The sequence below is a fragment of the Macadamia integrifolia genome, chromosome 12 (genome assembly GCF_013358625.1).
Source record: "Macadamia integrifolia cultivar HAES 741 chromosome 12, SCU_Mint_v3, whole genome shotgun sequence".
NCBI lineage: Eukaryota > Viridiplantae > Streptophyta > Magnoliopsida > Proteales > Proteaceae > Macadamia > Macadamia integrifolia.
Genome location: NC_056568.1, coordinates 12,299,718 through 12,588,075, shown reverse-complemented (window position 1 = coordinate 12,588,075; position 288,358 = coordinate 12,299,718). Strand labels below are relative to the sequence as shown.

The window sequence follows — 288,358 nt, the reverse complement described above, 5'->3', positions numbered from 1 at the left end:
TTTTTAGTACTGGTAGTATCTCAAATCGATCAAGTTTTCAGTTCAAGGGTTGAAGTTCATGTAAGTAGACTCCCTCAGTAGTCTTCTCTCTCCCCTCTCATTCCCTCTTCTGACTACCCTTTCTTTCTTAATTTAGGATCTTAATTTCAGTCGTTACATTATTGCTATACCTTTCCCCCAAGGTTCATGGCTAGTGGATGTGTTGGCTTTGCCCCTCCTAGCCATAGAACTATCAATTTATTGCTTTTATTTTAATTGTCTCTTTTTCCCTAAAGCCAAGTAGAGTAACCCTTGTAAGAGTGACTCTCTGGTCAAGTAGGGAAGCTCATATTATGATGTATCCCTCGGGCTAAGTAGAGAAACCTACTTGTGAGCCTCTCTCTAGCTTTACCCCCTTTCTTTTACTTTATTTTTATTTCAGCATTTTTTTTAAATTACGTGGATTGTTTATTTTTAGTTATTTATTTATTTAATTTTAATTGCGTGGCTTGTGTCTTTAAATTCTTAGATGACGAATGGTTATGACGTTATTTTAGATACATATGTTTAGGACGGTAATTAGAATTAGATCACAACCATTAATCGGTTCACTTTCGCATTATTAATAGAAATAAAAAAATAAAGTGACTGTTCTCCCTGTGTTCGACCCGTAGCTACACTGATCCGTACGCTTGCGGTTACATTTAAAATCTTAGACAGTAGCAAATCTCTTGAGTTTTAGATCTTGTTTGAACTCCTTTTTCCAGATCTCTTATTATATTTTCTAGGGGATGATTCTTATAAGGAATGATTTCTTTAGGTAAGATATCTTCTTTTTCTTTCTCCTTCTCTTTTCTTTGAGGTTTTTCAAGATGTACATCATTCACTCTTTTTTTAATTTCTTCAATGCCAACATAATCATCATCCACTAGAGGTTTATACATGTCTTTAGGTAGAGATTCATCAAATCTCACATTCATAGATTCCTCTACCACTATATATCTTTTATCGAAAACCCTATATGCTCTACTGTTGGGGAATATCCTAAAAATATTCCTTCATCAGATTTAGCATTAAACATTTCATGACAATCTTTAGTATTTAAGATGAAGCATTTACATCCAAACACTCTAAAATAATTAACTTTAAGGGGTTTCCAAAATATAGCTCATATGGTGTTTTAAAAAGCATGGGTCATACTATTATTCTATTTAATACGTACCAAACTGTATTTACAACCTCAACCCAAAAATACTTATGCAAGAAATAGTTATTAAACATTGTCCTAGCTATCTATTATAGTGATCTTTTTTTTCCTTTCAACTACACCATTAGATTGAGGTGCCATAGGAACGGAGAAATTGTGGTCTATGCCATGTTTGTTACAATATAAGTCAAATTGATTTATATTGTCAAACTCTCCTCTATGATCATTCCTAATAGAGGTTATTACACAGTCTTTTTGAGTTTATAATTTTTTGAATAAAGTTACAAATTCATTAAAGGCGTCATTTCTATGCTTAAAAATACAGTCTATGTAAATCTAGAATAGTCATCAACAATCACAAAAGTATATGATTTACCATTTAAGATAGATATGTTGATGGAACCAAATAAGTCCAAATGAAGTAGTTCCAATGGTCTTGATGAAGAAACTATGTTCTTCGACTTGTGGGATTGTAGGTCCCATGAACCTTTGCGGATTACGATAAGGATGTGTAGTATGGACACACGCCAGGGTTCAACCCTAAGATGATTGTATCTCCTTAGTCCTCAAATGTCAAGAGGGGGATACATGATAAAAGTAAAAGGGAGTCACCACCTAGAAAGGGTTTAGAACCCATAAATATCTTCCCCAATTAAGGGGAAGAGAATAATGACTCAAAGGATAAGGCCAGTTTGCACCAGAATTCTGGGCAAGTGTCAAGTGACAGACTGGGAAGGTGTTAGACACCCAATCTACTAGACCCTAAGGCCGGTCTCTTTCTGTTTGACCAAAGTTTGTTTGTACCCTACTAACTAGTCCTAAATCTAGGTCACTGAAAACCCTAAATTATGTATTTAAGTATGACATGTGAAAACCCTAAACCAAGTATCTAAATTATGCTAGCTAGATTATGATCCAAATAATGAAATGACTATGCTAATTAAAGATTAAAAACCCTAAATGATTTAATTAATGTGTTATGAATCTTAGATTAATCTAATTAAATAAGCCTATACCTAGGATTAGTTGAACAACTTATGAAACCTTAAATTAAACTAATTCGATTAATTGAGTCTAACCTAGATGGATGATTAATAAATTTATGAAATCCTAAATTAGAGTAGTTGGTAAAAGCCTTTTAAACTAATAAAGATTTAATTAATCTAGAAAAAAGGAAAATGAATTACTTACATTAAATGAGTGCATTTCAATAACCTTATTAATCTTGTTTATAAAATTTACACTAAACCTAATGAATGGAGGTGATATGATATCCTAATTAAGCTAGTTACAAGCATTCTAACCTAAAGGATGTATTTAAAGATATTGTAAAATCCTATTTAGACTAATGAGGTGAAATGTCTTACCAATTAATCTAATTAATTACCCTACATTAAATAACTAATTAATTGATTGATTAAAATAAACAAACCACTAGAAGAAGAAAAATTAGTAATTACACAAATTTAATAAATTGAATTAAATGAAGAAATCAAATACAGTGATTTAAAAAGCTAAATAAACTAAACACAATTAAATAAGCAATAATTGAAATGACTAATTAATTTAACTATATTGCTTTAATCAATCTAAATTAGTACTACACTAATATGAGTAAGGGTTGGAGTCCAAAAGATAGGAAATAGTAGGAAAACCCAAATCCCCAATGCACCTAATGTTATGAGTCTGTTTGAGGGGCCAACCATGCTTGTCCTAAACTAAACACCCTAAACTACGTCCCACATATTACTAAAAAGAAAAAAAAAAAAAAAAAACATTTGAAATTTGAATCAAAGGAAAAGTAAATTGAATTACACTACTTTGAATGAATGAAATTTGATAACCTAAGTAACCTAGTTTAATTGATTAAAGCTAAATCTAGTTTTAAGTATTATTAAACCTAATTAGATTGATTGAAAATATTGTAGAGTAACCCTAAAAGATGAGTTGAACATATCATAAGGCCCCAAATGAACTAATGAGCTAAAGACTATGCTAATTAACTTAATTCATTTAGACTAACTACATTAACATAAAACAAATTAATGAAGTAAGATATAACAAAATGGGAGTTTGATCAAACTAACATAAACAAGTAAATCAAGCTACATTAGAAGACAAAATAAAAAAATCTAATTAAACTGGGTGAAACTAATTCCATATGCAAAAAATATCTATGTTAAGAGAAAGCTTAATGGATGATGCCAAATCAGCCCTTTCATTGATATGTGCTACGCTTCTTGATAATCAAAAACCCAAGCTGATTATAAGATATCTTTTAATTATTACATACTTCAAGGGCCCATTTGATAATGTTTCAAGAAACGCATTCCTGCCGTTTTTGTTTCCAGAAACAACAGAAACGGAGTAAAAAGCATTTGATAAAATTGTTTCGTTTCACTTATTTTCAGAAATAGAAATAGAAATTTTTACTTATTTATGGTTCAAGAAACGACCCAGGCGAAACGAGTTCAACTTGTTTCGCCGTTTCTGGAAACGACTTGTGGCCATTCTTTCACTGGTTACTATCGACTTCTAAAAACATGAATTATCAAACACCTTCAATTCCGTTTCTGTTTCTAGAAACGGAAATTTATGTTCCTGCCGTTTCTTGAAACAGAAACGACAGAAACGTTATCAAACGGGCCCCAAATGTTTCACTTGAATCACAATGACTTTCACACCTTGAATAAAAAACTGACATGGTTGGGCTGGAAGTTTTCAAAACATGGCCTGAATTACACAACCTAATTAATGAAACAAACAACAAAGAAAGTTAAAAAAAAAAAAGGTTACAACTACAGGGAAGGAAGAAGGGAAAGAGTTGAGAGGTGAGGTTTAGCTGCTAGATCTTTAGAGGAAATAAAAGAGAAGATGTTAGAGATGGATTCAGCCAAGGCCCGAAAAGGAGTTAAGGAGAAGAAGATGGAGTTTAGGTCGGTGGCTGTTGGAAGACGTGGAACAGGTTACAAGAGAGGGAGGTTGAGTTCAGTTAAGGAAGTAGTAGAAGGGTGAAAGCTGGGAGGTGTGAACACGGTTCGGTTGCTGCTGGCTAAAGGATTCAGTTACAAGGAATAGAAAAGGATGAGAAGATAAAAAGAAGAAGAAAAGGAGTGGTTCGGTTGGTGCTGGATCAGCTTTGGAGGGGAAGCTAGAGAAGAAAAAGGGGAAGGAGAAGAATGCAGCTGGGTTTGAAAGAAGGAAGAAAAGAGGGGAAGAAGGAGATGCGTGAGTGATGGCTCCAACCATGGAGAAGGGCGGCTGGAGAAGAAGGTGAGTGGTGGTTTCAGCCATGGAGAAGGACGGCTGGAGAAGACGAGAAGAAGAGATAGGGAAGGGGGAGATAGGATTAGGGTTAAGTATTGGGATCCTAATATAAGGGCCTAGATTAAAAGAAAATAGCACTAATTAATTCACATTAAAGATAATTAATCTAATTAAAATTAAATGAACCAAATCAAACCATATGAACCTAATTAATTTAATTAAACCAGATTAAATCAATTTAAAACAAAATGGATCTAATTAAACCTAGATAAACCTAATTGAATCAAGATGAACCAAATTAAACCTATTTAAACTAGATTAAATTGCTATTTAGAGAAGAAAAATGGAGATCTGATTGTGAGCAAGAAAGAAATGTCTCTACTTTGCTACTATATTGATGGTTTGAGTGTGTTCTTCTTCTATACGTCCAGTAAGTCATCAATGTGATTACATTGGATGAGGTGATCCATATCTGAAATCTCTATTTTTTGTGTTCTAGAGTTCGTTTATTGTTGAGAAACTCTAGATCAATAGCGTATTGCATTGGGATTTTATTTTATTGATTTAAAATTGTGAACCTGGCAAGTTGGGGCTTGTCTAGGGTGTGGGTTGTTGCCCTTATTTGAGTTGCATCTTAGATTGAAGCAGGGATATGTTCTTGGACTGTCATGGGTATTCCTCCATGGATTTTGGCAATTTGGCCGAATCACATATATCTGGAGTTATTGTTTCGCAATTATTTTTTGACATATATTTGAAGTGTGTGTTGTGCAGAGTGGTGGGACACTGTCTGGTAGACCCAGCCACATTCTGGTGTGAGGTGGACATGTCATTGTTTACATGATTGGTAATTACGGGATTGCCCTGGCCAATCTAGAATTTGAAAATTTTTGGAACCACTAATTCACCCCCTTCTCAATGTCAACCTGGGAACATCACAAGTAAATCAGACTATAACTTAAGACATATTGTGTATAGCCTTCATTCTTCTTAGCTCCAAGTCTTTAAACTAAAAAGAATAATTCCAATTCTAACCTTCAAAGTATTGTATTTGCAACTATTCTTGCTCAGTTCCTCACTTTTACTCTTGGCCATGTAGTCCTAGCTGACCTAATTAATTTTTCTTCTCATCTTTGATTTGGCTCCACCAGAATTGTCTTTGGATGCGACTGACATCATATGTGATGCCCTTAAGTAGGAGAAAATATATAAGACATCAAATTGCTCTAGGAATGGAAGAAATCACCGACGTAAAGAGGATCTCTCTTCCCATATAGGAAAGAAGTCTTTCTTTCCAACCTGACACTCCAACTCTAACCCTATCGACAATGTAAGAACATGTTTTGGATTTGTATCAGCTAATGTCAAAAGGGAGACCGAGATCAGTGGCGGGGAAAGAAACACATTTCATATATAACAATAATTCAAATATTAGTTTTAACATACATAGGATTGCTTGGGCTAAAGTAGATTTCAGATTTTTGGTGATTGACCATTTTACTAGAAACACCACCATAGAGGGAAATTTTATCACTAATTACGTAAGCATCTCTAAGAAGGAATAACTATCATCAACAAAAAAATATATGTGAGAGATTCTAGGACAGCTTTTGCCAATCCTAATTATGGAAAGTCCCTTTCGATGAAGCATGTTTTGAATGATAATACATGAGAGGGCTTTAAAGCAAATTGCGATGATATAGTTGATATTCTAATTTAGCTTCTTGATATAGTCTCATAACCAAATTTAGTCTTGTTCTAAGATTTAAGGTTATATTGAATAACTTTTAGCTTCTCACAAATCCTAAACATGACTGAACCACTATGGGAGCTCTGCCATGCCTTTCCAATTTCTTTCTTACAATTTGGATGGGCCTTCCACATAATTTCAAATATAAAGGGTCAAGGAGTTTTGAGTTTGACGAGAAAGTGTCAAGCACTTTCGACTCAGGGTTGGCTATGACTATGTCAAGTTTTTCCATAACAAGGAAACCATTTGATCTTTTATTAGACAAAGTATACGGATGGCCTTTACGACTGAGATCAAGAAGGTTACAATAGTCCAATGTATCTCTAGGAGTTGAGGATATTTTTGAAATTCTCAAGACAAGCCCCAGGGCTTAAAATAGATACTGAGAGGGCTTTAAGATCTTCTCAAAAGAGATGCCTATGATCTTTCTTCCGTTCACTATAGTCAAGACTAAGAGATAATCTTTTAAATGGGCCAATAGGATCAAAGTAAACAATAATATGATATTGGGAGGTTGTTATACTCGTGCCCTAAAATTTCTTACTTTAATGTATAGATGAGGCACCGGAGGACACCAGTACCAATGAATATTGCGTAGTAGCGGTATTTTGTCGGGAAGGGAAGGACGACCCCACTTGCACTACTCATGCCTCAATAATTGAAAAGGGGTTCCAGACATGGAAGAGAAGGTTAGTCCAAACCCTCACATCTCATGGGAAAATCCCCGAGCCTTAATAGTAAAATACCAAGAGGTGGGACCCATACACTTGAAAAACATTGGGAAGGCCCCCTCAACTTAAAGATCCATTTTCACATAAAGGGAACCAATTCAGCCTTCACCAGTGAACACCTCTGGTGAAAATACCGGCCAAAACCATGTTATTTGGTCGTGGAACCCGAGCCCTCGCACCCATGCACCTCAAACCACTACGAGTAGTTGGGACAACATATCTGGGAATAGATTAATATATTGGGACACCCCAAGGTGCGCCTGTAATCCCAAATCATAATTTAAACCGGTAAAGAGTAGAAACCCATTATTTTGCCAAACAGCCCTTAGTTAACTTAAGTGGCTATAATTAGAAGCCTTGCCATTCATTTCTCCGCCTACTAAAGTAAAAGCAAGGAGAAGGAGAAAGAGAAAGAAGAAGAAGAAGGAGAAGGAGAGCAAGAGAAGAGGAAGGAAGAGAGCTTGGTCTACATCCTTTGAGGTAAGATCAATCGCCCCCTCTCCACACACACACACACACACACACACCTTTATCTCCCTCCCATTTCCACTCTCCATTAAGAAAAAAAAGGGAGAACCCCAACCGATTCTCATCTACCCACATACCCTATATGCAAATCAATTTGGGGATTTGGTGTGGGTACCTAGTTAGTGAGATTAGTCATTCACATTGGGTGTATGGACCTCTTCCATAGGAAACCCCATCTCGTACCCCCAATTTGGGCAACACAAGACCTAGAAATGGAGAAATTGCCCAAATTTCTTAAAACCCAACTTCCCACTTGTCAAAACTACAAATTGGGAGGGGGGTTTGGTGTAGAGGACTTACCCTAGCAAGGTTGGTGGATCAATTTCAGTCTATGAACCTTCCTTTAGGAAATCCCCACCTTAAACCCCAAGTTTGGGTAACTAAACCCTGGAAATGTTGGATTTTTCCCAAATCCCCTACACCCCACTATTCAAACCCAAAATTGGGTTATGAAAAATGAAATTAAATATATGTATAGTGGATTGGGGTAACCACATAATCCATTGGTGATCACCACATGAGCCCTCAACCAAAATTCCCAAGTTTTAGCTTAAAGATTTGAACTTTGGGCATTTTGGGTATATTGTGTAACAATAGCTTAAATAACCCACTAAACATACTAAATCTAAGTTAATTGATGTGGGTGAAGATTTTCCACATATAAATTAGCCCTATAGTTATAAAGCACCCACTTTGAGAACCATTTCAAAGAAAATGAAAATAGGAAATGAAGGTAGAACATGTGCCTAGGGTCTCATTTCCGTATGGATGATGTATTCTCTTAAAAATATTATGTATCCTAGGAGTAGAACTAAGAAGTGACGAGTCAACGTGGCCCGAGGCCATTGACCGTCTATCACCACCTAGGACTCCAAGTGAGGGAATTTGTATGATTTTCTATGGAATGTTTATGTCATGATGCATATGTGGATGACATGTCAATTGCATATTATATTCTTGTTTCTTGTGGAGGATGTTGATGTGGCATGATGATATGAATTGTGGTTGTGCATGTGTGTGTGTGTGATTGGGATGCAAGGTGACCAAATGGCTTCTCCGAACCGGTACTACTTGCCCAAGGTGAGTGTGTGTGTGTGTGATTGGGGTGCAGGGTGACCAAAAGGGTTCTCCGGACCGGCATTGCATGCCCATGGTGTGTGAATGTGGGGTTCAGGGTGACTGAAGGGGTTCTCCGGACTGGCACTGTATGCCCACAGGGTGCGTGAGTTTCTTTGTGATGTGACTTAATTATGTTATATTATATTAGGTTAGGAAAAACAACCAGGGTGCTACACCCCTTGTCAGTAGGGGGTGAGGTATTGGATATCCCACAGTACGGTGATTGAAGGAGTTCCCTAGACTGGGACCGTGACTGTCCTACAACTGGGATGACCTGAAGGAGTTCTCTGGACCGGGACTGTGGCTATAGGGTGGGATTATTCATTAGGGGTTTGCGGGTAACTGAAGGGGTTCTTTGGACCAGAAATTGCAGGCTTCTGACTCGCAACTAGCATATATCGTTAGAAGATCGAAGGGGTTCTCCAGACTGGCGAACCAGGGATATCCCTATATTGTGGTAGCACTAATACCCATTTTGGACTTAGAATCTGTTGCTTTGAATTGTTTGCGAATAATCCGGATTATGTCATTGCATTCATCTAAATGCATTCATATTGGTTTGGTTGGGAATTATATTATTTTTATTTAAAGAATTGTTGTGAATGTTTGTGTGTACATTCAAGGAATCATCCGGAGTATGTGGCTGAGGAGTCGGCTCTCTACAGAGGTGACCTCTGGGATGAGGAGTTAGTTACGCATGAGGACGGTTGCGTATGTGATGACTGTGCATTCGAAGCACGCTGAGGATGAGAGTATCATCTTCCTTTTGATCCTTTTGTTTTACATATCAGATGTAGCCCCATTTTACGGTCATGATATGAACTATATGGAGATGTATGACAGGATCCGGTGTGGCCGATGTGGTACCCATGCTGTGATTGTCATATGTATGTTGCATTCATGCATTGATTATGTGCATTAGAGTTAGTTGTAGTCAGGGGTTACACTTTGTGGCCAAGGTCTCGTTGGCATCATGTACCCCCAAGATTGAATTTCGAAATGGATGCGCTCAGTGGCCGATGATTGGTACTGGTGTCACGTAGTCCATACTCAACTATGATATGTACGCTACATTAGGTAAACGGTCTCAGGTTTCACTTTTAACTAAGGTCTCGCTGGTATCGTGTGCCCTAGACTGTATTTGGAGATAGATTACACTTTGTGGCCAAGGTCTTGCCGGTATTATGTAATTCATACTAATTGTATCACTATGAAGGCATATAGCCCATTTTGGACTTAGAATCTATTGCTTTGAATTGTTTGCTAATAATCCGGATCATGTCATTGCATTCATCTAAATGCATTCATATTGGTTTGGTTGGGCATTTATATTATTTTTATTTAATGAATTGTTGTGAATGTTTGTGTGTACATTCAAGGAATCATTCGGAGTATGTGGCTGAGGAGTCGGCTCTCTACAAAGGTGACCTCTGGGATGAGGAGTTAGTTACGCATAAGGACGGTTGCGTATGTGACGACTGTGCATTCGGAGCATACTGAGGATGAGAGTATCATCTTCCTTTTGATCCTTTTGTTTTACATATCAGATGTAGCCCCATTTTACGGTCGTGATATGAACTGTATGGAGATGTATGACAGGATCCGGTGTGGCCGAGGTGGTTCTGATGCCGTGATTGTTGTATGTATGTTGTATTCATGCATTGATTATGTGCATTAGAGTTAGTTATAGCCGTGGGTTACACTTTGTGGCCAAGGTCTCGCTGGTATCGTGTTTCCCTAAGATTGCATTTCGAAATGGCTACATTTTGTGGCTAATGATTTGTACTGGTGTCGCATAGTCCATACTCAACTATGATATGTACGCTAGATTAGGTAAACGGTCTCAAGTTTCACTTTATGACCAAGGTCTTTCTAGTATCATGTACCCTGGACTATATTTGAAGATGGATTACACTTTGTGGCCAAGGTCTTGCCGGTATTATGTAATTCTTACTAATTGTATCACTATGAAGGCATGTAGCATATTTGTGGTTAGGTACCACTCCCTATACTACGAACTCTTGCCAACAGGGATTGAGGTGTTGGATAACCCATTGTGGTATGTTCATGTGCCTTTCTGGAATGCCACACCCATGGTACAATGTGATTGTAGCCAAAGGCGGGAACCTGTCCGGCGTGGCCGATGATGTACCGGTGCTGTGACTACCAGGAGTGGTTATCAGGGATTTGCTGAGTGACCCATGGATGCATACAGCGATCGGCAAGCTTCTGTTCATGGCTAGGGTTTGTATCCTTGTGTAGTCGATGGCAGTTCTGAGATGAAGGATACAGCCTAATGCGCCGTAGTAGCATTTACCATACTTAGTTTGTATTGTTAGGTGGATAATAAATAAATGAACCGCATCACGAGCATCATAGACTATGTGTTTAATTTTTACAAGCATGCATCATAAATTATTACTGCTATTGTCTTGCTTGGATGTGCTTGACCCCACCCCTCATTGAGCGAGTTAGAAAGCTCACCCCACATATACACCCCTTTTTAGATGATGATGTAGGTACTGTGGTGCCAATGGCGGGTGACCCTGTATCTTAGCATCAGAGTATGATGTGATCGACTGGTGGATGCCAGAAGCGGAGGAGCACGATCAGGACTGTGCTTGCAACCACTGTGCTTATGCCACACCATGAGATTGTACATCATATTTTGATTCTTTTGGGTATAACTATGGATTTCATATTGTTTTTGAGATTATATTATACGTCATGGATTAATGTAATAGAATAAATCGATTATCGCTATTATATTATCATTAGACGTTTCTCCATTTTATTTATGATTCCGCTACTATACTCTAATTCCGCTGCTTATGTTGGTTTGTGATGTGAGATTGTGAAAATATTAAGGTACTGCTATCAGAGATCCTGGTAGGTTGGTAAGACAAGTACGTGTCTTACTCACACCGCTGGTATTCCTAATGGTAAGTTGGGTCTACTATAAGGTGGGGTGTGACAGCTATGGTATCAGAGTGCGATGCTCTGCCTTAACTCACAAACTTAGTCAAACCATGATTTTGGGAAAATTAGGATTAAATAAAAATCTCAAGACAACAATAATAGAAATTGCACAATTAGGAGACAAGCATAAGTATTAAAGTCGTTTCATTATAATAGAGAACTTGAATACACAACTTACACTTTTCATAAGAAAATAAAGTACTAAAAGCAGAAAATCCTAACTAGCCTAAGTCTAAGAAATTAAACAACTGAAGCAAATGACAGAATGTAAAAAGTTTAACTAAACCTGAAACAACAAACTCAAATAAAACATGGAAAAGAGAAATCCTAAAAACTACAGTGGCAAACATGCCGCTACTCTTGCTGCTCCTGGTTTTGTCCTTGGCCATGAGCTTGGTTCAGACCATGTGTTCCTGGAGGAGGCACTAGAATATCAAGATGAAAGACCATCGCCTGCATTTGTGCCTCTAGGGAGGCCACTTTATTGTCCATAAGACAATAGGTCTTGTCTATACTATTGAGGCGGCCATCTATACTCCTCATCAGAGATGTGGTGGTGTCTAGGCGGGCCATAACATCATTGAGACCGTAAGGCCTCGCACTCCTAGTGCCCCAAGAAGTAGAAGCAGCCATAGAACCCATAGTCTGGGGATTAAGTAGTGGAGCCCCATCAACCCCAGCAGCTTCTTCTCCTCCACCACCAACCCCTCCACCAAAATCACCGGCACTGCCACCCTCTACCTCCATAGGTGCTGACCCTCTCTTGGAATAGGTGTCACCTCCCTTAGATCTATGGTCATCATCCTCGAAGAATCTTGGTTGAAGTCTGTGACCTCTTCACCCAAGCTTGCCTCTCCCTCTAAGTCCACCCCAAAGCGGCGAAAGATGTCAGTAAGTAATCTTCCATAGCATAGGCTTCCTGCTCGGTGATCCACTCCTTTAGACCGAAGTACCATGGTTCACATAAGGAGGTAAGGAAGACGTATCTGTGCCCCCATGTACATGCAGTAGGTCACATAGGCTTGCAGTGTGGATACCTCATCATAGTGTCCATAAGTGGGAAGAACATTTAACTGAATCGCACGACAGAAAACCCTTGGAGTAGCAAAGTATTTGACTGAGCGGTTCCACCCCTTGGCCTCCTTAGTCAACATGTCATTTATCTCCTGAAAAGTATCGAGACTCTGGAAGTCATAAGCTAGAGTCCAAGGCGGGTAGTACACCAGGTCATCGGCATTGTTAACCATCAGCATATTAGCCAACTGCCCCATGTCAAAGGAGATCTCCCCCCTTCACATAGGAGGTGATCCGCATCTCTTCAGTACCTCAGTTCACGTATTGCAAGTTGGAGTAGAACAGCCTGACCAATGTGGGGTAATAGTACTTGTTGGATTTTAAGATGCAGTACCACCCAACCTTGTTAAACTATTGACGGAGATGGAATGCATGGAAGTCATTGGTCCTCACATAGACTCCTGGGTCCACATTGCGGTGCTCAAAGAGTTCCCGATGGTCTCCCTCAACCACAAAGCGGAACAAGATTGGGTTGAACTGAGCGCCGGCGTCTTACTCCTCTTGTTCAATGGTACGTCAAGTATATACACGGCATCCATACATCATTGTAATATGATTCCTAAGGATTTAGAATGAAAAATCAGGTTCAATGGATGAATGTAAAGCTCACAAAGAAGAAAATCACAAAACTAGCTTACAGAGAGGAGGAACATACCTTCGGTGCAAATGGGTAAAGTCCAGGGGAATGGGTTGTAAAGTCCTCCTTGTCCGTTTCCACACCTTTTCCATAAGTTAAAATAGGGTTTTGGTATAATGAAACCCAAACCCAAGCCTATTTATAGCCATTTTGGAGCCACCGAAAACACTGGGCTTGCTTCCGGTGAAGTGAAAATTCTCTATTTGCTCTCTATTTTGGCCACCGGAAATAACACTGATATTTTTGGTGGATTAAACCATATTTTCAGTGAGAATTCTCCCTGTTTCTGGTGGACTAATTTGGGAAAATAAATTAATTTATTTTTCAAATCTAAATTTTTATTTTGTTACTTTAATGGTGTGTCCTTTTGGGATACGTGCGTGATCGGATCCTAATATGTGTGGACCCCACTTATGCATGCCCTAGGCCTAATTTTTCCTATCATATATGTGTGGGACCCTCTATGTATACATGTGTTCTAATTACATGCAACCTTGCATTATGCATGTGCATTGATCGGATTCCTCCACAGGAGTCATGTCACACTGGAACACCCGATCCCGATCCCAATCACACCCGTCACCTCCCACTTCCCTTACACGGAATCAGGGTAGACCCAGTAATGCACCTCTGGCTCTGCCTGTACTTACAACCCAGGATGTGGCATCCATCATGAATAACATGATACGGGGAGTTGAAGAAAGGCAAAACCAGTTTATGACCGAGATTGATAATAGAATCCAAGTGGCAATGGAAGCCCGTGATGCACCGCCTGCAACTCCTACTCCACCAGCACCCATTCCAATACCCAATGGATCGGATACCCTTCAAACAACTAGTGGGGCACAATTGCATGGGCAGGTGCAAGACCAGATGTTGGATCTACCGGATCAAGCCCAAGCCTATGTAGAGGGCTAGACAGACTTGACAAAAATGATGGAGAAGTTTCAACGGCTTAGGCCCCCACACTTCTCAAAGGTGGGCCAAGACCCATTTTATCCATTAAGATAGATTGGTGGAATGGAGAAGGTTTTTAGACTGATGGGCTGCACTGATGAGCAAAAAATTTTGTGTGCGGGCTATCAGTTACAGAATGAAGCGGATGATTGGTGGAGTACTACCGAGCCTATTTTGAGGGCAATAACCCAAACCCCACTTGGGCAGACTTCAAAGGGGCCTTCTTTGAGAACTATTTTTTGAAAAGCTTCTAGGATAGGAGAGAGAGAGTGAGTTCTCTCAGTTGGTTCAAGGTTCCCGATCTGTGCTCGAGTATTAGCAACGCTTCGAGGAGCTATTCTATTTTGCTCCGGAGCGCCTCAAAGGTGATAGAGCTAAAGCGAAGAAGTTTAAGAAAGTGTTGAGGCCACGTATTGGGTGAACCATTATGGGGTTGAAACTGCAGACCTATGCTGAGGTGGTCCAAGTGGCCAAATCTATTGAAGATCAGCATAGAGACAACTTCATGGCCCAGCAAGGGACAGGAAAGAGGCCAATAGGATCTATTGATTCTAAGGGAGGCAGCAAACCTTTCCGAGTGCCCTATGTTAACCTAACTTCAGTGCAAATCAGGAACCTGATGCTAGTCAGACTTTCCAATCTAGTGTTGTATCTCAGTCTTCAGGATCGAGCCCGAGATGCTTTCATTGTGATCAGCCAGGCTGTATGGCAAGGACATGCCCCCACCGAAGGCTAAGTGATGCACCCTAAACTATACCACCTAGGCCCTAGCAGACATATTTAGCCCCTAGACTAGTGCAGCCCCTACAGGGCCAGAGACCACTGGGCAGAGTGTTTGCTATGATTGCAGAAGATGCCGAGGCTGCACCTGGTGTAGTGACAGGTATATTATTGATATCATTATTACCTGCACATGTGTTATTTAACTCAGGAGCCTCGCATTCGATCGTGTCATCGGCATTTTCCAAAAAGATGAGAATTCCACCTAAGGGACTGACTCAATGTTTGGCTGTGAGCACCCCTACAGGAAGTGTAGTGGGTTTGAGTTATGTTTATTAGCCTTGTCTGGTGACCATAGGTGATCATGAGTTGAATGCTCACTTGATCGAGTTGGATATGACCGACTTCGATGTGATTTTAGGAATGGACTGGTTATCTACATACAGAGCCAGTGTGCTATGTGCAGAGAAGACAATCATTTTCAGACCTTATGATGATGATGAGTTTGTGTTACAAGGGAATAAGCTCAAGAAACCTAAAAAGGTTGTCATATCCGCACTCCAAATGAAGAACCTACTGAACAATGGATGTCAAGGCTACTTAGCATCTGTAATGGATACTGAGATAGAGATTATGCCATTGACCGAGCTAGATGTGGTGAGGGAATTTCCTAATGTATTCCTGGATGACTTGATAGGTTTGCCACTGGACCGAGAGACAGAGTTTGCTATAGACCTACTCCCAGGCTCAGCACCAGTGTCAAAGGCCCCTTACCGTATTGCCCCACAGAGTTGAAGGAATTGCAAGTGCAATTTCAAGACCTTCTGAAGAAGGGATTCATTAGACCTAGTGTGTCTCCATGGGGAGCACCGATATTATACGTCAAGAAGAAAGACAGAAGTATGAGATTGTGCATTGATTATCGGGAGCTTAATAAGCTAACCATCAAGAACCGGTATCCTTTACCAAGGATAGATGATTTATTGATCAGTTGTAGGGTGCCAAGGTGTTCTCCAAGATCGACCTTAGATCGGGCTACCACCAACTCAGGATTAAGGATAGTGATGTTAGTAAGACAGCCTTTAGATCAAGGTATGGACATTATGAATTCTTGGTAATGTCATTTGGGTTGACCAATACATCGGCTGCATTTATGGATTTGATGAATGGGTATTCCAAGATGTCCCAGATAAGTTTGTGATAGTATTCATTGATGATATTTTGGTCTACTCCAAGAGTGCAGAGGAACATGCCATTCACCTGAGGTTAGTACTCCAACGACTGAGGAAGAAGCAACTCTATGCCAAATTCAACAAGTGTGAGTTTTGGCTATTACAGGTGGCATTCTGAGGCAACATTGTTTCAGACAAGGGTATAGAAGTTGACACAGGCAAGGTGAAGGCAGTTTTAGAATGGGAGACTCCCAAGAGTGTAGCAGATATACGTAGTTTTCTGGGATTGGCCCGATACTACAGGAGGTTTATCGAGAACTTCTCTCGCATTGCTACTCCAATGACCAGACTCACATGAAAGGGTGTAAAATTTGAGTGGTCTGATGCCTGTGAGAAGAGCTTCAAGGAGCTTAGGCAAAGGTTGGTATCAGCTCTAGTTTTGACTATTCCGACCGGTACAGGTGGTATGGTTGTGTATAGTGATGCCTCCAAGCTAGGATTGGGTTGTGTATTGATGCAACACTAGAAAGTCATTGCTTATGCATCCCTTCGGTTGAAGGATTATGAGAAGAACTACTCCACCCATGATTTGGAGTTGGCAGCTGTGATTTTTGCACTAAAAATCTGGAGACATTGCCTATATGGTGAGAGGAGTGAGATCTTCAGTGACCATAAGAACCTCAAGTACTTCTTCACCCAAAAGGAGCTCAACATGAGACAGAGGCGTTGGTTAGAGCTGATGAAGGATTGTGATTGTACTATCCACTATCACCCAGGAAAGGTCAACGTGGTAAATGATGCACTTAGTCAGAAATCCCAGTCACTGACTCTTGCATCACTGACCATCAATGAGTATCTCCTAGAGGAGGCCAGGAAACTAGACTTGGAACTATTAGTAGAGGGTATCACTTTGTCACTATTGGCAATAGAGCTACAACCTAGTCTAGTGGATAGGATCACTGTAGCTCAGGTTATTAATGTAGAGTTGCAGAAGCTGATAGCAGAGTGCCAGGAAGGAACCAAAAGGACCCAGATTTCTCTATAATTGGAAGCGGAATTCTCAAGTTCAAAGGGAGGTTGTGTGTGCCCAGTGATGGTGATTTGAGAGACTCAGTTTTGAGAGAGGCACATAGCTCTCCATACTCCATTCACCCTGGCAGCACTAAAATGTACAAAGACCTCAAAGGTCATACTGGTGGAAAAGAATGAAGAATGATGTGGCCATGCATGTGTCTAGATGCCTCACATGCCAGCAAGTCAAGTCTGAGAGACAGAGGCCCTATGGGTTATTATAGTCCTTACTTATTCTGGAGTGGAAATGGGAGAATAGTACCATGGACTTCATCATAGGCCTACCTCGTACACAGAAGGGTATGGATGCCATTTGGGTAGTTGTGGACCGCTTGACCAGGACAACTCACTTTATCCCAATCAAGATCACATTTTCTATAGATAAGTTGGCCAAGTTGTATGTCGATAACATCATCAGATTACATGGTGTGCCAGTTATTATCATCTCTGATCGAGATCCCAAGTTCACTTCCAAGTTTTGGAAATGTGTGCAGAAGGCTATGGGCACACATTTGGATTTCAACACTGCCTTTCACCCGCATACCGAAGGTCAGTCGGAAAGGACTATTCAGACATTGGAGGACCTACTCCGAGCATGTACCTTGGATATGAGTTATAGTTGGGATGAGCACATTTCTCTTATCTAGTTCTCCTACAACAACAGTTATCAGGCCACCATCGAAATGTCTCCATTCGAGGCACAGTATGGTAGGAAGTGCAGAACTCCACTCTATTGGGATGGGGTTGGTGAGTGGCATATTTTGGGTCCAGACTTGAAACAGGATACTAGTGAGAAGGTGAATGTGATCAGAGAAAGGATCAAGGCAGCTCAGTCCAAGTAGAAAAGCTACGCAGATGTTAGGAGGAAACATCTGGAGTTTGGTGTTGGAGACAAGGGGTTCTTGCAGATCTCCCCAGTTAAAGGGGTGATGCGGTTTGGTGAGAAGGGAAAGCTTAGTCCAAGGTTTATAGGACCGTATGATGTACTAGAGATGATCAAACTTGTAGCTTAACGGATAGATTTACCGTCAGATTTGGAAGGTACATGATGAGCACATTTATGTGTGAAATCTAGTATAGTAAAACGCGCATTTTACATATTTAGAATGGAGCTACCTTGGGTTTTACTCTCTTTTTGCAGGTTTTATATTTTCACGGCCTTAAGGACTATCGGGTGCTATATCTCCAATTTTATACTTAAAGAGTCCTATTTCTTTCCATGGTTGCGAAGAGGACGAAATTCTGAGCAATATGAATGTGTTCAATTGCAAGTACACATTCATTTAGTTAATCGTACAAGTGATTATTCTTTTCGGGCCAGAAAAAGAATAATGGATCAGAACTGAACCGAGATGCAGAACCAGCCCATCTGCAGTTGTGCCAATGGCACAAGGAATATTTCAAATTCCAACAAGGATCGATGGACTACATCCTTAAGTGTTTGAAGATTCGTTTATAGTAACAACAACTACCTAGCATAGTTGGTGAGTAGTGGTGTGCAAAATCCCTTGCTTATTAGGAGGTCTCAAGTTCGAACCTTTTAGCTGCCATTTTGTTGAAGTTTTTATTTTAGAAGATTTTCTCTCTCCTACTCATCACTCAAAGTAGGTCGGCCAAAGGGTTTCTTACGCAAGAGGAGAGAGAAATAAGAAAATAAAGAGAAAAAATAGGAAGGAAGAAAAAAAAAAAGAAAAGACAAGGGCATGGATGGAATTTTCCATTAAAATAGAATATTGTCCAAATCCAAGCAAGAAAAATCGGCCAAAGGGCTTTTTTTGCACAAGAAGAGAGAGAAAAATAGAAAAGGGAGAAAAAATAGGAAAAAAAAGGCAAGAAAAATCGTGGGAGATCTCTCTCCACATGTTTTCTCTCTTCTCTCTCCTCCACTTCATCAACATGATAAAAAAAAATATTTTTTTTAGAAGCTAAAATCGTTAGCTTCCCTCCCCCATTCCCTATATAATAGAATTAACATAAGAGGAGGAGGCACTTCATTCTTCTTCTAGGGTTTTTTCTTAGTTGCTCTATCTCTTTCTCTAGCTCTAGTTATAGATTGATGCTTTAAACACTTTTGTAAGTTCTTTTTACTCAATTAATGCAAGCGCTTTTATTTTTTATTCAGTTTTTTATTTTTATTGTTTAAGCAATTGAAGTTGTAATTTTCAAGTTCTAGTTCTAGGCTTAATTCTAGGTGACAAGAACAAGCTACGAAGCATGTCTTTCCAGTTCAATTTTTTTTTCTTCAGATTTGTTTTCTCTAGTATTAGAAATTTCATATTTGGTTTATTCCAGATCTGGTTTTTAGTACTGGTAGTATCTCAAATCGATCAAGTTTTTAGTTCAAGGGTTGAAGTTCAAGTAAATAGGCTCCTTTAGTAGTCTTCTCTCCCCCTCTCATTCCCTCTTTTGACTACCCTTTCTTTCTTAATTTTGGATTTTAATTTCAGTTATTACATTATTGCTATCCCTTCTCCCCAATATTCATGGCTGGTGTATGTGTTGGCTTTGCCCCTCCTAGCCATAGAATCATCTTTTTATTATTTTTATTTTAATTGTCTCCCTTTCCCTAAAGCCAAGTAGAGTAACTCTCTGGTCAAGCAGGGGAGCTCATATTATGATGCATCCCTTGGGCTAAGTAGAGAAACCTACTTATGAGTCTCTCTCTAGCTTTATCAGCTTTATCCCCTTTCTTTTTCTTTATTTTTATTTCAACATTTTTTTTCCTTCATTGCTTTTTAATTGCATGGGGTGTTTATTTTCAGCTATTTATTTATTTAATTTTAATTGTGTGGCTTGCGTATTTAAATTCTTAGATGACGAATGGTTAGGACATTATTTTAGATACATATGTTTAGATCACAACTATTAATCGGTTCACTTTCATATTATTAAAAGACTCAAAAAAATAAAGTGGCTGCTCTCCCTGTGTTTGACCCATAGCTACATTGGTTCGTATGCTTGCAGTTATATTTTAAAATCTCAAACAAGTTTTTGGCACCGTTGCCAAGGAGACAGTTCCATGTTATTTTTCACTTCCTTTTGGTAAATTGGAGTGCTTTGTTTGCTTTGTTTTGTTTTTCCTTTTCTTTTATTGAGTTCTTAAGAAGAACAACTTGCAATAATAGTTGTATCGGTGGAGGTCGCCATGCCTCATAGTATGATAAAGACAGGTTTCGCCTTATAGCAGTACCTCAGGAATTGACCTAAGCAACCCTAGATGCCTACCAGTAAGCTCCCAAAAAGCAAAAAAAAATCAAAAAAATCATAAAAATTTGCTATCTATTCTTTTGTGCTTGTCTTACTCTAATTGTGGGTAGTTTTCTGTTGCATGAGTGTTAGGTGGGTATGTAATACTAAGAATCGGTTAAAAAGGAGAGATCCAACAAGTAGTGACCCTATACGTTTGCTCTCTTTAAAGCTTTTCAATATGGGAGCCAACATCAAAACCCTTCACCTAAATCTCTAAAAGATAGGTTCTACCCTACTAGAATAGCCCAACCTTCCTGCATAGTTCTACCACAAGCCCAGGGCAATAATTTTGAACTCAAATCTCAATAATCACTATGTTGCCCCACTTCCATGGGTTGACCTCTGAGGATGCATACCTATTTTTAAGGGAATTTGAAGAGGTATGCGTTCTAATTAAGATCCAACAACTTTCTGATGATGCTGTTAAGCTTAGGTTCATCACTTTTGCATTAAAAGACCAAGCTAAGAAGTTGTTGTATAGGTTACTCACAAATTCCAAAACCTCATGGGAACAGTTCACAGTTGTCTTCCTTTAGAAGTTTTTCCCAACTCATAAGACCAATAAGCTTAGAAGTGATATCCTTCAGTTTAGGCAAAAGCCTAGCAAGTCCTTTTCCAAACTTATGGAGGGATTCAAGGATCTACTCCAAGAATGCCCTCAGCATGGCCTAGACTTATGACATTTATGTCAAATAATTTAAGAGGGTATTGATTACCCAACTAAACAAATGATAGGGTTTATGTACCTTGAGGGATTCACATCCTTTACAGATGATGGAAAGGTATGGGAATTCTTACTTGACTTAGCTGACAAAATCCATGAGTGGGAATCAACCCAAGTGAGTGAAAGAACCATAGGAGGAAAATGATATTTTGTGGATGGGATAGTAGCCAAGGAAGCCAATTTGATAGCCTAATCAAGAGGATTGAGGCTATTGTTCCTAGAGAGCCATCATCAGTCAATTTGGTTAAGATTTGTGCTTGGTGCCAGTCCCCTGGACATGTCATAGAAGAATTCCCCAACACCTTTGGGGGCACTTCTAATGATAGTGTTAATTCTTTATACCTGAATAATCCATATAGTAACACCTATAATCCAGGATGGAGAAATCACTCAAATTTCTCTTGGAATCAGAACAACCAAGCAGGGTCTTACAATTTTCATAATCAAGGTCAACCTGGACCCCAAAGGCCTCCATTTGCACAACAATCTTTTTCCCAAAATACTTTTCCTAGGTCAAATGTAGGACCTCAGGCTAGTTTTCCTAGGGCCTCTCTTCTTTCATCTTATCACCAACTCCCTGTGTTTACCAACACTTGAGAGGCAAATAGAATAAGTGACTTGAAAAAAAATATGACCCTCCTCATGACAAGCTATCAAAATCTTATGAGAGAACTCACCCAAGTTATCTCAATTATGCATGAGAGGGAGAAATGAACTTTACCCAGTCAACCAGAGCCTAACACTAGGCAACATCAGGCTGTTAGTTCATAAACACCAACTAATGCACCACTGAATATAGTACAAGGTCAGGCCCAACAAGGGCCCTCTAACCAATGTAATAATTTTTATGCCTTTAGGAGTGGTAGAGAGTACCAACAGAGCGTTCCTAAGTCTTCCCCATCTATTACTCTTATTAACTCTCATTCAGTTGAGGACAAAAGTGTGCCTCTTATTCCAGGTTCGTCTGATGAACCTAAAGATTCTTCTGAAACTAAAGATAATTTGGTTGAGGAAACCAAAAATGATTCTTCTGAAAAAGGGCAAATCCCTAACAGTCCTTATGTTCATCCTATCCCAGTTCCTAATCGCTTGGTACACAAAAAGAAGACTGCTTCCATGGATAAAATTTTAGAAGTCTTCAAAAAGGTAGAAGTGAACATTCCTCTTTTGGATGCCATATCCCAGATCCCCGCCTAAGCAAAGGTACTGAAAGATTTGTGTATTCACAAATGTATCACTAGTGTGCCCAAAAAAGCGTTCTTGACAGGTAATATTAGTTCCATAATTACTCAACCTATAACAGCCAAATATAAGGATCTAGGGAGCCCTACCATATCTTGTGTCATAGGCAACACCTACATTGAGCATGCCTTACTTGACCTTAGTGCATGTGTGAATCTTTTACCTTATTATGTGTGCAAACAACTAGGATTGGGAGAATTGAAAGCCACTGGAGCTACTCTTCAGTTGGCAGATAGGTCTATTAAGATTCCTAAAGGGATGGTTGAGGATGTCTTATTAAAGGTGGAGGAATTTATTTTCCATTTTGATTTCATTGTGTTAGATACCAAGCCCTTCTCAACCAAGGATGAGATCCCAATAATTCTAGGAAGACCATTCTTGGCTACCAGTAATGCATTAATCAACTGTCGGAATGGTTTCCTAAGGTTATCTTTTGACAATCAAACTGTTGAGTTTAACATGTCCAGGATAGGTAAGCAACCACATTTGGAAGAAGAGATCAATATGCTTGAGGATTTTTTGGATTTTTCTAATGATTTAATTACCAATTTTGATATTGATTTTGATTCAGAATTCCAAGAGTGTATGGATGAGTTGGATGATGATAGTGAAAATTTCTTTTCTGAAGTCTTGAGTCTTCACACACCTGTGGAGTCCTTAGGACCTCTTTCCAATTCCATTCCCAAACCTTCCATAGTTGAGCCCCCTAAGTTAGATCTTAAAGAGTTTCCAACTAATTTAAGGTATGCTTTCTTAGGGCCTGACCAGACTCTTCCTGTAATAATTTCTTCAAATTTGACTTTATCCAGGAAGAGGAGTTACTTATAGTGTTAAAAGATAATAAGGAAGCCCTAGGTTAGACCATGACTGATATCAAGGGTATGAGCCCTTCTATTGTGCGACATCATATACATCTTATGGAGGATTCTAAACCATCCACAGAACCCCAAATAAGAGTTAACCTAGTGATGATGGAAGCCATTAAGAAAGAGATCCTAAAGTGCTTGGATCATAGAATAATTTATACTATTTCTGACAGCCAATGAGTAAGCTCAGTTCACGTAGTGCCTAAGAATTCTAGGGTGACTGTAGTTCCCAATGCCAATAATGAACTAATTTCAAACCATGTCCAATCTGGGTGGAGAGTGTGCATAGACTATAAGAAACTTAATATGGCAACCTAGAATGACCACTTCTCATTGCCATTCATTGACTAGATATTAGAGAAGTTAGCTAGACATGAATAATATTATTTTCTTAACGGATATTTCTACTATAATCAAATCCCAATTGCTTTAGAGGACCTACATAAGACCACTTTTACATGCCTATATAGAACATTTGCTTATAGGCGTATGCCCTTTGGGCTTTGCAATGCCTCTGCTACATTCCAATGATGCATGATGAGCATCTTTTCTGACATGGTTGAAAAATTCTTAGAAGTATTTATGAATGACTTTTCAATTCATGGGAATTCCTATTCTGAATGTCTTTATCATCTTTCCCTAGTTTTGAAAAGGTGCATATCTAAGAATTTGGTTTTGAATTAGGAGAAATGCCATTTTATGGTTAAATCTGGTATTGTTTTAGGCCATGTAATATCCAAGGAGGGAATTAAGGTAGATAGAGCCAAAGTGGATTTAAGTGATAATTTACCACCTCCTAAATCGGTTAAGGACGTCTGGTCTTTTCTAGGGCATACGGGCTTCTACAAAAGGTTTTTTAAGAACTTTAGTCAGTTAGCCCGACCTCTCACTTCATTTCTTACCAAAGATCAAACTTTTGAGTTTTCTAAAGAGTGCCTAGAAACCTTCAAACAACTTAAGAAGGAATTAACCAATGCACACATTATTCAAGCACTTGTTTAGACTGAACCTTTTGAACTGATGTGTGATGCTTCGGATTTTACCATAGGAGCGGTTTTGTGTTAAAGGATTAATAAGTTGCCCACTATCATTTACTATGCTAGTAGGACCTTAAATGAATCACAACTCAATTATACAACCACTGAAAAATAATTTTTAGCTATTGTGTTTGTATTAGAAAAGTTTCAATCTTACTTAGTTGGTTCACATGTGGTGGTGTATACTGATCATTCTGCTTTTAGATACCTAGTTCAGAAGAAGGATGCCAAAGCCCGTCTCATTAGGTGGGTTTTACTTTTGCAAGAGTTTGATTTAGAAATTAGGAATAAGAAAGGAGTTTAAAACCTACTTGTAGACCATTTATCCTGGCTTCCCAATTCCTTGACTATTGATTCTCCAGTCAACGAGAACTTTCCAGATGAACAGTTATTTGCAATGTGCAGTGAACCATGGTTTGCTGACATTGTCATCTTCTTAGTTTCAGGTATGACTCCGGATTATTAGCCACCCAAGATAAGTATAGGTTTCATTCCCAAGTTAAGCACTTTTTCTGGGATGATCCTTGTTTGTTTAAGATATGTTCGGATCAGATTATCCGATGATATGTTCCTGATCATGAACAACATTCTATTCTCTCTTTTTGCCATGATTATGCATGTGGTGGACACTTTGGACCTAAGAAGACTTCTGCAAAGGTTCTCCAATGCGGATTTTATTGGCCCACTCCTTTTAGAGATGCTTTTGATTTTTACAAGGCTTTTCTCGCTTGCCAGTATTTTGACCGTATCAATAAGCGGATCATAATGCCCCTCAACCCTATTTTGGTAGTTAAGATCTTTGATGTATGGGGCATCGATTTCATAGGACCATTCCCTAATTCCTTTGGAAATTTGTACATACTTTTGGCTATTGATTACCTTTCTAAATAGATAGAGGTCATACCTTACAAATCTAATGACCACAAAGTGGTGGTCCAATTTCTCAAAGAGAACATATTTTCCCGTTTTGGTGCACCACATGCAATAATTAGTGATATGGGTACATATTTTTGTAATCGGCCTTTTGAGGCCTTAATGAAAAAGTATGGGATCACCCGTAAGTTATCTATCCCTTATCACCCCCAAACTAGTGGCCAAGTGGAGGTGTCTAATAGGCAGATCAAACAAATCTTGGAGAAAACTGTTAATCCCAATCATAAGGATTGGTCCCTTAGGCTCATTGATGCCTTGTGGGCCCATTACACTGCTTTCAAGATCAACCTTGGTCAGTCTCCCTACCGTTTGGTGTATGGAAAAGCTTGTCACTTACCAGTTAAGTTGGAGCATAAGGCCTTTTGGGCCATCAAGAAGCTCAACTTTGATTTTTCTGATGTGGGAATTCATCGTAGGCTCCAATTATCTAAGTTGGAGGAACTTAGGAATCATTCATATGAAAGTTCTAGGATTTACAAGGTAAAGACCTAAGCTTTCCATGATAAGTATATTCTGCGTAAATCTTTTGCAATTGGTGATAAGGTCTTACTGTACAACTCTCGATTACATCTTTTCCCTGGTAAGCTTAGATCCTGATGGGATGGATTGTTTCATGGGGCTGTGGAGATTCTGAATCCAGAAATAGGGGTAATTTCGAAGGTTAATGGTCAGCATTTGAAACCGTTCCTCGAGTTTCCTACTACTGGTAGTGAAGAGGTCATGGATCTCCATGAACCTCTTGACATTGATGACTAACTTTTAATCAGGTATGACCGCCTTGCATTGTCTTCGCTTTTAATTCTTTCCATGCATTGAGGATATTGCATGACTTAAGTGTGGGGGAGGAAAACTAGTTTCTGCTTTTTCCACTTTGTTTTTTTTGTTTTTCTTTTTATTTTTGAGTTTGTTAAGGATGAAGTCCTACTTTGGCTTTCGACTAATGATCATACCATTTGGTTGTTTGATGTATGAAAATAAAAGTTTTGATTAAGGTACCAATTTTGAATGTATAAAAATCTTGTTGAGAAGAAAGAAACAAGCCTGTGTCTAGAGGTGAGACTTTCTTTTAAAAAATAAGAGACTCCTGTTTTATGATGTTGGACCATTTGTAAGTTTGTGGGTTCCTTATACTTTTGATTTGGAGTTGAGAGCTTCTTTTTAATTTAGCATGAGTTGACATATGTACAATTTTAAATGAAATGTGAAATGTGGTATAAAGAAGAATAAGAGTTGATTCCCTTGGAACTAGACAGGTCATTGCGCCTCAGGAAGGGGTGTCTTGATCGAAATTCCTTAGGAGGAAACTTCTGAAGGAACTCTAGCATCACTGTCTTTGTGGGCATATGCAAAAAGCGAAGCTACATAGTAACTTGGGTGTCTGGTGTTTGCTCCACCATGTCATTCAGGCCAAAAGTAGTGGAGTAGAATTGAGTTTATTAAGCGAAAAAAGTAGAAAAATGTGCAAATGTCATTAATGCTTGGTAATATGTTTTGGTAAAAAACACTCCAACGCCTTAGTCATTGGTTCCCTATTTCTTCACAAGTGGTTTTGCCTTAAGATAATGATGTTTTGGAAGAGACGAGGTGAGTTCCAAATTAAAAAATATGCTAGTGCATGGAATTGATAAAGGGTAATAAAAGTTCAAGTGTGGGGGTCCCTTGTAAGAGAAATTATCTTTTCTCTGGATCAGTATGGTCCTTACCTTTAATCAAGGTTGGGATTTTTTTATTCTGAATTTTAGGTGTATATTCACTGCAAATACCCACGAGACACAACTCGTCCACTAGGGGTGACCTAGGGATTTAAAGGATTGTTGCACATGCTAAGTGCAACCGTGATTCCTACGAAAGTGAGTTAGGATTTTTTTGTTTTTATTCTTTTTCTTTTTCTTTTGCTCTAGGACTAGCAAAGTTTAAGTGTGGGGGAATTCTGATGAACACATTTATGTGTGAAATCAAGTGTAGTAGAACATGCATTTTATATATTTAGAATGGAGCTATCTTGGGTTTTACTCTCTTCTTGCAGGTTTTATATTTTCAAGGCCTTAGGACTACCGGACACTATATCTCCAATTTTACACATAAAGAGGTCCTATTTCTTTTTATGGCTGCGAAGAGGAAAAAATTCTGAGCAAGATGGACGTATTCAATTGCAAGTATACATTCGTTTGGTTAATCGTACAAGTGATTATTCTTTTCGGGCCAGAAAAAGAATAATGGATCAGAATTGAACCGAGATACAGAACTAGCCCATCTGTAGTTGTGCCAAGGGTACAAAGAATATTTTAAATGCCAACAAGGATCGATGGACCACATCCTTAAGTGATTGAAGATTCGTTTTTGGTAACAACAACTACCTAGCGTAGTTGGTGAGTAGTGGTGTGCAAAATCCTGTGCTTATTAGGAGGTCTCAAGTTCAAACCTCTTAGCTGCCATTTTGTTGAGGTTTTTATTTTAGAAGATTTCCTCTCTCCTACTCATCACTCAAAGTAGGTCGACCAAAGGGTTTCTTATGCAAGAGGAGAGAGAAATAAGAAAATAAAGAGAAAAAATAGGAAAGAAGAAAAAAAAGATAGGGCATGGATGGAATTTCCCATTAAAATAGAATATTGTCCAAATCCAAGCAAGAAAAAATTGGCCAAAGGGGGTTTCTTGAGCAAGAAGAGAGAGAAAAATAGAAAAAGGGAGAAAAAATAGGAAAAAAAAAGGCAAGAAAAACGTGGGAGATCTCTCTTCGCACGTTTTCTCTCTTCTCTCTCCTCCACTTCATCAACAAGATAAAAAAAAAATCGTTTTTTTTAGAAGCTAAAATCGTTAGCTTCCATCCCCCATTCTCTATATAATAGAATTAACCCAAGGGGAGGAGGCACTTCATTTTTCTTCAAGGGTTTTTTCTTAGTTGCTCTATCTCTTTCTCTAGCTCTAGTTTTAGGTTTATGCTTTAAATACTTTTGTAAGTTCTTTTTATTCAATTAATGCAAGCACTTTTGTTTTTTATTCTGTCTTTTATTTTTATTGTTTAAGCAATTGAATTTCTAATTTTCAAGTTCTTGGCTTAGTTCTTGGTGACAAGAACAAGCTATGAAGCATGTCTTTCAAGTTCATTTTTCTTCAGATTTGTTTTCTCTAGTACTAGAAATTTTAGATTTGGTTTATTCCAGATCTGGTTTTTAATACTGGTAGTATCTTAAATAGATCAAGTTTTCAGTTCAAGGGTTGAAGTTCAAGTAAGTAGGCTCCTTTAGTAGTCTTCTCTCCCCCCTCTCATTCTCTCTTCTGACTACCATTTCTTTCTTAATTTATGATTTTAATTTCATTCGTTGCATTATTGCTATCCCTTTCCCCCAAGGTTCATTGCTAGTGTATGTATTGGCTTTGCCCCTCCTAGCCATAGAACTATCATTTTATTGTTTTTATTTTAATTGTATCTCTTTCCCTAAAGCCAAGTAGAGTAATCTTGGTAAGAGTGACTCTCTGGTCAAGTAGGGAAGCTCATATTATGATGCATCCCTCGGGCTAAGTAGAGAAACCTGCTTGTGAGTCTCTCTCTGGTTTTATCCCCTTTCTTTTACTTTATTTTTATTTCAACATTTTTTTCCTTCATTGCTTTTTAATTACATGGGGTGTTTATTTTTAGCTATTTATTTATTTAATTTTAATTGCATGGCTTGCGTATTTAAATTCTTAGATGACGAATGGTTAGGAAGTTATTTTCGATACATATATGTAGGACGGTAATTAGAATTAGATCACAACTATTAATCAGTTCACTTTCGCATTATTAAAAGAAAGAAAAAAATAAAGTGGCTGCTCTCCCTGTGTTCAACCCATAGCTACACTGATCCGTACGCTTGAAGTTACATTTTAAAATCTCAAAAAATACACATAATGTCTTCCAGTTTCTATATTGAGGAAGTACATTCCCGAGCCCACTCACGTCTTAACTTACATACCCCATGAGTTGGACGAGGATTTTGCCTACGTGAAGTTTTTGGAGAAGATTGTTGACCAGAAAGAACATGTTCTCCCCAATCGCACCGTTTCCTTTGTTAAAGTGAAATGGATGAACCACCCCGAACAGGAAGCATCCTGGGAGTGGGAAGATGAGATATTAAAGCAGTATCCTAGATTGTTTGATTTACCAAGTATGTTCAATTTTGAAGATGAAATTCTTGCAAGGTGGAGAGAATGCTACACTTGTGCCCTAATCCGGTCTAATTTGAACTGTTGTGACAGGCCTCGAATCGGAGATTGGAAGTACGATCGGGTTTTGGCTCGTGGCTGCTCATTATCGAGGGGGTAGAGATGACCCCACATGTTTGTGCATTGCATGCCTATCTAACTGGAGGCGATTCATAACTTTCGATCCTAGACGGTAAGTGACTCGACTCCCCACACTTGAATTCCAGCACGCATAAAAAATTTATCAAAAGGCCTTGAGCATATCCGAGGGCAACCACCCATCCAATACCAACCATCGGATAGCAAGCTGTCTTAATCATCGGAAATATACCACCAGAAGCAGCCTGGGCCTGGATTCAGATCCTGTTTCCAATGGGTTGACAGGCTGTTGTCAGGATTTTAATGCCTGTGGTTTCCGCCACTTGCATCGTAAATGGTTCTGGATGATCCCAAATCATCCTTCACACATTCCTCATGATGTGAGCACTTTATGAACCTAAATGGTTGGGTCCTCGTGCCCCAAATTTTATTTTAGCCCAATTGGTTCATAAAAGGTCCAAACCAAACAGACCCTAAGGCCCACTTAAGTTATAAGTTGAGAAATGAGGATTCATTTCCTAATTTCCCTTGTGCCCAAAGTAGGAGAGGAGAGAAAGAGAAAAGGAAAGAAGAAGAAGAGCAAGGAGAAGGGGTTGGAGGCCTACCTTGGTGCTGGCTGCCGCATTGTTGTCGAAATCACTGTCGGAGGTATGTACAACCTCCCATACCACTCTTTCTCTTCATTTCGACCTAGGTAGGGCTAGGTATGGATGGTTCTTGATGTAAAAACCATGTTAAGGTTGTAGGATGAGTGTCCTACCCTCCCGGTGTTGTTGCCGAGCTTGAACCAAGCCTGGTGAGCTCCAACAACATGTATTGCCAAAAGACCAACTAGGGTTTTGATCATTCGATCGACATATCTCCCAAATGGCTTAGTGGAATTGGAATTTTCTTGGCTTAGAATGATTCTAGGAACATCCCCTACAAACTCCATAAAACAAATCCCAGCGATCAGGCCCGAGCTGGAAAGCCCCAATTCGAATTGGACCTTTATGTACTACCACCGAAAATATGGCATAGGAAACACTGTAGCTGTTTTCAGTGGGTTGTTTTTGGTGGACAAATGAGCCTTAAGTGCTCTCTGTCTACTCCATCGAAAACAGGACTGATATTTTTGGTGGAACTGCCATGTTTTCGGTGGGTGTTTTCGATGACAGTACTACCACTTAGGAACTGTGTCTGTACCCTTTGGGGGGTGACCTATGTAGGTCCCCACCGATATTCTCGACGTGTACTGATGTACGATTCCCTTTGTGTCTAGGACAGTGATGTGCACGTGGCTTGAAGCCAGAATTAATTTGATCGATCGATGGCTGTACTTGAACCCGAACACACTCGATCGTAAACCAGGTGAGGGATGGACTATGTTTATTTTTGGAATGTTATTATTATTAAATTGCTCACATGATTAGAATTATATGTTTAATTATAATTGCTTAAATACGATGATGATATGTTACATTTGTCATTTTATGATCTGATATGAACTATATAGAGATGTATGACGGGATCCGGTGTGGCCGAGATGGTACCGATACCGTGATCGCCGTGTGTTTGGTTGTGTGTGTGAGATAGAATTTGATGTGGACGAGGTGGTACCGATGCCGTGATTGCCATATGTATGTTGCATTCAGGCATTGATTATGTACATTAGAGTTAGTTGTAGTCGCAGGTTACACTTTGTGGCCAAGGTCTCGCTGGTATCATGTACCCTGGGACTGCATTTGAAAATGGATGTGCTTCATAGCCGATGATTGGTACCGATGTCGTATAGTCCATACTCAACTGTGATATGTATGCTAAATTAGATAAACGGTCTCAGGTTTCACTTTGTGGCTAAGGTCTCACTGGTATCGTGTACCTGGGACTATATTTGGAGATGAATTACACTTTGTGGCCGAGGTCTTGCCAGTATCTTGTAACTCATACTAACTGTATCACTATGAAGGTATGTAGCATATTTATGGTTAGGTAACACTTCCTATGCTATGAACCCTCACCAATAGAGGTTAAGGTGTTGGATAACCCATTGTGGTATGTTCGATGTGCCTTTTTGGAATGCCACACTTGCAATACGATATGATTGTAGTCAGTGGTGAGAACCTGTCCGGCATGGCCGATGATGTACTGGTGCTGTGACTGCTAGGAGGGAGTTATCAAGGGTTTGCTGGGTGACCCATGGACGCATATGGGGACCAACAAGTTTCTATTCACGGCTAGGGTTTGTATCCTTGCATAGTCGATGGCGGTTCCGAGATGAAGGATACAACCTAAAGAGCCATAGTAGCATTTACCAGACTTAGTTTGTATTGTTAGGTGGATAATAAATAAATGAACTGCATCACGAGCATCATGGACTATGTGTTTAATTTTCACAATCATGCATCATAAATTATTACTGCTATTGTCTTGCTTGAATGTGCTTGACCCCACCCCTCACTGAGTGAGTTAGAAAGCTCACCCCACGTATATATCCCTTTTTAGATGATGATGCAGGTTCAGTGGTACCAATGGCAGGTGACCCTATATCTTCTGTGTCAGAGTATGATGTGAGCGACTGGTGGATGCCAGAAGCGGAGGAGCACGATCAAGACTGTGCTTGTGACCACTGTGCTTACGCCGCACCATGAGATTGTACATCATATTTTGATTCTTTTGGGTATAGCTGTGGATTTCATATTGTTTTTAAGATTATTTTATACGTCATGGATGAATGTAACAGAATAACTCAGTTATCGCTATTATATTATCATTAGACGTTTTCCCATTTTATTTATGATTCTGCTACTATACTCTGATTCCGCTGCTTATATTGGTTTGTGATGTGATATTGTGAAAATATTAAGGTACTGCTATTAGAGATCCTGGTAGGTTGGTAAGACAGGTTCATGTCTTACTCGCACTGTCGGTATTTCTAATGGTAAGTTGGGTCTACTGTAAGGTGGGGTGTGACATGATGTCTAATGATATTTATCATATTTACCAAAAGAGTTTTCATAGAAGAAGTTATAATTATAATTCTAAGCGCGTGAGTAATTTAATAATAATAACATTCCAAAAATAAACACAGTCCATCCCTCACCTAGTTTACGATCGAGTGTGTTCGGGTTCAAGTACGGGCGCCGATCGATCAAATCAATTCTGGATTTGGGGCACCTACACATCACTGTCCTAGACACAAAGGGAATCATACATTAGTACGCGTTGGGAATATCAGGAGGGACATACACAGGTCACCCCCAAAAGGGTACAAACATTGTTCCTAAGTGACAATACTGTCACCGAAAACACCTACCGAAAACAGGGCATTTCCATTGGAAATATCAGTCCTGTTTTTGGTGGAGTAGACAGAGAGCACTTAAGGCTCATTTTTCCACAAGAAACATCCCACCGAAAACAACTACAGTGTTTCCTGTGCCATATTTCCAGTGGGAGTACAAAAAGGTCTAATTCGAATTGGGGCTTTTTGACTTAGGCCCGATCGTCGGGATTTGTTCCATGGAGTTTGTAGGGGATGTTCCTAGCATCATTCTAAGCCAAGAAAATTCTAATTCCACTGAGCCATTTGGGAGATACATCGATCGAACAATCAAAACCCTAGTTGGTCTTTTGGCAATACATGTTGCTGGAGCTCACCGGGCTTGGTTCTAGCTCGGCAACAACACTGGGAGGGTAGAACATTCATCCTACAACCTTAACATGGTTTTTACATCAAGAGTCCATCCATACCTAGCCTTAGCTAGGTCGAAATGAAGAGAGAGAGAGTGGTATGGGAGGTTGTACTTACCTCCGGCAGTGATTCCGACAACAAGGTGGCAGCCGGCACCAAGGTAGGCCTCCAACCCCTTCTCCTTCCTCTTCTTCTTCTTTCCTCTCCTCTTTCTCTCCTCTCCTACGTTGGGCACAAGGGAAATGAGGAATTTCCTCATTTCCCAACTTATAACTTAAGTGGGCCTTAGGGTCTGTTTGGTTGGACCTCTTTTGAACCAATTATGTTAAAATAAAATTTGGGGGCATGAGGACCCAACCATTTAGGCCTGTAAAGTTCTCACATCATGAGGAAGGTGTGGATGATGATTTGGGATCATCCGGAACCATTTACGATCCGAGTGATGGAAACCACGGGCATTGAACTCCTGATAGTAGCTTGTCAACCCACCGGAAACAGGCACCAGATCCAAACCCAAGCTACTTCTGGTGGCATATTTTCCAGTGGTCAAGACAACTTGCTATCCTGACAGCTTGCTGTCCCATGGTTGGTCTTGCACAGGTGGTTGCCCTCGGACATGCTTAAGGACTTTCGACAATTTTTCGATGCGTGTCTAAATTTAAGTGTGGGGACTTGGGTCACTTACTGTCTGGGATTGAAAGGTGTGAATCCCCTCCAGTTAGATAGGCACGCAATGCATGAACATGTGGGGTCGTCTCTACCCCCTCAGTAATGCATTGCCACGAGCCGAAGCCCTATCGTACTTTCGATCTCCGATCTGAGGCCTATCACAACAGTTCAAATTAGACCGGATTAGGGCACCGATGTAACACATCACCAGTTCTATATATCTTGATTATTATCATATATGTGATTGTAGATACATTCCATAACTTTATGAACTTAAAGTACTGCATCATGGATCCTGGGTGGATTGTGGACACGTGTGTATGTCCATGTCACCATCCTTCAGGTGAGTGGAGGCGGGGTGTGACAGAGGTATGGGAGTTGGTGAGGGATTTCCAAAAAAGAGCTAGACTTTTGGATATATAAACCCAATGGTTCAATAGTAAAATAGTTCAAGTTCTCAGGAAAGAGAGGTGATTCGTTTAAAAAAATCTCTCTTGAATTTTTTGTTTCTATCAGAAAGATTTTAGTATGGGTTTCAGAATGAATGAGGTCTCTAATAATGTCACGAATTATCTGGGGATCCAAACCTTGACAATTCGAGCTAAATCATTTCATTTTGATCTCTCGGGACATCAATGGGAGATCGGATCATGTATGAGAACAATCTCGTACGTCTCTAATTAGTGAATTTGGAATCCATTAAATATAGAGAGAGAAAGTTAATTCTAAATTCATGGACCAGGGGCGTATATAATTATTCTTGTATGTGAACCTAATGTGGATTCCAGTGACGGGAACCCACTTATTCAAAGGACAAATTTTATGATGAAGTGGAAAAAATTCTGTAAGACTCACCATGATAGATTTGAAATTGTAAGTATTGATATTCAAAGTAGCATTAAAATAGATGAAGGAAAGAATCAAGGAGGGAAGTATGGGAATTATGGGAATTAGATGGTGGATGATGGGGTCTGACCTATCCTTGTTCAATGGGATTCAAAGGGCTTTGAATTGTATGGATGGGTTATTTTTGAGTAGGTGTGGGTTCTTTATCTTTGTTTCTATGGTATAAGTTGGGCTTCCTTTGCTGATTTGGGTTTCGGTTTGAAGAGAGAAGAGGTTTTATCCCAATTAAATCATTCTCCATGGCAAATTGGGGTCTTTTATGTTGATCATCAATGGTTTCCTTATATCTTGTTATGCACCGTGTTTTTCTTGTTGAAATGGTCTATGGCAATCATATCGGCACATAAAAAAATGGTTACATTCCTAAATATTAATCTAAAAAAAAAAAGCTAATATGAAAGTTTCTAATGTGAAAGCAAATAAATTATATTGGTAAGATGAAAGGTGTCTCTTTGTGCAGGAGGAACGAGGGGGAGGTCTGTTGAGGGGAAAGAAGGAACAAAATTTAAGACTTGTTCTAAGCATTCTAGGTAAAACTAATGTACATGACAAATAAACAAAGAATTATGGACACCCTAATGGTAAGCTTTGTGTCCAACAGATTATGTGATCTCCGGGATCTCTGGTAATGTTTTCAAGAGGCATTATCCTTTTGTGACTCTCGTCATGCTCGTATTTAGTTCTCCTTCCGGGAGAGTAATAGAGTTGTGGATTGGTTGACAAATTTGGCATGCTCATCTTCAACACATTTTCAACCATGAACACCGGTTTTCTGGTGATTTCTAGTGTATTCTCAAAAAAGAAAGGCGGGGTTGCCTATTTTCAGAATGTAATTTGCTTAGGGTTGGGGTTTTATTTTATTCATGTGTGAGAGTGATCTCAGTTTGGTTTGGGGTATGGTGGGTTTGTCCCCCCCCCCTTGCATTTTTTTGTTTCTGTTCTCTTTTCTTAATAAAATCCTTCGGGCTTGCTTGGGTCCCAGCTAATATTCGGGTTAAAAACAAAAACTATGTTTAGTGAACTATAACCTTTAAATATTTGTCACACAATAATATGTGTTAATCCATGTGATAGAGAATCATACAAGCATCTCAGTGATACAATTTGAGATTGAAATGAGTAGAGGAAGCAACTCATATATATTATACAAATGATATTTTAGCAAGAAAAAGAAATAGCTAAAATTACAAAAAGATGCCACTTTTGTAATTTTACTAAAAACTTTGAATCATAGGTTGAGTAACTTTCTTTGCTTAGACATAATAGGGGTCCTTAATTACAGATAGGAAGGGCATACCCTCGTGCATGAGGCTCCCCATGTGTGAGGTCGGGCAGGGGCGAGAACTTTGCAGCCTTACCCTGAAAATGGCAAGAGGATGTTTCGACCACTTGACCTCCAGGTCGCTACATTCACACCTTTACTATTGGACTAAGCACGCCCCTTAAACACGTAAACTAACCCATATAATCCCAAGTGGCATATAGTGAAATGTTATACTTCATCAGGCATAGTTATGCCTAGAAGGACCAGAATTCTATTGGCATTTTAGGGAGGGTGTAAAGAATTAAAAGAACCACTAGATCAAAAACTCCGATTTCATGAAACAGCTCAATCTTTTATCGCCATTAAATTGATAACAACACCTATATGGAAACATTGGTAAATTTGAAATTCCTCATTTGAAAAAAACGAAGTACATAAAAATAGAAGGCTAAAAGCATCACTTGATCCTCTCTACAGCACTTGGATGGAGACCAACTTGAAGAGTAAAAGAAGCTGCTGATCCATCTCCTACCATGATCATGTGCCCACCTGATGGAAGCAAAGTGTAACTACTCTTCTCAACCACCATCAAGCTCTTGCAGGCGTTGAACACAAATTTTAAATTCTTGCTCTGGCCAGCAGGCACAAAGACCCTCTGGAACCCAATCACTTGCTTAGAATGAGTACCTTTAATGCCGGCCGGAGGAACTGAGTATATGATGAGAACATCACTACCATCCATTTTCCCTACATTTTGGACTTCAATCTCAAAACCAAACTCCAACCTGGAACAGTTCAAATCATCAATGAGAACAGCTTCACACAATGGTCTGCCCATATCATTGCCATAGCTGAGGCGACGGCAATGCTGGCTCTTGTTCAATGTAATATGGAGAGGACTTGGAGCGGTGCGTATCTTATAGTTGAATTGGGTGTAGCTGAGACCATAACCAAATGGATACACAGTAGAGCCATTGAAGAACTTGTAAGTCCTTCCTGGGTAGCCCAATTCATCAACTGGCCTCAATGGCATGGATGTCATGGGCAGATTGGCAATGTAGCCATTTTCATGCCATGTAATTGGTAACTTTCCTCCTGATGAACAAACCAAAAAAAAGCAAAATTATAAGAACATTAAGAGGCATAACTCAAAAGAGTAATCTAGAATAACTTGAAATATTAATCAACTTTCAAGTAAAAATTACCAGGATTATATTTTCCAAAGACAACTTCGGCGATGGCACGACCACCTTCCTCACCAGGATAACCGGCCCAAACTATGGAACTTATTTTGGAATCATTTTGCTTAGCAAAAGAAATATCAACACCACCAGCAGACATGATAACAAGAATTACTGGACCTTTGGAAACTCCAGCAACTTGTTTGATTAACTGATTTTGATAACCAGGAAGGTTCAAGTCCATTCTATCCAAACCCTCATTCTCAATCTGTGTATTTAACCCAGCCACAATAATGGTAGCATCTGCATTCTTAGCAACTTCCATGGCTGGATATATCATGCTATCATTTTGGCATTGAACATTAGTACATCCCATTGAATATGTCACACTTGCAAATGCAGAGAAACCAACAAAAGGAGAGGTCACCTTACATGGAACACCTAAAATTGTTCACAATAAGGATAATTTGTTAATCTCCCACCAAAAAAAAAAAATGACTTTGTTTAGTAACTGGAATCATTTATAGACTAGTCTAACTGTTCTACATACCTATGTAGGTTCCTAGCATGTCGGATGTAGCATTTGCATGTGGTCCTATCAATGCAATATTCTTGAAATTCAAATTGTTCAAAGGCAATGTAGAGTTTTGATTCTTAAGCAAGACAATTCCTTCCCGTGCACCCTCAGCAGACAACTCTATATGTTCATTAGAACAGATACTCTCTTTCCCAAGAGATGTCAAGGAAGGATTGGAGCCATCAAAGAAACCAAGCCTCATAAGCACAACATAGACATTGTTTAAAGCCTTGTCTATGTCTGCTTCTCTAATTTTGCCATTCAATGTTGAACTCTCAAGGTTTTTGGTGTATGAAACTCCACAGTCCAAATCAAGTCCTGAAAAAGAAAAAATAAAAATAAATAAAACATGCAATAATAAAATTATAAGTATCAAATTATAATGCAATTTAGGCTAATTAAAAACTATACCTGCTTTTAGCACTTGTGCAACAGCTTCCTCATAGCCAAAACCTAACCATTTATGTTTATCAACCAGCGTCTCAATTGAATCACAATCTGAGACAATATACCTATAGAAGAAACCAAACAGAACAGATGAAAAATGAGAGCAGGTTAAGAGAGAGAGAGAGAGAGAGAGAGAGAGAGAGTTTTAATACCCATTCAGACCCCATTCATCTCTTATGGTCTGTTTCAGAAGCCTTGGATCGGCACAAGTAGGTATCCCATTAACACGATTATAAGAACACATGACACTACTAGCATCCCCTTCTCGAACACACATCTCAAAGGGACGAGAAAATGTTTCCACTATGTCTTGTTCAGAAACCTTGAGAACATTAAAAAAAGGAAGACCATAATACTTTAATAACAATAATATATATATATATATATTTATAGCTGAAGAAAAATTTGAGAATTCAGATACCTTGGCATCAAAAGACATACGATCAGCTCCCTGCCAATGATCCACATCATAAGCTGTGTAGTGCTTACAACATGCAGAAACCTTGAGTGGCCTAGATTTCAAGTCCTTGGGAGTCTCCTCACCTTCAATATCTTGCAAACCTCTCACATAGTTTACAGCATAAGTACCAACGACAAAAGGATCTTCACCTGGTGTTTCAGTGATTCTTCCCCATCTAGGGTCTCTTACTACATTGATAGTTGGACTCCAATAAGTCAAACCTGCACGTCCTAAATTGTACATAGCTCTTGCTTCTGTTGAAACAATCTGAAATAATGTATGTCTAACATATCAAAGGCACAAACATAAGAGACAAATGAAATTTTTTTTTGGTGGGTTAAGAGACAAATGTGTTACCTGGCCTGCATTCTTCCAAAGGGACTGATTGAAAGATGCTGCCAATAGAATGATAGCTGGGAAGTTAGTTGCCGAAGGAACAGTTTGATCAAAGTGAACACCACCGCCTTGGTTAGAGACACCATGGAGAGCTTCAGACCACCATTCATACTGAGGTAACCCTATCTGAGGGACCCCATAAGCGAGATCTCCAAGTTGTCTTCCCTTCTCTGCTAGTGTCATCCTGTCAATCAAATCCTTAACCCTAACAGTATAGGAAAGTGACCTGTCACAGAATGAAAAGTTAGACACATCCAGCCCTAAGGCCTTAAATCGAATTGGATCACAAACATAACTGAAGCTAATGTTGCTTTGAGGTCCATTTGAAGCTGAAGAAGGAGATGGAGTTGAGGCTGATGCTAGTAAAGAAGATATAGGGTGACTTCTTGTAGCACCTACTGAATAAAGAAAGAAAACCAAGCAAATAAAAATGAATTCTAACTTCCCCATTCTTATACTCTTCTGAGTATATAAAACCTGTGTTGGAAAAGATGAATAAGACACAATGAGTGCAGAGAAAATAGTAGAAAATAAGATGGACTTCTTGAGTGAGAAACAGACAGACACTTTGAGGATAAAGTGAGTGTGTGAGAGAGACTGATGATTCCTTTAAATAGGTAAAAAATAAGATCTGTAAATAGGAAAAAATAAAATAAAAAGGAAGGCTGACAAAGATATGACAAAAAATCTTTTGGATACGAAGATATGATAAATATTGAAAGAAATAAACATAGAAAGAAGAATAAAGAATCGAAAATTTCAAAATCCTCTATACCATTCGTGGTTGTGATGAACCATTCTTCCTTAATTGAATCTGCATGAAAATCATGTGCGCAAAAGGATAGGGAGTCAGCATTCTCATATGAAAGATGAAATGGATAAGAGTCAGTCTTACTATTAGGGCTACAATGGGCCAATGGAATTTACTGTATTCGTACAATTTAAAATATGATATAGTCCTGGATTAAGCAGAAATTATATCAATCCACTGGCCAAGCACCTACAATGATGCTCTAGTCACCATCCAATTTATAGGATATTTTTTTTTAGGGGAGGTTAGAGTGTTCTTGTATGTAGGTGGGAGGTGAAGAAGGTTTCTGGTTCAACTTAAAACAAACCAGCCAGTCTGACCTGTTCAAGGACTGATTATGTCATTTAGGAGAAGATTACCAAGATTACGTGAGGGGTTTAATTAACTTGAGATGATCTGTGTGCACAGCTGCCATATAGCATGCATGATCTGGTTGTGAGGGTACTTCAGCTTAAGTAGAAAATCTAGCGTATCTTTCCATTGATTGCTCATCAACTGATAGGCCTGACTGAGCTCGATTAATTAAAGCTCAAACTGATTCAACCCATTTAATAAATATGTCTGGCTCAAGGGTACTTCAGCTTAAGTAGGAAATCTAGTGTATCTTTCCTTTGATTGATCATCAATGGATAGGAGTATTTTCATAATGTCCAATATGCAATGCGCACCTCATTATCCCAAATTATTTAATTTTTTGTGTCAATTTTCTAGGCTCGCACTGATAGGCTTGATGGAGCCCAATTGATTAAAGCCCAAACTGATTTGGTTCATTTAATAAATATGTCTGGCTCAAGCCCAGCCTGACTATGATCGCTTGTTCTCAACATAGGGGTTTAGCCTGATGGCCAACACACGGTCGAGACCATTTACAAGCCCGAATTGATATTTTTATCAATTGATGGAGCATGACCTTGGTCTTCACCAGATGAATAATGTATTTCAATTTTTGAAAATTTTTGGCTTATAAAGATGAAATATAGAATTAACTACAGACTAAAGACTCTTAAGTGAAAATTAGTCTCTATCCCTTCTATCTAGCAACCATAAGAAGATCATTATAGTTAATGATAATTAAGGGGTTTAGATGAAGATAAAATTCTCATTTGATGAGAGACATGGATCAGAGAAATGAGTCAACATGGAAACACGGGCATTTATGATGTTTTCTCGTGCGTCCTCAGTGGCCCTCGATTATGGGCATGATCCACACTAGGGGTGCAAGTTTGGCCTTGATAGCCCAGACTCGCCCTTGGCCCGCCCTAGTCTCAAACAAGTACCGACCTGAAAATTTTGGCCCTAAGGGCCGACCTGGCCCTGAAATTTTTGACCCTGAGTCAAGGTTAGGGCGGGTAAGGGTTGATGTCATTGGCCTGCCCAACCCACCCTGAACCTAGCCCTGATTTTTTTACCCTAACTTTTGGCCCTGGTTTTGGCCCTACTCGGCCCTGATTTTTGCCCCTGGTTATGACCCTAGTTGCGACCTTGATTTTAACCTAATTTTATATATTATTTCACATTGAGTTATTGACACCTCAAAACTTCTAATATATCTTCTCACAATCTCACCAATCTCTCTTACATTTTTTACCAATAAAAAAGATCTCTTTTCCTTTTTTTTTTTTTTTTACCACAATATATATATATATATATATTCTAGTAATTATTATTAATAAAATGAAAAATAATTAATGTATTTTTTTTAAATTACCATCTTAAATCAATATGTAATTGTTGTTATGAATATTTATTATCAAATTTTATTATCAATGTAATATATATATATATATATATTTAATACAGTGAAAATTGGTAGTTCCTTGAACCTGAAGTTTTTTCTTCACTCTCATCGAATGCAAGTTCAGTTTCTTGTAGTTTGCCTTATGAGGATGATCTCTTTGTTTATCATGACAAATAATTGAAATTTTTTGGATTATTTACTTTCTTAGGATGATCTCCTCTTTGTTTATTATAATAGTTAGAGTTATTTGTATTATTTGAATGTTTGCTTTATGATGTTCTCTTCATAACAAGTAATTTGTAACTTTGTGTTTTTTTTTTTATCTCCTCTTTATTATTAATATTTTTTATTTTTAAGTTATTTCATATTTTGTAGGGTCAGTGTTAGGGTACACCTGGTTCTTGATGGCAAACTAAGGTCAGGGTCAATGAGGACCATCCTAGTCCTTGATGGCAAACCAGGGTTAGGGTCAATCAGGGTCACGGTCAAGGTCATCCTGGCCAATCAGGGCGGGTAGGGGTTGGGCCGAACCCTAAAGGGTGGGGTCTGGGTTGAAGTTTTGCAGCCCTGAGTCAAGGTTAAGGGGGGTTTGGGCCCAGTTAAGGGGACTAAGGGTTGGGCTAGAGTTTTCAGAAGCCCAGCCCAACCCAGCCCTATTGCACCCCTAATCCACACTCCCCAGAGGAAACACTTCCCCATTTTGGAAAAATAGTTTTTGTAGAGAGTGCGGCCCCTACGCCTAGAATTTTTTTTTTGGGGGGGCGAAATGACTGGCCCACCCCCAAGAAATAAAAAATGATGTCTCTATTGATGTTGCCTCGTGTGCTACTAGTGAGAGCACCTATAGAAAACACACTCCCCCACAATAAACACTTATTATTATTATTATTATTATTATTATTATTATTATTATTTTGTAAGAAAGAAATTCACCCCATCTGCCAACTACGTGACAATAGTGTCCACAGAATATATCCATCCAAGGGACTCAAATCATCATTTTTTCCCCTTTCTCTATATATCTTCTTCCTTTTAAACCTCACTTATCCCCTCCTTTTAAGACCAATTACTATACGTTTTCATATATGAATAATTGCCAATATAAAGAGTGGATTAGGATATGGAGTGTCCTATTAAACTAAATGGATCATATATGGAGTTTTGCTATATCAGGTTCGGTGTTGATTGTAGCTTGGAAACGAATATTTGAAAGAATTTTTTCAACTAGCAGATGATTCTATCGGAATCATTTCTGCAATCATTCTTTTGGGTTGATTTTGACAGAGCAGACTTGTAATGACTATTACTTCGTCATATGGACTCAGATTGGGCTGATTCCAAGTCCGTTGGTTCCATAACTCAAAAACCTACAAATCTCATGAAAATTCCTAATACTAGCTTCATAAATACCTCAAATTCTCTTGAACACAAAAGTACTATTTTTCACAGTAGATGAAAGCGCTTCTAAGATCCAATGTGTTCCTTATAGCTACGGGTCTTTGTCCTTGCTAGAATAATATGACCTAGGGTCATTCTAAGCATGATTAATGCATATATGATGCATTAGTTTGTGTTTACAATTACAAGTAAATCAGACAACAACTTAAGACAACTTGTGTATAGTCTTCATTCTTCTTAGCTCCAAGTCTTTTAGTGACTTCATTTCTTCATCTTGTCTTGAAGACATAAGCTTTGCTTGAACATGCATGGTGGTCTATGGAGCTTTATATTCACTTCTTTAGTTGATCTTTCCATTCTTGACTTTCAACATGCTAATCAATGCTTAAAAGTAACTTATTAGAAATAGACCATTTGCTTGCTGTCATCAAAATCACTTTAAGTAAGATTAGGAGTGTGGGCATATTCCCCAACAATCTGCCCCTTTTTGATGCTAAAAACAAATGTCAAGCATGATGAGAAAATTCATCTATATGATAGTAATGATAATGAAATGTCAAGCAACAAAATTAGATGACTATAAGGAAAATAATATCTAGACATTATGGCAAATAAAAGTGTTAGGCATAGCAAATAATAACCTAAAATAAAAGGGATCAAATAGAAACCTTGCAAATAATAACCTTTCTCCCCCTTTGTCAACATAAAAAAGAAGGGGTGAAGCAAGTAGAGAGCAAGCTTGTTACACCCGTGCCTTGACCAGGTCTAATTTGAACTGTTGTGAAAGGTCTTGGACCGGAGGTCGAAAATACAGCCGGGTTTTGGCTTGCGGCTACCCATTTCCAAAGGGGAAGAGATGACCCCACATGTTCGTGCATTACGTGCTAGTCCAACTAGAGGGGATCCATACCGTCCGACCCCAGACGTCAAGTGATCCGATTCCCCACACATGAATCCTTGCACGTACTAACATTGTCGAAAGATCATGAGCACGGCTGAGGGCAACTACCCATGCGAGGCCATCTAGTGGATAGCAAGCAGTCAAGACAGTCTACTATCTTGACCACCAGAAAGAAGCCACCGAAAACAGCCTGGGTCTGAATCCGATGACTATTTTCGGTGACCAAACAGGCTACTGTCAAGGTTCCGATGCCCCTAGGTCTAGCCACTCACATCGTAGACAGCCCCAGATGATCCCAAATCATCCTCCACACCTTCCCCATAACATAAGCACTTTACAGACCTAGATAGTGGGGTCCTCATGCTCCGAAAGTTGAATTAACCCGATTAGACCGAATAGGGTTCAACTAAATGGGCCCTAAGGCCAATTTTCCTTATAAGTGGGAAATGAGCAATTCATTACCTCATTTCACTCGTGCTTAACGTAAGAGAGGAGAGAAAAAGGAGAGGAAGAAGAAGAAGAAGAGGAACAAGAGGGGGAAAGGACTTAATTTGGTGCTGACTGCTGCCTAGTTGTCAGAATCACTGTCGGAGGTAAGTGCAATCACTTCTACTACTCTCTCTCTTCATTTTAATCTAGGTAAAACTAGTTTTGGATGGGATCTTAGTGTAAAAGCTATGTTGAGCTCGGGGAATGCATATTTCATGCCCTTAGTGCCATTGTCGAGCTCAATTCGAGTCCGATTAGCTTTGACAATAAGAATAACCAAATAACCACCTAGGGTTTTGATCGTTCGATCAACGTATCTTCCAAACGGTTGAGTGGAATTGGAACTTTATTATCTTAGATGATGCTAGGAACATCCCCTACAAATTCCATGGAACAAATCCCGGCAATCGGGCCCGAGCCAAAAAACCTCAATTTGTGTGGACAATTGTTATCCTGCCACCGGAAGCAAGCCACTGGAAACACTAGACCTACTTTCGGTGGGATGTTTCTAGTGAACATCCGAGTCTTATGAGCTCTCTGACAGTTCCACTAGAAACAGGACTGATATTTCAGGTGAAAATTCCCTGTTTTCGGTGGGTGTTTCCAGTGACATTACTATCATTAGGGGACTTTGTCTGTACCCTTAGGGGGCAACCCATATGGGTCCCTCCCGATGTTCCTGAGACATATTGATGTACGATTGCCTTTGTGTCTAGGACAGTGATGTGCATGTGCCCGAAGCCTGAATTGAGTTGATCAACCAGTGGCCGTACTTAAACCCTAACACACACGAGCATAAATTAGGTGAGGGATGGATTGTTTTATTTTTGGGATTGTTTTATTATTATGGAACTGCTCACATGCTTAGCATTATACATGATTATTAATTTCTCAAATGATGATGGTATGCTATCACATGTTACATTTTTATTGAATTAATATGAACTGTTGTGGAGATGTATGGTAAGATCCGGTGTGACCAAGGTGGTACCGGTATCGTGATCACCATGTGTTTGTTGTATGTATGAGAGGGAATCCAGCGTGGCTAAGGTGATACCAGTGCCATGATTGCCGTGTGTGTTGCATTCATGCATTGATTATGTGCATTAGAGTTAGTTGTAGTCGCGGATTACACCTTATGGCCAATGTGTTATCGGTATCGTGTGCTCCAGGATTGTATTTGAAAATGGATGCGCTTCATGACCGACGATTGGTTCCGGTGTTGTGTAGTCCATACTCAACTGTTATATGCATGCTAGATTAGGTAAACGGTCATGGGTTACACTTTGTGGCTGATGTGTTACCGATATCTTGTACCCAGGACTGTATTTGGAGATGGATTACACTTAATGGTCGATGTGTTACCGGTATCATGTAATTCAGACTAATTGTATCATTATGAAGGCATATAGCATATATGTGGTTAGTTATCATTCCCTATGCTATGAACCCTTGCCAATAGGGGTTAAGGTGTTGGATAACCCATAGTGATATGTTCGATGTGCCTTTTCGGAATGCCATACCTGTGGTACGATGTGATTGTTGCCAGAGGCGAAAAGTTGTTAGGCATGGCCAATGATTAGTATCAGTGTCGTGATAGCCAGGAGGGGGTTATCAGGGGTTTGCTGGATGACCCATGGATGCATACAGGGACGGATAGGCTTCTATTCAGGGCTAGGGTTTGTATCCCTACGTAGTCGATGGCGGTTTTGAGATAAGGGATACAGCCTAATGTGCCGAGACTTATTTGTATTGTTAGGTGGATAATAAAATAAATGAATTGTATCATGAGTATCATGGACTATGTGTTTAATTTTTGTTATCATGCATCATAAATTATTACTGTAATTGTTTTGCTTGGATGTGCTTGAACCCCACCCCTCACTGAGCGAGTTGGAAAGATCACCCCACATATAAACCCCTTTTTAGATGATGATGTAGGTACTATTGTGCCGATGGCATCTGGCCCAGTATCTTCTAGGTCAGAGTACGATGTGAGCGACTGGTGGATGCAAGACGCAGAGGAGCATGATCATGATTGTGCTTGCGACCACTATGATTACGTCACACCGTGAGATTATATATCATATTTTTTGATACTTTTGATATAGTTTGTGGATTTTATATTATGGGATTTATATTTATGAGTCTTGGATAATTGTAACATAATAACTTTGTTATGGATATTATATTATCATTATATATTTTTCCTTTTTATTGATGATTCTGCTATTATACTCTAATTCCACTGCTTTTGGTTGGTTTGTGATGTGAGATTGTGAAATGTTAAGGTACTGCGATCAGAGATCCTTGTAGGTTTGTAAGATAGGTACGTGTCTTGCTCACACCACTAGTATTCCTAATGATAAGTTTGGTTTACTAGTAGTGGGGTGGACAAAGCTCCCCCTACATATATGCTTGGGATAAGAAAAGTTCAACATATATTCAAAAATATTACGATTATAACAAAATGGTGTTCGAATGATCATTCTCACACATAGTCATAATCCATAACATAAGCCTGAAAATAAAAACCATAAGATATAGATCTAAAATAAAAAATAAGTCTTTTTCTACTTAATAAGAGGCCATAAGTTTTTCAGCCACACATAGAGAAGGTCTATTCGTCAGATTCCTCGAGCAGCTCTATGATGCGATCTTGCTTCTTCTCAATTTCAACTTGACGTCCTTCAAGCAAGTGCAATCAAGAAAGCAATCGTGTAAAAAAAAAGCAAACTGATCTTGCAGTTCATTAGCCATCACATAGGTCCTGGAAGGGCGACTTCCTTCTCCAGTATCTCTCTGTTGTGGAAGCTTTTCTTCTCGCTTTTGACATTCACGTTGATACTGAGTGGCTGACTTGGGAATTAGATGCATTTTCATGATGGATGAGAGGTCAATGTCGAAAGGAATAGACTTAGCCATCTCTACTTCAAAATCAACCCCAAAATGGTGTAGGATGTGACCAATCAGTCTCCCATAGGGTAGATTTTTGGAGTTTGTCTCCCACAATGGTCATATTAATCATGAGCAAATAGGGGAGATTGATAGGTACATTCTCACACAGACAATATGTAAAGAAGGCATGGAAAGGACTTGATTTCTACATCCCTCTTTGGGAAGGATATTGCATTGGACAATGAGATGGATGATTTGGGCTAGATTAATCAATTGATTGGCTTTGATTTTGTGGGTGCCCTCATAATTTTTCATAACACTGGTGTAGACCAAGTCTTCATCCATGAGCTCTTCAAGTTTTGATTTAGAGGTGTAGAATTTGAGGGTCTCCTCACTAGAGATGTCAAGGGGGTCTCATAGAGACTCAATAGTGAGCTCTATTGGGACCCCTTTCACAAGAGTTTTGATCTTGAGGGTTTCATTCACTCCAGAGATGGAATATTGTCGTAAAACATCCTAACTATGTGAGGATAGCATTTGAAACCCAAGCTAAGCGTGCTTTTCCATCCCAAAAGGCATCTCCCAAATTTTCCTTGCAAATGGAGAGGCAAACCATACTACTTCATCCATGGAAGATGCTTTCCTCTTTCCCTTCTCAGAAGCCTTGGAAGTTGTGGATTTTCCCTTCTTTGAAGGTCTTAGAGAGTCCATTGCTCAAGAATGAGGAGAAGAGCAAGATTTAGTTTGGGTTTGGGGTAGGAAATTTTCACCCTAGGGTGAGAAAGGAGTGGGAACAAGAAAGAATGGGAAAAAGATGCTTAACAATCCAACTTTCAAGATTTTTAAGGTGGTTGGGACCGGTTGTGTAATACCCTACTTTTTAAACCCGGTCTGATTTCGCGGTTGACTCGGTTTAACCGTGTAGGAACCGAACCAAAGGAAGTTAGAGCGGGTTCCTTATGGGCTATGATGGCAAGGGTGACCTTAAACACCAGCTGGCCCGACAAGTCCGAGCCAGTGCCAGAGGAGACGAGAGTGCCCAAGCCGTGTACATGCACCTACCATAAGGCCATGTACGGATAAAGCAGGTATTATAGCCGTATTTTAAGGTATATGCGTATGCTACATCGTATGCCAGGGGTGGGGTTCGCGCCAGGCCCGAACTCGGTCAAAATCCCAAGTTTTGGCCCTCAGGTGGGCGGACAGGTGGGTGCACCCACCCACCTGAGTGGCCCATCCATGTGCACTGTTCACTTAATGAGGAATTATATATATAGCTTTATGATTTTCTTTTCTTTCATTTATGACACCCGTACGTTGGTGAGAAGAGTAAAGAGGAGAGAGAAAAGAAAGGGAAGAAGAAAGGAAGAGAAGGAAGAGGAAGAAAAGAGGGATTTCAGCGGCGCCGAAGCTTGATCTTCCCATTCCGGCGTCGGAAGAGTGATCTTCAACTCTAGATCTACATTTGGAGGTAAGCAAAGTCGAGTCCTTTGAACATTCACCATACCCAAGCTTAAACCCTTGATTCGAGTAGGGTTTCTTGAGATCTTGTAAATCCCCTTTGAAATGATGAATCTAAGGTTTAATAGAGGATTTATGTGTTGATCTTGAAGGATTTGAAGAGGTATTGACAAGGTGGGAGAAGCATTGTGAGTTTGAAGTGATTTGGAGGGTTTGAGGTTGTTCTTGAGCAAAGAAGGTAAGATGGTTCCCATCCCTTGAATCTAACCTAGATCTAGGTTAGAACCATCCTATAGGACCTTGAAGGTGTGAAGAATGGGTTGGGAAAAGCCCCATTTTAATCCCCAAAGAATAGAGGAAGTTGGAAAGAAACAGGGTTTTTCCCGCCAAGACCGGTGGGTGCAATCGGTGGGCCCCTACCCGCCTGTGGGCACCCACCTGAGAAGGCAGGGGGGCCTTCGGGCACAACCGGCGGGCCCAACTGGTGGGCCATCCTACCCGTCGGTCCTAGTAGGGGCCCCTAGCTCAACTAGCAGGTGGAACCGGCGGGCCCTATCGGTGGGCCCCTACCCGCCGGTCTAAACCGGTGGGTAGGACCAGTGGGCTAGACTGCCCACCTGTCTGACCCACCCGTCTGGCCCCGAAGGTGATCCTTATGTCCGATTGGACCCAAATCGGACGTGTGACCTTCTTTTGACATTCTAAACATGATTTTGTCATCGGATCTCATTAATTTTGATCCTAAAATTGGTGAAGTACTAACCCCGCTCAATTTTGTTAGGTTCACCAAATCCTACCCGATTCGCACTGGATCTCACCCGTACCGAACGGGAATCCTTGTACACTACAAGTAAGTGGGGAGAGGACGTTTGGCATTGTTTGAAGGCATTGTTTGGCATTCATTTAATTATATCTAGTCTAGTCATGCCATCATGAATATGCTATGTAGATTAGTCATTCCTCACATTGTTATGCATATGTGCTATGCTTACTTTCTAAATGCCAATTGAATGAGATGGTTATATGTTGAATGTGGACATCATGGTGCATGATGCATTGATAGACTAGATGCCATAGTCAGCTTGGAAACAAGTGCATTGGTGGCCCGTGGAATGGGACACGGAGGCACTATGCAATCGTACTATTGTCATATAGGAGCATGCGGTATTAGGATTTTCACCATCCCGTGCTACGACCCTTCCCAATAGGGGTTAAGGTGTTGGGTTATCATTTGGGGGGAAAGCAGTGGTCGCGGTCGTCGGGTCACTGTGGCGGTTAGACATAACACCCGGCGGGTCATGTAGGACAGCCGGCAATCCCGGTGGTACATTCAAGAGGGCCAATCGTACTGCTTTTAAATTGCTGGAGTCAGCACCTTTATTTTCAGTCATTTACATTTCTGTTGAGAGCCAGTGGATAGCATTGTCTTTACTTTTCCGAGTACTCACGGTGGGCCTTCTCCGACAGCCCTATGGGTGTATCGCGGGAGGGAGTTCGCGGCTCGTACCCGGAGTATACGCGCACTGTGGTTGTAGTAGCACTAAAACCAAGGACTTAGTAATGTTGCTTAGGTGGATGTGATTTAAAATGTATAGCATGGCATGTAGTGCATATGATGTGTTGTGATGTGTGGACTGCTGTGTGGTCCATCTTACCACTTACTGAGCTAGTGAGCTCATCCCACGTGTACACCCATTTTTAGATGATTTTGTATGTTATACATCTGAGGAGCATGGGGTGGGTCCCATAGTCGAGTTTCCTGAAGAGGACTGGTGGACCCCTGAGGAGTTAGAACACGGCACTAACTACTCGTGCGAGAGCTGTGCTGCGGGACAGCAGTTCTGAGGCCGAGCTGAGCTCCACCTTTGAGGCCATGCTGAGCTCCACTTTTGAGGCCGAGCTGAGCTCTAGCCTTGATACCGAGCCGAGTTGTGTACTTTGATTGTTTTGGTGGATTCCCTTATGTACTTGATATTTGAATCTTATTTTTATTGTGTAAATATCATACCTTCGGGCCCACATGTATATAATTATTGTATCACAATTCGGGTATCAAGTATATGGGATTATTCACAGGTGAAACTTAGTCTTCCGCTGATCTGATGAGCTTATATTAGTTGTGTGTATGCTGTGGTGGAATACAGTATCTGATGATCCTGGCAGGTTTGGGTTAACCGGTGTTAATCCGGTCACTGGCCTGGTTCTGTGAGAACGGGGGTGTGACAGGTTGACTAGTGGATGATTCTGATAGTGTCAGCGGTCAATTGGTGATCCTTTCAATCAAAATGGGCAGCTCAATCGGATTTTTATTCGGCCAAAGGGGGGCGTCAATCGGAGGTTGGGGCGGTTGACCATCAAATGTTGTATTTGACTAGAAGATCTTTAAAAAATCTGATTTTTGACCAGAAAAAAGTCTTTAAAAAATGGGATTTTTGAGATTGATAGGTTGGTTTTGAAAACAAGGGTTTTGGGACGATGGAAGGTCAAAATTTCTTACCAAATGGGTTGCAAATGCCAATTCCTTTCTGGGAGTGCAGAATCTATCTTTCCCATAGGGGTTTGGTGAAGATATCTACAAGTTGTTTATTAGTTTCAATGTACTCAAGGGTGACATCACCATTCTGAATGGTATCTCTTGAGAAGAGGTGTCTAATGTCAATGTGCTTTGCCCTTGAGTGCATAAAATGGATTTTTCTCAAGTTTATGGAACTGGTGTTGTCGCACATTGTTAGACATGATTCAAACTTCACTCCAAGGTCTTGGAGTGATTGTTTCATCCATAGAATTTGGGCACAACACCTACCAGCCGCAACATATTTGTCTTCAATGGTGGATAAGGCCACAGAGTGCTGCTTCTTAATAAACCAAGAAATGAGGCATGAGTCAAGGAAATGAGAAGTACCACTGGTATTTTTCCTATTAATGTGGCAGCTAGCAAAGTTAGCATCTAAGAAGCTGACTTAAGTCAAAAGTTTGGTTTTTAAGATACCATAATCCCACATCAGACGTGCTTTTCAAATAATTAAAAATTCTTTTAACAATTGTGAGGTGTGTGCTTAAATTTTAGAAGTAACCGCAAGCGTACTGATTAGTGTGGCTAATAGATCGAACACAAGGAGAGCAACCACTTTATTTTTAGCTTGTTCTAGTAATGCGAAAGTATAACGATTAATTATGGTGATCTACTTCTAACTACCATCCTAACACAAATGCATCTAAAAACTTCCTAACCAACACATTTAGGGAAATTGGAATTGAAATTGCAATAAAAAGTGAATGACCTAACCATTCACATTTAGGAATTTAAATACTCAAACCACACAATTAAAAAGAAAATAAATGAAAGTAAAAGTGCTAAAATAAAAAGTGCTGAAAAATAAATAAATAAAATAAAAGGGGAAAAAGCTAGAGAGATGCACACAAGTAGGTATCTCTACTTAGCCCGAGGGATGCACCATAAATAATATGAGCTTCCCTACTTGACCAGAGAGTACTCTTACAAGGGCTTTTCTACTTGGCTTTAGGGAAAGGGATGCAATATAAATAATCAAAATAAAAGAATGGTTCCATAGCTAGAGAGGGGCAAAGCCAACGCATAATCTAGCTATGAACCTTGGGGGAAAGGGAGAGCAATAATGTAAAACTGAAAATTTAAAACCTAATTTAAGAATGAAAGGGTAGTAAGAAGAGGGAATGAGAGGGGGTGAGAAGACTATTGTAGAAGCTTAGTTACTTGAACTTGAAAACATGATTGAGATTTGAAATACTACCGAAATCAAAAACCAGATCTGGAATAAACCAAATCTGAAATTGCTAGTACTAGAGAAAACAAATCTGAAAGAGAAACTTGAACTTGAACAGAGATGCTTTAAAGCTTAGATCTTATCACCTAGGTCTAAACCTTGAACTAGAGAATTAAAATTATTACACCTTTGAATAACTTGAATAACATAACCCATAAAATAAAAGACATTGCATTAATGAAATAAAACCAATTACAAAAGTGTTTAAAGTAGAAAAACTAAGAAGAACTTGAACTACAACTAGAAGGAGAGCACAACTAAAAATTAGAGAAAAAGAGAGCAAGAGAGGACCACCCTTTAGGGTTTAGTGGACTCCCTTTTATAGGAATAGGAGAGAGGAAGGAAAACGTCTAAGGGTGGATCACCTTGGACGATTTTGATGAGGTGGAGGGGAGAGAGTGTAGCCCTAGATTTTCCTAAATTTTTTTCTATTTTTTCTCTTATTTCTTTTTTTTTTCTCTCTCTCTCTTCAAACTTGCACAACCCTTGGAAGATTTTCTCTACTTGCTTTAAGATTTGGACATCTTTGTTGATGATGTGGAGGAGAGAGACATGATTTGGACAGGATTTATTTCTCTTTTTTTTTCAATCTTCCAAAAAAATGGCAACCAAGAGTTTCGAACTTGAGACCTCTTAATGAGCAAGGGATTTTGCACACCACATCTCACAAACTACGCTAGGTAGTTATTGTTACCAAAAATGAATCTTCAATCACTTAAGGGTGTGGGCAATCGATCCTTGTTGGTATCTTAGAATATTCTTTATACCCCTGGGACAACTACAGACGGGCTAGTTCTGCATCTCAGTTCAATTCTGATCCATTATTGTTTTTCTAGCCCTGAAAGAATAATCACTTGTACGAGTGACCAAATAGATGTGTACCTTTAATGCAATATGTCCATCTTGCTTAGAATTTCGTCCTCTTTGCAGCCATGGAAAGAAATGAAACCTCATTATATGTAAAATTGGAGATATGAGGCTCGATAATTCTCAAGGCCTTGAAAATATAAAACCTGCAAAAAGAGAGTAAAACCTAAGGTAGCTCCATTCTAAATATGTAAAATGCATGTTTTACTACCCTAGATTTCACACATAAATGTGCTCAATTGTGTGATTTCTTGGGATTGCCTTGAGATCGAGCACATGTGCATATACTGAACATGATGTCTAGTCTACTTCTCGTTAGGTATAGTAGGCGTTCAATCATACCTCTATACATAATTACATCCTCTGAAATTTTATCTTCATCTTTAGTGAGTTTGAGGGATATACTCATCGGTGTGTTAGATGATTTTTGGCTATTTATGTCTAGTTCTTTTGTGTATTTACTTTGATTAATAAAAATTCCATTTTATGTTTGTTTTATTTGAAGTCCTAGGAAAAAATTCAATTCTCCCATCATACTCATTTCAAACTCATTACTCATCTTTTCACTGAACTCAAGATACATGTCTTCATTTGTGGATCCAAAGATGATATTATCCACATAAATTGCTACTATGAGTATGTCTTGTTTCTTATGTTTTTCAAAGAGTGTTGTATCAATCTTTCCTATTGAGAAGCCACTTTCAATTAAGAAAGTACTTAATCTCTCATACCAATCTCTAAGGGCTTATTTGAGTCTGTAGAGGGCTTTCTCAAGTTTAAACACATAGTTTGGAAACTTTGAGTTTTTCAAAACTAGGAGGTTGAACTACATACACTTCTTCTTGAATAATTCTATTTAAAAAAGCACTCTTTATATCCATTTGATATAATTTAAAATTTTTATGGCATGAAAAGGCTCGTAGCATTCTAATGGATTCTAATCTTGTTACAGGAGCATATGTTTCATCATAATCGATGCCTTCCTATTGATTATATATTTTAGCTACTAATCTAGCTTTGTTTCTTACAATGTTTCCATCCCCATCCAATTTTTTTTGAAAGACCCACTTGGCACTGATTATGGTGTGGTGGTCAGGTTTTGGGACAAGTTCCCAAATCTTATTTCTTTCAAATTGGTGAGGTTCTTCTTACATGGCTATTATCCAATCATTATCTTTTAGTGCTTCTTCTATGGTCTTAGGTTCAATCTTTTAGATAAATGCATGATGGTAGTTGATGTGGCAAAAATTGACCAACCGATCTTCTTCATAGCTCTTGATGCTCCAATCAATTTACATAGAAGAGAAGACAGGGGAAAGTTGGGCTGACCTGACGGGGGACTCTTTGATGCCTAAGTTAGTTTGGCTCACTCCTAGCTTCGGTGCGGTCATCCTTAGAGTCATAGCTCAACTCGGCTTCAACAGTCTGTCTTCAACCAGCTCGTCCTTCAACCAGTAAGTATCCGTACTACGGTTCTGAATCATCGTTCTTCTTTTGCTCAACCCTCTGTGTTTCTTAGCGTTAGTCCTGGTGATCCTAACATGGCGTCTGACCATGATTCTGACTTGCCCAACCAGAATCCTTTGACGATTGTGAGGCCCGGGGAGAACCACCCGGAGTGTCCCATCCCCGATCCTTCATCCTCTAGCGATGACACTTCAAGCGGTTCAGGTTCTGACAACAGCTCAAGCTCGGATAATAGCTCTGTTTATGAGTCTGTGGAGGTGGTCTTGCCACCATCCGAGTGTACTAGGGCAGCTACCGTCCCATCGGTAGCAGAGTCGATCAGGGCCTACCTTTGCCCAGGTGTCCCAGCATAGCCCCCCAGTGCCGAGGAGGTAGGCATCTCGGTGGCAGGGCCATCGGTGCTGAGGGTGCTGAGGCAGGCCTAGCCGAGTCCGAGGGGGAAGGCTTTGCTTCTTCCTCAGATGGAAAAAAGATTGTTACTTCCACTAAGAGTATTATGACACCTAAGGTCTTAGACCTGATCCGGGCTCGGTACAATATTCCTGAGTTTATGGTGATGCATGTCCCCGATGAAGACGAGCGTGTGGACACTACTGGGGATGAGGTGGCACTCTACGATGTCACCTTCCAGAGCGGTCTTAGGATTTCGGTGCTTGAAATGGTCAGACCCTAGAGTACTGGGGCCTTGCTCTGAGCCAAATAACTCCAAACTCCTAGAGCTTTCTTCTCAGCTTTGAGGTGTTCGTCTCGAAGCTGGGCTGAACCATAACCCTGGAGGTTTTTCACAAGCTGTTCTTGGTGAAGAGGCACACCTTGAGGTGGTACTAATTCACCAAGAGGGATAGGGAGGGTCCCTATATGAAGTTGGATTTTTTCATCAATATGCCCTCCTCGGTGAAGAAATGAAAGGAACGATACTTTTATGTGGCAATGGAGGGGAACCCTTTCAAGGGCAGTTGGACAAGGCCTAATTTTTTTATCCTAAAATGAGCTCCAAAGTTTTCCACCGCTGACCTCCAAACCTACTAGATGTGTTTGGGTGGGGAGGCCGTAGACGTCCGAATGCTGCAGGATGACGACTTCCTTCGGGAGTGGGAGCTGAGTGAGGTCCCCAGAGAGGGTGAGGGTCTTAATTGAGTCCAGTATTATTCTTTGCTCAACATGGTATCTGTACTAACGTTGCTCGATCTTGCCTCTATTTTACAGTGGTGAACATGAAGGTTAACAACAAGGCACTTGCCGTGGCGGCAGCAGAGGCGAGGAAGAAGGAGGCGACCAAGGAGGCTGTAAAGAAGAATGCTAATAAGAGTAAGGTTGTGCCGAGCCTAGGCTCTGGTGAGAAGACTGTTCCGCCCACCGATGCTAGCCTAAAGGCCTCCCCGATAGTTATAGGGGGTAAGGTCAGCAAGGTGGTGTCCCCTACTGTCTAGTAAACAGCTCAACACGATTCTCCAGGCTCCACCAAGGACTAGGAGCCAATGGGTCCTTCAGGAGGTAAGGGTTTGGGTAAACTAATACTCCAAATCGAGCAATGGAGGGCCAGAAGAGGAGGTGCTCACCTATTAAGGGAGCATAGCACAGCAACCCTCCCAAGGTGGCTCGGTCGAGGAAGCAACCCTTGGCCCCATGGGAGGACCTTATGGAAAATGGCACCATGTTAGACCCCAACAACGCTCGCGCCTGGTGTCATTGAAGCCATCCCAAGAGGGACATTGCCTGTGTGAAGAAGCTGTCGGACATTGACTTCGTGTATACTTAGTCTTTCTCATGCATTTTCTTTGATGTCTTGAGTTCTTCTGACCTCTTTATTGGGCCTTTGCAGAGCTTTACTTTTTTAGTTGAAGCTGCCCAATGGTTCGAGAACATGGCCATTCCCCGTTCGAAGGCAGAGGTCGAGGTAAAGCACCTTCGTGGAGAGCTGCACATGGCTACTGGCTAGCTAGAGGCTGAGAAGAAGAAGGCTCGTAATAAGGAGCAATGTGCGAGGGATGCCGAGATGAGGACTGACGAGCTGGCGCGTGAGGTTGCCAAGCTGCATGGGGTCAATAGTGACCTAGTGAAGTGTAAGGATGCACTCTAGAGCAAGCTGACCAAGACTCAAGATGCCAACAGAACGAAAGAGGCAGAGCACGTAGCTTGGATTACTGAGCTAAACGAAAAGCTGGAGGCAAACGATGAGACCATTGCTAAGAGGTGGCTGAACTTCATAGCGAGTCAACAATAGTTGGTCGATATCAATGTTGCCTCCTTCAACGCTGGCTTAGACAATGCTATTAAGTTTATCCTGAGCAAGATGCCAAATTACGATCTGTTAGACCATGAGCAGTGTGCTCCTGACCCCACTCCTTCAGTGCAGCTCGATGGCCAGGCCGCCGTTGGTGAAGAGGTCAACCAAGCTGACCCCAAGGACAGCCAAGTGAAGAGCTAAGCCTGTGAACCAGCCTGCTCTACCTAGGCTAGCCCCCCAAGCTTTGTAATCTTGTTGCTATTTCCTTCTCCTTTCTTTCTCTTGTTTCCTTTTCTTTTTTGATGTAAATGTCTCCTTCAGGAGTATTGTAATTTGAGGGTTTTTACCCTTCTTTCATGAATGGAAAAATACTTTCTTGTGTGTTTATGCTTTTCAGAACTTTTTGTACTTCCTTATTTTCTTGTTCTTCAAGCGTGGTTCCTTTATCTGGTTGAGCTCAGAATTGACCTCATGCATATAGCTTACGATCTCTTAAAGTGTTATGCCTAGGCTGGGCCATGGTAGTGCCGAGCTGGGGCTCGATCTTGGGTGTTGCCGAGCTAGTGCACGATCTTGGTTGTTGCAGAGCTGGGGCTTGATCTTGGGTGTTCCCTAGCTGGGCCTCAGCCTTGGTGCCTAAGGTGCTAAGGTCTTGGGGTGTAAAACTTAGGTTTGATCTTATGGATGCCGAGCTGGGGCTCGTCTTAGGTGGTGCCGAGCTGGGGCTCGGTCTTGGGTGTTGCCGAGCTAGGAATCGATCTTGGTGCTTTAGGTGCTAAGGTCTTGTGGTGCCAATCTTGGGTTTAGTCTTATGGATGCCAAGCTGGGGCTCGATTTTGGGTGTTTTCGAGCTGGGGCTCAGTCTTGGTGCCTTAGGTGGTAAGGTCTTGGGGTGTCAAAATTGGGTTTGGTCTTATGGATGTCGAGCTGTGGCTCGGTCTTAGGTGGTGCCAAGCTGGGGATCAGTCTTAGTGCCTTAGGTGCTAAGGTCTTGGGTGCCAAACTTGGGTTTGGTCTTATGGATGCTGAGCTGAGGCTTGGTCTTTTGAACAATGTTTGAGATAGAACTTCTTTGTCTATTAATATGTGGCATGCACTTATGATAGATACATTGTTTTGAAATAGAGTTGAATTCGCTCTATAAATGAAATTGAATAAAGTAATATGAAAACTGAGGTACCAAAAACATGAAATCTATAAGACTAACACCCCGGACATGCGGGGCTTCAATGTGATCTACTGATAAATTTTTTTGAGATTTTCGACATTCCATGCCCTTGGTATAGCTGTACCCCCTGAGTCTGCAAGTGGTAAGTGCCGGGGTGAACCACTTTGGAGACTATGTAAGGGCCCTCCTAGTTTGCACTTAACTTGCCTTTATTTCTCGGGTCTGCTACCGCTGCCTTCCTGAGGACTAAGTCACCTTTTATAAATCCTCGTGACCGAACCTTTCGGTTATGATACTACTGCACCTTTGGCTTATAGGCTTCATTTCGCATTAGTGCCTCCTCTTGGACCTCGTCTATGAAGTCGAGGTTTGCTTGAAGCCTGCTTCGTTTTATGATGCATAAAAAACTATCGATCAAAACAAGGCCTGGGTTATCTCCACCAGGGCCAAGGCTTCAGTCCCATATGCCAGCCAAAAAGGTGTTTCCTTTGTGGGGTTCCGAGCTGAGGTACAATAGGCCCAAAGCACACTAAGTAGTTGGTCAACCCAGTTCTTCTTCTCCTAATCCAGCCTTTTTTTTATTCCATCCAGGAGTGTATGGTTGGCCTTTTCTGTATGGCCGTTTAACTGTGGGTGTGCGACTGCAGTGTTTCAGAACTCAATATTAAAATTGCTACAGAAGAGCCTGATTGTCAAATTGTTGCCCATTATCAGTCATTAGCACATTTGGGACACCGTAGTGGTATATGACATCATCTCTTACGAACGTTTCCACTGCCTGCTCAGTGATCCTCTCTAGGGGGCGTGCCTCCACCCATTTAGTGAAGTAGTCAATGGAAACAATTAAGAACTGGACGCTACCCTTACCTTTCTTGAACTATCTTAGGATATCCATTCCCCATATTACGAAAAGAATCTAGCAGATTATGGAGTTAAATTCTATAGCCGGGACATACGGTATTGGGGCGTGCACCTGACACTTAAAGCATCATCGGATGAACTTTATTGCATCTTGCTACATCTTTAGCCAGTAGAATCCTTGGTGTAACACCTTGTAGGCCAATGCCCTTCCTCCCATGTGGCCTCTGTAAATTCCTTCATGGACCTCTCAGAGTGTCTCTTCAGCTCGGCTCGGTGTGTGGCACTTCAATAGGGGCCAGGATATTGCCCTCTTGTATAGTACTCCTCCTTGGAGGGTGTAGTTGGATGCTCTTCTCTTAACTGCTCTTGCCTCTGTATGATCTCCTAGGACGTGACCATCTTGCAAGTAGGCTGTAAAGGGATCCATCCATCTCGGCTCGGCTGGCTATGTATCATTGCTGTAAATCATTTCTTACTCATAATTTGGCCTTTCCAGCACTTCAAAATATACCGATTTTACGCAATCATTGAGTTCCACTGTGGCCAGTTTGGAGAGGGCATTTGCCACAGTATTTTCTTCTCGCAGAACTTGTACCATCTCAAATGTACTGAAGCTAGTGATCAAGCGACGAGTTTCCTTCATGTTCTTGATCATTCTCTCTTCTTTGGCCTCATAATGCCTGTTAACTTGGTTCATAATCAGTTGGGAGTCACTATGCGCTACGAGGTCATCTGCCATTACTGCCTTTGCCAACTTGATTCCTGCTATTAGGGCTTCATACTCCGCTTCATTGTTTGTTGCGGGGAATACAAATCTAAGGGTGTATTGTATTGCAAATGCCTCTGGCAAGGGCCCAATGCTCTATATGCTACTCCGTCTGGCATATTTTTCACTTCTAGTGTTTCCTTAGTAAATCAGGTGAGGAAATCCCGTATAGTCTCCCCAGACATCTTTCATATATTCATCACGTTTTGCGAGGTCTGTTTCTACTTCATGCTAGCTTAGAAATGGGTGAGGAATTCCCTCGTCAGTTCTTCATAGTTGTGGATGGACTAGGGCCTCAAGTTCGACATCCGCACCAGCGCAGGTCCCTTCAGTGAAGCTGTAAAAGCTCGAAGAGATTTGCGTTGGATCTTCTATGGACTGTCATGGCTGAACTGTAGTATAGGAGGTGATCATAGGGATCTGTGGTGCCATTGTATGTGTTAAAGATGGGCACCACAAAATTTAGGGGTAGCTTGACTCTATCAACTCATCGGATAGTGCATTATGGGCTCGGGTCACCATTATGTCAACTGGGTGCCTCTGCCTCTGCATTCCTTCTATTCGCTCGGTAAGATGCTGGATGTGCCATTCCAAGTTGTCCCTTCTCTCCTCCGCTCGACAGCCCCAGGAGCGATGTTCACGTTTAGCTCACCTGGGGCTTCTTCCACGATCCTGGCATCTTTCTGGTTAGTCCTCTCTGTGCTGACATGCACCCCTAGCTGGTCTAGGTGAGGAGTTTTGGCATCCTACTCTAGGGGGAGATCTATAGGAATCAAGTCTCTTGGGGCTCTGGTATCAAGTTGAATGTCGTGCCCTCCCATTCTACACAGGTGAAGGCCCTCACTGATATCTCTCGGTGGAAGATCAAGGTGGTGGCACCGAGCAAACTATTCGTGACATTCTAACAAACCTCCTCCTTGCTGTCAATTGAGGGGCAATACTGTTATCAGGTGTTTCATCTCGAGGTCGCCTATCCGGAGCTGGCCTAGGAAGCTAAGCAGAGCCCATGCGGGGTATCGAAAGTGTAGAGCCAAACTGGCATATAAAGTCTCGCACCAGGGTGTTGGTTGCCAGCACCTGCAATTGCAGGCTTTGGATTTGTTCTTCCACAATCAAGTGTGTCATCTGAGATGAAGGTCCTCGGTGATGTAGCTGAGGGTTTACGTTACGCTACCCTCCCTCTCCGAGAGTAACCCCTTCATCGGCCTGAGCTTGTGAAGGTCTCGGTAAGGGCCTCTCTACTGGTGGGGCATTCTCCTAATCTACCATTGGAGGTGCGTGAGGTTCCTCTACTTATTCGGGTAGCAAACCACAAGATGATCTTGCTCGTGTAGTTGTGGAGGAGACGACCTTCTCACTTCTTAGTTGCATTGATTCAAGTAGTGTCACGTATCAGTTTCCCATAGACGGTGCCAATCTGATGCGGTAAAAATTGACCAGTCGATCTTGTTCGTAGCTCCTGATGCTCCAGTCGATTTGCACAGAAGAGAAGACAGGGAGGGGAGAGCCAGGTTGACCCAACGGGGGACTCTCCGATGACTAAGTTAGAACTTTCCACAGTAAATACTCAAGAGAGTTTTCAATGAAGAAGTCATTGATCCCCTTCAGGGGGGCTTACCTTGGTATTCATAGGCTTCTAATGGAGGGAGGAAGGGAGATATTTGTGGAGAGTCCTATTAGGTATAGAGTCCCTGAGAGGAATGGCTCTCTGATTCTAGGAATATTCCATATCCCAGGGCATCTTTTGAGAATATTCCTATCTTATCTCGGAGGTGTAAGTCATGAGATGGGTGGATGCTTCTGATGATGTGTAGTAGATAGAGTCCTACCCCATGATCAGGGATCATGTCCCTTGAATGTAGGAGTGGATGTGTGTACATTTTTGGGCGCCTTGCATGATTGTGCTAGGCCGAGGTGACTGCCCAGCATGAGAAGGGACCGAGGTGGCTGCTCAGCACGAGGAGAGGCCAAGGTGGCTGCTCGACATGAGAAGGGACCGAGGTGGCTACTCAACATGAGGAGGGACCGAGGTGGCTACTTGGCATGAGGAGGGACCGAGGTGGTTGCTCAGCATGAGAAGGGGCCAAGGTGGCTGCTCGGTATGAGGAGGGACCGATGTGGCTGCTCAGCATGAGAAGGGGCCGAGGTGGTTGCTCGGCCAGAGAGGGGCCGAGGTGGCTGCTCGGCTTAAGGAGAGGCAATCCATAGTGCTTCAGCCATGCTGAGGGTGGGGACATATTTAGCCTCATCAGTAGTAAATCTCTTGAGTTTTAGATCTTGTTTGAGCTCCTTTTTCCAGATCTCTTATTATATTTTCTAGAAGATGATTCTTACGAGGAATGATTTCTTTAGGTAAGATATTTTCTTTTTCTTTTTCTTTCTTTTTTCTTTGAGGTTTTTCAAGATGTACATCATTCACCCTTTTTTTAATTTCTTCAATGCCAACATCATCATCATCATCCACTAGAGGTTTATACATGTCTTTAGGTAGAGATTCATCAAATCTCACATTCATAGATTCCTCTACCACTATAGATCTTTTATTGAAAACCCTATATGCTCTACTGTTGGGGAATATCCTAAAAATATTCCTTCATCAGATTTACCATTAAACATTTCATGATAATCTTTAGTATTTAAGATGAAGAATTTACATCCAAACACTCTAAAATAATTAACTTTAAGTAGTTTCCAAAATATAGCTCATATAGTTTTTTTATAAAGTATGGGCCGTAGTATTATTCTATTTAATACATGCTAAACTGTATTTATGACTTCAACCCAAAAATACTTATCCAAGGAATACTTATTAAGCATTATCCTAGCTATCTCTTGTAGTGACCTATTTTCCTTTCAACTACCCCATTAGATTGAGGTGTCTTAGGAACAGAGAAATTGTGGTCTACGCCATGTTTGTTACAATATAAGTCAAATTGATTTATAGTGTCATACTCTCCTCCATGATCACTCCTCATAGAGATTATTATGTAGTCTTTTTGAGTTTATAATCTTTTGAATAAGGTTACAAATTCATTAAAGGCATCTTTATATCTTAAAAATGCAGTCCATCTAAATCTAGAATAGTCATCAACAATCACAAAAGTATATAACTTACCATTTAAGCTAGATATGTTGATGGGACCAAACAAGTCCAAATGAAGTGGTTCCAATGGTCTTGATGAAGAAACTATGTTCTTTGACTTGTGGGATACTTTGGTTTGTAAACCCTTTTGACATGCATGACAAAACCTATGTTTTTCATATTTTATTTTTGGTAGATTCCTAACAAGATATTTGGATTTAATTGTTTGGATAAGCTTGACATTTACATGTCCAAGTCTTCTATGCCATAATGAAGATTCATTATGATTAGAAACCAAATAAGCATTGAAAGGAGTGGACTCTTCTAGCATGCAAGCATAGATATTATTTTGCATAATTCCTTTCAATATTCATTGTTGGAATCTTTTATATAGCAATGAGAAACATCAAAATCAAGTTTATATCCTATGCCACAAGGGGTGTCAAACGGTGCAGTTTTGGTTATTCGGTTTGGTTCCGGTTCGATTTACATTTTGATAAGTTGAAACCAAAACCGCACCGGATAGGAATAAGGTGAAATCAGAATCATTTTCATCCGGTTTCGGTTATAGCGGTTTTTAATTGGTTTTTGTTATTCAGTTCACAACCAGTTTACATGGGGTTAATAGTGTCATTTTAGAAAATGATTTGCATCCTACAACTAGTGTGAATCCTACATATATTAAATTTCCTAAAGAGTTAAGACTATCTACATTTATTTTTTCAAGGACAATATATTTTCTATGTAAAAGACTACACATATTATAACTAATTAACTATGATCCTAGAAATTAGAAAATCAAGAAGTATGATTGTGTGAAAGTAAAGCTCCCTTCTTGGTTAGTACTTTGTTTTTTTTTTTTTTTTTTTTTTTTTTCACCCCTTTTTTCGTAGAGACCAATTAAATTTCAAAACACTTTAAGTCTTTAATACTAGGTACTAGTTAACCATCGGTTTGTCATTTTGGTTCGGTTCTGAACTAGAATTATGACCTATAAAACCAAAACCAGATCAATTTACTATGGTCCGGTTTGGTTCGGTTATAACCGGTCGATTTTAGTTTTGGTAAACGGTTTTGGTTATATATTGACACCCTTAATGCCACATAACTGACTAACACTTAGAAATTTATAGTTGAAGTTATTAACATAATATACATTTGTGATAGCAATACCTCTAATTTTGATTTTTCCGATTCCAATAACTTTTTCTCTGCTACCGTCTCCGAAAGATACCCATCCTCCATCATAGTTCCTTAGGCTTGAGAATAGCTTTCAGTTAGAGGTCATGTGTTTGGAGCATCCACTATCGATGATCCATTCGACTTCCACTTTGTTCTTCAAGTATACCTACAATAATAGTTCAATCATACATTGGTCCCCACAATCTCATGGTCCTTCATTGTTAATGTCAAATATGTCTTTTGACATCTAAGTGGCCTTGTAGCCTTTCGGTCCTTGAAATTGTTTTCATGGTGGCCTAGGAGGTGTTTGTGTCCTTTGAGATCCATATAATCTATATGATCCAAGGATCTTTGAGGTTCATATGACCTTTGAGATTCATATAATCTTTGAGGCCAATATTTTCCTTGAGGTTTGTAAGATTGTTGGGCATATAAACTATATCCTTGATATTGTCTTGGTGACTTATCAAATGGATATATCTCATGGGGTGGATATTGCTTGTATTTAGGAATTAGTCCAGTCTCCTCCTCTTAGGGATTATATTGCCTCTTTTGAGGGGTGTAGTAATATGTATGATGAAATTTGGTCCTTTGTCTCTCATTTTGAGTATTGAGGGACTTCTTGCTTTTAGTATGGCATTGCTTTATGGAATGTCTAGCCTTTTTACAATAACCTCTTGGGGCCTATATTACCTCTTTTGGTGTAGTAATATGCATGATGTAATTGGGTCCTTTGTCTCTCATTTTGAGTATTGAGGGACTTCTTCCTTTTAGTTTGACATTGCTTGATGGGAAGTCCAAAATTTTTTATAGTATCCACATTTCATGTACAAGGTGGATGGTTGGTTTCCTTTATCATTCCGTTTTGGGTTCTCAACTTGTTGCTTTTCTTTTCTTTTAGATTGATTTTGACCATCATATCATAATCCTTCCTTTTCATAAGGACCTTTGCGTTGAACCCAAGGAGATTGTCAAGGTTCCTTTGACCTTTGGTGAAGGTGCAAAGGGTGGTGATCAACTTTGAGTTTTCTTCCTCAAGTTCACTCACTTTAGAAGTTAAGGCATCTATTCTTTAGTTAGAGGTGGTCACTTCATTTTCCAATTTATATTTATCTATTTTTGGTTTTAGACTCTCTTCATATAAAGCCTCAAAGGCTTCTTGAAGTTCTTTGTTCGAGTCATTAGTTGTAATGTCAACTTGTTTTTGATGACTTACCTCTTGTTTTTCATCTCCAAGTGCCATTAGAGCCAAGCTGATGACTTCTTCATCAAAGTCACTCTTTTCTTCTTCATCAATTGAATCTCATACTGCATAGGCTTTCTTCTTTGTTTTGTGTGGGCATTCATTTTTGAAATGGCGTAGTTTTCTGAATTGAAAGCAAGCAACATCTTTTTTATTAGTAGTTGTTTCATTATATTTGGATTTTGATTTACCTTTTCTCCATAAGGTTTGTCTCCATAGGATTTTTTCTTTTGAGGTGTCTTCCTTTTCTTTTTAAGGAACTTATTGAAGCGTCTTATTATGAGAGAGATTTCTTTCTCCATGTCGAAGTCGTCATCATCATCATCATCATCATCATCACTAATTTCCTCGATTGCTTGGAAGATTTTAATGCAGTCTTCCTTCTTTTGTTCTCTGTGACTTATTTGTCCACTATTAAGTTCTACTTCATGGGTTTGTAATGATCCCAATAGGTAATCCAAAGAGATTTTACTTAGGTAACTAGCCTCTTCTATTGCTGTCTTCTTTGGTCTCCAAGCTGTAGGTAGAGGTCTAAGATTTTTCTGACCTTTTCGATATTAGTATAGATTTTACCTAAACTTCTGAGGCTATTAATAATGTCAATAAATCGAGTGAACATTTTAGAAATGGTTTGCTTTCTTTCATAATAAACGATTCATAATCAGAGACTAATTGATCTTCATTCCTTTCTTTTACCCCTTTGTTATCTTCATGAGCTACTAATAGCATATCTCATATTTCTTTGGTTGTGTCGCACATAGTTACTCTATTGAATTTTTTCTCATTCAAGGCGCACCGTAGGAAGGTCAAGGCTCTGAAGTTGTATCGAATAAGGACTAGATCTTCGGCGGTCCATTCCGATTTGTCATTTGGCCCTTCTTTTCTTCTATGTCCTTAGTAATGATGTATGGCTCATTTTCTATGGCTCTCCACACTAGAAAGCTATGCCTACAAACAAAGTTTTTAAACCTACATTTTTCAGAAGGAGAAATTTTCTCTATTGAATTATGGAAGCCTAAAAACATTCAGGTGGTCCTTGGGATGTAGCTATGGTCTTTGACTTACCTAAGACATAATAGTCTTGTAAGGTTGAGCTCCCACTGGTACAAATTAAAATAACATAGAGGGGGGTGAATAGGTTATGCTAGTGAAATTTAAACATTTTCAATTTATGATTCCCAAATGTGATTGTAAATGAAATATTACAGAATAATTAGACACAATCACATAACACCAAGATTTATACTGGTTCGACCCAATCTAAGTATAGTCCACCTTCACTTGTAAGGTATTCCATTAGCTCTTTCCTTTCAATACAGTAGGCAGGGAGAAAAACATTTACACAATCTTTTAAATATAAGAGAATCCGTACAATCGCTTTCACAAGTAGAGAGGGACCTTACTACTCTTTTACGGATATGAGGATCCTAAGCAATAACTAAGTACAAACTAGTGTATTACATACTTACAACTGTCCAACCTAGAGTTACCTAACTTTGGGATGAATAAAAAATAAGTAGTGGAATAAAGTTACCTCTATGCGATGCAAATGATATGCAATAAAGTAAACTAATGATGCACCTTCACTTGTCTTCAATGTTTATGCAATAGAATTGATAATGAAGAAGACCTTGTATATTCTCCTTAGGCTATTCCTTATGTAGAATAAATCACCCAATAGCATTAGGAGAGAATGATTGGAAGTCTGATTTGAAGTCACCTCAAAGGCTTTAGTATTTTGTTTTAGTTGCATAAGAATTGATTTAATTAGTTACATTTGAGTTATTTATAGATGAGATCAAAGAGCTAGAATAGATAAAAAAATCTCATCCAAATGGTTATTTTAGGTGTGCCGGTCAACCTCCAAGAGTGTTGGTCGATCTTCGAAAATATTCATTATAAAATATAGCAGTTGGAAGGTGATCGAAGCAAACTAGTCATCATCCAGTCGACCTCCACTTGTGGTAGTCGACCTGCACTTGAGGCGGTCGACCTACTGATGATTCTGCCAAAATCATATATGCAGCCATTCTTTTGGGTTGATTTTGACCGAACAGACTTATAATGTTCATCACTCGGTCATACGGACTCTGATTAGGATGAGTTTAAGTCTGTTGGTTCCATAAATCGAAAACCTATAGATATCATGAAGAGTTCACATCCTGATACCAGCTCAATAAGTACCCAAAATTCCCTTGAAAAAAAAAGTACTATTTTTCACTATAAATGAAGGGGCTTCTTAAATCCAATGTGAAGGGGCTTCTTAAATCCAATGAGTGTGTGTGTACAATTACAAGTCGTTGAGCAATTGGATCGAATGTTGTCATTGTTGGCAACTAGGAGCAACTAGGAATATGGTAAATTGGTTTGGCCTAGTTGAGTTTTCGCTAATTGTTCACGGTTCAGAAAATATGTGATGCGCCATGTATTGGTTCCTGGTTTAATGGTTCAATCATGAACCAATTTAATGGTTCAATTTTATATTTCAGAATTTTATTATAGGCTCGACCTATTCATACTGCTCATGGGCACTTGGTTTAATAACATGGTTTAGCTACATTATGAGGTGAGGACTCGTGAAATTATTTGATTAAATTATATGGCAGTAGGTTTCAAGTTTATTCAAGCATTATAGAGTTAATACTTCAGCAGCTTATGAACAATGATGTCATTAAGCACTATAGAGTTTACAATTTCAGCCATTGTAATTATTTCTAGTACGTGGACAGAAGTATGTGTTTGCAAGTTTTGATGGAATTGAATTCTTGCACACGTGGACAGCAGGCCCTATGTATGGCGTTATTATATGATATACAAAGAGGTTCAACAAAGTAGAGTTCAATCATGACTCTAAAATCAGTTACTAAAAGCTAAATTCGGCCACAAATTGTAAAAGAGATGGGTAGGATTTGTTAGCAGTCCAATAGGAGTAGAACTCCTTTCACATAGGTGTACATCTCCTACGCTTGCTACTATGGAATTATTGGTTCAACAAGGAGTTTATATAATCTGATTTATAAGAGGATTCCTTGATGTTATGTTTCAGTATTTCATTGGACAGCTAGAAAGCAGTCAATCGAAGTGGGATGTTTGTTTCATGTGGAGCTGCTCCTACTCAATATATTAGCAGAATTTGAAATAGAAAGTGAGTTTCAAAAGGTGAGGATTTCTCGTCAGTTGTGGACTGTTGCTGTCAAAGAGTTTGATGGTTCTCAATCTCAATTTTGATACGGTATCCTTGAGTCGGTTCCTATTGGATACTATATAAGATTAAAGGGGTCTTGAGTCTTTGCTAGTGCTGCAAAATCGAAACAGAAAACCCTTGGCAACCCTTTTTAGAGAGAAATAGAGCGGGGAGGGAGAAGTAAGTTTGATGCTGTCACACCTTTTCTTTACTGAGCGTTCAATGGAGATCTGATTGTGAGCAAGAAAGAAATGTTTCTACTTTGCTTTTATGTTGATGGTTTGAGCGTGTTCTTCTTCTTTTATACGTCAAGCAAGTAATCAATGCGAGTACATGGGATGAGGTGATCCGTATCTAAAATCCCTATTTTTTGTATTCTAGAGTTCGTTTATTGTTGAGAAACTCTAGATCAATTGTGTATTGGGTTGGGATTTTATTTTATTGATTTAAAGTTGTGAACCTAGAAAGTTGAGGCTTGTCTAGGGTGTGGGTTGTTGCCCTTCTCTAAGTTGCATATGAGATTGAAGCAGGTATTCTTCAATGGATTTAGGCACTTTGGCTGAACCACATATATCTGGTGTTATTGTTTCGCATTTATTTTTCTACATATATTTGAAGCACGTGTTGTGCAGAGTGGTGGGACACTATTTGGTAGACCCAGCCACATTATGGTGTGAGGTGGACGTGTTATCGTTTACATGATTGGTAATTACGGGATTGCCCAAGCCAATCTAGAATTTGGAAAATTTTAGAACCACTGATTCACCCCCCCCCCTCAGTGTCAACCTAGGAACTTCACAAGTAAATTAGACTACAACTTAAGAATTCTTGTATATAGCCTTCATTCTTCTTATCTCCAAGTCTTTTAAGCTGAAAAGAATAATTCAAATTCTAACATTCAAAGTGTTGTATTTGCAACTATTCTTGCTCAGTTCCTCACTTTTACTCTTGGCCATGTAGTCCTAGCTGACCTACTTAACTTTTTTCTCATCTTTGACTTGGCTCCACCATAATTGTCTTTGTGATTGACCTCATATGTGATGCCCTTAAGCCGGAGAAAATATATAAGACATCAAATTGCTCTAGGAATGGAAGAAATCACCGACATAAAGAGGACCTCTCTTCCCATATAGGAAAGAAGTCTTTCCTTCCAACCTGACACTCCAACTCTAACCCTATCAACAATGTAAGAAAATGTTTTGGATTTGGATCAGCTAATGTCAAAAGGGAGACCGAGATCAGTGGCGGGGGAAAGAAACACATTTCATATATAACAATACTTCAAATATTAGTTTTAACATACTTAGGATTGTTTGGGCTAAAGTAGATTTCAGATTTTTGGTGACTGACCATTTTACTAGAAACACTACCATAGAGGGAAGTTATATCACTAATTACGTAAGCATCTCTAAGAAGGAATAACTATCATAAACAAAAAAATATATGAGAGATTCTAGGACCGCTTTTGCCAATCCTAATTGTGGAAAGTCCCTTTCGATGAACCATGTTTTGAATGATAATACAAGAGAGGGCTTCAGAGGAAATTAGGATGATATAGTTCATATTTTAATTTAGCTTCCTGATATGGTCTTTAACATAACCAAATTCAGTCTTGTTTTAGGATTTAAGGTTATATTGAATACCTGTTAGCTTATGACAAATCCTAAACATGACTGAACCACTATGGGAGTTCTGCCATGCCTTTTCAATTTCTTTCTTACAATTTGGACGGGCCTTCCACATAATTTCAAATCTAAAGGGCCAAGGAGATTTGAGTTTGACGAGAAAGTGTTTAGGACACTCGACTCAGGGTTGGCTTTGACTATGTCAAGTTTTTCCATAACAAGGAAACCGTTTGATCTTTTATCAGACCAAGTATACGGATGGCCTTTATGACTACGATCAAGGAGGTTACAATAGTCCAATGTATCTACAGGAGTCGAGGATATTTTTGAAATTCTCAGACAAGCCCAAGGGCTTAAAATAGATGCCGAGAGGGCTTTAAGATCTTCTCAAAAGAGATGTCTATGATCTTTCTTGGGTTCACTATAGTCAAGACTAAGAGATAATCTTTTAATGGGCCAATAGGATTAAAGTAAACAATAATATGATATTGGGAGATTGTTATACCCATGCCCTAAAATTTCGTACTTTAATGTACAGATGAGGCACTGGAGGACACCAATACCAATGAATACTGGATAGCAACGGTATTTTGTCGAGAAGTGAAGGATGACCCCACTTACACCTGCTACTCATGCCTCAATAATTGGAAGGGGTTCTAGACACGGAAGAGAAGGTCAGTCCAAATTCTCACACCTCATTGGAAAAACCCCGAGCCTTAATAGTAAAATACCAAGAGGTGGGGCCCATACACTGGAAACACCTTGGGAAGGCCCCCTCAATTTAGAGATCCATTTTCACATAAAAGGAACCAATTCAGCCTTCACTGGTGAACGCCTCTGGTGAAAATACCGGCCAAAACCAGGTTATTTGGTCGTGGGACCCAGGCCCTGGCACCCGTGCACCTTAAACCACTCCCAATAGTTGGGATAGCATATTTGGGAATAGATTAATATATTGGGACACCCCAAGGTGTGCCTGTAATCCCAAATTATAATTTAAACTAGTAAATGGTAGAAACCCATTATTTTGCCAAATAGCCCCTAGTTAACTTAAGTGGCTATAAATAGAAGCCTTGCCATTCATTTCTCCACCTACCAAAGTAAAAGTAAGGAGAATGAGAAAGGGAATGAAGAAGAAGGAGAAAGAGAGAAAGAGAAGAGGAAGGAAGAGAGCTAGGTCTTCATCCTTTGTGGTAAGACCAATCGCCTCCTCTCCACACGCACACACGCCTCTATCTCCCTCCTTTTTCCACTCTCCATTAAGATAAAAAGGGAGAACCCCAATCGATTCTCATCTACCCACATACCCCATATGCAAATCGATTTGGGGATTTGGTGTGGGGTACCTAGTTAGTAAGATTAGTCACTCATATTGGGTGTATGGACCTCCTCCATGGGAAGCCCCATCTCATACCCCCATTTTGGGCAACACAAGACCTAGAAATGGAGAAATTGCCCAAATTTCCTAAAACCCACTTTCCCACTTGTCAAAACTATAAATTGGGAGGGGGATTTGGTGTAGAGGACTTACCCAAGCAAGGTTGGTGGATCAATTTTAGTCTATGAACCTTCCTTTAGGAAATCCCCACCTTAAACCCCACGTTTGGGTAACTAAACCCTAGAAATGGTGGATTTTGCCCAAATCCCCTACACTCCAGCATTTAAACCCAAAATTGGGTTGGAAAAAATGAAATTCAATATATGTATAGTAGATTGGGGTAACCACATAATCCTTTAGAGGTCACCACATGAACCCTCAACCAAAATTCCTAAGTTTTAGTTTCCCCTAGACTTGAACTTTGGGGATTTTGGGTATATTGTGTAACCCTTGCTTAACTAACCCATTAAACATACTAAATCTAAGTTAATTGATGTGGGTGAACATTCCCCACATATAAATTAGCCCTATAGTCATAAAACCCCCAATTTGAGAACGATTTCAAAGAAAAGGGAAATAGGAAATGAGGCTAGAACATGTGCCTAGGGTCTCATTTCCTTATGGATGATTTATTCTCTTAAAAATCTTATGTATCCTAGGAGTAGAACTAAGAAGTGACAAGACAACGTGGCCCGAAGTCATCGACCATCTATCATCACCTAGGACTCGAGGTGAGGGATTTGTATAATGTTCTATGGAATGTTTATGTCATGATGCATATGTGGATGAGCATGTCAATTGCATATTATATTCTTGTTTCTTGTGGAGGATGTTGATGTGGCATGATGATATGAATTGTGGCTATGCATGTGTGTGTGTGTGTGACTGGGATGTAGGGTGGCCAAAGGGGTTCTCCAAACTTGTACTGCATGCCTAGGGTGAGAGTGTGTGTGTTTGATTGGGGTGCAGGGTGATCGAAGGGATTCTCTGAATTGACATGACATGCCTATGGTGTGTGAGTGTGGGGTACATGGTGGCAGAAGGGGGTCTCTGGACCAGCACTGTACGCCAACGGGGTGCATGAGTTTGTTTATGATGTGACTCAATCATGTTAGATTGCATTGGGCTAGGAAAAACAACCCCAGTGCTACACCCCTTACCAGTAAGGGGTGAGGTATTGGCTATCCCACAGTACGGTGACCGAAGGGGTTCTCCAGATTGGGACAGTGACTGTCCTACAGCTTGGATGACCTGAAGGGGTTCTCCAAACTGGGACCGTGGCTATAGGGTGGGATTATTCATTAGGGGTTTGTAGGTAGCCGAAGGGGTTCTTCGGACCGAAACCTATAGACTCCTGACTCGCAACTAGCGTATATCGCTGGAAGACCAAAGGGGTTCTCAGACCGAAGGACCAAGGATATTCCCTATGTTGTAGTAGCACTAATACCCATTTTGGACTTAGAATCTGTTACTTAGAATTTTTTGCTAATAATTCGGATCATGTCATTGCATTCATCTAAATGCATTCATATTGGTTTGATTGGGCATTTATATTGTTTTTATTTCATGTATTGTTGTGAATGTTAGTGTGTACCCCTCACTGGGCTTCATAGAAGCTCACCTCCGTTGTTGTCCCTTTTTAGATGTTGATTCAGGGAATCACCCAGAGTATGTGGCTGAGGAGTCATGTGATACCCTACTTTCTAAACCCGGTCTAATTTTTCAGTTGGTCCAGTTTGGTCTTGTAGGACCTGAACTCGAGCAAGCCGAAGCGAGTGCCTTATGGAATATGATGGCAAGGGTGACTCTGAACTCAGGTTGGCCAGATGAGTTGGAGTCGGTGCCTAATGAAGTCTGTGCACCCAAGCCATGCACTTGCACGTATCACCGATCCATGTACGCACAATAAAGGTACGTAGCTGTATTCTATATTAAGTACGTGTGTTAATCAGTTATCAAGAGTAAAATATGTGTTGGGGGCCGAGCCCCATCGAAAATCCCAATGATTCAGCTAAGTTTTGGCCGACTGTGGGTGGTTATGGATGGATCAAACTCACCAGTGTGATCTACTAGTCTGATCTTTAGATATTTTGACACCACTATAAATAGCATTTATTACTTTCTTCACCCTCATTTATTGTCTTTCACGGTGGGTGAGAAAAGTAAATAAGAGAGAGAAAAGGAGAGAGAAGGGAAGAAGAAGGAAGAAATGGAGAAGAAGATCGTTGTGCATCACCAGGATCAGATCTCTTGAATCTGATACCAGATTAGTGACCCTCATCTCGAGATCTACGTTTTGAGGTGAGTAAAGATGGTATTTCCTAAACCCTCATAAAACCCTAAGTGAAACCCCATGATTTGGGTACAAATCCTTTAGATCTTGTTAATCTATCTTGGGAATGTGAATCTAAGGTTTAATAAAGGACCTACATGTTATTTATGAAGGATTTTGAGGAAGAACTTGCGAGATTGTCAAGCATTTGTTGATCTCTTAAGCTAAAGAGAAGATTTGATATTTTTGAAGTGTTCTTGAGCAAAGAGGTAAAACCCAAGCTTGGAACTTTGTATTGATCATAGATCTATGTTGGAATCATGATGTGTGACCTTAGATTTGTGAAAAACGAGGTCAAATCGACCCCTTGTGGTTTCCCTAATGTGGGATGAGGAATGGAAGAGAACATCAAAAATCCTGATTCCGAGTGGTGGGTGCTTGGATATGGTTAGACCCACCAATCCGAAGCCCGCCTGTCCTAGTTGAGTTACTGGCTCGATCAGCGAGCAAGACTAGTGGGCACCTGGCCCGCTGCTCTTGGCCCGTCTCTCCTGGCCCACCAGTCCAGGCAGAGCCTCTGGGTCGAGCGACGAGCAAGGACTGGTGGGTGCCTTGCTCGCTGATTAACCCACGAATCCGACCTTTCAAGTTCCAAATGGGTCCAAATTTATCGGGCAACCTTCTTTGGTGATTTTAAATGCATTGGGATTATCTTACTCTGTTGGTTGTGAACCTGAAGTGGAGTCATACTAAACTTGACCTCTTTTATGATAGGTTGCACTAGAAACTCGCGTCATCGCGCGCCGGATCTTCCTTGTACCAAGGGTGATCATTGTACACAATTAGATAAGTGGGAAGAGGACATTGACTTTATTTTTGGACTGTTTTTGCATCATTCCATTATTCTGTTAAACTAACCATGACATCATTTCACTATTGCGTGTAACCTAGTCATCCTTGAACGCCATTTGCATGCATTGATGTGTGCATTATGAAATTCATTTATGACTTGATATGCTAATATCCTTAATTGTTAAATGTTTATTCCTGCTTTGAGATATGAGATGGATGACTTTAAATTATTAAATATGATGCATTGCTAGACTAGATGCCATAGTCTGCTTGGACACTAATGCATTGGTGGCCCGTGGAATGGGACGCGATATCACTATATAATTGTACTATATTGTATAGAAGCATGTACTTAGGAATGACATATCCCTGTGCTACGACCCTTCCCAGCAGCGGTTTAATTGTTGGGTATATCACTAGGGGGAAACCTGAGGTTGTGTATCAACTATGGCAGTTAGAAGTACGCTCAGCCGATCACTAGGATAGTTGACAAGTTTGGTGATATAACAAGAGGGTCAATCGTACTGCTTTTAAATTAATGCATGACAAGACCCATTTTACTTTAATGCAAGGCAAGACCCATTTTATTTTAATGCAGGGTAAGACCCATTTACTTTTTTAGTACCCACCACTGGCCTTCTCTGGTAACCCTATGGGCATATCGCGGGATGGGGTTCGCGGCTCTTATTCGGGGCTTATGTGCACTGTGGTTGTAAGTAGCATATGACCTATGACTTAGATGTGATGTGTAGGTGGTATAAGATAATAAAATGAACTTGCATACATATAGGTGCATTTGTGTTGTGAATGATTGCTTGGACTTTCTTTTTACTAGTAGCATATGACCTGTGACTTAGATGTGATGTGTAGGTGGTTTAAGATAATAAAATGAACTTACATACATATAGGTGCATTTGTATTACGAATGATTACTTGGTATTTCTTTTCACTTACTAGGCTAGTGAGTTCATCCCACGTGTGCACCACTTTTTAAATGATCTTGTAGGTTATTCGGTTGAAGAGCTAGAGCTGGGGCCCACTATGGAGTTTTTAGTTGAAGACTGGTGGGTCCCTGAAGATCTTGGGCATGGGGCCGAGTGCCCATGCGAGAGTTGTGTTGCGGGATACCAACACTGATATCAACCCAGGTTTCCTTTTAATTATTTTATAATGTTACCCCTTTTGTGCTTTGGATGTTTAAATTGTAATTCTTGTGTATATATCACCCCTTCGGACCCACATGTATATGTACTATATAATATAATTTGGGTATCAAGAGTATTGGGGTATTTACAGGTATGTACATGTAAGACTTCCATTGAAACACATAATTTGTTTGACTTAGAGTGTCTGTATATTGTGCTGTGGTTACTGTATCAGATGATCCTGACAGGTTTTTGGTTAACAGATGTTAACTCATTCACTGGTGCAGTTCTGTGAGGACGTGGTGTGACAAGTCGGCTCTCTACAGAGGTGACTCTGGGATGAGGAGTTAGTTACGCACAATGATGGTTGCTTATGTGATAACTGTGCATTTGGGGCACATTGAAGATGAGAGTATCAGCTTCCTTTTGATCCTTTTGTTTTACATATCAGATGTAGCTCTAGTGGCATAACCGTAATTATGAATTTCGCTGTGGAAACTCTTGTGGTAAATATGATAAATCTCATTAGACATCACCAGTTGTGTATATCTTGATTATTATCACATATGTGATTGTAGATATATTCCATAACTTTATAAACTTAAAGTATTGTATCATGGATCCTGGATTGATTATGGACACCTTTGTGTGTCCATGTCACCAGCCTTCAGGTGAGTGGAGGCGGGGTGTGACAGAGGTATGGGAGATGGTGAGTGATTTTCAAAAAAGGGCTAGACTTTTGGATACACCCAATGGTTCAATTGTAAAATAGTTCAAGTTCCCAAGAAACAGAGGTATTTGTTTAAAAAAATCTCTCTTAAATTTTTTGTTTCTATTAGAAAGATAAAGTATGGGTTTTCAGAATAAATGAGGTCTCTAATAATGTCACGAATTTTCAGGTCCAAATCCTGAAAATTCCAGCTAATTCATTTTATTTTGATCTCTTAGACAGCGATGGGAGATCGGATCAAGTTCATATATGAGAACAATCTTGTACGTCTCTGATCTATGAATTTGGAATCCATTAAATACAGAGAGAGAAAGTGAATTCTAAATCCACAGACCAGAGGCATACATAATCGTTCTCGTATGTGAAGCTGATCCGGATTCCAGTGACGGGAACCCACTTATTCAAAGGACAAATTTTATGATGAAGTGGCAAAAATTCTGCAAGACTCACCATGATAGCTATGAAATTGTAAGTATTGATATTCAAAGTAGAATTAAAATAGATGAAGGGCAATAAACAAGGAGGGAATTATGGGAATTAGATGGTGGATGATGGGGTCTGAACTGTCCTTGTTCAATGGGATTCAAAGGGCTTTGAATTGTATGGATGGGTTATTTGTGAGTGGGGCGGGTTCTTTGTCTTTGTTTCTATGGTATAGGTTGGGCTTCCTTTGCTGATTTGGGTTTCGGTTTGAAGAGAGAAGAGGTTTTATCCCAATTAAATCATTCTCCATGGTGAAGTGGGGTCTTTTATGTTGATGATCAATGGTTTCCTTATATCTTGTTAGGCACCATCTTTTTTTGTTGAAATGGTCTATGGCAATCATATCGGCACTTAAAAAAAATGGTTACATTCCTAAATATTAATCAAAAAAAAAAAAAAATGCTAATATAAAAGTTTCTAATGTGAAAGCAAATAAATTATATTGGTAAGATGAAAGGTGTCCATTTGTGCAGAAGGAGGAAGGAGGGGGAGGTCTGTTGAGGGGAAAGAAGGAACAAAATTTACGCCTTGTTCTAAGCATTTTAGGTAAAACTAATGTACATGATGAATAAACAAAGAATTATGGATAACCTAATGGTAAGCTTTGTGTCCAACATATTATGTGATCTTTGGGTCACTGGTAATGTTTTCAAAAGGCATTATCCTTTTGACTCTCATTGTGCTCGTATTTAGTTCTCCTTCTGGAAGTGTAACAGAGTTGTGGATTGGTTGACAAATTTGATATGCTCATCTTTCAACACATTTTCAATCATGATCACCAGTTTCCTAGTGATTTCAAGTGTGTTCTCAAAGAAGACAAGGCGGGGTTGCCTATTTCCATAATGTAATTTGCTTTGGGCTAGGGTTTTGTTTTATTCATGTGTGAGAGTGATCTCAGTTTGGTTTGGGGTATGGTGGGTTTGTCCCCCCCTTGCATTTTTTTTTTTTTTTTTTTCTGTTCGATTTTCTTAATAAAATCCTATGGGCTCGCTTGGGTCCCAACTAATATTCAGGTTAAAAACAAAAACTATGTTTAGTAAACTATAACAGTTAAATATTTGCCACATATGTATCAATCCATGTGATAGAGGATCATACAAGCATTCAGTGATACAATTTGAGTTTGAAATAAGTAGAGGAAGTACTTCATATATATTATACAAATGATATTTTAGCAAGAAAAAGAAATAGCTAAAATTGCAAGAAGATGCCACTTTTGTAATTTTACTAAAAACTTTGAATTATAGGTTGAGCAACTTTCTTTGCTTAGATTGGAAGGGCGTACCCCGGTGCATGAGGCTCCACCATGTGTGAGGTCGGGGAGGGGCGAGAACTCCGCAGTCTTACCCTGAGAATGCCAAGAGGATGTTTCGACCATTTGACCACCATTCACACCTTTACTATTGGACTAAGCACGCCCCTTAAACACATAAACTAACCCATATAATCCCAAGTGGCATATAGTGAAAGGTTATACTTCATCAGGCATAGTTATGCCTAGAAGGACCAGAATTATAGTCGCATTTTAGGGAGAGTGTAAAGAATTAAAAGAACCACTAGATCAAAAACTCTGATTTCATGAAACAGCTCAATCTTTTATCGCCATTAAATTGATAACAACACCTATATGGAAACATTGGAAAATTTGAAATTTCTCAATTGAAAAAAAATGAAGTACATAAAATAGAAGGCTAAAAGCATCACTTGATCCTTTCTACAGCAGTTGGATGGAGACCAACTTGAAGAGTAAAAGAAGCTGCTGATCCATCTCCTACCATGATCATGTGCCCACCAGATGGAAGCAAAGTGTAACTACTCTTCTCAACTGCCATCAAGCTCTTGCAAGCATTGAACACAAATTTTAAATTCTTGCTCTGGCCAGCAGGCACAATGACCCTCTGGAACCCAATCACTTGCTTAGAATGAGTACCTTTAATGCCGGCAGGAGGAACTGAGTATATGATGAGAACATCACTACCATCCATTTTCCCTACATTTTGGACTTCAATCTCAAAACCAAACTCCAACTTGGAACAGTTCAAATCATCAATGAGAACAGCTTCACACAATGGTCTGCCCACATCATTGCCATAGCTGAGGCGACGGCAATGCTGGCTCTTGTTCAATGTAATATGGAGAGGACTTGGAGCGGTGCGTATCTTATAGTTGAATTGGGTGTAGCTGAGACCATAACCAAATGGATACACAGTAGAGCCATTGAAGAACTTGTAAGTCCTTCCTGGGTAGCCCAATTCATCAACTGGCCTCAATGGCATGGATGTCATGGGCAGATTGGCAATGTAGCCATTTTCATGCCATGTAATTGGTAACTTTCCTCCTGATGAACAAACAAACAAAAAGCAAAATTATAAGAACATTAAGAGACAACTCAGAATAGTAATCTAGAATAACTTGAAATATTAATCAATTTTCAAGTAAAAATTACCAGGATTATATTTTCCAAAGACAACTTCGGCGATGGCACGACCACCTTCCTCACCAGGATAACCGGCCCAAACTATGGAACTTATTTTGGAATCATTTTGCTTAGCAAAAGAAATATCAACACCACCAGCAGACATGATAACAAGAATAACTGGACCTTTGGAGACTCCAGCAACTTGTTTGATTAACTGATTTTGATAACCAGGAAGGTTCAAGTCCATTCTATCCAAACCCTCATTCTCAATCTGTGTATTTAACCCAGCCACAATAATGGTAGCATCTGCATTCTTAGCAACTTCCATGGCTGGATATATCATGCTATCATTTTGGCATTGAACATTAGTACATCCCATTGAATATGTCACACTTGCAAATGCAGAGAAACCAACAAAAGGAGAGGTCACCTTACATGGAACACCTAAAATTGTTCACAATAAAGATAATTTGTTAATCTCCCAGCAAAAAAAAAAAAAAAAAACTTTGTTTACTAGCTGGAATCATTTATAGACTAGTCTAACTGTTCTACATACCTATGTAGGTTCCTAGCATGTCGGATGTAGCATTTGCATGTGGTCCTATCAATGCAATATTCTTGAAATTCAAATTGTTCAAAGGCAATGTAGAGTTTTGATTCTTAAGCAAGACAATTCCTTCCCGTGCACCCTCAGCAGACAACTCTATATGTTCATTAGAACAGATACTCTCTTTCCCAAGAGATGTCAAGGAAGGATTGGAGCCATCAAAGAAACCAAGCCTCATAAGCACAACATAGACATTGTTTAAAGCCTTGTCTATGTCTGCTTCTCTAATTTTGCCATTCAATGTTGAACTCTCAAGGTTTTTGGTGTATGAAACTCCACAGTCCAAATCAAGTCCTGAAAAAGAAAAAAATAAAAATAAATAAAACATGCAATAAAAAATTATAAGTATCAAATTATAATGTAATTTAAGCTAATTAAAAACTATACCTGCTTTTAGCACTTGTGCAACAGCTTCCTCATAGCCAAAACCTAACCATTTATGTTTATCAACCAGCGTCTCAATTGAATCACAATCTGAGACAATATACCTATAGAAGAAACCAAACAGAACAGATGAAAAATGAGAGCAGGGTAAGAGAGAGAGAGAGAGAGAGAGAGAGAGAGTTTTAATACCCATTCAGACCCCATTCATCTCTTATGGTCTGTTTCAGAAGCTTTGGATCGGCACAGGTGGGTATACCATTAACACGATTATAAGAACACATGACACTACTAGCATCCCCTTCTCGAACACACATCTCAAAGGGACGAGAAAATGTTTCCACTATGTCTTGTTCAGAAACCTTGAGAACATTAAAAAAAGGAAGACCGTAAGACTTTAATAGATGTAACAATAATATATACATAGATAATATATACATAGTTGAAGAAAAATTTGAGAATTCAGATACCTTGGCATCAAAAGACATACGATCAACTCCCTGCCAATGATCCACATCATAAGCTGTGTAGTGCTTACAACATGCAGAAACCTTGAGTGGCCTAGATTTCAAGTCTTTGGGAGTCTCCTCACCTTCAATATCTTGCAAACCTCTCACATAGTTTACAGCATAAGTACCAACAACAAAAGGATCTTCACCTGGTGTTTCAGTGATTCTTCCCCATCTAGGGTCTCTTACTACATTGATAGTTGGACTCCAATAAGTCAAACCTGCACGTCCTAAATTGTACATAGCTCTTGCTTCTGTTGAAACAATCTGAAATAATGTATGTATAACATATCAAAGGCACAACCATAAGAGACAAATGAAATTTTTTTGGTGGGTTAAGAGACAAATGTGTTACCTGGCCTGCATTCTTCCAAAGGGACTGATTGAAAGATGCTGCCAATAGAATGACAGCTGGGAAGTTAGTTGCAGAAGGAACAGTTTGATCAAAGTGAACACCACCCCCAAAGTTAGAGACACCATGGAGAGCTTCAGACCACCAATCATACTTAGGCAACCCTAACTGAGGGACCCCAAAAGCAAAATTTCCAAGTTGTCCTCCCTTCTCTGCTAGTGTCATCCTATCAATCAAATCCTTAACCCTAACAGTATAGGAAAGTGACTTATCACAGAATGAAAAATTAGACACATCCAGCCCTAAGGCCTTAAATCGAATTGGATCACAAACATAACTGAAGTTAGCGTTGCTTTGAGGTCCATTTGAAGCTGAAGAAGGAGATGGAGTTGAGGTTGATGCTAGTAAAGAAGATATAGGGAGACTTCTTGTAGCACCTACTGAATGAAGAAAGAAAACCAAGCAAATGAAAATGAATTCTACCTTCCCCATTCTTATACTCTTATGAGTATATAAAAGCTGTGTTGGAAAAGATGGATAGGACACAATGAGTGCAGAGAACACACTAGAAATTAAGATTGATTTCTTGAGAGAGAAACAACCAGACACTTTTGAGGATAAAGTGAGTGTGAGAGAGACTGTTGATACTTTCATTTAAATGGGTAAAAAATAAGATCTGTAAATAGGAAAAAATAAATAAAAAAGGAAGGCTGACAAAGATATGACAAAAAATCTTTTGGATAAGAAGATATGATAAATATTGAAAGAAATAAACATAGAAAGAAGAATAAAGAATGGAAATTTGCAAAATCCTCTATACCATTCATGGTGGTGATGAACCATTCTTTCTTAATTGAACCTGCATGAAAATCACGTGCACAAAAGGATAGGGAGTCAGCATGCTCATATGAAAGATGAAATGGACAAGAGTCAGTCTTACTATTATGGCTACAATGGGCCAATGGAATTTACTGTATTCGTATAATTTTAAATATGATATAGTCCTGGATTAAGCAGAAAATATATCAATCTACTGGCAAGTACCTACAATGATGCTCTAGTCACCAGTGAAGAAGGTTTCTGGTTCAACTTAAAGCAAACCAGCCAGTCTGACCGGTTCAAGGACTGATGTCATTTAGGAGAAGATTACGTATGGGGTTTAGTTAACTTGAAATGATCCGTGTGCACAGCTGCTATATAGTATGCATGATCTAGTTGTGAGCGTATTTCAGCTTAAGTAGGAAATCTAGTGCATCCTTCCATTGATTGATCATCAACGGATAGGACTATCTTCATAAATGTTCACATTATCCTAAATTATTATTATTATTAATTTTTTTTTTTTGGTCAATTCTAGGCTCGCACTAATAGGCCTGACCGAGCCCGATTAATTAAAGCACAAACTGATTCAACCCATTTAATAAATATGTCTAGCTCAAGGGTACTCCAGCTTAAGTAGGAAATCAAGTGTATCTTTCCTTTGATTCATCATCAATGGATAGGAGTATTTTCATAATGTCCAACATGCAATGCACACCTCATTATCCCAAATTATTTAATTTTTTGTGTCAATTTTCCAGGCTCGCACCAATAGGCTTGATAGAGCCCAATTGATTAAAGCCCAAACTGACTCGGTTCATTTAATAAATATGTCTAGCGCAAGCTCGGCCTGACTATGATCGCTTCTTCTCAACGCAAGGGTTTAGCCCGATGGTCACCCCACGGTCGAGACCATTTACAAGCCCGAATTGATTATTTTATCAATTGATGGAGCATGACCTTGGTCTTCACCTGATGAATAATGCATTTCAATTTTTGAAAATTTTTGGCTTATAAAGATGAAATATAGAATAAACTACAGACTAAAGACTCTTAAGTGAAAATTAATCTCTGTCCCTTCTATCTACCAAGCATAAGAAGATCATTATAGTTAATGATAATTAAGGGGTTTAGATGAAGACAAAATTCTCATTCGATGAGAGACATGGATCAGAGAAATGAGTCAACATAGAAACTCGGCCATTTATGATGATTTCTCGTGCGTTCTCATTGGCCCTCGAGTGTGGGCATGTTCCACACTCCCCTACAGGAAACACTTCCCCATTTTGGAAAAATGGTTTTTGTAGAGAGCGTGGTCCCTACGCCTAGGCTTTTTTTCTGGGGGGGGGGAGGCGAAATGACTGGCCCATCTCCAAGAAATAAAAAATGATGTTTCCTCGTGTGCTCCCAATGAGAGCACGTACAGAAAACACATTCCCCCACAAGAAAAACTTATCTATTATTATTATTATTTTGTAAGAAAGAAATTCACCCCATCCACCAGCTACGTGACAACAGTGTCCATAGAATATATCCATCCAAGGGACTCAAATCATCATTGTTTTTTCTTTTTCTTTCTTTTTGCCTTCTCTATATATCTTCTTCCTTGTAAAACTCACTTATCCCCTCCTTTAAGACCAATTACTATATGTTTTCAGATCTGAATAATTGCCAATATAAAGAGTGGATTAGGATATGAGGTGTCCTATTAAACTAAATGGATCATATATGGAGTTTTGCTATATCAGGTCCGGTGTTGATTATAGATTGGAAACGGATATTTGAAAGAAATTTTTTTTTTTTAAGTTTATATTCAAATTTGTATACTTTGTGGTGATTGCTCTGAGTATTATTCAAAAAATTGTTTATTAACAAGAAGAATATAGGATGATGCGAAATTGGAAAGCTAAGAAGTCACAAACTCAGAACGTTTTATGGCTATATTACCAATGGACAAATTTTTTCTATGGTCAAATGTACGAAGTCGGTCATGCCCCTTGGAGTTTGATTTGACCACAAAGAAGTTAGGAAATCTTTTCACAGTCGGTGAAGGGAAACTAGGCCCATTACAAATTGTCAAGGAAAAAAAGTTTCAAAATGATCCTTTTTTTTGGGGATTATGATTTTCCATAGACCTTCAATTTTTGGAAAAAGATCCTCTCCAAGGGCCGGCAGGACCCCAGATATGCACGTATCCCCAGATCCTCCTAGCCCTTGGATCACTAATTGGACACCCAATTTATTGGAGAGGAACCAAATCCTCAATTTTTACCATCTGATTCCATTTAACATTTACCATTAGGAAGATTAATTTCTTCTCTCTTCTTCTGGTGAGAGAATAACTATCCCTGACTCATGGCCAATGAATTTGCTTTGTTTTTAATCAGAGATATTCACAACCTCTAACTCCCTTCCTCCCTCTTTAATGGAATTCCTATTTCCTTCCCTTCATAACTTTGATGCCATGTACCTCACCCAAATCTTCTCTTTTGATGAAGTATATCGCTTTATTTTCCATTGGTGCCTTCAAAGCACTTGGACCTGATGACTTTCAAGCAACTTTTTTCAAAAACTTCTGGGAGTTGGTATGCCCAACATTTGTGCTTTTGCCTCAACGTTCTTAAGAGAAAATTACCCACCCCCTAGGATTGATCATACACTATTTTGCCTAGTTCTAAAAAATGATCATGCCTTCTTTGTGGGTGAATTCTAACCAATTAGCCTATGCAATGTCACTTACAAGATTATTGCCAAAATCTTGGCCACCAGATTCAAATGTCATCTCCACAAATTTATCTCCCTTTGCCAAGCTGCCTTTGTTCCTGGAAGACAGATAATATTTTCATTGCTCAAGAAATTTTCCACTCCCTTCGTCGAAAGAAGGGTAAGTCTGGTTTGTAGCTATCAAACTAGATATGGTTAATGTTTATGATAAACTTGAATGTGGTTATTTGAGAGCTATTTTTTATTTTCTTGGTTTTGGTGACAAATGGGGGCACCTGACAAGTCTCTTAATTAGTTCCTCCTCTTTCTCCATCAAAATGCATGGAATTTCTTTCAACCCTTTTGAACCATCTTGAGGTATTAGACAGGGCTGCCCATTGAGTCCTTTTCTTTTTATTGTGGTAATGGAAGGTCTTTCCTGCTTTCTCACAACTCATAGAGAGCTCAGTTTATTCAGAGGTATAAAATTATCCAAGAATGCCCCTATAATTTCACACTTATTTTTTCCTGATAACAAACTCTTATATTGAAAAAGGAAACAAATCTCTTCGTGTGGATGAAATGGGATCTTCTAGAAGGATGAAATACTTTCCACCAATTGGCATGCTGACTAGGACAACTTAGAGACAAAATCTGGGGGCTAGATTTGCTGATCGATGGAGAAACAAGGCTTCACAAAAGGCCGGCTCAATGGGCTGAAAGATGGCCCAAGTTTTGGACCAGCTTTAAACCAATTGTGCCCCCATCTTGCAAGCTCAATCTACACCGTGGCCAAACGGGAGATATTAATGATATGGACAGATGACCTCATCCACATCCCTAAATAATAGGTTAAAAGATCGTAACTGAATGGAGAGTAAAGGGCGGATGACTCCACATTGAAAAGATCTGTTGTTCTCTCCAACAATGGCTCCTTGGACTCCTATAAGATCAGGAAATTAAGAGTTGGAATGACTTATCTAAAAACAAAACGTAAGAGAAGCCCTAACTCACCATAAAAGAGAAATTTTCTTCAATTGCTCAACGACCAAGTGGTTGGTTTCAGGAGAGAGAGGCTTGTATTGGTTTCATTTAATACAAATGTTAAATGACCTTTTTACCTTCATTATAAGCACATATTCAGGAAAACGTATGTGCCCCTAACAGAGTCAAGGCAATGGTGGTCTTAAATCAGACGTTGCTTGGTTGCATGGGTGCATTAGCCCATTTATCCAGCGGTAGGCCTTTTCTTGCTAGGAACGGGTTAATGCATCCGACTTCTTGCTTGTTGCTAATATACCACCACCCTATTGTTTTCTTTAGCTGGTCACGACATGTTGTTTGTTGATATTGAAGTGTACAGCATGAAATAGTTGAATGGATTTCTTCCGAAATAGGTGAAATAGCTCCTCAGATATTTTAGGATTTCTAATGAAATTGATTTCAATTTCACATAAATAAGGTACAAAATCATACAAAACAATTTCACCAAAGAAAGAAGAAAATCATACAAAACACCTTCCGAAATTGGAATCACCCCCTGAAAGATTCTCAAAACCGTACCAAAGAGAGCCTTAGTGCTCATGTCATTATATGAGTGTAAAGAGAGCATTTCAGAGTGGGAAGGGATTTTCCTATTTTCATTCTTATGATACTCACTTGTTGGCTGCCCTTGTTAGTTATGATAACCACACCTAGAGATCTATCCTCATCCAAATTTATTATTTCCATGACTAAATAATGCGAAGACTCAATGAAGAAAATATTTCTAAGAGAATTCAATAATGTAAGTTGCAATGAAAAATATCTACACCACGCCCACCAACTCCACCCCCCCACCCTCAAAAAAAAAAAGGAAGATTACTAGAACTGAATAGAAGGGGGAACTGGGAAGTAAGGAGTACCTTCCATGCAACTCTTCAATTTCTGAGCTCAGGACTTTAAGTTGATTCTGTGTCCAGTCTCCTATCATTAAAAACCAGTGCAACACTAACTGGGAGCCAATATCTTGCTGTGGAAATATTTGCAGCTGAACAAGCTCCATGACCTAAAACAGCAGCAAAACTAAAGCCCACAATCCTCTCTCTTAGCTCTTTTTCACTGTTGACAAGTAACTCGATCCATGGACTTGTTTTCTCATTTTCAAGACTACCAATTCTTTCCAGTGTTAGAATTTTTATGTGGGCTTAATTGATACCGATTGATCCATTGGGCCCAAGCAATTATAGATCCACTCTGATTAGGAAACTCCTAGTTCTTTTCATTGTGAGAATGGAATAGGGTTTTAGGGATTCTATTATAAATAGAATACTGACGGTCCCTGCACCCATTACTTTACTTAATGCCTTATTGGTTTTGGGAGCACGCCTTTCTCACAAGAGCAAGTGCACAGAAAGAGAGAAAACCCTAGAGTAAGAGGCTGCAGAAGATCTCAGTAGAAGGACTCCACTTGCGTAGTTCATTGTCATCTTCATGGGAGTAATGTTTAACCACATGGGACAGAGGTTCATGATCTATGTTCATGGGACACAGGTACTTCTTTATTCTCATTTATGGTTTATGTCATGATTGTCCCATTGATTATTATAGATATGGTAAATCTATATGGTTATGTATTTTAAGATGGGATACTTTATTGTTCTTGGTTTAGGGACTACACCCATGATTAATCTTTTATGATTGGTTGATGATTCTTGTATTCTAAACACTATAGGGTTATTCATATGTTTAATATAGTAAATAATCCCCAATATTTGGTATCAGAACCAAGCCTTATAGTGTTATAATCAAGGAAAATTGATTTTGTATAGGGTTTGTGTCTCAAATCATGAAAATCATAATTTTAGCATTACTTAAAGATCACGTATGAGAAAACTTTCTTCACGAAAGTTGATGAGCATGAAAATACGGTCGCGGAGGTATGCCGCAAGTCACTGAAAACCTCTGGATGCATCGGCACGCACCGTTAGAAATCGGCTAACGGAGGAGAGAGAAAAAATTATTTTTTTTTCAATTAAAAAAAAAAAAAAAAAAAAGGCGGCGAGTCATCGCCGGGTCACCTCAGAAACCCTATCGAGTTGACCCGAGGTGCAGTGGGTCAACTCATGACCAACTCTATTTGACTCAGTCAAAGGTTGACCAGGTCGTTGACTAATTTACCCGGATTTTGACCCGGAACCAATATGCCCGAACTGGATTAGACCGCTTGGCCGAACCAGTTGGTTTGGAAAACTAGATTGATTTTGATCCATTTTTCTTCTGCAACTTTAAATGGCTCGTACAGGCAAACGGTGAAGAATTTTTCACCCTAATTTTTTGCGTTGAGTCCAGTTTTTCATGCTCTTCGTTTTGATATATTATGAGCCTAGTTTTGATCAACTTTTATGGTTTGTTTTGTATAAGTTACAAGTATGGGTGGTTAATGATTCTTTATAATTTTCCTATTAATTGGAAGAAATAAAAGAAAATCAACTCATACATTACTTGCATATCAGAATATGAACTTGTTTATTCTTGGTAATATAGTTCATGCTTTTGTCTATGAATATTTTTATTCATACTTAAACAATCTCACTTTTAACTATCGGAATGAATTTGTAGACTATTGCAATAAGATTGGATAGAATCCACCAGAGTAGTAAAATTCAACCTTATTGTAATAGAATACAAATCAAAGATCTTCTTTGTTTGAAAAGACAGAAAATAAGGGTTGGTAGCAAGGTTGCTAATGTTCACCCAAATGTGACATTATCACAGAAAGATTAAAGTTAAAGTAAGTGAAAAACAGAATAGGGATTTCTCAACCTAGAAGATGCTATCCATCCACAGAAACTTGAGTGGACCAATATGTTTCAGACCCAAAGGTCAGGAACGTAGTTCCGGTTGACACTCTTGAAGTAATTGATAATTGAATATTATAATGTTTATTTATTTATTTTTTTAGTTATATGCTTGTTCTTTTACATTTAAATGATATTTAGTTCATGTTTAAATAACTCACAAATTTAAGCTGTCAGGTGTAGTTGTAAGCTATTGCAGTGGAATTGATGGAACCCACCAAAGTGGTAAAATCTAAGATTCCTGTAATACGTTTGCAACTCAAAGGTTTTGTCTTATTTTCAAAGACATAGAAAATTGTTGGCAAGAATTAGGTAATGTTAGCCCAAATGCGACATTATCAAAGATAAGCATAAATGCAAGTGTACTTTGAGCAGACCTTAACCTAGAAGTTGCTATTGATCAAAAAGTGACAGTAATTTTTGAAGTTGAAGAGCTCCCACGGTCATTGTTGTTTTTGAGTAGGCCAGTGCATTCCAAACCCAAAGGTTGAGAATGTAGTTCGGTTGACACTCTGGCTATGGTTGGTGATGTAATATTGGTTTTGATTTTATTGATGTTATATACATTAATTAAATATTGAATGGATTATTCTTCCTTGAGTTGAACCATTAAACTGAATGTCTTTAAAAGTGGCTTGAGAATATGGAGGTCTACATATGCCTCAAAGAGCTAGTTTTCTATACCAGGAAAACCAAATCAATAGTTTGGTATTATACTTTTAAAGCAAATATTTTTGCCCTAAAAGGTATTGGACAGTTGATCAATGGCAATAAGGTGGATGAGTGTTTCATGACTATGACTAGAGGTTATAGGTTTATTTATTGTGTTATTTTTGTATTCCGATTAGATCAATTCGGATTGGCTGGGTTGGATTAGTATCGGTTTTGATCAATCCAATACCAAGTTCTGAAACACTGTCACTGTTCTTTGAAAACCTATTTATGAACATTAATTGATAAATGTTTGGTTTTCTTTTATTTTTTGGGCTTATGTGAACAAGTTTATATGTATGTCACATTTAACGAATTGTTATCCAATAAATGGATTAATTTATGACTGGTCGAACCAAGTGGGAGGATAAAAGTATAGATCTAAAGCTATTTTATGTGGCTCGACCACTAGGAGGAAAAATTCGATATATTAGGTTGCTAGTGGGAGGATGTTACTAGTAGAAGGTCAGTATACTAGGTTGCTAGTGGGAGAATAAATTCAGTGTACTATATTGTTTTTATGCAAAAGAACTATTTTGAGTTTTGCATTGATTTATTATTATCATGATATTGAAGAATTATTTATGGTTGAAATATATAGTAAATTCATATTCATATCATTTTGTACTTGTATGTTTTGTTTGAAACACCATATGATGGACAAATATGTTAGAATTAAACTGGGTGTGAGCTTCCGCACATTTTATGCTGCACAGTATATTTCTAGGAAGCTATGAAAGGATTGGATGGAATCCACCAAAGTGGCACATCCTATTCTTTCATAGTTTTTCCAATTAGAGGTTTCTAAGCCCATATGTGATAAAAGTAATTGTATTTTCACAGTAAATTTGGATTTACAAGAAGACCAGTACATTCTTAGCCCAAATGATAGGAATGTAGTTACGGTTGTGACTCTTGTGTGTTTTATCTACTAGATGTACATTTATTGTGCAGTTTATCTGTTAGATGTACATATTAAATTTTATAGCCTGGTTATTTGATGTGTGTGATTCATATCTAAGATTTTTAGGTTACTTGATCTGGTTTTAACTCTCAAGGAATCCAAACAGGTGTTGTTGCTGATCAAAGCACAACTGAAGGGATATATGAACAATTTTTTTACCCTATTAAGTTTATAATGATTTTGGAGCAATTTTGAAATGATTTTGTCTTAAATCTTGTTCTCTAAATTATTTATGTCAATTTATGTTTTATTTGTTTGTGTTGTCCTTAGTTGATTGAGAAACACACTAAAGCATACACTTTTGTACATATATTCATCTCAAATGTGGAAAACATGATAGGAATGAATGAAACCCACCAAAGTGGTACATTCAGTTCAATTGTGCATTTCCTAAGGTAAAAGTGACATTTGCCCAAAGGTGGTGTCACCCAAGTTTATCGATAAAGTACTCAAGAGCCATGTTTTCTGACATTGGTGTTATTGAGGTTTTTGATATGCTTTGTTAGTGGGAGTTTTATGATCTCATTTAACCAAATATATCATGATAGCGACAACCAAAGTTTAAAGACGGTAAAAGTCAAAGTTTAAAGTTGTGCCTGCTAAGGTTTATTAGCAGTGCTTAGCTAAAGTAATTGACTATAAGTCAAGGTAATTTATGATATTTTGTCAGAATTTGTGATGTATGGCTGTATTTAGCCTAAGTCCAAAGAAGTGGTGGTTTACCATAAGTAATTTGCTAAAGGTTATGATTTATGGTAGTATTTAACATAAATCTATGGTAGTGGTGATTAACCACAGGCGGTTTGCCAAAGTTTGTGATTTATAGTGGTATTTAACCTAAATTCATGAAAGTGGCAGTTAGTCATAGGAGGTATGCCAAAGTAAGATATTAATTCAAGAAAATGACGGTTTGCCCAAGTGTTGATTAATATCAAAGTTTTCTACCTGTGAGGTTTTCAAGGTAGGCTGATCTTTAGATCAAGAAATGACCTATAAGGAAATGTATATTTCATGTGATCACAAGTATGATATCAATTCCTTATATATTTATATATATATATATATATGTTTCCAAGCGATTTGGATTGATAGTTTTCTATTGTCTGTAACATTAGATAGTTATATGCCGTATATTGAGATGTATTTTCTACTATTGTTCAAAAGTAGAGATTATTGATTAGATCAAAGTTTGTTTGAGTGATGTTCAGTCTTGGGATTATTTGGCCAGGAGCCAATGGAAAGACATCAGTATCAGTGTAGCCCAAGTGAGAGATTGTTAAGATTTTTATGTGGGCTTAATTGATACCGATTGATCCATTAGGCCCAAGCAATTATAGACCCACTCTGATTAGGAAACTCCTAGCTCTTTCCATTGTGAGAATGGAATAAGGTTTTAGGGATTCTATTATAAATAGAATACTGACGGTCCCTACAGCCATTACTTTACTTAATGCCTTATTGATTTTGGGAGCACGGCTTTCTCACAAGAGCAAGTGCACAGAAAGAGAGAAAACCCTAGAGTAAGAGACTGCAGAAGATCTCAGTAGAAGGACTCCACTTGCGTAGTTCGTCATTGTCATCTTCATGGGAGTAATGTTTAACCACATAAGACAGAGGTTCATGATCTATGTTCATGGGACACAGGTACTTTTTTATTCCCATTTATGGTTCATGTCATGGTTGTCCCATTGATTATTATAGATATGGTAAATCTATATGGTTATGTATTTTAAGATGGGATACTTTATTGTTCTTGGTTTAGGGACTACACCCATGATTAATCTTTTATGATTGGTTGATGATTCTTGTATTCTAAACTCTATAGGATTATTCATATATTTAATATAATAAAGAATCCCCAACATCCAGCTTATGTTGTTTGCTGTTAAATATATCGGCGTGAACTCTGATAGTACAAAGGCCTCATAACATTACACAACAAGGTCCTCGATGGGTCCGCCCCCCCCCCACTTCGCTCTCATGCAACCTCTCCCTCCCCATGAGTGCCCCTTCTCCTGCCGTCGGAAACTCCCTGAGCCCCATCCCTCTACTTAAATCCCTTGTCCCCCTCCTCCTCCCCCTCCACCTCCTCTCCCTCCCAAAACTTGGTCCGCGGTTGCTTCTTTGTCATCCCACTCTTCTCGCAATGGATAACCCCTGTTCTTCGTCCCTCCTTCTAGCATTGATGGGTGTTTGCCCTTCCAACTCCTTGGAACCTGAGATTGAAAAATGAAAAAACTACTTGATTGGCCACTTCCTGGGTAGCCGACCTCCCTTCCCGATAGTCAATGCTTCACTATCAAACCAATGGAGGGTTAACGACAACCTCTCGACATTTCTCCTTGACAATGGCTTGTTCATCTTTAAGTTCTCCGAAGAAGGTCTGAAGTTTGCTCTTGAAGGAGGCCCATGGTTAGTGGAAAAAAACAAAACCCATTTTTCTAAGGCTCTGGGATGAATTCACTAGCCTCAGAAAAATCGACTTCAAGGTGCTGCCTATTTGGGTCTCTCTCACTTCTGATGCCCTCAGGGCCTAAGCACTGTGGGATCGATCATTGGGTAGCCGCTTTATTCCGATCACCGAACGCGTATCATGGATCGCCTCGCTCATGCTCGCATTTGTAATGAGAAATTGGCAGAAGGAATCCAACCAAAATCGATGACCGTTTCCACTGATGGGGGCTTCACCTTCACTCAACTGGTTCATTACGAATGGCTTTCACACCATTGCACTATCTGCAACTCGTTTGGCCACATAACTATGGCCTATGCTCCTAAGATATATACTGCCGTTGATGAATGCCTTGTAACTGGTGAAGCTCCCCTTAGTATTGAGAAAATCTCACACTTACCAAATCGTGGGAGAAAGACCAAGCGCAATCGCCTGCACCGCAGTTGGATGGATGTCCCAGGCAAACATGAGGATCCCTATGCTAGACCTGCGTCCATTGGTCCCTCCGACCTTTCCCCTTTGTCCATCGGGCAAAACATGTTGGCCGCTTTGCTTTCCTCTTCTTTGTCTGACAGCGAAGAGGGTGAGCTGTCCTCTCAGCCTTCTCCCAACTTGTCCCCTCGTCCTGTCGCTGTTTGATATAGCCAAACTGACCTCTCGGTGGGGGCAATGACACGTGTCGCCTCTGAGACACGTGTCCACCGCCAGACGAAGGGTCCAAGAGACCACTCACACTCGAGCACGCGCAATCACCGAGGCACGCCCGCAGAATCATGCGGGATCACGTCGTCTGCATGAGGGGAATATTCCCCCCAGAAGGATGGACGTATTCGAGTGGGACTCTAAGAGGGAAGAAGGGGGAAAAACCCTAAACCCTAAGAGCTATACAAGAAGGCACGGAAGAAAGGGGAAGGTAAGCTCTGAGTCCCTCACCATTACTCCCTTATTGAACTGTGCGGCCGACCCTGACTTGAGCGTCGGAGGACTAACCCCGGACAAAGCTCCGGGCCTCCGTCGTCTATGTTTGTGTAGGTTCGACTAGCGGGGTTTGGCAGCAACACTGTTCCATGCCAATATCCTGTCACCGATCACCTTGCTAAGCCCCCTCTCTCCTCCCCTTCTTTCTCCTACTCGAGCCTCTTTCTCTGCTGCCCCCGGCTCCAGGATTTCAGAGGAAACCTCTCTCCACGAGTCTCCAGACTCTTCCACAGCCTGTCCGCCCCTTTACCCTCCTTTTAGCGTGGAACTAAACCATCCTACTCGCCCACCTCTCCTGCCCAGCCCAACTCCTCTCCCTCTTCAACCCTCAAGCCCACCCACTCCACTTTGCCTTCCAAAGCCCATCATCCTCGGTCCACTCACTCACACCCTCCTAGCCCATTACCGCCTCCATCTTCCTTAAACCACCCCCTCACGAACCCGCCCATTTCCATGCCCGACACCCTTGCCCCAGATACCCACCTGGGTCTTCGTCCTAACCCATCGAGAGCTCCCTAGCACCTGTCCCCCCTCTCCTTCTGTAGGTACCACGATCACTCCTTTGACTGATGTTGCTCCGCCGACTATCGCCCCGACGACTACCTTGGTCTGTTCGCCTCTTGCACTCGTTGCTTCACTCCTGCTTCCTGCCAGTTGTGCCATCTCTGTGGTCGCTTGTAATATCCCACTTATATGTCATGATTATTACATTGTTATATTATGAGACATTACCTAATCTATTCTTATTTATATGATTTTAAAATAATTAAAATGAGTTTATGTTATTTTTTTGGATTAATGTATTTATATGAATAGTGAAGCATGAAGTGGCAAATCATAATTGGTTAAGGCTAATTATCATTAATTAAAATATTGAGTGATGAGGAATTAATGGGGTTATGGGTGGCAGCAGCCTATTGGGCAAAGTATGGCAACATGGCATAGCCATCATCACATGCTTAAGTAGGTGGTGGCAAGGTTGGGACAGACATATGGCTAGAAGGAGGAGGTGTCTATTGACTTGGTTTAACTAAGCATGCGAGTTGATTATATGGTGGCTTTCTAGGTAGCCACCATATGCATGCTTAAGTAGTTGGTGGCAAGGTTTGGACAGCCACATGGTTGCAAGGAGGAGGTGGCTATTGACTTGGTTTGACAAAGCACACAAATGGATTATATTGTGGCTTTAGAGGCAGCCACCATGTGCATGCTTAAGTAGGTGGTGGTGAGGTTGGGATAGCCACATGGTTGGAAGGTGGTGGTGGCTATGGGCTGGATTTGACTTAAGATAAAGTGTGGTTAGTAATTCAATTAGTTAGAATTAATTAATGAAAACAAAAATCTTAATTGATAGATTAGTAGTTAGCTAATGGATTAGTGTTTTAGCCTAGGTTAAATTTAGACTCAATCGATTGAGTCTATGGGCTGTGTTTGCTGAGTTATGCAGTTGGAAGAAGAAGGTGAGGGAAATCATGACCATGTAATTAATTATTAGTGTGTATACCATATGATGAAAATGAATGAATGTTGTATGATTTTATTAGTGACAACAAATATGTTATCAAGTTTCTATTAAGTGGAATGATTAACACAACAACACATAATAGATAAAGCCATGTATTATTAAGTGCTTGTATAAAGTGATGTTATGCTTATAATTAATGACTGTGCAACAAATCTATTATGAGCTTTGTGATGATTAATGGACTAATATGATTTCATACATCATGTCATGTGTCTATAAAGTATGAAAACAAAAAGAAAGAGAAAGAAAGAAAGGAAGTAATGTAAAGAAGAAAATTATGTATACATGATTAATGAAATTGTGTTAAATACCTCAGTGGCTACCACCCCCATCCAGTAGGGGGTTTGTGTACGGGATGAGGGTCTTAAAAGAGAAAGAGAATAGACGAGGGGTCTCCCCTAGGGCTATGGTGCCTGGACACATGGGAGTAGAGTGTCTATTATGATGTTTATATAGACGAGGGGTCCTCCCCAAGGCTACGGTGCTTGGACATATGGGAGTAGATCATGTCTATTATAATGATTATGTAGATGAGTTTCCCAGGGCTATAGTTCCTGAACACTTGGAAGTAGAGCTCATCTATGATGTTGGGCTTCAATGCCTAGGAATGTATGAAGTCGACACCCTCAACAGTTGGTGCACTATGGTAGTTCACTTAATGGGCAAGACCTGATCTAATTAAGGAAAGAAATTTTATGATTTATCATTTATTTCTCTATTCCATTTATCGTTCTTTTGAATGCTTATGTGTATAAGATCTTGTACATCTCATTCAGCGTAAGCTCACACCATATAAGTTGAGATTTTACAGATGAAGAGATTAAAGAGGAAGCATTCACGGCTTCAGGAGTTGAGCATTGAGAATCATGATTAGGATATTAAAATCTTTGAGATCTATTTTGAAGATTGTGTGTGTCAGTTTTTGTTTGTGTGAACACTATAATGGATGATGGAATGGTTGTATATTCTAGTATATGACTGAATAGTTGCATGAATTAACTATTTTTGTTATGTACAAAGCAGTAAGACTTGTAGCCACCAACGTATGTAAATGGTTTGTAATATAATGCTTCTACTATGTTTATGAGTGATCTGGGATTTTGTCACTTTGTTATATGAATATATGTGACCCTAAGGGTTGATGCTTGGGTGCGTGATGTCCCTTACCCCACTCGGATTTGGGGCGTTACGTCGTTTAAGACTCCCCCTCTCAACTCTAGCCTTTCGCCAAACACTCAATTATTTCTGGGCGCTATCCTACTAGTATCGTTACTTCCTTAGTTACTTCCACGTTTGCTGCTAGACTCTGTATTCCTGTTGCTGCCACTTTGTTTTCACTTGATACGAACATCGCCGCTCTGCCCCCCGGTGCAAGAGCCTCCTCCCGTTGCTGATTCTACAATTTTTTCATCCTTTGCATCTCTTAAAGCTGCATCCTTGGAATGTTCAAGAATTGCTTCCCTACCAGTCGCAATCACCAACCCCTCCTCAACTCTGGACTCCTCCCTGCTGCCCCTACGATCGCTGCTCATGTTACTCCCTTTGATGAAACTTTATCTGCCACCCCTGGGGGCACTATTGCTATGTCTACATCTACCATCACCTCTCCACCAAAGAAGATTTTGCTGCCTGGGGTCTGTGAAGGGCTCCATTCCCAGGTCGCCCTACCTCCTTGCCTTCTTGGAACCTTTGCCTCTTTATTGGAAAGGCCGAAAAACCTGTCTATGTCACACTTGAAGGAATCAGATCTAGATGGAAAATTCCCCACCCCCTCTCAGGCTGCCTGTCACTCCCATTACTATTGCTACCACCTCTCATAGAATTGTGGCCACCAAGCCCTTGCCCATTCAGTCTATGTCCGACAACACATCTAAATTCACCTAGCACCTTCCCCCCCTCGAATCTAGCTTCTTCCCGATCTAAACGACCAAATTTGTCCTCTCTAACCCCCTGTCCCATGGTTCCCTCCCCCTCCCCCCTCAAAGAATATCACCGAAGGAAGAAGACTTCTTCCCAACCCCTGGCTCCCTTGAGCCCCTGGTGCCACACCTCTCCCTTTCAAAATGATCCCTTAGACCATGTGGAACATCCAAGGTTTTAGTTCCTTGGATAAGTAATCTGCCATAAAATCCCTCATTCACTCTTCCAAAATTGACCTTTGTTGCCTGCTGGAAACTAAAGTCTCTGTGGACAACGCCTCCCGCAAACTCAACGTCATTGTTCCTTCCTGTTCCTCCATCTCCAACTTCTACCTTCACCCCAATGGCCGCATTTGGATCCATTGGAACCCTACTAAGCTCAATGTCTCCTTCCTTTCCTCAACCCCCCAATCCATCCATCTGTCTATCTCTGATTTGTTCGGTTCCAACTTTTGCTTCCTCTCCGTAATCTATGCCCTCAATCGTGCCTTGGATAGAGAGTATCTATGGTCCATATCCAGTCCTTTGCCTCTGTTACAATTCCAGAATCCTGCAACCAAACCAAGGAAAGAAAATAAAAGAGAAGAAGAAAGGAAGAAGATAGAAGAGAGAAGAGAGGTGAGAGGCGAGATCACAAATCACTTCCAAAAGAGGGGAACTAACTTGTGATCAGACCAGAATAGTCTGCCACAGGTTAGATCTTTGATATATATATATATATATATATGTTCCAAAAATAAGACAGGTACAAAAATACCCCTGTATCCTGGGATAGTAAACCCTAATACAAAATAGAAACTAATAGGGCCAGAAGACCCTTATGCCTAAAACTTAACACTCCCCCTCAAGCTGGAGCATATACATCATCCATGCTTAGCTTGGTACAACCATTGTGAAAACTAGGAGCAAACAAGGACTTAGTAAACATGTTTGCCAAATGATCTGAGGAAGGACCAAATGGAGTCTCGACTAACTTCTTCAGAACAACATCATGAACAAAGTGGCAATCCACTTCAATATGTTTGGTTCTCTCGTGGAAGACAGAGTTACTAGCAATATATACAACTGCTTAGTTGTCACAGTACATCTTTATAGTCTTGCTTATGGGAAAACCCATCTCCAAAAGTAACGACCGTAACCACATCAACTCAACAGTGGTGTGAGCCATAGCTCTGTATTCTGCTTCAACACTAGACCAGTCAATGGTAGTCTGCTTCTTACTTTACCATATAACCAGATTGCCCTCCAATAAAAGTACAATAACTTTTAGTGGACCTACGATCACTAGCAGAGCCAGCCTAATCAGCGTCAGAGTAGCCAATCAGATCTATATGCCTATTAGGGTGATAGATCAGCCCTTTACCAGGGGCACCCTTTAAATACCGAAGAACATGAATAAATGCATCCCAATGTGCTTTATGAGGAGACTACATAAATTAACTAAGGACTCAGACAGTATAAGAAATGTCTGGTCGTATGACCATGAGATATATTGACTTGCCAATTAAACTCCGATATTGATGCACATCCTGGAGAGGTTTAACATCACTCACACCAAATTTCTGGTGAGGGTCCATAGGGATATCCACAGGTCTAGATGCTAGCATACTAGTATCTGATAAAATATCCAACACATACATCCTTTAAGATAAATTGATCCTCTTCTTGCATCTAACCACTTCACTGCCGAGAAAATAGTGAAGTTGGCCTAAGTCTTTGATCTGAAAGTGTTGTTGTAAGAATTTTTAACTTCAGAAATTCCTACCTCATCATTACCAATGAGGATAATATCATCCACATAAACCAATATGACAATCAATTTATTACCTTTATGACGAACAAAGACAGAGTGATCAGAATAACATTGGAAACCAACAAGTTACCACAGTAGTACTAAATTTGTCAAACCATGCCCAATGGGACTGTTTAAGTCCAAAGATAGCCTTGTATAAACAACACACACAACATTTATTCTCCTCCTAAGCAATATACCCAAGAGGTTGCTCCATATACACTTCTTCTTACAGATCACCATATAAAAAAGCATTCTTGATATCCAACTGAAACAATGGCCAATCATAGTTAACAACAAGAGAAATAAGAAGGCGAACAAAGTTCAGCTTAGCAATAGGAGAGAATGTCTCAACATAATCAACCCCATATGTCCTGAGTGTATCCCTTGGCAACCAGACAAGCCTTCAACCGTTCAACAGAGCTATCAGAATGATACTTAATAGTATAAACTCAGCGACACTTCACCAAGTCCTTACCAGGAGGAGGCTCCAGGTGACACGGTTCAAGAGAGCATCCATTTTTATGTCCATGGCAGTTTTCCATCTAGGGATACTGAAGGCCAACATAAGATTTAGAAATGGTATGAGTAGAAAGAGATAATGCAAGGCCATGGATTGTTGATGGAAGATGAGACAAGAAAACAAATGTATCAATGGGATACACAACCATAGATGTTTTAGTGCACGTGCATGTACCTTTACGATGAGCAATTGGTAAGTCATTAGGGACAAGAGGGATTGGAGCTTCACCAGGGGAGGGCAGCAATGGAGGTAGCAAATCGACTGGAGTAATATATCACCACTGGGCTTTCCAAGCTGTTTCCAATGCTGATAAACCTGTAGAGGAGGTGGGATGCTGGCACTAGGGGTATCCGGGAAAGGAATGAGACTAGGGATAGGAGGTGAAGCCCGAGAAGTCCACTCAGTCCTGGGCTGAGATGACTAGGAAGGAAAAAAAGATGTGCTTTATAAAAAAGAAACATCAGTGCTAACAAAATTGCGGTGAGTGACTAGGTCATAGCGCCTATACCTTTTCTGAGTACGGGAATAATCCAAAAAGATGCATTTAGTGGACCTAGGAGATAACTTATTAGATAGAGCATGCAAGTTGTGAACAAAACAAGACACAACCAAAAACACGAGGAGGAACCAAACAACTAGGCAAGTTAGGAAAAACAATAGAAAAAGGAGATCGATCAGAAAGAACTGAAGATAGCATGCGATTAATTAAATGACAGGTAGTTAAAACGCCATCACTCCAAAAAGATTTCGGAACATGCATATATAACATAATTGCCCGTGCTACCGCAAGAAGATGCCGATTTTTGCTCTGAACCACCCCATTTTGTTGAGGAGTATAAGAGCAGCTAGTTTGGTGGATCATCCCACGGGCAACACAAAAACCAGAAATCTCATTTGGGACATATTTTAAAGCATTATCAGAACAAAAGACCTTAATTAAAATGGCAAATTGAGTTTTTATTTCATTATAGAAAATATGAAACATAGATAAAAATTCAGATTGATCCTTTAATAAGTACAACCATGTAAGATGAGAGTAGTCGTCAACAAAAGTCACAAAATATCGAAACCCAAACCTATTGCTGACTCTACAAGGACCCCAAGCATCTGAATGAATTAAGGCAAATAAAGATGGACTCCGGAGCACAGAGCGAGATGGAAAAGACACACGGTGATACTTTTCTAACTCACACGTTTCACACTCTAACTTTGGTATAGACTTAAACTAAGAAATAAAATTTACAACCTAGACAAGGACAAATGACCTAAACGACAGTGCCATTGGAAAGGAGTCACATCCCCAACGACTGTAACAGTAGTGGAAGTAGCAGGAGTGCCATGATAGAGATAATATAAGCCATCTTTTTCATGCCCTCCACCAATCATCTTCCTTGTGTGAAGATCCTGGAAAACGCAGTAAAAAGAGAAGAAAGTTACGGAGCAATTTACGGACTTTGTTAACTGACTTACTGAGAGGAGACATAATGGGAATTGGGGAACATGTAACATAGAGGACAGGTTAAGTGACGTGTAGGTGAGATAGTACCATGACCTAAAATAGGGGTTCAAGCACCATTCACAAGGACAACAGATGTAGATGTGGTACTAGGGGAAAAAGACTTAAACATGGATGACTTACCAGTCATATTGTCACACCTTGCCTCTACTCACTTGAAGGTTGGTGACATAGTGATGAGCATATTTATATGTAAAAAGGGTAAAAAGCATGTAGTTTACATATTTAAAATGGAGCTACCTTGGGTTTTACTCTCTTTTTGTAAGTTTTGTATTTTAAAGGTCTTAAGGACTATCGGGCATCATATCTCCAATTTTACATGTAAAGAGGTCCCGTTTCTTTTCATGGCTATGAAGTGGACGAAATTCTGAGCAAAATGGATTGTTGCATTAAAAGTACACATTCGTTTAGATACCTGTACACGTGATTATTCTTCTTGGGCCAGAAAAAGAATAATAGACCAGAACTGAACTGAGATGCAAAACCAACCTGTTTGCAATTGTCCTAGGAGTCTAAGTAATATTCTAAGATGCCAAAAAAGTAGGAGGGCCACCTTGGGCACCACTCTCTCTCTCTCTCCTTGGGCATGGAACACAAAATCTCATATTTTTTTGGAGATTTGGTTGAAGATTCTCCTATTTTCCACCTATTCAAAGACAAAGGCATAGACAGAATTCCCCCCAAAAATTAGAAGATTGTCCAAATCTTGGAAAATCGTCCAAGAGAGGAGGCTACGCATGTTTGAAGAAAAAAAAAAAAGGGTCATAAAAGTTTCCTATTTTATCTCCCATATTTTCTCTCCCTTTTTCTCCTAATTCTTATTTTCCACCTCATCACCCCTGGGCATTCTTCCCTTTTCTCCCCTATTTTATCTCATTTTTTTTCTTCTCTCCTATCCTCCACGTCACAATCAACCAAGCCGAGAGGGACCCACCAAATCGTTCTCCCCTTCTCTTTCCTATTTTTTTCTCTTTTCTCTCCTCTCTCTTCCCTCCACCTCATCATACAAAATCGTCCAAGGGGATCCACCCTTGGACGTCCTCCTCTCTCCCCTATTCTAAAAATCAAGTATGGGGAGTTGGGTCACTTACCTTTTGAGATCAAAAGGTATGAATCTCCTCCAGTTAGATAGGCATGCAATGTACGAACATGTGGGGTCATCTTTACCCCTTCGGCAATGTGTAGTCGTGAACCAAAACCCGATCGTACTTTTGATCTCCGATCCAAGGCCTGTCATCACAGTTCAAATTAGACTGGATTAGGGTACGAGTATAACACTCAAAGCCAGATCCAATTTCAACTCCATCCACCTTTTGAAATGGTAATACCCTCCTCAACCCCTATAAGATCAAATCAGAGTTGCTTTCTATTTTTGACCTCTTCCATCCCACCCCTTCCTCCCTTCCCCCTTCCCTTCCCTACTGACCTTCTAAACAAATTCATCCCCGATAACCTTGCCTCTACCTTTGCTCCATTCCCTTGGAAGAGGAAATCATCTCAACTATCCTCTCCCTCAAAGACAACAAGGCTCCTGGACCTGATGGTTTCAACATGAGATCCTTCTCCTCCTGCTGGGATATTATCAAACCAGATCTCATCCATGCTATCAAAAGCTTCGTTTTTAACCCCTCTCAGATCAAAGGTTTCAGTCCCACCTTTCTCCGTCTCATCCCCAAGCTTGAGGGAGAATCCTCCATAGTTGATTTTTTCCCCATCTCCCTTTGTAACCTCCTTTACAAGTTCATTGTCAAAAGCCTCGCCAACCGCATCCAATCGATTGTGACTTCTCTAGTCAGCCCTAATCAATCTGATTTTATTGTTGGTAGAAGCACTACAGATAACATCATCTCTTCCATGAGGTGGTTAGAGGTTTTGAGTGGAAATCCCACTCCGCCGCTGCCCTCCTCGAGTTTGATATTCATAAAGCCTTTGATTCCATTCATTGGGATTTCATTTCTAGGGTCCTTCACTAGATGTCCTTTCCCCTAGTCTTCATCCATTGGATCCACTCATGTATCTCTATTCCCATGTTTCCTGTTCATGTTAATCTTTCTTTGGCTAGCTATTTTTCCTCTTCAGCAGGTATCAAACAAGGCGGTCCTCTCTCCCCCCTCCTCTTCACCCTTGCTCTCGAATTCCTTTCTGAATCCATCCAATCTGCCATTGACCTTCATCTCATCACCCCCATCCCTAAATACAAATCCATTGGCCTCACTCACGCCTTCTTTGATGATCTCATGATCTTCTCTAGAGCTAACCCTCTTTCCATCTCCTCCATCATTTCCTCCCTCAACTTCTTTGATCTTTCTTTGCCCTCCACATCAACTTGTCTAAGTCCCACCCTCTTCCTCCCTGGTCTCTCTAACCAGGTCAAAGAATACCTCCTTCAACTCAATGGTTTCTCCCTTGGTTCCTTGCCGATCAAATACCTGGGTCTCCCTCTCATCTCTGCCAGACTACCAATTATTGTTCCCTAATGCTTGATCTTATAAGGAAATGGCTCTAGCCCTGGATAGGAAGACTTCTTTCCTATGCGGGTCACCTGATTCTTGCTAGATCTGTGATTCAATCAATGTATCTCTACTGGTCGGGTGTTTTCTCCCTTTCTCTCTCTTTCTGCTACTGTCTCCAAAGTATTGAATCCATCCTCTATGTGTTCCTTTAAAAGGTGCAGACCAGTCTAAATTCCTTCACCCCCTTAGACGGGCCTCTATCTGTCTCCAAATATTTGAGGGGCCCTTGGTCTGAGAAGAGTCAAAGATAACATCAAATTTGGCACCCTCATGCTCATTTTAAAAAATTCTTCCAAACACAATAGTATCTAAGTCAACTGGATATACTCCTCTCTCCTTGAAAAGGACTCCATTTGGATGGCCTCCCCTCAATCTGACACTTCTTAGGTTTGGAGAAACATCCTTCACCTCAAACTGATGGTTGAACCATCTACTCCTCCATCATAAATGGGACCTCCACCTCCTTCTGGTTTGATAATTGGCATCCTGTTGGGATCCGCCTCTCCATTGTCAGCCCTCACACTTTGTACTCTTTAGGCATTCCCAGAAATGCTATGGTCGCCTCCATCATCACAAATGATTCTTGGTCTCCCCTTCCCTCCCCTTCCCTTTTTGATATCTGAGCCGACCTCTCCCTTCCCCCCCCATCTACAGTAACTAGGAGGACAAGACCTTCTGGATCCCATTTTTCAGTGGTCGTTTCTCTTCTGCCTATGCCTGGAACCTTATTTGTTCCTCTACCCCTATTGTCCCTTGGCACAAGGTCATCTAGTTTAAAGGTTACACATCCCCCGCCAAAGCTTCACCACTTGGTGCGCCTTCACTGACTACCACCCAACCTAATGCTTCCTCATCCACTTGCTCTTATGGCATGTTGGATTCTGAGATAGAGAAATTAAAAAATTGCATCATTAGGCATTTCCTTGGAAGTTGAACTCCATTCCCTTTCGTGAAAGCTTCCTTTCGCATAAATGGAGATCCTCAGGCACATTTACCATGAACCTCCTCAATAACGGCATTTTTATCTTCAACTTCTCCTATGAAGATGACAAGAATAAAGCCCTTGATGGTGGTCCTTTGCTCATTGGAAAGAAACCAATCTTCCTACGGCAATGGGACTAACACCTGTCCCTAAGTAAAGTGGATCTAAAATCCATAACTGTTTGGGTCTCTCTCCCCAACCTGCTGCTTCATTTTTTGTGCTCCAATGGTCTTCGTATCATCAGCTTGTTTAGAGGCAAGCCCCTCCATTCAGACCACCGCACACGGCTCCAAGACCATCTAGCTTATGCTCAAATTTGTGTCAAAATTTCAACTGATTACAACCTGCCAACCTCGGTCTCCATCTATGATGATGAAGGATATTCCTTCTCTTAGGTAGTCCATTATGAATGGTTCCCTCCAATTTACTCCGTTTGTAAAATCTTTGGGCACAATACTGAGCTTTACTCCCCCATCGTTGAGCAAAATGTGGTTTGCCTTACCCCTTACTGATGTCTTGGATGACCCTCCTATGAGTAGAAAACACCATCGGAATCCCCGTCGTCAAAACTGGAGTCGAATGGCTAACCCGCTTCCACAAGAAGATCTCTCTGCCTCTTCTATCAAACCTTCCCTCCCTTGGTTTGATGGATATTAACGAGAATACTATTAGCCAAAATCAATTTTCTCTGTTATAGCAATTGTCTGACTCTGACGACAAATTGCCATCCTCTCAATCCCCCTCTCTTAAGGCTATGGATACCTGAGGCGCTATAGACTCTGCTTCTCTTGCCATCAATGAAGCATTGTCTCGAAGTTCTCCCGGTATCAGTGCCTCTAGCAGTCCTGAGCTCATCCATATGCTGCATCGCTCCACTCTTCACGCTGCGTGTTTCTATGGTACTGAGACATTCCTGTCTAAAGACCCCCTGTGTCGTATGCCGCCTCTTCTCTCCTCTTACTCTAACAATCCAGGCCATATCTCACTCATACCTACTTTTTCTACCTCGTCTCCTAGCTTAGCCATGTCGCCATGCTCTGTAACGTCCCCTTGCATGCCACATCTCCTTCAGCTACTTCCTTACTATTGTCAAGCCTTATAATCTCCGTCGGCCAAACTACTACTGTTAGGACCTCTATTTAGTTATCCTCTCTCTGCAGCCTCTTGGACCACCTTGCATTGTTTTTAATTCCAGCCACTACCCATGGTCTATCGGCCTGCCTTGCTTCATCTTTGAACTACCTACCACACCTATTTGTTGCATCTCATCCTAAGTTGGCCCTATGGTCCTATCTAGCTTCTCTACTATCATTAGCTTATCTACAATTGCCTCTCAGACTTCTGTTGTGGCCACGTCTCCTTATGGTTTGGCCTCATCTTCTAGGCTTTATGATGCCTTTGTTAGCGACTTCCTCACTGCTGCCGAAGCCCCTTTCGATGTTGTTCTTTTGATGTTGGTTCCTACTGCCACAGGCCCTTGCCTTGCCACCCCGATTTTTTCCACATCAATTCTCTAGTCCACTCAGGCCCCTTTTGAGCCCGCTTTTGCTAATGATATGTTTGCCGACCTTTCAACTGTGATTTCTAGGAATTCCCATCTCAAGCGGGCTAACCTTGCTACCACTAAGGCTGACCCCAAAAAAGGTCAACTCATCTTCCAGATCATCCTGTCAATCCCTAGGGCTTTTATAGTGACGCCTTCCAAAGCCCCCATCCCCCTCCCTTCCCCCATCGTGAGTATCACAAGAGATCTAAGTCTAAGCCCTTCTTGCCCCCTGGGGCTCCCCTAGCACTAAGGAGCTCTTGCACCCCAGCCATTCCTGTTCCAGATGATCCCTTAGAATATATGGAATGCTAGGGGTCTCAATTCCCTTGCCAAACATGGTTCTATTAGATCCCAGATTGAATCCTCCAAAGTAACTTTCTGCTGCCTCCTTAAAACTTGAGTGCTGGAATCTAATGCTACTCACATTTACATTTATTTCCAATTATAGTCATTACCCAAATGGTCGTATTTTTATATTGTGGAATCCCCTTTTATTTAATGTCTCCCTTCTTTCCTCTTCTTCAAATTCTGTCCACATTTCCTTCTCCTCCCCCTATGGCTCCCCCTCTCTCTTTCCTCTCCGCCATCTATACCCTCAATTGTGCCCCTAATCGGCTTGACTTTTAGGCTTAGCTCAGGTTCTCTACCCTCTTTGTTGCCTCCCACTCCTGGGGCATTGGAGGGGACTTCAATGTGGTCTGATTTAGTCATGAGAAGATGGGTGGTGGTCCCAATGATTTTTCCTCCACCGATGACTTCAATAAGTGTACTGAAGACATTGGTATGAATGACCTCCGCTGGTCTGGATCCAAATTCACCTGGCATAATTGTCGTTCTGGCTCGGATTGGGTGGCTTGTATGCTTGATCGAGCCCTCATCAATGAAGCCTGGCTTAATTCCTATCCCTCCTCCCATGCTAGTTTCGACCTTCCAAGCATCTTTAATCACTCTCCCATCTTCCTCTTTGTGTTGCCTCTCATCTCCTTTGGCCCTAAGCCCTTTAAGTTCTTTGATATGTGGATCATGCACCAAGACTTCCTTCCCTTGGTTTGTGACTCTTGGGCCATTCCTGTCGTTATCCATTCCTCCCCTCTCATTACTTTCGTAAAAAATCTCAAAAGTGTCAAAGGGGCTCTCAAAAGTTAGAACTTCACCACCTTTGGAAACATCTCTGATCGGGTTTTAGCTTGCCAAGATAAGATGGATAGAATTCAAGATAGGCTTCAGCTTGATGTCCATAATCTCCCCCTTGCAGATGAAAAGAAGACTGTCTTCTTTGACTTCTCTACCCTTCTTTCCCAGGAAGAAAGTTTTTCCACCAAAAGTCTAGAATCAACTCGCTTGAGCTGGGCAACCCCAATTCTGCCTACGTTCACAGCTCGCTTAAATCCCGTAACAGTGCCAACTCTATTCCCAAGCTCATCTCTAGTAGGAGTATGGAGCTTCTGTCTCCTAAGGACATCAAATCGGAGGCTTTCTTTTATTTTGACAATCTCTTCCACCCTTCCTCCCCTTCCCAACCGCCCCCTGCCCCCCAATGTTCTTGACAAATTCGTCCCTGCCCACCTCCTTCCCTCCCACCAAACCATTCTCTCTAATGATGAGATCGTGATGGCTATTCTTTTCCATAAATCCAACAAAGCCCCTAGTCCAAAAAGATTTTGCATAGGCTTCTTCTCATTCTGTTGGCACATCATCCGAGATGATCTCATATTTGCCATCAAGAGCTTGTTCCTCAACCCCAGCCAAATCAAAGGTATTAGCCACACCTTCCTTTGCCTTATCCCCAAAAGAGAAGGAGTACAAGTCATTTCTGAGTTCAGTCCCATTTCTTTGTGCATCCTTCTCTATAAATTCATTACAAAGATTTTGGACAATAGGATTCAAACTATCATTGACTCTATTGTCAATCCCAACCAATCGGCCTTTTTTATGAGAAGAAGCATTTTGGACAACATCACGCTTTGCCATGAGATCATCAAGGGTTTGAGCGCAAGTCTCACTCTGCCACTGCCCTCCTCAAAATTGACATCCACAAGTCTTTTGATTCCATTCATTGGGATTCAAGAGTCTTTTGCAGATGTTTCCGCCCCTTCCTTTCTTTATTGGATCCATTCTTGTATCTCTTCCCCTCGCTTCTCCGACCTTGTCAATGAAAGAAGTCCTGCTAGCTACTTCTCTTCCTCTATTGGCATTCGCTAAGGCAGCCCCTCTCCCTCTTCCTCTTCTGTTTAGCTCTTCAGATCCTCTCCTACTGCATCCAATCCTCCATAGATCAACACCTCATCTTTCTTATCCCCAAATGTAAATCGTTTTTGCTCACCCACCTAGCTTTTGTGCACGACCTCATGATCTTCTCAAAAGCTGATCCGGCTTCCATCTCCTGCATTATGTCCTCCCTCTATCTCTTTGAATCCATTTTGAGCCTTCGTATTAATCTTCTCAAATCCAGCCTCTTCTTTTCTAGTGTCTATGTTGAAAGACAAGCCCACCTATTTTCCCTAATAGGTTTCTCCCTTGGATCTCTCCCAGTTAAATATTTGGACCTTCCCCTGATCACCTCCCACCTCTCCTCCCATCACTGCTCCATTTTCTTGCCCTGTTGAAGAAAAGGCTCCAGCTTTGGAAAGGTAAGCTCCTCTCCTATGTTGATCGCCTGGTGCTCATCGAATCAGTCCTCCAATCCATGTAAATCTATTGGTCTGGCATTTTCATTCTTCCCTCCGCCATCTCCAAATCCATCATCTCTCTCCTCTGCTCCTTCCTTTGGAAGTAGCTGAGCTCTTCAAATTCCTTCATCCTATGAGATGGCCTAATGTGTATCGCCCCAAATCGAAAGGGGGCATGGGTTTGAGACTAACCTCGTAGGTCAACAGGGTAGGCATCCTTAAGCTCATTTGGTAAATCGTCTCAAAGCACCCAAGTATCTAGATCTCTTGGTTGTACTCCTCCCCTCCTTAAAAATGACACCCTTTGGTATGTCCTTCCTCCTTGGATGCCTCCTGGATTTGGCATAAAATTCTCAACTTTAGGCCCTGGCTCTTCAAGCTCTCTCCTATATCATTGGTAATGGTTCCTCCTTTTCCATTTGGTTAGTCCCTTGGCACCCTTCAAGTATCCTCCTCTCCCAAGTTACTCCCCGTTCCATTTACTCCTATGGTTTGACCAGATCAGCCCTTGTGGATTCCATCCTCTCCCTTGATGGATGGTCTCCCCTAGCCAACCTCTGGTCTTATCTCCCTCCCATTTCTCCTGGCCATAGGGGAAGGGAGGATAACATCATCTAGCTCCCCTCCACCTCGAGCTTTTTCACCTTTGTCTTTGTTTGGGAATTCATTCGTTCCAAAGGCCCTCTTATGCCATGGCACAACATCATCTGGTTTAAGGGGCACATTACCCGCCATAGTTTCACTACCTGGTGAGCTATCTCTAACTGTCTCCCTATACTATATTTCCTCATCCATCGCCACATTCAGGTCTCTCCTTCTTGCTACCTTTGCTGGAATGGGACACTTCTCTAGAAGAGTCCTCTCCTCCTGTTGGCCTTCCAATAGGATCATCCTCCCCCTATCTAGAGAATGGATCTGGGTTGATATGACCTTCGTTGGTCCAACATCTATAACACTTTTGAAAAGATTGCATTTGGTGCAACCATTACTCATATTTCAATGAAGTAAAATCTTCGAAGATGGACTTTCAACTCCCGCTCCTTTGTTAGGATTTGGAAAGCCATCAAAGTAGATGTTAGTTCCATGCTTAGCTGCCTAAGTCATTGTCCGGTCTGTGATTCCCCAAAGAGGCTCATTATTGTCTCTCGGGGCCTCCCAACCTCTATTCTCCCCCTAATGATGTTCCCTCTTATTTTCTTTTAGGCTAGCTGCCTCATGTTGTAGGTTTTTTCCCTGTTTAGCCCCCTCCCCCTGAGGGTTTTCCCCTTTTCGGCCCCTGCATCCTTTACATTTATTTTTCCTTTTGGTAATGAATTCCTTTATTCATCAAAAAAAAAAAAAAAGAGAAAGACGGAACACGTACCACAAAAGCAGAAGTCATGTAGAGCAATGTGACACCTAGAATTAGCTAGGTAAGCCACAACTTTTCCTCCCATGGACCTCATTAGCTTGTATTTGTTGCTTAAGTACCGGAAGAGACAGAGAGCTAGAAAATCATTGAAAATAAAACATTATTGACTTAAGCCGTTCCATGCCATAGGCAACCTCACCCTCACTTCACTTGCGGAAGAAGAGCTTTTATTCAATACAACGAGAAAGGGCTTCCACGCAACACCTTCTGCCACTCACAATGGAAATTTGTCCCATCCTTTTGAAAAACGAATCCAGTGCATAGGCCTAAACATATACCATAACTACCTACTTTGGGATAAAGAGTGGCCCTCTCTATCAAAAAGATGGGTAGCTCCCAACGTGGCAAGCCTGCTGAAAGGAAGTAGATTTACTCCCTAAGGACCACTACTTGGAGCGATATACTTAACACATGAAATTCAAACGTTGTTTTTGGGGAGCTGGGCAGAAAGGAAAAGAGGCTCCTAGTTACAAGTAGCTTGTCTCGCCCGACGAAAAAGCTATAGGCCCTAAAGGGCCCCTACTAGGCCAGCTTTCACCACGTCTAGATGTCTTGTATATAAGATCAAATGGCTGCATTTAGGAGTGATTTTTTCCTCATCAACAAGCCAGTAGTAATCTCACTTTCCAAAGAGAGTCTCGTATTGGCAGTGTACACGTAGCTCCATAGCGATACGGCTATAGGGCGACTGACCTATTGGACTTGGTAGAAAAGCAAGTGAAAGAAGGACCAACAATGATCCTATTCTAAAGGAGGAGGTGGTAGGCTAAAAGCGCCTAGTTCGAATGATTATGAGATACACAATGAGACAAAGTCTACAAGGGAGAGCACTTAGACAATTCAATTTTTTTAACAGGGAAGTCTACTGGGAGGAATTCCTTAAGGCGTATTATGGTTTTTCACCGAGGGGGTGGAATGAAGCAATTGCAGTGACGAATTGATCTTAAATGAAGCACTTTGTCTATGGGAAATTGTAGGAATGATAGAATATGACCCTAATCGTTCTTCTTAGATTGCTCTAGTACGATGAATCGAGGGGGTACAACCACACTGTCAGAGGAAATGCAACACAATAGAAGAGTTCGCTCCATGTAAGATCCTCAAACCTACCACGACCACCATCCATGGCCTATTTTCATTCTCTTCCCTTCTTGGGAAGGTGGATCAAAGTAAGGTATCTTGCTTCTCTCCTAAATTGATGGCGGATTATGTTGTGGTAGGCTTCTTACCAAAATGCCTCTTTGGTCCAAGAGCCAAGCCAACATTGGCAAGGTATATCCTTGCACGAAGGATGTTTTCTTCTCTGACCTCCCCTCTCATCAGTTATAGTACTGGTCACTCGTCCTTGTCCCTAAATTGTTAAACCATCTCCCCTTCTCTCCGTCCCTGTCAATTAGAAAGCTAGTAAGCAAGCGATCAGCCAAAAACAACCAGTCTAGGATAAAAACAAGAATCAAGAGACTTTTATCCTTTCTCTTATTGGGAAGGTTTGGAACCCAACAAACCTACGTCATGCAATTCAATTTTTTTTTTTACTTAGTATATGACTCTCCGATAATCAGTAGGCGAGGGGATGAGGGAAGGAGACAAGCCACCTATAGGACTGCTCTGTGGCTTTCTAATGGCAGGAGTAGAGCTTCAACCACAAGGGTCTGAAAGAGAATCAACCCAGGAAGAATGCGGCCTAGGAGAAGTTCTGAAATTCATCAGTCAAAATAGGTGAGAGTTAACAATTGGCTATTGATTATCCCACTGATAGATGTTCATTGATAGATACTTTACCCGAATATAAAGGCTCTTCCAAGACCTTGTTGATCCTATCTTTGTGAGGCAACTAGTCTCGGAAGAAGGCATAGCATATCTTAGGTCATTACAAAATCAGCAAACAACCAGGCTAGATTGACTTCATGATTCATCCACTCTACATTTATGGTTTTCAGATGGCTAGGAAAGGGCCAAAGCCCAACCAATTGGTTTATTAATGGACATTGAGAGGGGCCCTACCCTAGGGAATGTTGGCTGGGAAGCAAGGGTTCCTTGAATAAGCAATTGGATTCATTTCCCTTATCGGAGGTGGTCTAGGAACTAGAAGTGCCAGTCGGCAAACAATGGCTTAGTTGGCAAGACAAGAGTGACTGAGGAGGGTCAGACTCGACTTCTAACCTGATTGCATTTAAGAAAAAGGGATTGTTCGACTATGGATATATCATATATCCACTTGGGGAGTTCTTATCATTGTCCGTAGAGGGATGATTCTACTAAAGAAAAAATTGAATTACATGAAGTAGAGCTGTTGGGGCTTTCTTCGTATGCTGGGGCAAAGCAAAGGGTAGAGTTTTGAGTGACATGTTAGGGTTGTCAAAGAGCAAAGAATCAAATCACTCGAAGCTCTTCTGGCGTGCCCTAGCTGATTTACAATCATCTTGCACAAGCAAGAAGACTAGATTAGAGGGAGGGGGACTGCGAACTTCGTCCCATTAAGCGCTAGGGAACCATTCCTTCCTCCTGGGCTAGGCTCTCGCATTTTCGGGGTCTGGTCGGATCAACCAACGACCGGTTTATAGAACAAGGAGTGTTGCAAGGGCCATAAGATTGATGGAATAACTTGGCCGAAGTCAATGTTGTGTTCAACTTCGCAGGTTAGCTGGTTGGAAGGATTGCTTTTTGTCGTCTACCTATCCCTTCTCTCTCATATCTTAGCAAAGTAGGTTCAAGTCAGACTTTTGGCTTGAAAAAAGCTGCGTTCAAGGTCTGAAAGAGCTTCCTTGTAGTCGTCAACTTGTTCTTGATAGATCCGACTGGGTGTTTATACTCTTGAGTAAAAGGATTTGAACCTTTGTATGTCAGTACCAAAAGCCGATGTTTTACCACTTGGCTATACTCCATACAGTCAGTCCCTAGGGAGAGGGGGAAGGGAGAAGTAGAGTCGAAAATGAGCTGTGCAGAGACACGGGATATAGAAAATAAGTAATAAGGTTCTCCCTTTAGGACCGACTACAACAAGCTTGCAACTCTAATAAAAAGAAATGGTAAGCTCTCTACTCTATTTTCTTGCAATGCTATGCCTATCAAAGTAGGTGAATGCTTCCCTAATCTTAGACTCGTTACGTTATTCAACTAAACTTGTTGGCTTCGTGTCCATCGAAAGTTGGTAACCTTCGTCACCGTCAGTATTTAGTACTCTCGATAGCTTCATTCACTGAAAGCCTTTGGTGTAATGAACCGCAAGGCCTTCAAAAAGAAAGAATAAAAAACAAAGGGTTGGTTGTAGGAATCGGTAGTGAATGCTAGCACATGCTCCTTTCTGAACTACATGTCTAGATTCTACTGAAAAAATACTAAAAAGGATATAATTCTATGAATTAGCCTTGCTGATCAACTTAGAACTATGCTTAATACATGCAATTCTAAGTGTGTTTTTAGGGCGAATCTACAAAGGTCAAGAAGAGAAAGAACAACTCTATCTTTTTATCTCTTTTTTTTAGTGAATAGAAATTTCATTACCAAATAAGGGAAGGGGAAAAGGATATAGCCCCTAAGGGAAAAAAATAAAATAGGGACAAACAATTATAGGGGAGGAGGTAGAATGGAGGGCAGAGGGGAGGTCCCAGGAGACAACAATAAGCTTATTCCTTGAGAATGTTGGTATATATGTAATAGGGGTACTATAGGAACTGTTTATACTAAGTTGTTCTAATGTGTGTTTCTTTTTATATCTCTTTCTCCTCCCTTAGGGAGAAATATGTAATTCCCTAAAAGTATTGGTTGAAGTTAACATAGGTGAGATGAGCAGTCAACCCACTCACATTTTTCTCTCACTTCCTCTTCTCCTACTTTCATCTTCTCTCCTTTTTGTTCCTTCCTCTCTTCTATCTTCTTCCATCATCTCTAACCGTAGTACTTCTTATTTCCAACTTGGTATCAGAGCTATACAAAGGTTTGAGAGTCGACTAATCTTCCTTGTCCCATTCTTTAAGTATCTCTTGGAACCCTAAAAGAAAGAGGGGTCCATTAGAGGCTATACTATGTAAGAAAGTATACAAGAAGGCCTAATGGAGTTGTAGAAACAAGTTGAAGGCACTTGGAAGGAGTTTTGAAGGCTACAAACACTGACTGGAGTTCATACAAAGAGGAGGAGCTCACCACAGCACTATCGCCAGCCCCTATTTCGATTTCTTTTTTCTCTCTCCTCCATGTTAGGTTGGGAGTGTGGAATAGCTCAAAAGAATCACCCAGGGGTCTATATTTGACCCCCAAGCTTCGACCTGCTGATTTGTTATGCTATTGGAGCATTACCTCATTTTCCATCTGCTGCCAAGTATCACATGTTTCTGGTTTTTTAGGTTATATGGTCTAAAATGGCTGGTAGAGTATGTGTTGGTGATGTTTTCTAAATGTTCTCTCTCCTATGATGCTTGTGTGTGGTTGTTGGATGAAGCTCCATAGTTTGAAGTGTGTTTTATTGGCTTTGCATCAAGTTTTTATGGTTTACTAGCTTACTGTTTTTTGTTTTTAAGTTCCGAGAAGAAATTTTTTTTGGGGGCTGGTGTTCCCCCTTGCTTTGGATCCCTCCTTGGGTCTTTTTTTAGGAGCATCCTTACATCATGTCTGATCTCAAGGAACCTACGGAAGATTAATCGGGTGGGTCGAGTAGTATCAACCCAATTCGATTATCTGTGACAATCCTAACACCCATATATTTTCTTGTGAAGTTGGATAGTACCAACTACTTAGATTGGTCACATTCTGTGAAGCTATACCTGCGGAGTGGAGGGAAGCTAGGGTATATTACTGGGGCTATCTAGGCTCCTGCTGTCGTAAACCCAGGGTACCAGAAATGGAAAACCGTAAACTCCACTGTCATGACTTGGCTACCTTTTTCTATGGAACCTGAGATAGGTAGGAGATTTATAAGGAATGAAACTACTAAGGGTATTTGGGATAGTGTCTCTAAGACTTATGAGAAGATAGGAAACTCTATGAAGGGTCTACCAGCTTCTTTAGCAGAGCCTCTCCATGAAGCAAAGGACTAAGTCTATTTCTGAATACTATAATACTGTTATAGGACTCTAAGAGGAGTATGATCATTACCAAGATCTTCAGTTGACCAATCCTGATGATGAAGCCAAGGTCTATAGATCTCTTGAAAAAGAGCGTGTTTTGATTCTTCAAGGTGGGCTGAATTCAAAATATGAGTAGATCCGGATACAGATTTTGGGCCAGTCACCTCTTCCTTCCCTTGATGAGGTGTGTAGCTACCTCCTGAGTGAGGAGACCAGGAGAGGTGCTATGGATTCTACACCTTCACTTGAACGCTCTACTTTTTCCTCCACTACTCACAGAAAATGGCATGGAGACGACTGAGGTCAAGGGCCATCCCTTGGAGATGACAGAGATAGACGACAAAATGATCATTGTCAGAAGCCTAGGTGTTGGGTCCTTCATGGTTGTCCTAGTACATGTGGTGGATCTATTGGCACACATGGTGGCCGCAGAGGAGGGGCTATAGCCAATGCTACTATAACAGAGAATGATACTAGAGGGCCCCTCACAAACAGATACTAGCTCCTTCTCTAGGGATGATATTGCAGTGTTTTTTCGGTTCATGTCTCATCTTGATTACCCGTCTACCTCACAAGATGCCTCAGCTTCTGCTATGCATGTCACCACCTTTGCACCATCTATAGCTTCGTCGTGGGTTATTGACTCTGGTGCCACTCACCACATAACTGGTACATTCCATTACTATGACTGCTATTCCATTTGCTCTAGTAAGGATAAGATCCAGGTAGCTAATGGTACTTTCTCCTATCACTGGTAGAGGCAGTATTCCCATTACCTCTTCCATTTCACTTGTTTTTGTCCTTCATGTTCTTAACCTTACCTTGAATCTATTGTCTGTGAGCATTTTAACTAAAACCTTGAATTATTGTGTCACATTTTTTCCTTCTCATTACCTATTTTAGGATGTGGGGACAAAGAGGATTATTGGTAGTGGACGTGAAGAAGGCAGCCTATACCGTCTTGAGCCACAGTTACCTTTTTTTACTACACCATAGTCTTATGCTTTTTCTACTGCACCACAGTCCTATGCATGTGCCCGTAGTGATGCTAACTCTATAGACTTTGTGATGCTTTCGCATCAGCATTTGAGACATCCATCTTTTGTTGTTATGAGGAAACAATTATCTCATTTGTTTACATCTTTTTCTTCTTCTCATATATTTCATTGTGAACCATGTAATTTTTCTAAACATTGTCGTTCATCGTATCCTTCTTATAATAATAGATCTGTTGTTCCTTTTCACATTGTGCATACAGATGTTTGGGGACCTTGTCCCACTACCTCCTTGTTTGGCCATCGTTATTTTGTTTCCTTTGTTGATGATTTTTCTCATTGTACTTGGACCATTCTTATGAAACATAAAAGTGATGTTTATGATGCCTTCAAAAACTTTTATAAAATGGTTCATACTAAGTTTGAGACCAAGGTCAAAGTAGTACGGTCTTATAAAGGGGAGAGTACATATATGGTGGTCTAAAAGACTTTTTGACTGATAATGACATTATCCATCAGCTTGCATGTGTTGATACAGCCCAACAGAATGGGGTGGCTAAGAGGAAAAATTGTCATTTGTTAGAAGTCAGTAGAAGCCTTTTATTTGGTATGCATGCCTGCTACTTTTCTTATCAATTGCATACCTACAAAAATCCTTGGGTCCCAAAATCTTGTTGCACTCTTGTCTCCTCAGTCTTCTACTTTCTCTCTTCCCCCCAGGGTGTCTGGTTGTGTTAGTTATGTTCATGTTAACAAATCCTCCTGCACCAAACTCGATTTCAAGGCTCTCAAATGCCTTTTCCTTAGGTATTCTTCCTCTACCAAAGGCTACAAGTGTTACCACCCTTCATCTCGCAGGCGATTTCTTTCCAAAGATATCACCTTCATCAAGTCTGTGCCTTATTTTCCCCCTCATCAGCATCCTCTTCAGGGGGAGAATAGAAATGAAAGTGAAAAGGCTGCTAATACCATTCCGTTTCTTACCCCATTGCCTCTTACGCCTTTTTTTTTTTATATTGGTAAACATAAAGAGGTAGATGAAGTTGATACTGTGGGTGAAACTTATATAGAGAAGGCACCTATTATTGTGTACACAAGAAGGATAAAGAAGACTTGCCAAAAGTCCTCTTTGGATCCATATCCTGAGCTTCCTCTTTCTCAGTCAGGTAACACCTACTCTCCTCATTCGGAGTTGGACCTCCCTATTGCTTTCGTAAAGGTAAGAGAGCTTGTACTAATCTTATAGCCCAGATTGTTTCATATGATGCTCTCTCTCTTACAGGTGTTGCATTTACAGCTGCTCTTTCTTTTGCTTCTATCCCCAAAATTGTTACTGAGGCTATGTCAAACCCTAAGTAGAAACAAGCCATGCCAGAGGAAATGATAATACTTGAGAAGAACTGTACCTAGAAATTGGTCAACATTCTGAGGGGGAGAATTCTAGTTGAATAGTACCGATCAAATGTTGCTACTGAGAGGTATATGGTAAGATTGGTGGCCAAAGTGTAGTCAAGTGTATGGAATTGATTATCAGGAGACCTTTGCTCCTATGGCCAAACATAACTCAATAAGGGTCCTTTTATCTATGGTGGCAAATAGAGATTGGCCTTTATATCAGTTGGATGTGAAAAATGCCTTCCTCCATAGAGATTTAGAGGAGGAAGTGTATATGCAGCCCCCTCTTGGCTTCCAATTCTAGTAACTGATGGTAAGGTGTTTCTCCTAAAGAAGACACTTTATGGTCTGAAGTAATCACCGAAGGCTTGGTTTGAGAGGTTTAGACAGGCCATTTAGAACACACTTTATTTACCCAATGAGGTAATGGCACCATCACAACATTGATTGTTTATGTTGATATTGCGGTGACTGGAGATTACAATGAGGAGATAACTAGGCTGAAAACTTATTGGCCAAACAATTTAAAATCAAGGATCTAGGACAATTGAAATATTTCTTGGGTATTGAAGTGTGAAGGTCTAAGAAGGGAATCAACAAATGCCAAAGAAAATTTGTGCTAGATCTGTTGAAGGAAATAAGAATGTTGGGTTGTAAACCGGCGAGCTCTCCTATTAAGTAGAATCATAAGCTAGAAGAAGATTATGGCCCTTCCCTTGTTGATGCAGGAAAATACCAAAGGCTAATAAGGAAGCTGATTCACTTGTCTCTGACTCGCCCAGACATCTCTTCTATAATGGGAGAAGTGAGCTAGTTTATGCATGCACCTAAGAGTGGGAACTTGGATGTTGTGTACCACATCCTCAGATACTTAAAGTCCTCTCTAGGAAAAGGACTTCTATACCCAGTGCAACATGATAAACAAAGCACATTGAAATGGACCGGCATTTCATCAAAGAAAAGAGGCAACATCTGCACATCTTTTGTAAGGACAGGTGATCAATTGGTAGACATCTTCACCAAAGGACTCATTCCTCACCAGTTCAGTACCCTCTTATGCAAGTTGAGAATGTATGACATTTATTCTCTAGCTTCAGGGGGAGTGTTGGAATATATGTAATAGAGGTACTTTAGGAACTGTTTATGTTTAGTTGTGCTAATATATATATTTCTTTTTATTTCTCTTTCTCCTTCCTCAGGGAAGAATATGTAACTCCCTAAAAGTATTGGTTGAAGTTAATATAGGTGATATGAGAAATCAGCCCACTCATGTTTTGCTCTCGCTTCCTCTTCTCCTTCTCTCATCTTCTCTCCTTCTTCGTCCTTCCTCTCTTTTATCTTCTTCCCTCATCTCTAACCTCAATACTTCTTATTTTTAACTGGGGAGTCTCTAGTGTGGCAAGGAGGAAGCATCTTCAGCTTGGAACTAAACTCAAAGAAGATGGCTTTCCAAATCAAGTCAAAGGAACGAAAGTTAGAAGTCCATCTTCGGAGGTTTCACTCCATCCAGATATGGCTAATAGTGGCACAATAAGCAAGCCTACCAGCCATGTTGCAATTAGAGGAACCCACGTAGGTTATGTGAACCAAAATCCATTCCCTAATAAAAGGGATAATACGTCTCATGCCAGGCCAGTAAGTGTTGAGAACTCTTTTCCAAATAGAGGAAGAGAAGGGGCAAACGAAGAACAGATGATCTATGTCTTCGAAGCCATTCCAGCAAAGACAGTAGGAGTGGGGAACTTGAATTTGGTGGCAGATCAGAAAGGATTGGGTGGGAAGGCAATTGAAGAGAGCTCTCTAGGGAGTGAAACTATGACTAGGAACATGACCAGTAAACTAGACAATCTTCAGCTATAAGGCAAGGGGATTCTGGGATCGAATAAAATTCCAAACTGAGGAGGAGCTAAAGGAACCCAAAGGGGATGGAAGCCAGATGACTATGCCTCCTCTGCCATGATGACTAAAAGGAAAGGTACAAGGGCCAACCAAATGGCCGAGAGAGGAGGGGAGGACACAAGAGGGGCCTAAGACCCATTGGAGATGATGGAGGCCACCATAGATTCTCTATTAATGCCCAAAGAGTAGGAAACTCCATAGATGATCTCGAAGAGGAGCACACTAGAAGTGTGCCAATTGTCCACCTATAAAGAAGTGGACAAGCCATTAGAGATTGAGCCTCTAATGGCATGAATGGCAGGATAGAGACTAAGGATGCTATGCCAACCCAGGAAGAGTTGGAATTAGGGGGACAGTCCAAAGGGAGTCTTTGTGAAGAAGTGAGGAGTAGACCCAGAAGACCTAAATGCTTTTTTGTTTGGAAAAAATCTTCCAGAGAAGCTAAAGGACCCTTACAAAGTTCACATCTCGGATCCTACGAATCCTAAAACCTCCTTCTTGCCTAGGGAGGCAAATCTTGGCCCAATTGATGGAGTGGAGGACTCTGGAAAATTCTCCCCCTTTCCAAAGGAAAGCACAAATAGGGGATTCAATAGATTTTATGGTGGATTAAGGGAGAAGAAAGATTCCAGACTAATAGATATATCAGGATTAGAGGATAGATCTGATGAGGATGAGGAGGCCTGCAAGAGATAATTTTACCTTCCAAAGTTGGCTTTTTATAGATAAGATCAAGCATAAAATAATGAGCATATAGCCTGGAGGGGATAAGAGGAAGACCAGGATAATTGATAGGAAAGGATCCAAGGGAGAAGCTGGTGATGCCAAGAAGGGAATCTTTTTTAGCACCAGAGACCCCTGCTAGGAACATGTGGGATTTGGGAATATTAATGTGAAGACCAGACAGATTTTCAGAGAGGCGGAGGGAGGATATTATAGAATGCATAGAGAGAGGGTCAGCCTTAGAGAAAATCATTAGGTCATCCCCAAAAGCGAGGTGGGTGAGCTTAAGGGCTTTACACTTGGGAAGTGGGGAGATAAGGTGGAGGTCAATGGAAGATTGAATGGAACGAGAGAGGATTTCTAAAGCGAGGGAGAAGAGGCACAGGGAGGAGGTAGCCTTGCCTAATGCCGATAGAAAAGGGAAAGAAACCAGTAGGACTGCCATTAACCAAAACTGAGAAGTGAGGAGAGGAGATGTAGGAGTGAATCCTGTGGATAATGATGGGGGGGAAGTGCATCTCAAGTAGAATATTGGAAATGAAATCCCATTTGATGGAGTCAAAGGCTTTGTGGATATCAATTTCATGAGAGCAGCAGGGGAGTGGGATTTTCTTTCAAATCCACTGATAATTTCTTGGCAAAGAATGAATCAACCACCATTTGGATTTTGTTGGCCAGAATCTTGGAAATGAATTTATAGAGGAGATTGCAGGAGAGATAGACCTTAAGTTAGCCATAGAGGAGGCACCTTCTTTATTGGGGATGAGATACAAGAAGGTTTGGTTGATACCTTTAATCTGAAAAGGGGAGTAAAAGAAACTACAGACAACAATTAAGAGGTCAGATTTGACGATGTCCCAACACAAGGAGAAGAATCCCACACTGAACCCATCAGGACTGGGGGCTTTGTTTGATTTGTGGGAAAGAATCATTGTAGTAATCTCCTTATCAAAAGGAATAGCTTAAATACAGCAAAGAAGTGAGGGGGAATGATTTTATTGATCAAGCTAGGAATGATAGGAGAGGAAGGCACATAAGATGTAGGATTGAACAGGTTGGAAAAGTGATCCAAGGCTTCAGATTTGATAGAATCTGGAGTGGTGAGAATGGTTCCATCACTAGCAATGAGCTTAGGAATGGAGGTCAGATTTGTTTTGGCTTTAAGGAAGCAGTGGAAGTAGGCTGAGTTAGAGTCACCTAGCTCAAGCCACTTGATTCTAGATTTTTGCTTAATAAAGCTCTCTTCTTGAGCTATTAGAGAAGATAGCTCGAGAGTGGCTTGCTCTTTAGAGGCAAGGGAAGGGTTATGAAGACCAGATTGGAGCATGGATTGGATAGTAGCCAACTTGATTATGCAATCAGAGACCCTAGAAGAAATGTTTCCAAAGAAGAAGTAAAATTCTGGTGGTTGGGCTATATGTCAAAGGATTTAAAGGGCTTGGACCCAAAGGAGACATAAAGGCAAGACAAGAAGAAATACAGGGCAACAGTTAAAGATACTGGGGAGGCCGAAGGTGGAGTGGGAAGAAAGGAAGGAGGAGAGCCAATGGTCATTTATAAGGATTCAGTGAACTTTGCAAGCAATCCTATCGCCACCACTTCTACGATTGTGCTACTTAAGCTTGGTCCCAAACCATCTGAAGTCATTCATCGCAATGTCTTCCAGGAAAGAATTGAAGGCATCAACAGCTGGGGCATTGATGCTGAGCCCACCAAGCTTTTATGGGAATCTCTAACAACATTGAAATCTCCTCCTAATGCCCTAGGGGAGGGAGCTAGCCTGAGAAGCTAGGAGCCTAAGGTCATTCCAAAGGATAATTCTATTAATAGCACAGTTGAGGGCGTAGTCCACAATGAAGTTAAAAGATGGGGAGGAAGAGGTAAAGGCTATGACCAGATGGATAAATTGGGAGGAGGAAGAGGAGAGGGTGACATACTTTTTAGCAGAATTCCAGAGGATTCAGATGCGGCCAAAGAGGTTGGAAGAGTAATTAGATATAAGAGACCAAAAGGAAGCAATGGAGGAGGCAATTTTAGAAGCTTTGGAATGAAGGATTCTAGTTCTAAGGAGGCAATAACGATCAAAGTTGCAATATTTCAATAAAGAGAGACTTTCTCCTTCCTTGCCTTTGGAGTTAAGGCCACGGATGTTCAAAAGACACCATTGATTCATTTGGAAGAGGGATGAAGGGGAGAAGAAGCTCTTTTAAGCTATTCAAAACTGAAGCCTGGCCGAAGGTATTGTTCCTCCTTTTCCTTTCGCAGTATTCCCCTGTAGAGTTGAGGAGGAGCTATTGGAATCCTAGGGGGCATTCATTGAATACATGGACCTAGAGGATTCTTTTTTTATCTATACTGGAGTTGGAAGCTGTAGGGATGGTATTAGGGAGATGAGCGGCCTATTAGGATTGGTATTCAATGAAGTGCCCTTTTGTCATTGATTGCTAATGGGTGGAGATCGACGGCTGGAGAGAGCCCGAGGGGAAGTCCTGACAATTGCCACCAAGGGGGAGGTAGGAGGGACAATGGTGATGCTGGTTCCCAAAGAAGATGATTACAAAGGCCGCAGGCTTGAGTTAATGCGTCTACAAGGGGAAGCCTCAGCAAAGGCAAGGTTACAACAAGTCGAAAGGGGCATTGAGGGGAAGCCTCAACATGTAGGCAATGACAGTGTGGGAGAGCAAGACATCAAGTCTATAAGGGAAGATGAGCTCTTGGTTTTGTGAGGGGAAGGCTCAGTAGAATTAACAGGAGGGGCGGAGCGAGGCAGCAGTGAATAAGGCGATGATTGGGTCATGTGAGGGGAAGCCTCAACATGCCAGCAATGACAGTGTGAGGGAGGCAAGATATTAGGTCTGTAAGGAGAAGCCTCAGCAAAAGCGTGGATGGCTATGACCGAAGGCGCCGGAGAAGTCATGGGCACGTGAGGGGAAGCATAGCATGCTAAAGAGAGGATTGATCAGTTGAGGCGAGAATAAGAAGGGAAAGAGACGAGATTTTGGACAAAGGAGAAGGAACTCAAGGGTCAGTCAGGGGTAGAGCAGTGGGTATGCCAAGATCCGAAGGCAGAGGGAATGGGATCCCAAGGATGGTATGAGCCGTAGTGATGGGCAAGTAGGGTTAAGGGCTAAGTGAGTTCTAGAAGTAGGGGCATGGGCGTGGGTGTGGGGGTGGGAGTGGACTTGGGCTTGGACTTAGGCTTGGGTTGTGGGTTGGATAGAGGTAGTATTTATCTAGAAAGGGGTGGAGGGCTAGAGTTAGAAAATGGGTTTTGGTTTGGTCTAGGAAAGTTTGCTTTAGAAAGGGTGTTGAATAAAGGGTTAAGGTTAGAGGATTGAGGGGCTAACATAAGAAGTAAGGTTATCAATTGAGGGAGCAGAAGAAAAGGTGGCAGTTCAGACAGGCGTAGAGACACATGAGGAAGGAAGGAGAGACAAAGATTGCAAAATATTGTTGACAAAGGAAGATGGCCGCAGATAAGGAAGAGTGCAAGCAGAAGAAAGCTTCTCTGTCAAAGATCTGGTAGAACCAGCAAGGGAGACAGAGGGAGATGGAGACTCCATACGAGTCAGGTGAGCCAAGGACAACAAACTTGTTGCATGCAAGGGTGAAACCACGAAGGACCAACGGACCAAGAGAAGGACTACAAATACCTTGGGAAGCTATTGGCAATTGAAGAGGGAAGGGAGAAGCTAGCCGGCCGGGGCCGAAATGAAGGTGAGAACGGCTTCAACTCCACTGGTGACCATGGCTAGGGTTTCAATGAACAGGAGCAGCCAAGGGGATACAAGGGGAGGGTAGAGAGAACTTCCGAGAAGCGGGGGGCAACCTCATGAACAGTAGAAATTTGGCCATCTTTCTCAACGTGCGAAGTAGCATCAATAATGAAGGAGCAAGACTTGGTGTGATGACCAAAAACTTTGCATTTCAAGCATTGGGTAGGGACCCAATCATAAAGAACTTGTTAGTTAAAAGAATGGCTTTCATCATCCATTACAAGAATAGACGATGGAGGGAGTACATCAGCAGTGTATCTATGCAGATTCTAGCAAAAGAGAGTGTCTTTTGTTTTCATAGTTCTTTCATTAGAGAAGAGGAGAGATCCTATTATAGATCCAATGGTGCTCAGACCGTTTTCGCACCAATACTGGAGAGGAAGTTGGGAGAATAACACAAAGAGGAAGAGATTGGAAATGAAGTTTATGAAGACGTACATATTGGTTCCATTGCTTAAGAAAGACTGGCCTTTACCCACTTGCCAAGGTCCGGCTTCAAGAACTTTGGCTTTTTCTTCTTCAAGGGAGAAGTTGAAGAGGAAGGTACCATATTCAATAAGGAGGGTGTCCATCGATCCAAGGATTTTCCATTGTTTAGATAGAGAGGTTTCAACAATGGAGAAAGGGGGTGGACTACTAGGAAATCGGCCCATAATACAGTTTTTCCATCTAGAGATTTTAGGGGCAAGAACGCTAGAAGGGTAGATACCAACTTTTTGGTTATCAAGGATGGAAGGTGGAATGAAACTAAGGTTGAGTCTCTCAATGGTTGAAAGGTGAGCAGAGGGATGAATACGATCAGTCTAGGGATTGTTAAAGGATGGTGGGGAGGAGGAAGGTTGGAGGGAAGGGCTGAGGGAGGGGCGGAAAGGTTTGTAGGAGGGATGGGGGAGGAGGAGGTAGGATGGAGGGAGGCGGAAGGCGAGGGCAACCCAGTGGAGGACTCCACCGGTAGGTTAGTGGACATGGGAGGCTCAAGCAAGGTTCATGAAAGGTTCCACATGAAATCTCTTAACGTCCAACATTCAGCCCCGTATGTCATTGTTGGTCATATTGGAAGAATCCATTTTCACCATTATGGAATCCACAAATCAGAATTCATTAATGAATGAGAATGGTGCTCATGTTATGCAAGAAGTGAACAAATGTATAGAAAGTAAGAACTCAAGCAAGATAAGAGATTCAACTATATCTTAGCCAGGATTTGAATCTATCTCCAGAAAGCAAGCTGAGAAATTCTCACTTTTTCTAGTGGCCAAGCTTAAAGAATGCCATAAAATGATCACAAAAACTTCAACCGATTTGCCACGTGAAAGCGAGCTTAAGGTAAGGGTAGGAAATACTAGCGCTGAAGGATATGTCTTGAATAAAGAGATCAGCAGCCTTGCATTGTCACTTTAGTGACCCGCTCTGCTTTTAGCCTTTATGTAGCGGCCAACCATACCACCTAGTTCTATAGTGGATAATGTAGATGGAAAGCCACTGGTGGACCAACCACTTCAGTCGTGGAGAATGAATAACCTGATGGCCCAAAAGGAACAAACAACTCAAAGCGAACAAACAATGGATGAGTGCTAGCTGATCTATGACCACCTTTGGAACTTGACTCAAGTAAGTGGAAGGAAGAATGCATGAAACACGTTAGAAGAGAAAGGACGGATCACCTACCGATCTTTGATCCAACAAAACTATAACAGAAAATGGGATAGAGATTGATTGGCATAAAAGCCATCCCTAATCAATTTATGGCGATAAAGAGAAGAAAGTATACTAACCAAAGATACATACAGTAGCCAGTAGGTGGGAATTGAATTGCAAATGCACTTGCGGTTTTGACAAGTCCTGCATCTCTTACCTAATGCAATTGACTGAACCGGCATCTCTTTCATTCAATAATGCCAAAGTTGATACACTATTGGTTGAAAATGACATTACACTTAGAGTAAACGAGCGTAGCGGTAATGAGTTGTAAGAAATATGAGCATTCTTTCTGCTATCATTGACATGGTGACATAGATAGACATCCAATCCTCTAGCAAAGTCTTGGTCGGTCTGTCTGATCTCACATTCAATCAAACCCCCCTGTATCGGCCACACCAACCCTTTGATCTAATCAATTGATCGATCAAGAGGCTAATCTGTTTTGTTTGGGCTGGTAGCTAAGAAGAAAGTCCTCGCTTTCTCTTGAACAAGGGCATAGCATTAGCTTCAATTGAACAACCTCAACTTTGAAAAAGAAAGGTGGTAACCTAGCTACCATTTGGACACAGAAGAAGGCGGCAAGAGACTAGACCAACTTACTGATTACCGTCATGCCATGGTTGAAGGTTTAAGCTCTATAGGCGGAACTATGTATTAGGTATTAGGGAGAGGAGGACACAACTCAGCACCTATTGTGGGATTCAATGCCTAACAAAAACGGCCAAAAGCAAGCAAACAAAAGAGATGTGTGGCTGTGGGGAGAAGAGAAAGGATGCATGCATAGAGATTCTTTCTGTCTGAGGTTCACGAATCTATGAAAGGGCATCTAAGGCTAAGGAAGAATTCAAGGAAGTCTATTACTAAGAGAAGTGGTGATCTCGTTCTTGCTTGCTGGGAGAGAGGAAGCTTCTAGACCACTTTCCAGCCAGATAGCGAGCGATCACTCAGCAGTGATACTGTCAGCCAAGAATGAGTACCTATCCCTAATGGGAGTCGAACCCATGTCTTTGACGTAAAAAGACGAAGTCCCTACTACCACTTGATGAAATGGACGAAAAATCCATTCTTCATATACCTTAGCTCTAAGAATAGAAGTGGTTCGTTTTGTTTCCATACACAATTCAAGATGTTGTTTGTGTTCATGTTGGTGATTTCTAATGTGAATTAGGCTGGTCATCCCCCATTCCTAGGGTCCCCCCACCAACCCAGTGACACACCAACCACACCCCTTCCCTTTCTCCGATCATAAAGCCCCCTGATCCCTTTCTTTGTCTTTCATCCCTACCAAGCAATGAATGAACCCAATAGAGAGTAAGCTGATCTACAAGCACTCTCCCCCAGTGGTCGAGTTGATCTACAACCACTCTCTCCCAGTGGTCGAGCTGATTGTAGAGTAATGTTGTCTTGACTTTAGGGGTGTTGTAGTTTGATTTCTGTCTCCCCCAATGGTCAAGCTGATTTACGACCACTTTCTCCCGGTGTCGAGCTGATCGTAGACCACTCTCTCCCGGTGGTCGAGCTGATCGTAGAGCACCGTTGCCTTGACTCTGTTAGGGGCGCAGTAGTTTGATTGCTGAGTGCGACATGACACACGTGATACAACTTTGTTGTGAGCCATATCTTTACGCCTGGCTTTTGAACAAGTGAACAGTAGTAATGTAAACTCACTCTTTCTCTTCCTTTAGCAATTGCTCCGCAATAGAAGAAAGAATATCATGTTTTTTGGATTTTTTTAGTCAAATCCTATCTTGTCTTTACTATATGGCAATCGCCTTAAAGTTATTCTTTTTGCAGCCAGAAAACCAAGAATCTCAAAAACCAAATCGATGAATCACGAACTCAGTACGCCTTACCATTCTTCTACGCTAACTGTTGACTAGTTTTCCAGCTCAGCTCGGCTTAATCTACTGGAACGTCTTTATCATCTGCTTTCGGCTTTAAAACAACAAACAAACTTCTAAGAAGACATCTTTGTCTCAATCAAAATTTCAGTAAGGAGCGGCTTCTAACACTTTCAAAGGCGCAAGGAGGGTGGTCGTGGATCAGGGACTGAAGAGGTGATGAAAATCAACTTTCATACTGGTTAGAACTGTTAGGCAACAAAGATAGTTGGCATTCATGCTAATGCAACTGTTATAGCCGACTTTCAAATACTAGTAGTTGATCATCTGACATTGCTCTTGTAGCAAGATCTGTTAAAGCAGCTCTAATAGCTATAGTTGCTCCAATGAATATCTCAGTCTCGACTCAACTCGAGACCAAATCACGTGACCTATATACATAATTTTGACCCTCAACTTGACCCAACTCGACATAACTTGACTTCTCTGGCCTATCTCGCCTACTATGAATAAAAAGTGAGCTTTTGGTGGTTTTTTTGGTCAAATCTCTCCTCTTCAATGTAGATTAACAACTCAACACTTGGAGATTAGAGATTATCACTTCATCATCAACTTTTGGAGATCATTTTCTTCTCAAAAACAGTTTAAGTAAAAAATAAATTCTCAAAAACAATTTATGTAAAAAAAAGCTTCTCAAAACCAATTTTTTCATAGAAAGCTGGTCAATAGTTGTTTGTTTTTATTTAGAAATAGGTGAAGGATCCGAAGACTACTTATATAGGGTACGAAGTCAGAGTACCATTTTGGGTTCGATTTTAAAAAATTGATGTCTCCACTGTGTTTAGAAGGCCTAAAATAAGGTAAATGGCAAGTTTCAGGGGCTACAAAGACCATAGGGCCACCAAGACCAATCACCGAGTTGATTGGGAAAATTACAAGATCTCGGTGAGATATCACCAAATCTCTATTTTTTTGTTTAGCGAGACTAGGGGTGACATCGAAATCTTAAACCTTGCTACATAGATTCATGTAGCCGAACTCATTTAGTTGGGATAAGGCTAAGTTGTTTTTGTAACAACAACCATCAAACTACTAATTTATGCACTTTAATACCTGGCTAGAGTTGTCCAAACAATGGCCATCAAAAGCCCAAGCTAGACCTGTAACCTAGGATAGATATGCAAAACATGTCAAATGTCATCAAGTTGAGATGTAATATATCCCAATACCACTCATAACCATGGTTTGAAATCTCGTCGAAATTTTAGAATTTCGGTGTTTTTTTTTTTTCCGAAAAGAAATAAGGCCCGAAATAACATTTGTACAAAATTTCGATGGTATCGTTTCGGTATCTCGCCTATCTCGGTACATTCCATGTGTTTCGGTATATCGCCTATCTCGGTATTCCATGTGTTATAAATACCATATCTCGGTCAAAATTTTGGTACTTCGATCAAAACTTTGACTCTGTCTCGCCTATCGCAGTGGTTTCGGTTCTATTTACATATTTTGGAGGAAAAACACTCCAAGTCTCCAACAAGCCTCTAATTAGCCACATCATCACACATTTTGACTTCCATTGGACTCCTACAAGACCTACACATTCAAAGCTTAGGAAAGGTAAAGTTCTTTCTCCAAAACCAGGTAAAATTTTCAGGACAGTTCGACGGTTGCTGCGAAACGAAGGTGCAACTCTAAAACAATGTCATATCCTAACATTTTTGCATTTTTATGTTCTAAGAATTTTTATTAACCTTAAAATAAGTTACCCACCAAGTTTCAGGTAAAAATATGGTCGTTTGACCATCGAAATAGACAAAAAAATATACCATTTCAGCAGAAATTTCACCGAAATGAAACAAAACTTCAGCTTCTAAACCCACCAAAACACCAAAACAAAACGAGACTTCGAACCTTGCTCATAACTCACCACTTTCTCATGTACATCATACGAGCCAACATGTTCAAATTTACATTTGATTATATCAATGATCCATACTTCTAATGATCCAGATCCTCCACCAATTGCTATTTGCATTTTGTACTAGGAATGTACAAGCAGAGCCGGTGAAAATGTCGACACTAGTATGGAAGTAACAAGTGGCTATTTACAAGACAAAATTAACATACAAATATATCAATTAACAACGAACACTTTTTCAAAAGTACTGATAAGAATAGGATAAGAATTTTTTACCTCCTTAAACAAGGAAAAGGAAGCTTGATTAACCTTTGATGACTTGAATAATTGGCTAGTATCCCCCACACAAATATTTTTCTTTTTTATGAATAAATAAATTCATTACCAAGGAGAAAAATAATATGCATGGGAACAAGGGCTAAGAGAAGCCCAATACGAATAGACCCAGACTAACAACTAACAACTAGGGCAAAACCAGACCCAAACAAAAATGATACATCACCAGGGGGAGATGATAAAGATTGGGAGACCCAACGAGACAACAGTGAGCCTATTCCTTGGGGTATCAGGCACCATATGGTGGTGGAGGCAGCCTAACTTGGAGCTAACATCGAAGTAGATGGTTTTTCAAATTTTCTTAAAAGAGCGAGAGTTGAAAGTCCATCTACGAAGATTTCCCTCTATCCAGATTTGGTTAATAGTAGCACAGAAGGCAAGCTTGCTAGTAGTATAAAAAATGGTAAGGCCCCGAAAAGTCATGTCTACCTAGATCCATTCTCTGCTTAGAGAGAGAATTCTTCTACAGGAAGGCCAACAGAGGCAATGGGAATGAGGCACTTGAATATGTCTGTAGATAAGGAAGGACTACGTGGGGGTGGCAGTTGGAGAGAGCTCACCAAGCAGTAAAGCTGTGATGAGGAATATGGTCTTTGAACCAAATGATATTGTGCCAGGGGGAGAGCGGACTCTTAATACGAATATGGTTCCAAATAGAAGTAGAGCTGAAGAGACCCGAGGAAGAGGGGATCCAAATGATCTATCAGGCGTACCCTTATAACCCAGACTAACAACTAGTTGTCAAGGCATCACCTTAGCGTCCAGGAACCCTTGGTGGAAGGTCACTTGGTTGCCTAGGTGCCTTCTTGGTGCCGCCTTTTTCTTCTTTTTTTTCCTCCACCAACGTTTAGAGTTGCCAAGACACTGCCAAATATGCTTCCAAGAAGAAAAAAGGGGGGAAGAAAAAAGGGGGGGGGGGAGAAAAACAAAGGCTCCATATTACACCTTCCACCGAGGACCAAAAAGAATAGGCTAAACACTACTACCAAAATGAAAAAGCCCCAGCTCAAAACATTAACCAGAAAAATGTAAAAATAGAACACCTTAGTTTCTGGGTAGCCTACCCTTGTGCCTTTCACCCATTTAACTGTCTGCCCTAGATGTCCTACCAGCCTTAGAAGCAATTATGTAATTTTGCACACATGGGGGTTGTCACTATATTTGTTTACAGGTAGGATCCTTCTGATGTTAATGTCTTTAAATTTTTCTAGACCACAATCAAAACTTCACTGACCTGGCAAGTCCAACCTCGTAAAGACTCTCCTCTCTAATTAATCATTCATGAAAAGGAGTGCAATGTTTCGATTTCGTTGAACCTACCAAAATATTTTGGCTTCATAGTTTAACGAAATGAAACATCCAGTGATACTTCAATAGGACAAAATGCAATGGTTCGACCAAATTTTGTTTACCAAAATATCAAACAAAATGGTACAAAGCCTTTATTATAAAAGAATGGTTTCATATTCATGAAATTCGATAGCTTTTGCCTTAGAAGGGGTTTCTTACCTGATTTTGAGTTTTCTTGGTAAATCACTGTTGTACAAGGTTGGAACAAGCACTTGGGTAGTAAAGGAATGTAGTGGAAAAATGATTTGCTATGTTTTTGGAAGATTTTTGTGCAAGATTCAAAGTTGGAGGTAAATCAATTTTCCTAAAAACTAACTTGAAGAAAAAACAGAATAAATATTCGATTGGGATTTTGTTAGAACTCCTAATCCGGCCTCTCCTTTTTTTTTTTTGGATGAATAAAAAATTCATTACCAAGAAGAGAAAAAGAATATATAAAGGAAAAAAGGGAGGGGGAGGGAAAGTTAAAGCCAACAAGGAGAAGCCAACCCACTAGGGGAAACCAAAGAGAAGAAGCTAAACATCAATGCCTAGGGGATACAAAAAGGGGGGGGGGAGCATACATACTATCAAGAGGAGGGAGTATAGATGAGATCAACCTGGAAGTTCCAAGAAGTAATGATGTGGGAGTTTCTGGGAGGGAAGGGGACGGGTCTAATTGGGAGAGCATGGACTTTGGAGGTAACATCAAAGTAGATAGCTTCCTAAATCCTATTTGCAAATGAGATTTGGGGTCCATCTACGAATGTTGCGCTCCATCGACAGATGATTGATTGTAGCATGAAAGGTCTATTTACTAATAGTGTCATAAATGGAGGAGCCAGAGAATGTCATGTCAATCCAGATTCATTCCCTATGGAAGGAAAGAATACTTCTCCTAGAAGGCCAACATTTGGAGAGGACAGATTTCCAGATAGAAGCAAAGAGGGAGTAGGAGAAGAAGAGATGAAGAATGTCCTCCATTACATGGGGGTAGAGGCAACAGGAAGGGTTGACAGGAATGTGGTGGAGGAAGGATTGGGTGGGGAGACAGTCGGACAAGCACCGCCAAAGGGTGAAGCTTTGACGGGAGATATGACCTTTGAACCAAACAAGCTTATGCTAAGGGACAACTAGAGAAGGGGATCTGACAAAGGACCAAGTAGTGGCAGAGGTGAAGATCCCATTGGAGGAAGGGAGCCAGATGCATTTGTCTTCTCTTCCTCGATGTCCAGGGGGAAGAGGAGGGAGAAAATACCAGATATCAAGGAGAGGAGGAGGGGGAGAAAGGAGGGAGGGATCCATCCTATGGGGGATAGGATAGAGGAGATAGAAGCATTGGCAGGGAGGCCAAAAGAATAACCAACTCTAAGGGAAATTAGGTGAGCCAAGATGCCCGAAGGGTGCCAGGGGTCCTTCCAGAGAGAGATGGTCCGACCATTACCAATGGAGAAGGAAATTGCTGAGAGAGCTATAGTCCTGAGTTCAAGGATCTTTCTCCAGATCCCAGAGGCATCGATAATTGAGGGGGCAATCCAAAGGGAGTGGTGTTTGAGGGGCCCATCAAGGATCCAATCAACCTAATGCATTTGTGTTTGGACACAATTTTCTAGATGAGTTCAAGGACACCCGCAGAGTTTGCATCCTTGATTCTTCTGATGCCTAATCCTCCCTCGAATTTTGGAAGGTAAACTTTTTTCCAACTGAGAGGTCGGAGGAATTCCAAAGGAAGGAGCAAAATAGACCTTCAAAAGATTTAATAACAGAAGCCAGAAGGACAAAGGTGCCTGACTAATAGATGTACATAGATTGGAGGACCGATCTGATGAGAGTAAGCTGACCATCAAAAGAGAAGAGCTTGCCTTTCTAGAGTTGATTTTTTTCCTGAGCTAATCTAGGAGGGGGTGCAGTGATCGGAGGAGAGCCTGGTGAAAATGAGAGGAAGACCCAGATATTTAACAGGCAAGAATCCAAACGGGATTCCCGAGATTCCTAAGAGAAGGTCTTGGGCATCAGGGGAAACACCAGAGAGGAAGATGTTGGATTTGAGGAGATTAATTTTGAGCCCCAAGAGGGTTTCGAAGGAATGGAGAGTGTCCATGATGGTGGAGATAGAGAGAGAGTCGGCCTTTGAGAAGATCATAATATCATCAGCGAAAGCCAGATGGGAGAGGAGAAGGGATTTGCATTTGGGGATGGGGGAAATGAGATGGATGTCAGTGGCTGATTGGATGGAGTGGGAGAGGATTTCTAAGGAAAGGGAGAAGAGGAGAGGAGAAAGGGGACAACCTTGCCGGATACCACTACCTGAGGGGAAGTACCCGGCCTACCATTTACAAAGACAAAAAACCTAGGGCAAGAGATGTAAATGCGAATCGAGTGGACAAACAAGTCAGGGAAAGACATTTGGAGCAGGGTATTGGAGATGAAGTCTTAACTAAGTGTCGAATGCTTTATGAATGTCAATCTTGAGGAGAGCAGTTGAAGAGTGGGACTTTCAGTCGAAACCTCGAACAATCTCGTGGCAAAGCATAATATTATTCGAAATACTTCTGCCAGCTATAAAAGCAGATTGATTTGGGCCAACCAGGGAATCAATGAATTTTTGAATTCTATAGGCCAGGATCTTAGGAACAAACTTATATAGGAGGTTGCAAAGAGAGATAGGCCTAAAATCATTCATGGAGATCACACCCTCCTTCTTAGGGATGAGGAAAAGGAAAGTGTGATTGATTCCACTGATTTGATTGGGGTTGTAGAAGAAACTACGCACTGTAAGAATTAAGTCATTGCGGATGGTGTTCCAACAGGAAGAGAAAAAACCCATACTAAAGCCATTAGGGCTCAAGGCTTTGTTTGCTTTGTGGGAAAGGATAGCCGAAAGGATTTCTTCCTCGTAAGGAATGGATTGGAGGAAAGGGAGGAGATCATCGGGGACAAACTTATTGAGGAGGTTGGGGGGAGAAGGGGGAGAAGGGGGGAGGGGGAAGGATGGAAGAGACCATGGAAGTGAGAGATAGCTTCCGACTTGATGAGGTCCGGGGAGAGAAGCTCAACACCAGTGGAGGAATTAAGCTTTGGAATGGTGTTGACATTGTTTCTAGCTTTGAGAGAGCAGTGGAAATAAGAAAAATTGGAGTCTCCCAGATCAAGCCACTAGATGTGGGTTTTATGGCGAAGGAAACTCTCTTCTTGCTCAAGTACCAAAGAAAGCTCAACAACAACAGCTTTTTCTTCCTCAGCCAGCACTGGGTTGAGGAGATCGAACTGGATTCTGGATTGAATGGAATCGAGCTTGTCACAACAAGATGAAATCCTAGTGGAGATATTCCCAAATGTGGTGGCATTCCATAACTTAAGCTTGGCTTTAACATTCTTGAGCTTTTTGGCAAGTGTCAGAAGAGGGGAGAGGGAGCTGGGAGTAGGAATGTTCCAAGCATTATGGACCAAAGATTGGAATTCCGGGTGAGAAATCCGATGTGTCAAAGAATTTAAAGGGCTTGGGACTGAAGGAGAGAAAGGGAAGGACATAGATGGAGATGGGACTGTGATCAAAGATCTCAGTGAGGCCAAAGCAGGCATTAGAGGAGGGGAAAAACTCAAGCCAAGCTTCATTGACAAGGGCCCAGTCAAGCTTACAAGCCACCTTATGGATGCCCAATCTTCTGTTGTGCCAAGTGAGCTTGACACTCAACCATCTGAGACCAGTAACATTAAGGTCATCAATACAGTCATTGAAGGAGTTGATAGCCTAGAAGTCCATGGTGTTGCCTTCATGCTTTTTATGACTGGATCGGATGACATTGAAGTCTCCAGCAATTCCCCAAGGCCGAGAATCAAGGAGGGGAGCAATAGACAGGAGGTCAGACCAGAGAGGGAACCGAAGGGCAGCCCGATTATGAGTATAGATGATTGAGAGCAAGCAAATATGGGACCCCGAGTTGTGGGAGGGAGATGTGGATGGCTTGATTGGTGGAGGATTAGATGGAGATGTCAAGGAATGAAGGATCCCAAAAAATCCAGATTCTCCCATTAGGACTGTGAAGATAGTTGGAAGCAAAAGACCAGGAGGGGGCAATCGAGGAGGCAATCCGGGTGGCATTGGCCTCTAGGACACAGGTTTCCAATAGGCAACAGAGGTTGGACTTAGAGGAGCGAATACTCAAACAAATATCAGCTTGTTTAGCTAAGGAATTAAGACCTTAGACATTCCAAATGGTCTATGGGATCATAAGGAACCATGGGATGAGGGCATCGAACCCCTTGATGAGCTACGAGGAACCTTAGGGATGGGGGGCCTAGCTTGGAAGGAGTCTGACAGCTATAACCAATGATAGGGGAGTCAAGGGGGGAGGTGGTGGCAGTGGATTTAGTGTTGATAGATGATTTCAGCCCTTTTTTGTGAGGGTGATAGCAGGGCTAGAGGTGGTGGAGATGGCCAGGGTTAAGGGGATGTAGGGGGGTTGGAACATGGAGCTAGAGTGACCTCATCCAAACTACCCTAAAAAATGTCATATTGAGTAAAGAGAGGAGCATGAGAACCGATGTAGGTGGAGCTTCCATCTGTGACAAAACAGGTACATTCATCGTGGCTGAGAGGTGCATTGAAGTCACTACCTAGGGGGCTTGAAGAGGGGAGAATTCCATCAGCAGTGTCATAAGTGGAGCAGAGCTGTCTTGGAGGAGTAATAGCATGGCTGGCAGAGGTCGAATTAGGCATGAGGGAGCCAGAATTCGAGCAATTGTCACTGCCAGTAGGTGGAGTCACCGAAGTCATCTGAGAGGAAGAAGTGTCGCGATCATGAGGGCCTTTAGAGGCCATCAGAATGTGAAAGGAAGAAGAGGTAACAGGGCCTTCAAAGGCCACCAGAATCATGACAGGGTGGGAGACCACTTTGGTGTAGAAAGGAGAGAGGCCTTCCAAGGCCGACAAGGTTATAGGGCAGTAGAGAGAATCTTGAGTAAGGATGCAGCGTCTTCATGAGCATGGGGCAAGCTGCCATGAGCAAGGGGTACAGCAACAGACGACGTCGAGGGGGGAAGGTGTTGGTGTATGATGTCTTATATTCCGTCACAATTTAATCTGAGGAGTACTGGTGTAGTGCCTTGACAGGCAGGACGATGGTCCCGCTAGCTGATTAGCAAGCCATGGTGGTTGCAAGGGGGCAGGAGGCCACCTGCATAGAGGGGATGTAGGGGGTGCAGCCCCCTGCTTGAATTTTTTATTTGAGGGCAGTTATGTATTTTTGGGATTTAGGGTTTTTTACTATATATTTGTTGTGAGAGTTTCTTTCTCTGTAATACAAGCAATATTGAGAGGTGTGAGGGACGAGCGTGTTAGGAATATACCCACACTCCTATAGTTGGTTTTGATGATAACAAACATATAAAGGTATTTCACAATTTTCCTTCAAGTATTTTTTTGTAGAGACTTCATATCAAATATCAAATTTGATGAATGAAAGGAAGATATGAAGATTGAAATCATCAAATGAGTAGTATCAACAAGTTGGTATCAATAATTGAAGAAGGTATCAGAAGAATTCAAGATTCAAGATGTCAAGACATGAAGCTCGAAAACATGGAATAACAAACAAGAAGAAAAGAAGATGAAGTGCCAAAGAGTGGAAAGTTCAAGTGAAGAAGAAGACCACTAGGATAGATTGGTCAATTTTAATGTAATTTGTAACTTCCACATATATATATATGCACTCACCACATGCATGTGCATTGCATCATACTAGAATGACCATAGAGCATACCTTGACCAAGTATGGAAAGTCTCTAAGTGGTGAGGAACATATTAGGAAAAATGTGTTCTAGTGAAATTCTGTGAAAACCACATTAACTTGAATCAAGGGCATTTTGGTAATATCAGACTCGGTATCAGGAGATGAAACCTTCATAAAAGTTGTAGGAAATCGAGTCACAGTTCCAACGCAACTAATTTTAGATCAATCCAAGGTCAGAACAAAAAGTTATAGTCAAAACATTGGCGACTAGTTAGTATGACAGCATTCTATCAAAACAGAGTGCCATGTTGGCGGTCGACCAGCTAGAAGCCCTGGTCGATCAAATCTGTCCGAGATCATAGCCGGTCGATCAACGAAAAGTCTTGATCGACCGGTGACTACCTGGAAAAGTCCTCAATGGCTCTTGGCAGTCGATCGGCTACAGATGGCGATCGACCGGTGGACCCAGAATATAACCGTTTAAGTGAGATTTACTGCCTAAAATGTTCTCCTAAGCTCACCTACAAATACCTCTAATGCTACTCATTAATTAACAATTAATCTCAACTTTGGAGAAGCATTATTTGATCATTAGAAGTGAGACTTGGTCTGCACCATCTCTTGAGTTCAGGTTCTTTATTTTACATTCAAGAGGAACTCAAGACCATCTACAAGTCTTCATCTACATCTTGGCATTTACATTACAAGCATCAAGAAGACTTCAAAAGGTGCATTCATTATATCATCATTGCATATTTCATTTGCATCACACCGGAGGTAATCATCTTTTATTCCACTTCTCCATTATCTATTTTACATTAAATCTAAACTGTACTTAGGCTTGTGTAAGGACCCTCTCATCCTTAAGAGATTGTAAAGATCCTCTTATCCTTAAAAGAGTGTAAGATGCCTCTCTACCTTAAAGGAGATTGTAAAGTGCCGCTCTACCTGCAAAAGAGATTGTAAAGGTGTCTCTCTTCCTGTAAAGGGGATTTGTAAGGATACTCTTATCCATAAAAAGATTGTAAAGGTTTTCTTCCCTATCTACCATACTGAAAGGGAGAACTAGTGGAATACCTTACAAGAGGACTTTTATAGGGAGTGGACTAGACTCAGATTGAGTCAAATCATTATAATTCTCGGTGTTGTGTGATTGTGTTTGTTCTATTTTATTCTGCATTTATTATTTACAATCACACTTGGGACAGTACTTCGAAAAGAGTTAAAATTCCACTAGTATAAAATCACACTTGGGACAGTAGTTTGAAAAGAGTTAAAATTCCACTAGTATAACCTATTCACCCCCCTTCTAGGTTATTTTAGAACGTTGTAACTCTATTCTCCATTGATAGTGAAGCAAGATCTCATCTCACCGAGGAAGTATACAACCTTTTCGAACCTCGTAAATTTATGTGCATTGTTTGTTCTTGTTTTTCCATTATCTTCTGCATCATTTTAGGGTTGCATTTCTATAAATTGGTATCAGAGCTCTAAGCTTTCGTTTTCTAAGGTTTACTATCACGATGGTAGGGAAGGGATCGAATGTCAAGTATGATATCGAGTGGTTTAATGCGAAGAACAGTTTTGCCCTTTGATGTCAAAGGATGAAGGATCTTCTGATACAATAGGGTTTGACGAAAACATTGTTGGATAAGTTGAAGAAACCTGTAAAAATTACTGACGAAGATTGGAAAGAGATGGAAGCAAAGGCGGTAAGTGCTATTCGATTGAATCTTTCTGATGATGCCCTACAATATGTTGTGGGTATTGAATCTGCACCGCAGTTATGGGCGAAACTTGAAAGCATCTATATGATGAAGTCCTTAACGAACAAGTTCTTCGTAAAGAAGCAATTGTATTCTTTACAAATGGAGGAAGGTACGGATCTATTAGAGTGTCTTAACATGTTCAATCAGATCATAAGTAAACTTGCAAACCTGAAGGTTAAGATCGAGGATGAAGACAAGGCATTACTATTGTTATTGTTGCTCCAAGAATCATATGATCATTTGGTAATGACTCTCTTGTACGGGAAGGAGACCCTTGAGATGGATGAAGTCACGGCTACCCTCATGTCCAATGATATGAAGAAAAAGGCCATTAGTACGAAATCTCAAGGAGAAGGTCTTTTCGAAGGTGATAAGGAGTAGGAAAGAGGGAGGTCAAATCAGAAGGAATTTGTGAAGAGTCGATCGAAATCAAAAGGGGCAAAGATAAATATCTCTTGTTACTATTGTAAGAAGGAAGGTCATCTGAAGAGAGAGTGCTTGAAGAGGAAGGCGGACTTAAAGAAGAAAGGTGTAGATAAGGCATCTGAGGAAGCTAGTGTGGCTGACAGTTCAGATGGAGAGGTACTCTCTATATCATCAAGTAAGAATCAACCTTCTGATTTTTGGATTTTAGATTCTGGATGTTCATATCACATGGGTCCACATAAGGAATTGGTTTGATATATATCAACCATATAATGGTGGGTCTATCCTAATGGGGAATGATGTTGTGTGCAAAACCATTGAGATAGACACTATCAAAATCAAGATGTTTGAAACTTTAGCAGATATAAGATATGTACCAGAATTAAGGGAAAACTTAGTATCTTTTGGGGCACTTGACTCAAATGGCTGCAAGTACATAGCAAAAGGTGGAGTTCTCAAAGTTATTAAGGGTGTTATGGTTGTCATGAAGGGATAGCTAATAGGAAACCTATACAGACTCATAGGGAGTACTATTACAGGTGGAGCATCTATGACTACAGATGCAGGATCTGATATAGATGATATCTATCTATGGCATATGTTGTTAGGGCATATGGGAGAAAGAATATTTATGGAGCTTCATAAAAGAAAATTATTAAAGGGAGTGAAAACTTATAAACTAAACTTCTGCAAGTATTGTGCACGGGAAACAGTGCAATGGTAGTTTCAAAACTGCAAAACATAAAAGTAAAGAGGTGTTGATTACGTACACAGTGATGTATGGGGTCCTTCAAAAACAAAATCTAAAGGTGGGGCAGAATACTTTGTGACCTTTGTTGATTATTACTCAAGGAAAGTCTAAATCTACTTCATAAAGCATAAAAGTGAGGTGTTCACTAAGTTTAAGGAATGGAAGGCTGAGGTAGAATGGAAGACAGAAAAGAAAATTAAGTACTGAGAATAGATAATGGAGGGGAGTTAGCATAGCAAAATGGTGTAACTAAAAGGATGAACAGAACACTTCTAGAAAGAGCCCGGAGTATGAGACTGAATGCAGGGTTGAGCAAGAGATTTTGGGCAGAAGCAGTGAATATGGCATGTTTCCTTATCAACAAGTCTCCATCAAAGGCGATTGATTGCAAAATTTTTGAAGAGGTATGGACAGAAAAACCAGTAGATTATTCTATTCTAAAAATAATTAGTTGTCTAGCATATGCGCATGTTAAGAGTGAGCAGCGTTCCAAGTTAGACTCAAAGTCTAAGCAGTGTATCTTTCTTGGTCTTAAGAAAGGCGTAAAGGGATTCAAGTTATGGGATCCAAGTTCATAGAAAGTTGTGGTTAGTAGTGAAGTTGTGTTTGATGAGTCTTATATGGTGAAGTCATTGTAATTCACAAGCAGTTGATGAAAATAAAGAAGGTTCTATTGTGTAGGTGGAGTTAGGTGAATCAGAAACAATAAGAGAGAATGAGTCATCTAGTGACTTACTAGGACAACAGGAAGCAGTATAAGTTCCATATACTATGGCAAAGGGTAAAGGGAAGCGTACTTATAAAGCACCTATGAGATACGGGTTTGAGGACACCCTTACTATAGGTACAGGTGATCCATCTTCCTACCATGATGCTTTGAGTGATGCACAATATGATAAATGGATGGCAGCTATGATGGAGGAAATTGAGTCTCTACAGAAGAACAAGAGTTGGGAGATTGTGAAAACCTAAGGGAAGAAAAATCATTGGGTGTAAATGGGTCTTTCGTAAGAAAAAGCAGCATCTGAGAAGGAGCATGAAAGGTATAAGGTCAGACTTGTAGCCAAGGGCTATGCATAGAAGGAGGAGATAGACTACAATGAAATATTCCCTCTAGTGGTAAAACACACTTCGATCCGGGTACTACTTGCTTTAGTGACCATGTATGATTTGGAGCTTGAACAACTTGATGTGAAGACTGCATTTCTTCATCGTAACTTGGAGGAACAAATTTATATGGAGCAGCCTAAAGGTTTCAAGGTGCAGGGAAAGGAAGATCATGTTTTTCTACTTAAGAGGTCACTTTATGGTCTTCAGCAGTCTCCTAGGCAATGGTACAAGCGCTTTGATTCCCACATGATGAAGATTGGCTACACAAGAAGTGAGTATGATAGTTATGTTCATGATAAAGTGTCAAGTGATAATTCCATTATTTTGTTGATGCTTTATGTTGATGACATGCTTATTGCTGCAAAGAACAAACATGATATAATCTTTTTGAAGTTTTTGTTGAGTGCTGAATTTAAGATGAAGGATCTTGGTGTTGTCAAGACGATCCTTGGCATTGAAATCCTTAGAGATAGAAATGTATGAAAACTTTGGGTAACTCAGAAGAGGTATATTAAAAAGGTGCTAGAGTGTTTCAACATAGAAAAGGCTAAGCCAGTTAGCACTTCGTTAGCTAGCCACTTCAAGTTATCTAAAAGGAAATACCCTACAACACATGAGGAGGTGGAGCAGATGTCTCAGGTCCAAATTCGAATTTTTTATTTGAGGGCAGTTGTGTACTTTCTGGATTAGGTTTTTCGCTATATATTTGTAATGAGGGTTTCTTTCTCTGTAATGCAAGCAGTACTAAGAGGTGTGAGGGACAAGCATTGTAACTCTATTCTCTATTGATAGTGAAACAAGATCTCATCTCATTGAGGACAGGCAATCTTGTCGAACCTCATAAATCTATATGCATTGCTTGTTTTTTTTTTTTCATTATCTTCTGCATCGTTTTAGGGTTGTGTTTCTATAGAAGGGATGCAGAAGAGCCAGCCAATATCAGCTCCAATAGGTGAGGGCTATGACCAGTCATGGCGAGACAAGAGGCAGAAGCGTCGGGCGAGGAAGGAGATGTCATCGGGTTTGAAAGATTAAAAGATGGTGGGTCAGATTCGGGTAGAGTGTTAAATGGATAGGTGGGGTTCGGATTTGGTGGAGGGAGGGTTTGGTTTGTTAAATGGGTGGGTCGGATTGTATAGATTTCTAGGGTATAACGGGTGGTCTTACGGGAATTTAGAAATTTTGTTTAGTAAATGGACCGGAAGGAATTGGTTCAAAGGTATGAAAGGGGTTCAAAAGTGAATCGGTTCGGTTGATTTGGATAAGATGGGTTAGATGATGGAGGAGGGGGTTTGGATACCAGAGGCATGGGTCTAATAGGGATCGAGGCGATGTTAGGGAGAGGGAGCAAAGGGGGGTTGGAAGGCTAATTATCAACCATCGGAAGATCTACCTCGCATAGAAGATTCATCAATCTAGATTTAGGAAGAGTATCAGACGTAGCCAGGGTAGCTGTCCTGGCTTGGAAGCTGGAAGGGGAAACTGTTCCATCAGCAAGGTCTATCGGCGACGATCACAAAAGGGTATGGATCAACAGGTATTATCTTAGGATGTTGTCCATCAGTCCGAGGCGATGAAGCTTCTACCAGAGTAGCTAATTCTAGCGGAAGAGGAGCAAGAGAAGTCGTCATCACCGTTGAAGGAAATTGATGGAATCTTTTTCTTCGATTTCTTCTGGGATTCGGCTCAATGAAGGAGTCCTACTGAGGTTGCACACTGCTGGGAGTACGGCTTTCACGAGGAGCTTGTTTAGTGGTTGGAGCATCAACAAAAATGATGTGTTTATTGCATAAAGAAGTTTTGTGGCCAAAACACTTGCAATTCAAACAGGAAGGTGGAAGCCAGTCATATTTGACATCTTGTATAAAGGAATAGTTGTTGCTGTCCATGATTGTAACTGACGATAGGAGAACCCTGTCGGCTTCGACTTCGACTTCAATACAAATTCTTGCAAAAGAGAGCCTATCCATTAATTTGGTGTACTTGTCTGAATAGGGGTTTTCCAATAAGAGATCCGACCAGGCTGAGGTCCTTGGCACACCAAAAGTACAGGGGAAGACTGGGGAAGACGACCCAGAGTGGAACAAAAGACGGTTCAGTTCTGTTGAATGAGGTACAAGCATCCCATTGCCACAGAAAAATGGCTTTCTTCCCAACGTACCAAGGCCCTCCATCTATGGCAGCAAACTTTTCGGAATCGAAATCAAAATTGAAGATGAACGTACCATTGTACAACATATGAGTAAAAAGGGCGTATGCAGGTTTCCATTGATTCAAGAGGGATGTTTTAACTATAGAAAATTGAGGTCTGCTACCCAGGAAAGATCCAACTACGCAATTCTTCCATTTCTGGATCTCAGAGTCTAAAAAACTAGGCAGGCAAAGGCCAACAGGGGAGGAGTTGTGGGTGCCGACCTCTCCTTGGCACGGACTAGTCTAGTTCCTTCACCACATCTCGAGACACAGCTTCACTGCCTAGAGAGTTTTCACCAACTCCTTTCCTACTCATTGCTTCCTCATTCAAAGAGACCTTCCGACTGATTCTCTCTGCACCCTCTATGGGAATGAGCCAAAATCTATAGAACACCTCTTCTTTACTTGCACAGTCTCTAATTCCATTCGGAAAATGGTTCTTTTCAAATGTTGGCCTACCACTAGAAGAATCCTCCCTCTCCATATAGAATGGATCTGGATCGACATGACATTCCGGGGCAAGTCTATGCGACCTGGTGGGAAAGCTTGCCTTCTGTGAAACAATCAATCAGATCTGGATGGAAAGAAATCATAGAAAATAGACCTCCAACTCTCGCTCTCTGGACAAGATTTGGTGTTCCATCTCCTTCGATGTCAAAACAAAGATCTTGAGACTCTCCTTCTCTTGTAATCCTTTCTCTAGAAACTGCCATATTGTAAATTCCTGGGAGCTGCCTAGCTCCATCATCAGGAATGTGCCCACTTAAACTAGGCCTTTTCTTTCCTTTCCCCCTTTTCCAAGGGTTGTATGTTTTTCTTCTTTCTTCTTAGTAATAAATTATTTATTCACCCAAAAAAAAAAGAATAAATATTCGGTGGTTGGCATTTACTGTTTTATATATTACACATTGTAGCTCAATCTATGAGTTCGTGAAGCCAGAATTCATCATCTAACCATCTATTTTTCTTTATTTTCTTGCAACAAATTGTAAAAGAAAATATGGTTGATACGTAGCTTTCGGTAGTTGGCATTTACTGTTTTATATGCATCTAACTTGAGAACGATCACAATTAAGGAGCTTTCCCAAATTTGTCTGCCTCTAGATGCAAGCGGAAGTAGAGTATATTCACTCATCCACTCCAAAATGAGGAACCGGTTGCATCACACACAAATGGAGCAATTAGTGTATGTGCATTATAACAAGAGACTGAGGATGCAGCACATATACATGGGCATGAGTGATGATAAAGATCTAATTGAGCTTGCCAAAATTTTCCAAATGGACTCAAAGGATGAGGAGGATCCCCTATACAAGTGCATGAAGGATCAAGGTGACCGTATTATGGATCAGGCTAGGGGTAGGCTCAATGCCGAGATAGCTAGGTCAGATGGGTGTTGATGTTGACAAGTTTATGGAACCTCAAGAAGGCTGTGTTCATCACAGACACCTTGACCTTTCGAGTCTCGGCCTAACAGAGATAATGATGAGGATATCGACTAGCTGCACTCCCCAAACTCAGACACCATTCCCATCTAATGGTGATCGTGCTGGAAGGTGATGGTGATGGTGATGATGATGCAGGTGATAGACTTGCATGGATGCATGACAGGTACTAGGAGCTAAAGCTAGAGCCAGAGCCGAAGTCAGTGCCAGAGCCTAAGCTGATACACTTCACAGAAGAAACTTAGTTCACTCATGCCACACAAAAAGAGGACCTGGTGCACGTGCCCCCCACAAATGCAGGCTACTTAAGAGGCCCGTTTCGCCAATTAATACAACCACCAAAGGAGGATAATAAAATAGAGTCCATGGGGATCGATGTTACGAGCTTAAATGACACTCTCAAAGACTTGAGTATAGATGAGTGATATGCATGGGGGGCAATGGCATGCCCATCATATGACACAGGGAGCACCAGTTTCGACTATATTCAGTATGGTCAGTTTTGGCAGTTTAGCTCTTCATCATCATGACACACTGAGTATAAGGGTCAATTACGCATTGGGTCATCTTTTGTAGAAAGCATCTTCTCATTCCCTCGATTATACTAAATATGGTCAGTTTGGGCAGTTTAGCTCTTTATCATCATTACCCTCTAAGTATAAGAGTCAGTCACTCATCGGGCCATGCACCGGTTTCAACTATATTGAATATAGTCGATTTGGGCAATTTAGCTCTTCATCGCATTACCCATGAGGGTCAGTTAGACATTGGGTCAACATTTGTGGACATCATCTTCTCATTTCCTCGACTATACTAGGTATGGTCAGTTTGGGCAGTTTATATATATATATATATATATATACCACAATAGGTTATTTTAAATCCTTTCTTACATTTAGTCCTTGCTATAATATTATTAAAGTGTAAGAATAATGGGCATACAACATGGAAATGTGTGGGGCCTACACAACAGAAAACCAATTTAAATATGCATTAGGAATGAATAGACACCAAGTTATAAACCATATGATAAATCATGGATCATACATAGTTTGAGAGTCAAATATATCAGAGTCAACTATACAAATAAGAAGTCACCCTTATGCCCATCCTAGAGTCCTAGAGACTCCTAGTACCAAAACGAGTTGTAACCCGGATTAAAACCACTAGAATGTTGCTGCTGTCAAATTAAGTTATCCTTCGATTGTATCACAGAAGCTGGCCATTCATAGTATGACAGAATAAATGCTCAAATCCCTCTAATAAGCCCTATAAATGGAATCATCAACATATTGGATGTACCTTAGCCTAGGGTATATATCTTTGAACCGTGAGGAATTCGATCAAGAGCATTGCTACTGGATGGTGCTTGTGAAACCAGAACCAGCATGTATGGTTGGGGGGCTGGGAATAAGAGGATGATGTCCACAAATGATGACCCAAGACCCTCATACTTAGAGGGTAACAACTCACTAATAGTCAAGTCGGTGGAGGGGATATAAATAGAGGGAAGGTCGGTTCAGCCTCTCTGTACTGCTAAAAACAGAATGAAACCAGAAAAGAAAAAAAGAAAGAAGAAGAAGACAGAGAACGAAGAAGGGGAAGAAAAGAATGTCGTGTCGAATAAACCAAGCAGAACCATCAGCAACAAACAAAATAGGTGCTAGATAACACTAACTGCAACCCAACCCAAATCATAGCATCTAAAAACTATATCAAAATTCCTTCCCAAAAGAGGGCACTCCAACAAAATTATAGCATCCAATAGCTACCTCAAAAGCTGCATCTCCAAAAGTGTAGCATCCAATATACACATCAAAAAGCTCTTCTCAAAAGAAGGCACTCACAAGCCTCAAACAGAGGTCCCCCCAAACAGATGTCTCAGATAAAATTCACAAAAACCGATTATTAAGAACCAACTAGCAGCATCAAGTTGCTGGTGACCAAACAATATCAAGTTGTTGAATATACCAAACAACATCAGGTCATTGAATTTTTTTTTTTTTTGGGTGAATAATTCATTACCAAACAAAGAGAAAAGAAAAATAGCCCCTAAAAAGGGGAAGGAGAGGGAGGCAAGCAAGGTCAAGGAGAAGTACTAGTCCTGATGATGGAGTTTGGAAGCTCCCACGAGTTTACAATGTGACAATTTCTAGGGGAGGAATTACAAGTAACTACACATAGAGATACTTTTACTTTGACATTAAAGAAGATGGAGCTCTAAATCTTATCAAGAGGGCGAGAGTTGGAGGTATATTTCCTATGATTCCTTTCCATCCAAATCTGGTTTATCGTAGCACAGAAGGCAAGTCTTCCCACAGTGTCATAGTTGGTCTTTCCATGAAATGTCATATCCATCTAAATCCATTCACGATGGAATGAAAAGATTGCCTTTTCGGATGGCTAGCATTTGCGAAGAATCCCTTTCCAAATGGATGAAGAGATACTACAAGCAAAGAAAAGGTGCTCAATAGTCTCTGTCTCCGTGCCATATAGGGTGCACAATAGATCAGCTAGAATGCCTCTTTGAATAAGTAGTTTGTGGGCAAGGTCATAGTAAAAACTCTCCATGCCGTGAAACTCTATCGGGGAATGTGATACTTGAGTCGATGCTATGGAGAGGCTAAGCCATGATTCCTAACAAACTCTTAAGCTGCCTTAGGGGAGAAGGTCATAGTGGAAGAAGGCTTCCAAAGAATGGTGTATGGTCTAAGCTGCTGGGATGGAGGGATGACCAGCTGAGAATTCCAAATATCCACTAACTGAGCCATAGAATGGGCCGGAGGGGACCAGTTGTCTGAAGATCGGATATCCGTTACAATGGAAAATTTTGAGAGGCCTGAGTCATAAATCCTTCTGGCACTTAAAATGTGATACAAGATTCCCATGGGGTGCCAGGGATCGAGCCAAAGAAAGGTGCTGGATCCATTGCCAATCTGAGATGAAATAGCAGAAGTTATGGTTGGTCTAATGGCAATAATTTTTTGCCAAACCCATGATGCATCTGCCAAGCTAATTTTACAATCCAATAGGTGTCCGCTTTGAGGGGGTTTCGAATAAATCCAATCAACCTAGATACTCTTCTTTTTGGTGATGATCTTCCAAGCTAATTTTATGATACCAGCCAAATTCACATCCTTGATCCTTCTCAAACCAAGCCCTCCTTCAAATTTGGGAAGACAAAGAGCATTCTAGCTAATGGGATGAAGATATCTGGAGCACTCAGTCCCTTTCCATAGGAAGGATGCAAAAATAGATTCCAGCTTGGAGATGACGGCATCCGGTAAACAATAGATACCTGACCAATAGATGTAGGAGGCTTGGAGGACCAATCGGATAAGCTCAAGGAGACCCACAAAAGAGAGGATCTTCCCTTTCCAAAGTTGGAGACGCTTCCTGATGAGCTTAAGCATAGGAGAGCAATGATGAGCAGTGAGCATAGCAGGAATAAGAGGAAGCCTAAGTTATTTCACTGAAAGATGCCTCTCAATAAAGCCAGTTTGCTCCAGAAGGGGAGGCTTTGGCCTCTTCAGGAATCCCAGCCAAGAAGATAAGGGATTTTTCCAGATTGATGTGGAGCCCTGACATTGCAGCAAATTGAGACAGACAGAGCATGATGTTTCCAAAGGAACCAGGATCAGTTTTAGAGAATATCATCAAGTCATCTACAAAAGCAAGGTGAGTGATCTTGATGGCCTTACATTTAGGGATGGCAGAGATGAGGTTCGAGTCTGTGGCCAGCTGAAGGCTTCTTGAGAGAGCTTCCAAAGCAAGGCAAAATATCTATAGAGATAGTGGGCAGCCCTATCTAATGCCTACTGAAGGAGAGAAGTAATCAACCAGACTTCCATTCACCAAAACAAAGAATCGAGGGGAGGCAATATAGTGATAAATCCAGTTTGTGAAGACTAGAGGGAACCCTATACTATTGAAGACTGAAACAATGTATTCCCATCTTAGGGAGTCAAAAGCCTTATGAATGTCTATCTACAAAAGGGCCACAGAAGAATGAGTTTTCCTATCAAATCCTCTAATAATTTCATGGCAAAGAAGCATGTTATCCCTAATACTTCTCCCTGGAATGAAGGCCAATTGGTTTTTGCTAACAAAGAAGTCCACCACCAACTTAATTCTACTAGCAAAGAATTTTTCTATAAATTTATATAGAAAATTGCAAAGAGAGATTGGCCTGAAGTCCATCTCATCAGCACCCTCTTTCTTTGGAATGAAACAAAGGAATGTGTGGCTAACTCTTTTAATTTGACTAGGATTACTGCATTTATCATATCCACCTTGATAAGATCCCAAGAGGATGTAAAGAAACCCATGCTAAATCCATCGGGGCCTAGAGCCTTGTTTGCCTTATGGGAGAGGATGGTTGTGGTGATCTCATCATTAGTGGGGATAGCCATAATGGGACCAGCAAGGTTGTCAGGGATGAATTTGTTTAGGAGGTCACCTGGGATGGGGGATGGGGGATGGGGTATGGGAGGGCCGGATCCATCTAAAACAGATTCTTGAAGAAGTCAACTGCAACACCTTTTATCTCATCAACTTTATAAACCTGCCTGCCATCCGGAGTAGTCAGCTTAGTGATGGAGTTAATGTTATTCCTAGCTTTCACAGATCTATGGAAGTATGCAGTGTTTGAATCTCCAAGCTCAGGCCAATTAATTCGAGATTTCTGCCTCAAGAAGCTCTCCTCTTGAGCTAGAAGGGTAGAGAGGTTGGTTGGCACAACCTTCTCCTCATTAGCTAAGGAAGTATTGAGATGGTCATATTGAAGCTGGTACTGGATGGAGGATAACTAATTCCTACAATCAATAACTTGAGAAGAGATATTCCCAAAGGAGTTAGTATTCCAAGCTTTGAGGGATGATTTGACATTCTTTAATTTTCTAACCAAGGCAATAAGAGGGGTGGAGAAAGCATGGACATAGGCTTCAACCAAGCTTCTCGAACTATGGATGGGTAGTCTGCGTGGGACACATGTCAAAAAATTTAAAGGGCTTAGGCCCAAAAGATGTGTATGGCTAAATTAGGAGCGGGATGGGGCAATGGTCAGAAATGCCATGGACTCCAAAGGTAGCATCAGAAGAGGGGAAAGCATTTGGCTAGGCTTCATCGACCAGGAACCTAGCCATGTCCCTAGCTTCATTTAGCTTTGAAACTATTTAGGTCATTGAATTTAACCATCTTCAAAAGATAAAATTGTTGCTAGGGACATGAGTAGATACTTAACAATAAATCAATCTTCAACTGAAATAATCTTGAGCAGACAATAACTCAAACTAATAATAATCTCAAATCTTCCCCTCACGTGAAGCATTATACGAGGACAAATAATCATCATTCCAAATCAAGAGCATCACACAATAAAAAATATAAAAAAAAAATAAAAATAAATAAAAAAAACTTCCAAATATTCCTGGCATAGTAGAAAATCTGAACAAATTATCTCCAACCACTACAGTATGCAATAACCATTTTTTTCAAACAGGAGTGAACCCCAAATTGATGCAATCTAGGGGCAGTATAGTAATAGTATGGAAAATGTATACTTCCAATGGCGATCCTCTAGTTATTTCATGCAATCCCCAATTGATGTGAGAAAGTCATATCAAAATACCAAATTTGAGTTCTCTATGGACCCATCAAAGAACAAATAATTCAATACCAAAGGATTAGGGGAAATCTTGTAATTTTAAGAAGTATGCACCATATATGTAAAGTAACAAGTGAGGGGATCAAACTGGAATTGAAGTTTAAAAATAGAGGGTTTTCTATAATTAGATTAAAATATAATAAAGGAGTATATGAGTTGGTCATTAAGTTCAGACTAAAGCAACAAAGGAGGTCAGTGCTTAGAGTAGCCTGGCCATGAGGCTAGGCTGCTCCCCCCTCTCCTCTCTCTCTCTCTCTTTTCTCTCTCTCCATTTGCCTTCCCTCCCTCTCTCTTCTCCCTCTCTCCCTCCCTCCACCACTCTTCTTCCCCTTCCTCTGCATCACCCCTTCCCCTCTCCCTTCTTCCTCCTACACTCCCTTTCCCTTCTTCTCCTGCTGTTGTAATAGTGGATTTTATGGGTTTTAGGGGAAGTGTCAGTTACCACACGAACCCTTAAGGGTTTAATGGTCTTTGTAATTCTCTAGAACGTTCTCTCCATTGTTATAAATAAAGAGGGCAAATGTCATAATAGACACAAGTCATTACCCAATCCAATATGGTATCAGAGCCTTAGGATCCGAAACCCTAAGGGCTCTCCCTCTTCTCCATCTCTTTGTCTCTTTCTCATTTCTCTCTCCTTCATCTGCGCCTCCCTCCATCTCTCTTCATCTGCTTCTCTCTCGTGGTGGGAGCTTCTTAAACCACTAAGAGGGTTTCTAGCCTCCATCCATCCTTCCCCTAGCTCTCAGACTCTCTTCTACAATGATCTGAGAGACCCAGAACCTTTTTCTCATCACTTTTTTAGGGTTTTTTCCCTGAAATAGTTTTCCATTACTAGTATGCTTTTCCCCTGCTCAATGCTCCAATCTTCTTGATGTTCATTACAATTGGTGCCCCTTATCCTTGTAGTCATATGTACTAACCACTTTTTCATTTAAGGTCTCTGTTCTAGAGCTATCCCCAAAATCGTTTTCTCAAAGTTTTACCCTTTATCAATTTTTTTGGTTTTTTAACTTTTTTCTAGTTATTTTGGTGTTCTCTCTATCTTCGGCTAGTGTCTCTTTTATTTTCACAACCCTCTTGAGTAGCAACCATGTCTACCAGCTCATCTGCTTCTGTTAGCGGAGACACCACGACTCTTCTTACCTTTCCTCTTTGTACTATCAAGCTCGATGGCACAAACTACCTTATGTGGCCATGCTCGGTCTGCATCTCCATCAAGTCTCATTGCTATTACGGGTACCTCACTGGAACCATGATGCATCCGGCCACTGGTCTTGAGATTGACAAGTGGGAGTGTGCCAACTCTGTGGTTATGGCCTTCCTTGTCAACTCCATGTTTCCACAGCTTTCGTGTGGCTTTCTCCTCCTTGACTCCACTGTGAAGATCAAGAAGTCTGTTCAGGATATCTATTCCCAGACAGGAAATGATGCTCAGGTCTTTGAGCTTCGCTAGAAGGTTCATGATCTGAGGCAGAGAGGGCTCACTCTGTCATAGTACTACTATGAGTTGCGCACAATATGGACTAAGTTGGATTTCTATGAGTATACTCCTTCCACCCCTGAAGATGTCACCAGTTTTCGTAAGCGAGAAGACAAGATCAGAGTCTATAACTTTCTGGCAAGTCTGAATGTGGAGTTTGATCAGTTATGGTCTCAAGTTTTGAGTCATGACCCCTTTCCTACCTTAGATCAAGCCTATGTTGTGATCTAACTTGAGAACAGTCAACGTACCACTATGCTTCTGTAGCAAGCTACCACTCCTACTGAGAGATCTGCACTTGTTTTTGGCACTCAGTCCCTTAGTGCAGCCCCACAGTCTGGTGGCTCCTCTACCAGGATTCCAGTTAAGTGCAATACTGTGGGAAGGAATGTCACACGACTCACACCAAGGAGCACTGTTGGAAGCTTCATATCTAGCCTGCTGATATATCTGGAAAAGGGTGAGGGAAGGGTCATGCCGGTACTTCTAGGTAGGCTAACCATACTGAGAGCCCTAACTCTGACTCTGCTTATAGCTCCTTAGTAGCCTCGCTATCATTTGAGGAGCTTACTGCCCTCCAGTGCCTCTTAACACGTCCAGACTCTCCTGCACCTGCTATTGCGAGCTCTGCTCATTCCCCCTCTTTTGGGTCAGGTATCTCCTTTTATGACTATAATATGTCTGTCCCTTTTACCCTTTGGATTATAGATTCTAGGGCATCTGATCATATGACAAGCCGTTTGCCTCTTTTTTCACAGTTACCTACTTGTCCTGGTAATACTAATGGGACTTATTTCATTATTCTGGGAAAGGTCTCTATTAGCTATACCACATCTTTATCCCTTTCTACTGTATTGCATGTTCCTTCTTTTCCTACTAACCTTTTGTCTATTAGTGGTCTTACTTCCAGTCTTACTTGCAAAGTGATGGAGGGCCTTAGGGAAATAGGGAAGAAAGTCCATGAGTTAACTCAGAGTTGTAGGGGAGAAGGGAAGAATATCACAAAGAGGGGGAAAGGGGTAACACCCCTTGCACCATACCCGGCATTAAAACCTTCAATTCAATTCATCATTCAAAATATGTCTAATTACTTGGGATACATGCCTTTATTTAAACTAAAACTAAAACTAAAACTTGCCTAAATAAAATCTAAAACTGAAATAGAAACTTCTAATTACTTATTAAGTTCTAACTAATAAAATTAAAAATAGAATAAAACTCAAATCTGTAACTACCCAAAATAAAAGATTACAAATAATCCTCAAATAAAATAAAATCCTAAAGATCCAAATGAATCCAAAAATCCAATCGGATTCGGATCATCTTGGTTGAGATTTCCCGAAGGTCAACCCAAATGTTGAGAAAAACTCATTCACGAGTTTTAAAGAATGATAACAATAATAACTCACGAATGAGGATGAATTGCTCGCCTTCTGCATCGTGAACAAAATCCATGATGTGAAGCTTTGGAGGTGCATTCAAATCCGAAAAATCATAAGGAAGAACGAACTCATGATGGTGAACAACTGGCACTACTTGATGTCCGTCATTACCTGATCCATGATTTTCTCACTTCCCGTTGTCCTCACCTTTTCCACAATAGGACAGTCTTCCAGTTGTGTTAATGCATCTGATTCGTCTTCTAGTTGTACTGGGGATATCACTTTTTTTTACTCAACTAATCCATGGAGATTAAATTTTTTATGCATATGGTAACCTAGAAGGTGCACATATTGTTGTCACGATTAAGGATGACGTCCTGTTGTTCCTGTCACACCATGCCTCCAATAGGCTAAGGCATGTAGCACGCGGCACTGGACATCTCATCATATCCAGTCAGCCTGTTTCTCCAGGATTTAAACTAGGGCAGATCATAACACCACAATTACACTACGAAAGATCAGAGTTTATATACATATGCATAGTCCAGCAAAAAAAATATCTTACATAAGCTCCAGTGCCAACTAAGTGATAAGATATATTTACAATTATTTAGATGAGAGTTACATACCTTACAAAAAAAGAATATTCACAATTTACAGTATCTAAGTAGTAGACTATATACATCAAAGTATGCATCAATGGGAATATATACACAAAAAGATATAGGAATAATCATCCTACTCCTCAGAAGAATTGGCCTCCATAGGCTCAGTCATCACATTCACAAGCGGGTCCATGATCAAGTTCATCTTCTGGAATATGGGCCATGTGATCCAAGGCCATTGTCTCATAATCAATGCCGGGAGTCGACAGAATATCGCATTCGTCATCTATAGGATCAAAGGAAAGGGGTGAGCACTGGTAATGCTCAGTGAGGGGTGGGGGAGAACATGCACACACATCTATATGCAATGCATGCTCCACACATAGAGAATGATGCTCATAAGTCCATTTAATTAACTATACAAAACTCCTAATCCATTACTAGGTCTCATCACCTATAGGTATAAGTGCTAGAACGTAGGTGGCATACCCTACCCAGTACGTTGGGCCTCAGGTATACAAGCTACGCCGCAGGCAGGAGCCAGCCAGTGTAGGTACGGGTCCCGGGCCACACCAGCTAACCCCTAAAAGGTAACCCCGTATCATAAATATATTCACAGGCATATAGTATGTCGTATCATATCTCACATCCATAACTGATACCACACATCTCATCACAAGTGCACTGTTGATCAGGCAGCCACATAATTCGGGATTAGTCCGTACCTAACCCCCTACAGACAAGGGGTGTAGCACTTGGGGTTATGATACCTAGCCCAGCATTCTAAATGATGCATAGCCAATCATTGCAATCACACATACGAATATGGGCACCTACACGTGACCCATCTCACCTGTCTTACCTTTCTCATTTCCATTCCATCCCATTCCATCACAATAATACCATCAAAGAATAAATGTAGGTAAATGTAAATGCACATACACAAGCAATTTAATGCATAAACAATATTAAACAAACACACCAAAAGAATGGGGGGTTGAGAAGGGCACCCACTCACCTTGGTGTCCAATCTCCTAAAAAGTTCACTTCTTTGGTTCAATTAAGTGCTTCTACTGCAACTTATTTCTTATTTCATAAGATATCCCAAATCATTATTCATAAAATAAATTTCTATAATTCTACCCCACCCTGCCTAAGTATAGTATCCCTATTTCCTTTTCTAATTGGGAATTTGACTGCTTTTCGTTGTACAGTCCGAGCAACTCTTCCAATTGACCAGGTTACCTGAAAGGGGAAAGCACTTGTGGGCCCAACATTTAGTCAGGGAAGTCTACTCACACTGACAGTCCCCTCAGGATTACAGAACCCAAATGCTGTCCTCTCTTTCCCCTAGGGTCCATTTCTATTGGAATATTGTGTCTACTGGTCCCAATGCTGGGTTTAGGGCTTACAAACCATCTATAACAGGGATTTGGCCTCTGGAATCCCAACTGGTAGGTTGGCTAGGCAGCAATCAGCCGGCCGATCGGGACTCACTGGTTCATCTTTTTTTTTTTCCTTCTGCAGATTTCAATTCTGCCTCTGCTGATCTGCACACAAATGTTTCATAAATTGGGTTTAACCCTCTTCCATAATTCTGCTGCATTCAAGAGTTCAATATAGAATATATTGAATTCCAATTTGACCCATTTCGGAGTTCAAACTGTCCAACTCTTAAGTTGTATATTCAGTTTAACAAAAATTTAGGGCTTATAAAAAATAGAGGAAATTTCTTTGGAACTGAACCAATTACCTAAATTAATCATTTAATTAGGGATGGAATACAGATGTTTTAAATTACAGATTTGGAATTCCATCTCTGACTAAACTTGTAATAGAAGTTTAAAAAAAATAATTCATTAAACCCTTACTAAATTCCACATCCAACTTAAATAAAATTTTGTTCTTAGGGATTTGACAGAATTTCCATCAAATCAACCCTATTCCAGCCCTTATTGCATAATCCCTACTGAAAAAGAAGTAGTCTTATGTTCTAGGGTTTAGCAGGGATAGGGTTTTTGCCAGTTGGGTCCCCAATAGCCTATAGAAATTAGGGTTTTCTTTACTAAACAGCTATTCCACTCACAGGGATTCCCTGGCAGCAAACAATTGGGTAAAACCCTAACCCTAGCTACCCAATCTACATGAAATTTCTTAATTAACCCTGCTGTAGTAGTAAGTTCACTTACCAGGGTGCAGAGTTGATCTAGGAGCAGCCTGAGGTGTGTGAGTTCCCTCCTCACTTCTCTTTCTTCCTCTTCTTCCTTCTCCTTCCTTCTTCTTCTCCTTTCTTTCTTTTTCTCCTTCCTGTTATAGCAGCCAACGAAAATAAGGGTTGCTTCTTAGCCATTAATCCCTTATATATAAGGCAACCCCAAGGGTCTGTTTGGCTGACCCTCTTAAATTATTTCTAAGGTTTGTTTGGTTGCCCTCTTAAGTCATTATAACTAAGGTTTGTTTGGCTGCCCTCTTTTATTTCTATATAAATTACATACATACTATATATATATATAATACCTAGTAGTTTATAAATTCATTTCCTCCCATTTATTTATTAGTATAAAATATGCATTCCATACCTCATTTAAGTCTCTTTCCATAGGGGTATAATGGGAATTTTTGCACAGCAAAGATGGGCTCCACAGTGCAAAAACCCAAAAATTATATTATGCTAGGCAAAATTGGCTGGCCGGTTTTGGACCTACCGATTTGGGTGTGATCATACCAGCACAGCTACACCGAATCCCATCCAAACTCCGTAGTTAAGCATGCTTGGGTGAGAGTAGTATTAGGATGGGTGACCCCCCTGGGAAGTTCTTATGTTGCACTCCCTCTTTTATTTTATTTTTTTATACTTAGTCTTATAATTAACTTTACCTCTTTGTCCACACCTCCTGATGAGGTCCCTAATGATATTGGCAGGCTGAACAGAAGCAGGTGGGGTCACTTCTGCCTTCTTGGCACTCCACAGCTGCCAACCATGCTAGCATTAGTTTTCTCTACTCTTTCTTCTTGCCTGTCCACAAGTAGGGGTATAAATATCAGATTAGGGTGTTACAATTTCCCCCCCTCCTTACAAAAAATTTTGTCCTCGAAATTTGTGAGGCATACCTGGTAATCCAAACAATTCTGGATATTTCTCTTTAACCTCATCTTCCCTTTCCTAAGAGGCTTCTTGCTCTGGGTGGTTTTTCCATTTCACCTTTACATAAGAGATGATACGATTTCGGAGCTGATGTTCTTTTCTATCAAAAATTTCTTCAGGTTTTTCTTCATAACTCAACTCATCATATAGGTCCAATGATTCAATAGTAGGCAGTACATGTGAAGGGTCAGGAACATACTTCTTCAGCATTGATACATAAAAAAAATTGTGAAAGCTTTCCAACACCGGGGGCAATGCTAATCTGTAAGCTGTCTGGCCAATCCGATCCAGAATCTCGAATGGTCCCACATACCTGGGACTCAATTTCCCTCCTTTCCCAAATCTTCTTATACCCTTTACTGGTGAGATTTTCAAAAAAAACCTTATCACCCACATCAAATTCTAAAGGTGTTCTTCGACTATCTGCATAGCTCTTTTGTTTGGATTGAGTTGCCTTGATTCTTTCTCTGATCATATCAACCTTCTCACAGGTAATCTGTATCAGTTCTGGCCCCAAAATTCTTCTTTCCCTAACTTCATCCCAATACAATGGAGTTTTACATTTCTTCCCATACAAAGCGTCAAATGGTGCCATACCAATTGTTGTTTGGTAACTATTATTATATGCAAATTCAATCAAAGGCACATGCTCATCCCAACTATAACTCATATCTGTAGCACAGGCTCTCAACATATCTTCCAAAATTTGGATGGTCATTTCTGATTGTCCATCAGTTTGTGGATAAAATGCGGTACTAAAATTCAGCTTGGTCCTTATTGCCTTTTGCACACATTCCCAAAATTTAGAAGTAAACGGGGAATCAGAATCAGAAACAATATTGACAAGCACATCATGATATCTCACAATATTATTAATATATAACTGTGCCAATTTCTCCATAGAATGAGATATCTTCATAGGTATGAAATATGCTACCTTTGTTAAGCTATCAACAATCACCCAAATAGTATCATTCCCCTTTCTAGTCCGTGGTAGGCCTGTCACAAAGTCCATAGTAATATGTTCCCACTTCCATTCTAGCACTGGAAGAGGTAACAGTCCATGGGGTTTCTATCTCACTGCCTTCACCATTTGACAATTCATATACTTAGCTACATGTTCTGTCACATCATTCTTCATGTTATGCCACCAATATAGTTTCTTCATATCTTTATACATTTTGGTACTTACAGGATGCAAAGAATAAGGAGTGCTATGAGCTTCATTCAAGATCAATTCTATCAATTTTTCCTCCTTTGGAACACATAATCTGTCTTTAAACCACAAAGCTCCAATCTTTAATGAAAATCTAGGATCTTTCTGTCTCCTAACATTGATAGCATTGACTGTCTTCCTCATCATATCATCTTTGGTTTGAGCTTCCTTAATTCTTTCAAATAAGGTGGGTTCAATCACAAAGGTGGCAAGTGTCACTTCTTCAGGTGTCTCCACCTCTGCAATTACTTCCAAGTCAAACTTCCTTGCTTCTTCTATCAACATCTGATTAGTAGTGAGAGCAGCAAGTTTGGTAATCTTATGCTTTCAGCTCAATGCATCAGCTACTACATTAGCTTTCCCTGAATGGTAATGAATTGTGCAATCATAGTCTTTCAGTAACTCCAACCATCTTCTCTGCCTCATGTTCAATTCCTTTTGAGTGCAGTGATATTTAAGGCTCTTGTGGTCACTGTAAATTTCATATTTTTCTCCATACAGATAGTGACGCCAAATTTTCAGTGCAAAGATAATGACTGGCAATACCAAATCATGGGTAGGATAATTCTTTTCATAATCCCTCAATTGTCTGGAAGCATATGCAATCACTCTTCCATTTTGCATTAACACACATCACAAAACTTGTTTGGAAGCATCACTATATACTACCATATCTGAGGTACCATATGGAATAGCAAGGACTAGAGCTGTTACCAGTCGATTCTTCAACTCTTGGAAACTATTCTCACATTTTGCTGTCCATTCAAACTTGACTCCTTTTCTAGTCAACAGAGTCATAGGTGCAGAAATCGGAGAAAAATTTTCAATAAATCTTCTATAGTAACCTGCCAAACCCAGAAAACTTCAAATTTCACTGACATTCTTTGGAGACTCCCAATCTAGCACTGCTTTAACCTTTCCAGGATCAACCTCTATGCCTCTTGCAGATACAATATGTCCCAAGAAATTCACTTGTGATAACCAGAATTCACACTTGCTAAATTTAGCATACAATTACTTCTCCCTCAGCCTTTGCAACGCAGACCTCAAGTGATTTGCATGATCTTCTTTACTTCTGGAGTAAATCAGAGTATCATCTATGAACACTATGACATATTGATCCAACATATCATGGAATACCCTGTTCATCAATCCCATGAAGGCTGTTGGAGCTTTAGTCAATCCAAACGGCATAACCACAAATTCATAGTGGCCATACCTAGTCCTGAAAGCTATCTTTTATATGTCACCCTCCCTGATCTTCAACTGATGATACCCAGATCTCAGATCAATCTTGGAGAAAGTAATAGCACCCTACAACTGATCAAAAAAGTCATCAATACGGGGTAGTGGATATTGGTTCTTAACAGTCAATTTGTTCAATTCCAGATAATCAATACACATCTGCATACTCCCGTCTTTTTTCTTTACAAATAAGACTGGAGCTCCCCAGGGTGATACACTGGGTCTAATAAAACCCTTCTTCAATAAATTCTGCAATTTCTCTTTCAATTCCTTCAATTCAGCAGGAACCATTCTGTATATTGTTCTAGATATAGGTGTTGCCCCAGGTATTAAAGTAATGCAAAACTCTGTCTCCCTATCTAGGGGCACACTACATAGATCTTCAGGAAACACTTCAGGAAATTCTCTTACTACTTCTAACTCTTCTAGTGTTGCAGTCTTCTTGGTAGTAACCCTGACACATGCCAAATAGGCTTCATATCCTTCTTCTAGTAATTTCTGAACTTGTATGGTAGAAATTAGTAATTTCATGGCCTTGTCTCTCCTATGCCCTTGAAATGTAAAATCATCTCCATCCCAAGGTCTAAATAATATATTCTTCTCTGCACAGAGTACACAAGCTCGGTATGCTGACAACCAGTCCATTCCCAGTATCACATCAAAATCCTTCATATCTATACAAATTAAATGGGCTATCGTATCTCAACTACACATCTGGATCACACATGGTTCATATACATCCTCCAAATCCACTATAAACCTAGTGGGTGTACTAATCATCAACTTATGTGCTAACTTTTTCGGTTCTATCCCCATTATTATAGCAAAATGTGAAGATACAAAAGAATGAGATGCACCAGAATCAAACAATACAAATGCTGGTATTGTGGATACTAATATTGTACCTATTACAACTCCAGGAGCAATCTCAGCTTCCTCAGCTGACAATGCAAACGCCTTCCCAACTACTTGTGGCTTCTTGGTAGATACAGATGAAGAAGCCATATTTGGCTCTCTTGGCTTTCTCTGGGGACAAGATCTGGCCAAGTGCCCTAGCTGTAGGCACACATAGCACTTCATGGATAGAGGTTGGGTAGTGGTGGTTCCTGGCTAGGACTAGGTAGATGCTTGACCTGAGTCAGTCTTCCTAGGTACAATAGCAGTAGATGTAGCTCCCTTCACAAACTTCCCAAACTGCCTTCCAATTCCCGTTGCCTTGGCTTTCCTCGCTGCCTGAATCTGACAGCCCTCTCTCTTTACTTGTCTTCAATGGATTTGGCAATCTGAACCACTTCAGCATATGTCTGAAGCCGGTGTGCAATCAACATAGCACCAATGTTAGATCTCAGCCCTTTCTCAAATTTCTTAGCTTTTGCTCTATCATTCTTCATATGCTCAGGTGCAAAGTAATACAATGCCTCAAACTGTTGCTGATACTCTAATACTGACCTGGGACCTTGTACCAATGCCATGAATTCAGATTACTTCCTATCTCGCACACTTATAGGAAAGTAATTCCCATAGAAGACTTCTACAAACTGGTCCCAAGTGAGGTGTGGATATGCGGCTAAAAATATGGGTCTGGTAGCCTTCCACCATGCATGAGCTTCATTCTACAACTGGTATATAGCACACAAGATCTTCTGTTCATCATTACAGCCTAGGACTAAGAAAGCCTTCTCTACTCCTTCTATCCATTTGGTAGGAGCTAATGGATCATGTGTCACCCCACTGAAATATGGAGGCCGATACTTCTGAAACCTTTCCATCAACTTACTGGTATCAATACATACTTGTTCTACTGGAGGGGTTCCTGGAGTTTGTTGCCCTATAAGTGTTCTCCTAGCTGGTGGTGTTTGGGATGTTCGTCCACTAATAGCCTGACCAGTGGCTAGAACTCCAAATGTAAACAGAGGGCTAGGAGCAAGAGCTGTAGGGGCTGGTGGGGGTGGTGCCATAGATACATGGTTTACTGGTGATTCCCTGGCACGTATGGCAATGACCAATTCTTCAACCATTGCCCTTTGTTGCTGCATATTTTGTTGTATGGTTTGCTGCAGCCCTTCTTGTATCCCTTGCATCATATTTGTTACAATGGCTGCCACATCCTGTGCTATGATCACTGGTGGTGCAAGTGGTGGCACAGGTGTTGCTACTGCAGGGGAGGATGCATGTACGGGTAAGGTCACCCCAACTGCAGTCTCCCTTCCTGCCTCATCGCCTACTGGCATATAAGGGGTAGTTCTGGCAGTCTGACCCCTCTTCCTTGGCCGTAGCTCATATTGAGGTTGATCATGTCTTGGTGGCATTCCTGTAAGATAAATAATTGATTAAGTCCTAAAGGCTCAACAAATATTCAGCAAGGATGAGTCATGCAACACGCTTCACATAAAATTAGTGTCTTGGTTCCGACCACGAGTGCATATACATTCATAGTTTAAATACAATATTTCATTTCCTTTATCTATTGGACATCTTTAATTGCCACAACAATGTTTCTCTAAATTTGATGTTTTCATTTCGAAGCTTTTAATTTATTAAGTCCTATGACAATGGATATCCTAAGGTCTTGTGGGTTATGATACTTTTTTCCAAGTTTTAGCTCTGATACCACTCTGTCACACCCTGCCTCCAATAGGCTAAGGTATGCAACACTGGACAACTCTCAGCCTGTTTCTCCAGGATCTAGACTAAGGAAGATCATAACACCACAATTACACTACAAAAGATCAGAGTTTATATACATATGCACAGTCCAGCAAAAAAAATCTTACATAAGCTCCAGTGCCAACTATGTGATAAAATATATTTACAATTATTCAGATGAGCATTATGTACCTTACAAAAAGAGAATATTCATTGTTTATAGTATCTCAGTAGTAGACTATATACATCAGATTATGCATCAACAGGAATATATACACAAAAAGATATAAGTATAGTTCATCCTACTCCTCAGAAGAACTGGCCTCTATAGGCACAGTCGTCACAGTCACAGGCGGGTCCATGATCGAGTTCATTTTCTTGAATATGGGCTATGTGATCTATGGCCATTGTCTCATAATCAATGTCAGGAGTAGGAAGAATACTGCCTTCGTCATCTATAGGATCAAACGAAAGGGGGTGGGCACTGGTAATGCTCAGTGAGGGGTGGGGAGAACAAGCACACACATTCATATGCAATGCATGCTCCACGCATAGAGAATGATGCTCATGAGTCCATTTAATTAACTATAATAAATTCCTAATCCATTACTAGGTCTCATCACCTATGGGTATAAGTGCTACAATGTAGGTGGCATACCCTACTCTGTACGTTGGGCCTCACGTATACAAGCTATGCCACAAGAAAGAGCCAACCAGTGCCGGTACTTGTCCCAGGCCACACCGGCTAACCCCTAAAAGGTAACCCCGTATCATAAATATATTCACAGGCATACAGTACATCGTATCATGTCTCACATCCATAACTGATACCACACATCTCATCACAAGAGCAATGCTAATCAGGTGCTAATCAGGCAGCCACATAATTCGGGATTAATCCGTACCTAGCCCCTACGGACAAGGGGTGTAGCACTTGGGGTTGTGATACCTAAACCAGCATTCTAAATGATGCACAGCCAATCATTGCAATCACACATACGAATATGGGCACCTGCACGTGACCCATCTCACCTGTCTTACCTTTCTCATTTCCATTCCATCACAATAGTACCATCAAAGAATAAATGCAGGTAAATGTAAATGCACATACACAAGCAATTTAATGCATAAACAATATTAAACAAACACACCAAAAGAATGGGGGGTTGAAAAGGGCACCCACTCACCTTAGTGTCCAATCTCCTGAAAAGTTCACTTCTTTGGTTCAATTAAGTGCTTCTACTGCAACTTATTTTCTATTTCATAAGATATCCCAAATCATTATTCGTAAAATAAATTTCTATAATTTTACCCCACCCTGCCTAAGTATAGTATCCCTATTTCCTTTTCTGATTAGGCATTTGATCGTTATTCATTGTACAGTCCAGGCAACTCTTCCCATTGATCAGGTTACCTGAAAGGGGAAAGCACTTGTGGGCCTAACATTTAGTCAGGGAATTCTACTCACACTGGCAGTCCCCTCAGGATTACAGAACTCAAATGTTGTCCTCCATTTCCTTTAGGGTCCATTTCTATTGGAATATTGTGTCTACTAGTCCCAGTGTTGGGTTTAGGGATTACAAACGATCTATAACAGGGATTTGGCCTCTAGAATCCCAACTGGTAGGTTGGTTGGGCAACAATCAGTCGGGCTATCGAGACGCACCGGTTCATCCTTTTTTTTTCTTTTGCAGTTTTCAATTCTACCTCTGCTGATCTGCACACAGATGTGTCTTCAATTGGATTTAAGCCTCGTCCATAATTCTGTTGCATTCAAGAGGTCAATATAGAATAAATTGAATTCCAATTTGACCCATTTCTGAGTTCAAACTGTCCAACTCTTATGCTGTATATTCAGTTTTACAAAAATTTGGGGCTTATCATAAATAGAGGAAATTTATTTGGAATGGAACCAATTACCTAAGTTAATCATTTAATTAGGGATGGAATACAGATGTTTTAGCCAAACAAACTAGCTGTAATTTGAGTCAATTTTTTTGGGAGGCATGTGTTATGGCCAAACAAACTCGAATCACTTATTCTATTTCTGAAAACAAAGTGCCACTCCTTTTTCATTAATACATTCTGATATTTGGGGTCCATTCTGCTATGTGTCTATCAATGGTTATCGGTGGTTTGTCTCCTTTATAGGTTGACATTCTTGGACTATTTGGGTTTATATGATACAAACCAAGGGCAAGACCTTCTGCTGCTTTCAGTAGTTTCACCGTATGGTTCAGACTCAGTTCGGTGCTACCATTAAGATCCTTCGAAGCGGCAATGACAATGAATACCTTGAAGGGTCCTTTCAAGCTTACCTTTTCAATCATGGGATGATTCACAAGATTAGTTGTGTGGATACTCTGGCTCAGAATGGGGTTGTTGAGCGGAAGAATTGCCACCTTGTGAGGTAGCACATTTTCCTATGTTTGAGATGCATGTTCCTCCCCAGTACTGGAGCGATGCAATTCTTACTGCTGCCTTTCTTATTAACCGAATACCTTATTGGGTCCATGCCTTCCGCTCCCCTCTGGATCTTCTCCAAGGTTCCACTGCTTTTTCTGTTCCTTCTAAGGTAATCGGTAGTATTACTCTCAAAGCAATGCCGATCACACTTTGTTCATCAAGAGATCTAGTGGGAAAATTGCTATCCTAATAGTCTATGTAGATATTTTTGTTACTGGCGATGATCTGACAGAAATCTCTCGCCTCAAGAGATACTTAAGTGAGGAATTCGAGATCAAAGATCTAGGACAACTTCGTTAATTCCTCAGCATTGAAGTTGCCAGATCTTCTCATGAATCTACTTGTCTCAGCGAAAGTATGTGCTTGATCTTCTCTCTTAGACAAGCATATTAGGGTGTAAGCCAACAGACACTCCTATTGAAGCTAATGGTTCCCAAGTAGCAAGGAATGTGATCCTATGGATAACGGGAGATATCAGATATTAGTGGGGCGGTTGATCTATCTCTCTCATACATGCCCTAATATAGTATTTGCCGTCAGCCTGGTTAGTCAATACATGCATTATCCCTACTCAACTCACATAGAAGCTGTGTTACGTATTCTCCGTTACTTGAAATCTGCCCCAAGATGTGGCATCCTCTTTTTTGCTTATGATCACTTTAGGGTGGAGGCCTTTACAAATGCTGATTGGGTAGGTTCCCCTGATGACCACATGTCTACTACTTGTTGTTACACCTTTGTTGGTAGTAACCTTGTTACATGGCAAAGCAAGAAGCAAGCCGTGGCTGCCCGTTCAAGTGCCGAAGCAAAATTCTGTGCTATGGCACATGACATTTGTGAGCTCCCCATCTTCTCACTATTTGGCTATTTCTGCTACCCTTCCTATGAAGCTCTTTTGTAACAGTAAATCTTCCATTAGCATTGCTCATAACTCTGTACAACATGATCGAACCAAGCATCTAAAGATCAATCAACACTTCATCAAAGATAAGCTGGATATGGGCCTTATCACTGTGCCTTTTATTCCCAGTAGTGAACAACTGGCTAATGTATTTAATAAAGGTCTTAATAGTAAGATGTTTCATCCTATTATCTGCAAGTTGGGTATATGTGATATCTATGCACCAACTTGAGTGGGGAGTGTTATAATAATGGGTTTCAGGGAAAGTGTTAATTACCAAACGGACCCTAAGGGGTTTAATAGTCTTTATAATTCTCTAGAACCTTCTCAACATTTTTATAAATAAAGAGGGCTAATGTCATATTAGACATAAGTCATTACCCCATCCAACACCTGCGGTTACTGGCATCGATCATCTCAATTGGTGTTGTGGCTACTGCAACCGCTCTGCTTGTCTTCTCGCCAGTGGTCTACCCTGCTTGGCCAGTAAATAACTCGGTGCTAGCCCCTTTTGGGCTAGCTGCTTCCCCTTCGCCGTCCCACCAGACTTGTTACCCTTATGGATGCCTCTCCCATTAGGTTTGTTGCTGTCCAGACTTCGGGTTGGCAATCATGCTCGTTTGGTTTGCCTGCTAGCTCATCTACTCCTTCGGTTCTGCCACTCGTTTGGCTGCTCACCATGCCTACAGCCCTTTTGGACGCCACTCCACCAGGTCTGTCATCCCGTTGGTCATCACCCTTCCCCATCTTCTCAGCCCTATTACTCCATTTTCAATATCCTTCGGCACCAGCCCTGTCAGTTCTAACCATTTCCAGTCTTTTGACCTGTTGCCCCTGCCATTCATATCACAGCAATCGCTGCCATTCAAACACATCGCACCAGTCACCACTGCACTCTTTCGAGCACATCACAGTGTCACACCAGTAGTTGCTACCATTTGTCATTGCATTCACTGCTTCCATTCGCATCCGCATCCAGATGTTGTTGCAATCAGTATCCAGCATCTGAGGATCCAAGCTGTCGCACAAGAAGCACAGCCATAGCTCCTGCCTATACCAGCCGTAGCACCTTCACCGCAAGTCCTGCCATTGCAAGCCCCTACCCTCACACACCGCCCAACCCAGCCTTTTCGCCATCATTGATCTGCCTGCCGAGTGTAGGCTTTGTATCACCAAAACCTCTATTGCATCAGGCCAAGCATCACACTAGAGATCCCATCGCACCAAGCCCTGTCGCTTAACCACGGCAACCTCCTTAACTCTGTTTGCACCTTTGCAAGGTCTTACCTATGCGACCTCAGCCTGTTGCACTCTGGCCCTTTTATATCTCTCATGCAAAACAAGGATATTCATTAACAGGTGGGTTGCAAGAAGAAGAAGTGCAAGGGCTTGGGTTTCTAATAACAAACAAAATGACTACTTTACCCCTCCATATTGGACTTGTGCTCATTAAAGTCTCCGCCTAAATGACCAAAAATGATTTTTTACCATAACACATAAATGGGTTTTGACCTATTTGTGGTTTTTCTATTTTTCCAATAAAATAAAAAATAAAAATAAAAAAGAGCTCCATAAATGATACCAAAATGCAACCAACAAGTTTTATGAGCGAAAATCAAAAATAAAAATGATACCAATGAGGGCCTTAGAATAGGAAACTGACAACTCCTACTAACAATCAAAGACATGAAGGCAATAAAGGAAACCATGATAGGGACACACCCCCTATCGTGGTACATATCTTAACAAGGGGCGAAAAAGAACCTTTCAAAATGCTAGTGATTCCAGCTTGTAGTTTTTAAACTAGGAAGCAAAGAATCAACAAATGCTTACTGAAATGAAAGCAAGTGACGTAAACAGCAGCTAAAATCATACAATCTATATCTTGTCAATGAGAAATGTATGCAAGCTCCAAGACTACCAAAACCCAGAAATTCAAAACATAACATCCCCAATATGAACATATGGATGATTTTCTATGTACTTTAAGAGGAACTTAGGGCCCGTTTGATTTTGTTTCATCTGTTTCTAGACATGTTTCTTTGTCTAAAAACAGCAGAAACAACTTTTTTCCGTTTCTGTGCTAGGAAACAGTTTTTGGAGTTGAAAGAATAGTTTGATAATCCTGTTTCTAGAGACGGAATGCTACTATCATTAATCATGATATTAAAAGAAGGTAGAACATCTAGAGATATTTTCTGGTGTTATAAAGGTTTGAAAAATTGGAATTGATCGTCTATTCCAATTACCCTTGAGTCACATGAGCAAATGGATCTCTTCCCTTTCATGAGCAGTGGCAAATGGGATCTCTTCCCTTTCATCAGCAAAAGGGTAACTTCCATAAGCTACAATGTTGAATGAGAAGCCAACCACACCCATCACCATTTCCATGAAATACTTCTTAAAGTGTACTAATAAACCATTGAAAAAAAAAAATACAGCATCTTTAACCAATTATGCATCGCATTACAACATCTTTATTGAAAGGATCCAAACTTCAGAAAACATAGGCAACAATGAGAAGGTCACATCCATTGTTGGTGGTGGTGTCAAAAGCCTCCACATCAACTGTAATGCCCCAAATTTTGGACCCTTAGATTATGTATCTTTTTGTGTTATTTTGTAAACTTGTTTAAATATTTAAAGTTAGATTTCATTTAATAACTTAATGTGCTAACCTAATGCTTAGGTTGAGACATTAATCAAGTGAAGGTCCTAAGTTCAAATCTGATTAGTAGTAAGTATGGTGGTTTTATTTATTTGTTTTCTTTTCTTTTATTTTTAAGACATTCTTTTTCTTTCAAATTGTTGTTGACCCAACCCTTTTAGATAGAACCGTGGAAGTGTGGGAGTGTAGGAGAGAGAAAAAGAGAGGGAACAGAAGAGAACCGTGGGTGTATAGAAGAGAGAGAGAGAGAGAGAGAGAGAGAGAGAGAGAGACATGAGAGGGGGAAAAGAGAAAGAGCTGTGAGAGGATAGATAAGGATAGAAGGGGAAGAGAGAGAGACGTGAGAAAGGGGGGAGAAGAGAGAGAGACGTGAGTGAGGAGTGATAAGGAAGAGAGAGAGACATGGAGAAAGGGCGTGGTCTATAAAAGAAGGAAAAAATAAGGAAAGAAAGGGAAGAAAGCAGAATAATGAGAAAGAAATGAAGGAAGAAAGAAAGAAAAAAAGAAAGAAAGGGAGAGGAAGGGGATTTTGGTGCCTACTTCTCTATTTTTCTGCTCACTCCAGGTAATGAAGCTTCCTCTTATCCTTAGTATAAATTGTTGGTTCTGCTGGTTCTTCTTTTGTGACCCAATATAGGTCTTATCCTAAGTTGCAGATGTTGGTTTCTTCATATGAATATTCTTTTTGGGACCCAAATCTTCTGTTTTTAGGGTTTTGTTTTAGAGTTAGGGTTTTTGTGGAACCCATTATGAGACCCAAACCGTGTGACCCAAATGTAATAATTTTTCATATCAAGGTCTATGATTCAATTCATAGGGGCCAATTATATTATTCTTTTTGGGACCCAAGATTTATTATAGGGTGTTATTAATTTTAGATTGGGACCTCCTGCGCTCTTGGGACTCAAAGGAGAGGTAATACTTTTGCAAGCAGAGGTAAGTGGATTATTGTCGGATTACATCACAGGTGTGTGGTTTGATTGTATGATTGTTGTTTGGTGTGCTTGTATCGTGGATGTGCCAACTTATACCCACTATGCACAGCAGTGTATATTTAGTCACAAAGTGGTGACGACAATGTGATTGTGTGATCATATGATTATGGGGACCATGATTCCCTCTCGTATTATGATCGATGGTAGCTTATTTCCCTCAGTGCCGGCTAAAGTGTGATAAAAATGGATATTTTTTTTATGATCCATTTTATTAAAAGTGTGGTTTGAGAAATTAAAATTATTTGTTTTAACTGTTGTTTTTGTTGACTGTTTGCCTGCGATGTGCTTTATAATTTTCCGTTACTAAGCTGTTGAGCTTAATCCACTTTTTAACATCATAGATAATTGAGATGAAGGTATGCTTGAAGCAGGAGATCGAGGGTGACCTGAAGCTACTATCAGTTTATTTTATTTTATTAGATCATTGTAGTAGGATGTGGATTCATGCAAACTCTGATAGTGTTTTTATTTAAATTTCTAGAATGCACCTTAGATTGCCACCAGTAGGTAAGATTTGGGATATTTTATCTATGAGCAGTTTTATTTTGTTGACACTTGAATATTATGAGTTCTCATATGACTGTTTGTTTTGGTGAATGTTTTGGATCATTTGATAGGTTTTAGAGTAGAGTCTGGTGGCATAGGGACACTAATAAAGCTTAAGTTTGTACTAGACCAGATATTGCTTTTGCAATAGAAGTTCTAGGCAAAAGGTTTTAAGGTACTTAAAGGGGATAAATAATTATATGTTGATTTACAGACGTGTTCAAGACCTACAGCTAGTAGGGTATACAGACTCTGACTTTGCTGGTTGTCAGGATGACAGGAAATCCACATCATGATATATTTTCTTAATGGTGGGTGGGGCAGTGTCGTGAAAAAGTGCGAAACATAAATTGATAACTTCTTCAACTATCCAAGCAGAATTTGTAGCATCCTATGGAGTAGCTACTTAGGCAATTTGGCTCAGGAACCTCATAAGGGAGTTGACAGTATTTGATTTTGTGGTTAGACCCATCCAGTTGTACTGTGATAATAGCTCTGTTGTGGTGTTCATTAATAATAATATAGGTATCACAGGGTCCAATCATATGGAGGTCAAACATTTGACCATAAAGGAAAATGTTAAGAAATGTGACATCACAATGGAGCATATTGGTACAGATGATATGGTAGTTGATCCCCTAACTAAAGGCCTTCGCCCTTGTGTTTTTTAGAGACATGTCATTAGCATGGGCTTCGGAGCATTATGGGATTCGGTTGTTTAGTGGGAGATATCTTATTTTGCTCTACTGTATAATAAAATTTTCATCTGTACTTTTTACCTTTTGGTAATTTTTTGGATTATATATTAACTGTCTTTTGCATGTAATTCTATTCAATAAAATGTAGTTCTGTGACCACTGTTGTATTTAACACGTGGGTTTTTATATGTTGGCATGTTATATATATAAATGTTTGAAGTCTTAAGGTATGTGTTAACCTTGAGCAAAGGTTGGGGCATTCAGTTATTAGCCTTAAGGTATGTCTTATAAGAGTTATAACACATAAAGTATAACTCGAGTTATTGAAGATAAGACATACAAGTTCATTGGAACCATAAAAAATTTTCTCTAATGTGGTTGTACCATTTAAGGAAGAGAAAATTGGACTAACAAGGGGATAACACATATGGAACCATTATGTAGGTGTTATCCAATTGCCGCACTATCATATTGAATCCATGTTAATAGAGTTGAAAGCTCTTGTGATCATGGAAGGTCCTGTGTCGTTTACAAGATGCAGTTACCTGCATGATTCGGTGTTTGAGACTCTATAGGACAGGATTGACTATTAGAGATGTTTCTAGACCATTTTAAAGACACGTGCATTAAGGTGATGATTAGCTTGAGATTGTTTTTTAATGACAAAATAAGTTTTCAAAAATTGATACAATTAATATAGCCCAAGTGAGAGAATGTTAGAATATTTCCATGTGGGCTTATATTAATTGGGTTTTTTGTGCTTTAATAAAACTAGGTTAATTACATGGTCTAATTAAGTGAGACATACGGACTTTAATTAATTTAATATGGGCTAACTAGTGTGGGCTTTAGTTAACCATTAGACTTGTGATGAGTGGGTCCATTGAGAAACTTTATAAATAGAGAGCTAGGTCCCTTCTCTAACCCAAATCTTATTCACAATGTGCATTCTGGAGAGAGGGAGAGAGTGCAAAGAGAAAAGTTTTCTTGTGGCTTCTTCCTTTATACGTTCAGCTTCCTCATCTAGCCAGTGATCATAGGGGAATAGAGGAGAAGTACATTGTTACATGGATCAGAAGGTTTTCCAAGCGCTTTGCTTTACTATGGATCCCAAATAAGGTACGCTTTTATTGATTATAGTTTCTATCACATTGTTCTTAGTGTTCTTAATCTATGGTGATCTATGGGTTTAAAATTTATATCTCGTGTGATATTTTAATCCTACAGATATGACATTCTCCGATATATATCTTAATTTTGGCCGACCAATACGCGATCAATACCGAGACTTTAATCCTTTCCTGTGACCAACATATTACAATAGTGCAACTTAATGTTGCACCACAGGCCCACCCATCCTTTCCCCCCCCCCTTTTCTGTCTTTTTCTTTTTATTTTTTTCTTTGACATATTCATGTAGCCGACCCCATTTAGTTAGGAAAAGGCTGAGTTGTTGTTGTTGCATCCATGAGACTCTCTTATGACAACAAGGCTGCAATAAGTATACCCCCCCCTCCATCCTGTTTAATGGATTTCGATGTTTAGTTTAGCTCCCCTCTGGGCCCTTGTATATTATCTCTTTCTCTTTGGTAATGAATTATTATTCACATAAATAAATAAATATATATATATAAGTGGTACTCTTTTAACCAAACAAAGCTTGCCAAAACACACCTATAGTGTCCATTAAAGAGGCCCAATCGTATTTTTATGGTACAACATACCAAAGAATCATATATTCTTCCACTTCTATGACTTTCTCCAGCTGCATACCACAATTTATAGAAGTTAGCACAAAATTAAATAAGTAATATTTAAATAACTCCTTTGGAAATAACCCATATCTAAGGACACATAAATGTCAATTATAAGAGCCTATATCATATTCAGAATATGATCAACAGGCAATGAATCAATATAGTAATATAGGTGGTCCATCCATCTCTGTAACATTGATGGATGGAGTCTAATGGAGGTCCTTTTAATGGTCTTATTGATGACTTGGTGACACAAGGTGAGGCTTTAAGACTAGAACATCTTCATAAGTAATCACCATGTAAAAGCCGACATCTAGGAATTATCTGAAACATACCTGCTACCATCGAGAAATGCATGATAAATACCATCAAAGCCCAATACTATAGAGGAAATTAAGTGAAGTACACCAAATACAAAGTATGGAAAGGTTTCTATAACTTCCCCTCATGGACCTACCCCCACCTTAGAGTAGCTAGATGGGGAAAGGTGATGATGATCATAAATGAACAAGATTCCAGGACTTCAGGACTTTGAAGCGTTGAGTAGTCAGGACAGTACAAAAGCATTAGCATCACTAATAGGAAGATTTGAAAAGATAATTGAGAAGTGGACTCACCTGTACTTTCTTTTGTGATTTTATTTTGAATTTGATACTCTTTTCAACCAACTAATTCCACCATTTCTCTTACATGGATCATGTTTATTAATTTATTTATTTATTTTGGATGAAGAAATAAATTCATTACTAAGAGAAAAGGAATATACAAGGGTAGTGGAGGGAGCCAAAATGAGCAATCCAGAAAAGACGGGAGGGGGGCAAAACAAAGCCAAGAGGGCTACAAAAACATCAAAACAAAAGGGCAAGGTGGAGCTAAGGGCAGAGAGAGGAGAGATAGTAAGGGGGAGGCCCCAGGAGACAACAATGAGCCTGTTTCTTGGGGCTTATCCATAGAAAAGGCTCCATCCTTTTGGGGAATAAGGTAAAGGAATGTTTGATTGACTCCTTTGATTTGGGAAAGATTAAGGAAGAAGCTTCGGATGCTAGAGATGAGGTTGGATCAGATGATATCCCAATAGGAAGAGAAGCATCCCATGCTAAAAACCATTCGGCTCAAGGGCTTTGTTAACGGTGTGGGAGAAGATGGCAACAAGGATTTCATCATCAGAGGGAATGGATTGGAGGTTGGACAAGAGATGATCAGGGATGAATTTGTTAATAAGATTTGGGGGGTTGAGAGGAGGGAGGGGGTGAAAAGAGTGGAGAAGTAGTCCACAGTTTTGGCTTTGATGTCGGAAGGAGAATGAAGAATGGAGCCATCTCTAGAAGTGAGCAACGGGATGGAGTTAGCATTGGTCCTAGCCTCCAAATATCGGTGGAAGAAAGCAGAGTTGGTGTCACCCAACTGAAGCCATTTAATCCTAGATTTTTTGCACAGAAAACTTCCTTCCTGGACAAGGAGGGAGGAAAGCTCAGTAAAAGTCAAGCATTCTTCAGCCGCAAAAGAGGGATTATGTAAGTCAGATTGTATTATGGCCTGAATGGCCTCACATCTTTACAGATAGACACTCTGGAGGAGATGTTGCCAAAGGAAGAGAAGTTCCAAGATTTAAGGGTGGATTTAATAATGTGGAGCTTCATGGCAAAGGCTAAGAGAGGGAAGGAGAAAGCTCGCACAGGGGTGTCCTAAGCTCCTTTGAAAAATATGGAGATAATCCTGGTGGAGAGTCCACATTTCAAAGAATTTAAAAGGCTTGGGGCCACCAACGGAGATGAGAGGGCGAACATGGAGCATCATATGGTTGTGGTTCGAAATGCCATGTTGATCACAGATTGCACGGGAGGGAAAGGAGTTGAGCAAAGATTCATTCACCAAGGCTCTATCAAGCTTGTAAGAAACTCTAGTGGATCCTTGACAGGGGTTATGCCGAGTAAGATTGACCATGTCCATCTAAAATCACTTAAGCTAAGGTCGTTGATGCACTCATTAAAGGAATCGACGACAGAAGCATTAATTGGATCTTCTCCCTGCTTTTCGTGATTAGATCTGACAACATTAAAGTCTCCAAAAATCCCTCAAGGAAGGGAGCCAGTGAGGGTATAGAAGGAACGGGGGTCATCCTAGAGGGAGGTCCGCTCATGGGCATGATTCAAAGCATAGACAAAGGAGAAGAAGCAGGAATTTGAGCCGTTGGGATCAAAAATGGAGAGGTGGATGCATTGTGACCGTTAGGACAATGGGCGCAGTTGGAGATGAAGAACCAAGAGGGGGCTATAAAATTGGTGGTGTAGAAGGCATTGGCCTAAGGACTCTAGTTTCTGGAAGGTATCAGATGTCTATAAAGGAGGATCGAATACGGGAGCATGTCGATATTCTTCGCCGTGGAGTTCAAGCCCCGAACATTCCAGATGAGCTAAAGAGTCATGGAGAAGGATGGGGATGTGGCAACAAAGGTTCAGTGGAATGGGCGGAAACAATACTAGGTTTGGTCTTTAGTCGACTTTGCTACTTCTTGATAGAGGATTTCTAGGCAGAGATGGGGGCCTTGGATAGCTAGGAGGAGCAAATACTAGGGGTTTTATTGGATCCAGACATGGAGTGTAAGGTAGACTTGGACAGATGGGGTAGTTTTCTTCAAGGACTTCTTAGACAGGCCAGTAAAATAGGTAGTAGTTAAAAAGAGGGTGGCTTGGAAGGGGCAATGGAAATGGTTGGCTGGTGAGTGGGGGAATCCTTCTGGGGGCTAGCTATCAGGAGCACACTAACAGCAGGATCAGATAGCGGAGGGCATCAGCAATGGGTGCACATGAGGGGCCTGTGCTGACCTGAGAAAACGGGTGCACCTTCCAAGGTGAGATCCAGCGACTGGGCGGCAATACCTGCAATAGGAAAGCAGGAATTTCCGAGAGCTAAATCAGGCAATAGCCTAAAATTGGAGTATCGACAGCGAGAGGGGCTGGCGGGAGGCAAGTGGCAGAGGGTTGCACATGAAATAGGGATTTGCGCAGACCTAAGCAAGGTAGAGACACCTTCCAAGGTGTGTTCCTGCAGATGGGTAGCAAGAGCTATAAGTGAGGCATGGGCTTGGCGAATAGCAGGGGAGGCAGAAGGCCTAAGATGTGCGAACCAAAGATGGGAGGGGCTGGCAAAAGGCCAGCAGCAGAGAGATGGTCGGGAGGTACTGACGGAAGGCCAATAGTGGAGAGAACCACAGTAGGGGTTGGCAGGAGGCTAACAACAAGATGTGTAGGAGGGGCCTGCACGGACCAGAGAGACGGGGTGGCACCTTCCAAAGTGGGAGCTAGCAGTGAAGGAATGGAGGAGGCAGAGGAGCTGCATCGACCGCGCGAGTCATCGGGTAAGAGAGCTCTTGAATTAGGTAATTGTTTTATAGGATTTGTATCAATGTGAAGCTTTGTTAAGCCCTCCAAGCAACCCAATTTTTTAGGCAACTTGTCTATTCTACAACATCTCTGAACTTCAAGTATTTTGAGAGAACTCAACTTGCAAATGCTGGTGGGAGATGCATGAGACTCTTGCAGCCATTCATGTTCAATATGACTAACATCTTGAGATGGCGGATAAATGAGTCAATTGAGAACTTGTTGAGATTATTGGACAAAGCCTGAAGGTCGCAAGGGTCAACCGATTTGGGCCTAACGCCCTCACGGCAGTCAGCTATGCGGCTTCTTCTTCGTTGCCGCCGATGCTTAAAAAAAAAAAAGCAACCCAGGGTTCAAGGCTTCAGCTATGGCAGGGTCTGGGAGGGCCAAGTGTACAGCCTTACCCCCCGCTTAGTAGAAGAGGTTGTTTCCAAGTTTTGAATCTATTACCACCATGCCATCGATGCTTAATCAGAGTGAAATCTTGAGTATCTTCATCAGGGAGAGTGCATAGAGACATCTTCAAGAGGAATCTCGATAGAACCATTAGGAGTCGTGACAGGGGTATCCACAGAGGGGATGACACAACTCCTAGAAGGGTGCCCAAACATCCTGCATGTATTACACTGGTGGGGATCCACTCAGACACCACAGGTCGAACAAAACAGAAACCCGTATCATTCATAATAGTAATAGAGGATGGAAGGATGTTGTAGGCAAAAGCATCTACACAAATTCTTGCAAAAGCCAACTTGTCCAAGAGCTTAATTCTGTGATCAGAGAAGAGAGGTTTTCCAATAAGAGAGCCAACAATACTGAGCCCTTGAAGGCACCAAAAGTGAAGGGGAAGGTTGGGTAAAGCAAGCCATATGGGAATATTTTTTAGATCAACTTTTGTAAGGGTGGTGTATTGATCCCAATGACGGAGGAAAATAGGTTTTTTCCCAACCTGCCAAGGACCGCCTTCAAGAGCAGTAAGCTCATCAGATTCATCAAATAAAGATGAAAAGGCCATTTCCCAGGAGGAAGGTGGAAATGGTGCCATGGAGTCTCAACTGCTTGGACAGTGAAGACTTAACAATGTGAAAGGAAGGGTGAGCTCCTAGGAAGTGTCCCACAAGGAGATGAAGTAAGAAGAAGAATAGGTTTCCGTGTATGTAACAATCATCTTATGCACAGATATCTCACTGAAATCTGCTAAGCTAAGATTTTTCGTCATTAGTCCTTTGTTATTTGATCCTCCTATCACTCTACTGAGTACAAAAAAAACAAATAAAATCAAGAAAAAAGACAAAATCACATTAAAACGATGGTCACATATTGGGATTAGCCTGTAAAAAAAAAAGACTGATAGCAATATATCCTCAAGGAACTTGAGAGAGAGGGAGAAGGAAGATAGGGTAAGGAGAGAAGTTACTGGCTAGCTTAGTCAATGAGGTCTTGTGTTGGTCATAGAAAAGATTCTCAAATGCTTCACCTGTGCACTATGTGCTTTACTTCCATCTCTTGTAACCATCCCTCCTCTGGTGCATAACCCCATAAACTATAAAATGAACACAGCACTTTGTTTGGCAGACAAAAGAATGAAAAGTTCTTGAGAGAATGGTCTATCTCCAATAGAAAAAACACAAACATGAACGAAAAAGAAACAACCGATATCTTTCAAGTGAAATCCAACCTTATTCTTTCAAGGAACCAACCAAACCAAAGGTCAAAACTACTCCATTTGATTTCTTTGATTCCAGTTTCCACAAATGAAAGGCCCACTTAAATCACAATAAACGATTCTATTTCTTCTTCTGAATTTTCGTACAGACTACATTATCAATAGAGATTCTGTGAAGGTTTTCTGCTCTCCAAGCTTGACTGCAATAGAAAGGTCTATTGATGACCCTTGCCCTTAGTTTCCTTTCCGCCAATACCAGGTCAGGTGAAGAAGAAGAGCTGAGCGTAATAAGATTTTGGGGGTTAGGTCTAGGAATAGATTTAGGGCTTATGGTATGAGATGATAGATGACATTTGAGATGGGGTGAGATGTGAGATATAGGATGATACATGACATGAGACATGGGATGGGATTTGAGACGACAAAAACTATTCGAGTTCAATCAAATCTACAAACTATGAAAAGATTTTCCTTCCCTCAGCCCAGGTCAAATAAAACAAGAAAGAAGAAGAAGCTAATCATAGATATACACAACAATAATATTTCATAAGGGGAAGGGCAACAAAAGTTGAGGGCCAGAAAAAAAAGAAAAATAGGGGAAGATAGGGCCTCTTTTTACCTAAGCCAAATGACAGAATTTTGAGTAGAGAAGATGATCTTACTTTGATTATCCTCGTTCAAGACGCCATTAATCTAAATTAGAAATTTAAATCTTGGTCCCTTTTTCTTTTCTTTTTTTTTCTTTTTTTTGTGCAGAAACTCATCTGCCTGTGCCAGGTCGGTTGCCATCTGAATCGTGTGTGCGTGAGAGAGAGAGAGAGAGAGAGAGAACCATTACCTGCGAAGATTGTTGTTGACGAACTGGCATGGAGATTACAATGGTTTCAGCTCAAGGGAGCGGAGAGATTAACCAAATCCAGATGACCCTTCTTCTATTTCGCTTGCATTATTTTCTTCTTCTAGCCCAGAGCAATGCGAGTTAGTTATGAATCAACATAATGGAAGATGATTAAAGGCATTAGTCTAACCAAATTCCAATACTAAAAAATTTAATATTACATACCAATTCCTTCTTCATCAATGCTAATTTTTCTATTGATCATTTAACTCCCAATAGAGGGTGAGAAGTTAGGACAATATAGCAAAGCCTGCAACACAAATCCAATGGGTAAAATTAATCACTAACCAATTACCATGGGCATATAAAATAAAGAATTTAAAAAGAGTAAATAATTATGTTTTCTTACAGCACTGGAAAAAGCAACAAGGCCTAGCTACCTCTAATTAGTTCTTCAGGGAGTAATTCCTCCTATAGGTTCTCGCCTCCATTCTGACCAGCTGCTGTAAGACATCATACAAAGAAATAAGAATAAATAAATACACAAAATAGGTAAAAAGAAATGGCACTATATGACTTTTGTGGTTTAGTAAACTCTCCCACAAATTTCATGTAAAATTCATTTCATGTAAGAGACTTCCAAATTCCAAAGACTAAAATTTATAAGTTCTACCAGTGCTATAAGAATGATCAACAGCAGATCTGTTGACACTTTCAGAAACAAAGCTGTACAAGTATAACAGAAAGCATTTATTCGGTTGTAGCATAGGGCTTTTGAGGTTTATATTATTCTTGCCTATGAGAAGGCAGCAAAAGCAATGGAATTAGCAACATTTTGGGCTTCCAAACATAAAGACTTTTAAGTCATAATCAAGGGCTTAAAGAGAATCATTTACCTAAAGAATGACTCCCAATATACCAAAGTAATTTTTCTAAAACCTGTCTTAATACTCCCCCCCCCCCCCCCCCCCCCTTTTTTCTTCTTCCAATGTTGCAAATAAAAAGGCAGAAAGGAGACATGCAATAACTCAACCATACTGGACTTAGTGATACTATATCAGAGTTCATAGGATTCTAAGCATATGCTTTTTCAAATCACAGAAAGACCTATGTAGGAATAGGATGTTAGCACCAATTGTCATACATTTACAAGCCCACCCCATATATCCATAGATTGTGATATGGCCAGGTATTCTTATAGCTACCAACCTCGGGATCTTGGCAGCTTCTTACCAAGTTGCATTAGAAAGTGGACCTACTAAATCCTTTCGAAAGCATAAACAAAACATGTGTAGAAGAAATCAAGGAACTACGACGGCATGGAATCGGGTATAAGATCAGACCATAACAGATCGACTCATCTGCACAACTGAAATAATTATGTAATGTGCTTTAACAGTTCCATCAATGATATCTTGGGTAATACATCTAACAACCTCATAATCAATATTCCCAGTGATCATGTCCAAACCAGAAGATTCATTTGTAACCAGATCAGGATCATTTGTATAGAATTCTTCCAATAAGACTATGCTCATCAGTAAACATCACATCCAGTTAAAGCACCTTGCCTTACCAAATATTAAGGCCGTTTGTTTAATGGGGTTTTTCTGGGGTGGGATTTAAGGGGTGGGATAGTGGTACGAACTATTCCACCCCAATGTGAGTTTAGGTTGTTTGGTTCTAAGGGGTGGGATTTAGAGCAGAAAATCTCAGAATTGTTCAGATTTCCTGTCGAGTCGCTTCTTTCTCCACCCAGCTCTCTCAAAGTCCCACCAATTTGGGGGGACTTGGAGCAAAGTCAGCAATGGTCATATTGTTCAGGTCGTGGGAAGGAGCGTGGGTTTCAGAGGCCGGAGGGGATCTGTTGTTTCATGGTTTCACAGGTTTCAGAATGAGCAAGCGAGAGAGATGACCCTCATCCTCTGGGTTACTTTCCTAATATTTACTTCTAATCACAGTATCACACTCTGATTTCGTTTTCTGGGGAGAAATCGAAACAGAGCAGAGGAAGGGGAAGGAGAGGGAGAACGAACCCAGGTACTAAAACAGAGAAGGAAACTAGGGAAGAGCTTAGCTTAGTTTGGATCTGATGCAGTGATTGTACTGTTTGATTCTTGGGTTTTTTTCTTTCTTCAATGGCGAAGAGATCAAAGAGAAAGAGAAGGAGAAGAACATGTTTGTCAGTGTTGTATGGAATTGCGCAGCAGAGATTAAACTCTTACTCACTACTCTCCTCTTCCTTTCTTCTTTAGCCATGCTTCTTCAGTTCATCCCTTCTCGTTTCTCTTCCCTTACTGTTTCTGATCTATGCTTCTATCTCTCTAGACTCTCCACTCTCGCTCCTCCAGCTTCTATTACTACTACCTCTTCTTCTGTTCCTCTTTCAGCTCGTCCTCTTCCACCGCCACCGGCTAAGCAAGATGAGGTCATCAATGGAGGAATCATCAAGAGAGCTTTCAACCCATATGGAGCTGCCGCTTACTCTTTCATCAAGATGGGTACTTACAGGGGTGGCCTCAACACCTTTGCCGCCGTTGGTCTCGCATCCAAGCCCTACCATGTCTACAGGAAGCCTCAATACGTATGCTGATGGGTCCCTGAGCAATCTGATTACAAAACCATTTCCACTGTCGGTTACAAGATATTCCCAGTTGGGGGTACGGTCACATCCATACCGTTGTTGTCATCAATTGTACCTTCACCGAGCCTGTCAGCACCGACAGCTCCAACTGATGTTTGATTCTGCTTGCTTCCACCAATGGTGGCGGCGATCGAGACATCAATGCCACTGAAAAAATCGAAGCACTTAAGAGAAGTTCCTGGTAGCTTAAACATCTCCATCTTCACATCTCCACCTACTTACGATCATCTCTATTGTGGGTCGTCTCTGTACGGTAATCTGAATCTCCAAAGGATGAGGGAATGGATCGCTTACCATGTGAGGCTGTTCGGAGAAAAAAATTCTCCCAAACTAACCAAATGCTGCTAGGGTGGGAAAGATTGACTTTACCTCATCTTGACTTTCCCTATCTTTCACTCCACTAACATGTGGGCCGTATACTGGACAACATTCCCACCCCCAACTCCCCTCTAAAAGAATAGGCCCTAATCCTTTCTTGTGTGAACCATAAGAATTTTGCGGTTGTGAGAAAGATATTCCAAAAGAACAAGAACAAAGTTGCAAAGGGAATTGTTGTAATAATGGGTTTTAGGGAAAGTGACAGTTACCAAACGGACCCTAAGGGGGTATAATGGTCTTTGTAATTCTCTAAAACCTTCTCTCCATTGTTATAAATAAAGAGGGTTAGTGTCATATTAGACATAAGTCATTACCCATTTCAACATGGTATCAGAGCCTTAGGTTTCGAAACCCTAAGGGCTCTCCCTCTTCTCCATCTCTTTGCCTCTTTCTCATTTCTCTCTCTCTCTCCCAGCGCCTCCCTCCATCTCTCTTCATCTGCTTCTCTCTCATGGTGGAAGCTTCTTAAACCGCCAAAACGGTTTCTAGCCTCCACCAATCCTTCCCTTAGGCTCTCAGACTCTCTTCTACAATAATCTGAGAAACCCAGAACCTTTTTTTATCACTTTTTCAGGGTTTTCTCTCTGAGAATGTTTTTTCATTGCCGGTATGCTTTTTCCCCACTCAATGCTCCACTCATCTCAATGTTTGTTGCAATTAGTGCCCCTTATCCTTATGGTAGTATGTACCAACCAATTTTTTGTTTGAGGTCTCTATTCTAGAGCTATCCCCAAAATTGTTTTCTTAGTGCGTTTCCCTTTATCGATTTTTGGTTTTTCTAGCTTTTCTGGTTATTTTGGTGCTTTCTCTACCTCCGGCTAGTGTCTCTTTTATTTGCACAGCCCTTTAGTAGCAACCATGTCTACCATCTCATCTGCTTCTACTGGCAGAGACACCACGACTCTTCCTACCTTTCCTCCTTGTGCTATCAACTTGATGACACAAACTACCTTATGTGGTCACGCTCGGCCTGAATCTCCATCAAGTCACGTTGCTATTACGGGTACCTCACTGGAACCACGAAGCGTGCGACCACCGGTACTGAGATTGACAAGTGGGAGTGTGCCAACTCTCTGGTTATAGCCTTCTTTGTCAACTCCATGTTGCCACAGCTTTCATGTGGCTATCTCCTCCTTGACTCCGCTGCGAAGATTTGGAAGTTTGTTCAGGATATCTATTCCCAGGCAGGGAATGATGCTCAGGTCGTTGAACTTCGCAAGAAGGTTCGTGATCTGAGGCAAAGAAGGCTCACTCTGTCATAGTACTACTATGAGTTGCGATCACTATGGACTGAGTTGGATTTCTATAAGGAGTATACTCCTTCCACCACTGAAGATGTCACTAAGTTTCAAAAGCGAGGATAAAATCAGGGTCTATAACTTTCTGGCAGGTCTGAATGTGGAGTTTGATCAATTGCGGTCCCAGGTTTTGAGTCGTGATCCCTTTCCTACCTTGGATCAAGCCTATGCTATGATCCAACTTGAGGACAGTCAATGTACCACTATGCTTCCATAGCAAGCTGCCACTCCTACTGAGAGATCTGCACTTGTTTCTGGCACTCAGTCCCTTAGTATAGCCCCACAGTTTGGTGGCTCCTCTACTAGGACTCCAATGAAGTGCGATTACTGTGGGAAGGAGCGTCACACCAAGGAGCACTGTTGGAAGCTTCATGGTCGTTCTGTTGATACATCTGGAAAAGGGCGAGGGAAGGACCGTGCCGATACTTCTGGGTAGGACAACCATACTGAGAGGCCTGACTCTGACTCTGCTCTTAGCTCCTTGGTAGCCTCGCTATCATTTGACGAGCTTACTGCCCTCCGGCGCCTCTTGACACTTCCAGACTCTCCTGCACCTGCCACTGCTAGTTTTGCTCATTCCACCCCTTATAGGTCAGGTATATCCTTTTGTGGCCATACTTTATCTGTCCCTTCTACCCCTTGGATTATAGACTCTAGGGCTTCTGATCATATGACAGGCCACTTGTCTCTTTTTTCACAGTACACTACTTGTCCTGGTAATGGTAAGGTGTCAAATTGGCTAATGGGACTTATTCCACTATTCTGAGAGAAGGGCTCTGTTGGTTGTACCCCATCTTTATCCCTTTCTACTGTATTCCATGTTCCTTCTTTTCCCACTAACCTTTTGTCCATTAGTAGTCTTACTTCGAGTCTTAATTGCAAAGTCACATTTTTCTCCATCTCATTGTGTTTTTCAGGATCTGGTGACTGGGGCAACGATGGCTCTGGTAGGGTACGTAGTGGTCTATATCTGCTTGATGATGACTCGGCGTTGGTCTCTGGTCAGGCTCTTCAGACATCTTCTACAACACCTCTCATCTTTGAGTTACTCAGTGGCATCGTCGGTTAGGACATCCCCTTTTGGGAACTTTAGCTAGAGTTTTTCCATCCTTTAAAAATTATAATTTCGAGTTAGTTTTTTTGTGAGGCATGTGTTTTGGCCAAACAAACTCGAATCACTTATTTTGTTTCTGGATGTCACTCCTTTTTCATTGATACATTCTGATATTTGGGGTCCATCCTGCTATGTGTCCGTTAATGGTTATCGGTGGTTTGTCTCTTTTATTGGCTGTCATTTTCGGACTACTTGGGTTTATATGATGCGAACCAAGGGCGACACCTTCTATTGCTTTCAGCAGTTTTACCGCATGGTTTAGACTCAGTTCGGTGCTACCATTAAAATCCTTTGAAGAGACAAAGGCTGGGAATACTTTGAAGGGTCCTTTCAAGCTTACCTTTCCGATCATGGGATGATTCATCAAACTAGTTGTGTGGATACTCCAGCTCAGAATGGAGTTGCTGAGCGGAAGAATCGCCAAATTTGTGAGGTAAAACGCTCTCTTATGTTTGAGATGCATGTTCCTCCCCAATACTAGAGCGACGTAATTGTCATTGCTACCTTTCTTATCAATCGAATGACTTCTCGGGTCCATGTTTTCCGCTCTCCTCTGGATCTTCTCCAAAGTTTCGCTGCTTTTCCTATTCCTCCTAAGGTATTCGGTAGTGTTTGCTATGCTAGTGATCATCATCCTCATGGAAAGTTTGATCCTCATGGTCTCCGATGCATCTACCCTACCATTCCAGCCGTCTCCTAGTAATTCTCCTTCTCCTTCTATTGATCAGTCTCTTGAGTTGCCTATTGCTGTTTGTAAAGGCATTAGGTCTTGTACTTTACATCCTATTGCTAAAACTATTTCTTATGACTCACTCTTTCCTTCCTACTATAGTTTTGTGTCTTCTCTTTTATCTGTCCATTCCTCATACCTGGCAAGAAGTGAGTGCAGACTCACAATGGCAGGCAGCTATAGTTGAAGAGATGCAGGCTCTGAAGAAGAATAACACATGGGATCTAGTGTGTCTTCCCTCATAAAAGAAGACAGTTGGGTGCAAATGGGTCTTCACAGTAAAACAGAAGGCTAATCGTACAGTGGATCGGTACAAGGCCAGACTTGTTGTCAAAGGCTTCACACAGTCTTATGAGATTGACTACCTGGAGACTTTTGCTACAGTTGCTAAGATGAACACAATTCTTGTTATCTTGGCTTGTGCCGCCAACTTAGATTGCGATCTCCAGCAGTTAGTTGTGAAGAATGCCTTCCTTCATGGGAACTTGAGGAGGAAGTGTATGGACTGAAGCGATCCCCTCGTGCTTGGTTCTGACGTTTTCATAAGGCTATGGTTGCTACAGGTTACTCTCAAAGCAATGCCAAACACACTCTATTTATCAAAAGATCTGGTGGTAAGAATGTTATCCTAATAGTCTATGTAGATGATATTATTGTTACTGGTGATGATCTGGTAGAAATCTCTCGCCTCAAGAGAAACTTGAGTGAGGAATTCAAGATCAAAGATCTAGGACAACTTCGTTACTTCCTCAGCATTGAAGTTGCCAGGTCTTCTCGTGGGATCTACTTGTCTCAGTAGAAGTATGTGCTTGATCTTCTCTCTGAGGCATGCATGTTGGGGTGTAAGTTGGTAGACACTCCCATTGAAGCTAATGGTAACCTGAGTAGCAAAGAAGGTGATCCAGTAAATAAGGGGAGATATCTGAGATTAGTGGGGCGGTTGATCTATCTCTCATACATGCCCTTCCATAGCATTTGCCGTCAGCCTGGTTAGTCAGTACATGCATGATCCTTACTCGACTCACATGTAAGTTGTGTTGCGTATTCTCCAGTACTTGAAATCTCCCCCAGGACGGGGGCATCCTTTTTTCTCCTCATGATCACCTTAGGGTGGAGGCCTTCACAAATGCGGATTGGGCAGGTTCCCCTGATAACCGCAATTCCACTACTAGTTATTGCACCTTTGTTGGTGGTAACCTTGTTACATAGCGTAGCAATAACCAAACCGTGGTTGCCCATTCAAGTGTTGAAGAAGAGTTCCATACTATGGCACATGGCATTTGTGAGCTCCTATGGCTTCATAGTCTTCTCACTGATTTGGATGTTCCTGCTACCCTTCCTATGAAGCTCTTTTGTGACAGCAAATCTACCATTAGCATTGCTCACAACCATGTCCAGCATGATCAAACCAAGCATGTGGAGATCGACCGACACTTCATCAAAGAGAAGTTGGATATGGGCCTTATCATTGTGCCTTTTGTTCCCAGGAATGAACAACTGGCTGATGTTTTTACTAAAGGTCTTAGTAGTAAGACGTTTCATCATATTATCTGCAAGTTGGGCATATACGCAAGTTGGGCATATGTGATATCTATGCAAAAACTTAAGGGGGAGTGTTGTAATAATGTGTTTTATAGGTTTTAAAGAAAGTGTCAGTTACCAAACGGACCCTAAGGGGTTTAATGGTCTTTGTAATTCTCTAGAACCTTCTCTCCATTGTTATAAATAAAGAGGGTTGGTGTCATATTAGACACAAGCCATTACCCCATTCAACAGGAATTGAATCTACTGCAACAAGTTTGGGCATGGGGAGTAGAACTATTGTGAGGACAAAGGACTTCATAAAACCACTCTGCCTCTCATGAAAAAAAGAGTAAATGGGTCAATTATCTCTAATAACAAAGAGTCGCAACCTAGATTTTGAGTCTAGGACCCATCTCTAAAAAAAAAAATGACTTTATCCAAACTATTCTAACCATGAGTTAGGGTCCATGTCAAGTTGCAGTGTGAGGAAGGTGTTAGGAACCTCGGTCATTAGTAAGAACCAGACTTCCCCTTAGGCATTATAAATATAGTTAGCCCGACAGGATACTTACACACTAAAATACACATCACACTCAAAATACATGACATTTTTTTTATTTGGATGAATAAATAATTCATTGCCAAGAGGAAGAGAATATACAAGGGAAAAAAGGTGGGCAACAGGAACAAACCCAAAAGGACTAAGAGGCTAGGCCCCAAACAACCTAACCAAGGGAAACATCAATTGGGGGGGATGGTATCCGTAGGGAGGCCCCAGGAAACAACAATGAGCCTGTTCCTTGGGGTGTCACGGACTGGTCTGCAACGCAAAGATCTGAGTCTGGACATAACATCAAGATAGATGGCTTTCCAAATCCCTTCGAAGGAACGGGAGTTAGGGGTCCATCTACGAAGATTACGTTCCATCCAGAGGTGGTTGATGGTGGCGCAAAAGGCAAGCTTTCCAATGATGTCACAAATGGTGGAGCCACTGAAGATCATGTCAATCCAGATCCATTCCCGAGGGAGGGGGAGGATAGGTCAGGGGAAGGGCCAGTAAGAATGGAGGACTTTTTCTAAATGGAGGAAAAAGGACAGAAGAAAAGATGATCCACATCTTCCATGCCATTCCAACACAAACAATAGGAGGTAGGGACATGGATGTGTTGGTAATTGAGGAAAGCCTACATGGGGAGGCAATAGGAGAGAGCCCGCCAAGCAATGAAACTATAGCGAGGGATGTGCCCTTTAAACCAGATGATGTTCCTCCAAGGGATAAGAGGGTCTTTTGAGCGAATGAAGTTCCAAGCAAAGGCAGACGAGAATAAACCCGAGGAGGAGGCCTTCCAAGTTATTGAATCTTAGAACCCTTTGTGACCAGGGGATGGGAGGGAGGGTGGACCAGAGGTCAGCCAAAGAGGGAGGGAGATAAGGGAGGTTCCAGCCATTGTGGGAAAGGATGGAGGCCACCATAGCAAAGCGACAAGCGCCCAAGGAAGCAATGATTCTAGGGGAGACCAAGGGGAGAAGGATTCCAGCTAGGTGCTAAGGGTCAAGCCAGAGCAAAGTAGAGGAGCCGTTGCCAATGGTGCAAGAGATGGCAGAGAGCGCCAGGCGTCTGGACTTGAGGATACCACTCCAGCTCTAGGAAGCACCAGGGGAAGGAGAGACAGTCCAAATGGATTAATTTTTTAGAGGGACAGAGTAAATCCAAGAGACCCAGATGCTTCGCTGCTTGAAGGCTATCTTCCAAATGAGTTTGAGGATAGTAATAGAGTAGACGTCCTTGATTTTACGGAGACCCAGACCACCTTCGGCCTTAAGATGGCAAACTTTGGACCGAGAGTAGCTTGCCTTTCCAGAGGTGAAGCCTCTTCCTGATGGAGTCCACGATGGGAGAGCAATGGTGAGAGGAGACGTGAGGAAATGAGGGGGTGGCCAAGGTATTTCACAGGAAGGGATCCCAGAGAGAAGCCGGAGATGGCAAGGAGATAGGCTTGGTGCGCATCAGAGACACCCGAGAGGAAGAGGTTAGATTTGAGAAGGTTGATTTTCAGGCCAGAAAGGGACTCAAAGAGATGAAGGGAGGTCCTGATGTTGGTGATAGAGATGGGGTCAGCCTTAGAGAAGATCATGAGATCATCAGCAAAAGCCAGATGGGTTAGCGAAAGGGCTCTGCATTTGGGGATGGGGGAGTTTAGGTGTTGATCAGTAAAGGAGTGGATCGAGCGAGATCGGACTTTAAGGGTCAGACAAAAGAGAAAAGGAGAAAGGGAGAGGAGGAGAAATAGTCTACTGGACTACCATTAGTGAGGACAGAGAAGCGGGGGGTGGAGATACAGGAAAGAATCCAATGGACAAAGGACGGGGGGAAGGACATTTGGATATGGAAATCCCAGCGGATAGAATCAAATGCCTTATAAATGTCAATCTTCATGAGAGCAGAAGGAGAGTGGGATTTATGATTGAAGCCTCTGACAATCTCCTAGTAGAGGATGTTATCCGAGATACTTCGACCCACAATGAAGGCAAATTGATTTGGACTGACCAGGGAATCGATAACCTTTTGGATCCGATTGGCAAGAATCTTGCCAATAAATTTCTAAAGAAGGTTGTAGAGGGAAATGGCCCTAAAATCGGACATGCACTGGGCACCATCCTTCTTGGGAATGAGGCATAGAAAGGAATGGTTGATGCCTGAGATTTGGGAGGGATTGAGAAAGAAGCTGCGGATGGAAAAGATGAGATCATCACGGATGATATGCCAGTAGGTGGAAAAGAATCTCATACTGAACCCATCCTAACTAGGGGCTTTGTTGACTTTATGATGAAGGATAGCGGATAGGATTTCATCATCCGAGGGGATGGAAAGGAGAGATGGGATGTGGTGATCGGGAATGAATTTATTAAGGGAGTTGGGGGGAGGGGGATGAAGGGGTCAAGTGAGGGTTGAAGAGGTCATCGAAATACGAGACCGCTGCAGATTTGATATCTGAGGGGGAGAGAAGTTCTGTGCCAGAGCGGGAGATGAGCTTAGGATGGAGTTGGAATTGGTGAGGGCTTTGAGGGAGCGGTGGAAATAAGCTCAGTTGGAGTCACCAAGCTCAAGCCATTTGATCCTAAATTTTTTACGGAGGAAGGATTCTTCTTGGGCAAGGCGGGAGGAGAGATCAAGGGCAGCCAGCTTTTCTTCCTCAGCCAAAGAAGGGTTGAGAGGATCAAGCTGAAGCCTGGACTGAATGAGGTCAAGATTTGCTTGGCAGGTAGAAATCTGATCAGATATATTGCCAAAAGTGGCAATGTTCCAGGATTTGAGAGCCACTTTGACATTTTTGAGCTTTTTTGCCAAGCAAATCTGATCAGATATATTGCCAAAAGTGGCAATGTTCGAGGATTTGAGAGCCACTTTGACATTTTTGAGCTTTTTTGCAAAAGCAATGAGCAGAGTGGCAGAGACGGATGGGAATGGCCCAAGTGTCTCTAACCAAGGGAAATCCCTCGTGGTGGGACCACATATCAAAGTACTTGAAGGGTTTGGGACCAAAGGAGATCTTGTTATAAACAAATAGGGATATGGGAGAGTGATCAGAGATGCCCAGGAGGTCAAAGCTAGCTTGGGAAGCAGGGATAGATGTGAGCCAAGGCTAGCTTTGACCTCCTGGGCATCTCTGATCACTCTCCCATCTCCCTATTTGTTTATAACAAGATCTCCTTTGGGCCAAGGCTCGTTGACAAGGAGTCGGTCAAATTTACAAGCCACCCTATCATGTCCACTACGACGGTTATGTCAAGTGAACTTAGAGCCAGACCAATGGAGATCGTCCATCCCAATATCCTCAATGCACTCATTGACTATGTCAGAGGATGTGGTATTCATGGGGGCCCCACCAATTTTCTCATAGGTGATGTCAATAAGGATGGGGTTCCAAATGATCATAATGCGCCCATTGGGCGAATGGGAATAATTTGAGATAAAGGACCAAGAGGGAGCAATAGAAGCAGCAATACGAGGGGCACAAAATTTAAGGACACAAGTCTCCAAGAGACAGATAATGGAAGCTTTGGAGGATTTGATTCGGAAGCGGATCGATGTATGTTTGACAGATGAATTTAGCCCTCTGATGTTCTAAATAATCCACAGGATCATTGAGGGTGGAAGGGGGGCTGCCGAAGCTCAATTGAGCTAGAAGAAAGGCTAGATTTGGTCTTAGTCCGTCGGGGAGTATTCCTTAAGAGGAGATGGGAGGGTGGTGTTGATGGGTTTGGGGTTGGGAATTCTCTTGGATCTGGAAGTGTTAACAACCACCTTCTTCTTATGACCCACCATAGGGGGTCTGGGGGGATCCAATCTGGTTCTGGATCGTGGAGAGGATGCATCAACCACAAAACTATGATTCCCAGGGGGGAATTGGCATTGCAGCCACGAACCAAGTGTTGTGTGTCCTGAGGAACACCAAGAACAACAGTAGATGAGCAGTGAGGAGCACTCAAATCATCCAAAATAGTAGTGGTAATCAGAGGAGTAGAGGCAGCTTCTGTGCAGGAGGATGTTGACACCTTCCAACGCGTGATGGGGGTAGGCTGAATCTCCAAAGTGAGGTTCGTATAATGGATATCAATGATCTCGGGTAGCATAGCAAAGGAATGTACGCCGGGAGAGTCAGAGCTATCGCCTTCTAGGAGTTGAGATTGAAGAGGGGCAGCGGTAGACAAGGCATCAATGTTTATTGATAACATTGTGGCGGATTGGATACCGGGAGAGTCGGAGCTATCGCCTTCCAAGGCGAGGTTGCTGATGAGTAGTGGCCGAAATGGGTGGTTCAAATGGACCATTGGCAGAGATTGTGCAATTGCTGGGGATCGCGCAAACGCAAGAGGTCGTGCAGTCATTGGAGGTCGCAGTGATGATGTCTGATGTCGCGGCAGGAGCATCAGGGAAGCTGACGAGGCAGTCAGGAACATAAGTATAAAGCGGCGAGGTTCCACCCAAGGCAACGGAGCATACAGGTGAGGAGAGCGTCGTGATAGAGTGCAGAACCAAGGCGTAGAGGTGAGGGACATTCACGAGGGCTTTCTCATGAACCATAAGTGACAAAGTAGAAGCGGGTAAAGAAGGTGACAGGTCATGGTTTCGGGTAAAAAAGGTAGGCCCAGGAGATGGGTCAGGTGAGGTGGTGCAAGCTGGGGAGGGGTTTGGATCGGGCAAGAGCCGGTTGGATGTTGGCGGGTTGTAGAGGTTAGATGGATGCAAAGGATGGTCCAAAGGAAACTTAGAGAATTTAGATAGAAGCACAACCAGGAGGAACTAGTTAAAGGGAATGAATTGGTTAAGCGGTTGGACCGATAGTTCAGAGATAGAAGGATAAAGCGAGGGATTTGAGGGAGATGTCATATGAGGATTAAAAGTCTCAGTAGGGCAGGAAGAAGGGAGAGGAATTAACGGGGGGCAATCCAAAGGATGAGAGGACAGAAGGGAGAGGGCCAGGAATCGAGGTAGAGTTTGAGGTGCGAGTAGTATGGTCAGAAGAGCAGCAAGGGGTGGGAAGAATGGGTGCAAGGGCTTTAGTAGCATCGAGATCATCATTGTAGGACAAAAGAGAGAACCTATTGTTATCCGTTGAATTTTCCATCGGACCAGCGTTACAAGGCTGAAGAGGACCTTCGCCGGAGCTGATGATCAGGAAACACTAGCTTCGACCTCGCTTGCGCCTGGGTGTTTTCGTTTGAAAGTTCTGATAACCCATAGGGAGCAAGGAGGAAGAAGACATACCAACAATCGGATCATGGCTGGCTGTTCCCAAAGATGACTCGACTGTGATTCCCTCAGTATCTTCATCAGTAATAGTTTTTTAAATTATTTTTTCTTTTGATTTGCTGCAATGCACGGTAGAGTGTCCAAAGCAGTTGTATGTTGAGCACCTGGGGGGATCCAGTCATATTGTATTTCTTGTTCAAACGAGTGATCATCTCCTTCAAGACAATGACAGAGGAAGGTAAACTCTGCTCAGCCGAGACTTCGATGCAGATACAGGCAAAGGACAAGCGATCCATTGTTTTGGTTCTCTTATCGGAGTACAAAGGTTTGCCTATGATCGATTCAATGAGGCTGAGTCCCTTAACACACCAGAAGTGAAGTAGGACGTTGGGGAGATTGATCCAAAGGGGGGTAGAAGAAGGTTCCAAACGGTGAAAGGAAGTACGTTCATCCCACTACCAAAGGAAAATCGGTTTCTTCCCTACAGACCAGGGACCACCATCGATTGCAACCGACTTATTAACAGGGGAAGAAAAGTTGAAGAGGAGAGTACCATTGTGAAGCATGAAAGTAGAAAGAGGGCACGAAGGTTTCCATTGATTGTGGAGGGAGGTTTTCACGATGGCAAATGGCGGCCGACTACCAATAAAGGAACCCACAACACAATTCTTCCACTTTCAGGTTCCAAAAGCCCAAGGGGGCAGAGGCCGACATGGATGGAGTTAAGGGACGTAGGAGGATAATAAAAGAGAGAATGGCCAGAGATGGGCTGCTGGGCGGGAAGACGACATATTAATTCCACATACCCGTATTCAGCTAGTTCTACATAGTTTGGTGTACTGAATTTAAAAACAAAGGGGCTGAAAATCATAGGAAATAATATAGCAAAACCCTGACCTAGCATTTAACATGCTGGAAATTAAGAAACGACCCGTAAAACGGCATACACGCAATGCTTGAAATATTCAAAATCATGGGGGACATGAGGTTGGGATGATATAACCATAAAATCATCACATAAACATGCTAAACAGCAGAAAAGCTAATGAAAACATGTAAACTTCAATACATGAAATGAACAAGAAACCCCTAACATGAGATTGTCATTCAAACATGAAAAGTAGCAAAATATGAGGATGGAGTCATGTAAACATAAAGAAAATAATATACATAATTTTAAGGTAGGGAAAAATGAAATAAACCACTTAAATTCGTGTATAAGGAAAATTACCAAAATACCCTAACACCTATACTCTAGACTAGGAAGAAAAAGCATGAAAATGGATTTAGGGATGAACTCTAAACTCAAAACTAAAGATAAATTACGAAAATTTATCAAAATCATCTTCAAACTCTTTAAAAATCATGGATAGAAACTCAAGATGGTAATAAACACGGTTGAAAACATCGATTAAAATCGGTGAAAGTCTAGACAAAAAACAGACCCACAGGGATAGAAACACAGCGGAAAAAAACTGAAAAAACCATAAAAATTCCAGAAAAATCATGTTCAAAAGAAGAGACCTAGATCTACAACTTTTAAGAAGAAAGGTTTCCAAAACAACCAAAGGAAAAACATATAACCGGTGCACATTACCTATGCAGAAGATGTAACTCTTCAGAGAGCGAAAAAAAAGAATTAAGTGAAATCAAAAGTAAAAGGAATGACTCACAAAGCTTCGACATAGTAGAATGGTTGGTGGTTAGAGGGTCATAGGCTCAGGCTACATGGCTCCCAAGTAGAAATTGGAGTACCTACACAGTTCTAAGATTCCAACACGTACGAATACCAATACAATACATGCGGAATCCTCTAAAAAGGTGAGAGGGGTCATATATTTATAGCTTGGGGCTTCAGGTCGGCCAAGGAAAAGCTCAATTAGCTTCCATTCTTGTGGGATCTATTTTCTTCATAAAAGAGGGGTCTAAGTGTCTAATTTTTTGAAGAAAATATTCCTTCATAGCCAAGGAAGGGTTTCCTTCATTTCTTAGGGTTCTAGAGTCTTGTAGGATGTTCTTAAGGTCTTAGACTATCTCTAACCCTTAGGCACCAAGGAAGTGGTATAAACGAGGTCTCATGCAAAAATCCATAAAATCCCGTAAATATCGTTGAACCAGCATATAATGGCCCCGAGCAAAAATGCAGTTGACATTGGCCATTTGGTAAATGGCATCGGTCTATCTGCAAATGGTGACGGCATCAGTACAGTTCTTTTTCAGGCTGACTCCATGGGTCCTATCCAATTGGGCCCTTTACTCAAACTAGGACCGGTCAATGTTCTGTGGGGTGGTTTGGGATTTACTCTAAACGTGTCAAAACCAATAACCAAATTTGAAAACATTTTTAAACAAAACCATCCTGTACCAGTATGGATGCGCAAATTACTGCCAAGGGAAAATAGATGTCTATCGGGTATAACTAAACTAGCCCACCACATTCCAAAGTGGTGTCTAGAGAATGCCCTTCTTTGACTAAGACTACGCAAAAGTCGCAAGTCAAAGAAGTGATCCAAGGGGTGACAAACACTTTCAGCACCTTGCTTAAAGGTTTGATGTAAAATCACGATAAAATAAAAATGAAATCGGCACTCATCTGGCTAATTGAAACCGAAGGAATAACAAAGGGTGATAAATCCTGGGTATCTTTGACTAAGACTACACAAAAGTTACAAGTCAAAGAACTGATCCAAGGGGTGAGAAACACTTTCAGCACCTTGCTCAAAGGTTTTGATGTAAAATCACGATAAAATAAAAATGAAATCGGCACTCATCCGGCTAATCGAAACCGAAGGAATAACAAAGGGTGATAAATCTAGGGTAGCTTCAAAACCTTAAACCAAAGAATTTTAAAGAAAATAAGTTATCAGTATAAAAAATTCCAAAATTCGGGGGTAGTGTTGAGGCCTTAAACCAAAGGACTCGAGAAGAAAACTAGAAATTATGAAATTGGGTTCTTAATATTATAAAAAACCGGATTAGAGGAAAATCCAGGGTAGCCTTACGGCCTTGAACCAAAGATTTTCAGGAAACCACAGGTGATAAAAAAAACTTGCGGAAAATCTAGGGTAACCTTGTGTCCTTGAACCAAAGTATTGGATATAGAGGATTCTATCATTTTGATAGATATGGTTTTGATATGGAAACCATTATTGAAATGTGTTTCGGTATTCTAACATGTGTGTGAGACATGTAAAGAGCAGTGACCCAATCCTTTGAAGACAATCCTTGGAGAGTAGAGTAAAGCATGTTGAAGAAGATGAAGAATTGCTACAGACAGTAGTCAACCATGAAGAGCTAGAGTCGTCTGCTTACATGAAAGACAAATAAGAATTTCAAAGTCAACATTAATATGTGACAATAGTCTTTTGTAAAGATCAAAATTATTTGAGCTAAATTATAATATTATTCATAATTTTTCTGTCAAAGCTGATGAGATGCATCACGCGATGGACTTTTTCCAGAAATTAAGTATTATCCAGGTTGATCTTTTAAAAGTAATAATGATTAGAAAAAATTCACCTCTAACAATTAAGTCAGTATCGTTACTTGCCTTCTTTTTTGCTATGGATATCATTATTGTCCTTCCAATTCACCAAATAATAGTACCAGCAATCAAGAAAATTATTGTCTTCCACCTCTATTCATGTATTGTATTGCCTATTCCATATCTTAAACAAAAGAAATATCTCTCAAGTCTCAATGTCTCCATCTCACCCCAGCAGAAAATGGAATCTATCAAAACTTCATTCATTAAATGGGAAGCAAATGAGAAAAACTATTGTAGCAAACTTCAAACAAAACAAACTGATATTAGGAACATTTTGACCTCTAGCAATTGGATGGTTAATGGTAAATACACTATCCTAGAAAGCTATCTACTCAAAGAACTGAACCTTACATGGACAGCCTTGCGCACAAGCCAGTAATGAAGAAAATTTCAGTTGCATATCCTATTAATGTCCTTTTCCATAATAGTATATAATGTCCCTTGTTAGATAAACCTTGGGTATCATGCATCAATCAGGAAGGTATGTCATATACCTTGAAGATTTGAGTTAAGAATTTTGAATCAACCAGCATATTACAAACTTCTATTCTTCAATACTTGTATTCCCCTTTACAACATGAAAAAGAGTTCTGCTTTCTCTGCAATTAAAGCCTTGAAGAAAGAGATGGCATTCTAGGTGTTCGAAGACAATTTCAAATCTTATTCCTAAATTTGTATTATAATTGCTAGAATCTCATTGAATAGGTCTCTATTGCGAAGTTTTGTCTCTACCACCCTTAAAGGTGGTGTTTCTTAATGTCAATATCACATGTAGTTATATCTTCTAGACAAGAAATGAAAATATAGTTTTTTTGCTCCCCAGCAAATAATTTAACAAAAACATATTGAAAACATCCCTCCCCAAGTGTTGAGACTGGTCTATCTGGTTTTAGAATCATTCAAGAACCAAAATTGCAAAAAATTCTCCCACTTGGATGGAAGGACTAGAATTGACACCAGCTAGTTGACAATAAGATACCAACATGACCAACAATAACTCAATTTCTAGAGTATAATTTCCTTAGAATAATTCAAATATACTGCTTAAGGTTACACACCTTTACTTGTTTGTAGAGTTCTATAATTTATTTAAGAAGATAAAATTAACTATTTTAGTTTAGCTGAATTAAGCAAAACAAATCTTTGAACATCATGGGAGATTTGGTCATTGGGACCCAAAATTACAGTACCTATGAAAACATAGAAACAAACATGTTTTTCAATGTCAAAAAGCCTAACAGAATCTATTATTTCAATACATCACTAATGCATTACATTTCCAATAGGCAAAAGAAATAATATTAGATGCACTCTAGAAGGTGAGTTGGGTGGGGGAAAGAGAGGGGGAGGGGGAAGAATTAGACCTTTAAAAACTCTTATTCAGTCTTTAGTTATGATTATTGCAGAAAATAGCCACAAAGGAAAACTACAAAGAAGAGGAAGAGACTCCAATATGTAAGTAATTTTTCTGCTCAAAGGTATGAGTGTACAAAAAAAAATAATAAGGGTACCTACCATATCAAAAAATCAAATGCACTAAAACCTAAAGAGGTAAGGGAAAAACAAAAACAAGTAAGAAACACAAAAATAAAAAATAAAAAATAATAATAATAATAATAATAAATAAATAAAACAGCCCAACTTGGCAATAACGTGTTAACATAGAAAAAGGAAACATGCAAAACTGATGCTGTCTTCTACAAATTACTTCCTGAAAGGTGATTATGAAGTAAAATAAACTTTCGGTAGGCACAGTAAGTGAAACCCAAGATTTTGTAAAGTCTACTCAACCCTTTTGATTGTTCGAAGCCCAATAGACATGCTTCAAGTTTTCACCATTCTTTCAAGCATAGTAATTTTCAAATACACCCAAAGCTGAAAATTTTCCATGTAAGTTAAGACATATAGAAGAGTTCACAGATGCAATTCCAACAATTTATAATAAAATAAAATAAGGCAAACGATATTAGTTCATCGAGACTAAAAATTGAGCAGAACAAATATTATTAGTGGGAAAAAGCATCTAGGTCAAGCTTTGGCCTAGAATAATAATTGAAGAAAACGAAGGGAAAAGGAACAAAGGAAAAACAAAGAATCGAAACATTAAGTTCAAGTGAAATAGAGAGACCGTAATTCGAACTTGATTTTCAAGGCTTACCATGCAAAACGAAGCTGTGGAGTAGAAGTACCATCAGTAGTTGTTGTTGGAGTTGCAATAGCTGCAGTTTGAACCTGATTGTTGGATGGAAGATAATAAGAGTATTCGATAACAAACCTTTCTGTATTTTCTGCACCAACTGTGGACGTCACGTCAATTGCAACTTAGCTTCTTCAGCATCCTACAAGAAAAATAGAAAACCAAATTAGGCAATTATCTATCCATCAGAATAAAACAAAAAATTAACCCTTTCTTGTTTTTGAAGAGAAGAGCAATTGAGAATAAGAAAAAAAAGGAAGAACATACCAGCCCGTGACCAAATTAAGTCTAATGTCCATCACTAATAAGCAATAAGAAGTTACTAAGTGTAAATAACCAGGGATAATTATTCCCTCAGATCTCAAATCTGAACAAATTTCCTTCTTTTCTGAAATTAAGAAGTGAAGTAAGAAAGGGAGTTCAAGATAAGAAGGAATGGTGGGAAGAGGAGAGTTTCTACCTGTTTCATCCGAATCAGATTGGGATTGCATCTGTGTATTACCCTTTACAAAGAAAAAAGAAAGAAAACTATAAGAAATAAGAAAGAAAACTATGTCGGAGATCAGCCGCTCACCTGTCATCTGCGTATTGGGGTGGTGAATAGGTGATATTGACTGCTTTGAAGTATGCTATACCTTCTATCTCTGTCGTAGTGCTGATAGCATGTGATACCTCACAAGTCCAACTGTCCAATCCGTCTATGTTTCCGGCAAGACCAGGAATCCTTTTTTAGCCTTAAGTCTCAGTCTCGGCCGGTTTAATGTCCACAATACACTGTGTTTGCCTGGTCTTGTTCATTGTTCCTGTGTAGACTCGATCTTTAATTCACATAACTACCTATATCAATATGGTTTTCCTACTAAGAAATTAGACCTGGAACAAAAACATATAGAGCCATAGTCAGAGTAAATTGGTCCCCCATTTATCCATGAGCAGCGAGGTCATGGGTCCCATTGAGGACCTTCCAAAAAAATAACGTTTAAACTAAAAGTGTCTTTGTTGGACTATTGTTTTATAATAATATGTTTTACCAGAAGTATTTTATAGCATCCCCTGCCACTTTTATCCCCTTTACACATTATGCTGGAAAAGTTGTTCTCGTATTTGAATCCTTTGTACTTAACATTTTGTTGACTCAGTCACAATAGAGCCCTATTTATTATTTTGGAGGATGTGGATTAAGAAGCAGCAACTTTTCTGTCCTAGTGACAATAATCTCATTTCTTATCACTTTTCTCTTCTTTTTTTTTTTTTTTTTTGTCATTGTTGTTGTTTATTTTTTTTCCCTCTTCTAATAATATTTCCTTAGCAAATTCCATACAGCCTTTCTCATTTCTGGTATTCCCTCTCTTAAACAAATTGGCTACACAAGTTCCTAAAATAATCATATGAAATCGAAAGTCTACACAATAAGAAATTTTTTTCATATTTTAATATCCACCCATATTCCGATCCATGACCCTATGCCTATGCTATAGTTTCATCTAAGAGAACTACATAATTTAAAACTTCCCACACCTACACATCCAACAAAAAGTCTGCTACACCTGGAAAAAAGTCTGCTGAGAAAGTGAGGAAACAAAACCAAGAAAAAAATGATAAAAAAAATATAATTCAAAGGAAAATAGAGAACAATTAATGTAATCAAATTGCTTAAGCATAGATTGAGTTGGAACTAACAAATTGGGATATTATTAATTATCAATTAATGGTGCAGAAGTAAGGCCTGTGTTTGGAGGCAATCCAATATTAGAAGTTCACTAGGAATTGGAATTCCCCACCCGAAGAGCGTTCTACATTTAATATTCACAGCTGAAAGGTTCAAAAAAATTTAAGAGGCAAAGCAATCAGTAAAATATAGTTTCAGCTAGGACATTCACTAACCAATAATATAGAAATGTTCTTCCATAACCAAAAAGCTATATAAAGTATGCCATTTTAGGAAATGTTAGACCAATTATTCTACAAGTAAAAGAAGTATAAATTTTATTGAACAATTATTCTATAAGGGAAGCAGTTACAATAAATACATGTCACCTTATACTCTTATAGATAAAATCTTCCACTCATCACTCACCGATATTGCTAGGTAAATCCCAATTTAAAGGATTCGACGACTTGAACGTACAATCATATTTGTAGGGGCTATCTAGACGAAGGAAAAAAAAAATCAATATAAATATATTTTACCCTTTAACCCTCCTTTGGACACAGACATACATTTCAAAGCAAATATGTTGCATGTATCTAAAAGGAACCTCAACTTTTTAAATCCCAAATAAAGAAAGGAAAAACAAGTCTTAGCAGCAAAAGAAGAGTCCACAACTCAAAATCTACAGCAGTCCCTCCAGCATATTACCATCACATCCCCAACTCCTCTCCTCCTGACAAAAAATCCAAAACTAAAAAATAGAAAGAAAGCAACAAAATAAACCCAAACAAGGAAAGCATAAGAACAACATTGCTTGACCATGACTTAATAACATTACTATAGTCAAGAACTTCTACATCAAGCATATGTTTCGGGAAACTCATTTAAGGCTTCCATGTCCAAACAATGGAGGCTTCATGGCACCCTCTTTACCATCCTCCTACATAATGAGCTCTTCATCTTTACCTTCTCTAAAGAATCAGACAAACTCACTGCCCCAGAAGGTGGACCCTGGAAACTGGGTAAGAAAACCATTTTCTTTCGCCCATGGGATCAAATACACCTCTGTCTCCAAAATTGATCTCACCATCCCTATGTGAGCTGTTCTCCCCAACCTCCCCCTCCACTTTTGGTGCCCTAAGGTGCTGAGTATCATTGGGTCAAGTCATCAAAAACCCCTTATTTTGACACCAACGGACTGAACTAATGGATAGGCTCGCGTTTGCCCGTATCTACATTGAAGCCACCACTGAGCATATTCTTCCATCCTCTGTTAAGATTCTGGATGGAGAAGGTTTCTCCTTCAATCAACAAGTTGAATATGAATGACTGCCTCCCCAACGAACTATCTGCAAGACATTCGGCCACCATACGGCAAGTTGGATATCACCAAAAGCTCTCGCCTCTTTGGTTAACATCACCGCATAAGGAAAAAACTATGACGGCTTAATCAAAGCCTTAGTTGAAGCAGAAGCCAAGGATGATACTCTTCTAGCTGTTGTTAGTAATGATTCTTGGGGCCAAAAGAAATCTTGCCGATGTGGTCGCCAGAATTGAAGTCGTGTGGCAAACCCGAAGCCCTCTGAAGATTCCTCGCCTACTGCAAGGCCTGCTTCCATCGGACCATTAAGATTTAACCAATGTTCACAACAAATTTTCTAGTTTTTTTGGAATTGAAAGACTCTGATAACGAAGTTGTTCCCTCATCGCCTCAATCGATGAACTCCTTGCCCGTTGCTTTTTTTTTTCAATGAATAAATAAATTCATCACCAAGAGAGGAAAGAATATACAAGGAAAGAAGAGGAGGGGAAATCATAAAGCCGACTTAGCAAAGCCGACCAATAAGACCAAAACAAACAAAAAATCCTATAAGAGAGGCCCAAGAGCCTACTACACAAAAGGATCTAAGCATGATACATCCATTTGAGGGGAAGGAGAAGGGAAATAGGCATAACCCAGGAGACAACAATGAGCATGTTCCATGGGGTATCTTTAATGGGGGCAAAGCTTGGCAGAACCAAGCTTAGAGCTAACATTAAAGTAGATGGCTTTCCAAATTATGTCGAATGAACGGCATTCCACTCCATCCAAATATGGTTTATAGAGCACAGTGATGCAGATACGGCCGCCCTTACTTGGTTGGACCAGCATGACCGGCTTTGGAAGCTAAGAGCCAAAAAGAACTAGTCCAGCCCAGGGTTTTGGTCCAATAAGGGTTGGAAATAAAATTAGCAGTCACTTAGTATTTTATTTCATGCCTTTTATTTTCCAAAGTTGAATGTAGGAGTTAGGATTTATTTTCTTTGCATTAGTTTCCTTTTATGGTTATTTCCTAGTTTGGCCTAGATACTATGTTAGTAGAGTTTCTAATTTCATGTCTTTATTTTTTATATATTGACTGTATTCGATGGACATAGAGGATAAATTGAATGATGAATTAATTATTTGGATGAACTTTGTGGTTATGCTTGGTCATGTGAATTTCCTCCCCTCCCCTTTGTGTGATTCTTCCCTTCTTCCCTAAGGCCTTCCATCAATTTGGTATCAGAGCCGAAGGATCCCCATTCCTTCCCCTCCGTCTCTCTTCTTCCCTTCTCATTCTCTGTTTGGGTCCTACCATGACTGAGAATAGCAAAAAAAAAAAAAAAGTTCTCTGCTGCCCAAACTGAAAAGCTGAACTAGTAACTCAACCCTTTCTTTCAAGTCCCAGTCCCAAACCCTTGTCGGTTCCTTGTCACTGGGGTTCCAAGAAAAAAAATCCCAAAAGCCTACTGAAACTTTTTCACTCTTATCCCTCCCTTTTCTCCTCCCTTCGATTCCCAACCGGTAGACTCCCATCGCCTCCTCTTTCTCTTTCCGCCAACAAGCAAGTAAAAAAAAGAAGAAAAATCGAAGAGAAGCAGCAGTGGTAGCAACCAAAAGAAGAAGAAAGAATAAAAGAAGAGGACGAGATGAGAGGGCAGAACAGAACTAGAGAATAGAAAAATATGAATTGAGTTTTGAATGCTGAGAGCCTGAGGGCTGTGATTTTTCTTCCCCTCCCCCTTCTTTGTGCGATTGTTCCCTCTCCCCCTGCAACTCTGACCCATCTTAGGAAATTCTTCCCTACCCCTACCAGCCCTCCATCATTTGGAACCCTTCTCTGTCTTAGGGTTCTGTTGAGTGAAAAAAATAAACCCTCCCTACCCTGCCACCTCCTTTTTTCACTTCCTTTCCCTTCCGACAAAAGCCAAAAACAAAAAGAGAAAGTCCAGAGGGAAAGGTTGTGCCAGAGAAAAAAAAAGAAAAAAGAAAAAAGAAGAAAGAACAAAAGACAGAAGAAAGAACAGAAGACTAAAGAAAGAAGAAAATAAGAAGAAGCAGAAATAGAGAAGTCAAAGAGATTGAGAGGCGAGACTGATACCTGGTTCGAAGCTCTCGCGGCAGCTAACCCTCCATATCAGTGCCTCCTTCCGTCGTACCTCCTCTCGAAGTCCACCTTCCTGGAACTCCATCGCAGTCCACGGCTCCTCCAAAGTGCCGCTATTTTCCTCAAATTGATATCGTTGGAGACACAGTCGCTGCAATACCCACAATCTCTTATTCTTTCCTTTGGCTTTTTCTGATTTCTAGAATTGCCCTCGTGTTTTACTTCTATACCTGAGTTATCCTCTCAAAATTGTCTTCGAAGTCTACCCTTACACATATGTTGCAATTGTGTTTCTAAATATAACCCACAAATTACAGTATTGCCATTCACTTAATGATCTCCTTTAATTACCATTCTGCCATTCTCCTTTAAGCCTCCATTTATTTACTATTTTGCTATTACTCTTTGAGTGCTATTTTGTTAATCATCACCATGGTAGCCAATAGTGAAGTTGTTCAACAGCTGAACACTTATAAAGGAGAAATTGATACAAAAATTGATGCTCCCACTACCATTGTCACGTCTCTTAAGACAATGATGGAACCTATGCAAGTTTCTATGGGATCCATGCAAGTTTCTATTGATCGTTTGATGGCAGCAGATAAAGGAAGGAGTCCCAATCGATCACAGGATCCGTCACTACCACTACCACCACCACCACCACCACCACCACCACCACCACCACCGCCGCCACCACATCATACACCACCACCACCTTCCCTTCCACCATATGGTACTGGTAAATATAATAATGGAGCAGAACGAGCAGCAAAATTGGATGTTCTTAATTTTTATGGAGATAATAATCCAGAATTGTACCTTGACTGGATTCACAGCTTAGACATATTCTTCAGATGGTATGGGTTAACTGAGGCCCAAAAGATCCTATTTGCAGAGGCTAAATTAAAAGGCACGGCCCGAGTCTGGTGGGTCAAGCAACAGCAACAAAACCGACCCAAGGCATTGGTTTAGTCACTACTTCGGCTGAAATGCATGAAGTCATGAACCGGAGATTCTTGCCTTCTGATTACAAGCAATGTATGCATCTCATGTTTGCACAGTTGAAATAGGAGAATTTGACCGTTGAAGAGTATGTTGCTAGATTTTATTATTTGGCCACTCGTTCTGATTTTTAGTGGGATGAAGAAGTATTGGTGGCACAATTCCGCAATGGTTTGCACCCTCAACTTAGTGCTGTCCTTGCCTCTAGCCGACTGCCTACAATGGAAGATGTTGTGCAAGTAGCATATCAGGTTGAGGAAAGTCTGAAACACCTATGCAATTAGAGAAATTTTGCAAATACTTTTCCTTGAGGTACTAGTTCCATCCTGCAACAGCCTCTTACCCAAGAAAGGTCATCTAGCAAACCACAGGTTAGTGCTACATCTATGGCCTCTTCACAACCTAGTTGGCCGTATTCTCCACCTCGACATATTTCTAAAATGTTATCTTCACGGCCTACTCGTCCATACTCACCCCCTCGGCGTGGTTCAGATAAACCTTCTGATGCAACAAAATTTACAGTTCGGTGCTACTCATGCCATGGATTTGGACATATCAGTGCTCAATATCTCAACCGTTTGGTTGCTTTTATTGATAAGGATTCTCCTATACTACATATTCCCGAAGAGAAACTTGGTTCTAACATAGTTGATTTAAGAGAAGAGCGTGTGCCAGATGAAGTCAATGACACTCTCAGTAATGAAGACCAACATCCTTTTTATGTCATTCATCATGTGTTAACCACTCAGAAAGCCACTAACAATGAAGATTGGCACCACAGTAGTATTTTCCAAACTCGTGTGAAGTGTAATGACCAGTTGTTAACCTTGGTCATTGACAGAGGTAGTTGCACTAATGTTGTCTCTGAAGACGTTATTCGTAAGGTGGGATTGAAGACAGAGCCACATCCAAATCCCTACAAGGTTGCTTGGGTGAACAAAATTAATCTCAAAATCATAGATAAATGTTTGGTCACATATTCTATTAGTGGATTTAAGGATACAGTCCAATGTGACGTCCTCCCACTGAAGATGTGCCATATCCTTCTTGGTCGACCTTGGTTGTTTGACAAGAAAGTACAGCATTGGGGCTATGCCAAGACCTATGCTTTCAAGCATGCCAACAAGACTATGAAGTTTCATCCTGCCAAAGATCTCCCTGAAATTAAGCTCAAGAAGATGGTAGGATCATTCCTCATTCAGCGTATTCCTTTAGACGGTCTCCTCGGTCCTTTTCCTAACTCGACAAAGTCGAGTTCTTTTCATAGGAGGAGAGTTGATGCAGATACGGCTGTCCTTACTTGGTTGGACCAACATGACTGGCTTTAGAAGCCAAGAGCCAAGAAGAACTGGTCCAGCCCAGGGTTTTGGTCTAACAGGGGTTGGAAATAAAATTAGTAGTTACTTAGTATTTTATTTTTCATACATTTTATTTTCCATAGTTGAATGTAGGAGTTAGGATTTATTTCCTTTGCATTAGTTTTCTTTTATGGTTATTTTCTAGTTTAGGCTAGGTACTATGTTAGTGGAGTTTCTAGTTCCATGTCTTTATTTTCTATATATTAACTGTAGTTGATGGACATGGAGGATGAATTGAATGATGAATTAATTATTTGGATGAACTTTGTGGTTATGCTTGGTCGTGTGAATTTCTTCCTCTCCCCTTCGTGTGATTCTTCCCTTTTTCCCTAAGGCCCTCCATCACACAAAAGATCAGTTTCCCCAAAAATACCGTAAAAGCAAGAACCACCAAAAAAGTCATTTCGACCCAGATCCATTATCTACTCAAAGGATAGACCTGCTGGATGGCCAGCAAGAAGATAAAGCTCTTTCCAAATGGATGATGAGAAGGGGCAAGAGAAGAAGCGATGGTTAACATCTTCAGTTCCATTCTAGCAGGGGTAAAAAGAATGGGGCACTGGGATATGATGATAAATGAGGAAGAACTATATGGGGAGGCAGTACGAGGGGCTCTCCACACCCGTCACTTTTGTCGACCCTGCTGGCCTTCGTCGGATTTCCTCTTCAAGCTTTCCTGATAGCTCTAGCCTATCTGTTGTTCACGCTACCACTATTTTGGACTCATCTATCTCTTCTCCCCCTTTACTATCGTGGTGCCTCTTCAATGAGCCCCACCACCCATTCCAAAAATCTCAAACACAATCCTCTGCCTCATCACTCCCTAACCTCCGCTCCTCACTCAAACCAGACCACCTCTCTTGCTCAGTCACGCATCTCCACTATCCGGTCCAACCAATCTCCTGTCCCATACATCCTTAACTGACCATTGCTAAACTAATCCTTGGCAACCCAACCAACTTAGACCCAACCTTAAATAACTCATCCATTTCTGACACATCAAGTTCTAAACTGACTTTGCCTAACCCGACCTCCCATCCCTTGACTAACCTTTCTTCCTTACTCGCTTTCTCGGTCCTCTCACCCCACAAACCTTTTGCCTCCTACATGCTGATCGATGCAGGCCACTCCATCTACTCTTTCCACCTTGAAACACCTCCCCCTTTACCTCTCCATACACCCCCTTATCTACTCCCCCGCACCTAGGTTCTCTAGATGTTCTTTAGCCCCCTATGTTGTGGCATTACCTTAGAAGGTTCTTCTACAAAACAGCAAGCTATTGGACCTCTGACTACTATAGGCTCCCGCTCCTACACGAAACCTTGGAAGGTTCTTCTTCGGCTCTCTGGCATGGTTTAAAGTATCTCCGATACCGATACGATACCTTCCGATACGTATCTTAAATTTAGCCGACCGATACGATACATTAAATTTTTAAAATCCTTTCGTATTGATATATATCCTACGATACATACCGATATGCATCAATACACCATCTATACACATCGATACGATACGCACCGATACGACTTTATGGAAAATATAAAATTGAGGTGAAATGTACGTTTCGGTATGTATCGATATGTATCGGTATGTATTGGTACGTATCGATGAGTATCAATGTGTATCGATCAGTACGTATCAGTATGTATTGGTGAGTATCGGTATGTATCAATCGGTACGTATCGGTGAGTATCGATATGTACCGATATAGTGCGTTACGGTCATATAATGGCCAAGATGGGTAATTTTTCAAAAAAACACGATTTTTTTAGGGGCTTTCGTTCCAAAGTTGCTACCAGCCATATTTCTCTCCAACTAAAGTGGAAATCAAGGTTGAGACCAAGGATTTTACATTTATGTGACAACTACAAACCTTAAATTCTTAATGCGATACCCTCAATTTAGTATTTATGCATAATTCATGTTATCAACAACTTTTTTTAACAAATTCTTTATGTTTAAAAAAATATTTTCTATCCATTTATGTGTGTATCTTTAGCGTATCTTACTATTGGCCGACCGATACGACGACCGATACCGATACTTTAATCCTTGCTCTCTGGTCCACTCAGGCCCCTCCTAAGCCCCCTATAGTAGCCCCTGGCCTCCCGCCTAGCTCTGCCTCCTTGCTCAATTGCCCTCTAATCTAGGGCCTGCGTAGACCTCCCCTGAGCATCCTCGTGCCTTCTCGAGAATTTTCTGGTCTTCTTGTAAGTTGATCACTCGTTTTCTAGGCCTACAAAGAAAAATGTCATGCACTCCTCTACCACCGCTTTTATTGCCAAAAGCTCTGCCAAATCCCTCTCCTTTGCTTCTGTTGTTGCCCCTGTTGTTGATGCCACCTTCCTCCTGAAGATGCCCAGATCCATTCGATCCTCGATTCTCACTAAAGGAACTGCTCATAAGGCTTTTGGCTTCTAGTATTACCATACCCTCCCCCCTCAATGAACACCAAAGAACACATAAGACCCATTCTGTTCGGGGTACTCATCGCCCCACTCCTCGGAGCAATCGTTGCCCCATCCTTCCCCTCTCAAATGATCCCTTCAACTATTTGGAATGTGCAAGGCCTCAATTGCCCCACCAAGCATGCCTCCATCTGCTCCAGTCTCAAATCATCCCATGCCTCCCTTTGTTGAATTTTTGAAACTCGCATCCTTAAGGGCAATGCTCCCCATATTAACACCTCCATTGCCCCCTCTAGGTCTTTTCTCTCTAACTACACTCATTGGCCAAATATTTAGATCCTCTGGAATCACCTTCCTAGTGTCTCTATCATTTCCTCTTCAGCCCAAGCCATCCATCTCTCCATTTCCTTCCCTTCAGGCTCTCCCCCTTGCTTCTTCTCCGTTATCTATACTTTTAATCGAGCTCAAGATAAGATACCCTCATAGGATTTCCCTCTGTTATGATTTGTGTTCCTTCGCCCCGTCCATTGCCTCCCTCCCTTGAGGTCTGGCGGGTGATTTCAATGTGGATAGAGCAACCCACGAAAAGGTCACGCAACCCATTGACCTCCCATCGGTTAAGTCCTTCAATGATAGTATTGATGATATAGCCATGAACAACTTAAAATGGTCTAGTGCCAAGCTCACTCGGAAAAACCATAAGAGTAGATCTACTAGAGTTACCTATAAACCGTAGGAGTGTTTCCCCCATACTTGCTTTGATCTCCCTCACATCTCTGATCACTCTCCAATTTCTATTTCTGTCCACCCCCATATATCTTTTGCGCCCAAGCCTTTCAAATTCTTTGAAATATGGTCCCTCCACCATGAGTTCCTCCTTATTGTCCAGGAAGCATGAGTAATCCCAGTGCAAGCTTTCTCCACTTCCCTCATTGCCTTGGCGAAGAAACTCGAGAATGTCAAATCTGCTCACAAAATATAGAATTCCAATTCCTTTGGAAGCATCTCCTCCTAAGTCTCCTCTTGTAGAGAAAAGTTAGATCTCATTCAATCTAGCCCCCAGTTGGATCTGCACAATGCCTCCCTAGCAGAAGAAGAAAAAGTCAGAGCCGTTAAGCTCTACTCTCTCCATGATCAGGAAGAAAACTTCCTCAGATAAAAATCTCGGATCAAATGGGTTGAGCTTAATGACTCCAACTCCCCTTACTTCCACATATCCCTCAAAGCCAGAGCGAATGCTAATTCCATTTCCAAACTAATATCCAGAAAAGGATCCTCCCCTCTTCATCCTGAAGACATATTAAAGCTAAGGCTGCCTCATACTTCTCTGATCTTTTTCACACCTCCCCTTCCGCCACCCCCCCCCCCCCCCCCGACCTTCTCAAAAAATTCATTCCCCCTCATCTTCTCCCCTCTATTCAAGCCATCCCGTCTGCCTATATACAAGACAAAGAAGAGTTTCAAAGTCAACATTAATATCTGAAAATAGAGTCTTCCGTGAAGATCAAAATTATTTAAGCTAAATTATAATATTATTTGTGATTTTTCCATCAAAACTGAAGAGATGGCTCAATGTTTATCCAAGTTGATCTTTCAAAATATTAAACGTGATGGAATTTTAAGTTGTGATGATATTTTATAATATTAAACGTGATGGAATTTTTTAGAAATTAAGTATTATCCAGGTTGATCTTTTAAAAGTAATAAAGATTAAAAAAAAAATCATCTCTCACAATTAAGTTTGTATCATGACTTGCCTTCTTTTTTGCTATGGATATCATAACTTGCCTTCCAATTCACCAAATAATACCACCTGCAATCAAGAACCATACTTTCTTCCACCTTTTTTCATGTATTGCCTATACCATATCTTAAACAACAGAAATATCTCTTAAGTCCCAATGTCCCCATCTCACCCTAACAGAAAATAGAATCTATTAAAACTTCATTCGTTAATAGGGAAGCAAATGAGAAACTATTTCAGCAATCTTCAGACAAAACAAACTGATATTAGGAAAAGTTTGACCACCAGCAATTGGATGGTTAATGGTAAAATACACGTCACACTCAAAATACATGGCACAAATAAAAAGAAGACGATATATTAATTCCACATACTCGTATTCAGCTAGTTCTGCATAGTTTTGTGTCATGAATTTAAACAAAGGTGTTGAAAATCATAGGTGATAACATAGAAAAACCCTAACCTAGCATTTAACATGCTGAAAATTAATAAATGACCCGTATCTTGGGTACACACAATATGCTTGAAATATTCAAAATTATGGGGGACATGGAGTTGGGATCATATAACCATAAAATCATCACACAAATATGCCAAACAGCAGAACTCTACAGAAAACATATAAACTTCACATACATGAAATGGCCAAAATACCCTGATGAGGGTGAATTTGTCCCTAACCACAGCATGGCAAGCAACGTTTGAACAACTCATGCCGAACTGCCACCTCGGCCCCTTCGCAGGCCGACCTGCCACCTCGACCACTCAAGCCGAGCAGCCACCTCAGCTCGTACTAATGCCGAACTGCCACCTCGGCCCCTCTGCAGGCCGATCTGTCACCTCGGCCTCTCCTCAATCCGAGCAACCACCTCGGCTCTTACTCATGAGTCATGGGTGCTGCAAGGAAGAGGCCAGAAATGCGCCAAGTTCACATGGCCTCATAGCCTGGGTGTGCAAAGGACCAGCCTCAAATGCCAGGGTGTGTGTGTAAAGGGCCTCAGTTACCGGCAAAGGTATTGTTCACTATTATGAGACATAGAATAATGGAACCTTTCACTATTATGAGATAAAATTATGATTAACATCTATATCATAGTTACCACTTTCACAAGAAAATTGTCATTGTCCAACATTGATCAGGGTTGAATCTGACTTAAAACATTTCAAGGAACTCAAAAGTGCAGTTATATCCATTACTTATATTATAATAAATGTTTTATACTACAACTACTACATTAACAAGTGCCAGAGAAACAATAAATATACCTACGCCTTGAGATAAAGCATGCCTAAGAGGAATTGCACTAAATATGTCATGTTTGAAAACAAAGTTATAGGGCAAAATTAAGTTCTCTGAACACAAGTGCAAGCATGTCCCTGGCATATTAATATAACTCGTTGAAGGCTACAATTCAGAAAATGAAATGCCCCGGTGTTGCTGCCAAAAACCCCGCTAGTCCAACCTACACAAACACAGACGACGGAGGCCCGGAACTTTGTCCGGGGTTAGTCCTCCGACGCTCAAGTCAGGGTCGGCCGCACAGTTCAATAAGGGAGTAATGGTGAGGGTGTTAGAGCTTACCTTCCCCTTTCTTCCGTGCCTTCTTATATAGCTCTTTGGCCTTAGGGTTTTTCCCCCTTCGGCCTTCTTAGAGTCCTACTCGAATACGTCCAACCTTCTGGGGGGGAATATTCCCCTCATGCAGACGACGTGATCCCGCATGATTCTGCGGGCGTGCCTCGGTGATTGCGCGTGCTCGAGTGTGAGTGGTCTCTTGGACCCTTCGTCTGGCGGTGGACACGTGTCTCAGAGACGACAAGTGTCATGGCCCCCACCGAGGGGTTATTTTGGCTATATCAGGAGCCCCCTTACTTCCACTAGGAGCTTCTTCCTGTGGGAGTAACCATCTTCTTTGGTTGACTTGTTCCTTCGGCCTTGGCATTACCAGTGTCCAAGGTTTGGGGTCGATCGAGAGAGACCTTTGACCGCTTCGGATCGACTTTGCTGAGCCCCCTGCCGATCGGTCAGCACCTCTGTTCGGCTTTTGCCAAGCCCCCGGCCGAGGGAGGGACACTCGGTCAGGTCCATTCGGCTTTGGCCGAACTCCCAACCGAAGGAGGGACCTTCGGTCAGGTCCGTTCGGCTTTGGCCGTCGCCGTACTCCCACCCGAAGGACAGACCCTCGGTCAGGTCTGTTCGGCTTTGCCAAGCCCCCAACCGAAGGAGGGGCCTTCGGTCAGGTCCGTTCGGCTTTGGCCGAACTCCCAACCGAAGGAGGGACCCTTCGGTCAGGTCCGTTCGGCTTTGGCCGAACTCCCAACCGAAGGGGGGACCTTCGGTCAGGTCCGTTCGGCTTTGGCCGAACTCCCAACCGAAGGAGGGACCCTCGGTCAGGTCCGTTCGGCTTTGGCCGAACTCCCAACCGAAGGAGGGACCCTCGGTCAGGTCCGTTCGGCTTTGGCCGAACTCCCCACCGAAGGAGGGGCCCTCGGTCAGGTCCGTTCGGCATTGGCCGAACTCCCAACCGAGGGAGGGGCCCTCGGTCAGGTCCGTTCGGCTTTGGCCGAACTCCCAACCGAAGGAGGGACCCTCGGTCAGGTCCGTTCGGCTTTGGCCGAACTCCCAACCGAAGGAGGGGCCCTCGGTCAGGTCCGTTCGGCATTGGCCGAACTCCCAACCGAAGGAGGGGCCCTCGGTCAGGTCCGTTCGGCTTTGGCCGAACTCCCAACCGAAGGAGGGACCCTCGGTCAGGTCCGTTCGGCTTTGGCCGAACTCCCAACCGAAGGAGGGACCTTCGGTCAGGTCCGTTCGGCTTTGGCCGAACTCCCAACCGAAGGAGGGATAGTCTGCTAGGCCTGCTAGGTCCGCTCGGGCGCAAACCTCGAGGCTTCGTACCCTGACGTGGCGGTGCCATTAATGCTCGGAAGTCGTACCGCCATTCTTCCATCTATATAATGTGGGGGGCCATTTGTGGGGCATCCTTTCCTTTTTTCCCTTCGGAGAGCTCACCTTCGGCCTCGGATCCCCTTCTAGTCTCGTCCTCTTCTTCCTTAGCTTAGCAACAAGTAAGTGATGTCTTCCTCGTCGGGCTACAGCCCTTCGTCCCGCGAGAGGTCAAGACCGAGACGTAGGTACAGGAGTCCTGGGGAAGTCCGAGGGATGTCCTCGGATTCCACCGACTCTCCCTCCTCCCGCGACTCATCGTCAGCGGCCACACCGTCGGGGTCCAAGGGTGGCTCCAACGGTGAGGAGTTTAGGGAGAGGGTGCTCGACGCCCGAGCCCAGACACAGGAGCCCTTAGAAGTTGAGGCCCTTAAGATCGTCTCCACGATGGACGAACCAGAACTGGAGGAGCTAAGGGCCTCCTTCGGCGTTTCGGATGCTTTCAAGCTCCGTCTGCCCAAACCCTCTGACCGAGCCAGCTATCGGAACCCCGAGGAGCTGTGCCTGTACAAGGAGGCCTTCAAGGCAGGCCTTCGGCTGCCCCTCCACCCCTTCTTCACCAAAGTGTTTCGGCACTATGGGGTAAGCCCGACCCAGCTAACGCCGAACGGGTGGCGACAAGCATTAAGCTTCGTCATCTTCTTCGTTCGGCACAAGAGGCCTCTCTCCCTTCGACTCTTCATAAACTGTTTCCTTCTTCAGGCCTGTAAGGGACTTACGGGCTGGTACTACTTTTGCCCCCGAAAGGACCTTCAGCTCCTGAAGGGTTACCCGAGTTCCATCCATGGGTGGAAGGATAAGTACTTCTTTGTGAAGTCGACCGAGGGGGTGCCCTTCGACACGGTCTGGGACATCCCAGACCTTAGGGATGTGAACTCCGCCCCTGCCCTATTCGGGGCAGACGCGGAGTCGTTGGCGATGGCGAGGCGGCAGGAAGGCTGTTCTCCAGTCGAGGCCGACTGCCTCAAGTCCGACGCCATCCTCTTCAAGTTCGGGCTTAGCCCGGGTGAGTTAGGCTAGACTTCGTCTTCGTCCTTCGAGTGTCGGTCCTTCGTACTGATACCTCTTGTTTCTTCTTGCAGTGCAAGTTACCAGAGCCGAGGCTAAGGCCGCCGCCGCCGCAAGACAGGCAAAGATAAAGGAAGCCAAGGCCCGTGACGCCCCCCAGCAGCCGAAGTCCAAAAGGAAAGAAAAGGCGGGCCCGTCTTCTGAGACCCCGAAGAAGAGGCCCAGGGTGGAGGGGTCGACTGCCGAGGCTGTCCAAGCCCTCGCTGCTCCCAGAGACGGTCTGGCTCAAGGTCCTCCGTCCGCCACTGCCTCCCGAGGCCCGAAGGTCCCGTCGTCGAGGGCCGAGGTGGGGTTCATCCCACAATGGTCGGTGAAGGAAGACGACTCTCTGACCGTCGGACGAGTTGCCAGAGAGTTGGTGACGAAGGGGAGTCTCCCCCGAGACGCCACCGAAGCCCAGAAGCAAGGGACGGCGGCACTGCTCACCTCGGCGTGCATCTTCATGGCGGGGGTAAGCTTCGGTCCCCTTCGGCCTTCCTACCTCTTTCTTTTCTTATTTATTTTTTTATTATATTTTTTTTTTTCTGACCTTCGGTGCTCTGCGCAGGCTCAGAACCAGATGGGTCAGCTGGTCCTCCGAGCCGAGGCCATGTGTCGGGAGCTTGAAGCCAGCGAGAGGGAGAAGGTCTCCCTAGACAACGAGCGCTCCCTCCTCCTCGAGAAGGTGGAGCACCTGGAGTGCGACCTAGCCCTCGAGCGCCGAGAGTGCGAACGGAAGCTCTCGGAGTTGAAGTCGCAAATGAGGGCACGCCTTCTGGAAGCCGAAGCCCGAGGGGTCGAGAAATATCGGTCCTCCGAGGCCTTCAAGGAGGAGATCACGAATGCCATCGCCCCAGGGTACACCATGGGCGCTACCGAGGTCCGAGACTGGGTCCTCGGGCGCTATCCTGGGGTTTCCTTTGCAGACAGCGGCCTCATCTTTGAGGACGACGATGTGGAGGTGGTGCCTTCGACCACCGAGGTCGCCGACGCCGACGGTCGAGGCGGCAGCGAGGAAGGTGAGATCCAGCTGCAAAGGGAAGTCCCTCCGACCCCTGGTCGTGGGGGTTCGGACCAGGAGGCACTCCCAGCCGAAGACGAGGCAGTGAACCCGACAGATGCTCCTTAAGGTCGCCCCGGCTCTCAGCGCAGGCTCCCCCCTCGTCATGTAGCTAGCCTTCGGGCCTTAGTATAGTAACTAGCCTTCGGGCCTTTTGTAGTTTTTTGCCTTCGGGCTTCATATGTAACTAGCCTTCGGGCCTTGTGTAATCCTTGCCTTCGGGCCTTTATGAATGCAATCATCTTTCTTCATTTGTTCATTTGATCTTTGATTCATAAATAATTGCAAAGGGCCGAAACCCTAGTTGTCAATAGGCGCATGGCCCCGAGACTTTGCCGAGGGTCGACCTGTTAGCAAGTCAGACGAAGGCCGACCCTGTAATCACTAGCAATATTTTGTGTTTTCCCTCTCGGCTCCAGCCGAAGGGTTTGTCAATCGCATGAATCTGGGCCTTGGCCGAAGGTGGTCCATTCGATGGCAACCACCCAGTTGTGTACCCTCGGCTCCAACCGAAGGTCTATTGGATGCTAGGTCTTCACCGAGGGTCGACCTGTCAATAAGTCAGACGAAGGCCGACCCTGTTATTACTAGCAATATTTTACCAAGTGTTTTCCTTCTCAGCTCTAGCCGAAGGGTTCACCGAAGGTCGAGGGGTTCACCGAAGGTCGAGGGCCCAACAATCAGGATCACCGAATCACCGAAGATACCCTCGGCTCCAGCCGAAGGGTCTGTTAGATGGTACTCCTTCGGTCAGGTCTGTTCGGCTATGGCCGAACTCCGAGCCGAAGGGGTGATTGAGCCTCCAAGGTGTGGACCTTCAGTCATCCGTTCCTCAAGGTTAGAGGTAATCAGCGTGGAGGATCCTCAGTTGCCGTAAACCAGCTCTCGTATTATTCATGAATTAAAAGAACTCAGATTTCAAGATGAATTACAATTTAAAAGGTTCAGAAGAGCAATAATTGCAAAGAACTACAGACGGGAAAACTACGTGCCCGCTACTTTACTACTGGTGGAATTTTCTTAGATTATCTGAGTTCCACGATCGGGGTACCCTTACTCCCCCCGTAGTCTCTAGGTGGTAGGACCCTGGTCGTATTACCCTCGAGACTCTGTAGGGGCCTTCCCAGCTTGGGTCTAGCTTTCCTTGATGCCTTGGGTCCGACACTTCCGCCCTTCTGAGGACAAGGTCGCCCTGCCTAAACTCGTTCTTCCGGACTTTGGTGTTGTAGTGCCTGGCGATCCTCCGTTGGTAGGCGGCCACCCTTTCCTGTGAAGCTTCTCTAGTTTCTGCCAAGAGGTCCAAATTTGCCCGGAGTCCTTCGTCATTTTCGTCTTCGTTGTAGTACCGAATCCGATGGGTAGTAGCCCCCATCTCTACTGGGAGTACAGCTTCAGTGCCGTATGTTAACATGAAGGGTGTTTCTCCGGTAGCTAACCTCTCAGTGGTGCGGTAGGCCCAGAGAATGTGGTACAACTCGTCTGCCCATAGTCCTTTGGCATCATCAAGTCTCTTTTTTATCCCTTGGAGTAGCGTAGGGTTGGTTACCTCTGTTTGCCCGTTGGTCGAGGGATACCCGACAGAGGTTTTCCTATGGTTGATGCCGAGGGCTTCACAGAACGCGTCGAAAGTTGGATTGGCAAACTGAGTGCCATTATCCGTAACCACGACCTGGGGGATTCCGAATCTGTATACCACCGCTCTCTGGAAGAAGTCCCTTATGTTCTTTTCTGTTATCGTTGCTAGGGCTTCGGCTTCCGCCCACTTCGTGAAATAGTCGACTGCTACCACCACAAACTTCCTTTGTCTCGTGGCCAAGGGGAACGGACCTAAGATGTCCATCCCCCACATGGCGAACGGTACTGGGCTAGATAGGGACGATAGCTCGGTAGAATGTAGCCTGGGCACGGGGGCGAACATCTGGCACTTGACGCATTTCCTGACCAGCGATTCTGCGTCCTTTCTCATTGTCGGCCAGTACAGGCCCTGCCTTAGTACTTTGTGAGCCAGGGCCCGGGCCCCAAGGTGTTGGCCACATATCCCCTCATGCACCTCCCGGAGCGCATAGGCGCCGTCGGAAGAATCCAGGCACTTGAGGTATGGTGAGGTTAACCCTATCTTGTATAGAGTGTCGTCTTTCAGAAAGAAGCGCGCAGACCTTATTCTTACTTTTCTTGCTTCGTCCCTGTTCTCTGGGAGCTTCCCCTCCTTTAGGTATTCTATTATGGCGTCCATCCAGCTTCGGCCGTTTTCACCTACGGGTAACACCTCGTGGGGTTTCTCGATGCTTGGCTGTGGTAGTACTTCGAAATACACCGCTCGCCCAAGTTCCGCGAAGTCGGAAGTGGCCAGCTGCGACAGTGCGTCTGCGCTAGCATTCTCTTCTCGTGACACCTGCTTTACCTCAAATTCCTTGAAAACCGCTGACCTTTCTCGCACCGTGTTCAAGTATTCGGCCATCCTCTGCTCTTTGGCCTCATATTCGCCATTCACTTGCCGCACCACGAGTTGGGAGTCGATATTCACTACTAGTTCCTTCACCATCAAAGCCCGGGCCAGATTAATTCCGGCTATTATTGCTTCGTACTCCGCTTCGTTGTTGGAGGCATCGAAGTCGAACCGCAGGGCGCACTCTACTTTGAAGCCTTCGGGGCTTACCAGCACAATTCCAGCGCCACTTCCATCACTGTTGGAAGCCCCATCCACATACAGCGTCCAGGCCTCATCTGCTCGTCCCTCAGCGGATTCCTGCGGGTCATCGGGAATCGTCGTCTCCGCTATGAAGTCTGCGAGGGCCTGTGCTTTAATTGCGGTTCTCGGCTTGTACTGGATGTCGAACTCTCCCAACTCTATGGCCCAATTTACTAGACGACCGGACATATCTGGCCGTTGCAGTATTTTCTTCAGAGGCTGGTCGGTGAGTACGCATATTGTATGTGACTGAAAATATGGCCTCAGCTTTCTTGCCGCCGTCACGAGGGCGTACGCCACTTTTTCCGCCTTTCGATATCTTGTCTCGGCATCTAAAAGGGTTCGGCTGACGTAGTATATTGGCCTTTGTTGCTTCCCTTCCTCTTTCGTCAGTACGGCGCTTACAGCAACTGCCGATACAGCAAGGTACAGCTGTAGGACATCTCCGGTGTTCGGCTTTGTCAGCAGTGGGGGTGCGGCCAAGTACTCCTTCAATTGCTCGAAAGATTTTTCGCACTCCTCCGTCCACTCGAACCTTTTAGCCCCTTTCAGCGCCTTGAAGAAAGGAAGGCATCTATCAGCAGACCGAGACATGAATCTTCCGAGGGCAGCTACCCGACCCGTCAGCTCCTGGACTTGCTTTACGTTCTGGGGTGACCTCATGTCCCGAATGGCTTGTATTTTGACTGGGTTGGCTTCGATTCCTCTTTCTGAAACGATGAAGCCAAGAAACTTCCCCGAGGCTACTCCGAAGGCACATTTCGCTGGGTTCAGCTTCATGCCGTACCGTCGTAGCACTTGGAACGCCTCTTCCAAGTCTTGGATATGTCTTTCCGCCTTCAGGCTTTTCACGAGCATGTCATCCACGTACACTTCCATGGTCTTGCCGATCAGCCCTTTAAAAACTTTGTTCACCAACCTCTGATAGGTGGCCCCCGCGTTCTTTAGTCCGAAAGGCATGACCTCATAGCAGTACAACCCTCCTTCAGTTATGAAGGAGGTTTTCGGGACATCAGCCTCGGCCATTTTGATTTGGTTGTACCCCGAGTATGCATCCATGAAACTCAGCGCCTCGTATCCCGCCGTGGCGTCGATGAGCAGGTCTATCTTTGGCAGGGGGTATGCATCTTTGGGGCAGGCCTTATTCAGGTCGGTGAAGTCGATGCAGATCCTCCACTTCCCGTTTGCCTTCGGGACCATCACCACGTTCGATATCCACTCCGGGTAATGAATCTCACGGATGAACCGGGCCTTCAGTAACTTTTCTACTTCCTCATCTATCTTCTTCTGCCTTTCTGGGGCGAACGTTCTCTTCCTCTGCTGCACCGGCTTCTTCATTGGGCTGACGTTCAGGTGATGTTCTATTACCTCTCGGTCGATCCCGGGCATGTCCGACGCCGACCAGGCGAATACGTCAGCGTTGCTCCGTAGGAATGAGATGAGTCTTTCTTGTTGCGGCCTTGGCATGGTAGCCCCAATCTGAAATTGCCGAGTGTCATCTCCTTCCTCAGCTTCAACTTGCACCAAGTCTTCGGCCGGCTCTCCCCGTTGATAACTGGCATCATCACGTAAGTCCTCTATTGGGAGCGTCTCACCCGCCTTTTCTTTTCCCCAGAGAGTAGTGGCGTAACATCTTCGGGACGTCTCCTGATCACCCCGACACTCCCCGACGCCATTCTTGGTTGGGAACTTCATTTTGAGATGGGGGGTGGAGACGATGGCCTTTAACAGATTCAACCCGACTCTTCCTAGTATGGCATTATACGCTGATGTAATGCTCACCACCAGGAAGTTGATCATCACCGTCGCTTGGCGATCTCCGGTGCCAGCTCGAACCGGCAGCTCTATCGACCCTTCCACCTTCACCGGGGCGCCAGAGAATCCTTGCAGTGGGTGTTCGACCTTTTTTAACTTTCCTTCGTCGAGCCCCATCTTCCGGAAAGCTTCGAGGAACAGGATATCAGCTGAGCTGCCGTTATCCACCAGGATCCTCTTTACTTTGCAATCTCCTATAGTCATGGCGATGACCAAGGCATCGTCATGCGGGGTCTGTACCCCTTCCAGATCATCGTCTGAAAAGGAGATGACCGTCCCCGTCTTTGCCTTCTTGTTCGACCATTCTGCCACGTGTACGCTCCTCGCGTAGGCCTTCGCCTTCCTGGCAGAGACCGAACTCTCTCCTGCGGCCGGGCCTCCACAAATGGTTGCTATAACTCTTGTTGGGCTCTTGTTCTCCTCTCGAGGTCGGTGTCCATCTTCCTCTGGTGTCTGGTTCCTCCGCTGTTCTTGATTTCTTCTGCGGGCGAGCCCCCCTCTTTCATACCGACCTCCACCGTCTCTCCGACGGTTATCTCTCCGGCCATTGCCTTCCGGAGCCAGCTCTTTCTCCCGGTCTACAAATCTGCCTAAGTATCCCCTTCTGATCATTCCTTCTATCTCCCCCTTGAGATGCCAACAGTCCTCGGTGTCATGGCCGTGGTCTCTGTGGAAGAGGCAGTATCTATCCACATTGCGTCTTTCGGGATGTCGCCCCATCTTTCCTGGCCACTTCATGGCCCTGGCATCTGGAGAATCTTTTATCTGCATTAACACCTCTGTTCGTCTTCGGTTCAGAGGTGCATAGCTCTCAAACTTCCTCGGCGGACTGGGGGCCCGACTGCGCTCGGACTTTCGTCTTTTTTCTTCGTCGGTGGGTTTATCATCAACCCTCAAGGGCCTCTTCCTCGCCGCCTTCCTTTCGACTTCTTCATCTGCCTGGAGGGTTTCCTCCATCTGGATATACTTATCGCATCGCGCCCTCAGCTCGGTCAGATCTCTAGGCGTATGCTTCGCCAGGGACCTCTTCAATTCCTTGTCCTTGACGCCACCCAGCAGGGCCGTGAACTCCTCCTTCGGGTCTAGGCCCCTGATCGTGATCTTTTCTTGTTGGAATCGCTTCATGTAATTCCGCAGCGATTCCCCTTCTTGCTGTTTGACGTTGGTTAGGTTCAACGTAGTCTTCTGGAGGGGCTGGCTACTAGAGAACCCCTTCACGAAGAAGTAACTTAGGTCGCTGAAGCTGTGAATCGACTTCGTCGGTAGTCGGTTATACCACAGCCTCGCCGCTCCCCTGAACGTCAATGGGAGGGCCCGACACATAATATTTTCTGAGACGCGATGGAATTGCATGGCGACCTTAAAGCCTTCCAAGTGATCGACGGGGTCCCCCGACCCGTCATAGGTGTCGTACTTGGGCAGGCGGAAACCGACTGGGAGCGGGTCCCTCATGCCCTCGTCAGCTAAGGCCGTATCATTGGTAAGGTCGGGCTCGCGGTTCCCTGTCTGGTTTTCTGCCACCTTTCTGATCTCGTCTTTCAGGTCTAAGATCATCCTCTTTAATCCCGAGTCCTCGGACCTCTGTTTGTCCCCTTGGTGCTGATCCCCATGCGGGTCTCTTGCGTTGCGTCGCGTCCTACTTCGGGGCGCGGGACTCTCTCTTGCTCGGCTTCGAGGATCACGGCCGGCCCTCGTTGATCCCGTACTGCTTCGGTCTTCTTCTCGAGCCCTCTCGAACTGGACGTGAGTCCCTGGGGGTGCTCCGCCGGTCTTATGGGAGACAGCTTTGGAGACCTCCCTCATAGTCTCTGCCATCCGGTTGTATTTGTTCTGGAGGTCTTCGAACTGCTGCCTTGTCACGTATTCCTGGGCAGCGGGAGACTGATGGTCGCTGCCTTCCCGTACTGAATATCCAGCCGACCGCTGGTATCTGACGGACACTTCCCGGTCATCCTGACCTCTTTCTCGTCCAGTCTCCGCCGAGGGAGGAAGCTCCCCTGAAGGTTCTTCCCCCATGTCTACGTTGGACGTCGCTCTCGTCCTTCTTCGGTTGTAGGTTCTTCCCACCATTACCGTCGTTCCCACAGACGGCGCCAATCTGTTGCTGCCAAAAACCCCGCTGATCCAACCTACACAAACACAGACGACGGAGGCCCGGAACTTTGTCCGGGGTTAGTCCTCCGACGCTCAAGTCAGGGTCGGCCGCACAGTTCAATAAGGGAGTAATGGTGAGGGTGTTAGAGCTTACCTTCCCCTTTCTTCCGTGCCTTCTTATATAGCTCTGTGGCCTTAGGGTTTTTCCCCCTTCGGCCTTCTTAGAGTCCTACTCGAATACGTCCAACCTTCTGGGGGGAATATTCCCCCCATGCAGACGACGTGATCCCGCATGATTCTGCGGGCGTGCCTCGGTGATTGCGCGTGCTCGAGTGTGAGTGGTCTCTTGGACCCTTCGTCTGGCGGTGGACACGTGTCTCAGAGGCGACACGTGTCATGGCCCCCACCGAGGGGTTATTTTGGCTATATCAGTTTTACATTAATTTGGACACAAATACGTATTTTCATATGTTTCATGCGGTCCTTTTCATTTTGGAGTCTAATTTTTTGAAAGTGTTGTATTGTTAATCTTTACTAACTATGATTTATGCCCTAATAAAGATTTCTTATTAATGAAAAACGATGTAGTGAATCCACATCATCTAGGATATTGGAACTGTTTAATAACTGACCCAATTTTGGTTTTTATCCTTCACAATTTGAATCAAACCAAGTAATTGAAATCAAATTGATTAACACCTTTACATATAAATTTGTTTAAGTTGCCTACAATTATGTAATCCAATGGGAACTAAAACAAAGGTAAAAGTTTCCTATAATAGTAGTGTACTATTTGCCTCTCACATGGCTTTTTATTATTTTCTCTCTCCTACCTTGATCATATGGGGTTTATGAATGATACCATTCTTCGCACCTCCATTATTGCGGTTTGAGAGATCCCCATCACATTTGCATCATGGGAAAGCCCTCTTCAAAAAAAAAAAAATAATAAATAAATAAATAAATGCACACAAATAAGAAATCATTTTATTTTATTTTTCTTGCTTTTCCCATTTTTCTCATAAGGAAAAATCATATAATAATATCATGGGCCCATATCTTAGGCCCAACAAAGGGCTGTACAAAGTTGATCTTTCCATCATTGATTTCCTCATTTCCCCGTGACCTTTACCTTTTCAATAGCCTGTCTCCTTCTTTACTTCTAGAATTTATTAAGGGCCTGTGGGGCCCACGAAGTAAATGTTTGTCCTTTGGCTCATATAATCCGATTCGGTTTGTGGGCCTCAGCTGACCCAATCATACGATCTGTATTCTGTACTGAAAGGAATCTAAAGCCACCCGAACCAACAAATAGCTGAACAGCTTGGCCTACCCCACCTAATCAAAACTTGTCCTTTACCCTTTCCAAGTTTGGTTTAAGGGGCTGGCCCATTCTAAATATGGGTTGTAGCTTGACCCGACCCATTTTTTACAGTCAATATGGGTTGGATCATATGTTAATGCATGTAGCCCACATTTGATGAGGAGAGAAGGTATAAGGTCCATATGAGAAGGCATGCACAAAAATATGCACATCAGCATTTTGCCCAATTATTTCCCCAAAATAAATGCTTTCCCAAAATTTTCCCTTCTTTGTCAATTGATCAGTCTTGGTAGGTTTCAATTGGACTTTATCGATCTCAAACAATTTAGGGTCTTGCACTATTATCATATCATTTGGTTAATCTGGTTTCATATTCTAAGCATGGACATGTTTATGTCAACTTTTCCATCTGTGATCATGGTCAAGTTAATTAGACTATAACCGATTTTTAAACAGATTAATTAAACTATAAACAGCCCACAAATAAGTTGATCAAACTATACAATTTTTAATCAGACTATATGCTATTGGTCTTGTTTGAGAATAGGTGGTAGGTGGTTCCAATTAGGCATTCATCAGACTGCAACCGGGCACCATGAATGCCCGAATAATAATTAGACTATGTTAGGCACTGGACGCACCCTTTGCTACCTATCAGTTTCGGACGTCCAGTAATTGGGTCTACCAGTGTAGGTCAGCTTTTGACACCTCTGAGTTCCGATAACACGAATCTTAAATCAAATCGGATTCTAAGAAACCTCACCAAACCCGACCCGGGAATGTTGGCCCGGGTGACACATTTGCCTTGTCATTTACTTCTCTCTATTGTCTCTTCTCAAGTAAGAATCACGGGATCATGAGTCATGACAGAGATGACAGTGTTTGGATGGGGATATATTGGTTTACCTTTCAGTATACAAACAGTGCCCCATAATGTAATGAGTAATTGGTTGTGGACCACCATAGAACAGTGCCTTGCAAGTAGACACTACTGTCACATCCTGATTGCTTCACCAGCCTTGTTAAAAGCTTCACCAGCATCTCCAAATAACTCCATTAACGGAAATCACACTTCATGAAAAAAAAAAAAAGTAGTTCAATCCTTTGGTTAAAGCAAAGAAGTCTTGTAAAGTGGGAAAGTAGACTAATCACATCCAAGAATAAAGAAGAAAGTTGTGACTTGTGACTCACAACCACCCACAACCTTCCATAGAAATGAAAAAGAAGGAAGAAACAAGAAAGGAAACTGCCCAAAGTAACAAAGAGCTGATGAAAGCTTTTCTTCTTAGATTAGAGTGTTGGTTTAGTAATATTCCTCCTTACATCCTTACAAAAGCTGAGAATAATAACTTTCATACACTATCTAGTACTTAGCCTTAGAGTCAAAGAGTGGAGATATTCTTTTACTGCAAAAGTGAAATGAAGTGAATATTGATTAAAATTATTGTAGTTAGTAGGTTATATGAAACTTTATACATAACCAAGGTTGGTTACACCGTTTGTTTGCTTCAACAATAGGTGCTAATCTTCTTCAACAGTTTTTGTCTGCTGTAATCAAGGAGCACTCCTCATCCATATCAGTCTTATAATTTACATATCGGGTACTTCTTTTTAACACAACGAAACTACCACACAATCAAGGAAAACTTGCCTCATTGTTTCATGAAGGAATACCTTGTCATATTTTGATATATGGGGTGAATTCTTAACCATATAGTTGTCTCATAAGAGAGAGAGAGAGAGAGATTCCATATTTTTTTTTGTTCCATTTATACGGGGTGTTTAGTGCTCTTCACTGCTTTCAGTAAAAGTTGATCGGTTCTCATTTAACCCTAATATGACCCGATTCATGCGATTGTGGGGTCAGTATGAACCCATGGGACTAGTTAGGCCAAAGGCTTGAATACGCATCGTTAGTAAACAAAAAAAAGTATCTAAAAGTTCAAATGGAGCTTCATTCACTAAATGTACCAATTTCACTGGAGACAAACAAAGTTAGGCATGGATGCATTGTGTGAAATAGGGAACCAATTTTTGAAAAAGGGACCACAAGCAAGAATTGAAATTTCCTTTTCAAGGGGTCCTCCAAGATTTATTCTGTTGTCTAGAAGTAAATTCTATCTTTTCAGAAAATGATAATGAAGTCAACTCTGTTGTCTAACTTATTGTAATTGATAGGTGAGAGGCATTGAATTGAAAGAAAGTCTATTTCCAAAGTCCCATTTATATGATAATGAACATGGATGAGGACCATGAGGTGCTTTGCCTTGTTGGAAAGGACTGGTCTTGTCTCTGATCAATTTGGTGGTCCTTCTTTTGCTTTCATGGTGGAAGATCAAGTTCTTCTGCATAATTGAGTGCTTGGTACCTATTCAAAGAATAAAAAGATGTTGAGTATCTTTAAAGTTTTAGACCAAAACTTATCATTCTTTGTTTAGAGATTATGTTAAGGCATGCATTGAATTGTTGCTATAGCCATGAAAAAAAGCTGATTCAATTTCTTGATCATAAGACACTGTGAAAACAGAAGAAGTTCTTGTCTATTAACTCCATTTAGAATATATGCATTATTTCAGGAAGAGGGACCACTGTGAGGACAATAGATTGCATGACAGTATCATTTTGTTCTTGTTTGACAGTATAGTTTGATGGAACTCATTGAATTGATAACCTTACCAAATAAAACAACCACTATCAGAGAACCTTTAATTATTTTGCAAACTACAAGAAAACTGAACCTCCACTTGATGAGAGTGACAATGAAAAAAACAAATAAAAAAATACTTCAGGTTTAAGGAACAAGATTGGTAGAAAATGATTTTCCACAAATTTTCATTATATTAATAATAAAAGTTGATAATATTTATTCATGTCAATAATTACATATTGATTAAGATGGTAATTTAAAAAAATATATTAATTATTTTTCATTTTTTGAATATAATTACGAGAATAGAATTTTTATTTGTAAATATTTACTATTAACGAAAATCAAATTAACTAAGTACATTTAATTTGAAAGAATTTTATTTTATTAATTATTAATATGTACTTTATATATGATTATGATAGCAACTCTCGACCTTCTTTTTCAGTTATGATTGATGTTGAATGAACGAAAAGTTAAACAATTGTCAAAATGTTAAAATTTCATTTTCACATGCTTTCATTTCTTGAGAAAAAAATCCTCTCCAACCACTGGGAAGCCCTGGCATTCCATGGCTAGGAGGACTTGGGGACATGCTAAATGTGTTGGGGTGCATGCCTAAGTCCTCTCAATTGTCAGATGCTTGGTTAGGCACCTAACTAGTTGGAGAGGAGCCAGATCCTTCTTTTCTTACAGTTTTCCGCCCCCACCTTTGACCAGAAGATATATTTTAAGTCTCTGCTTCCAATGAAAGAACGACTGAAAAATGAATTCTCTTAATTGAAAGGTGTTCATAGGGCGTAAATTTAACTGCTATTCCCAGTTGGAAAACTCTTCCTTTCTAGATGTAGGGTAAGTACAGTTTCTTACCAAAGCATAGGGATTAAAAAAAAAAAAAAAAAATAGTAATGATTATCACAAGGTTACCCCACAACAGCACAAAAAGAGGAAAATATAAACATGTATGAACATGATTAAAGTGCACATTGAAATGCAATATATATAACAACAAAGTATAAGGAATAGTGTTTCACATACAAACCTCATGTTTCTCATTGATCATGGACTATTTATTCCACTTTAGATTCTTTAGTGCTTGTCATCGTATCAGTTACATAGACTCTTTTCTAACCAAGTATGATGAAGGATCTAAGAGACACATCTTTGTCTAACTGTTATTGAAAGGACTATACACCCAGTACTGCGAATTTGAAGTTACCTATGGTTTCCTCAAAAATCACACAAGAGAGTGTTATTCACATGTAGATTGTTAATATTATCTCTAATTGGCCTATAAAGTTTCCTTTTCAGTGGGTCACCGTGGTCCTTGTTTAGTTTTATAAAATTGGGTTACTGAAATGTTGGTTGCTATCGGAGTAAGTCTCTTAAGTCCAATACTGATAAGTGAACTCATATTGGGTTGTTGGACTTTAATTGATACACTTGATTTAGTATGAATATTAGGCATATGTGTGTATCTAAATCTAATATCCTTTAATGAGAAAATAGATCGTTGTTTTTTTACAGGGTTGGTCCGTACTTTCACCCTATTTATTGTTGTCATTGCCTTATTTCATGCATGCTTGAGAAACCCTAAAGTTGAGAAGAGAGAAGATGATAGATAAGACTAATGGTTGTCACATACAAGATAGTGTTCTTGTAGACAATCTTTGTCTAAGCCCTTGTTTATGTGTTGTTTTGTATGGTCATATGATTCTCCATGTTGTATTAGATGTTTCAATTATTTCAATTGTATAAAAGCTTTCATAGAAGATTAACGAGATGCATTATTATTATTATTTTGCATGGCATCCAAGAATATAGCAAGTACAAAGGGTTTGAGAGATTGATAAAATGTGCAATTTTAATCCCAATTCGCCTATGGGAAGGTTGTTGGGGTAGTTGATAAACTTTAACCTACTTAACATTGTACAACGCGTTTTAAGGCCTTGAAGCCCATGAATCAAAGATAACAATATTATATCAATATTAATGGGATTGGGGCGTCATATGTCGTTGGATTATTTTTTTTTTTTTTTTCGAATTAGAAGCACGGGACATGTAAACATATATATATATATATATAATAGTGTGATTTAACACCAAATGCTGGACTCAAACTAAATATGATAAAGCAAACATATCTCAGAAGTTTCTGACAACTGTTATAAGGTTTGGACACTCAAATCACCCCAAGGGCAAAACTATCATTTTCCTCTGTAGAACCCTTTTGAGCAGTGTCGAGCCTAAATCCTCATTTTCACGAGGACCCTCTAGGGGACAAAATTTAGTGTTTACAACTTTCAATTTCACTGTTATCTTTACATTTATAACTTTAACTACAAATATGCTGAATCATCAATTATTTTTAATCATTTAGTATACTAATATTGATTGTTTGCAACTAACAGATCTTGGCTGTTACAACCTATCCTCCATAGTTAGATGATATATGCACCTTGTATGCTTAAGTAGGATGACAAAGTGGCTTGATTCAAGTGCAATAACCATAATAACAAAAATATTAATAATAAAATTATTATTCAAAGTTTATATATTTTTATTTTTTTATTTTAGTATTGAATAAATAAAAATTTATTATTTAAAAGAATAAATTAAAAAAATCTGTTGGTTGCACAAAACAAGAGATGCAGTAGGTGTTATCATTAACTGGGGAACTAGTGATTCTTTGATAAGTATGGAAGTAGGAGGAACCATGAAGCATCTAAACAGAAACTTTTAAGTGCCAAACAAAATGTATTTTAGACAAAAAAATTGAACAAAATTGAAAATTTTCCACAAAAAAAGAACAAAGTTAAGCTAGATTCAATGGGGGTTTATTCATGGCCTCTCAAACTTGTCAGATATAAGGTTAGTTTTTAAGTGGCATCAAACAAAAATGTTATAGCAGTAGTGTTAGTAAAGAGAGAAAGGGAGTAATGACAAAAAGAGCAACCCAGTGCATGAGGCTCCAGCCATTGCAGGGTCTAGGAGGGGCATATGTGGACAGTCTTAGCCCCAGCTTCGAAAAAGAGGTTGTTTCCCAGTTTTGAACCTGTGACCAACATGAGCAACGACAAATGGCTAAATTTTCAATCAATCAGTCTTTCTTTGAAATCTCACAACCAAAGACGAGGAAATGGATTATCCCCACTCTAAGGAAGAGAAGAATCACATTTCAATGGATTCAAAGATGTTGCAGCAAATTGTTTCTTTCTATAATAACTTTTGAAAGAATAATTACATAATCATAATTGTTACAAGACCTCCAAGAAATCTAGCATACTGCTACTTTCTAGAACATATGCCTACTCCAATTACTGTATGCATAAAGAACCAAATTAATTGTGCTTTGTATTTGAGCTCTAGTCATCTTAGTTTAATAGTCTGAAAATTAGTCCAGATGGGCAGGCCTAAAGTCATGCACATGGTTAGGTTTCTCAAGATGATACTTGGGCTCATCACTCATGAATGTAGACAGTAGCCCATGGACCAATTGTGCTTCAAAGTATTCACTTCTACCAAACTTCAGAGTATTATGAATTTTAAGAGAGGAAAAGGTAAACAAAGATCAGTTAGACTATAATAGACCAGGCTAAGCACCCATCATTCTCTGTGTTGAGGTCTGATTTATGCAATCAACACTTTGAAGTTTCTTTTGAAGCTCATTGTTTCTTGCTTTGTTACCTTGAAACTTCAAAATATGTTTGGGGATGGTTTTCATGCACGGCAACATAAGGCAGGGGCGGTTTATTGGTTACGATGCATCAAATAAGGGTGGATCATTTTGACCCCCTCTTGTCCTTATTAAAGGGTCGTGCATGACCGTGCAAGCTTACACGGACGGGGACAAAACCTTTTTCCATATGTTCAGAACTTAAATAAGTTAGTTTGTTACAACATTCAGAAAAAAAAATGGCTTTATCATGTAGTGTGATCCCTCGCTCAATCTTGATGGTAAGACTAGCCAAGTTCAAGGATTGGTGGAAGAATAAACTTTATTTATAGAGAGCTAAGATAGCAGTAGTTATTCTTCATTCTTTCTCTGAAAAGATAAAGAGGAAAAAACTATCTAAACAGAACAGCTGTGTATATTTCAGATGTTCTAGAGTTTTTGTTTTTCTTTTGGTTAGAGCTACTGTTTATGTTGTTAGTAGAAAACCTTAATCCTTGAGTAGAAAATCTTAGTCCTTAATTTATGCTACCACCCTCAGCTGTAGGTCACTTATTTCAGATTTGCACCAACTAGAAGCCCAATTTATTACAGCTAATGTCATACAAAAAAACTAGATACAATCTATGGTTAGCAATCAGTTTTTTCAAATTAATTTGATCCCCTATAACAAAAGACAAGGAATACATTAGTTTCAATCACTAAGGCATTAGAAGTAGTCTAGGGTTAAGCATCCCAACAACTCTATTTCTTTGGAGAAAGAAAGACATATCTTAATCTGTCTCTTAGGTATATTTTACGTCGAAGTACCTTCTGAAGTAGCCAACTTCTTGACCAAAACTGGTTAGATAGACTTGAAATTTATAGAAGGAAATCTATCCCATTATGTTCTCTTCTTTTAATATATGAAGTTAGTGATGAAAAGAAAAGAAACTGTCTCTAGGAGCTACCATGAAGACTAAAGCTTTTGTTATGAAGGATATTAGCCTGTACCAACAGGCCAAGCATCTTAAACATATAGTTGTAGGATATAATATGTTGATGTCTGTTCAACTAAAGTTTTGCCTGTTCACAGATCCTGACAAAAGAATTATAGGGACTACCAGGAAGAATAATGGTCTGATGCTAAAGGATGTTGTTACCAGCCTGAGAAATAGTATCAATAGCATTACAAATTTACAATGTCTTGTTCTCAAGTCCTACTGTTTCATTGGTCATCAGAACATATAATTGCAAGATAGGAAAGTACCTGATAGTGAATAGTCTGCAACCATTGATAGTTTAAAAATTTGTAGCATGTCATAAGATATAATACAGTATTAACTTCTGCAAGTGAAAAAGGAAATTGTGACTGTGAAAAGGAAACTAGGACTGGTGATACATATACAAGATACTATTACAGAACAGATCAGTAACATTCTTAGACCAACAACCTTGCCACAGAGACCATTTAAAAGAAGGCATAATAACCATTGATCAAGACAAACCAGGGACATAAGCTGGTAGTAACTGAAATTGAATAAACAGAGCAAAAAAATAAAAAAGAATAAAATTAGCAAAATTATCTACAAAAACTCATATTCTGTTGGTTCTGATAATCTATGAAGTCCAAGTTTCATTAGCCAATCTATTATGCAGGAATTTCATTACTCAATTTGGGATCCCTCCTACCACTAAGTGCGATGAACTTATCATAGAATCTCAAAAGAGGACATTTGTCTATCAAATTTGATCCATCATAGGCTTCCTTCAGAAAGACTGTACTTCTTGCTCCTTTATTTGTGATGTAGAAAATGGCATGATTCTTAACCAAACAAAGCAACAATTTACATGGTAATTGATACTCAGCATGAAATGCATCCAATTGGGCAGAACTCATCCTCTTCTCCATGGTCAAGCTAAGAAGCTCATGTAGCACTGCTACTGCTCGTTTTCGAGCTTTAGGGTCCGCAGGCTCAAATCTCCTTGCATTCAAATATGGGGAAGGAAAGGGCATTTTCTGCCATTTTTGGACTTCTTCAAGATATTTTGTATTCGGTCTGAAACCAGCAGGAAAATTCATCCGGAAAGCATTAGGACCAGAAAAACTACCATCCCTAGATACCTTGGCTCCTTTTTGAGACCCACTAAAATCTGAGCTCCCATCATGGACGGCAACGATATCTAGCTTTTCCTCACGCGAAGTTATTGCTAAAGAAGAATCCCAACTTTCCAGATTAAGATAAGATTTTCCATTAATGTCTTTCACAGAGAAGAATTCTGGGTACTTTGGAATTAATGATTCCTTGAAGTCCCTAGGCAAACCAAATTCTGATTCAATGCATTCAATCTTCTCTAGTGGGATCCTACAGTCCATTGACATCATTAACAGCTTCCTCAAGTTCTTCACCAAAATGGGTTCCATCAATTCTACAGCATGAACTTCTTCTGAAGCAACCTTTTCTGCTTTTTCCGTGAGCCTAACTGAAATGGGTGCTCTGTTTCCACCGTCAACACGGAAGATTGCAGGGTATTTTTCAATCACAGACATAAAGGTCCATTTTTTAACAAACCCAACTTCTTTCTCGAGGTCTCTGATAAGAAGAGAGTGGTGTTTTTGTCTTTGGATGATGGCTTTGAGTTCTAGAATAAGGGATGGCTTCTTCTGAAGCTCCATAACTCTGTCCAGATCATAGACTCTCTGATATATCTTCTTCTTTGGTCTTCCTCCACCAGACTTGTACCTAATTTGTATGGACAAAAAACCAGTACTCTCAAGGAGAAAAGATCTGATACGAGATTGCTTTAGCAGCAATAGTGATTTCATAGCTCTTGGAAGAAATTTGTTGCAGAAATCACTTTCGGACAAATGATCGAACAGTTAGAATGCAAACCCTTTAGCTAGAATGTTAACCCAATAGACTTTAGATGCCCAATATGAATATAAAAGCATAAACCCAATCAAATCAACCACCGACCTTTACATTAAACATATCAAACCACTTCTGAAACTCGGAACAAGAAATCAATATTTCGGTTCGCAATGCTGAAGGAGAACAAAACGATGAACCTGCTAGAAGGTTGGAAGTATATTTAATCGATTATAGCTCCTCCCTGCTTCTGATGTTGTGGCAGTTAAGTCGAGATAGACCGATGGGAAGGCGATTCTCGAAGCAGAACGAGTACATTATCGCTGCTCTTTCCAATGGTTCTTCTGTCTGGATAAGCAGCTTTGGCCATTTTTCTTCCTTCTCTTACTCTTTGGTGGGCCAAAGCTTGCACTAAGGGTGCAAGTTTGGCCCGAAAACCCTGGCCCACCTTGAGCCCAACAGTGTCTGGGTTGGGCTTTCAGCCTTCGATCTAGGTTGGAGCCTGGACTAAGGCATTGGTCTAAGACAGATCAGAACTTATGCATAAATTTAAGGGAAAAGAACCCTACCAGTCTAGCGTAGGAAATGCCCAGCCTGGCAGGGAGTGAAATGACCACACTGGCTCCCACACACCTTCCCAATGGCCCACAAGTTGGTGTTGCTTGTGCTAGACCAGCAAAGCTCTATCATCCTAAATTTAATTGTATATAATTGCAAAAAGTCTCCCTGCTATGCATGCAGCCCAGGCATAGGATCACACGAAATGACTGACTCGCCCCTGAAATGAAAAATCTCATCCCCATTGATGCTCTTACACATGCTCTCATTGGCCCCGTGCTTGTGCAAGGGCCATGCAACCTAGCAGTAATATTTTGCCCTATATATACATTAGGGGGAGAGTCTCATGTCCAAGAGTGTGGCTCTTGCACCAATGTGAGGGCCAATGAGAATGCAAGTGAATATCAAAGATCGGATATTATCGATTATAGGGGGACAGGCAGTAATTTCACAAGGGCATGTGTTAGGCACAAAAAGCAAGGTCCTGAATATGCTTCTTTTCCTCTTTACAAAATCACATTATAGGTAAGCCATCATTGCCTGGTCGGATGGCTCCTGTACCAACGTAGGGGTGAATGAGAGCGTGCAAGCACATCAACTGGTTAGAATTCTTATTTCACAGGCGCATGACAATAATTTTGTATCCTTCTATGTCTGGTCGTAAGAGCCACCAACCAATCAGCATGATTTTTTCCCTTATACAACACATAGGGGTTGCCAAGGTCAATTTGGACCAAATTGGGTTAGGACGAAATATCCTAGTTTGACCTTGTGATGGTTTGTGCCTGAGCTAAGTTAAAGGGATCTAGGGTTGGGTTGGGTCTTAACAAACCTAACCTAGGCTATTCCGATTGCACCCCTACATCACACCCTTTTTTTCTAGAGGGGTGTTGAGATACATCATACCCTTTAGGTTATGTTTGATAGCCAAAAAAAACAAATATTACAAAAAATATAATAAGATAAAAATCATAATTGCACAATGATTTTTTTGTATTTATTTCTCTCATCTCCTCTCCTTTTCTTTTCTTTTCTCTTCTCCATACATAGCCTTAAGAGTCATACAACATAGTCCAAATAATTAATCCACAAAGATAACAATTTAATTGTTTACTCAAAATAATAATAATAATAGGAAAAAAGAGAGGAATTCTAACGGGTTACAATGGAATTAGGTATACTAGCGATTTAGTGACCGTTAGATAAAAAGTAAAAGATCTCAACCGTTTATAACCGTTGTCCTACAAAACCTAATCAATACGATCATTCCACTATCTTCTTTCCTCTTCTTCTTCTCCCTTTCCCTTTCCTCTTCGTCTCTGACTCTGCCTCCCTTTCAAAAAATAAGCCGATCCGCTACCCCTCTCTAGGAAGGAAGAAGGGGAGAAGCAACTGTTCTTGAGGGAATATCCGCCATTGAATTTCAAGGCGGAGAAGGTCGGAGCACTGACGGAGTTGGAGATGATGGGGCGGTGGACGTGAGGTTGAAGCTCTGGCAGCAACCGATTCACTTGGAAGCCCCTCATGTTGAAGTTCGGTGCCTTAATCGAATCCAAATAAGCACACATACCAATCTTGTGTTGGTTTGATTGCCTTCTTTTTACGTTGATCAATTGCTAAGAAAACTAAACCTTTACTCAACATAACCAAAAATTTCAAACATTCTAATACCAGCTCACAATGTACATGGAAACTGTGCCTATGTCTCCTTCCTAGCCTTGAATAACCCCATTTGGATTTCAATCTAACTTCCCTTGAAACTCCACTACAACATACGAACTATCATTTCTAAGACGACTCATGATTACAGTACCACATCATACTCCAATCTGTTGCTATTTTCACATCACAGAAAGTGCATCATCGCTCATGAGAGCATTCACATTTTTTCTGGGAAGCATGAAAAAGACTTGCCCTATAGAGAACGAGATCAGCTAACAAGATTGTACCTCCGATCTGTTTAATCTCTCATCCAAATTAGACTAAAAATGTTGTTTAAAAAATTCAAGCAGCTTCCCAAATAACTCTAACAGACATTTGGAAATGAATCTAAAATCCCTGAAGCAGCAACAGAAAATCCAATATATCTGGTGGAGATGATCGAGTTGAGATGAACAATTCCATTTGGTTTGTACGTCATTGCCGGAGATGGAAGGGGAGAGGGAGAAAGGTGGAAAGAGTTGCACTCATCTGATTCAGTCCATCTTTCCATATCCAGTTTTAGGAGAAGGAAAACGGTCCAATAAATAAGAAATTGTTTGGGAGATTTTCCAAGGGTCCCGGATTTGCTGCCGGAAAGCAAACGTTTTGGAAAGTACTGCTCCGGCGATCGTGTTGCCGAATTTTTCAGGCCAGAGATATGGAAGGGAGGTGGAGTCGAAGACGAAGAGGAAGGGGAAAGGTAGAAGAAGAAGAAGAAGAGGAGACAGTGGAGCGATGGTATTGATAGCGGTTTTGTAGGACAACGATTATAAACGGTTCAGATCTTTTACTTTTTATCTGACGGTCACTACACCGCTAGCATTCCTAACCCTCTCCCTAATAATAATAATAATAATAATAATAATAATAATAATAATAATAATAATAATAATAATAATTATTATTATTATTATTATTATTATTATTATTATTATTATTATTATTATTATTATTATTAAATTTGTCCAACAGAAAACCTGAGGTTAGTCGCCGAACCAGAAATCTTGGGCCAACAAAAATGCTCCAATAATCAAATTTCTTTGCTAGATACAATAATCAAATTTGAGTTCAATACCCCCTTGAGTTCAAATTTGAGTTTAGTTCCCACAAGGTGATTAAAACCTTGTGATGATAAATACCCATTTAGATTTAGATTAGATGAAAGAAATACTCAAAATAGGTGAAGAAGTAACTCCTACCATCGAGGTAAGGGAAACAAAAAAAGGCCGGTTAGGGCCACCAAGTTTTAAGGCCTGAACTTTGGAGCATCCTTGACATTTCAATGAGCTACTTTATTACAAAAACTTAGAAACTCAGGTTGGCCATTATCAACTCGAATAGACTTGTCCCCAACCTTAGAGGAAGGGATTTATTTTGAGGGGTCAAGGTGAATGAAGATGAAGAAAAATATACACGAAAGCAAATCTAATGAACATTGTAAGCCAAGAGATATTGGTATATAATTCGTACAAATATGTATGAAAGTGGTGGACATGCATCTAATTTATTTAAATTTTGGTGGCTTAGTTAAGTACTAGATAAATGCAACCTTTGATGGATTAATGAGCTTCAACTACAACGACCCCTATAATTATGATTCGTATATGTTTAGTCACTATAAGCATTTGATGATGATAATTAAAAAAGAAAAAATATTTATTGTTGAGAGAAAACATATGGGCATTGATAAAGTAAAGCATAGTAGTGGTGATTAAGAATTTAGAACTATTAAAAGGGAGATGTTCTTATTAAAAACAAAGGGGAAGGGGGGGGGGGAATGTGAGCTTAGTTAGCAAAGAATTAATGGAAATGTATTGTGTGTGGCCATGAGAGAAAGATAGGTTTGACAAAACCCATATTAGTCTTACCAAAAAAAAAAGACAAAATACAAAACCCATATTAGTGATTGATTAGAAAGTGTTTCCCCTTTTACACCACAAAACCTTTGGTCTAATGGGTCCAGCCCTCTGTTAGTTAAAACGGGAACGGCAAAAAAACATTGTTAGGTACGGGTATGTTTTAAACGGATCAAAACATGAACGGGACGGTCAAAAATACGGTCAAATACGGTAAAAACGGGAAAAAATAAAAAACGGATAATACGTGTTTTAAACGTTTATATTTAAATAATACGATGTCAAAAAAAGGGCAATATATAGACATAAATTAGCATAATAATTCTCTAAATACCTAGATAACAATCAAAATAAATAGTCCCGTTTTAAACGTTTCTATTTTAAAACGTTTATATTTTTTAAAATCCGTTTTTTTACTGTCAAAAAAACGGTACGGAGTTTAAAACGGCAAAAAAACTTCAAATAGCCCCGTTCCCGTTTTTTATCGAATTTCTGTGAAAAATTCGGCAAACGGCGTTTAAAACGGCAAAAAAACGGGATGCCGTTTTAAACGCGTTTTAAACGCGAATAAACTAACTAGGGTCCAGCCTCCTACCTAGTCTTCATATATTTGTCCCTCGAGAGCCAAGTCTAAAAAGAAGAGGACCCAAATTAAGTGTCAAATATTTTCTTTGACGATTCACACTTGATATGCATAAAATCAATCCACCAGCGAATGATCAACATGTGGTAGACAAGGCATCAAGTTTAAGTCGGGGCTAAGCTTAAGCCACGTCAATTCTATAAAGACTAAGACTCTCCTCTCGCCACTGCCTGATGTGGTTCATTCTAAATATAACTATTGACAAGGGTATTCTAATCCTTTAACACCTCCTTTTGGGATTATGACTTCATCATCTCCTCATATAAAAGGAAAGTAGGATCCAAAAGCAATAACTTCAACTTCAATTGCTTACAAGTAAGCGATTATTGAGAATTTATTATCCTCAAACCCACTACTTTTAAGAGCATAAAGGAGTCAAGAACATAGGCTACAAAACTGAGCATGAAAAAACTTTTGCAAGCATCAAATAAGTTATAGCTCTTCTGGTCCATAATAAATTAAAGATATATTGGTAGCCGGGTATTATGGCCCATGAGCCAGGGTATCAATTTTGAACTGGAATCGAATCAAATAAATTATGTTGAACTGAATCAAATAAGTTAAGTTCAGTTTGAGTATCAGATTTCAGAATCAATTTGGTTATCGATTCAGTTCTGGATCTAGCATAGTAATCAAATTCCAAAACCAAAACCAACCCGAATTTGGACATTTAATATACTAGTAATTGTACTAATACATTATGATATCGGTTAGAGAGGAAGATCTTGAACTACTGATAAAGTGTTGCTTCCTTAACTTGGTATGATGTAATTTAAAACAATGTTGCCTATGAACCAAAGTGGATAATATCATATAAGGGATAAGAAGCCGAACCATTATAGAAACTAAAACAAATAATCTATTAACACCCAAGTATGGAGGAGTGAGAATAGACCCCATGTGCAAAGAAACATAAGGGCAATGACCACCCCGCCCCCATGAAAATAACTTCCCACTTATGCTTTTTTATACGTTCCACGTTCCCACAGGAAACACTTCTCTCCAGTCAAGATTTAAGAGGTGTGGCGTATGGAGGTGCTATAAGGATGGTTTTAGTTCACGGTATTAGAATGGTACCGATCATTTCAAAAACCGACGTGATATTGAAATGAATCGATATTGGATCACCTATATTGGACAAAAATACCCCTTATTTTTCTTTATAAATCGATTTTTCCCCCTTGCCCGTACAATACAGAAAGGCAAGGTATGGGATCGGAGATATGCCATGGCTAGCAATTCTATTTGTTGGAGTCCTTCAATGGTTTTCTTCTCTTCCTTCCTTTTTAGTAATTATTATTACTTCTACAAAAACAAAAGGGACAAGTTCTCTTTCACCGGTGGTTGAACGATAAGACGGTTTAGATGAAATCCATCTCTATTCCCCCTGCGATTGGAATTGTCTTCAACAACCCTCCCTTCAAAGACTCCAATCTCTTACATGCACACATCGAATTATGTGCTGACACCTAAGACTGTGTGTCCCATGTGTCCCCATCTGTGATTGCCATGAGTCATCATTAATAGATATTCAGCCACCAATGAAGGAAAACTATATGCTTTAATTAAAATGATTGATGTAAAAAGAACACAGCCGAGATTAGAGTAGTTTTTGTTGGTTTTGGTATTTTTCTGTTCTATTTTCTTTATTTTTTTTTTTCTTCTAAAACGAATTTACCAACCTTACCGTAACTGCTGGGCTTGTGAGGGACTGTGGGGTATGCGCGTGTGTCGTGTGTTTAGTCTTCTATGGGTGTGTGTGACTGAGGAGAGTCTTGAATACTATGTATACGTGTGCATGTGTGTGTGCCTTGTAATGCACATCGTGTGCTCTATGTGTGTGCAAGAGAGAGAGAGAGAGAGAGAGAGAGAGAGAGAGAGAGAGAGAGGATTACAGCTTATAAATACCCACTTAGATACAGGTTAGATGAAAGCTATTAAAGGGTTTAAAACAAGTTTAGGCTTCTCCTACTTCCTCCCAAACCTTCCAAACAACATAAGCTATGTCCTCAACAAAAACTCTCTTTCTCTCAATCCTTCTTCTTCTCTCCTTCACATTACCAATTTTAGGCAATCAGGAGAATGAAAACATATCAGAATGTGGTCCGGCAACCGGCGGCGGCGGTTGTTATGATAAATCCAAGGCTCTTAGGCTAAAGATCATAGCCATAGCTGCCATATTGGTTGCTAGCATGGTAGGAGTTTCTCTTCCTTTGTTCACTCGTTCAGTCCCAATCCTTCAACCAGATCGTAATCCCTTTGTCTTAGTTAAGGCTTTTGCATCTGGTGTAATTCTAGCAACTGGGTATATGCATGTCTTGCCTGACTCATTTGATTGCTTAAGATCACCTTGTTTACCTGATCATCCATGGAAGAAGTTCCCTTTCACTACTTTTGTTGCTATGTTATCTGCTTTAGTTACATTGATGATTGATTCATTTGCTATGAGTTATCACAAGAAATATAGTATGGAACCCACTATCCAAAATGTTGAAGATGAAGTTAATAGAATTAATGGCAATTCAGATGATCCTAGAAAGGCTTTGCAAGTCCAGTCTTATGAGAATGGTGGAAAGGGAGATGAAGAAGCTGCTGCTTCACAATTGTTGAGATATCGTGTTGTTGCTCAGGTTATCTTCCTTTAAATTCTCTCTTATTTCATATAATAATTGTCTTTTATAGCATAGTTGGAAAGTCAGGTTTTTTTGATTAATTCCCCCTTTGGTGACTCTGGCGAGTCAATTTTTTTCTTAATTTTTTAATGTCTTCCTTCTTCTCTTTCTCTAAGTGAGGAGGGAGTGAGAAACTATGTTGTTTGGAGGTGAGAAGAAAAAAATAGGCTAATATTAAAGACAATGAACAGATTTTAGGGTTTTGTTTAGTTGTTGACTAAATTTATGGTCTATGAACAATAGAAAAAATAAAAACCTGACTACTTGGGTAAGAACACCGAACCAGGGTGAGTCTTCATGACTTTGACCAGGTTTGTGTTTTTTTGCGCAAGTCAAAAACTATAACTTTAAAGTATAATGCAAGACTAATTGACAATGAAATATTGCAGGTTTTGGAATTAGGCATTGTTGTTCATTCTGTAGTAATTGGGCTTTCGTTAGGAGCATCTATGAATCCTTGCACCATTGGGCCACTTGTGGCTGCCCTTTGCTTCCATCAACTCTTTGAAGGAATGGGTCTTGGTGGATGCATATTACAGGTCTCTCTCTCTCTCTCTCTCTCTCTCTCTCTCTGGATATTGAGGATCCATTGCTTTAATTAACAAATTTTCTTTTCCTGAATCAGGCAGAATACAATAACAAGATTAAATCAATAATGGTGTTCTTCTTCTCTGCAACAACTCCATTTGGGATAGTACTTGGGATTGGATTGTCAAATGTGTATAGTGATAACAGTCCCACAGCTTTGATCGTTGTTGGTATATTGAATGCTTCATCTGCCGGATTATTGAATTATATGGCTTTGGTTGATCTGTTGGCATCTGATTTTTTGGGTCCTAAGCTGCAAAGTAGTGTCAAGCTTCAAATATGGGCTTACATTGCTGTTCTTTTGGGTGCTGGTGGAATGTCTTTAATGGCAAAATGGGCATGAAGAACCAGAGGTGGCTTTGTAGGGATTTTTTTTTTTTTTGTCAGCATTTGTGCTTAGAATAGAAAGGAGAGATTTATAGGCTCTTTTTTTGGGCTAATTGAGTTTTATAGGCTCTTTTTTTGGGGGTGGTAAATTACAGTAAATGTCTAGATTTTTAGCATCTGTATTGAGACTTGAGAAATGAAGAGGCCAATCTAATTTTCCATAATTTTTCCCTTTTGGGCTTTCTGCCTCCCCACTTCAAGGATGTTTTGAGGAGATTTAAAAAAAAAAAAAAAAAAAAAAAAGAAAAAGAAGAGTTTTAGGACTAATGGAGAGATTTAATGCTTAATGAAGTGTTTATAAATTATCTGCAAAGATGCACATCTGAAGTAACGGTAAGATTTAGTGGGGAGGAATTCTTCCCACCATAATATCAATTATTGACTCTAGTAAGGGAACCTTCTTTGAAATAAAATACTTAATTTTCTCCTTTTTTTAGGACTATTACAAGGTGAAGCATACTAGTACGGGGTCTTTCCCAAATGAAGATATCCTCACCTGAAATGCACAAAGGGAAAGCACTAAATTCTGAGATGATATGCATAGGCAGCAATAGTGGATGAGGTTACACTTAAAAGAACCATTCAAATTCAGCAATAGACACCACAGTGACATTTGGACCATTTTGATGGTTTTCCAAGGCAACCAAAACAATTGAAAGGGTCAGGTCTCAACCATGAATCTCTTCAACCATAGAATCACACTGATTTGTCAACCATCTACAGTTGTGTAAAGTGAAAATTAAATACTCCATATTTGATTGCTAGTCCTTATTAGGTTGTTAGTTATCCAAATGTAATGATCTTTTGTGCAACCTTTTTGGGTGTCCAGATTCATGTAATGTCATTTAAGGTCCATTAAATGATTTTAAGACTTCAATAATATTTTAAAAAATTGACCAAGAAGCGCATATATACGTTAGGAAGTCAGATACAGATAAATTATGCATTAAACATGCTTTTTGTTTTAAAAATCAGAAGAGAAAAAAATATAAAAATGTATCTAATATACAAGTAATAATTTATAATCAAATCAGGTACTAATTTATAAAAATAAATGTGATATTTAGAATTGTAATAGCTATAGAGAAAGAAAAAAAAAAAATATATATATATATATATATATATGACTAATACTATGAAATTATGCATGGGAGAGAGTGATTAAAATTCGAAACATAAATTAATATTTTGAATAACCAAGTTGGTTAATTTTATGCTAGTAGATCAATGAAAAAAACTATTTGTTTACTTAGAAAACTAGATGTAAAGGAGAAAATTTTTATCTCCTTATGGTTTTGCTAAAGCTGAGATCCATTGAAGCCAAAGTCCTCAACCATGTCCCCCACCATCCCCTTGAACTGAATTATTCTTCTAGCGGGGAATGAAATAATAATATATTTACATTGCTCAAGTAAGTTTTTTTTCTACCCAAAAAAAATGTTCCAAAATATAGTCACATCAAAGTCAATGAACTCCCAAAAAGCCATTTCTCAAAAGTACCCGTCACATAAAAGGATGGATTCTTACATTGTATGCGAAAGAAGGGGAAAAAAAAAATCTAAGAAAAGGTTATGCATCTCCTTCTAAAACTGTTTTCTTCTTCACTTGATTAAGATGGTTTCCACAAGGTAAATTCTCATATCCACCACCTGCCCAAAACGAAGGAAATTAATGATTTCTTCTGTCAAATACTTGCTTCATAATTGACAAGTTTTTCTTGTATCACAATTTCTCTTTGGAGTAAAAGCCTATGTCCTCTTGTTCTCTTCCTTAAATCATTTGTCCATGTGTAACACCAGGTGTACCAAAACTATGCATGAGAGAGGAATGTTGAGATCTTGGGAGAGAGTTATAGACTCATATTGGTTTTGTTTAGGCCATTGGTGCCTTTGTATGCTTCAGAAGTTGTCTCCACTTAATGCCTTAAAAGGGTTTTGAATGCACCCTTCCAACAGTACTCATAAGGCTCTATGCCGCATCATTGGGAAACTTATTCACGCACAACTTTCCATTGGGAAACAAAAAATTCGAAGTATGTGTTGCCGTAAATAGAATACCTTGAGCCATTCATACAGGGGTGTTTAATGCTCTTCACTGTTTTCAATGAAAATTGAATGGTTCTCATTCAACATCAGTATGGCCCGGTCCATGCAGTTGTGGGGTCAATATGAGCCCGCAGAACTAATCAGGCCAAGGACCTAGATATCTGTCGTTAGCCAAAAAATAAATAAATAAATAAATAGAATACCCTTTCACCTAAAAATCATGTACAAAAAATATATTTATGAAATCATAAACCATACTAAAAGGTTTTAGAAGTGCAAAAATATAAGAATATGAAAAAAAAAAAAAAATCTCAATAGAATTCTATTGTGTGTGTGTGTGTGTGTGTGTGAGAGAGAGAGAGAGAGAGAGAGAGAGGGTTCTCAGACACCTTGTCCTCTTATCTTTCCTTCATTCTCTCAATAGAATCATTACCAAAAAAAACTCGCAAGAGAATCAATGTTCAGGACCTGGATTGAATTCTCTCTTTATAATGAAAACAACAATTTATTGAATGGAGAAAAAGAATGAGCTGCCAAGCATAAACTATACAACAGAACCACATACAAGAAAGTACAGAAGAAAATTTCAAATACTAGTTAACCCACCCAACATATCAATAAAAGAAAGGGCCCAATGTACATAGTCATGTAGATCTCCTTCCCGGATAAAGAATCCATAAAGGGATACCTACAACGATCTCCAATATAAAAGCTGTTCCATATTTGCCTCACAAACAAGCTTTCCTGATGAGGGTTGAGAATCTCCAAGGCACAAAATCGACTGAAAGACCACCCACACATGGTCTTGCAGCACAATCAGACTCGACCAAATAAAAGGATAAGATACAGAAGATGACAGAGCTAAATCCATCAATGCCATTACAAAATTAATGAGCTAGCACACAATTCCTCAGTGGTCATATAAATATCTGCCTCATGTCTGATGCTCCTGGGTAATCCACTAAGAGTGACTTATCTTCATGGCAAGGAAAGCACGCCACAGCATGATAATTGTCAGAAACCTCTAGGGGTTTTCATAACATCGTCAGGATTATAGTGTTGCTCAGCCCAGACCCAAAACAAACCCCCCCCCCCCCCAAAAAAAAAAACCGGGTTTGGTTAGTTCTTCAATTTTCAGTCATCCACACCCTTAATCATCCAGGAAAGATATCTAACCACCTCCAATCTTATGAGTGTGGAAAGTGATGTGTCCCAAACCCTCAAGAAACAGCAACCAAAAAAAAAAAAAAAAATTAACATGACTATAAAAGACGAGAAAAGTAAAGATAATCAAACCTCTCTTATTCACAACCCCACTCCCAACATATCACTAAGAAAGAAAAAGAAACTCCAGCTAAATTCAATGGTTAACTAACCAAATTCAGATGTAATTCTGCAACTTCTGTTTGAATGAATACATGTCATCTCTTTGATACAACCAGCCTGTCCCAGAAAGAAAAAAAGCAAATTGTTAAAAACAATGAGAATCAGGTTCATATTTATCAATATCCAGGGGCATCGCATGTGAAACATGCTGAACCTGAAAAGCATATCCAACCTCAACTTTGTCACTCTAGTCTCTACTGTGGGGTCAAAGCACTTGACAGCAAATGGTGATCCAGTGCCAAGACCCCATCAATGTGCATGATGTAGAAGCAAGTTGTTCAACCATTAGAATCAAGAAATCTGGTTGAACCATTTAAGTACATGCTTCCAACACCATAAGCTCTGGTCAAAAGGTGCATATTTACGAGTTCATCCAAGCATGGGTATTTGTATCAGAAAACTAGACACTTTCAGGGCTCAAGAATTCTGGAGTGAGCATGCACAGAATTAGAAGACATCCAGTTGGATCAATTACTGAAACTGACACCAATTTCACTGTGAACTCCCCAACACTATATAAAAATAGGGCAGAGGCTTTTCACCGTGAATTAGCAAAGAGAAGGTGATTAGGCAGCACCGCAGATGTGACACTAGATAAAAATAGGGCAGAGGCTTTTCCCCAATTAATCTGAAACTGACACAAATTTCTCTGTGAACTCCCCAAAAAGAAGTGATTAGGCAGTACCACAGATGGGACACTATATAAAAATAGGGCAGAGGCTTTTCACCGTGAATTAGCAAAGAGAAGGTGATTAGGCAGCACCGCAGATGTGACACTAGATAAAAATAGGGCAGAAGCTTGCACTCTCACACCTGTCCACGTGCACACACACTTGCACCACTCACACATTATTAGGACAGTTAGTGTATCCTGGCAGGAGAGCTGCTTCTCTAATCAAAACAACAACCATAACCTTATCCCAATTAAATGGGGTTGGCAACATGGATCCGGTAGAAGCATAAATAGAAACTGCTTCTTTAATCTTCAAGCACAAATATCATCTCAATTGAATGAAGGTTGAAAAAACAGTAGGAGAAATGTATTCTCTTCTTGCATTAGTTAGCTACCATTTTTTCATTTTTCCTTTTTTGGGTGGGGAGGGGGAGTTCTAGTATTAGTTACTTGGATGGGCTATAGAATGACCGATAGAGTTCAAAACTAAAAAGAAATTGCATCAAGAAGACATCAAAGGATACAGAGTTACCCCAATTACTACTATATTGATATCCTAAACAACACTAGGGTATATAGCCCTACGAGGAAGAAACAAATAGAAGGTTGTATCTTACAGTTTTCAATGGAAGATCCTTCTGTAGCCTCCACTATAAGATCTGCAAAAACAAATCAGATGGATCCAAGGCTATAGTAACAGTTTCTCATATGGGGAAAGAGAAAAGATCAATCATCTAAAGTGATTGCAATTCTTTGTTACAGGAAGTTCCCCAAGGTCTTCTATCTCAGAGTGATACCTGACGCAAATGCTTGTCTGCCCATGCTGGTAAATTGATGCGCTACTGCTTGGATCAGATGGAATCCAGAGGAGGTACTATAACTAAATTGCCCCAGCATGGAGATTATCAAGGTCACAAGTCAACCAAGAAATGAAAGTAACCACTTGATTTTTAGACCTTACTGTCCAGATGAGTATCATATTCCTTGGCAGCCTCTCAGCTCCATGCTGTCTCTATTCAATTTTGAGTCAAAACTATATATACTTCAGGACAACTGTAGCCAAGGAAACAAAAAGGATTGACAAGTTAATGGCCAACAAGAACATGTTTTCTGTCCCATCAACTATTCCGCAGAAAATGACCAGTAATCTTAAGAATTCTTAACAGGCTGAAAGGAACTAAGAAATACAGATCTATCTCAAACAATGAGTGGTTTACCTCCCCCTACTGTTACAATGATCTTGAGGCAGGTTGAGATATTGTTGTTTCCTCCAACACGGCACCAACAACTTCTGCTTGCTCGAGACATTCAGCTTTCTGCAATGCATTCAAAAGGACCACGCAGGTCTTGGCATAAAGGTTGTGACCTTTTAACAAGGTTTCCTCAAATATCATATATGCGTCAAGTGCTCGATTAGCATTGCTAAGACCTTGAACCATGGCATTACAAGCAGCAGAGTCTGGCACATTCCCTTCTAACTTCAACTTTTCAAACAACTGATTAGCCTCCGCTATGTTACCTGCCTTTGCAAGCCCATAGATCATGGTGCTGTAGGTGATTGCATCAGGTTCTAAACCTTGTTTCCGCATCTCTTGCCATAACATGAAGGCCTTTCTGAACTTCCGAATACGACAGAGACCTCTAATAAGAATGCTATAAGTGATAGTGTTAGGGCAGCATTTCTCGTCTTTCATCCACTGGAAGTAGATAAGGGCTTCGTTGATTTCCTCCACCTTAACTAAGGCATCAAGCAAGCAGTTCCATATGGATAAATTAGGTTTCAAACCTTTATCGATCAATTCATCCATGATCCTGTAAGCTTCGTCAATTCTACCTGCCTTTCCAAACCCATCTATAAGACTGCCATAGACAACTACGTTAAATTCTATTCCATTTGATTTTGCTTCTTCAAAGAGTGTGTATGCATCTTCCAGCCGGTCACTCTTGGTAAGCCCATCAATTACTGAACCATATGTAACAATGGTGGGAGCATGGCCCTCCACCTTCATCTCCTGGAGGAGCTGGTAGGCTTCGTTCACCTTACCTGACTTACAGTAACCATGAATAATGGCATTGTAAGCACAAATATCAAGAACACAACCTTGTTCCTTCATTGCATGGAACAACTCATGGGTCTCTGATGCATGGCCAGAATTCACAAGCCCATGGATGAGAATTGAGTAGCTCCATACATCAGGAATGAAACCCCCGGCCCTAATTTCCTCAAACAAGGCCCTTCCTTTTTTAATTTCACCAGCTTTTAAAACACAATCCATGTAGGTATTAAGAAGGGTCCGATCGGGAGAATAGCCTCTATGGAGCATGTCTTCGTAGATCTTGTGGCCATCTTCCTTCCTGCCACACTTGAAGAAGTTTCTAATCAGGGATGTGTAAACAAAAGCATTTGGGACCTCACCTGCATCCAACATTCTTTCAAACAATTGGTAAGCATCGTCCACCCTACCATTTTTACCCAATCCATCTATCAAAGAACAGAATGTAACTTTGTTTGGGGTGCAGCCCCATTGATCCATGCTACTGAAGATACTCCAAGCTTCATCCAGCTTTCTAGCCTTGCACAGCCTATCTACCATTATATTCAAAGTGAATACATTAGGAAATAAACCAGCCCCTTCCATGGCATTGCGAATCTTTAAAGCATCCTCAAGATTCCCTGCTCTGCAAAGCATGTCTATGAGAATATTATAGGTTTTAAGATTTGGCAGCACATCTTTCTTCATCCTCTCAAAGATCCTAAAAGCCTCGTCCACTCTCCTCTTCTTCCCAAGGCAAGCAAGGATGCCATTATATGTAATGACACTTGGAAAGCAACCCTTCTCTTTCTGCCGCTCAAGTAACCTGTAAGCCTCCTCAAAATTTTCAGCAGAACAATAGCCCATGATCATGGTGCTATAAGCATAATTACAGGGGACATTCCTATTAACTTCCATCTGCTCAAATAGCTCCACAGCTTCAGCAAGTCTATTAACTTTACATAAAGCCCCTATCATGCTTGTATACGTAACGTCATCTGGAACAAGGCCTTGAGCTTTTATCTCATGGAACAATTTCCAGGCCATATCTATCTTACCCAACTTGCCGAAGCAATCTATACAAACATTATAAAGAACAATATCTGCATCAAAAAAATCTTTCTTCATCTCATCCAATAAAGAAAGAGCCATGCCAAGTCGGCCTTCCCTGGCAAATACACGGATAATAGTAGTAAACAAATGAACATTCACTTCATAGCCTAACTCCTGCATCTGACGAAACAGGGTAAGAGCAAGATCAGGTTCATGAATCTTAGCAAGAGCACCAATCAAAGTTGTATAAGCTGAAAATGCAGGACGGAATCTTAACTTCCACATCATTTGAATGATATTATAAGCTTCTGCCAGCATCCGGACCTTGACACAGCTAGCAACTAACTCAATACAAGCGACATTTGAAGGCTCAAATCCACCCAGGGACATTTCCTCCAGAATTTGCTCCAAATGATCAAAGTTTTTACTGCTAGCCATTATCCCAAGAAGCAAATTGTATGCTTCTAAACTTACTTTGGAGGTTTTTCTTTCTGCCCATCGGAAATAATTAATGGCTAAATTGACATCCTTTAGCCTCTTCAAGACTCCAATGACAAATTCTTGCTGAGGTTTTTCATCCAATATAGATAGAGCATTTTCTAACATGGGTCCCCAAGGACTACTCGTTAAAATGCGGCCAACTGCTTCTACTACAGATTTTAAACCCTCATCTTTTCCTATATATTCTTCTTTAACCCCAAAATAACAATCCTTCCCATATGAATCAGAAGAAGTTCCATCACAAAAGGAAGAAAGTTCTCTGCATATGTAGCTGAGATTAAAGAATTTTGAATCAATAAGGAAGATTACTCCTGCAGTAACAAACAAATATTATTTAGCAAGCAGATATACAGGGATGGCAATTTTAAATTAAAGTATTCTAAACTTTAAATCAATAAGGAAGATTATACCTGCAGTGACAAACAAATATTATCTAGCAAGCAAATATGAAGAAATGGAAAATTTCAGGATCCTGCTAAAGGAGAAAAGCAATAAAGCTGATCTGTTCTATAGATATTATAAGGAAAGCTAGTATGCTTAATGTACCAACATAGGAATGAGACTCGCAACTAGTCACCAAAGGAGGACTCTCTTTGGCCAAAACATGATTTGATTGGATGCAATTTGCATCCAACCATCCAATTTAAGGCCACTCTAAGTCTCAAACCTGCATCTATTCACCGGCAGGAGGCAGCATGAGCATGTTAACCACCACACCAAATGAAGCCAGTGGACGATCCTTCGAGAGCACCGGTTCATTTGGATATGGTGGTGGGCACGGTGGATCTTCTTCTTCATTTGGACATGGAGGTGATTTAGGTGGTGGGTCATCTTTTGTTGACAGCATCTTCGAATATCTGGCCCAACCATGTGTGCCACCTCCACATCCTTTTAGTCTCAATGAGGCATTCCCTAGGTTGGGATACCTTCAACATGTTGATGATGGGGCTTATAGGTGAGTAGTGATGGACTTTCAAAACAATATTGGGCCCAAAGCATGACATGGGACTCATATGTTTTGCATACAAAGGAGTGGCTATGGCATATGCAGTGGTACACAGCTTGTGGAATTGAGCTGCTTAAAAACTCCTCATGGAATTTAATGGTGAGTGTACTATCACTAGCATTTGTTTTAATCGTTTCAATAGCTTATTTACATTCCCAGTATCTAAGTTATATGTTAAACACTAAATTATAACAAATTAACAAGGCCAGTATACAACATCATTCAATGTACACTAGAAAATTTGGGTCAACACCACAAGTACCATTTTGGGTGTTCTTTTTGTGAAAATAATTCATAGATTAGGTTTAAAAGGTCAAGAGTAGGCTGCACACAAAAAATCAGACCAAAAAACACTTTTGGGGCCTCGAAACCAAGGTTTCAAGTTAGCCCAATAAAAGTACCATGTTTCAACCCATATATCGGCCTTGAGATCGAAATTCTCATCCTTGCCACTAAATTCAGAGGCCTTTGTAGACAACTTGAAGAGATTATTGACCATATCCAATTTAAGGCTTTTGTAATATGAAATTTTACAATAAAACCATAACATAAATATTCAAAAAAAAAAAATCCAGAATTATTCTTCCATTTTTTATGACTCTCTTTTAGTCCACAATTTTCCTATTCCTTTTCCGCAGGTTATCTTATTTTGGGCCCTAAATAAGCAACTTCTTGATCCCAATTTCTATTCTAAATTTTGTTCAGTTCGATCATACACAGCCCATGGAATGGACCTGCCAAGAAACTCCACACATAAAATTGAGAGGTGAGTGTTGTATACTTGTTTTTGCATTCTATATTTTTTCTGTTTTAATAGCTTAAGAGGGTGAACCTTGGTGCAATGGAAAGGTTACATATATTATGACCCTCCCCAGACCCCGCGATGGCAAGAGCCTCATGAATATGCCCTTTCATTATTTTAATAGCTTATTTACATTTCTAGTAGCTAAATTGTATGTAGACTCAATGCTTATAATTGGGCTACTGTACAACAACATTCAATGTAACCTTTCAAACTTGGGTCGAAATCACAAGCACCATTTTTTTTTTTTTTTAAACCAATTCATGGAATATGTGTAAAATGCTAAAAATAAACAGCACAAAAAAATAATAATAATAATAAAAAAAAAAAAATCTGGGCCTTGAAACCTAGGTTTCAACTTTGGCCTAAAAAAATACCAGGTTTTGACCGAAATTTCGACCTAATTTCGGTCAAAACCTGTGTGTTGAACTTAGTGCTATTCCCAAACAGGGAATAGCGCTAAGTAGCACCTATGACAGGGACAGGATTGTCCTTGTCTCAATTGTTTGGGTCTTTTTGGGTTTTTCCTTCATGTAAGTGGGGGTTCTTTTGTCTTTCTTCTTGACCTAAAGTTATATATACAATAAGAGAACCTGAGATTACATACACATTGAATGAATCTCAGGTTGCCCTCAATTCTTGAGACATCCTCTGGTTACTTCATCTTCTTCCTCCTCTCTTCTCTTTTCTTCCTCTTTTTCTTCTTGTTTCTGGTTTTCAGGTTTTCTGGTTTAGCTACAGCTTCTGAAACTGTAACACTGTGAAATCTCGGTTTCAACCAGGGTCAAAACTGGCCTCAAAATCGAGATTTAGAACCTTGGTTCAATCCCAATGGATGGCTATTATTACTTCTTACTGTTACATAAGGGAATTTTAGAGAAAATGCATAAGCATTGCTCCACAGTAATCATGTCTGAGAACATGGCACTCCCATAGTAAGTTCGGGTACAGAAAAAAAGCAGGTAGGAATACGTACGAGTATTAAAGAGACTGGACGGCAATAATATTTTTAAAAAATTTGACACAAAAAAAGCATGTGGCAATAATACGATACATGTTTATTGCACGCTTAATATAGCTTCTCTGTAAAATCTGAGAGAAAAATGCAGGCATATACTCACTAGGAAACAAGTACGGACATCACCAAATAAACAGAATAATAGCATGTAAACAATGATATTCAAACATCCCAATGAGGTCTAGGTGAAGGAGTGAATGGAAACACTATAATTCAGTCTCAAACTGAATCAGCCCCGCCCTAATGGAATGAACCAGGCATATGTGCTACCAAATGCAATAATCTCCATCCATTCACCCAAAATCACAATGGTAAGAAGGAAAAACGAAGCAAAAAAAAAAAAAAAACAAGGGAAACAATTAACAAACACCAATACTTCTCAGAAAAACAAGTAGCTAAAGTTACATTTATATGACTAAAAAATAATGCTCACCCGAGAGAGAGCATTGTCTCCTAGGGTGGATTTGCCATCTGGGTGTACATCGTTGTAGGACCAGATATTGTTGCAGTATTGTTCCATGTTTGATTTGCAAGGAGAGCATTGACCGCAGCATCCGAGGATGCAACCTCACTCTGACACAATCTCCTATTCCGAACTTGGTCAATCGGAACCAACCTCCATCACCTCACCAACAACTTCGTGACTTTGAGAAGTAAGAACACAACCAGAAACAGAGCATTAGACATTTCAGCAGTCAAACAAACGAAAATGCATTACTGGAAGGGGTGAGGTATTGTACCCAGGGACCATTGGGTAGTTGGACATGCCGATGTTGCTCCTGATTTGGTGGAGATCAGTGTGGTAGATACCACAGTATACTACCTTGATGAACACCTCCTCGGCCCGTGTTCCTGTTTGTTTTGATCAAAAAATTGGAACTTCCCCCGTATGAGAAGGTGCGAAGATATACAGAGATAAGTTAAACTAAAATTTTCAGATTGGGGAGTTTCATTTTCCTGTTCCATTTGAATCGATCTTTACCTAAGAACGTAAGAGAGAGAGAGAGAGAGAGAGAGATTAATAATGCTCACCGGAGAGTAGAGACCAGTTGATTGTCAAATGGAAGAAGGGTTAGAGACCCATCGATTGCAGAGGCTTCTCGCTTGAGGTGAAGAAGGATTTCATTTGGCGCTCGAGGGGATAAGGGATTGAAGACTTGCAGTGGCGGAGGAAGGACAAATCCTTGCCGAAAAAAGGGTTCGCAGTGAGACCGTTAGAAAGGGTTTGGGAAATCTCGAAATCGGCCCGTCGTTTATTAAACATGTCGGTTCAAGTCTGGACCGATTAATATTTGGTCGTTTTCAGTGCAAAGGTTCAGTTCCACGGTAGCCCAACCGGGACTGTCTGCGTAAGAGCCCGACTTAGCCCAACCCCTTAGGAGCCCGATTAAGCCTGATTGTAAATTTTGTTACAAGGCGGGAAGTGCATTGAATGCATATGGGCATTGGGCATGGATTATTGCATTGACATTCCATTTATTGATTTAGTATGAGAAAGGGTAGTGTCATTTGATTAAAAATACACTTGGCTCAAAGGTTCCTTTAGCCTGATTAATGGTAATCTGATTAAAGATCAGTATTTGCATGGACTTGATAAATGGGTTTTTTGGACCTTGGAGCATGGTTATTCACAACTACTACACTGGATTATTCAACTAGTTTAAGGAATGCACAGAATTTTAAGATATGCATTGAATTTCTAGTAGTAGATTTCTAAAAAAAAAAAAAAAGGTGTTTATGATTGTTCTTAAAAAAACGAAACAAAAGATGTGGCAGAACTAGGATATTTATAGTATGAGGTCTACCCATTGCTAGATGTAGATGTGCATACTAGATCAATATGAAAATCATGATTTATTTCATCATAAAACAAATTGTTGAAAATTTGTATTTGGTTCATGTTTGTATCCTTTTAGGGGAATTCGTATTTGATAAATCGGTTTCCAAAAAATCTATCTAAATCCATCCGAAAGCTAATCAAATGTGGATATGGATATTTTAATTTGATTGTATAAATATGATTACATAATTTATTACTACTTGGTAAAACAACAACAACTACCATGGTAAAACCTTATCCAGCTTAATAGGGTTGGTTACATGAATCCAAGCAAAAACAAAGAAAAAGAGTAGTAAAGTGAAAAGAAACAAAACACAAAAGCAGTAACAAAGTAGAACATTGCTTGATGGGATCCACAACATGGATCCCAGTGCTCCGGTATGCTCTATTCGAGGTCATACTTACGACGATAGCTAATATGTGCATATCTTTCCTCAAAACTTCTATGATCATCTTCGGGTTGCCCCCCACTTTTTAGATCTTTCTATTTGGATCAGATCACTCTTTTTTACTGGTGCATCCATAGACCTCCATTGAATATAATTATTCCACCCAAATGACTTTATTTGTAATTCCCAGTATATTACAAGTGATTAAACAAGAAATTAAAAGAAAAAAAAAAAAAAAAAAGAGTTCATAAGAACATTGATAGATATATAATTTAAGATATGACACTTCAATATCAACCCTAATGGGATAGTAGATTCAATCCAACTTTACATCCCTAAAAGATATGTTTTTGGGTCGAGTCTCATATTATGAATCGGTTCCTAATTTGTGCCGTGGCCCAACAACAATGTTTCAATTTCAACCATAATTAATGGCGGATGTCTTGCTCAATTGAAAGTCGGGCACACATCAGAAATCTTTGAGCCCTTTACGTGTTTGGCACAGGCAACCATATCTAAGCACATGGCTACCACGAGGGCTCATGTCTATGTTTTTGCCCCTCAAAATTATGGAATTTACACAAGCTAATATCTTTGACTAAGGTCAAAGACCAAACCATGGTTATAAAAGTCTAAATTGGCTTTCAAATCGGGTTCAATCAATTTCAATCCAAATCAAACCAGAAACATTACAAACATTGTTGAAAGCGGCTAGAATCAGGATCAAGATCTGCCAGAATCAAGGATCGAATTGGTCCTTACCGATTATTATCATTCAAAATCAGCCCTCAGATCCAAAATCACAGTGAATCTAGGGTTCTTTTCGTGTGGATTGATCATATCAAATCGGGCGGAATTGGGATTGATCATGGCCAATTCCTATCCGAATCAGCCAATCTTTTAGTCGTAAAGGTAGGCCAAATAAATAAAGAGAATTTCAAGGGTATATTTTAGAAAAGCAATATTCCATTTGATGCCCTCTATTATTTTAGGAAATTATTAGCCAACCCCACAACGTACAATTATCCTAAGGAAGTAATAACACCTAACCATACAACCAACGTAAACCATAAAGAGAGAATCAAATTCTGTTCTCCCCTCAAAACTCTCACACCTCAGACCAAGAAAAATACTCTTCCCCTAAAGCCCTCCAACAGCCATGGCCACTACCAGAGCATCTCTCACACACTTCCTCTTTCTCCTCCTCTCCTTCATCCTCCAAACCCCCGGCGTCACCGGAACTCCGGTAGCATGTGGGCCCGGAGCCGCCGGAGATTGTTACGACAAACAGGAAGCACAAAAACTTAAGATTATAGCCTTCATTGCCATACTAATCACTAGTATGATAGGTGTATCTCTTCCTCTTGTCTCTCGTTCAGTTCCAGCTCTTCAACCAGATAGAGATCTCTTTGTTTTAGTAAGGGCTTTCGCCTCTGGTGTTATACTCGCAACTGGGTATATGCATGTATTGCCTGATTCTTTTGATTGTTTGAGATCTCCATGTTTGCCTGAGAATCCATGGAGGAAATTCCCTTTTACTACTTTTGTTGCTATGTTATCTGCTGTGATGACTTTGATGATAGATTCATTTGCTATGAGCTTTTACAAGAAATTTAACAGTAGTGGACGTGGGGAAACATCTACAAGGATTACTGTTTCTGAAGAAACATGTAAGTCTGGGCATTACCATGCAATTGGAGGAATAGAAGATGAAGAACCAAGTGAACAATTATTAAGAAATCGCATAGTTGCTCAGGTTAATTTGGTGTTCTTGTTCTTCTTTCTTGTTTAAGCTACAGAATTAACCTAAAAAAAATTAAAATTAATTATGGGTTTTTTTAATTTCAGGTTTTGGAACTAGGGATTGTAGTTCACTCTGTGGTGATTGGGCTTTCTTTAGGGGCTTCTCAGAATCCTTGCACCATTAAGCCACTTGTGGCTGCTCTTTGCTTCCATCAGCTCTTTGAAGGAATGGGTCTTGGTGGATGTATTTTACAGGTAATGCTCCCTCTCATCAATCTCAAATTATCCTTCTCCCTTAGGATTCTCTTCTCCAGATGCATGGCTCTGATATCACTTGATATCACTTGTTGAGACTTAAGTAGAACTTATCTTTTAAAAGCAAATGATGATGCAGAAGGTATTTAAGTCCTTATAAGTCTTTACATCTGCTACTGACATCCATTCGATGTGGAATAACTGCTTTTGCATGGAACCCCAACAAATGGAACAATGGTTCTCAAAGGAAAAAAATTTCGCTGCTGCCCAAAGCTGCAACCCCATGGTAACAGCCAAGGGAATGGAATCCCAGGGGCAGCTTTGAAAATACCCACCTAGGGTGTATTTTTTCACCTATACCCCTGAGATTCCATTCCCTTGGCTGATACCAGGGGTTACATGTACTTGGCTGCAACCCAGGCAGTAGCCAAGTTTCGTTCGTTCTCAAAGGGACAAAACCAAGCTAGTGTTAAAAAACACTAATCTACTCTTAATTTTTTGGAAATTCTTATCCCACTAAGATAAACTTCAAGACCCATTTGATCTTGTGGTACAGTACTGTGTTTTAACAAAACTTTCTATGATCAGGCAGAGTATGGGAACAAGATGAAGGCAATAATGGTGTTCTTCTTCTCAACAACAACTCCATTTGGGATTGCACTTGGGATTGGATTGTCAAATGTGTACAGTGACAACAGTCCCACATCTCTGATAGTTGTGGGACTATTAAATGCTTGCTCAGCTGGGTTACTTAACTATATGGCATTGGTTGATCTATTGGCAGCAGATTTCTTGGGACCCAAGTTGCAGAGTAGTGTAAAGCTTCAGTTGTTAGCTTACCTTGCTGTTTTGTTGGGTGCTGGTGGCATGTCGGTAATGGCCAAATGGGCATGAAAATGGATATTTAGAATGTTTAGAGTAAAGATAGACTTCAATTATTTCTGGATACATTTTTTATATCTATCAAATACTTCTATTATTGAAGGGAAGATAGTTGTCTCATACACTGATTCTTGTAGTTCTTTTCTTTGATTGGTATCTGCAAGTCTATTTCCTCTAGAACAGCAAAAAAGAAAGCTTTCAATACTAGGGACTGAGAGAAGTACAAGACCTTTTATCTTCTGCAAGTGTCTAAAGCTGTCAACAATAGCTTTCACAGTCATTCAATTATTCTAAGGAGCTATCAATTTGAAAGGAGAGAGGGATGGCCAAAGCTGTAGTATAGTTAATTTCTGTGAAAGAGCTCAATCATGGCCAATGGGCATTTTGAGTGGTAGCATTTAAGGTCATACCAATTTCTTTGGCTTGGCTTTCATAAATTGTCATTTGTCATGGCTTTGTATCCCCCCAGAGCCTGAAAGTGTAGTGGGCCTAGTTTATCAGATATTTTTGGGCTCTGAGGCTTTGCTGAACAATTTTTTTTCATTTTCAACTTAAAAGAGACTGATGGTAAGGGAGTGCAAGTGTAATTTGGTATTATACAAGAGATGTCTCTCTAATAGTGGTATTCTCTAACGGTTGACGCTATAAATTTTCCTTTTCAATTTTGTTTTTCATTTTCTTTTCTTTTCTTACCTTTCAGATGGGTGGGCCAAGTGGCAAAAAATACAATGGGCTCTGCGATAAATGAGTTTAAACCTCCCTTATGGTTTTTTGACACAAGTAGACCATTTCTCTTTTTTCCTCATGGAATACCAGACTTTTTCTGTTAATAGGCAGCAGTAAATTGAATCAAGTAGAAATTGGAACATACTTAATTATCTAAATCTTGAACTCTAACCTACCATTGGCATGCATAGTCTAGTTAAATATGGGAGCTTGTGAAAGCCTCTCATGTGCAAACTAATGTAGAAGAGGAACTTAAGAAGATTTGGAGATATCAAAATCAATAACAAAACCTTATCTTCTTTATTTTAAGGGTTTTACCCTTTATTTTATAAGTGATGTTTTTGTTGTCATCCTCGAGAAGTTGTAATCTTCTTTTGATTGTCCGTTCTTTGCTTTAATTATTTCCAAAATTTATTTACCTCACGGGTAAAAGTGGATTTTTCAAATAATTTGAAAATGACTTATCATTATGTCATTATTAAAAATGGGAGATAGAGCACCACCTTATCGCATGGCCTATGGGCTAGTGCGAGGGCAATGAGTGCATGCATCAAGGCATCCAACAAAGGGGAAATGAAAGCATGCATTGAGGCATCCAACAGGGGGCAGGGTGGTCATTTTGTAACCCCTATTTGGGCATGGAAGTGCATAATCAAGTAGTGTTCTTTTCTTCATAAAAATAATTATTGTCTTGCATTATTTTCAAATATAAATATGAAATGATATCCTCAATGAAAAGCATTACATCAAAAGAGCAAAAATAAAGTTATAATTCATTTTTCATCAACTTTTGCTTATAACAAAAAATTTCCTTAAATAGTCCTCAGGCTTTAAAATGGAGGGTGATTGTTTCAATCTTTGAAGCCTGATCCTATTACGTGGTATATTGATGAATTGTGCTGAAACCATCTCTGAGTTGATGATAATTTTGAAGAATATTTAGAAATTTTGGAGGCTAAAGAACATTGTCGTGTGGGTGATGAAAGAAAGTCAGTGAATAAAAACCTTCAAGGGGCTGCTGCGCGGGCGGACAACTCTCTTTGAAAAAAATGTGATAGAATTTTTTTTTGGGTAAAAGTGATAGAAGTACTGATATGACTATATATATCTTATCCTTAAGATGTTCATCAGTGCATTGCAAAATATAATAATAAAGGTGCCCCCTCCTATCAGGGTTTTAGGAATCCGCATAGATGTTGGGATTGATCTTGGTCAATATCAATATTCATCGCCTAGCATTGGTCTAGATTGGATATATTTATCTTTGGTTTTCATGGGAAAAAAAAATCAATTTTTTACCCTTATTCTAAGTTGATCCACCGTTATGGGATCACCCTCCATCAATGATGATCTAATTCGTATCATTACTCTGATCCCTAAAATAGTACTCCCCATGCTCAAAATTTTAATGATAAAATAAGTGCATTACACCAGAATATAGATTTCAATGTGCATCCTCTTCATATTGGGATGTGGGAGCTCATACTCTCTATTTTTGTCTCTCCTATTTTGATTTATGTAGATGATATCATTATCTACATTGTCATTGATGTAAAGTACAAATTCCTCTTCTCAATGGCATTATAAGGAACATCTCTCTTTTTTATATAAATGCATATTTGGAAAACTCATAGGGCAAGCTTCCATGAAACAAAATGAGAAGTCCAATGGATAGCATTGGCATGGAGTCTTTACAAATTCTTAGTCTTAAAAGTCCATACAATTGAGGGGTGGATTTCTAGGCTTTCATAATTTAAGTGACAAAGTTTTGTCAAAGTCATTTCTAGAATTATAAATAGGCATAAATTTTTATTTAAGTTTCTAAAAACAGGTAAAACATAACAACTTTATCAAACGTTTTTTAGGTTGTTTATCCCTTTTTGAGAACAAGAAAATGCAAAAATGACAGAAGTGGAACATTGTCAAACAATGTCTAGCATTAATTATTATTATCCCTACTAGTTGAATGTTTGAAATACCTTTACCTTTATACACCAATCTCATTTTATGATAGTCACAGTGAAAGAATGAGTTAGATCCTCTCCAACCATGGTTTTCGAGCATGGTATCAGAATGATGAGTATTAGTCATCCTCAAAACCATTATGGTATCAAAATGTATCAATATTGGATCACCTGTATCATATAGAAATACCCCAATGTTATATTAAAAAACGATTTCTTTTTTTTATCCTTGATCGATACCGTATTGACCACGTATTGGGATCGAACACTTACTAAACCGATATAAATCCCCCGATATAGTAGATCCAATACCGATAATTAGAGCCATGTCTCCAACATAGGGGTGCTGGACATCTCCCAGTGAGACCTCTCCAGCTGACACCTATGCTGAGCGGATCCAACGGCTGAAAAAAACCATAAACCATGTTCTCTCTCTCTTCCCTGTTTTGCAGCCGTTAGATCCCTATCCAACACAGGTGTCAACTGGAAAAGCCTCACTAGAAGATCTCCTAATCTGTAAGAGAAATATCTTTTGGTGGGTGGAGGGAAACCACCCCTATTCTTAAATGTCCAAAATAATTTATAACAATTTATCAGTTCATTCACAAAAGAAATGGAGATTTCAGAAAGCGATCTTAAGAAAAGGTAGACGTTTGAGTCAAAAGGGAAGTTTCAATGAAGCTTCACTTGTTAGTATCATGTGATATTGCTTAAGAGATTATGGATGTTTTTCCTTTTATGAATTGTTTAGATTACAAAGGTGCCAGTTTGCAAAACCAAAACCATTTCTTTATTCAATTGTTGTTTACTAGAAATTAAAAAACTCAAGAATTTCTGATGGAAAAGAAGAAATTTTTGTTTTGTTTTGGGAGAAAATTTTCACCAGTGGCTGAATGATGGAACGTTCTAGATGTGGTCTCGATCATTCGTACTCTCCCTCCCCACATCTCTTATTCTACGTTGTCAATAAGTCACGGTGAATGGTTGGCCTTAAAGAAATTCAATCCTTTGTTTTGTATAGAATTTGTTTTATTATCAGCTGAAGATGTGGCCAACATCTGGAGTTGAAGGAAGGATGATTTCTAGTAATTAAATTTTGATGATGACTTGACCATGACATGATACATGATTGATAAGTGTATAAAAAAATACACAAAATTGTTGTTTCTCTGTGGCCCATTTGTAGTTTCCCAATTGCTACAACTCTTGAAAATCGAAATAAATAAATAAAAAAGAACCAAGATTTCAGATGAGGAAATTAGGGGTGCAAGTTTGGCTCTGACTATTCGAATCCGCCCGTAGCTTGCCTTGATTCCGAACAAGTGCCGCCTCAAAAATTTTGGCCCTAAGGACAGGTAGTCAGGGTCAGGGCCGATAAAAGTTGATGTCTTTGGCCAACCTAGTCCACCCTAAATCTGGCCCTGGTTTTAACCCGATATGGCCCTGGCATTCTGATGCACACCAAGAGTATTGGCACACTCACACACTTGGGAGGATCTAGTTGCCTCACCCTTCCGATATGAGTATGTGTTGGCCTTTTATTTAAAAAACAAAACATTTTTTTTTATTATTCTACTCAGTGTTTTTAATCAATAACCAACCTATTGGGCGTTAGTAGAATTAATGGTCACCTACTCTTATTCACATCCACCCACTCATACAAGGTTCAATATCATAAGCTTCTCCATTGAATGTCGACTCTTTTAAGTCGAAACGGCCAACGCTAGACTAAGCTAGCTGTTCTCAAAACCAAATACATTAGTTACGTACCCCAACCAATAGCTGCTTTTTATTCAAATTCCAGTCATAATCAAGTCAAAAGAAATAAACAACAAAGAAAAAAAAATTAAAAGTCAACAAACTCAACCACCGTCCATGTTGCCCGACAAATTGAACACGGCACTCCACTCTAAAGGCCAGAAGCTCATCGATTTTTGGAGAACTATAAACAAAACCCAAAACCCCTTTTAAACAATTACTTGTGAAATGGGCATCCCGTCCAACCTTCCCACCTTCTTCTTCTTCTTCTTCTTCCTCTTCTCTAGCATCCCCTTCTGGGTCTCCCAGGCAACTAACTTTGAGGTTACAAACCAATGCTCCTACACAGTTTGGGCTGCTTCTACTCCAAGTGGAGGAAAGCAACTCAAACCAGGCGAAACCTGGAACATCATCAACATGACCACTACTGGCACAAGCGGTCGGATCTGGGGCCGAACCAATTGCTCATTCAATGCTTCCGGCAATGGAAGTTGCGAGACCGGCGACTGTGATAACCAGTTCGAGTGCAGAAGCTACGGTGCCACACCTGTCACCCTTGCCGAATTCTCACTGAATCAATACAATAACTTGGATTACTACGACCTCTCTCTTGTAGACGGATTTAACATCCCAATGGAGATTAGCCCAAACAACAGCAATTGCCGATCAGTGAAGTGCGCCGCCGACATTAACAGCGAATGTCCGGTGGAGTTAGAGACCCCCGGAGGTTGTAACCACCCGTGCACCGTCTTCAAGACTGATCTTTACTGTTGTAAATCTGGCAATAATTGCTCAGCCACATACTTATCCGGCTTCTTCAAGAGTAAGTGCCCAGATGCTTATAGTTATGCTTATGATGATCCGTCTACATTCACCTGCCCTACTGGTTCTGACTATAGGGTTGTCTTTTGCCCTGCACTCTCTTCTCCATCCCCAGTTTCTCCTCCTCCTTATGATGCTTCTTTTACTCACATGTGTGTGAGTGTGAGGATGATCAATGTGAATGTACAATATTAGGGCTTCTCTTGTGGAGGTCATCATATAGATAGATTTTCAGATTCTTTTCCAAACCTAACAATGGTTTATGCAAATGATTCCCACAAATCTTGCCCATTGTAGTATCCATTAAAATACTGTTTGGGTCACAATAAATTTATTGGCAACAAATACACGGTAGAATGGGAAAATGCGTTGGCATTTCAAAATCGCAAGGATTCAATGAATATTATGGAATAAAACCGACTTCTATTTAGGGAAAGTGAGATCTTTCCAATGCCTCAAAAAAATTCAAGGACTTCAAAATAAAAGCAAATCATAATATAAAAGAAGAAGAAGATGAGCATAATCTATTAAAATTACTCCAAGAACACTATCCATTACAATCAATCCTAGCACAAACAAGGAGTTGCCATAAATGAAATTTGAGAAACCATGACGAAACATGGGCCACCATGGTCTTTAAGACAATCATGACAAAGCTCTGCCTGTCATGGTCTTTGCTAATCTACTTGAAAAGACATAACAAAAGAAGGCAGTGTAATACTAATATATCTAAGAAAAGACTAATCTTTTAAGGAAACATAAAGACAAGGAAAAAATGGTAAATCTCCTAAGAAAGGGTTGGGGTGGTCGCAGAGGTACGAAGTGTGTGGGGTGGGGGTTTGTAGATGGAGGGGGGAAGATGGGGCAGGGGAGTATGGTGGGGTGGGGTTGCATGGGTGGTGTTGGTGAATTTGGTGATGGTGGTGATGAGATGGAGTGAGAGTGGGGTTGAGACAGGGTTAGCCTTGTTAATAAAACAAATTTGGAACAAAACCTATGAGGGAGATGGACTACCCTATTTAAGTTAAGAGTTTTTGGAAGATAATCAATAAGTCTAAACAAGGTTGACAGCTCTTTTTTCTAAAACAAAACAAATACATTTAAATCCCAAACATCACTTTTAAAATTTGAGGTACTCCAAATGTACTTCGAAGTACCTCATCTTGAAAAGGAACATTTTTTTTTATAATAAAACACACATAATACTAATTTATATTAGTTAAAGTTAATATTGTCCATAGTAAGTGGTAATCATATAGTAGTGGCGGTAATAGCTAATTGATGCATAGATAGCACCACCTCATCGTTCGGCTTAAGTTTAAACATAAAATTAGGTTGATTACTATACACAGACAAAAACAAACTGATAGTGCTTAAAAGGTTAAAACGCCATGAGGGGGATTAAAAAAGCAATGAATTAGAGGCTCTAGGGCTGGGTCATCACTTCAAACTTCCTTGATCCGCCATCCACGGTTTTTGCTTTCATCAACTTGTAAAGGAGAGACCTTGCACTGGCTTCAATGTGGTTCCTGTCATCACATGGTTGGCTATAAAGTAAACAACATTAGTGTTGGAAAAAAAGTAGCATAGGCCCATCCATACATATTATCTCTTCCAGTTTTATGTATGGAACAAGCTAAGACATAGTTAATGTGTGGTGGATTTATGGTGAAAAGGAACATTTGAGGCTCCAAAACAAGTTTAATATTAATTTGGTAGAGCGCAAAAATCAACTCTATAAATTGTATTAATGATACTTTAACTTCCTTCTATCTATGATTAAATAAATTATTTTCCTCACAAAAAAAAAATATATATATATATATATTTTTTTTTTTTGGACCCGTTTATTTCAATGTTTACCCAAATATGTCCATAGCTCTTGAAGATCCAAATATATTATAGATCAGATTTTGTATCAGAGCCACAGTGGTGAATTCAGTTTTTTGCTTTGCAGATTTCTTTTCTTTGGTGTAATCATTTTATTTCTTGTTTTACGTCGGTGTATGTATCTTTGGACTATTGGGAGGAGTGGCAGAAGAGTGTAAGACCACGTTTGTGCCCAACTTATGTTGATGATACCCCTTCACATAACTAGATCTAGGAAGTTACTCCAAGTTTAAGAAATCTCAAACCATGAATCGTCTATCCCGCTCCATGTCGATGAGATTGGCAGGTGAGGCGAGCACAAGTTCTAATGTGCTCACTTATGATGAACAAATAATTGATCTCGATCAAAGGCTTAAAAAATGGGACATGCCAAAAATATCACAAAGGGAGGTTTACGAAAGAGATTGGCTTTCTACTTTCGAAACTATCAAAACTGTTGAACAAACTATAAATTTCACCCCTGATACAAAAGAAATCACCCATTTTGATCCTAGGTCTCTACAAGACCTGTATCACAAACACAAATTTAATTCTGTCCATGTCGACCTCGTCCAAGTGGCCATCAAACCTCTCCACCACGAAGGCCTAAACACATCTCTCCTGATAGCCCTTCGTGACCAAAGATTCCTTGAGTTCAATGATTCCCTTCTGGGAGCCATTGAAACCAGTCTTTGTTATGGACCCGTTCATTTCAATGTTTACCCAAATATGTCCATAGCTCTTGAAGATCCAAATATCCTCCATTCCCTCAAAATTAACCTCAAAACTCACGAATACAAAATGATGCATGGATCTGTTCCTATTTCCATCATTCACCGTATCAAATACAAAGCCATGAAAACTATCAAACCTCGAGCTCTCAAAAGCTCTCCCAAAGGCTCAACCCTTTACCTTGAAACCGACTGTCTTCAAGGCCAAATTGTTTACCCAAAACTTGTCCAGTGGAAAGACATCTCTTTCCCTGCTGAATGGCAGCTGCAAACAACTGCTATTCCACCTCAAATTTCAAATACCAATATCCAATCTATTTCCCAAGACTTAGATGGATTAGTAACTCTTCGGTTCAACCGACAAACTCTCCCTCCTATCTACCAAAGTTTCCGAAGGTCGTGCTCTGATGCTTCGACCTCTTCAAATTCTTTCCATTGGAGTCCTCCTCTCCGAACTCCTCCTCCTATCTCAAACCTTTCTGGATTAAATTCCGGCCAAAACGTTGTCCATGGAACCTATGAGACTTCCTCCTCTGTTCCCGAGTCAACACAACCAGACTCTGAGCAACCTCAATCTCCGACCCAGTCCGAGGTCGCTCCGCCCTGTAAAAACCCCGGTGTCTATATGCTTCAACTCGATGAGGAATACCAAATTGACAAACCATTACTTAGATCAGATTTTGAATCAGCCAAAAACCAACAAAAACGTAATTGGTTCTTCAAAACTTTTAATCTTGAACAACAAGCCAAAATTCGAACCAACTGGTATACGTTTATGACAAATCTTAAAACAAATGTTTTCTTTTTTACTTATTTTGATATTTATGCCTACGATAATAACATTGATTACCCCTGGCATAACCAAATCTCTACTCAAACTACTACCCACAAGTCCTGGACCCTCAATTCTAGTCCCCAAACCTCTGCTATCCATCCTCCACTTGACAGAATCAAATATGCTTTCAAAGATATTGATATTGCAGCTTCTCCTCTCAAAACAACTGAGCAAACTGACCTTGATAGAAAATTAATTGAACAATCAAATTTTACAAATTTAAGCCTCCACACTCTAGGAGAACAACTCTCCCCAGTTGAATGTCTCGTCCAACCAAAACCGGTATCTCCTCTACCACCAACGACTCTTCCCCTTTCAACCCCTCCTTTCAAACCTTACATTATTCCCTCAAAACAACAAAGTCAACTTAACAAATCTTTTCTCCTTGATCAAATTAACCATCATCTCGCTACATTAACTACTGTCCCCAACACGCCACATCAATCAACTGTTGAATCTGCAAACCGCACAATTCTCACCCTTGGTGGTTATTCTTTGGATTTCTCATCTAGTTCAAACACTGAATTCGTTTGTCCACCCCAAATTAATCAAATTGGTCAAAGTTCAACCCAACACCCTGTCTTTCCCGACCTTCAAATTGAAGCTAGAGGAATTGCTCCTCAGGCTTCTTACCAAAGTGGAATCATCTATGAATGGAACATAGATGGTTTGTCCAAACATAATCTCATGAACAAATTGTAAGAAATGACTATGGTTAGCAATGCTCACCATATTAAAAATACGGCTGATAGTGTTGTTGCTACTTTGCTCGTTTATGGTTTTACTGGCCAGCTTAAAGGTTGATGGGATTATGTTCTCACAGATAATAAAAAAAAAAATATTAACTGCTATCCAAACTACTCCTGAGGGGACTTCCCTCCTTGACGCCGAAGGTGACCCTATTGAAGATGCTGTCAATACCCTTATTTTCAGTATCGCAAATTATTTCTTAGGAAACCCTTCCTGTCTCAAAGATCGTACGGTCGAACAAATTTCAAATCTTAGGTGTAAGAAATTACACGACTTCAAATGGTACAAAGATACTTTCCTTACCAAAGTCTTGACTAGACCTGATGCCAACCTTTCTTGTTGGAAAGAAAACTTCCTCACAGGTCTTCCAACCCTTTTTTCAGAAAAAATCAAACAACGTCTTCGCAAAGAAAATGATGGGATTATCCCATATGACCAAATGACTTATGGCCAAATCATTAATCTAATTCACGAAGAAAGTTTAGCCCTTTGCACTAATATTAGATTAAGAAAACAAATTAACAAAGAAAACAAATTTTATAAGCGTTAGTTAGGAGGATTTTGTGAACAGTTTGGTTTTGCTCCTCTTAAACCTCCAACAAAATCTAGGCACAAGTCCTCTCAGAAATTCTACAAATATTTTTACAAATCCAAAATACATTCTTCACGCAAACCATTTAGGACTTTTGAATTTTACAAAAAATCCCCTTCAAAACATAAGTATAACAAACATAAGAAGCCTTTCAAGGCACCTAAAAATCCAACCCTTAGACCAGCTCAAACTTCCCAAGGATGTTTTAGGTGCGGCAAACCTAGCCACATCACCAAATATTGCCGTGTTTCAAAGCAAATTAATTCTTTACAAATTTTTGAACAAGACAAGACCCAAATCCTTGCCCTACTTCAAGAAACTTCTTCTTCTTCGGATGAACAAGATTTCAAATTAAACCAAGTTCAAGCTTCTGAGCATTCTGCTTCCAGCTCTTTCGATAATGACAATTTCCAGGCCTGTGCCTGTGACTCAAGCATTATTGGTTTAAGTTATAAGGATTGTGCTCCCAAATCTATTCGGATGTTGAGAGCATCTCCTCAAGCAAATATTTTTGAACAAATTGATAATTTAACTGATTCAGAACAAAAGAAAGGCTGCCTTGAACACCTCGAACAAACTATTAAGGCTCAAACCTCTATCCAACCCTACAACTTGCAAAATATGCTTCAAAAATTTGATAAAACACAAATTTCGACTCCTGACCACTCTACCAGAATCAAAACCCTTGAAAGTACTACTACTATATTGCAGTATGAAATTAAAAATATCAAACACCAATTATCCTTCCTTACTCAACCATCAAACCCCCAAGGTTCTTCCCCAAACCCTGAACCTATCCCAAATGAACCTTTTGTTAATCCTTTTTCAAATCCTGACCCTTTTGTAGGATTTGTTAATACCATTTCTAGCTACCAAAACTGCTATATCCACATAACTCTTGTGGTCAATGCCTCTTTCAGAAAATCCACCATTGCCCTTGTTGATTCAGGTGTCCAACTCAACTGTATTAATGAAGGCTTCATTCCAACCTAGTACTACAAATGTACGACCCAGCGTTTCACTGCTGCTAATGGTTCGGGTTGAATGTCCAGTACAAATTATCAAATACCCATATCTGTAACAAAGGATTATGTCTTCCCCAAACCTTTCTTCTCACCAAAGACCTTGACCAAACCATAATCCTTGGTCAACCCTTCTTAAAACAACTCAAACCTTTCAAAATTACCCAAGATGGAATTGCCACAAAATTCCAAGGTCAAAAGGTTATTTTCCCTTTCTTACAAGCCCAAAACCCTATAAATCAAATTGAAAACAAAGCAAAACAATTAAACTTTCTCAAAACAGAACTCACACATCAAAGGATTAATGAATAATTAAACCATCCCAAAACCATCCAACAAATCAACTAACTTCGTTCTCAATTTGAACAAAATCTTTGATCTGAAGTTCCTGATGCCTTTTGGCACCGTAAGAAGCATATGGTTTCCTTACCATATGTTCAGAACTTCTCAGATTTACAAATCCCTACTAAAGCACGTCCCACTCAAATGAACCAAACCCTTCTAGAGACTTGCAAAACTGAGATTAATGACCTTCTGACCAAAAGGCTTATTCGGACCAGTACTTCTCCTTGGAGTTGTACTGCCTTTTATGTCAACAAGGCCTCCGAAATTGAAAGAGGTACACCTCGATTGGTTGTTAATTATAAACCCCTTAGTGATACCCTCCAATGGGTTCGTTACCCAATTCCTAATCAAAAGGATCTTTTACAAAGAAAATACCAATCCAAAATCTTTACAAAATTTGACATGAAGTCTAGTTTCTGGAAAATCCAGATTCATGAGAAAAATCGATACAAAACTGCCTTCACAACCCCCTTCATTCAATATTTGGATCTTCAAGAGCTATAGACATATTTGGTAAACATTGAAATGAACGGGTCCATAACAAAGACTGGTTTCAATGGCTCCCAGAAGGGAATCATTGAACTCAATGAATCTTTGGTCACGAAGGGCTAACAGGAGAGATATGTTTAGGCCTTCGCGGTGGAGAGGTTTGATGGCCACTTAGACGAGGCCAACATGGACATAATTAAATTTGTGTTTGTGATACAAGTCTTGTAGAGACCTAGGATCAAAATGGGTGATTTCTTTTGTATCAGGGGTGAAATTTATAGTTTGTTCAACAGTTTTGATAGTTTAGAAAGTAGAAAGCCAATCTCTTTCGTAAACCTCTCTTTGTGATATTTTTGGCATGTCCCATTTTTTAAGCCTTTGGTCGAGATCAGTTATTTGTTCATCGTAATTGAGCACATTAGAACTTGTGCTCGCCTCACCTGTCGATCTCATCGACATGGAGCGGGATAGACGATTCATGGTTTGAGATTTCTTAAACTTGGGGTAACCTCTTAGATCTAGTTATATGAAGGGGTATCATCAACATAAGTTGGGCACAAACGTGGTCTTACACTCTTCTTCTACTCCTCCCAATAGTCCAAAGATACATACACTGACGTAAAACAAGAAATAAAACAATTACACAAAAGAAAAGAAATCTACAAAGAAAAAAACTGAATTCACCACCACCGTGGATATGATACCAGTTTACAGGGTCGATCTACACCAAAAATAGTTTACAGGATTGATCTATACCAAAATCCATGGAAATAGGGTTCTCCTAGTTCTGTATGGTGAGAAGAACGAGATCGATGCAATATTGTACTCTGATCCGACAAGTTGTGCAACACCGTGGCTCTGATACCATACCTAGTAGATCTAAGTTGTGCAAAACTAAGTTAAACAAATAAACGAAGCAAGACCAAGAACTCAAAATTAAAAGATAAAAAATAAAAGCTGCTTAACCGGATCTATTTTTCACAGTCGAGAGGCACAACTATAGGCTTCTCTGTGAAGATAGAACTAGAAGCAAGCTGTAGATGCAGATGCAGATGCAAGAAAATAATAGTACAAAATAATAGTTTGAAAATAAACTTTGATATTATTTGGAGATTTTTGAGTTACAGGTTTGGGTCTGACGATTTGAGAAGAGAAGGGTAGTTGGAACTTTGAGGAGTTTTTGAGGGTTGGCGATGCTAACCTTTGGAAGAGCAATCGGAGCCTCGTTAGGAGTTTTTTGAAGACCGACAGAGCTTTGAGAGATCTTCGATGAAGCTTGATCTTGAATCTTTGGAGAACTCTCGATTGGTAAGAGGGGGATGCTGTGAGGCTTGAACTGCCAAGTTTGAATCCTAATTTTCAAGTCTAAAATCCAAGTGCTTTGGAATGAAGTGAGGGGCTCCTTTTATAGAATAAGGAGGCTCATTTCAATTACATTTGGGTTTGGCTTTAATTTGAATTACATTTCATTTGATACTGTGCACATAAATTTGCATTTGAGGAGCACTATTGGCACCGAAAGTTGGATTTGTTCTTGGGCTTTAAATTGGAATCTTCTAAGATCGCACCATGGCATTCCACGTGTCAAGGACATAGTTTTCCATATTGGTTTGATCTAGGGGGTTTGTACCATATTTAATTGAGCCTGGTATTGGCATGACTGTCCATTAACCTGGGACAGTAGCAGTACCTCCTTTCCTCAAAGAGGTTATCCGAGGTTAGCTGACTAGCCAGTTTACAACCGTCTTGGCAGACGTTAGGGACCAAATTATTTTTTGATCGAAGATTTGGAGGTATTTCGTCGGGACTGATGAACTACAGTTTTGTATTTGGTCGAGGATGAAGCCTGGGGACTATGGGGCTCATCATCAAAAGGATTTTGAGCCATTTGTTGGGATTGACAGTGGGCGGGCATAGAGTTTTTGATGGAGCTTAGGCTGTAAGCACCGTTGTTGGATGCATCATCTGAGTCAGAGCCGAGTTCAGCAAGGCGAGCCAGAAGAGCTTCCTTTTCGCTTTTGATACTGGACTTTGAGGAGGCCAGAAGGGCCAGAACTGGTTTAAGGCCAGTAAGGCTTTGGATAAGGACAACTTTGTCACATTTGGAGGTGTCGCAATTATCCCACCATTTTATATAGTAGATGCGGGAGAGGACTGGGTTTCCAAATCGTGGGTTTGATAAGTATTGATCTCATAATCCCAGAACAGGATCCAGGCAAGGCGGCAATGGAGAAAAAATCACAGGAGAGCAGATTGGTGAGGTTGAGGCTGGGAGTGCTGACAGAAAAGCTGGAGAGATTCATGAAGAAGGGAAGGTAGAATCTTTGTCATAGGGCCATAAAGGTCCCACCAGCGCGCAAAGCAACGGGGAGTTTGGTTATTGAATTTATAATCAAAACAGAAGAACCAGGAATGTCGGTTAGTTCTGTTTTGAAAAAGAAAATCTTTGTACCATGCCTCCTGGTAGTCATAGTAAGTGTATCCGGGAGAGGTATAGGAGTGAGAGAAGTTTTTGGAGGTGAGAGGGTGGTTATTCCAATCTCGAAGAGAAAGGATTTTGCAGATGGTTACAGTTGTATGGGTAACCAAGGAGGGATCTTTTTTGTCAAAGTTGAGTTTGAGTTTGACGGAGTCCATATCAATGAGGATGAATTCATAGAACTCCTGGGTTTTTGCAGCAGAGGGGGAATAGAAATACCATCCTTGGAAAAAGATTCGTTGAGCCATGGTGATGGGGGACTCAATATAATTGTGGAGTACCTGTTCAATAGTAAAGAGATGCTCTTTTAGGGGTTTTTCAAAATATTGGCTTTTGAGTCTGCCGTGAGTAGTTTGAAGTGGTTTGGCTTGGATAGTTTGGAGGCTAGAACTAGCTTTGTTTGTGGGAGCCGAAGAGAGAACAATGGCATGGGCTAGAACTAGCTTTGTTTGTGGGAGCTGAAGAGAGAACAACGGCATGGGAATAGGGAAGGTTTGAGGAAGCCAGATGAGAATGATTGTGGGTAATGGCTTGGTTTGAGGGTGCAGGGGCAACATAACTGGATTTTGAACGTACAAGGGAATTTGAGGCCATAGATACTTTGGGAGGAGCCATTTGAATCAGGTTGATTTTGGGAGTTTCACCTTGTAGGAATTCATGAGTAAGGAAGTCAGGGATAGAATTTGATTCTCCTTTAATATATTCAATTTGGAATTCAAAAATAGAGAGTAAAGCTTGCCATCAGGAAAATATTTGTTTTGAAGCTAGATTTGAAACATCATTTTGTAAAACAAATTTAGCAGCACTGCAATCAACACGAACTAAAAATGGTTTATTTAACAATGCATTTTGAAATTTTTTTATGCAAAGAACTATGAGTGCTATAATTCTTCTGGGTGGAATTCCAGACATCAGAGGTAAATTAGACAAGTTGTTCTTTGTTATTATCATGGAGTCTTTGTTTGATAATTCCCCCATATCTAATATCAGAGGCATCAGTCTCAACTATTTTAAATGCCTCAGGGTTAGGAATAAATAAGCAGGGAATTTCGTGAACCAATTTCTTGATTGTTTAAATGGCAATAGTTTGGGCATAAGTCCAAGGAGCCGGAATCTTTTTAAGCCGGAGATATAAGGGCTCAGAGATTTTTCTGATTTGAGGAAGAAAATCATGAACGTAATTTAAGCTTACCAGGAATCTCTATAATTGGGTCTTGTCTAAAATTTGATCAGGGAATTTGTTGCCGAAAGAAATAGCTCGATCAATATGGGTCAAGGTTCCCTTTTTGATTAGGTGTCCAAGGAAACGGACTTTGGTTAAGAATAATTCAATTTTTCGTTTTGATAGGACAAAGCCATTAGTTTTGATGGTGTGGTAAAATATTCTTAAGTGTCTGAAATGTTGCTCAATTGAATCTGAAAAAACTAGAACGTCATCGATGTAGACAATTGTAAATTGTTCATATGAGTTGAAGATATCGTTCATAATTTTTTGAAATTCACTTGGAGTATTCTTGAGGCCGAATGGCATAAGTTGTGCAAAACTAAGTTAAACAGAACCACGGTTGTGGTGGTGAATTCGATTAGGAATTCATAGCTCTTGAAGATCCAAATATATTTATATATATATATATATAATAACCAATTAGAAATTTATTAAAATATCCTTTAAAATTTGTTATAAAATCCGTTTCAATTGAATATTTTGTTCTATGCACTTTGCCAAGCCGCGGCCTCGCCACCACCCCCACTTCCACATCTCTCTCTCTCTCTCCCCTCCACGCCCTCTCCCCCCTCTCCCTATCCACTCCCGCTCTCATTCTTGGACTCGGATCCTCTCCAATGCCCCAGTGCACCTAGTGCTCATCGAATAATCGGCAACAACACCTGAGCATTAACCTCTGGCCATCGGATGCGTACTAAGAGTATCGGTGCACTGACACACTTGGGAGGATCTGGTTACCTCACCTTTCCTATATGGGCCTATGTGATGAAACCCCGGCCTTTTATTTCAAAAACCAAACATATTATTATTATCCTACTGAATGCCGTAAACAATGCCCAACCTATTGGACGTTAGTAGGACCAATGGTCACCTACTCTTATTCGCATCCATCTATTCACACATGTATACGATAGGATTCAATCCCACAACATCCTCCATTGAATATCAATTCTTCAACCCGAAGCTACCACTACTAGACTAAGCTTATAGCTATTCGAGGTAAGGGTGTCAAAAAAGCCCGATCAACCTGAATTAGCCCTAGCCCGCCCTATGCCCAAACAAGGCTTGGGTTGAGATTTCAGCCCATAGAGTGGATTAGGGTTGAGATTTTTAGGTCCGAGGTAGGGTTGGGTTGGGTTTGGGTTGAGGTCTCAACTCAACCCAACCCAACCCAACCCAACCCAATCCAACACAACCATGTGTCTTAAGTATATAATCATATAAATATGCTAATGATTATTAATGAGTACTTCTAGAAAAAAGTCTTTCGTTTTCAACAATCTACACATAAAACTTTGGTCTTTGGCCTTTGAAATGCATCAAGATCAAGCAACCAAGTAACCGATAGTATTGGGTTGGACTGAATTGGTTTAAACTCGGCCAATCAGGATCCATTAAGGCTAGGTCGGGTTTGGCTAAACCCAACAAGGTTCGACCTGGGCTGAGATATCCCAACCCGACCTAAGGCTTGGGTTTAGTTAAAGAGACCTTAGGATTGGGTTGGGTTTTTAAAGCCCAGCCCAATCTCGATACCGTATCGACCACGTATTGGGATCGAACACTTACTAAACCGATATAAATCCCCCGATATAGTAGATCCAATACCGATAATTAGAGCCATGTCTCCAACATAGGGGTGCTGGACATCTCCCAGTGAGACCTCTCCAGCTGACACCTATGCTGAGCGGATCCAACGGCTGAAAAAAACCATAAACCATGTTCTCTCTCTCTTCCCTGTTTTGCAGCCGTTAGATCCCTATCCAACACAGGTGTCAACTGGAAAAGCCTCACTAGAAGATCTCCTAATCTGTAAAAGAAATATCTTTTGGTGGGTGGAGGGAAACCACCCCTATTCTTAAATGTCCAAAATAATTTATAACAATTTATCAGTTCATTCACAAAAGAAATGGAGATTTCAGAAAGCGATCTTAAGAAAAGGTAGACGTTTGAGTCAAAAGGGAAGTTTCAATGAAGCTTCACTTGTTAGCATCATGTGATATTGCTTAAGAGATTTTGGATGTTTTTCCTTTTATGAATTGTTTGGATTACAAAGGTGCCAGTTTGCATAACCAAAACCATATCTTTATTCAATTGTTGTTTACTAGATATTAAAAAACTCAAGAATTTCTTATGGAAAAGAAGAAATTGTTGTTTTGTTTTGGGAGAAAATTTTCGTTCAGTGGCTGAATGATGGAACGTTCTAGATGTGGCCTCGATCATTCTTCATCTCTCTCCCCACATCCCTTATTCTACGTTGTCGATAAGTCATGGTGAATGGTTGGCCTTAAAGAAACTTAATCCTTTGTTTTATATAGAGTTTGTTTTGTTATCAGCTGAAGATGTGGCCAAACATCTAGAGTTGAAGGAAGGATAATTTCTAGTAATTAAATTTCGGTGACGACTTGACCATGACATGATACATGATTGATAAGTGTAGAAAAAATACACAAAATTGTTGTTTTTCTGTGGCCCATTTGTAGTTTCCCCAATTGCTGCAACTATTGAAAGTAGAAATAAATAAATAAATAAAGAAGAACCAAGATTTCAGATGAGGAAATTCAATTAAAAAATGATCTATATAAATTTTAAAGAATGAGGGGTAAAGAGATTGATCGATAAAGATCTCTCGTTTTTATTATAAGATCATGCAATGTGATGGAGGATTTAATGATGATGAGCTTCAACCAATGCACCTTAAAAGGACATTCCGTTTTAAGGAGGAAGAAGCATGTAAGCTTCGTGTATTTGTGATACCTAATGCCCTTAAATTGGCACTCATTCAACCTATGCACCCATGATAGATGTATGGATGTGTTGTCTCGTAGAAAACGGCACAGAGGAGTGCACCAGTGAGGTGTGACAAAACGATATCATACATTCGAGCGTAACAATATAATTTCAGGCATATCTATATATATATATATATATATATTGGGAGAGTTTTCTGTCTGGGAATGCGACTTTTGCATCAACACGAAGCCAATGGGATCACATTAGCCAGAAGCATCAACAAGGGAGGGATATGGGCCTTTTGGGTGGGGTGATCATTTCTGAGTCTAAGGGTAGGTGCCACACCCCTAGACAAAGTCCTTTGATTTTCTCAATTTTTTATTAACATGAATAGATGTTTTTGCTTGGAAATTGGCAATTTGTTAGGTTTTGTGCTGTTGAAGTGTTGAGGCAGTGTGAAAAAGGGGGGGGGGGGAATTGCGGCAAATGTGAGGGAGTCAGCCATATAAAGTACTCCCAAATTTGATTAGGTCTCATAAAATAAAAAATTTCTTAAAACAAAACGTAGTAAAATTAGAGAGGCCAACTAGTTTAATGCAATTGATTGGTGGATCTAAGCTAAATGGTAGACCACTAAGTCCTATTACCATTGCTAAAAATTTGTGAAAACAAACATCATCAGCATAGCGAGAAATTTTCTATGTTGGAAGGTTGATGGTACACTCTTATCAAGAGTGATTAACTTACCAAGAAAGACTATTGATAGTAAAATCCAACCATAGCATAAATGGGCCAGGGAATACCCTAAATGGGTAAAACTTGATGGCCTATCGTATGACCTGCCCACCACATTAATTATGTATAGGGGTTTTTTCATTCTTTTTCCCTACTACTCTATTTTTCAAACCTTTCTACAAAATATTTGACATTATCAAGAGCTTCTTAGTGATAATTAGGGAAGTTAGAATGATTTGATTTTAATTCATGAGTAGATGATGATATGGACATATTCATGCCCAGTTATTGTTGACCAATTTTATATATGAATTATAGTTAGGCTACGGCAGCCATTGGAAATCTTTCTAGATACTAGCATGTTGGAACCTTACCCCCATTGTGACTTTACATAGGTATATCCAATGTTTTGTAGACTTTATCCGACATTTTCCTCCAACTCTAAAAGATGAACCCGCAAATAAGTTTCCTACCAAAAAAACAATGCAAAGAAATTTATGGTCAATGTTATTGCCATGTCATTTTCTCTCATCAAGCCTTATTTAGTAGCTTAAGGGTGTTAATTTGGCCCAATCAACCCAAGTCCGTCTTGAATCTAGACAAGGTCTACGCTGAGCTTTACATTCCATAGGACAGGCTTGGGCTAGGGTTTTCAGGCTTGAGGTTGGGATAGTGGTGGAGAGACCAAGGTGTGGTGGTGGGCTAACGGGACTGCACATGGGGGTGGGGGGCGTAGATTGAGGAGAGGGTGGTGGCATGGGTTGCAGGCTTGCAATAGGGGTGGGGGAGTTGTCATGTACAAGAGAGGTGGGAGTGGTCATGCAAGGATACGGAGGGTGTGGGCTGGGGATTTGTAGACCAAGGGGGGAGCTGGTGGCAGGGGAGTATGGTGGGGTGGGGTGGGGTTTGCATGGGTGGTGTTGGTGAGTTTGGTGATGGTGGTGGTGAGATAGAGTGAGAGTGGGTTTGAGAGGGGTAGCCTTGTCAATAAAACATTTTTGGAACAAAACTTGTAAAGGAACCCCCAAATATCACTTTTAAAACTTGATGCACTCCAAATTAGGGGTGCAAGTTTGGCCTTGATTGCCCGAACCGCCTTTGGCTTGCCTTGATCCTGAACAAGTGCCACCTCAAAAATTTTGGCCTTAAGGGCAGGCAGTCAGGGTCAGGGCCGGTAAAGGTTGATATCTTTCACCCACCTAGCCCACTTAAATCTAGCCCTGATTTTGACCCGACATGGCCCTCGCCATCAAATGCGCATCAAGAGAATTGGCACACTCGCACACTTGGGAGGATCTAGTTGCCTCCACCTTTCCTATATGAGCATGTGTTGACCTTTTATTTCAAAAACCAAACATTTTTTTTATTATTCTTCTGAGCGTCTTTGGCCAATGGCCAACCTATTGGGCATTTGTAGAATCAATGGACACCTACTTTTATTCACATCCACCCATTCATACAAGGTTCAATTCCACAACCTCCTCCATTAGATGTTGATTCTTCAAATCGAAACTGCCACCTTTAGACTAAGCTAGCTGTTCTCAAAACCAAATACATTAGTTACGTACCCCCAACCAATGGCTGCTTTTTATTCAAATTCAGGTCATAATCAAGTCAAAAGAAATAAACAACAAAGAAAAAAAATTAAAAGTCAACAAACTCAACCACCGCCCGTGTTGCCCAACAAATTAAACACGGCACTCCACTCTAAAGGCCAGAAGCTCATTGATTTTTGGAGAACTATAAACAAAACCCAAAACCTCTTTTAAACTATTACTTGTGAAATGGGCATCCCGTCTAACCTTCCCACCTTCTTCTTCTTCTTCCTCTTCTCTAGCATCCCCTTCTGGGTCTCCCAGGCAACTAACTTTGAGGTTACAAACCAATGCTACTACACAGTTTGGGCTGCTTCTACTCCAAGTGGTGGAAAGCAACTCAAACCAGGCGAAACCCGGAACATCATCAACATGACCACTACTGGCACAAGCGGTCGGATCTGGGGCCGAACCAATTGCTCATTCAATGCTTCCGGCGATGGAAGTTACGAGACCGGCGACTGTAATAACCAGTTAAGAGTGCACAAACTACGGTGCTACACCTGTCACCCTTGCCGAATTCTCACTGAATCAATACAATAACTTGGATTACTACGACCTCTCTCTTGTAGACGGATTTAACATCCCAATGGAGATTGGCCCAAACATCAGCAATTGCCAAGCAGGACCCCCGGAGGTTGTAACCACCCGTGCACCGTCTTTAAGACTGATCTTTACTGTTGTAAATCTAGTACTAATTGCTCCACATACTGTTGTAACCACCCGTGCCCAGATGCTTTTAGTTATGCTTTTGATGATCCATCTACATTCACCTGCCCTACTGGTTCTGACTGTAGGGTCGTCTTTTGCCCTTCACTCTCTTCTCCATCCCCTGTTTCTCCTCCTACTTATGATGCTTCTTTTCCTCACGTGTGTGTGTGTGGGGATGATCAATGTACAACATTAGGGCTTCTCTGCTGGAGGTCATCATATAGATAGATTTTCAAATTCTTTTCCAAACCCGATAATTGTTTTTGCAAATGATTCCCACAAATCTTGTCCATTGTAGCGTCCATTAAAATACTGTTTGGGTCCCAATAAATTGGCAACGAATATTCAGCAGAACGGGAAAATGTGCGTTCCAGAATCACAAGGATTCAATGAAATCACAAGGATTCAATGAATATTATGGAATAAAACTGACTTCTAATTAGGAAAGAGATCTTTCCAGTGCCTTAAAAAGATCCAAGGGCTTTACAACAAATCATAATAGAAGAAGAAGAAGATGAGAATCATCCATTAAAATTACTCAAAGACCACTATCTATTACAATCAATCTCGGCAAAACAAGAGTCTTATAAATGAAAACTAAGAAACCATGACGAAACATGGGCCATGATGGTCTTTAAAACAATCATAACAAAGCTTTGCCTGTCATTGTCTTTGCTAATATACTTGAAAAGACATGGCAAAATAAGGCAATGTAATACGAATCTATCTAAGAAAAGACTGATCTTCTAAGGAAACATAAAGACAAAGAAAAAATGGTTAATCTCCTAAGGAAGGATAAAGACGAAGACAAAAACTAGTCTACTTGAAAAGGAAAAGACCTGAAGCGTAACATCCACATACAAATAGAGGGAGAAAGTGATGAGGTTCCCTCACAGTAAGGGTTACAAGGATCTGCAAATCGGGAATATTAATCCAATTTTCACAAATAAAAAAAGGGAATATAAATCCAATATATAGATAAATAAAAGAAAATTACATGACAACCCACATTTGGATTTTATTTTACAAACTACCCATCTAAAGATTCAGTTAACAATAATACAAAAATCAAGTTTATGTTTACAAAACTACCCACTCAATACAACAACAACAAACTTAACCTTAACCCAACTTAATAGAGTCAACTACATAGATCCAAAAGAAACAAAACAGACAAAGTTGAAAAAGAAAAGGGGGACGAGGAAGAAGAGTTAGGAAAATGAGAGATGGGAATACAAAGATAAGAGTAGGAAGATGAGAATAAGAGGAAATAATCACAACACAACAAGTTAGGAAGATCTCAGCTAAATGGGGTTCACTACATGGATCCTATCCACTCAATGTTTCAATTAACAAAAATACCCAAAATTAGGTTTGGCTTTACAAAATTACCGACACAAACTTAGGGGTGAAACATGGGTTGGTTTCTTAAAAACCTAACCCAACCTTAGGTCTCCAAAATTCAACCCAGGCCCAACCAGTGTTATCAATTCGGCCGAACCGAATTTTTCCGAATTCTATCAAAAATTCTGACCGAATCCGAATTTAAAATAAAATTCGGTAAAATTTGTGATTTTTTCAAAAGTGAATATAAAACGTGAATAATTCGGACCGAATCCGAATTAAACCAAATTATTCGGTCCAATTAAACAATATTTTAATAAAAAAACCAAAAAAAAACAAAAAAAAAAAAAAACCCAATAAGCTTTTTTGACCGCTTTTTTGACCGAATCCTTAAATTAATCAACCGAATTATTCCGAATAATTCTTCGCCCGAATAATTCCCGAATCCGAATTTGCTAACTATGGGCCCAACCCAACCCTATTGGGTTCATGTTCAGGTCCAACCCTGCCGGGTTCATACCAACCCTAATTGCCCCTATCAGGGCTGGGTTGGGTCGAGCTAGGCTGGGTTAGGTTGACCTGGCTTATGCAATGGTTATATTAACCTTAACTAACCCGTGTTATCCATTCATATCCTATACATTAAAAAATTATAGAAAAATGAAATACCAATATGAGCCTTAAATTCTAATATAAAAATTCAAGGTTAAATTTCAAGCCTGGTCACGTCGGGTTGGGCCAAGCTGGGTTAGGTTGACCCTAACTTGTGCAATGGTTAGATTAACCTTGATTGACCTGTTTTATCCATTCATATCCTATACATTAAAAAATTATAGAAAAATGAAATACCAATAGGAGCCCTAAATTCTAATATAAAAATTCAGGGTTAAATTTTTGGCCTGTTTGGGTAGGGCTGAGGCGTCAACCCAAGCCCGACCCAACCCTGACCAAGCCTTGTTCGGGTTTAGGGCGGGATCAGGTTGTCAGTGTTAAACTTTCACCCCTAACTCAAAGTTTCAATTAACAAAAAATACCAAAATCAAGTGTATGTTTACAAAATTAGCCACTCAATACAATAACAACATATTCAGCCTTATCCCAACTTAATAGAGTCGGTTACATAGATCCAAAAGAAACAAAACAGACAAAGTCGAAAAAGAAAAAGGGGGGTAAAGAAGAGTTGGGAAAATGAGAGATGGGAATAGAAAGAAAAGAGTAGGAAGATGAGAATAAGAAGAAATAATCACAATCCAACAAGTTAGGAAGTATCTCAGCTAAATGGGGTCCCCTAAGTGGATCCTACCCACTCAATGTTTCAGTTAACAAAAATATTTGGGTTTACAAAATTACCCACTCAAACTTAGAGGTGAAACAAGGCCAGGTTGAGCTGGGCTAGGTTAGGTTAGGTTGACCCTAACTTATGCAATGGTTATATTAACCTTGATTGACCTGTATTATTCATATTCTATATATTAAAAAATTATAGAAAAATGAAATACCAATAGAAGTCCTAAATTCTAATATAAAAATTTAGGGTTAAATTTCAGACCTGGTTGGGTCGAGTTGGGCCAGGCTGGGTTGGGTTGATCCTGGCTTATGCAATGGTTAGATTAACCTTGATTGACCTGTTTTATCCATTCATATCCTATACATTAAAAAATTATAGAAAAATGAAATACTAATAGGAGCCTTAAATTCTAATATAAAAATTCAGGGTTAAATTTTGGCCGGGTTGAGGCCTCAACCCAAGCCCGACCCAACCCTGACCCAGGGTTAGGTTTTTCAACCCTAACCCACCCTTAGGTAAAAAAACTTGGCTCAAGCCCTATTCGGATCCAGGGCAAGATCGGGTTGTTAGAGCCAAACTTTCACCCTTTATTCAAAATTTCAGTTAACAAAAATACCAAGCCTGATTTTGAGTATTTTTGTTAACTAAAACTTTAAGTATGTAATTTTATAAGGAGAAACCCAAAAGTGATTAATAGGTAGTTTTATAAAGAAAAACTCAAAAGTGATTAATCATGTAAGGTTTTAAAAAATAAAAAAAAATAAAAAAATTTCCCAACCACAAAATCAAAGGGTAGAGAGATCCCCACCCCACAACCCGAGTGGACCTGAACAAATAAGGGAAACTCAATTCAAGAAAAAAAAAAAAAAAAAGGAATGTGGTAACCTGCTTCCTCTTATTCATAGTCATCTAGTCAAGTTAAGTCAAATGAAAAGAAAAAAAAAAATACCCCATGTTAGCCAACAAAACATGCAACTCTAAAGGCTGCTGTTTGGGGCTGCAATCCCTGATGATTGAGATAAATTCTAGAAAAGTATTTGAAAATATTAAAGGTATTTATGAAAAAGGAAAGAAAAATTATTCTGTTTTATTACTTACCATTGATGAATAAAGTAGAAATCAGAACCCAATCTTTACGCATGTGAATGTTTGTAAACATCTCTGATCCGTAAATATGGCATCTATTTTTTCTCTCCTCATTTAATAGATACCATATCCATGGATCAGGAATGTTCACGTTCATTCACATACGTGAAAATTCACCGCTCTCCATTTATCTCTTGCTCGTGAGATTGGCATGGCATCTAACCTTCCCACCTTCTACTTCACCTTCTCCATCATTGTCTACTGCGTCTCCCAGGCGAAACTCAATTCAAGAAAAAAACACAAATAGGAATGTGGTAACCTGCTTCCTCTTATTCAAAGTCATCTAGTCAAGTGTCAAATGAAAAAAAGAGTTAAAATCAATGGAGTTTAACCACCCATCCCCATGTTAGCCAACACAACACGCAACTCTAAAGGCTGCTGTTTGGGGCTGCAAAGAAAAATCTAGAAAGGTATTTAAACATACTAAAACCGAAGAACATATTTATGAAAAACAGAAAAGATAAGTTATTCCATTTTATTACCTACCATTGATAAATAAAGTAGAAACCAGAACCCCCATTTATCTCTTACTCGTGAGATGGGCATGGCATCTAACCTTCCCACCTTCTACTTCCTCTTCTCCATCATTGTCTACTGCGTCTCCCAGGCAACCAAGTTTGAGATCACAAACCAATGCTCCTACACAGTTTGGGCTGCTTCAGTTTGGACTGTATCTATTCCAGGTGGGGGGAAGCAACTCAAACCAGGCGAAACATGGGTCATCAACGTGACCAATAGCACAAGTGGTCGGATATGGGGCCGAACAAACTGTACATTCGATGCATCCGGCAATGGAAGTTGCGAGACCGGCGGCTGTAATAATAAGTTCGATTGCAAAGAAGATAAAGCTGTCTCACCTGTAACCCTTACCGAATTCTCAGTGAATGGACTCAGTAACTTGGATTTCTACGACCTTTCTCTTCTTCATGGATTTAATATCCCAATGGAGATTAGCCCAAAAAATGTCAGCTGCCGAGCAGTTAAGTGCGCCGCCGACATTGAAGGCGAATGTCCAGTGGAGTTACGCACCACCGGAGGTTGTAATCACCCGTGTACCGTATTCAAGACTGATCTTTTCTGTTGTTCTACAGGGAATTGCACAGCCACTTACTTATCGGACTTCTTCAAGACTAAGTGCCCAGATGCTTATAGTTTTGCTTTGGATGCTAACAGTACAACATTCACCTGCCCCTCTGGTTCTAACTATAGGGTTCTGTTTTGCCCATTAGTATCGTCTCCATCCCCTGTTTCTCCTCCTCCTCCTCCCGATGCTTCTTTGCCTCACATGTGTATAAGGATGATTAATGTACAATATTATTAGGGTTTCTCTTGTGATTTCCAGATTTTGCACCCAAAAAGAAAAAAAAAAGTATATTCCCATATTCACTTCCAGATCTGAATCATAAAAGGCTAATTTTTCAGGAATTTTAGATCAAGTTGCTGATAAACTCTGGTTTTCGGCCAGTGCCAACTCTTTGATATATTTCTTGTTGAAAATATCCTTGATCCCATTGATACTGAGTGTATCCAAATAATTCAATCGCGGTAGTTGCTACACCATATGACATAGTTCCAGCCACAACAGAGGGAAAATGTAGAATTGACAAGTTACCAGGGGAAGAAGTATCAGCATGATAGGGACACCCTAACCAAACCTAACCTTCTTTTCATCTTTATAATATGTATTGAGACAATCTAATTATATAATACAATAATAACAACTCAACCTTATCCTATGTATTGAGACAATCTAATTATATAATACAACAACAACATCAACTCAACCTTACCTAACAAAATGGGTCGACTATATGGATCCACCCAAAACAAAAATAAATAAAAAAAGTATAGAAAAATAAAAGGAGAGGAACCCTACAGCACAACTTAGACAATCTAATGATCTAGCATACTGATTATAGGCTAGGTTACTTCTCTGTTTTCCTTATATATTGCATTAATTTTATCAATGCAACAGCAGAAATAGTCATTACACTAAACATATGTTAATTAAAGTGATTAAGAAGAGAGGCTCCATCCATCAATTCTTTTTCCATTCCTCTTTCCCTAAACACCACCTCGTATGCATCATAATCTGAGCAAATGATCCATGTTGCATCAGGTTGGAGACGATAACATTATTAGCAATAAAACTTTTCAAACATTAGGTGGAAACATAGATGATAGGGATACTGATGAAAATTTAAACTACTAGTGATATTATATCATATGATACATGAACGATTTGCGCTGCAGCAGATGTTACAAAAAATGAAAACAAGAAAATATTCATACAAATTATAAGGAAAAAGGCTGAATATACTACCAGCATATAAAATGTTTCAACCTTATCAAGTAAGTCTGGGTTGATAGAAAGTGAGTCAATTTAAGTTCAAGGCTAGCCATATCATCTAGCCTTCCAATAATTGCTTCCACTTTTAGTTTACAACTCCCTCCACAACCATACATATTCTAATACCAAAATTTCTCTCCATTCAAGCTTGCTCCATTCATTTTTTTTTCACAATGCACCCACTGGACTTGATTTCAGCACTCCAACCAGAACCAACTACATAGATTTCTGTTAGTCTTATTTATGCAAGTTACAAGTCAGAAACAATCATAATATTGATATCACATTTGGTGGGGTTTTAGGCCCAAATATAAGGTTAAATATTAGATATTTGGGAAAGTACAAATGTAGTTCAATTTTCTAAGTCTTAAGGAGCTTTTACATGCTTGTAGAAAGTCTAGTGTTACGTGCATACAAGATAAAGGAGACAAAATAAGGACATACAAGAGATAAAATAGGGGGAGAGAGATAATTGCTAATAATAACACAATTAAAGAAATATAATAGATAAAATAGGATAAAGATAAGATAGGATTGGCTTTACAGACGAAACTATGGCGTCCAGCTTGATTTGGAGGTAGCCCGCCTCAACTCAACATTGCCTTTTTTTCTAGTCTACTTTCTATTACATACTATTCCTATTATATAGGATAAGATAATTAGTTACAATTTACAATCCACTATCTCCACGTTATCCTTAAAGCCACTCTCCACTACTCCACCCTATAACTTTTCCTACAACTTCTCCCTTAACTAATAGTATTAACTCTGGTAACTTCCTCCTACAGCTTCTCCCTTATCACAATAGTAATAACTCCCGTAACTTCCCTATGAAGCATGTATCATCTAGTTTCTAATTTCTAGGATGTCTTAAGTTGATTTAAGAAGTATTTTCAGGAGCTTCTACTTTTAAAGAGAAGCTTTTTCATTAAGGAGACTCAAGTTTTGAGTCCTCTAGTAACTAGGAAGTTTCTATTTTTTCTGAAGCATGTGTCAATATTCCATTTAAAGTATGTAATCCTTATATTTTTGGTCAATTAATCGAATGGCTTTATGGAATAATGGAGAAGGAAATGGGTCGTCATTTGAAGATTTGATGGCAAACTTTATATCTGTTTATGGTAAATAGATCTTTTAAATAGATCTTTCTCTTTTTCTTTTTCCTGAAGATTACTTTCACAGGCACTGTTCACAAACACATAACAACATCTAGGCACCGTTTGACAACGTTTCTTCTGTTTCTGTGTCTACAAACAGCAAAAATGAATTTTTATGTTCTTGGGAACAGAAACAGATTTTTGAGTGTTTGATAAACCTGTTTTTTGGATCAATTTGTGCACACATTGTTGTTTGATAACATGCTCCTCACTTTTGAGCATCAAAAGTTCCATTACTTTCAAGCTTGAGAAGAGTCACGCTTCTCACTTTTGGGCTTTTTTATCTGGCACAAATCCATAATTTGTTGCATTCACTTGTTTCTAGAAACGACGAAACAAGTTATCATCACAACCTTTTCTTGTAACATAAATTTTCATAAATTCCTATTTATGTTTCTAAAAACAAGTGGAACGAAATAAGATTATCAAACACTTGTTATCCTGTTTCTCCGTTTCTAAGAACAAGAAAATGTAAGAACACGTTTTTAGGAACATTGTCAAACACTGCCCTAGTTTTGCATTCTTCCACTAGACCCCATTCAATGATAATATTTTCCCCATCACCTTTCGTTGTTGTTCAACCATGGAAATCTAAGTCAATCGGCTGTCCTAGATCACATATTAAACGATAATGGGCCATCCAAATTTGGAAATGTAGACTTCAAATATATATGTTTTTTTTTCTTTTTTGGTTCGGCTAGTAATGAACCATGTTGGTTCAATTTAAGTTGTGTTTAGTTTCTTAGGAGACAAGTATTAGTTGTTAGAATTTTTTCTCATTGTTTCTATATATTTTCTGTTATTAAAAATTTGTGTATGAGAGAAGAATCGATTGGGAGGTTTCCTATTTGAAACCTTCCAATTGCTAAACTGTATTCACTCGCCCATTATCACTATAAATACAAGGCAAGGCTCTCCTCGTATAGCTACAATTTTAATTAATCAAAGGCATATCATTGAATAAAATAACAAGACAACATGATGAATTACATGGTCAAACCTAAATGCAAACTAAAAGCAAATATAGATCACTAACCTAAAAGGTTGGTACTAAATGATAAATGATAATGATCTAAAAAAAAGAAAAATTATTCCATTGATCGTACTTCATGTAATGTTAGAGTGTTCAATACATCACATAGTAGGGCTTAGAATTACTAGTGATTCATAAGTTCCAAATTCTCTTAGAAAACACAGCTCTTGAACAAATTTACGATCCACAAAGAAAGAGAAACGACAACACTAACAACTATTCACAGGGAGAAAAGAAATATCATCTACAAAAAGAAGAGAGAGAATCTCTTTCCTCATTACTCTCCCATCTACCTATTTATAATTGTTACAATATAAAGTCTCATAAATTCAGGAAGTTACTTGTAAAAACACAACCCTAAAACGATATAGAAAATAATGAAAAACTAAGAATAAATAACGTATGCAAATTTATGAGGTTCAGCAAGATTGCCAAAGTTCTCGGTAAGAAGAGATCCCTGCTTTACTGCAAATGGAGAATAGGATTACAATGCTCGTCCTCACACTTATTTCAGATTCCTTGCAAAGAAAGAGAACCTCGCTACAAATATGTAGCAAAAAAACCTAATAACAAAAAGTGCAAAATCGCATCCATAAATGGGTTCCAGATAAAAAATTCAAGCAGGATTGCCGTTCTTCGGGGGCCTTGCATCAGCACTCCATGGATTAAATTGTGACGGAATACAAGACATCGTACCCCATCAACTATGTCATTAATTCAAGGAATTCAATTATTAATTAATTTAAAGAACTATAATGTAATGGCTTCAAGGAATTAAATCCTTAATTAATTCAAGAAATTACAACATCATGAATTCAAAAAATAAATTCTTAATTAATTCAAGGAATTACAACGTCATGAATTCCAAAATAAATTATTTATTAATTCAAAGAGTTACACTGTAATGAATTAAAATATTAAATCCTTAATTGATTCAATGAATTAAAATTTTAATTAATTTTGTCTCCCTCAAGTATCGTTTTTCTTGTTGCAAGTCAAAAGGTGGGATCCCAATGGGTAAGGATTCAAATCCTCTTTAGTGCCACTGTAGGTCCAACATGCTTCCAAGAGCTAATAGCACCGAAGGGTGCACGCCCATGTGTTGAGATGCATGCACGGATCCTCCCAGCTATTAAATGCACGCGGAACCTGTAGTGACACTAGAGTAGATCCAGTTCTATTGGGTAATTCACCTAGGCCTTTCAATAGGTGTTTGCCATTATTTTTTCAAATAATGATACTTATGGATGGATATAATACTTAAACCCAAAGAATTAAAAATAAGGCTCTCCACTTTAAAATATCACATTGTACTATTGTAGGCCTCTGGGTATAGAAATAATTATTGTCACCACCCTAGTCTATAAAAACATTTTATATAGAGAATTTGAACTATCGATTGGACATAAGAAATGGTTTCAAAATATTTTATTTAATAAAGTATTAATATTATAAAAAATGTGCACCATATATGGATTTCTTCTAATCAATGACAATAATCATAACCTTATCCCAACTAAATCATGTCGGCTACATGGATTTGATATGGAAAAAAAAAAAAAAAGAATCACAAAAGAGAGGTTAAAATGAAGAAAATTTGAGATTAGCAAGGAAGGTAATGCAGTTGAAAACGACACTTCATGGGAACATCCCCTATAAGGGGTTGGCAACATGTGTTCTTGTCCTCCACATTTCTTCTAATCATGTATAGATAATATTTCTCTTTATAATATACTTCCTAAGGGAAGTGGATCTCTTGTTGAGTGTCTCTTTTGTTCATAGCTAAGAATTATAATTCCAACACATTGGTCTACTATTGGTACACCAAAATTTATAATGCCTAATTGCGACGGTAGTGACTTTTCAGTCTAGGGACTAATCTACTAATGTGGATATTGTATCTAACACAATAGACATTAGTCTATTTAAGATTCATACACGACATTATTCTGTGTACATACAATATGTACACTCACACTTGTATCCCAGGAATCAGTATTCCTAAAGTACACAATTTGATGACCAGATGAGCAGAATGCTCAATTCCACCAATAGCAGTGAACAATTTTAAGTAATAACGTAATAACTTATGAACAACCAAAAGCCATTAATATCATACAAATTAATTGTATTTAGCTATCAAATTAGATTTTGACGAACACCAGTTCCAACATTAAGAACTACTACAAAATTGAACACATTGAGCAAGGTCTCTTTTAAGCTTTATAACATGACCTAGAATGTGGGATCTTTTGCATAAAATTTCATCCAAAATATTTGAACATTAAGTGAATTTTCACTCTTTGACCCGTTGGTGCTCAAAATTGGATGATGTGGTCAAACAAATAAAACAAATAAAACGAGAGAACAATCCTTGGGTTTTTATTATCTTTTAGGTAGTTTAAATAATGCTACAAATGTCAAAAGATGGATCTATACAATATTTGAGGTCTAGGGGTAGTTTTAGAACATTTGGAATACAAACAAGCCAAAAATATTTGGGGAAGATAAAAGCTGATAGCTGCTATGAAAACTCATATTTATTGTTATCAAAAACTTATTGGGAGGGATAGGTATGCTACCGGTATGCGATAAGTTGACAAACAACACCAATAGGGGTGCCAAATGAGGTATCATACAGGAGAGGTAGGGGTCATTTCAAGAGAAAGAAAGAGATAGAGTGGGTGATAGCTTACCATATACTGGCAGCATACCTAACCTTTTCCCAAACTTTAATATAAAATTCAGTTGGGCTAACATCGTCATCCTTCCATTTGACGCAGACGCGCAACTAATGTGTAAATCTGATGAAGTACCTTGTCAGTATAGATTATAGACCAAAAAACATTTTACCTAAATTATATTTTGTTTTTTCTAACAATTTTATTTTAACATTTATTATAGGAGAAAGTTTTCCTACACTATTGGATCCTACACCATCCCCTATTGGACGAAGTCTGTAATACCTTTGTAGGAGACCAAATCAGGTCCTCATACAAAAACCATTCTCTTAAGAGATTGATCCATATAAATAGAATCCACCACAATCATCTGTATGGATCAGACCATATAAAAACCTGATCCTCACTCTCTTGTTGTGTGATACCCTCTTTTATCCATCCAAAACTACAATATGGAGATTCTCCTTCAGTGTGACTGGCTATGTTTGATAGCCAAGATTTTCTTTTCTCGAGTACCAAACCTAACCTTAGAAAACTCGATCATTATTATATTTGGCAAGTTTAGGTATACTCACCTATTAAGACTCTATCCTGATTTAAGAATTCCCACCAAAGTTCCTTCCAACACATTGAAAGAGGATTTGCATGTGTCCACTTCACCACCTTATTGCAACTTTCCCTCTCTACCCTTACCCATATCCCACCTTCTATCTTTAATAATCTTTTCCCATATACCAATCATTCTATTTTCAGGTGGAATGGAGGAAGATATTCACGTGGCCTTTGTCTTTCTAAATTTCGTTCACTCTCACAATTGTTCTTACTAGTTTCCCACCTCTCCTATGATTCCTTCCAAGGGACCAATAATGCTGTTTGAGGTGGATCTATTTCCACATGGTTTTTTTCACAATACACTGTTATTTTCACCTACTCATATTATACATGTCCCTATATAAAATAAGGAAGAGGGATAGGTATGCCCTTGCATGTTTTATGTTATCGAACAACAATAATGGGGCATGAGATGAGGCATCATACAAGAAGGTTAGATACATGCCGTTAATATGCACTACACACTTAGG

The 288,358-nt window shown here is 40.4% G+C and overlaps 8 protein-coding genes, 1 non-coding gene and 3 pseudogenes across 27 annotated transcripts; 7 read left to right on the top strand and 5 right to left on the bottom strand.

Moving 5' to 3' along the window:
- Window positions 1–21,003: 21,003 nt before the first annotated feature.
- LOC122058548 lies at window positions 21,004–21,110 on the bottom strand. Its single transcript, XR_006133839.1, has one exon. It is a non-coding gene; the product is annotated as a small nucleolar RNA R71 (small nucleolar RNA).
- Window positions 21,111–36,363: 15,253 nt separating this feature from the next.
- LOC122058455 (probable beta-D-xylosidase 2) lies at window positions 36,364–39,291 on the bottom strand. Its single transcript, XM_042621147.1, has 7 exons — window positions 39,055–39,291; window positions 38,659–38,964; window positions 38,390–38,559; window positions 38,202–38,302; window positions 37,764–38,108; window positions 37,238–37,654; window positions 36,364–37,127 (listed from the first exon to the last, which is right to left on the bottom strand). Exons 1-7 carry the CDS (start codon window positions 39,274–39,276, stop codon window positions 36,490–36,492), a joined length of 2,199 nt encoding a protein of 732 aa, XP_042477081.1. The 5' UTR covers window positions 39,277–39,291; the 3' UTR covers window positions 36,364–36,489.
- Window positions 39,292–78,698: 39,407 nt separating this feature from the next.
- Window positions 78,699–201,912, bottom strand: LOC122058068 (beta-xylosidase/alpha-L-arabinofuranosidase 1-like). Of its 16 annotated transcripts, none has more exons than XM_042620506.1 (13): window positions 197,112–201,912; window positions 178,404–178,466; window positions 178,189–178,273; window positions 177,964–178,084; window positions 171,994–172,084; window positions 82,213–82,251; window positions 81,396–81,832; window positions 81,002–81,307; window positions 80,724–80,893; window positions 80,538–80,638; window positions 80,100–80,444; window positions 79,571–79,987; window positions 78,699–79,462 (listed from the first exon to the last, which is right to left on the bottom strand). In XM_042620506.1, the coding sequence occupies exons 5-13, from the start codon at window positions 172,004–172,006 to the stop codon at window positions 78,825–78,827; spliced, it is 2,466 nt and encodes an 821-aa protein (XP_042476440.1). In that variant the 5' UTR covers window positions 172,007–172,084; window positions 177,964–178,084; window positions 178,189–178,273; window positions 178,404–178,466; window positions 197,112–201,912; the 3' UTR covers window positions 78,699–78,824. The 16 variants fall into 16 exon arrangements, with proteins under 16 accessions (XP_042476440.1, XP_042476441.1, XP_042476438.1 ...); XM_042620507.1 differs by having other exon boundaries at window positions 81,396–81,829; XM_042620504.1 differs by lacking the exon at window positions 171,994–172,084 and having other exon boundaries at window positions 81,396–82,251; window positions 197,112–197,292; window positions 197,611–197,653; window positions 197,786–201,912.
- Window positions 156,506–156,625, top strand: LOC122058537 (annotated as a pseudogene).
- Window positions 174,313–180,955, top strand: LOC122094735 (annotated as a pseudogene).
- A 27,461-nt stretch (window positions 201,913–229,373) lies between the features above and the next one.
- On the bottom strand, window positions 229,374–231,279 carry LOC122058214 (protein WHAT'S THIS FACTOR 1 homolog, chloroplastic). Its single transcript, XM_042620780.1, has one exon. The coding sequence runs from the start codon at window positions 230,823–230,825 to the stop codon at window positions 229,650–229,652; it is 1,176 nt and encodes a 391-aa protein (XP_042476714.1). The 5' UTR covers window positions 230,826–231,279; the 3' UTR covers window positions 229,374–229,649.
- A 6,297-nt stretch (window positions 231,280–237,576) lies between these two features.
- Window positions 237,577–239,445, top strand: LOC122094683 (zinc transporter 7-like). The gene is made up of 3 exons (XM_042665271.1): window positions 237,577–238,256; window positions 238,688–238,837; window positions 238,924–239,445. Exons 1-3 carry the CDS (start codon window positions 237,630–237,632, stop codon window positions 239,227–239,229), a joined length of 1,083 nt encoding a protein of 360 aa, XP_042521205.1. The 5' UTR covers window positions 237,577–237,629; the 3' UTR covers window positions 239,230–239,445.
- A 1,314-nt stretch (window positions 239,446–240,759) lies between these two features.
- On the bottom strand, window positions 240,760–250,999 carry LOC122057828 (pentatricopeptide repeat-containing protein At3g06920-like). Of its 4 annotated transcripts, XR_006133639.1 has the most exons (9): window positions 250,823–250,999; window positions 250,531–250,642; window positions 250,224–250,434; window positions 244,595–247,275; window positions 244,175–244,430; window positions 243,995–244,036; window positions 242,695–242,761; window positions 241,331–241,479; window positions 240,760–240,922 (listed from the first exon to the last, which is right to left on the bottom strand). XR_006133639.1 is itself a non-coding variant. In XM_042620133.1 (5 exons), the coding sequence occupies exons 3-4, from the start codon at window positions 250,342–250,344 to the stop codon at window positions 244,607–244,609; spliced, it is 2,790 nt and encodes a 929-aa protein (XP_042476067.1). In that variant the 5' UTR covers window positions 250,345–250,434; window positions 250,531–250,642; window positions 250,823–250,999; the 3' UTR covers window positions 243,857–244,430; window positions 244,595–244,606. The 4 variants fall into 4 exon arrangements, 1 of the variants encoding a protein (XP_042476067.1); XR_006133638.1 differs by having other exon boundaries at window positions 240,760–241,479; XR_006133640.1 differs by lacking the exons at window positions 240,760–240,922; window positions 241,331–241,479 and adding an exon at window positions 241,783–242,537.
- Window positions 251,000–253,073: 2,074 nt separating this feature from the next.
- On the top strand, window positions 253,074–255,021 carry LOC122057830 (fe(2+) transport protein 1-like). The gene is made up of 3 exons (XM_042620134.1): window positions 253,074–253,775; window positions 253,868–254,017; window positions 254,606–255,021. The coding sequence occupies exons 1-3, from the start codon at window positions 253,179–253,181 to the stop codon at window positions 254,909–254,911; spliced, it is 1,053 nt and encodes a 350-aa protein (XP_042476068.1). The 5' UTR covers window positions 253,074–253,178; the 3' UTR covers window positions 254,912–255,021.
- Window positions 255,022–259,523: 4,502 nt separating this feature from the next.
- On the top strand, window positions 259,524–260,408 carry LOC122057690 (protein P21-like). Its single transcript, XM_042619895.1, has one exon. The coding sequence runs from the start codon at window positions 259,576–259,578 to the stop codon at window positions 260,362–260,364; it is 789 nt and encodes a 262-aa protein (XP_042475829.1). The 5' UTR covers window positions 259,524–259,575; the 3' UTR covers window positions 260,365–260,408.
- Window positions 260,409–275,657: 15,249 nt separating this feature from the next.
- LOC122058485 lies at window positions 275,658–276,618 on the top strand (annotated as a pseudogene).
- A 3,812-nt stretch (window positions 276,619–280,430) lies between these two features.
- Window positions 280,431–281,394, top strand: LOC122058437 (protein P21-like). Its single transcript, XM_042621120.1, has one exon. It carries the CDS (start codon window positions 280,594–280,596, stop codon window positions 281,374–281,376), a length of 783 nt encoding a protein of 260 aa, XP_042477054.1. The 5' UTR covers window positions 280,431–280,593; the 3' UTR covers window positions 281,377–281,394.
- Window positions 281,395–288,358: the final 6,964 nt, after the last annotated feature.

What these genes read in the sequence shown, in the direction of transcription:
- LOC122057828 (XM_042620133.1), bottom strand. Translation starts at nt 250,344, where the DNA reads ATGCTGCGGTCAATGCTCTCCTTGCAAATCAAACATGGAACAATACTG. An exon ending in GAGACAATGCTCTCTCTCGG is followed by an intron (nt 247,276 to 250,223) that starts GTGAGCATTATT and finishes TTGTTACTGCAG; the next exon opens with GAGTAATCTTCCTTATTGAT.
- LOC122094683 (XM_042665271.1), top strand. Translation starts at nt 237,630, where the DNA reads ATGTCCTCAACAAAAACTCTCTTTCTCTCAATCCTTCTTCTTCTCTCC. An exon ending in GATATCGTGTTGTTGCTCAG is followed by an intron (nt 238,257 to 238,687) that starts GTTATCTTCCTT and finishes GAAATATTGCAG; the next exon opens with GTTTTGGAATTAGGCATTGT. An exon ending in TTGGTGGATGCATATTACAG is followed by an intron (nt 238,838 to 238,923) that starts GTCTCTCTCTCT and finishes TTCCTGAATCAG; the next exon opens with GCAGAATACAATAACAAGAT.
- LOC122057830 (XM_042620134.1), top strand. Translation starts at nt 253,179, where the DNA reads ATGGCCACTACCAGAGCATCTCTCACACACTTCCTCTTTCTCCTCCTC. An exon ending in GAAATCGCATAGTTGCTCAG is followed by an intron (nt 253,776 to 253,867) that starts GTTAATTTGGTG and finishes TTTTAATTTCAG; the next exon opens with GTTTTGGAACTAGGGATTGT. An exon ending in TTGGTGGATGTATTTTACAG is followed by an intron (nt 254,018 to 254,605) that starts GTAATGCTCCCT and finishes TTCTATGATCAG; the next exon opens with GCAGAGTATGGGAACAAGAT.
- LOC122057690 (XM_042619895.1), top strand. Translation starts at nt 259,576, where the DNA reads ATGGGCATCCCGTCCAACCTTCCCACCTTCTTCTTCTTCTTCTTCTTC.
- LOC122058214 (XM_042620780.1), bottom strand. Translation starts at nt 230,825, where the DNA reads ATGAAATCACTATTGCTGCTAAAGCAATCTCGTATCAGATCTTTTCTC.
- LOC122058437 (XM_042621120.1), top strand. Translation starts at nt 280,594, where the DNA reads ATGGGCATGGCATCTAACCTTCCCACCTTCTACTTCCTCTTCTCCATC.
- LOC122058068 (XM_042620502.1), bottom strand. Translation starts at nt 82,046, where the DNA reads ATGAAAGTATCAACAGTCTCTCTCACACTCACTTTATCCTCAAAAGTG. An exon ending in GATGAATGGGGTCTGAATGG is followed by an intron (nt 80,639 to 80,723) that starts GTATTAAAACTC and finishes TTTCTTCTATAG; the next exon opens with GTATATTGTCTCAGATTGTG. An exon ending in CATGCTAGGAACCTACATAG is followed by an intron (nt 79,988 to 80,099) that starts GTATGTAGAACA and finishes GAACAATTTTAG; the next exon opens with GTGTTCCATGTAAGGTGACC.
- LOC122058455 (XM_042621147.1), bottom strand. Translation starts at nt 39,276, where the DNA reads ATGACACTAGCAGAGAAGGGAAGACAACTTGGAGATCTCGCTTATGGG. An exon ending in TGCACAAGTGCTAAAAGCAG is followed by an intron (nt 38,109 to 38,201) that starts GTATAGTTTTTA and finishes TTTCTTTTTCAG; the next exon opens with GACTTGATTTGGACTGTGGA. An exon ending in CTTTGGAAAATATAATCCTG is followed by an intron (nt 37,128 to 37,237) that starts GTAATTTTTACT and finishes TTTGTTCATCAG; the next exon opens with GAGGAAAGTTACCAATTACA.